At 49.7% G+C, this 286,232-nt stretch overlaps 2 protein-coding genes and 1 non-coding gene across 3 annotated transcripts in view; 2 read left to right on the plus strand and 1 right to left on the minus strand.

The window, feature by feature from the left end:
• Window positions 1-24,354: 24,354 nt before the first annotated feature.
• On the plus strand, window positions 24,355-187,870 carry GSG1L (GSG1 like). The gene is made up of 7 exons (XM_049787815.1): window positions 24,355-24,704; window positions 75,473-75,520; window positions 132,590-132,742; window positions 159,107-159,218; window positions 172,536-172,703; window positions 180,432-180,502; window positions 187,654-187,870. The coding sequence occupies exons 1-7, from the start codon at window positions 24,371-24,373 to the stop codon at window positions 187,791-187,793; spliced, it is 1,026 nt and encodes a 341-aa protein (XP_049643772.1). The 5' UTR covers window positions 24,355-24,370; the 3' UTR covers window positions 187,794-187,870.
• On the plus strand, window positions 121,139-121,247 carry LOC126031815 (U6 spliceosomal RNA). The gene has a single exon (XR_007503640.1). It is a non-coding gene; the product is annotated as a U6 spliceosomal RNA (small nuclear RNA).
• A 4,936-nt stretch (window positions 187,871-192,806) lies between the features above and the next one.
• The window catches only part of KATNIP (katanin interacting protein), a 117,825-nt gene continuing 24,399 nt past the window's right edge, over window positions 192,807-286,232 (minus strand). The window contains exons 4-29 of the mRNA XM_049788142.1: window positions 278,761-278,930; window positions 277,200-277,297; window positions 269,412-269,543; window positions 264,559-264,675; window positions 247,852-248,119; window positions 245,350-245,481; window positions 237,703-237,881; window positions 237,006-237,071; window positions 235,704-235,813; window positions 234,290-234,392; window positions 231,323-231,550; window positions 222,486-222,623; window positions 219,701-220,463; window positions 211,304-212,026; window positions 210,605-210,810; window positions 208,857-208,935; window positions 205,511-205,688; window positions 200,917-201,082; window positions 199,248-199,405; window positions 197,849-197,913; window positions 197,034-197,144; window positions 195,447-195,586; window positions 194,586-194,687; window positions 194,190-194,350; window positions 193,962-194,053; window positions 192,807-193,705 (exon numbers count right to left, since the gene is read on the minus strand). Of these exons, the coding sequence (XP_049644099.1) occupies window positions 193,647-193,705; window positions 193,962-194,053; window positions 194,190-194,350; window positions 194,586-194,687; window positions 195,447-195,586; window positions 197,034-197,144; window positions 197,849-197,913; window positions 199,248-199,405; window positions 200,917-201,082; window positions 205,511-205,688; window positions 208,857-208,935; window positions 210,605-210,810; window positions 211,304-212,026; window positions 219,701-220,463; window positions 222,486-222,623; window positions 231,323-231,550; window positions 234,290-234,392; window positions 235,704-235,813; window positions 237,006-237,071; window positions 237,703-237,881; window positions 245,350-245,481; window positions 247,852-248,119; window positions 264,559-264,675; window positions 269,412-269,543; window positions 277,200-277,297; window positions 278,761-278,930 (4,744 nt within the window). The 3' untranslated portion in view covers window positions 192,807-193,646. The remainder of the gene's footprint in view (window positions 193,706-193,961; window positions 194,054-194,189; window positions 194,351-194,585; window positions 194,688-195,446; window positions 195,587-197,033; window positions 197,145-197,848; window positions 197,914-199,247; window positions 199,406-200,916; window positions 201,083-205,510; window positions 205,689-208,856; window positions 208,936-210,604; window positions 210,811-211,303; window positions 212,027-219,700; window positions 220,464-222,485; window positions 222,624-231,322; window positions 231,551-234,289; window positions 234,393-235,703; window positions 235,814-237,005; window positions 237,072-237,702; window positions 237,882-245,349; window positions 245,482-247,851; window positions 248,120-264,558; window positions 264,676-269,411; window positions 269,544-277,199; window positions 277,298-278,760; window positions 278,931-286,232) is intronic.

Consider the following 286,232-nt stretch of genomic DNA (forward strand, 5'->3'; position numbering starts at 1 on the left):
CCTTGAGTCCTTGTGGTCTATGGGCACGAGCCATGATGCTTGTCCTCCTGTGGGCTGCGAGTAATGTCCCTGCGGCCTTCTGACCACTCTTGCCCAGAGCTGCCTACTGTATCCACTTCAGGCTGCTGGGGACCCGGGGAGGCATCAAGGAAATAGTTGCACATTTACAGTATTTTCTTCCACTGGCCTTAAATCATAGTATGAGATTGACTTTCCAGTAACATTTCTTTTCCTCCTGTCTGAAATATGGAAGACTATCTGAAAGATAGCCGGAGAGGTAAAGTGGGTAGGACACTTTTCTGGCTCCAAGCTTCCCTGGGTTCAACACTCATGACCACATATGGTCCTCTAAGTCCCACCAGGAGTGACTGTTGAGCATTACCGTCCCCTCAAAGAATATATAAAAGGCAGAAATCTTGAAGGTAAGATTGGATGTGGCCTTATTAGCAGCTTTATCAAAATCATTGCATGTAATCTTGGTGCTGTTCTGTGAATTATTCCCTTGGGTTCATGCCCTGCTTGGGGATTGCCAGATCAGATTTGAAGGGGCTTATGATGTTTATGAGGCCTGATTTCTGCCAAGAAAAGGCATAGAGGACTCAGCCCTATAGCACAGCCGAGCCATGAGCGCCACGAGTAAGCTGACCTGACCTAGCAGCCCCAGGTTTGCTGGGCCTTGGAAGGCAGAGTCCATCTGGGCTGCCAGCTTTATAGGGTCACCTGCTCAGGTGATTCTGGGAACTCAGCATAGTGGATGGTGTTGCCATGACCTCATGATGCCTGTGTGAGACAGGCAGGGCCATGCACAGATGTAATTAGATGCTGAGATGCTGGTGAGATGCAGGCGGCCTGCAGAGGAACTTGGGTATAGACAAAGAGGCTCAGGAACTGCAGGGGCCTACTGGGGGAACTTGTGGGTATAGATGGGCAGCCCAGGAGCTGATACCAGTTGCACTCACTGGTAGGTGGCAATCCTAAGTGCTGATCCCAGGATGGACGGTGCTGTGGAGGGATTGATCTGGAGTCTTCATGCAGGGGCTAGTGGTCTAAGGAAGGAGGCATGTCAGGGCGGGCCATATCTCAGGGTGAGCAGGCTGGACCTGATAGAGGACATTAAATCACCCTAAAGGTACGTGTGCATGTGTGTGTGTGTGCCCATGCATGTGCCAGGGATTACCCAGAGCCTCACATGTGCAACCCACACAGTCTCCACTGAGTCACATGTCTGGCCTTGGCCTTAAAACCTTGAAGGTCAAATGATCGGGATGACTAAATTTTCTCAAACCAGGAGTGTTATGGAAAACGAGATTCCCTAGTGATTCTGGAAAGAAAGCATAACTTCTGGTCTCTGGTCATGGAGGAGAGAGGCTCCCCAGAGGAGGGAGAAGATGGGACTTCACACATGGGGTAGACTGACCTAGAGTAGTCTGCTCTTGGGAAGAGCAGGGAGGGACCTAGCTCCTTTTACTTTCCCCGAAACCCTCCCTACAATGTCGGGAAGACCCTTTTGGGGTAAGGTTTCTCCCCACTGACCTTCAGTCAAGCTCCGTGCAGTTCATGCGGGGGGGGGGGGGGGGGGACGGACGGGACTTGCCAGGAGCAGGATTTCAGGGCACCACAAGTATATCCTGACTGATTTTTCCAGGATGAGGTCACAGCTCTCCCTTGCAGGGATCCCTAGGAAAGCACTTGCGAAGTTCTTCAGTGAAGCCTGACAGCAGAGTGTTCCCTTTCTGGTCTTCCTGTGGTCTTCCTCATGTTGTCAGGAGGCAGAAGGGCTCAGTGTGTGTAGGGCTGCAGCTTCTAAGTGACTGACACTCCTTTCAGGGCCCTGGGCTGGGAAACAGCTTTTGTAGGGCAGCCTGGCACAGGCCACTGTCTTCACCTGCCTAGGCCCAGGTGGTGGCTCGCAGGGCAGAAGTTCAAGGAGCCCATGTTCCGCACCTCATGATCGGAGAATCACTTAGAGGGGTGCCTGAGTGCTGCATGTTTTGGCTCCCAAACCATAATATTAAATGTGGTTTTTTTTTTTTCTTCTTAAAGCTTTCCCTATAGAGTATAACTATTTGGTATGACTTTGGGGTCTAGAAATGTTACCACTTGTTTACAGAGGGGAAATGGGGTATTCTTAGATCCCCAAAATGATTTGTTCTAAAGTGTTCTACTTTGGATAAAGGGGACCCTGCCCAGAAATCACACTCTTTGCAGGTGAATGAAGAGGAGAACCAATTTCCCACTACTCGGACCTGAGCTCCTGCACACATTCCCAGGGTCCCTCCTCTGGGGGAGACCAGGTTCTGCAGGCAGTTTATACACCCTTGGACTTGCACACACCTTTGTGGGCATGCAGGGTTCCTGGAGACCTCATCCATCTGACTCTTGCTAACCTGAGCAGAGACCACGCAGTGTCCAGAGCTAACCTGGGGTCAAGACCCATGCGGGGATGGGGTAAGGGGGTGCTAACAAGTCACTGGTGGAGACAGAGCTGAGGTTGTAACCTGCCGCCTGTCCTCACCCGCCTGCTCTTGCTGGAACTGCCAGTGGTAGTGGCCGTGACCTTGCTTCAGCCTCTGAAGGGCACCTGAGTGAAAGCGATTCCCACTCAGAGATGTGCCCAGCAGCTCAATTGTTCTGCACTGAGCCTGCTGGTGAGCCACAGAACTCACTTTGGCTTCGCCTGCAGAACTGAAGATTTAAACCTACTTTACAAACACTTGCCAATTACTTTTTTTTTTCAAATTATTTTATTGACTGAGAAGTAAAATGATTTTATTTTGACTGATTATTAACAGGTTTACGTCCTGTTAATAATGGTTAATAATAGTTCCTGTGCACGTCATTCCTACAACACACCCACCGACTGTGTGCCCACCTCCCTCCAAGGATGCCAACACTGTTCCTGTTCAAACCTCCCTCACCAGCTCAGTTGTGTGAATCATCAATTCTCTAGGTGTGTTGTCTTTGTTCTGCCTTGCTGGAATTAACAGAACTCTTGCTCAGACTCAAACTGCCTGTTTGGGACAAAACATTCAATTACAGTTCAAACTTCAGGCAGACTTAGAGCGGATTTCCTGAGGAACCAACCTGTTCTTGGGGGTCTCTGCTCAGTCCCTACTTCCTTGTCACACCCCCTTCTTTCCTAGCTACACCCTTCCTTCCCAGCCCCCTTTCCTAATTCCATCCCCTTCCTTCCCAACCACACCCCTTCTTTCCTAGCCCCACCTCCTTCCCAGTGATTCTCCTACCAGGCTGCCCCATTGGCCCATCTGCCTACCCTTTCCTTGACTGACACTGCAGACCTGGAGGGAATGACCGTTCCTGGCATCACTGACCACTTGTGCTGTGCCATAGAGGGAAGTTGGGTGCCTCAGGTTGCCAGACACCAATGGTGGTGTTAGGGCAGAAGGAAGGCCAGGTGAGGGTTAGGAGCCTTTCTTTGACTATTGCCAGAACCGACTCGCCCAAACCGATCAGGCAGCTTTCCCCTCTCTGTGTTGCTGTTCTTGAGATGGTGGCAGGGTTATATGTGCTTGGATGTAGCCGAGCTGAACTTGGGTACCAGAGAGCGGACACCAGAATCAAGCTCAGTGCATTTGAGAGACACTGAAGATCTATCATGGCCTCAGTTCTGCAGGGCAGGTGCTTTCAGCTGTGGGGCCCCGGACACAGATGGACTTTTTTTGCATGACCCCTCGTGAGTGGCCTTCAGGACCCTGGAAGCCACAGGCACCTCAGGAGAAGCTGCTGACCCCATGAAGATTTCCAGTGGCAGATTCTTCTCTGTTAAGTCACCTCCAGTACAAGGAGCCCCGCTTCTCCTCACCCTGGGCCCCCTTTCCATTCTGGATATAAACCTTAGTATGCCCCATTTATTTCAGATCTCCCAGCCATGGACATTTCTCTGTGCGATGTAATTAAATGTGCTCTTTCCCCCTAATCTCTCCGATGTTAATTTGTTTGCTTCACCAAACTGAGAAGCCAGAGCAGCGGCAGAATTTCCTCTCGTGCCCTGACATTATAAATAGGTCTGTGCTTATTTTGATGGAAATGCAGAAGAGTCATTGAAGCCAATGCTGGACACCACCATGCCCTGATGGGCCGATGCTTCCAGACTGCCCAAAACGGAAGGGCTCTCAGCCTCTCGTGCTGCAGCCCTGACTGAGGCCTCCAGGCTCTAAACTGGCTTCTCTGGGCCCAGGCATGACCGCCTGGCACACACCCCAAGGCTGCATGGAGACATGCCTGAGGTAGGCAATTCTGGGCCAGCCAGGAGCAGCATTTCTTAGGCCCACTGTACGGCTATCTGTGTTTATCTAGAGCTCAGTCTTCTGTCTTCCTGTGCATCCCATTCAGTACCTCCAAGGCTGCTGGGGGGCATGGAGGACTTGGACTGACTATGCTGTGACTATGCCAAACCCTCATGCTCAGTTGGCTTGGCCAGTAGCAGCACAGGTGCCTAGTAAAAGTTGCATGATGGGTGGCCACTGCAGAAGGGACTGTGGGTACTAGGCCCATGTTTGAGGGACCTTTTTATTAATCTTCCTTCAAAGCAAATGAAATCTTTAAATGTATTTATTATTTGTTCATTTGTTTGTTTTGGGGCCACACCCTGATCTACCTTAGGGATTCCTGGCTCTATGCTCAGGAATCACTCCTGGCAGGCTTGGGGGACCATATGAGATACTGGGGATCGAACCTGAGTCAGCTGCATGCAAGACAAACACCTTCCCTGCTGTGCTGTCACTTTGAGCCCCTACTAGAACAGATTTAACCATTTTCCCCAAGAAAATGTTTTTTGAGAGGTTTGGGATAAAAATTAGTGAATCTAGAATTGGATTGTGAGGTGTCATAAATAAAAGCAGAACATTTATTTGCGTAATCATGAGCATTTTCCTGCCAACCAGATTCAGAATGGTTGTCATTCAGTTAGATATTTTGTTTTTGTAGGTATTGAACCCAGGCCTTCACATACCAGATTTAATCAGGCCTTTACTCTGCCACCTCCCCAGCCCTTATTACAGTTTTGGACCCTCAGAGGAAATTTGAAATGTTGTATTTTTTTTTTTAACACATCTTGGTTTACTGTTAATGCCCATCCCCAGGGAGTCCACTTCCCTCCACCAAGTCCCAGCCTTTCAAATCCACCTTTCAGATTCCCCTCTCCTAAGCTCCCTACTAAAGACCAGTCTAGGTTTCCATTGCCTTTGGGCATGTCGTTATTTTCCTTACTGTGTGTCTTTTCTCTTGCTTGTCATGTTTTAGCCTGGTTTCCTCCCAGAAGCAGAAACTCCCATGGTGTTTGGGATGGTGTTTTCCCCTCTTGGCACTGATGAGGTTGTTCCAGCAACTTTTCCTGTTTCGACAATAGTAGAGCTGCAAACAGCAGTCAGCTTGTGATGCTGAAGAATGTGAAACAGTCCAAAACTGGCTGCTTTCCACCCCAACAGAGGTGGCTGCATCCTGGGCGTGTGGGCAGGGCTCTGCCATCTCATTTAATTAAGTCTCTGTGCTGGTTCCTTGTGGATCTGGAACCAATGCTGCATCTTTCTGAGACTCAGAGGCAGATACAGAAGAACTGGTGTTCTCAGCAGCTGATCTGTCCAAAGAGCCTTTCTTTTCCCCGATCACCCAGGATCTTGGCCCTAGAGCCAGGAAGCATCTACTCTTTCTTTGAGGTTGCCCAGTATGTGGGAATGTCCAGGTGTGTACCTGGCAGGGGAGGCCCCCTGGGAGCCTGGGAGCCTGGTTCTCTGTGAGGCCCAGAGAGGATCCTCTACAGCTTTGTGAGTCCCTGCTGACCTAGCTCTGCCTCTGGGCCCAGCATGGACAAAGCTCAGGAGATGTAATTAGATGGCAAAGCCCCTCAAACAGCCAGGGCCACATCTCTATGGGTGTGGAAACCAGCCAATCCTTGACTGGGTTCATATTTTTCATGAGTTTGCTGCTATTTACAGTCCTTACTGTTGTTGAGACAGGAAGATTTTCCTTCTGGACACTAACACTTTATCAGAGTTTCATGTCACTTTTCTGTGTCAAAATAGGATTCTTACTTGATTGTTCCCAGCCATTTAAAAGCATCAAGTACATTCTGGGCACGTTGGGGGTGTTTTGGCCCGGGGCCCATTGGGGATCCTGATTAGAGACTTCAGGACTAAGGAGAATTCAGTCTAGCTCAGAGCTCCTGAGAATGCTGTTGGCAAAGTAAAGCTGGAAGAACTAAGAACTAAAAGTGATGTGAGTTGGATCTTGGGCTGAGTACAACACAGAGCACAAGCAGCTCAAAGGGTGTGGAACACATTTTAGGGTTTAGAGATTCTCCTGGACTCAGCATTCATCCAAAACTCTCAAGACCTGGAGATGAGACTGGCCTAGGAAAGCCCAGAGCCTGCCAGCACTGGGCCACACACAAACAATAAGGCCAGGCTAGTGTGATGGGAGGCGATCCGCCATGGAGGAATCTGGCAAAGGAGGAAAGCGGCTCCCAAAGTCTGAGTAATTAATTGCTTGGTTTCTGCTTGTCAGGACTGTAGGCCCATTGCTGGCAGATTTTCTTTTGGGGTGGGGAGAGGTTCACACCTGGCAGCGCTGAGGGGTTACTCCTGGTTCTGTGTTCAGAAATCGCTCCTGACAGGCACCGGGGACCATATGGGATGTTGGGATTTGAACCACCATTCGTCCTGGATCAGCTACCACTGTGCTATCTCCGGCCCCTGCTGGCAGATTTTATACTGTTCTAGAGAAGCTACAGGATTATTGTAAGCCTGAAATTTCCTGATTTAAAATTTTGACTCAGGGTCTAAATAATAGCACAATGGGTTTGTTTTGCAAACAGCCAACCTGGGTTTAATCCCCATGGTTCCCCGTGTCTGCCAGGAGTGATTCCTGAGTGTATTATTCCTGAGCCAGGAATAATTAAACCTGAGAGCTGCCAGGTATGGCCCAAAATACTATTTTTTAAAATAATATTAAGCAGACCTGTTGTAGGATGCTCAGTCAGTAGCCCATAAATGGCCACTATAACTATTAATAAGTTCATCTTCCCCCATGTCTCCTTTTGGGTCACAACTGGGGATTCCACATGTGCCTGGCATGATGCTCACATGTTTTTAACTGTGACACTTGCTGTGGGGGTGATGGTGATGGTGGTAGTTTTGTGGGGGTGCTTGTAATACTGGCTACCTTTGACTCTGGTTGCAGAGCCTGCACATGCCCAGAGTGGCTCACACGTCTGGCTGTGACACACACTTGTTTGGTTGTGATCCCCTCCTGGGTCATACTCCATTTTGTGCCACTTATACACCTGCCTGCCATGTGACCAGAGTCACTCTGGCACCAGCTGTTAGAGGCAGCAGACTGCCTAGATCATGTTGGCACATGTGGGCGCTCAGGATTTGGACCCAGAGCTGTGTGCTTGCAGGGCAAGTGCCCTACATCACAGCACTTCTTTAAGCCATTATAGATTTTCTTTTCTTTCTTTCTTTCTTTTTTTTTTTTTTTTTTTTTGTGGTTTTTTTGGGTCACACCCGGCAGTGCTCAGAGGTTATTCCTGGCTCCAGGCTCAGAAAATGCTCCTGGCAGGCACAGGGGACCATATGGGACGCCGGGATTCGAACCGATGACCTCCTGCATGAAAGGCAAATGCCTTACCTCCATGCTATCTCTCTGGCCCCCATTATAGATTTTCTAACGTGGGGCTGTGTAGACAGAGAAGTGTGTAAGCAGAGGTACATGAGTGTTGTTACTGCTGGGAAAAGGAATCTAATAAATAGCTGGACCGTGGGGGCCTGTTTATGAAATAGTGATTTGCCCTAGGGTGATGCTGTGGCCATTAAAGTTCAATCCAGGCCTTCAGCTTCAGATGGACATTATTGATTTTCTGTTAGGTGTAGTTTTATTTTTTATTTTTTTAATTTAAAAAATTTAAGGCATCGCTCTGTTCTTGAAAGAGATGTAAACCAAGCCATGATAAATAGTGGGTACACTGGTGACACAGCTGAAAACTGGCAATCTCAGGAGAAGAGGGTGGGCCAAGTTCCCACTCTGCCAAAGCCATACCAGCTGCACCACCACTCACAATCTCTGCCTCGTGAATGACCCTGCATCACCATTCATCTTGGTTTCTCTGCAGAGACACCAATCTCATCAAAACTCCAGGTATGCTAATGCTGGTATTTGGTCTGACATCTCCAGAACTTTATTGGAATGGGTGAGGGCACTCCCTCTTCCTCCATATTCTCATACTTCCAGAAAAACATGACCACAAAAGCCTCAGTGTCAGCAATAGTGCTTGAAATTCCTGGATCACAGGCTGAATTTGCAGCTGCACCGACAGCCCCCATTCTTTCTTTTATACTATTACCCCCGTAGAAACACACCCATTTAGACATCAATGTGTATCTAAAGCCACCTAATGTTCAAAAACAAATGAAGTAACAGAATGATCAACTAGCACCAAGAGCTTACTAAACCTTCAACAATGATTTAAAAAACACATTGAAGATACAATAATTTTTTACAAATTTGCTTGTCACTGTACTATTCTTTTCTTTCTTTAATAATTTTTTTTTTTTGCTTTTTTGGGCCATACCCAGTGATGTTCAGGGGTTACTTCTGGCTATGCACTCCGAAATCATTCCTGGCTTGGGGGACCATATGGGATGCTGGGGGATCGAACCTCGGTCTGTCCTAGGTTAGTGCTTGCAAGGCTAGTGCCCTACCACTGGCACCACTGCTCTAGCCCCTTTCTTTAATAATTTTCCTCTCACTTACTTGGAAACAAATGTATTATGTTCAGTATGTCAACTATGTGATGTGATACATACTCTTTAAATAAAGCAAATTAAGAACATTTAAGGCATCCTTTAGAGGGGGATGATGATAAGAGGGAAACTGGGAAACTGGTGGTGGGAAGTGAACACTGGTGAAGAGACTGGTGTTGTAACATAATAGGACTGAAATCAACCAGCAACAACTTTTTAAATCTGTATTTCATGGTGATTAAAAAATTTTTGAAGGCATCTTTACAGTCATATTCTATGTTTCACTCATTCAGGCTCACAGCACCCACCCACCACCAAAGGGCTGTATCCCTCTGCCGCACCTTTGTCACCCATCCCTTTTTGCTGCCCCTAACTCCCACTTTCCCTCTCTGTAGACTCAGTTCCGTGGGCAGAACCTCAGGGTTGGTTTCTATTGGCTACTATCTATTCCTTTGGTTTGTGTTTATTTTTCACTGTTTTTGTTTTATTTGGGGGCAGTACTTGGCTGGGTGCCAGGGCTTGAACCAAGGGTTCCTGCCTGCAAAGCCTTGCTGGGCCCTGAGAGCATCTCCCTGCCATATTTGTTTCTCCCTCCACCACAGGAGTGTTCTCATCTGCCATTGACCCTGCTCCTTCACTTCAGCTTGAGCCCTCCAGGTCTAGCATGTTCTAGTGAGATGCAAGATTTCCTCTTTTCTCATAAATACAGCTGAGCAGTATTTCATTGTGTATCTATACATCACACTTTCTCCATTCATCTGTTTCTGGGTACCTGGGGTGCACATCATTTTCATATCTTGGCTGTTTAAATAGCTCTGCAATGAACGTGGGCATGCATGAATGTTTTTAAATCACAAATTACATATATGTTTACATGTAAATATATATACACATGTTTTTGGCCCATACCGGCTGTGTTCAGGGCTTACTCTTCATTCTGTGTTCATAAATCACTCCTGGTGGGACTTGGAGGACTGTACGGGGTGATGGGGCTCAAATCCAGGTCAACCACATGCAAGGCAAATGTCCTGCCCACTTTGCGCTCTCTTTGGCACCTAGTAACTTAATGGTGAACTGAAGTCTGAACTATTTCATGTGTTTCTGTGAGACCCTCAGCTAGTTCTGTAACTTTTTTGGGGGGAGGGGGTCACACCCGGCATCGCTCAGGGGTTACTCCTGGCTCTACACTCAGAAATCGCTCCTGGCAGGCTCGGGGGACCATATGGGATGCCGGGATTCGAACCGATGACCTTCTGTATGAAAAGTAAACGCCTTACCTCCATGCTATCTCTTCGGCCCCTCTGTAACTTCTGAACCTCAGTTTCTTCTGAAGAATTGGTACAATAATAGTTCTTACTCCAAGGTTTTTGCAAAGATTAAATGAAATATGTGGAGGACTCAATATAAAGTCTTAAACTTCCTAAAGATAAGCCCGGAGAGATAGCACAGTGGCGTTTGCCTTGCAAGCAGCCAATCCAGGACCAAAAGCGGTTGGTTCGAATCCCGGTGTCCCATATGGTCCCCGTGCCTGCCAGGAGCTATTTCTGAGCAGACAGCCAGGAGTAACCCCTGAGTATCGCCGGGTGTGGACAAAAAACAAAAACAAAAAACTTCCTAAAGATTTGTGGGTTTTGTTTGTTTGTTTTATTTTGTTTTATTTTTTTTTGGCCCCACCCAGCGATACTCAGTGGTTGCTCTGGCTCCGCTCTCAGAAATTCCTTCTATTGGTGTTCAGGGGACCATACCTGCTGTACTATCACTCTACCTGCTATACTATCTCCAGCCCACTTCCTAAACATTTAATTAATTATTATTAACAGCTAATAATGTCATACAATAATTATGTGATTTTAAATGTAAAACCCCAACTGAAAAATGATATTTAGGGTTAGTAATATATTATGATATGTACATGCTTATTATGTATATGTAGATGCTTATTATGGACCAGTGAGCTCAAACGGATGGAGAAGACTTTGCATGCAGGAGACCCAGGTGGAGGTGGATTTTGTAGTTATTGTTTTAGAAACACTCTCCTGCTGTGCTCAGGGCTTGCTCCTGGCTCTGCACTCAGGGATCATTCCTGGTGGGCTTGGGGAACAGACCATATGGAAGATCGGGGATAGAGTATGGGTCTGTTGCACGCAAGGAAGAAAGGAAGGTAAGGAGGAAGAGAGAGAGGGAGAGAGAGAGAGAGAGAGAGAGAGACAGAGACAGAGACAGAGACAGAGAGAGAGACAGAGAGACAGACAGACAGAGAGAGAGACAGAGAGTCGGGGGGGGGGGGGGAGAAACTTTTGACCTGGTAGAGCAGTTTATGCCTGGAGACTGGGATTGGACTGTGGGGGCAGTAGCCCCTGATGGCTTCACCAGGGGCCAGTGCTGATCTGTATAACCTGATTCCATGGAAATGATGTGGGGGGAAAACCCCTATGTCAGATCTAAGGCACATTTGTGCTTTGGGGGAAGTGACTCCATATGGGGAGCTGCTTCCTCTCCAAGGCTTCCTCTCCAGCTGCAATCCCTGAAGACCTCTGACCCTCAGTTTGTCCCTGCTGACTCTTGGCTGCAATTTTTGAGAGTCCCAGGGTCAGGGCCCTAGGTTAGCTTTTTAGTTAAGCTTAGCTTCTCCTAAATTCCTTCCCCACGGAAACTGTGCAATGAGAAGAGTGTGTCACCATTTGGGGTATTTCCCCAGCACACAGAAGTCCTTTCTCACTAAAAACATGCATTGTTCCAGAACATTCTCTCATGCCACCCTCTCAATGGCAACACCTTGAGCCTGGTTATAGCAAATTATCATAGAATCACTGAATTCTCGGGGTGCTGGTGAGGTGCACACTTTGATTATTCTTTTTTCTTTTCTTTTGGCTTTTGGGTCACACTGGCAGCACTCAGGGGCTCCTCCTGGCTCTGTGCTCAGAAATTGCTCCTGGCAGGCTCCGGGATGCCAGGATTCAAACCACCCTTTGTCCTGGATTGGCTGCTTGCAAGGCAAATGCCCTACTGCAGCCCCTGGTTCTTCTTTTTTAAAGTTTTATAAAATGAAATATATGTTTTACTTAAGGCATTGGATGAACCAAGAGTTCATCCCAGGTCACCATCCCCTGTCCCAACCTGCCATCATAACTGATACCTTTCTAAGTTTGGATTTTAAACTTTGGGTCTCATGATTTCAGAGTTGTTGACTTTGTGGTTGGATATTTACTTCTGTCCATTCTTTACCCCACCAATACACCTGAGTTCCCTTGGCCCCTGGTCCCTGTTATTTCCCATCTGTCTTTCTCCTTCCCCACTCAATTTTATCCCTTCTCCTCACCACACTCTGGTGCCAAGAGTGTTCTAGGCAAACCCCCCATTCAAACCATTGCATTCCCTCATGCAGTTATTCTAAATACCACATATAAGTGATATCATCCTGTACTTATCCTTCATCCTCTGGCTTACTTCATTGAACATAATATCTTCTAGTTCCATCTATGTTGCTGCAAATTGCACGAGTGTATCAGTCCTTACAGCTATGTAGAAATTCATTGTATACATGTACCACATCTTCATTATTCACTCATCTGTTGAACATCTAGGTTGATTCCAACTCTTAACCATTGTACTGAGTGCTGTGATGAATAGCTATATTCATATGTCCTTTTGGATGAATGTTTTTCTGTCTGGGGACAGATAAGCAAAAGTGGAATGGCTGGGTTATATGGCAACTGGATTTATGCTCTGACTGGTCTCCTTTGCAGGGGGAGGAAGGGAAACAGAGGGGGTTCTGAGGGTCTACAGGACTGTGGCAAAGGGATAGGATTGGATCTCACCTGGCCTGGTTCCAGCCCACACACTGACCCTTGAGCTGTGTCCTGAGGCGACTCAGAGCAACAGGACTGTTTGGTCCCCTTCTCTGTCCCCAAAGGGCTTTTGTAAAGATTTGATTTGCCACTGCCACGGCCATCCTGATCCTACTGTTTCCACTTTGCCTGACCCAGGTTCAGATCCTGGACACCCTGACTGGCTGGGGTGTTGGTGGCCCAATCCTTCCTTTCTGACTCCTCCTCTCTGAGGAAGGAGAGAGTGACAGGGGCTCCACCTTCTGTGGGTCCTTTGCTTTGCACCAGAAACTTCAATGCATTTAGTGCCCCAATTTTCTGCACGACCTGTGGGTAACCCCATAGGCTACACCATGGGGCTGGAAACTCTTTATACTTGGGCCATAGTGGGGTGGGGTCCTGTTCGCCCTCAGGCTGTCCTGCTGAGGGGTGCTTTGCCTCATGTGCCCAAGGTTAGTTATGGGGTATCTGGCAGGTTCTGCTCCAGGGCTCTGAGGCCTTTCTAGGTTGTTTGTTTTTCATTGAAAGAATTGGGGGCACTTACCAGTAGTGCTAATGAAGCTTTGGGGTTCACAGCAGCATCCTGCAGGGCTGGGACCATACAACACCAGGTCTGGTGGATCTTGGGGCCCTGGGCATGTGATTCCCCTTTGATACTCTCTCCATTGATTGTGGGATTCTTTGGTGCCAGGGGAACTGGGTCTTAAAACACATGTATGGCCAGTCTCTCTCTCTCTCTTTCTTTTTCTTTTTTTGGGGGGGCACACCTGTTTGATGCTCAGGGGTTACTCCTGGCTAAGTGCTCAGAGATTGCCCCTGGCTTGGGGGGACCATATGGGACGCTGGGGGATCGAACCTCGGTCCTTCCTTGGCTAGTGCTTGCAAGGCAGACACCTTACCTCCAGCGCCACCTCGCCAGCCTCTGTAAGGCTGGTTTCTTATAAGAACCCAGCATGAACACCCAGCAGTAAATGATGTTGTTGACTAAGAGTGTCTGGGGCCCCGCAAAGTACAGAGGATCTTACTCCTCTTCATCCTACTGGCACGTGCCCAAGGTTAGTTATGGGATATCTGGCAGGTACTGCTCCAGGGCTCTGGGGCCTTTCCAGGTTGTTTTTCATTGAAAGAATTGGGGGCACTTACCAGTAGTGCTAATGGAGCTTTGGGGTTCACAGCAGCATCCTGCAGGGCTGGTGGATCTTGGTGCCCTGGGCATGTGATTCCTCTCTGATATTCTCTCCTACACATCCTCTTGTTTTTCCCAAGAACCTGAGAGCTGCAGTGTGAGTGGCCCCTGCCCCCACTATATACTGGGCCCCCTGTGGGTCTCTGTTTGTCCCAGGGCCACAATCTCTGTTCTCAGGAAGACTTGAACCTCCACCACCACCATTGGTCATGAGCACTGGGGGAGATTTGCCACAGAGAAGCCCCAGCTGGCATCTCGAATTCCCTGTGAGTGGGTTTTATGGCTGCCAGTGCTGCCACACCCACAGGTGAGAGAACCATGGGCACACACACACTAAATGCCACCTGAGCTACAGAAGCTCACAAACCCCAGTGTGGGGGCTGGGGAGATGCTGCCCAGGGTTGGAGCATCTACTTTCATAAGCAGGACCCAGGTCTTACTGGGAGTGACGCTGGAGCAGTGAGCTAGGAGAAAACCCTGAGCACCATCAGAAATGGCCCAGCATCAAGAAAACCCCACCCCACAAAGACTATTGCTGAAAAGATTTTGCAAGTCTTACTCTTTTTGCTGGAGGGAGTTTGTTTTTTCTGTTTAACTTTAAGTTAAAAATATTTTTAATTTAAACACCGTGGTTACAAGGTTGTTCATAATAATCTTTTTTCCCACAGATAAACTTGTACATGATTGTGTTATTGTACAACGTACAATAACCTTCCCTAGAGCACATTTTCCACCACCAATATCCCCAGTTCTCCTTCCACCAGTTGGAGGGAGTTTCATCTATGAAATAAGAACTCCAAGTGTGGCCACAGCTGCCCCCCCTACCCCTGTGACTTGATTCAACCAAATCCCGTCCCAGGTCAGCAGTGGCTGCGGGTACTAAGAGGGTACTTTCCGTGGGACCATCCTTAGCCCAGGGCAGGAGGCCCTTGCTCCCCAGGGTTGGTTCACCCCACTCTGAGCACAAGGGTAAGTGTCTCTTACCCCTGTGGCACCCATGCTCTCCCCACTCTCCTGGCTCAAGAAACAGATCCCAGGGACTGGAGAGATAGCACAGCGATAGGGCGTTTGCCTTGCAAGTGGCAGACCCAGAACAGACCTGGGTTAGACTCCCGGCATCCCATATGGTCCCCTGAGCCTGCCAGGAACAATTTCTGGGTGAAGAGGCAGGAGTAACCTCTGAACACATCTGGGTGTGGCCCAAATCCTCCAAAATAGGAATAGATCTCAGTAAATTGACAGATTTCTGCTCAAAAACTCCCAACACAGCATGTAGGTGACTCAGGATGCTCCTGTGAGGTGAAGGCTGTAGAGTCCTACTCATAGCTCTAGCATTGACTCTGGGCATGGCTTCTGCCTCATTGTGCCCATCTGTGAAATGGGCACTAAGGGAGTCAGGCTGTGGTTAGGAGCCCCCAGGACTGTGTGTGAGACTGCATATATTGTAGGGCCACAGTTGCGCTCACAACCTGACCTGGCTTCCCTCTGGAGAAACTGTGTACGCTTGTGTCTACATAGGCTCTGGAAGATCCATCTTCTATATCATCTATATCCATCTATATCATGAACCTGAGTCCAACAAGGTGTGCCTCACTCTGCCCAGACTAGATCCCCCTTTACTGTGCTCTGTGCCCCTTGTCTCTGACACTGGGGTGTCCCGAAGAGGACGGTGTCTTATCCCCCTTGCGGGCTGAGGGGGTGTGATGTATGTGGGCGAGGAGCAGTTCACAGTCATTTCTACCCCCCACATCTGCCCCAATCATGCTTCTCTGGGCTGGGTTTCCAGACCTAGAGTGGTCACCATGAGGAGCTTCAGGGTTTTTGTTGTTTGTTTGTTTTTCGGTCACACCCAGCAGCGCTCAGGGGTTACTCCAGGCTCTATGATCAGAATTGCTCCTCGCAGGCTCGGGGGACCATATGAGATGCCGGGATTTGAACCACCATCCTTCTGCATGTAAGGCAAATGCCCTACCTCCATGCTATCTCTCCGACCCCAAGGAGCTTCGGTTTTTATTAAAAAGACCAGAACCATATCTCCTGACCTCATATTAGGAACCCTTTAATTATCTTTTACTTGTACTCTATAACCTCAGTCTCCCGATTTAGGAGGAGCAGCATTTTAATTTTTTGTTTTTGGACCACATCCAGCCATGCTCAAGGGTTACTCCTGGATCTGTGCTCAAGGATCACTACTGATGGTGCTCAGGGAACCCTGTGGGATGTTAAAGATTAGACCTGGGTCAGCTCATGCAAAGCAAACACCCTCCCTGCTGTGCTATCGCTTCAGTTTGGGAGCAGAATTTTCAACAGTACTTGAGCCTGTGACCACTTTTTGGGAGAAATGTACCATTGAACAAAGCAAATTGAAGGCCAATATTCAGAAATGTTTCCAATGCTACAAGATATTTTTTTTTGGACAGAAAGTAGTAAAGTTGTTTCCCTTCATTTTTTCCCCAAACCTGGGACTGTGGCAATAGCTCAAAGAGGCAGAGCTTTTGCTTTGCATGTGTGAGATCCTGGCTTAGATCTTGGGCATGGCATGGCCCCCTGAGGTTGGTCCACAGAAGCCCTGTGGTTTCCAGCTCCAATAGGCCCGAGCAGTGTCATGTCACTATGCCTGCACCAGACTGCCAGGTGGTCCCTAGACTGAGGGGCTGGTGACTTCCCTTAGAGAGCAACAATTCTCCAAATCTGCATATTGAAAGAACTTGAAAGCAAACCCAGGAGATGGTTCAATGGGCTATAGTGCATGTTACATGTGGAATCATAAGTCCAATTCCTGATATCACCTGGTCTCCTAAGCACCACCAGGTGTCCCCAATAGAAATACACCCAGAACTTGGGCCAGAGAGATAGCATGGAGGTAAGGTATTTGCCTTTCATTCAGAAGGTCATTGGTTCAAATCCCAGCATCCCATATGGTTCCCCGAGCCTGCCAGGAGCAATTTTTTTTTTTTTTTGATTTTTGGGCCACACTCGTTTGACGCTCAGGGGTTACTCCTGGCTATGCACTCAGAAATTGCCCCTGGCTTGGGGGGACCATATGGGATTGAACCGCTGTCCGTCCTATGCTAGGCAAGGCAGACACCTTACCTCTAGCGCCACCTTCCCTGCCCCTCTTATTTTATTATTTTTTTTTTTTTTTTTTGGTTTTTGGGCCACACCCCGCGGTGCTCAGGGGTTACTCCTGGCTGTCTGCTCAGAAATAGCTCCTGGCAGGCACGGGGGACCATATGGGACACCAGGATTCAAACCAACCACCTTTGGTCTTGGATCGGCTGCTTGCAAGGCAAACGCCGCTGTACTATCTCTCCGGGCCAGGAGCAATTTCTGAGTGTGGAGCCAGGAGTAATCCCTGAGAGCTACAGGGTGTGACCCCCCCCCAAAAAAAAAAAAGAAATACACCGAGAAATAGAAATTTTCAAACCATTTCAAAATTATCTGAAAGCAAACTTGTAGTAGGTTTTGAATCTCAAACACATACATCAGTCTTCTATATTGCTTGCAAGAATAAGTAATGGACACCAAAAAGATGGACAGATCTAGCCAGACTTCACCCGGAATGACTCCTAATTTTGAAAATGGGGCTAACTATAAATATTGCAATTGATATTTTGAAAGAATACAGATATTTGGAAAGATCAGCATATCAATACTAGCAGTATTGAATCTTAATATTTAGAAATCATAGCCATGCGCTTCCATCTGGATTTCTTCCAAAATCTTTATATAAATCCAAACTTCGATGTTGTTTTCAGTTCTAACAGCCAAGTATGGAACTAACCTTATCCAGAATGACTCAGATCTCTGAACAGAGTTAACCCATGCAGTTCACATAGTATAAAAACATATGCATTGGGCCTGGAGAGATAGTACAGCGGTGTTTGCCTTGCAAGTAGCCGATCCAGGACCAAAGGTGGTTGGTTAGAATCACGGTGTCCCATATGGTCCCCCATGCCTGCCAGGAGCTATTTCTGAGCAGACAGCCAGGAGTAACCCCTGAGCATCGCTGGGTGTGGCCCAAAAAACAAAAAACAAAACAAAAAAAAAAAACAAAAAAAAAAAAACAAAAAAAAAAACATATGCATTGCCCAGTAAAAATATTAAGCATGTTTAGCCAAGGCCAAAAATCCCTAACAAAATTAAAACTCTAAAATCTGTGCTTATTTAATATTTATGCCCTTAAAAAGTCTTTAATTTTAGGGGTAGAGTGCTAGTACAGCAGGTATTTGCCTTGCATTTGTCCAAACTGGGTTTGATCCCTGGCACTGCATATGGTCCCCCAAGACCACCAGGATTGAGTACTGAGTGCAGAGCTAGGAGAAACCCATGAGCACTACTGAGTGTAACCCAAAAATCAAAAAGTGTTTTTTTTTTTTTTTTTTTTGTAGTTTTTCTGGAATATGAGAGGGTTTCCTATGTGCATTAGGAGACACTCCCTGCCATACCAGCTGATTGGGCTAGACAGATGTGTGCCAGGGCCTGAGGCTGAAGAAGCTGTTCATGCTCAGCTTGTCACTTCAGAGTTGCTGGGGGGCTAGTTGGGAGCAGTGCTCTGGGGACACGTGCTGAATACTGCTGACTACTGAACTATCTTGGCCTCCAGCTTCTACTCCAGCATCACTTGGTGATGCTCAGGGGTTACTCCTGGTTATGCACTAAGAAATTGCTCCTGGCTCAGGGGGCTATATGGGAAACTGGGGAATAGAACTGCAGTTCATCCTGGGTCAGCTGTGTGCAAGGCAAATGCCCTACCTCTGTGCCACCTCTCCTGCCCCTCCAGCTCCTACATTTTATTTTATTTAATTTTTTGTTTTTGGGCCACACCTGGCATCGCTCAGGGATACTCTTGGCTCTGAGCTCAGGAATCACTCCTGGCAGACTTGGGGACCATACGGGATGCTGGGGATGGAACCCAGGTTCGCCTTGTTGGCCGGGTGCAAGGCAAAAATCTTCTCTGTGCTATCACTCCTGCCTCCAGCTCTTACCTTTTATTTCTACTTTAAGCTACTGATCGTCAAGTGCATCATTATGTCACCTGTAAACCTTTATCTGAGCTGAAGATATTTGTTCTCGTCCCTTAATCCAGGCCCACGGGTGTCTTAAGTGGGAGAGGGCTCAGTACTATACTTTTTTGGGGGGAATCCAAGCAGACCCTGAACTACCGCTCTCAGCCCCGAGGGGGCAGCAGAGGGACGCAGACCGCAGCTTGGAAACAAGCTTGGAAAAACTGGCCGGTGCCTGTTTCCCACTGAGTCTCCCTTACTCCCTTCTCAGGGATAGAGAAAAGCGGCCAGATCGGGGGGGCCTGATCCCTCTGGTGGGGAGTCAGTGAACCCCTAAGAGGTGCCTCCTTTGCCCACTGTTGATCTGGTGTCTGGCCCGGCTTTGCTCCCCGATCCCCTTTCTCAGAGTCTGTCCTTTGGCCAAAGTGCCGCAGGCAGGCAGTGTGGGATGAGGGTCCAGACTGTCCTGTAGGGACTTTCAAGAACCCTTTGTCCTGCCCTGTCTTGTCCTGTCCCCCTAGATCCAAACATAGTGGCAGGGTGGGACTGTCCCCAGAGTCCCTGATGGCCAAACTCAGTGCCCATGCTCTGGATAGCCAGCCTCCTCTCCCAATCCACTCCAGCATGCCCCACACTTCTCCCAGTCACTTCCTCTTCCCTGCTTATTGGTCCCAGCCTCAGTTTCCTAAGTGGAGGCACCAAACTCCTGGAGGGTGGAGAGTGAGGGAGTGGGTACAGACACGGAGACTTGTTTCTGAGAAAGAGTCCCCACCCCCCCATCCCACTGGTAAAGAGTCCAAGACATCATTGGTAGTGCCAGGACCCAAACTCAGAGCCCTCTTTCTCCTAATGGGACATAGACTCCCTCTTGGCTCAGATTCTGCTCCTTGAGGTCCCAGGTACTCCCCCTGCTGCAATCCATCTTGCCCTCTGACATGGGAATTCTTTTTTTTTTTTTTTTTTTTTTTTGGTTTTTGGGCCACACCCGGCGGTGCTCAGGGGTTACTCCTGGCTGTCTGCTCAGAAATAGCTCCTGGCAGGCACGGGGGACCATATGGGACACCGGGATTTGAACCAACCACCTTTGGTCCTGGATCGGCTGCTTGCAAGGCAAACGCCGCTGTGCTATCTCTCCGGGCCCGGGAATTCTTTTTTGATGGGGTCACATTCAGTGATGCTCAGGGCTTACGCTTGACTGCACTCAGGGATCATTCCTGGTGGTGCTCAGGGGACCACATGGCATAGAGGGGATCAAACCCTGGTCATCCCCTTGCAAGAAAATGTCCTACCTACTGTGCTATCACTTAGGCACATGCCATGGGAATGGGAATTCTTGGGGTCACCAGAAAAACGGGCTATTCATTGCTTCTTTCTTAGAAACAGCAGCTGATTCCCCACATTCATGACAGAGTGGGGCTCGGTCATCCTTGAATAGTTGAGGGAACTGAGACCTGGGGTGTTCCTGGGTAATTTAAACGCTATGCACAGACCCCTCCACAAGGGCCCTGCCACACTGAACATGAACCCAGAAACAGCAGCTCCAGAGGAATCCTATAACCTTGCATAGTGTCTCCTGGAGTAGGGGAAAGTGGTGGTTCGGGAAACAACGTGGAACTGGGGGTGGCCACACCTGGCAGTGCTCAGGGGCTACTTATTCCTCAGATGTTGGGGTTCCTGCAACTGCAGCCCACTGAGCCGTCCCCCTGGCCTGGTTTGGACACTGTTGCAATGTGCTCAAGTCTCCCTGAGGCCAGACCAATTCCCAGTTGTGTTGAGACCTGCTTTGTCTTCCCAACTCAGCTTCGAGTTTTCAGAAGTAGGAAATGACGCAGGAAACTTACAGGTTAGTCAAATCTCTGGAACCTCAAGACAAGTTAACAACAAAGTGCACTTGAGTTAAGTCTCTTCAAAGAGCAGTTCCTGCAAGCGAGAAATTCCATCATTCATCATGACTGTTTTACAGATAAATCTCACGTTCTGGTAAAAGTGCCAACAGCCCCCGGCAGGCTTCGTGCACTTTTATAAAGGGGCACCCAGTGTGATCAGTGAGCAGAAACCCTGCTTTCAACCCTGACTCTGGTCCAGCCCTTGTCCCCCACTTCCCATATTGCCTTCGCCCTGATTTCCAGCACCTGAGGCTGGTCGAGTACCTTGTTAGGACCTTGAATGAAGGTTATCAGACTGGAATATCCCTGGGGACCACTGGCAGGAACCCCTGATGATGGAAGGGTCCAGAACAGTGTTGCTTCTTATACCTTCGCAAAAAGGCCCAAGGCTGGCAGGTCACTGATGCCCCCACAGCTGGAGCTTTAGACTTTGTGTGAAGCTTCATCACTCTTTATTTATTTATTTATTTATTTTTGTGGTTTTTGGGTCACACCCGGCAGTGCTCAGGGGTTATTCCTGGCTCCAGGCTCAGAAATTGCTCCTGGCAGGCACGGGGGACCATAAGGGATGCTGGGATTTGAACTGATGACCTCCTGCATGAAAGGCAAACACCTTACCTCCATGCTATCTCTCTGGCCCCGCTTCATCACTTTTTTTTTTTTTTTTTTTTTGGGTTTTTGGGCCACATCCGGTGACGCTCAGGGGTTACTCCTGGCTATGTGCTCAGAAGTCGCTCCTGGCTTGGGGGACCATATGGGACGCCGGGGGATCGAACCGCGGTCCGTCCAAGGCTAGCGCAGGCAAGGCAGGCACCTTACCTTTAGCACCACCGCCCGGCCCCGCTTCATCACTCTTGATTGTCAGCAACTCATGAAAATGTAACAGGGGCCCGTCTGTGGTGAACCAGGCCACAGGCTCTCAGGGGTGACCAGAGGCTCCAGGCCTGTGGGGGTGACAGGTGTGAACACAGACATTCCAGACGGGGCAGCAGGGCTCATGTGGTGGAGAATATTTAAGCAGCACTTGAAGGACACACAAGGTGACAAGCAGGGTCGGGGATGCTATGGGCCTGCAGATGCAGGCATAGATGGCCCAGCCGTGGGTCCGAGGTGTCCAGATGTAGCCAGGAGCAGGCAGCGGGAGAATGTGGAGCAGATGAGTTGGGTGATGTCTCCAGCAGGGGCAGGGATAGAGCTGGGCACAGGAAGCCTTGCCAGGGGCACTGGGAACAGAGGAAACAAGCTCCAGCCCCCCTGCCCCTCCTCTGTGACCACACCTGGGGCTGGACCCTCAAAGTTTGCTCTGCACACAAGACTGTGCCCTTGACTGGGGGCCTTTCTGCAAGGGAACTGTCTCACTTCAGACGTAACCAGTATCCAAAGCCCACTCAGGCTCCTCATTCCTCATTCCTGAGCCTCCCACTCCAGCTCTCCTCATGGAGGGGCTTGTCTAGCTGCTTTGGGGACCCTCAGCCTCCCTCTACCTCTCAGAGACTCCAGACAGACAGAGCCGCCCTCCCCTTGGCCCATGCCCTCCATGTCTCTCTGCAGGGGTCTGAACAAGGGCCATGCTTGCCTGTCCTTGCATCCGTCTGCTCCCGAGGCAATTCCGACCAGTCACGACTGGTAGATAAAAATATCTAGTGAGGGGCTGCAGTGAGAGCACAGTGGGGAGGGCACTTGCTTTGAAAACTGCTGACTTGGGTTTGATCCACAGCACCCCCTATGGGCCCCCTAAGCACTGCCAGGAGTAAGCCCTGAGCATCACTAGGTATAGTCCACAAACAAACAAACAAACAAGCTACCATTTGAGTCTGAGTTCATTTTAGGGCTAGAGTGGTGTTGGGATGGGGCTCCACTGGCCCCAATCCAACCCTTCCCCACAGCCTTAAATTGGCCAGTGGGAACCTGGACTCTTTCTGGCATGCCAGTCCTGTCCTTCGGTCCCAGGGCCAAGGGGTATTCTACTCCGTCCTGCAGCCCTCCACAATCATCTCCTCACCTTCCACAAGCAGACCCACCTTGTCAGTTTGCATCTGTTTTACATCTAATTACTTGCTAAAGATGGTTATAGGCCGCTCTGGTTGCTGCAAAGCTGAGGACTAACCAGGACCCCTGGAGCTATGCCCCTGGGTTTGACTGTCTCTCAGATCAACCAGCCCCCCCCCCCAACCTCTCAAGTCTGAGCCTCACTTGCTGGGGTCCCATCGAGTCCTAGGCTGGTCTCCGAGCGTCCACCTCATGCCACTACTCTTGCTCAGGGACCTCTTTCACTGAAGGATGGGAAGGCTTTGCTTAGGGTCTGGAAGGTCCCTCATCAAGTCCTGAGGCCCTGGCTGTTCTTCCTGGGGTGTCTGCCAGGGATGTGCGCCTGGGACTCTCCCCCACAGCAGAATGATGGGGGTGGGACTCGCCCACCAGGTGAGACTGCTCAGGCCACTTTTCACCTTGAATCCCGCAACCCGCCACTCTCCAGGCTGGCAGAATTCAAATGAGCTCTTGCAATCAAATGCAATTAATTGCCGCTCATGCTGGGCCTCCTGGCATCAGGCACTGCGCAGAGTGAGGGGTTCAGGAAGCACAGGCCCACTGTGCGGGAAGTAGGTGGGCAGGTGTTGCCCGCACAGGAGAGCTGGACAAGGCCGTGGATGGCCGTCTGCTGTTGGTAAGGCGTCAACAACCGTGGCTTTCACGTCGGGAGGACCAAAGAAAGTCCGGTGCTCCGGGGAGCGCATCATCCCCGTCCTTGTCACAGACCTGGAAGCAGGATCAGGCCCAGCTATCCAGCTAAACCTGACCTCAGAGTGGAACCCTCACAGCCCAGCTTGCCTGCGTGGGACGGGGGGAGCTGATGGTTGTGACCCTGCCTACAGCCAAAGCACGACCCCACCAGCCTCCATTCCCGGGGTGGGTGCTCCCTGGCCATTCCTCAACTTCAAGACAGCTCAAAGGGTGCCACAGCCCCTCAACTTGGAGGAGGGCTACAAAGCCTGCAGCTCAGACGTGTGTGTGTGTGTGTGTGTGTGTGTGTGTGTGTGTGTGTGTGTGTGTGTGTGTGTCCTTCCCAGACCTCCTTCCTCCCTTCCAGTGGGGTCCCGCTGACACTGTTCCTTGGGGGGCTTGGCCACGCTTTGCTTTGCTCCCCCTTCCTCGAGGGCAGGGCCCCTCCCGTTAGCTTTTGCACCCCGCCTCCTCCGGCTCCCCTTCTGCTAGAGCGCCGGGTCGGGCATCCTCCCCGCTGCTCGCTCACCCTGTGGCGCGGGTGGGTGCGGGAGGCCTGTCGGGGCGCCCGTCGTCTCGTTTCCCTCGCCCGGCGAGGGGCGCTCCCTCTCCCCCTCTCCCTCTCCCTCTCCCCGCGAGGGAGGGCTCCCGCGCGCCGGCACCGTGTCGCCGGCCGCCTGCAGGCGTCTCCCCAGCGAGGGGCGCGCGTCCCTGCGCCGTGGCCGCTGCCCACAGCGCCGGCAGCTCCGCGCTCTCCCGGCCGAGGCGCACACTCGCGCTCGGGGCTCCGGGCGCGCCGCTCCCCGCTCCCCGCGCGCCCCGCGCTCCCCGCCGGGCAGGGGGGCATGGGCCCGCGCTGCGGCCGATCGCAGGCGCCCGCGCCCCGGGGTGCGGCGGGCAGCGGCCCCTGACGCGGGGCTCCCGGCTGCCAACTTCGCGCGCGGAGCTCCCGGGCGGGCGGGCGGGCGGGCGGGCGCGCGGCGGCATGAAGACGAGCCGCCGCGGCCGAGCGCTCCTGGCCGTGGCCCTGAACCTGCTGGCGCTGCTCTTCGCCACCACCGCCTTCCTCACCACGCACTGGTGCCAGGGCACGCAGCGGGTGCCCAAGCCGGGCTGCGGCCAGGGCGGCCACGCCAACTGCCCCAACTCGGGCGCCAACGCCACGGCCAACGGCACGGCCGCCCCCGCCGCCGCCGCCCCGGGGAGCGGCCCCCCGGGCGCCGCGCTCTACAGCTGGGAGACGGGCGACGACCGCTTCCAGCTCCGGCGCTTCCACACCGGCATCTGGTACTCGTGCGAGGAGCAGCTCGGCGGCCCGGGTGAGCGGCGGCCCCGGCGTGGGGCTCGGAGTGGGGAGGGACGGACGCGCGGGGTCCCCGGCTCGGCTGGGGAAGGGGCGAGTCTCTCCGGTGCCGGCCCGGGCTGTGGGGAGCCGGGCGCGCGTTCTTGGCGGCTCCACGATCCCCCCCTGCCCCCGTGCCGCCCCTCCCCTGTCTTTCGAGGGGCGCGCGGTGCACCGCTTCCAACCTTACTAGGGTTGGGGTGCACCCCCGCCGCCCACCCACGCCATTCTCCCGGTCTCAAAGCTGGAAGGAAGGGGATTGATAGCAAAGCCCAGGAGTTTGGAGTTGGGGGGACCCCTGGGGGTGGTCGCCTGGAGCCCCTGGTGTCCTGGACCTTCTGGGTTGGGGAGGCACGGGAGCCCACAATAGGCTGGAAGCCGCCGAGCCCCGAGTAGCTCCGCCGGTATCCTCTGTGGGGTGACTTTATTTTTCAGGAGGCAGCAAAGCAAGCGTCCCCGGTTCGCACCCCGTCCTGTGTCTGAGTATCGCCTTCTCTAAGCTGGCAGGGGGCACGCCGGGCTCAAACCAGTGCTCCAGCATGGGAAGATGTCACAGGGCTGGCGACCTCCGGGTCACGCTGCTTTCAGATCTGACCTGGAGGCCCCCCAGCACACCGCGCTGCGCCCCAGGGTTCCTCCTCCTCCTCCTCCTGGGGCAAAGCTCTGGGCAGGCTGTGCAGGGCACGTGGAGGGAGAGCTGGGCGCGTGTGCAGGGCTGGCATGTGCGGGGATGTGAGTAAAGACCAAGGGAGAAGGGGACAGGGCTCTGGCACTGGCCTGGCCCACCCGTAGGCAGCTTCGGTGACCTTTGTCCCAGGCTGGTTGCCCTGCCATCACTTTCCTCATCTCCCTTCTCACACCTGGCACAACCCACAATGTGCTGTGCCCACTTTTGGTCCCCAGCAAGCTGTCTCTTGTCCCATAGGATGTCACCAGGAAGGATTGTGGGGAACTCATTCTGTGCTTGTCCCCAGCTTCTGTCAGAGTGAGGTTTTATCATGAATTTGTAGGATGGGACAAACCCGTTTTTTTGGGGGGGAGTGCTACCTGTTCCATCGGCCCATGGGGTGCTCCAGGAAACTCTCCTGTGACCCCTGTGCTGTGTTGGTTCTTGGTCACAGTGGTGGATGCAGGACCCACCCTGACGAGTCCCCCCTCCCATAGACCGCTACGTGCTCTGGGTTCTGACATTTGATTGTGAAAATATTGATTTCAAACAATTCTGGCAAAATTCCCTGGGCTCCGCTCTGCCAACCATGCCCCTCCCACGAGGGCCTGGTGAGTCCCGGGACATCAGGTGTCTTCCTGGTGCCCTCCCCCCAGCTCTCTAGGGACCCTCAGAATCCTGCTCCAGGGCTTTCTGTCCCATCCCTTCCTCTCCTGGTTGCAGCCACCCTTGTGTGGAGCCTCCAGACTGGCGTGTCTCTGGCCTGAAGGTCACGGCCCTGTTCTTGCTGATCCTTACCTGCTGCTGGTCTGGGGCTCCGCAGGGACTAGTTAGACCAGAACAGACACTGCGAGTCCTTCACATGCACCAGGCTCCAGGGAAACTTCTCACTTGCTGCATCTTTTGGATCCTTGCCAGCTCCCTGCAGGCAGTCTTGGACACCCACTAAGCAGGCAAGGAACCAGGGGCCCACAGAGCTGGCTGGGCCCAGGTTGCTTTCTTAGGGGTGGACAGAAATCAGGGGGACATGCTGATGGAAAAGAAATATGCAGGAGGGGCTGGGGAATGGGGTGAGTTGGGGCAAGAAGCTTAGCTTAAGACTCCCGGATCTGTTGGTGGAGAAGTAGCTGGTTTGGGCCAGGACGGTGGTTGATCAGAAGAGCATGGCTCTTGCATGTGTGGGAGCTTGGGTTTGGTCCTCCTCAGCACCTTAGAAAACAAAAAAGCTATAGACGGTTAGTCTGTGGGATAAATCAAACAAACAGTTTTCTCTTGTCTCTGGATTACTGTTGGCTAGAGGTCGCTACTCCTGGAAAATCGCAATTTTCCTCACTGAAAGCTTAGAAAACATTTATCAGCCGGTGTGGGTGAGGAATTTGGGAGGTTTGAGCTGTAATACTCTCCAGCCCACCCCTTGGCACCTCAGTCGTACCCACCTATCCTGCAGGGTGTCAGTGAGTACTTCAAACTTTGTTGCTATGACAACTTTTTTTGAGGGTAGAGATAATATTTTTATGTTTTGCTTGAAGATGAAAAAGCACTTTAATAACTCCTAACCGAGATCCTGCTTTTTTGCTCAAACTCCCCCAAAACTCAAGGACTGACTGCTTCCCTTCCAGTCTGCAGAATCATCAAGAAAGTTCTAGTTGCTTTCGTGCATAAGCTAACAGTCACCAAGCCCATCCTCTCCTGAGAAAGGGGGAAACACAGGACGTGTCTGGTAATTTCTTTCCGGAACTCCAGAACTCCTTTCACCTCTGGGGCAGCTGGGGAATCCAAGAAGCACTTCCCCCCACAGAAGTTGAAAGTCGACAGCCCCATGGCAGTAGCTGCAGACCTCAGAGAGGCCCTCTCAGCAGCCCTGTTCCTTGAGGGAAGGCCCCCACCTTGATGTGCAATCACCCTTTGGGTCAGGTGTGGGAAAGGCACTGGGCAGATGAGGGGACAAGCCAGTGATCATGTGATGGGCAGCACAGCTGATGCTGGTCTGAATTGTGCGTAAAGTTTGGGACTGATGAGATTCCAATTCTGGGAGACCTGGGGGGAGTGTCTCTTTGAGTGTCCCTATGCCCAGTCTTTCAGTGAGGTCAGAAACTTCCCTAGTGCCAGACCAGCTCTGTCTGGTCCTTTCTGGGCAGCAGATTTTTTTTTCTTTTCTTTTCTTTTTTTTTTGTTTTTGTTTTTTTTTTTTTGTTTGTTTTGTTTTTGTTTTTGTTTTTGGGTCCCACCCAGCAGCACTCAGGGGTTACTCCTGGCTCTATGCTTAGAAATTGCTCCTGGCAGGCTCAGGAGACCATATGGGATGCCCGGATTCGAACCACTGTCCTTCTGCATGCAAGGCAAATGTCTTACCTCTATGCTATCTCTCCAGCCCCTGGGCAGCTGATTTGGAAAGGTTCCTTAGCTGGAGCCTCTGTACAGGGGATAAGGGTGCAACCGAGGTACCCACTGGGTGAGTGCTCCCAGCTCCTCTGAGTGACCCGTGTCCTCAGGTGTGTCTGCACCCCCACCCCGTGCTGCTCTGTCACTTAGAGGCAGAGCCATGTCCTCTCCTTGGGTTGCTGCCTGGTCCTTCCTTTCCTTCTAGAAGGCTATTCTAGACCCCACCAGCTGACCTTGGGAGCTTTGCAGAGCGAGTTCTGAGTCTCTCCTAACACTTGGCTTGGAACTGAATCCCTTGGACCTAGGTTAAATACCTGGCACTTGTGCCAGGGTCCCTCGAGCAATGTTGGGAGTGACCCCCAAGCACTGAGCTGGGTAGCCTCTGAACACAGCTGGTTATGGGTTCCAAACCAAACCAATGTCCCGAAGTTGACCCTTCCCGCCACAGGTTTCTTGTTTGCTCTTTCTTTTGCCCAAATTCAGCCTTACCTGCCTTCCGCCATTCAGAGTGTGGGAACCTAGAAAGAATGGGGGAAGACCCTGCTTCAAGTTTCTCCTTCCTGCTGCCCCTTCTCCTTCACGCAGGTACTTCTGCCCTTCAAATCCGTGGCTGTGCTTCACCAGTGGTTGGAAGTCACTAGTAGGGGGATTTGTGTCATGATAGTGGCATTTCCAGTCAGGAGCACCTATCCTCAACCCCAGGGTCCCAGGTTGGGCCTGTCAGCCCTCAGCTTTGCATCTCTTCCTCCTGCTCTCTCTTGACCTTTCTTTCTTTCTTTTTTTTGTTTTTGTTTTTGTTTTTGTTTTTGGGCCACACCCGGCGGTGCTCAGGGGTTACTCCTGGCTGTCTGCTCAGAAATAGCTCCTGGCAGGCACGGGGGACCATATGGGACACCGGGATTCGAACCAACCACCTTTGGTCCTGGATCAGCTGCTTGCAAGGCAAACACCGCTGTGCTATCTCTCTGGGCCCTCTCTTGACCTTTCTGTGTGGCAGGAAATGCTCCTTCTCCAGATGGGGAAATTCATGCTCAGAGAGATCAAGTGACTTTCCTAGGGTCATGCAGCTACCATCAGCAGGTTGGGAAATGTGGTTAGATAGAAGGTTTTGAAACCCAGCTGGTCTGTGCACACTCCCTTCCCAATTCATCCAGGCTCCGGGGTCCTGCTCTGGGCATTAGCCCTATCTCTAGTGAAATTGCTGGTGACTGGAACAGTCACCAGGTCCTATCCCCAGGTCCTTTTCTCTCCTTCTGTGTGAAGTGCAGGTTTGGTTAGACACAATGGAGGCAGCAAAGCTCCTGGTGAACACTGAGCACCAGGTTTGGGGTAACAAACTTGGGGGTGCAGTCCCCAGGTCATCATTCTGCAGGGTGACCTTGGGCTGGCACTTACACTCTCAAGACCTTTAGTTTCCTGGCTGGAACTTGGGGGGAGGGATCTCTTTCTCTTTCAGTTTGTTGTTTTTATATAGGAAACATGCCATAGATTTTTGCCTATTGATTTTTTTTAGCTCTGGACTTCGCTGATTTGTTTATTGTTTCTCAGAGTGTTTTAGCAGAATCTTTAATTTTATTTTAGTTATATTATCATGTCATTTGCAAATAGTGAGAATTTAGTTTCTTTTCCTATTTGAATCCCCTTAATTTCTCCTTCCTTCCTTCCTTCCTTCCTTCCTTCCTTCCTTCCTTCCTTCCTTCCTTCCTTCCTTCCTTCCTTCCTTCCTTCCTTCCTTCCTTCCTTCCTTCCTTCCTTCCTTCCTTCCTTCCTTCCTTCCTTCCTTCCTTCCTTCCTTCCTTCCTTCCTTCCTTCCTTGTTTTTTTTTTTTTTGTTTTTGGGCCACACCGGGCGGTGCTCAGGGGTTACTCCTGGCTGTCTGCTCAGAAATAGCTCCTGGCAGGCACGGGGGACCATATGGGACACCGGGATTCAAACCAACCACCTTAGGTCCTGAATCAGCTGCTTGCAAGGCAAACACCACTATCTCGCCGGGCCTTTCTTTCTTTCTTTTCTTTCTTTCTTTCTTTCTTTCTTTCTTTCTTTCTTTCTTTCTTTCTTTCTTTCTTTCTTTCTTTCTTTCTTTCTTTCTTTCTTTCTTTCTTTCTTTCTTTCTTTCTTTCTTTCTTTCTTTCTTTCTTTCTCTCTCTCTCTTTCTTTCTCTCTCTCTCTCTTTCTTTCTTTCTTTCTCTCCCTCTCCCCCTCCCTCCCTCCCTCCCTCCCTCCCTTCCTCCCTTCCTTCCTTCCTTCCTCCCTCCCTCCCTCTCTCCCTCCCTTCCTTCCTACTTTTCTCAGGGGGTACTCCTGGCTTTACACTCAGGAATTACTCTTGGCAATGCTCAGGGATGCTGAGGATTAAACCCTGGTCGGGGGCATACAAGGCAAGCACCCTCCCCACTGCTAAATTTCTGGCCCTTGATTTCTTTTACTTACCTCGTGGCTATGATGAGAACTTCCAACACTTTAATAGCTATAATAGTGGAGACAGTGGACATCTCAAGGGAAGGCTTTCAGGGATGTTGGCTGTAGTCTTATTGTAAGTGGTCATCATGTCTTGAAGTATGTTTTTTCTACTCCTGTTTTATTGAGTGCTTTTTTTTCCCTATCATGAACAGATGCTAAATTCTGTAAAAAGTTTTCACTGCATCAGTTGATTAGTATCAACACGTGATTTTCATCTTTCTATGGTGCATTACATTAATTAATTTGCATATATTGAACCATCCTTGCATCCCTGGAATGGCTGCTAATTGATTGTAGATATGATCCTTTTGATCTATTGTTGGGTTTGGTTTGCTTGGATTCTGTTGACTATCTTTGCATAGATTTCCTTTGGAATATAGGTCTATACTTTTCTTTTTTTAAATTTTAGTCACTGTGTTTTACAATACAGTTAATCTAGGGTTTCATGCATACAAATTCCAACACCACACTCTCTACCAGCATGTCTTCCCTTAGCCTACCCACTGTAGTTTTTGAAAAAAGTGCTACATGTCTGCTTTTATTATTAGTGTGGTGTTGGTTTCAAAGAAGCTACTAGGAAGTGCTCTAGTTTTATAATATCTTGGAAGAGCTTGAGGAGTATGGGCAGTAAGTCTTCTCTGAAGGGTTGTAGAAAGAATCTGGCCCTGGATATTTGTTCTTGGGGAGATTTTAAATTACATTTTCACTTTTCTTTCTTGTGATCGGTCTGTTAGGATTTTCTATTACCTCCTGATTTGATCTTGGGTGTATGATTTTAAGAATCAATCAGTTTCTTCTAAATTCTCTAGATTTGTCCCCAGTAAGCTCTTAGGACCTTTTGTATTTAGAGATGTCTGTTGAGTTTCTCCCCTAGGTGTATTTGAGTTTCCTCTATTTTCCCTGCTGCATCGATAAGGATTTGTCAGTCATGTTTATTTGTGACCATGTGGGTTCAGCACATGATGTAGATGCTCAGAGCTGTGTCACAGGCAGGTGGTACCTGTGTGATCCACCATTGTTGCAGGGCCATTGGATGAGGAACCAGCTCTGGAGCCTGAGCTACCCCTGGCAGGTCTGGGAAAATTGTGGTTTTTTTTTTGGGGGGGGGGTCACACCCAGCAGTGCTCAGGGGTTACTCCTGGCTCTACGCTCTACTCCTGGTAGGCTCGGGGGACCATATGGGATGCTGGGATTCGAACCACCGACCTTCTGCATGCAAGGCAAATGTCTTCCCTTCATGCTATCTCTCCAGCCCCAGGTTGTGGGCTTTGATGGGCATAGCAGGTGCCCGCTATTCCCCTGCAGACACACTACTCAGGGGCAGCCAGCACTCAGGGTCCTCAGCTGTGGAGCACAGGATCCCCTGATCTCAGCAGCTCTTCACTTAGCATCGGTATAGACCAGGCATGTCCTACTTGCCTGCCCTGCGCCCTCCCCAGGGTCTTCCTATTACCCAGACTTCTGTGGTCTTTCTCCAGGAGCAGATGGAGGATCTGTTCACAGGGGCCCCCTCCTCTGCCAACTCCCCCTATCCTGGAACAGCTGGCTCAGTCTCAACTGGATCCACATATACTATGCAGGGCCTGAAGCTTCCACTTTCCCCCTTAGCTCTCTGACCTCCTGACCTGCCATACTGCCCCTCACACCAGTCCCTACCAGCCCCAGGGCCTTCACACCCACTGTGTTCTCTTCAACAATGTTTGTGAAGGTCCAGCCCTACAGTGATTGATCATCTCAGCTGTGGGTCATGTGGGAACCATGAAAACCTCTGATAACATTGCATCTACAGCCATGACCTTGGCTAAAAGCCACGTGCTGACCCAGGTGGTGAGTCTCCAGTCACGGTCAGGAATTGGACCCCTCAGCACTGGCTCCCCCTTAGGTTGTCTCTCCAGACTGAGTCCCTGTCCCTAGCCTTGGATGTCCCTTGTACACAGCAGGAGCCCTCATTCTCCCCAGACACTGCAGCTGTGCTTAGGTTTCTGGGTTGTGAATCCGGGATGTTGGGGTGAGTCCACTGGGCCCATGACATTGTCATTGGCCAATGGCTTTCTGGTACCTGCTGCTGGGACCCACAGGAAGCTGAGTTTCCTTGGCCAATGGGGTTTCCCATACTTGGTTACCCCAGTTTTCTAGGGAGCAGGCTGAAATGCAGATCCTCAGGCAAGCCCTTGGCCTCCTACTGGCAGGCTTTGGGGTGTAGCTGGAATCTGTCCCACAGGCTCCCCAGAGGGCCCTAAAGCCTATCATTTTGTACACTGGGGAGATGGTGGCAGGTTGTGCTGCCACTTAGATTGTGGGGCTCTTTAGTGGTATCTACAGGGCCCCTTGCTGTCACACCCCTGCTCCCAGCCCTTCTCCCCTGAGACCTCTCCTTCACTATGCTCTGCCTTGTCATCTGCCCTGCTAAGGGCATACTTGGGCACATCCCTCTTGGGTCTCAGCCTGGAACCCATCCCACCTCTGCCCACTCCCTTGGTCTCTACTCTCTGAATGTACTTTGCTTAGTGGGGTGTGTTTCCCAGTAGGCTTTTCCTGGAGCACCTCTGACCTACTGCACTCAGTGTCTCCCTGTGGCAGCTGGGACAGGACATGTGGTCCTGAGGAGAGGACTTGGGGTGCTCAGTCATGCATGCTTACCTGGATATGTTCCAGTGACTCTGCAGTGGGTGGTGGGGTGTGGGCCTGGGGACAAAGTGACAGGCAGAATCAGCAGCACAGATTTAGGGAGGGAGAGCTGGGGTTAGGATTCCCCAAGTTTTGGCCAGATGCCCAGGGGCACTTCAGGAAAGCATGAATGGAGGCTGGGGAAGGCCCCCTGGTTCTGAGGAAGCTGCTCTGGTGGGGACGAGTTGGTCAGTGGTGGGGTGGCCTTGCACCTTCACTATGAGCTGGAAAACTTGGCCCAGCATCCCCTTCTGAGCACAGCATTACTGTGTGGGCTCAAGGGGCTCCCTGGAGCTCAGCTCCTCTGGGTCTATCAGAAAGTCTCCCTCGAAGGAGAGAGTGGGGGGGAGGAGAGAGATGGGGAACAGAGAGAAAGGGATACAAACACTAACACCGTGATGTGCACCAGGAACTAGAGAAAAGGTGACTTACAGGGGAGAGAAACAGCACACATGTGGACATTCATACATACACGCACACACACACGCATGTCTATAATCTGTGCACACAGCACACGCACAATAGACACACATTCACATTGTACACATGTACACAAATGCATCCATATCCATATGCACTCAAATGGACATGTAGGCATATCCATAATGCATACACTCACACATGCACACACACAAGGCACTCACATTCATGCATACCACTCACACACATTCTTACACATACCCGCACAAGATGCTCATACCTATTATCTGTGCACACATGTTCCCACAACACACATATACGCATTCACAGACTCACAACACGCAAAGGTACATATGCACTCATCCAATGCAATTACCTATGCATTCTACATGCATAGAGTCACATATGCACAGTGTGTACTCATGCGTGTATACATTCTTATACATGCACACAACACAGAGCTGTGCCTTTATTATGTACACACATCACAACACATACACACGTGCAAATGGACACACACAACCCACGTGTGCACACACAGGCACATACGCATATGCAATAACACACTCGCAAGACACCCATGGACATACACACATGCATGACCCCATGCTCATGATCACATGTGCGCTTGCACATATGTGCCCACACTCCTGCTGGCTCCTGCTAGAAGTAGGTCGGAGGTGCTGATCCTTCTCTTGTCGCCCATGCTCTGCTTCAGTGACTCTAGACCATGTCCCAGCATGTCCCTGCTATCATCCTGTCCCTGCTACCTACAGGAACTTAACCTTAACCCTCGTCCCCAGGAAAAGAATCCTCCCAGTGGCTGTGAGACTCTCCTCTGCTTCCTGTCCCCCCCACCTCTCTCTTCTGCTTCCTCTGTCCCCCACCCCAGGGCTCTCAGCCTGACGCCTCTACCCCCATCTAACAATGCCCCCTGTGTGAGCTCTGTCCTAGTCCAATGGGAAGACTTTACTCACCCCTGCACACCTTCTTTCCTTGTTCAGCGACTTCCCTTCAGTCTTTCACTGCTGGCTCCAAAAGGACCAAGCATCTGCCCCACCTTGGTTCAGAAGTGCTACCTGTGCTGGGAAAGAGGCTCAAAGGGCCAGAGTCCTGTTCCATGCAATTGCCCCAGACTGATCCCCAGTGATCTCCCAGCACTGTGAACCAGGGGTGGCTTCTGAATACCCCAGGCATGGCTTGACACCAGAAATGTCTGTAAATAATCCCTGTGCCATGGTTGTTTTATGACAAGATCCTCAGTCTTTCTGGGTAAAGGGTCTCCCCCAAACTGTGCCCTCAGAGGAAGGTGACCTGGGGTTCAATTCTACACTGCCTTGACTTCCCTCATGGATCTGTAGAACTGTGTTGTGTGTGCCCTGAAGCTTGTGCCTTGGGCTCTGTTGGTCCTAATTGTTATTTTCAAAGGCCCCACTCAAAGGTTCTGCTTCCTGGGTATAGGAAGTGGACAATGAGGTCACTCAGAAGAGAAGCCTCCTTCCTCTCCAGCCTTCTACATTTACACGCACCCTCCTGGATTATCCTTTGTCTAGTTCCCAGGCTCCAAAGTGCATGTTCTAGAACAAGAAAGGCAGGAGGCTGAGTATATATGTGTGCATTTAACTTTGATTTACTTCTGTGAGATACTCTAGTAGCATGTACCCACAGAGCTGACGTTTGGGGGCACAGATGACCAGAGATGACTTAGGCTTATGCTGTATAAGCTTCAGGTCAGAATGTTCCAATGTGCTTGGAACCCAGGTGGGGAAACGACTGGGTATCCAGGTTGGGGAGCTGATAGGCCTGGTCATTTCCATTTTCTTCATGTACTGTGGGGTGGGATTGAGAGACCCTTTGGTCTCTTTCAGAATCATGTTCATCTGGAAAGAGTTATCCTTCATTGTTATAAGAGAAGATGTGGAAGGATTTTCCTAAATCCTTCTTCTCATCCATCCATTCGTCCATCCATCCATCCATCCATCCATCCATCCATCCATCCATCCATCCATCCATCCATCTATCCATCCATCCATCCATCCATCCATCCATCCATCCATCCATCCATCCATCCATCCATCCATCCACTCTGTTGTCATTCATCGATCCATTTATCTGTCCACTGTCTAACCATCCTCCCCCCCTTTTTTTTTTCACCCACTGATGCTCAGGGGTTACTCCTGGCTATGTGCTCAGAAATTGCTTCTGGCTTGGGGGGGACCATATGGGAAGCCAGAAATTGAACTGAGATCTGTCCTGGATCAGCCGTGTGCAAGGCAAATGCCCTACCACAGGGCTATCGCTCCGGTCCCTTCATCCTTTTATCATCTATTCATCATCCACACATCCTTCCATGCATCTATTTTTCCATTCACCCATCCTTTCATCATTCACTCATCCATCACTATCTGTCCGTTCATTGATTATCTATTTGTCCATCTTCAAGCCATCCATTCATCATGCACCATCCACCCATCCATCTACCCACCATCCATACCATTCACCACCCATTCTTCTACCCATCATTTATCCATCCATTCACCACCTATTTAACCATTACCCATCCACTGTCATTCACTTATCCATCCACCTATCCATCCACCATTAATCCATCCATCAACTCTCCATCTAATCACCTACCCATCCATTCACCATCCACTTTTCATTCCTTCCACCATCCATCCATTCATTCATCATTATTCTTCCATCTGTCTACCATCCATCCACCCACCCACCCATCACCTTGAGGAACACCCACTCTGCTATGCACCAGAAATATCTCACCTTCTAGTGAAGAGAGTGAGCAAATAATTTAAAAACAACAGATAAGTGACTTTACACAGTTGTCATGTTCTAAAACAGGGTCAAGAGTCTCATAAGGGGATTTTGTGAGGGTGTCAGGGCCTCATCTTTGTCAGGTCATTGCACTGAGCCCTGTAGGGCTCAAGAAGGGAGCTCTGAGGAGTGGGGAGCAGAGAGCAGCATTATGGGTAGAATAGACCTTGGTGATCAGTTATTTCTGTGTTTCAAATATTTTTCAAACCATACCTGGCAGTGCTCAGATCTTATTCCTGGCTCTGTGTTCAGGGATTGATCATTCTTGGTGGTTTGGGGGAACCATACTGGATTCAGGGGATCAACCCAGGCAAGAGTTCTACACACTGTACTATCTCTTTGGCTCTTTAACTTCTATTCTGGCAGGACCCTCAAGCAGTGGGGAGGGGGCCTCAGGGCCATTCATAGTGGTATTCAGTCACCCTAGGCTGGTGATATGGTACTGTTCAGGTCCTGAAGTACAGAGTTATCCCTGATAGTACTTGGGCCTTGTGAGCTGAGTCCCAGGTTCATGCAAAGAACCACTGTACCATCTTCCCTGCCCCCAGATTGTTATTTCTTGAATCAATTTTTCAGTGAGTTATGTTTTCTCAAAGTAATTTATTTGTTGAGTGTTTCAAACTTATTTGCATAAAATTCAGCACAGTATTTTTTTAAGATAAAAAAAGGCTCCTTTTGATTAGTTTCCCTTTTTCATCCCTAATCTCGTGTGTTTGTGTGTTTTCTGTCTTTCTTTTGATTTATCTTGCTGAAGGAGAGTGGTCTTGTCTCTGATGAAATTGCTTCACATTTTTCCAAAAACTGTTTTTCCAAAAAGAGCAAATTCTGAGGCTGCTCTGGGCATCACATCCAAGGCCCCAGCCCTTCTCTCCTCCCTGATTCCAGTCCTGGTGCAGATGGTTAGTTCTGCTGCTTTGCTGCCCCCATTTAGTAAATTCCCCCCATTTAAAAGAACTGACGTGTCTGTTGAGTCTTTTGGTTTAAGTATTCTATCTCGTGCTTGATTTCTTCTGGCTTATGGTTTGGAGGAGGAGGAGGAGCCTTCCAGCAATGTTTTGGGAGGGGTGCTGGGGTGTGATTCTTACCAGAAGATAAGGTAAACGCTGAAGATGCAGGGCTACTTAGGCGCTGAAGTATCAAGGGTTATCTGGGCAGCTGGTGTTGCTGAGAAACCTCCGGGGCTTCCCCTGCAGTGCTTGGTGGACCCCATGTTACTAGAGATCAAAGAGGGTGGGCTACAGGCAAGGCAAGCATTTTATTCCCGTACTATCACTCTTGCCCCTTAGTTTACTTTTGGAAGATGGTTTTGTTAGTATTCTTAGGTATTTGAATGGAAAATGCCCCCACTTCACCATTAAAAACAACACAAGACTTTTTAAGGATCTGAGTTTGCCTCCGTGGACCATTTTGGCCCCATCTTGTGAATTTCAAACCACAGGGCTATTTTTTTCCTCAAATTATTTGCAAAGTTTCTGAAATAATCATTTTGTTTCTAAAAGTTTCTAAAATTTCAGTTTTGTTTTTGCACTGACCCAAGTTAGTAGATAGAATATCAACCCATTTGTCTCATTTGCTCATGTTTTGGTTATTAATGTATAGTTTTACTGAATGGTAGATAATTTAGCTCTTGTAGTCTGACTTTATAATCTTTTGGTAAACGTCCTATTTGAAAAGCAGAGAGAGTCTCTGTATGTTTGGTAAAAACAGCTTTATGGAGAATTTTATCCAAGGATGGCTTGCTATTTATTTCGCTTTACTTCCTGGATATGCTGAAAGCTGAATGAGGCGGGTCAAAGTCTTTTGCTTCAATAGAATTCTCTCCATTTTAACTTGTGCCTCTGATAGTTTTTGTTTTTATAAAGCCTGAGTCTATGTTATTCATCACCGAAAAGAAAATTCATGACAGTTATATTTTTATTGTGGAATTGTGGATTTTTTTCTTGTCAAGATAAAATGACTGTTTTCCCCTCATGAATGCCTTTGGCTTTGAATTATATTTTTCCTCTTTAATACTGCTATCCCAGCCTTCTTTTGTTGGGTCCCCTTGATATTTCTCTTGCTAGTCATTTTATTAACTTTGCTGCGACTTCCTGTTGAGGTGTATGCAGAAAGAACAGTCAACGGGGCAGCCTGTATTTGGTTTCTGGTGAGGCTTCCTGGGCCTCGCATTTTTCTCATCAATACGTCATTCTGTTTTTCCTTAATGCTTTCCATTCATTTCTTTCCTCTTAGTTATTTGTTTTGTTTTATTATCTTTTACTCTCTAGATAAGGCTTTTCTTTCCTGAAGCTTCAGAAAGCAAACACGCTGCTGTTAATTCCATCTTCAATGCTTGGACTTCTGCGTCTCTAAGAAGGAGCGGGAAGCAGGATTCACATCTTTGTGTCTTCTCTGGCAGGATGAGGAGACAAGCTGCTCTCGAGTTCTGCTTTTATGCTCATTTTTTGTCACAATAATTGCCACTTGATCCCATGATTAACTGGCTTTACTGCTAATTGCAAGGCTCTTTAGTTTTCTTTCCCTGTTTTGAGTCACATCTCGCATGGCTCTGAGGGCTGGGAATGAAAGTGTGTGTGTCGGCTGTCCTCGGGCTCCATATCCTATGCTAAAATTTGACTTTTTGCTAGACACTGGGTGGTGTTGCTGAGGATGGTGGGGCCTGGTATGCACATGCCCTGGGATGTTCATATGTGAGTTTGTGTGAACATGAACCACACATGCATGCATGTTAATGGTGAGTGTGTTGTGTATACTCATTGTGCATGCATGCCCTCACACATGTAGGGTGTGAGCACCTATGAGGAGCATCTGTTGGGATTTGTAGCACTAGCCTGGGAAGGCTGAGGAATAGTGTGTGTGTGGGGTTTCGGGGGGGGGGGGGCAGAGCCCGGCCAGGAGGAAGACCAGAGAGGGCACATGATAGGGGTGAGTGAAGCAGGGTGGTTGAGGGGGACAGGGCTGCAGAGGCAGGATGAGGGATTCTACTTTCACCCCACTATCACCTTATAACTTGGGCTTCTGTATGGCTTTCTCTGGGTGTATGTATGAACCTGTGAAGTTGGAAGAGAGAAAATAATAGGCCTAGAGGTCAGAGACCAGAAAACAATCCCATCTGAGTAAGTGGTGCTTTCAAATAATGAGCCTGGCACAAATGGAAAAGTAGAAATAATTGAGAATTGAATGCCATCAAGTCTTCCTAAGCTGATCTCCACAGGCACTGGCCAATTAAGACACTCGCCTTCATATATTCCATGAATGAAATGCTCTAGTTTGACGATGAGAGGAGCAAAAATCATACCAGATATCAGAGAGGAAGACGTGGCCTGAAAAGGGTAAAAATGTTAACACGGAGCTGCAATTTGTGTTAATTAAGCCACATCCAACTGTGTGCCACTGGTTGTGTGTGCCAGCAGCAACCAGTTTAAATCATTGCCAGACAGACATCATAAAACACTAGGCAAACCCATGGGTATCCCTGGGTAATATGGGAATCCTTGAACTTCATTTCTCTTTAGCCAGTCTCCAGACCAGGCACTGGGGCTACTCAAGATGGCTGGAGGGAGTTTAAATCTGGCATTTGCTTCTGGGTCAGTGTTGTTTTGATGAAGCTCTGGGGAGCCCTGCTGTTTGGACCCATGCTTTGCTCCAGCTCCCCACCCTGTCTGCTTTAGGAGGCTTAGTTTGGTTCTCCAACATCCCCTATGGACTTCTGGTGGGGCATCTGGAGGTCAAACTCACAAATTTGCAAGTCCCCTCTTGGATCTGCCTTTTTCTGAGTTAGAGGTTAAGTAGAGGTGAGTTAGGGGTTAAGTTGAGTTAGGGGCTCCCTAGAGGCTCTGTCCTCCATGGAGGTGTCTGTGCTGAGTTTCTCTCTGGATCTGTGACTCTCTGTGTCCTTCGAATTCTTCAGTGTTGAAGAAGCAGTTTGTCCCATCACTGTCCTTCTCTTTGACATCTCAGCAGAGCTGCTGCTGCTTTTCGGCTTGTCTTGAATTATTATTAGGGCACATCGGTGGTGTTCACGTGACTCACATGACAGACTGGAGCTGGAAGTCCAACCTCGTATCATTCTCCCATATTTCACGAGTTGGAAGGTTTAACCTACAGCTTCAGTGTCTGAAGTTAAAACTCTATGCCTTCTGGGGCCAGAGAGATAGCACAGTGGTAGGGTGTTTGCCTTGCACGTGGCCGACCTGGGATCAACCCATATGGCCCCCTGAGCCTGTCAGGGACAATTTCTGAGCACAGAGCCAGGAGTAATCCCTGAGCACTCCTGGATGTGGTCCAGAACAAAAAACAAACAAACAAAAAAGCCCAACCAAATAAAACAAAAAAAAACCTCTATGCCCTTAATTCTCCTACTCTCTGTTTTGGGGTCAAACCTGGCTCAGTGGTTGGGGAGGTCTCTCCCAGTGATGCTCAGGAGATCTTGTGGAGTTGGTGATTGAGCTCAGGCCTCCTGAATCAGCTCAAAAGTGTGAACCCCAGTCCTCTGAGCCCATCTTTGGCTCCTTCCTACTTCCTTGGCCTCACCTGGAAGGGGCCCTCCTTGCTCTTTAGCCCTGGAGTCTAGCTGGGTCCTATTGGGGCACTGATGTGGGAAATGTGGGGCCTCCACTGAGCTTGAGGAGGCTTAGGCCTCTCACCAGTCCTGCTTCTGAGAGGAACAGAGATGCCAAGAGAAATCAAGTATCTCTCCACCTTGTGATCTTCATCATGATGCCCAGATGCTGGTTAAATAAATGTCTCTCTTTGGCTTCATCTCAGGACCGCAGTGTCCCTGGCCAACCTGGGCAGTGTTATGGGGTCCAGCTGGCTGTTGAGGTTTTCCCTCTGCTTTTGTGTTTTGTGTGCATGGCTTTGACAGCCTCGGCTGGCTCCCCTGGATGGAGTTTGGGGCCCATGCCCATTGCCTGAGGCTCCCCAGGTGCAGACAGCAGCTCTCTGTGGGTCTGGGTGTTCTGTCAAAGCCTGTCTCCAGGCCACACCTTGCCCTCTGCTATGACTGTGTCACTCCTCTTGGTTCTGTGTGGTGACTTTGCCTGTCTGAGGATGGAAAGGTCTCCCCAAAAGAAGGGCAGGAGTGTTCCTAATTCTCCTCTGTGCTAAATTTCTTCTAGCATATCCAAGTCACTGTCCAGGAAGTCCTGGGGTTCTTTTCAGGAATAACTGACATTTTACGACTCTGTCAGAGCAGACAGGATGGTGGTGAGGATCATATGTGCCCCTCGGCCTTTCTGCTCATCAGTGCCCTGAGAGCTGGTACTGTATCATCCTCTGGAGCCCAGACCTACTGCTCAACTATGGGGTTCAGGGATTCCCTTATAAGTGGCTCTTGTGCCATAGGGTGGATGCTGGATCTCCGTACCCACTATGGGGACACACGCTGTTCTCCTGGGCTGTGCCAGGAGGGGCTGGTGGAGATCCTGGACAGGAGGCCCAGATGCTCCCGGTTTGTCTCCATCTCCTTGACATTTGCAGGGGGAGACTGTGCTGAGTAAAGGGGAGGGAGAAGGGAGATTGGCAACAGAGGTGGATGGGGAGGGGAAACTGGTAAGGTGAAGATGGAGGGGAGATGGATAGGGGATAGGGAGGAGAGATGAGGGAGGGGAAGAAATGGAGGGGAAAGGAGAAGGGGAGGGAGAAGGGAGGGAAGGGGAAGCTAGGGTAAGGAAATGGGAGAGGGAGACAGGGGAAAGGAGATAAGAAGGGGGAAAGGGAAGGGATCTACGGTAGGGGCAATGGGTTTTGGGGATGGAGGAGTGTAGACAGGTGAGGAGGAGAGGGCAGAGGATAGAGAGGGCAGCTTGGGTAAAGGAGAGGGGGTGATGGGGAGGATTTTAAAGTGGGTTGAGGAGGGGGAGATGGAGGAGGGGGAGTGGGAGTTCTCCATCCCAGCCCTGTGGGGAAGTTTGCACAGGAGAGGCCAACCCTGCCCATCAGTGCTCCCCATGGCCACACTAGCTAGGGTGTGAAGGGCAGTCCTGGTCCTCTGTCCCAAAGATTTTTCCATCATCAATTCTGGGGATTCTGGGCAACACTTACCCCTCCGTAAATTGGGGATGAAAATGTGGATAGAAATGTGGCTGGAGAGTGAGAGTGAAGGTCCCCAGTGTCCAGCAGTGGCTGTGTTCATCTTCCTTCCGTGCCCAGGTGGGAAGGAGGCTAGATGGGAAGAGCCTTTGCATAGTGGCCATCAGCCCCACCTACTGGGATTGGGGATCCCAGAGGTGCCTGCAACCTTGGAGGCTGAGCCCAGTGGAGAAGCTTCTAGTTCTGGGCTGGGCCTTGCCACTTCCCAGGTTCCCCCAGCTGCAGGGGCTCTTTGTGCTGCCTGAAGGCATCTCACCTTGCAACTGAGGGACTCACATATTCATCCTTATTTCTGGGCCACACTTGGTAGTTCTTTGGGGTCTCTCCTGGCAGTGCTCAGGGGACCATGTGGTTCTGGGGACTGAGCCCAGGATTTCCCATGTGCAGAATATGTGCTCTGGCCTGAGCTGTTCCCTCAGTGCTGGCACATGGACCAGGAAAGATCTGTACGGAACGTATGCCAGGCACTGGATTTTGGCAGGAGTGTGGTTTGCTAATGAGGATTCAGTCCTGCTAAGTCTCCTCTTAGGAATATTTCTCTTGGAAGCGGACATGGTGAGGTGGCAGGTGAATGGACAGGCCTGAAGTCCAGATTATGGGGCAGACACAAAGGAGAAGTGGGTTTGATGGGCCCAGAGCTAGTTTGGTGTGGGGAAGGGGTAACACTTCCCTGATGACCAGACTTAGTGCTGTACTTTGGGGGACCAAGCAGTAGCAATATAGCACCCTGGAAAGAGCAGGTATGGAAAAGAGGGTGTGGCTGGTCAGGTTAGGAAAGTGCTGGGTCCACTAAGAAGGTGGACTGAGCAGTGGGGGTGGAGATTGGTGTGTGTGCAGGATAGGGATGGAGGGTTTGTATGTGCAGAGGAGCTGTAGGAGGTAGTGGGTGGTAAGAGCTGGTGGGCATAGGGAATGGTGTATATAGGGAATTTAGGGGTTAATGGAGTATAGGGGCTGGTGGTGTGTAGGGGTGGTAGATGTAGGAGGTTGTGGGGTGTAGGGATGTGAGGTATTGGGGCTGGTGAGTGGAGGGGTTGGTGATTTGGGAAATGCTTTGTGGGAAGCACCGTCATGCCCGGTTGAGCTGGACAGAAGGAGGGAGAGGGTGACTCCCTGAGAAGCATGTAGGGTGTTCTGAGGGAGAGTGAGCAGAGCAGATCTGGGTAAGTGAGGGATTTGTTTGGGAAATGTTAAGGTCCAGGTACTCCTGCTGCTTCTCAGCTACTGAGAACTGAAGACAGAGTCCGGATAAGCATGTATGCAAACCTGTGCCTGCGCACACACATATGTTCAAACATATACATGCAGGTGCATGTTGTGTACATGCATGCAAACCTGCGCATGCATTGTGAAAATCTGCACACGCATAGAAACACCTGCAGCCACATGTGCCCATGTGAGGGCCTTGCCTGTGTACAAATGTGCATGTACGTGTGTGCGCGTGTGAGCACAGGTACTCCTCTGAGGTTTCTCAGCCTGGCCCCGTTCTAGACAAGTTCCTTCTCTAGTGTGTGGGGCTGTCCTGTCCTGTCGGACGCTCAGGAACTTCACCCCTTTAGCAGTTCAGCCCAGGAGAGCCCACAGGGATCCAGGATGTGTGTGTGTGTGTGTGTGTGTGTGTGTGTGTGTGTGTGTGTGTGTGTGTGTGTGTGTGTGTGTGTGTGTGGCCCTGCCAGCTCTCCCAGTGGGTGATGGTGTCTTTCTGGGCTTGCTTTTGTGCTGCTGGATTTTCTGCTGCACCCGTGATTGCTCACAGTGCTCCCCACAAACCTTAGACTCTTACTTGAGTTACTCCCAACAGCCTTGGGAGCTGATTGGAACTGGTAGTGATAAGAGACCAGGTTTTTCTCATGTCTTTTAAAAGTGTCTGTGTGTGTCTGTGAGTGAGACCTTGGACAGCTTCTCTGCTCTCCCTTTCCCCATTCCATTTCCACCTGGTGTTTCCCGCCAGGGGCCCTGGGCCACCCTCCCAGCTTCCTGTGTTCCCCACATCCTCCTAGGGAGGATCAGTGGATAATTGGGGAACTTGATCATAGTTTTTGGAGGCATATCCAGGAGGCGCGGCAGCATTGCTGTGTCTAGGCTGCTGTGGAGTCGCTGTCGATAATGAGGAAACATTCAGCTGCTCTAAAGTGGCCGCTTTACCAACAGGCGCCTTAAAGAAGGCAGCCTGGGGTGTGTGGGGGGGGGGAGGCGTTCAGCGTAGCTGGGAGGAGAGTGGGGTGCTCATGGCTACAGGGATCTGAGGAGGATGTTTTGTGCAGGTTCAGCGTAACCATGGAGACAGACTCTCCCTGCTTGGCGGGCCCGTGCACTCCCGCACTGTGCAGCCGTGGCCCGGAGAAGATCCCCACAACCAGGAGCAGTGGGGTTGGGGGGTCCTATTTCTTCTTGAGCTGGCGAGAAGTGAAACTATGATTCCTTATCTGATAGGGAAAGCCAGTGCTTTCCGCCCGCTTTGATGTGGGATTCACCCCTGTCTTAGGGCATGATCCCTGAATTGCAAGTGCTCCAGAGGGGAGTGGGGCCTCCTGTTCTGCCCTCAGCCAGTATTCACTCACCCTGGCAGACTGGCATGTGTGGCCAGGGCATGAGCCTGGTGTCTCCACCCTGGTTGGCCGCAAAGTGCTCTGGGTGTGTTGGCGCTGCCCAGCGCAGGCTCTGTGCCAGCCTTGTTACTCGCAGGTGACTGGGGGAGGCAGAGGAGGGGCCTGGAGAGAGAACAACTTTCCAAGCTGGGATTATTATTATTATTTTTTTTTGAAGCCACCCACTCCAGCCTCACTCTCGGCTAATTCTGAATGCGGAGCCCACTCAAGGTTCGGTTTCTGGGCCCGAGGACCTGGCTACTGACCCAGTTGCCCTGCCCTAATGGACAATTTTTCTGAGATGTGCAGAGTGGGAAGGGGTAGGGCATAGTCCCTGAGTTGGGGTCACCCTTCCTTAGGGAGGGGTGTGGGTCCCCATCTGCAGCAGGAACTCTAATTCCGGAGCTGACATTTCCAGTCTTGGGCAAAGCTCGGCTAAGGCATGAAGACAATTTATTACTGAGCCACTTTCAGAGCACTATGCCTTGTGTGGAGACAGAGACTGCTTTCCTGTTGAGGGTGGAAGTACCTTCTACTATTTCAGGGTGCAAAAGGGCCCCTGAAGGCCTCTTGTGAAGAAGAACACTTGGGCACATGAGGGATTGTCATCGGCTTTGTGCTCCATCTCTGAGAGGAGCTGCTCCAACTTTATTTTCATGTAGAAGACCTTGCAAAGTGCCATTTCAGAGACACTTTTCTTCAAAATACGACTGGGAAGAGAAGACATGGTCTTACATGTATCTGACTTGAGTTTGATCCCTGAAACCCCATATGGTCCCCTGAGATTGTCAGGAATGGTCTCTAAGCCAGAAGTCAGCCCCAAACACCATCTATGTGACCCTCCCCCCGTGTTTGGCTGTGATCAATGTGCCCATGGGGTGGGGGGCAGATCAGAGCGTCTGAGTCACTCCTGGTGCAGTTGGTGAAATGGATGGGCAGAGAAGTCATTTGCCTAGTAAAGGGGTGCTTGATGGTGAGCAACTCTGACCATGTCTGGCCCCAAAGACATGGCCCCAAAGACCATGTCTGGGACATGCTGGGTTGTCATAATAGGGGTGTGGGGGTCACTGAGCACAATTGCCAGGAGAGTCACATATCCCAGAGCCATGCCAAGAAGGCTTGGAGGTGTCCCATGACCCATAGCTCTGAGGATCCTGTAAGCTGTGTCCTGCCCAAGTGTCTACTCTACACACTAGCCTGATTTGAAAGCTTTTCATGGGCTGATGCCATGGAGGAGCCTTGTCCTGGTCAGGGTACCTCCTGCCTCCTGTGTTCCTCTTTTTTTTTTTTTGTTTTTTTTTTTTTTTTGTTTTTTTTTTTGGCTTTTTGGCCACAGGGGTTACTCCTGGCTTATCTGCTCAGAAATAGCTCCTGGCAGGCACAGAGGACCATATGGGACACCGGGATTCGAACCAACCACCTTAGGTCCCAGATCCAACCACCTTAGGTCCCGGATTGGCTGCTTGCAAGGCAAACACAGCTGTGCTATCTCTCCGGCCCATCCTGTGTTCGCCCCTTCCAGCCACCCCCAAGGCTGTCCTTCCCTGCAGAGTTTGTTTTCTTAGAATTTAACCTACAGGATAATTTTCTGGGAATAGAACATCTTGGTTTATAGAAGTATTTCATTTCTTTCCCCCATTTCCCCCATCCCTCATTCTCTTCCTTTTTTTTCCCCCCACAGTTCTTTTCCTCTTCCCTTTGATTTGGCTAAACTGTCGGAAGCATCTGGTTTCTGAGTCCACAGGCTTAGACAGCATTAAGGGTCTCCCTGCATCAGCCCTGGGCCCTCTCCCAATCCCCACAGGCCATGTGTTTGCGAAGGTGTCACATCTGCCCACTGTTCTGCCTGTGGTGTGAGGTGCCGGCTCCTTCACATGGGCATATGTGTGTGTTGGGGTGTGCTCTGGGAGATACTATCTGGGTGGAAACCTAGAGGGAGGGAACAATGGCAGGAAAGGGGGTGGGGCAGAGGCTACAAGAGCAACGGCTCTGGTGGGGGTGAGGACTCACAGGTTTGAAGTAATCCAAGGCCCTTTGGAAAACCCATGACCACACAGAGCCTTCCTGGGTGTGGTATCACATTTGGTATCACACTGGGCCTGAGAGATGGTCCAGACATTAACGCACTTGCCCTACAAGCAGCTGACCCAAGTTTAATCTCCAGCGCCTTAGAGGTGACCCTGAGCACAGATGAAAGAGTGAACCAAGCACATTGGGTGTGACTCCTTGGATTTTTCTCAAATACATTTTTTAAAAATATACTTTATTGGGAATGGCCCTGATGGGATTTCCTTTAACCAGAGCATCTGGGGCCAGTGGGAGAGTAGGGGGTCAGGCCAGAGTGCACGTGCCTGACTCCAGTCCCATCTGTGACATTGCTTATGCTGTGCCCCTTCTCCCAGCAGCTCAGGGTATCCTGGAGCCCCCTGAGCATGTTGGTATGTCTGGTAGTCCCAGCACTGTAGGCCAGGCCACACCACCACCTCCAACCCATCCATTGAACCCGATTCTGGGTGGCTGAGCACCACCAGGAGGATCCCCCAGGTTCCTATACCAACTTGGCGGGTCCCCCCTAATAAGGGCATTCTGAGGGAGAAAAGGATATTGTAGGTGGCCAGATGAGGACATTTAAAGGGCAGCTGGAGGGGGAAGAGGGATTTAGGGTTGAGGGCATCTAAGGACAAAGCAACAGGAGGTGCTGGCGGACAGGCCGTGGGGTGAGCGGCAGGACAGATGCTTGCCCACACCATTAATTCTGTTATTGGGTGGGGAGGCAGTTCTGTACTCTGCCTCCCTGCCTGATGGCTGATCCCCACAGCAGGTTAGAACTGGGGGGGGGGTGGGCAGAGGTGGGGGAATAGACAGAGCGCCTGCTCTGGGCCAGCCAGGCAGCCTGCTGCTCACCATGAGTGAATGTCCATCTGCCTGGCTCTGCAAAGTGATTCTCCACTTTGTAATTCTTTGGACTCCCCCGGCCACCCTCCCTCACCACTGTAATCTGAAGAACACTGGGGGCTGCTGCTATCAGGATTCTGGGGTGCTCCTACCTGTCTTAGGAGCCTTATCTAGAAGGACTTGAAGCCTGACAGAAGGGAAAAAAGAGCCTTTCTGGTTGGCTGCCCTGCTCATGCCTGCCTCTCTAGCCGCTTCTCCCTGACCCTCAGGCCTGCTCACTGGAGAGGAAAGAACCTTCCAGTCAAGAGCTGGTGTGTTCTTCCTCGGCAGTGTCTCTTGGGTGCCCGGAGACATGGTCCCCATAGAGTTTGTTCTGAGCTTGTGCTGCATGTTCCAGTGGCCTTTTCACTCTGCATCCTGATTTTCTGTCTTTCCAGGTTATTTTCTTTTCCAGTAGGGTTGTTTTTCCTGTCAAAGCAACAAAGTCTCAGGACCCCTCTCCCGTCCCATCAGGGCACAGGAGCTGTGGCACACACTTTCCTCAGAGAGGCCCTTTGGAAATTGGTCTGTGGGGGGCGGGGGAGGCTTCTGCTGTCAAGGTGAGATGCAAGTTTGATTCACAGTCACGCGGGCTGCAGCTACATCCTAGGAGGACTGAACTAAGCTCACCCATAGCCACACAGAATCTTAGAGGGGACCTGACTCTGTGGGAAGGGGACATCGCCCCTCTGGCCCAGTGTCTCTGAAAAGGACCCATTCCTTGGACCCTGGAGGGGCCTCCTGCTCCAGACACTGGCACAGGGAATAGAATGATTCACCCTGTTGTGCAGGTAGCATAGTGCAGGGTCAGCTGGGCACCTACAGCTCCCGTTCTGAATTGCTGACATGGGTATCAGGATACAAAGCAAATTTGGAGTATTTTTTGGATGTGAATGACATAGCCCAACTCAAACAAGTTGAAAGTAGAGCTGAATCTTTATCACCTTGTGTGAGGAACAAGAGAAATGACTTCCAAGTTCAGCTAAATTCAAGTACTCCTGGGACGGTGACAGGATTCAGTGTTCCTCTCGGCTCACCTCCTTTGTCTCTTCTGTGTGTGTGTGTGTGTGTGTGTGTGTGTGTGTGCGCGCACGCGCAAGCGCTCGCACATGCATGCATTTGTGTACGCATGCCTCTGTCTTAGCTCTACTCCCTGTTGGCTTCACTCTATGGCAGTCTCCTTCTTGCCAGAGTTGGGCCTCCAGAGTTGGCCCCTTTAGGTCCCCCCTCATGTAAGGGATGCTCAGTCTGCACAGAACCTCATGGACTCCTCTGTGTGGGTATTTTTTTGTTTTGTTTTGTTTTGTTTTTGGGCCACACCCGGCGATGCTCAGGGGTTACTCCTGGCTGTCTGCTCAGAAATAGCCCCTGGCAGGCACGGGGACCATATGGGACACCAGGATTCAAACCAACCACCTTTGGTCCTGGATCGGCTGCTTGCAAGGCAAACACCGCTGTGCTATCTCTCCGGGCCCGTCTGTGTGGGTCTTAATGCTGCTTCCAAGATGGGGCTCAGCCCACCAACACTTATCCCTTCTCCAAGAAGCTGCTTCACTGCCCCTCTGAGCAGTTTCCCCAGGATTTCCCCTGTCAATCTCCTTCAAGGCCACAGGGATCCTTCTACCTGTGACCCAGCATGTCTCCCCAGGTCTTAATTTTGTCCTCACTACTCACAGCACCCTGTAAGGTCCTCCCCAGTGGGCATATGCTGGTTGTCCTGCCCCAGGACACCTACAATGAGACCACTGACCCTGAGACCAGTCACCTCAGGGGCATGGAGGTGGCTGGTGAGGAAGGTTCTAGTAGGGACGGGCAGGACCCGCATTCTCTGCTGCTCTTGGGAATGGGCTGCTCTGCTGATAGGCATGTCTCAGCCTCATGGCACCCCCTGGGCAGCAGCTGACTGGTATCAGCTCCATGGGGGGAGGAGGACTAAGTAGAGCTGGTGCTCAAACCTGAGGAGAATATGGGTTCTCTGAACTTGGGTTCAGTCCTCAGCGTGCCACATAAGAAGAGTACCCTCCTCACACTGTATAGGCTCTCTGGCCTCTGCCAAGAACTTCTGAAACCATCTTGATGATGGAGTGACCTCTGTATAAAGAGCTAGGAGAAAGCTCTGAGCACCGCCAGCTGTGGTTTCCAAAAGACACAAACTAAAATTCATGTTTTTTTGTGGTCCAGAACCATGGCTAGGTCTCACATTTTTTGTTTGAAATGTCTCCATAGTTCATGTTTGTTACCACATTTAGAATCAAAACAGACATGCACTCGCAACACACTCACATACTTTTATACACACATCCATGCATAATCTCATGCACTTTTAAAAATACTCATTAAATCACCATGAAATACAAAGTTGTTCTTGATTGAATTTCAATCATACAATGTTCCAGTATCCATCCCTTTACCAGTGTCCACTTCTCTCCACCTGTGTCCCCAGTTTCCCTCCCACCGCCAGCCTACGTCTAGGCAGACACTTTTATCTTTCTTCTTTTTAGGCACTGTGGTTTGCAATCCTATTACTGAAAGGCATTTTGCATATCACTTTATCCCCTTTCAGCACTCAGTTCTTGCCTAGAATGATCATTTCCAATCATCATAGTCATAGTGGTCCCTCTGCCCGAACCACCTCCCTCCAAGCTTCCTACCGAGGACCAGTCCTCCTGGCCCTCATTTCTGTCATCTTTATGTATTATTCTCCTACAGTTTTTCTTTAAATTTGGCAAGAGAGTGTGATCATTCTGTCTGACCCTCTCCCTATGACTCACCTTACTCAGCATGATACTATCCGTGTCCATCCATGTATCACTAAATTTCATGACTTCATTTTTCTTTTTTTTTTGTTTTTGTTTTTGGGCCACACCCGGCGATGCTCAGGGGTTACTCCTGGCTGTCTGCTCAGAAATAGCTCCTGGCAGGCATGGGGGATCATTTGGGACACCAGGATTTGAACCAACCACCTTTGGTCCTGGATCGGCTGCTTGCAAAGCAAATGCCGCTGTGCTATCTCTCTGGGCCCATGACTTCATTTTTCTAATGCTCATTCACGCATATCCTCTTTCACTCTTCTTGCCTGAATATCCTGGGAAGTTACAGCCAGAGTAAGACTGATACATCCAAGAATTATGTGTCCTGAACTGCATTTGATTTATTCTTTATCCCTCTGTTCATTTATCTATTAGAGTTCCATTCCCATCAACCCTCTTTAATCCATCTGTCATCATCCAATTACCTATTTATTATACAATTATCACCCATCAACTTTAACCTTTATCTTTCCACCTGTCCATCACTACCTGGCCATTGAACCACCTTCAGTTCACCTCCCCATTACCCACCCAGTCACCCCCAAATTTATCTATTCACTATCCAAGCAGCCATCACTTATTAATCTATCCATCATCCACCTAATCATTCCCAATTTATCTCATCATCCAGTCAGATCTCTTCCTCCATCTATCCATCCATCCACATTTTCAATCACCCATGTATTTATCATCTATAATTCATCCCTATAACAAATATTTGTCAATACCTCTGCTGTGCCACACACTGATTGGGTTTCCAGATGGATGAGATCCCTGCCTCGGAAGAGAGAAACTGAACAAGAGAGCTGGGTATAGAACCAAAAAGATATAACAAGACCCAGGAGCTCTTACCTTCCCTGCTAGCAGCTGTTTCCTTTCCATGTAGACCTCAGCTTTAAACCAACTTATCAACAGTGACATGGTGATGCCCGCCTATGTTCAGGCATGACCATGCATGGTCCTAGGGATATTCTCTCCAGGGGTACATGTGGATATTCCTATTTATAAGATGGAAAATCAGAACCTTGGGAGAGCAGGAACCTGTCCAGGCCTCCCACTTTGGTGTGGATGAGCTACTGCTCAGATTGGGAATGGAGTGTCCTTCAGTTCCTGCCTCATCCAGGGACGGGTGTTCTCTGCAAGATCTGCCCACCAGCTGGTGCAGGTGTGGTGACAGCTGGAGTGTCACTGCAGAGGCTCTCAGCTGTCATCCTCTAGACCAATGGTCCTCAAACTACGGCCCACGGGCCACATATTGTATTTATTCCCATTTTGTTTCTTCACTTCTAAATAAGATATATGCAGTGTGCATAGAAATTTGTTCATAATTTTTGTTTTTACTATAATCTGGCCCTCCAACAGTCTGAAGGACAGTGAACTGGCCCCCTGTTTAAAAAGTTTGAGGACCCCTGCGTGACTGAAGTGAGGCCAAGATGCATGCAGGTGAGGGTGTCCTGCAGGCTCCGGTGGCCCCCACTGTTTTCTGGTTGTGGGATGTCTCTGCTATGTGAGGAGCAGCAGGACCTGCTAAATTCCCATGGAAGTCAGCTTGGCACGGAACTGAGGGGTTTCTCCCTCTGTCTGCTGGAGATAACTGGGCTGCCCTGCCTGGGTGAGGTAAGGGTGGGAATCTTCTTTCCATGGAAGCTAAAAGCTATTAACATTCTCGAGCATACGAGTGCTGATTCATGTTAATATTACTCAAATTGTGGCCATGGAGGAGACTTAAAAGCCTCAGAGTCCAGCCAGAGAGAAAGAGGGGTGCATACTGGCTTCCTGGAAGCCAGGTACTCAGTCCAGGCTTTGCCTCTTGTTTGTTACCTTGGCTAGTGTGTGAAGCCACTTTCTTTTTGAGAGTGTTGTTGCCGTCACCCACCTGCAGGATTAACAGGAAGAGAGTGATAACAAGTGCAGGGCAGGGAACCTTGGCTGGAGGTGAGCCTGGAGAGAGAAGGAATCCAGGCAGTGTCTTGCCCCAGCCCCAGGGTGTCACTGGGAAAGGTGGGGCTCAAGCAGGGTCTGGATCCCCCGATCCTCTGAGGCCTGTTTACAGAGATGAATGAAGTGACTCTGCTCAGATGAAGCCTGGTGCATCAGAGGAAAGAATAGAGGTGCTGCCGCTTACCGAAACTCCTTCCATTTCCAGGGATGGGAACCGTATGAGCTTAAGCTCAACTCAGAGACTCATTTGCTCTTGTCTACAGCAAAGTCAGCAGCATTGTGGAAATGGACACAGGCTGCATGTACAGAGGGCACTTCCCTTGCATACCCAAGATGTGAGGCCCCAGCTAGGGGTGGCCATTAGATTGGCATGTAATTGATGTAAAATGGATGAAATAGGTTTTAATGACCATGTGAGAGAGAAAGGGCATGGGGAGAAAGAGAAAGAGAGAGATATAAAGAGAGATAGATAGCTAGATAAATAGAGAGATCTCATCACCCTTGATTTGGATTGAAATGTGAGACTCTTTATGGGTAACAAACCACTGTCAGTCTGTCAGTCCTGTGCTCACACACTTGTACTGCATATATACAGGAAAGGGACCTTCTTTCTCAACCGACAGCTCTGAAAAAAAAAAAAAGGCCCAGGAAAGGTTCTTATTGACTTATTTGTTTTTTCAGGTCATACCTGGTGGTGCTCAGGGTTTACTATCTCTTCGATCACTCCTGATGGGGCTTGGGGGACCATATGGGATACCGGGAACTGGCTTCACCAGGTACAAAGCAAGACTCTACCCACTGGCCTTTAGTTTAGGCCCCCATTGGCCTGTTTAAGTCACATGTCTATCCCTGAAATAATCACCATTGTCTACTGGGGAGTCTTTGCTGTTAGAGCAGAAGCTGCATCATATAGATCCCAGCCCTTCTCCTCCCATCCCAGCCCACTTCCAGCTCCAGTGAACCTGGGTTTCTGCCAAAGCCACCCACTAGTGGCAGGTCCCGGGATAGCAGACCTAGTAATGGAACAAGGACACACGGGGCCACCACAGAGGAGCTGTGGGTTCGTCTGATTTCTCTATGGCTTCCCTAGGAACTGTGAGCACTGACTGTGCACTCAGCCAGAAACCTGAGGGTCCTGGAGTGCACAGAGCTCACAGGACCTTGGCCCTGCTGCCTGGTGGAGTGTGATGCTGGAGGGGTTTAGTTAGGGTCTCACAGGCCTGTGGCTGGGTCCAGGCTGCTACACACCCCCGCAAAGAAGCACAGAGCCCTGGGAAGCTGTTCTGGGGCACAGAAGGCTCCAAAGCTGCTTCCACCAGCTCATTCCCTCCATCCAGGCCCTGTGTGCATCACTCTGTCTCACTGTGCTTACATGTTCCTCCTTTTGCAGTCCCTGGGGCCATGGGCCTGACAGGCACTGGCCCCGACTGTCAGCTCCCTCTGTCCTGATGCGCTGGGCCTCATTATCAAAGGACAGGAGGCCAGGCCTGCTTTCTCCAAGGGTCCTCTCCAAGGTCTGACCGCTCTCATTTATTCCCCAATTGATCAGACATCCTGAAAGCCAATTATGTCCAGTCACTGGGTTACTAAGCTGAAGAGAGTTCTTCGCGCTGGGGCAGAGGCATTTCTTGGGGGGGGGGGGGAAAGAAACTGACTAGGCCAAGGGCATTTTCACTGAGTGAGAGATGGGGCACTGAGTATTTGGAGGGGTGTCCTATTGACAGTGGGCTCAGCTCTCAGTCCAGCTTAGGCACATGCAGCTCCTTGCAGGAGACTCTGAGTCCATTTGCTGCTTCCCCTTTGCTCCAGGTACTGGGGACCTACCCCTCATCCTCCCCAGTCTGTAGGAGCGTGTTCAGGGTCCTGGAATGGAGGAAATGCTGAGAATCAGACTTGAGCTCCAGGTGGGAAATAGGCCACAGGGATCATACACTGAGCACCTACTGTGTGCCAGGACCTGGGGTGTCTCAGTACACATTGGAGTGCTTGGGTGTGTCTGGGAAGACCACTCGCTCAGTGTGGAGGCGAGGACTGCAGCACTGATAGACCCAGCTTTATGTGCGCACACCTGAACAGTTGTGTTATAATAGTGTTGGTTATTCCTCCCCACACTGTCCTGGGAGCATCTGAGGTGACAAGGTTTTGAGAGTATCAGGGGCTGGTCCAAGGATGAGCCCACAGATGTCAATGAGGTCGCTCTGCTATCTTCCCACCTCACGTCACACACCCTGCTGCCGGCTGCTCAGGTCTACCTGCCTACAGGCTCTCAGCTGATCCCACTAACTCTTCTCTGATCTACGGGGGCCCGTTTTCATTTATTGTTACTGCATTTGCTAGTTTCAGATGATTTTATTTGGGTCACTCCCGGTGGTGCCAGGATCAAACCTGGGGCTCCTGCATGTAAAAGCAAAGCTGCCTTTCTGGGTTTCCTGAATGGTTTTCTGAATGGTTTGCAGCTGTTGGCGGGTGTGGTGGGGAGCATGTGTCCCAGTCAAGGCCACTCTCCAGTGCATCTGTTTCGTGGATGACCAGAGTCTGGATTTCTTTCCTGCCTCTTTTCTGTCCTGAGACTTCCCTGTGGGTATGGGTCTCCCTGCTTACCCCTGGGCCAGCTGTCACCCTGGGCACGCAGCACTGCCTCAGCCTCTCAGGAAGGGCAATCTCTGGCATTTCTCGAAGTACCTGCTGTTTAAGGAGTAAACCCCTATATCTTGGGGCAGGAGAGATAGTAAGCAGGGAAGGCATTCAGCGTGCAAGCAGCCGACCCAGGTTCAATCTTCAGCATCTCATATGGTCTCCTGAGCACTGCAAGGAGGAATACCTGAGTGCAGAGCCAGAAGTCACCCTAAGCACCACCAGATGTGGTCTCAAAACTGAAAACAAACAAAATCCCACATTTTGGCTATGAGGCAGCTTTGGACCCAGGCTTCTTGCTGCTCCTTTCCTATGTTCTCATGAGGGTAAACCTTGCGTGAGCCAGTTGATACAACTGTAGAATGGTCATCAGTGACACAACAGTTTTCTTCCTCAAAGGAGGAAAGTAAAGAAAGGAGCTTCCTGGCTAGACTCAGGAGTGTTTGCTGACACCTGGATATTCACAACTTAGAGACCACAGCTTTGGCTTCTGGAACTTCTGAGGCCCATGCCCGGGCACTCCTAAATTCCTGCATTGTGTTCAATTTGGAGAGCAGGTGCTCCCCACTGGGGTTCCTGCATGGGAGCAGCCACTCTCATGCAGTGGACCCCAAACTTTTGAGATCAATTCCCTTCTTAGAGTAATAATGCCTCTGAGACCCCGGAAATCTGCCTTATCTACACAAGGAGATAGAAAGTGTCCTCCAGAGCCAGAGAGATAGCATGGAGGTAAAGTGTTCGCCTTGCACGCAGAAGGTCGGTGGTTCGAATCCAGGCATCCCATATGGTCCCTTGAGCCTGCCAGGAGTGATTTTTGAGCATAGAGCCAGGAGTAACCCCTGAGTGCTGCTGGGTATGACCCAAATACCAGTAAAAAAATAAGAAAGAAAGAAAGAAAGAAAGGAAGGAAGGAAGGAAGGAAGGAAGGAAGGAAGGAAGGAAGGAAGGAAGGAAGGAAGGAAGGAAGGAAGGAAGGAAGGAAGGAAGGAAGGAAGGAAGGAAGGAAGGAAGGAAGGAAGAAAGAAAGAAAGAAAGAAAGAAAGAAAGAAAGAAAGAAAGAAAGAAAGAAATTGTCCTCTAATTGCACCCAATTGCACCCAGCTCCTGGATCAGCCAGCAGCCAGGAGGGGGACAGCCTCCATGATGGGAAATGCTGCCCGGAAGGGTCTTCCACAGGCTAAGTTGGGGGGTCAAATTACAGATGGGGCTGGACTTTGAGGTGATGAACTGAAAAACACAGGGCAGGGGGTTCAGTACAGACCTTACAGCAGAGAGTTGTCTCTTTCTCGCTCCTTCCCCTTTCTCAGACACACACTCTCATACCCTCATCACACCCCTATAGTCACACAGACTCACACATGCTCAAAGTCACACACACACACACATGAACATACAGCCATACACTCAGCCATAGTCACAGTCATCACATATATTTATGCACACACTCACACATTCACTCACAAACATGCTCACAACACACTCACATTCACACAGACACATAGTCACATAATAACCCTGTAAGAAGGATCACGTGACAGTGAAGAAGGATCATGTGATGGTGAAGAAGGATCACATGATGGTGATCCTTGACCTAGGCATTAGAGAGACAATAAATAGTGGTGGAGACTGCAGCCAATGGGGTGGCACAAGCCCTGGCTTTTGAGTGCTGGGTAATTCTTGCTCCGACTTCTGCCCCCACTTCTTCATGCTTTGCTGCCACGGCCCAGCTCCCTTTGGTTTCTTTTTGCTCAACTTTTCCAAAAAGTTTGTAGCCAGCAGCTGACGCAGCACATGGTCCATCTCTGCAGACGTCTTCTTCTCCTGTGGCAGCGCCTGCAGAGCTGGAGTCCAGCCTGGTGGGGTTCTTTGGGGGCTTGCGGCTGTCCTCTAGCTGTGCACCGGTAGACAGAACCAGGCTTGTTGCTGGGTGCCAGATCCTGAGCTGAGAATTGGACCTGGTGGTGACTTGGCCCAGCAGGACCCTGAGCTGTTGTCTAGGCAGTGCCCTGTGAGGAGGGTCCTGGGCGATCTGATGGCTGTGACCGTCCACAGTATGTGTCTGCTCCCAATGTGGGTTAGTTTTGTCCTTCCACTTCCTTGTTCATCCGACATGAGGCAGAAGAGACATTTCCCAGCCTCTCTTACATACAGCTCACAGGGCTTACGTGGTCAAATTCTGGCCAGTGAGATATACGTAGAACTTTGCTGTGGGTGTTTTATTTGGGAAATAGTTTGCCCTTAAGAGGATGGGGGTGGGGATAACATGAATAAAGTCTTTCTCACCATCCTAGACTTTTACTGTTTCCTACCTTAGAGATGATTGGGTATAGAGGGGATGTCTGGAACTTCAGCAGCCATTCTGTGACCCTAGAAGCATGGAAGAGCACTGCTTTGTAGAGCAACTGATTAACACATAAGCATTTATTCCCCACCTTCTTGTTTTGAGAGTTAATTGAATGCCCCCTTTGCATAAACTGCTGCCAACGAGGTGGTTTCATCATTGCTGTTGCAACTAAAAGTTGTTTGCCCAAGATATGAGCAAGTTCCCTAAGGGGTGACATGAAGAATTGGGTGCCCCTTAAAAACTCACAGGGGTCTGATTTGGCTATGCAGATGTTTTGCATTTTCTGTGTTCAAATCCCTAATCAAACAAATTGTGGTGAACTCACTTGTATAAAGGTGTTGATAAATGTCTCGATGGTCCAGAGATGAGAAATAACACACTGTGCTCTCTACTTGGTGAAGAACTCAATTCGCACCAGAGACATCTTCGTGTACCCTGTTCTTGCTGCCCCCCCCCCCCCCCGCACTGCCTTCAATTCAAGCCTGTTGTTTTTTGGTTATTTTCCAAGGCTCCCATCCCCAGTGTCCCTGTGTATCTGACGAGCGCCTTGATGTGCCTGTCCTTGAACATAAACAGAAAAAAGACACTGCACTTGGTTTGTGACTCGCTTCTTTGTGCTCATGCTGAACATTGTTCTGTGCTGGCTCAGATGTGTGTTCGTGCTTCTGGCGTGTTCCCTGCTGCTGTCTGGCTGCTGCTGTGAGACCAGGTGCAGGTTTGCATGAGGCATGGCTGCCTGCTTGTGGGCTGCTCTGGAGGGTGGCCAGGCTGGGAGACACGGGCAGTTCGTTTATCTGAGGTGAGGAGGGGGGATGGGGGATCCCCTGTGCTGTCTCTGTGTAGTGGCCATACCTGTGTGTTCCCACACAGGGCTACACTGAGTATCCCGCTGCGGCCGCTGCTCCTGCCCTCTATGATGTCCTCTCAGAAACTGACCTCAGGTGTTATGCCTCACTCACCACCAAAAGTTGCAACCCTCCTGCTTCAAATGTTTACCCCCAGAGGAATTGGGGGTCCTGAGATAAGACTGTTGCCCACCTTAGCCTTGGAATGTGCTGTTTGGAGTTTCAGAGAGACAAACCGAATCATCTTCTCAGTCATTGGAGTGACATCTGTTGTCCTGGATTGGTGAATTCCCCTTTCAGAGAGACCCACATCCCGGAGCCCCTAAAACCAGGGTACCACCAAGCCTGCAATAGTCAGCACATCCTGCTCTGAGGCCTCACACTCCTGAGACCCCACACCCGAGTCCCTATTACCCTTGATTCTGGCCTGGCCTAGCTCCTTGCCCTGCCTCTGAGTATCTCAGTCCATAAGCTGGACCCTAACCGACCGGAAATCAATCCTAACTCACCCCAGCCCCAGGTCTGAGTCCTGGAGGAGACTGAGGTCTCTTCCCAAAGAAGGTCCCTCCTAGATCCAGTGGACAGGGCCAAGTGGGCTCTGAGAAGAATCCTTCCCAGGAGGAGGGCCTGCATGTGGCCTATCTGTTCCCAGCCTGTAATACACAGTGCAGTTCAGTCCTCATTGTTCACATTCCCTGTCTGCAACTCTCCTTGGCTTCCACTGTACTTCCTGCTGTCTCCTTCCCCTTACAGTCAGCTTCTTGTGGTTAGCACAAGAGTCTGCACTTGACTTTCCTCCTTGACCCTAGACCCCTGGACCATTTCCCCTCTTTTGCTCTTTAACAGTGATTGAATCTTTTGCTCTTTAACAGTGATTGAATACTTCTTTTTTTTTTTTTGGTTTTTGGGCCACACCCGGCAATGCTCAGGGGTTACTCCTGGCTGTCTGCTCAGAAATAGCTCCTGGCAGGCACGGGGGGGGGGGGGGGGACACCATATGGGACACCGGGATTCGAACCAACCACCTTTGGTCCTGGATCGGCTGCTTGCAAGGCAAACGCCGCTGTGCTATCTCTCCGGGCCCTGAATACTTCTTAAGGGCTGGTATTTATTCAGAAAGCATGTTCCTTTCAGTCCAGGGCCCTTCCTCCATCAAGTCTTCCTTTATTCTTTAGGCATAACATGACCACTTCCTGCCCCTTCCTCTGGGTCGTCCCCAAACTGAGGTTTTCCAGGATGGAGTGGCTCCCAGCAGCAGGCTTGAGTGGACAGTTCTACCCCTGTTCTGCCACTACAGACTCTCAGCTCCTTCTTCTTGGGCGCCTGCTAACCGGGTCACCCAGGAGGCCAGAGGGTAGGTGATGCCAGTCAGGTGTTCTCTCCCAGGCCATTTAGGACTTCGCATGGCTGGGCCTGCTGCCCAGGAGGCCTTAGTTCTGCAGAAGGTAGAATGCAGTTACATTTTTTTTGGGGGGGGCCACACCCATTTGATTCTCAGGGGTTATTCCTGGCTAAACGCTCAGAAATTGCCCCTGGCTTGGGGGACCATATGGGACACCGGGGGATCGAACCATGGTCCTGATCCTTGCTAGCACTTGCAAGGCAGACACCTTACCTCTAGTGACACCTCGCTGGCCCGAATGCAGTTACATTTTGGAGGGAACAGCTGGTATCAGGGCAAGCCTCGATGCCTGATCTGGTGTTTGGGTCATAAGCATGTTTACTGGCCTGGGGGCGAACGGCAGAGCAGGGACATGCATCTCTCTTCAGGGAGCTGCTGGCAGGGGGGTGGGGTGGGGAGGGGGTCAGGCTGGGCAGGTATCTTCAGTGTGGGGTGTGGGGTGACAGTCCCTGAGGCTCTGTGAGGACACGGTGTTCTCTCAGGGTTCTGTAAAGTTCCTGGAAAAAGGACTTCTCTACCTTTGTCTGTGCTGACCCTGTCCCAGCCAGCCTCCTTTTATCTCCTTGCAGCCCTCTCCACCTATTTCCACACGCATACATTGCTTTTTATACTTGGTGCACAGTATTGGTTGTTTTCCGTCAAGTCAGTCCCACACGAGTCTGTGGAGCCTGAGCTGACGGGCGCCTGCTGCACTCAGCTGTGCCAGCGCTAAGACTATCCGTCTGCACTGGAACACTGGAGACAGACAGTGGGGCCCAGAGAGGCCAAGGAACTGGTCTGAGGTCCCCAGCGAGTGAGTCCAGGCAGTGAGCTGTCGCCCCCAGAGCCTACTCTTTGGTGGCTTGCTGCAATTAGAATGCCACATGACGCGTGTGGAGATGGGGTATTAATAGGGTGCGTTTGAGGGGTGGTGGGAGGGCAGGGGAGGGTGTGCTTGACTCAGCCTGGGGGAGCGGATGGCTGCCTGGAGGAGGCGCTGACCTTGAAGATGGGGAACCGTGGGTAGTTTGGGGTAGCTATAGCGACCATGTGGGGGTGTGAAAGATGGGACCCAGTGAGGGGCTGGGCTGCCTCAGGGAGTTTGGACTAATGGAGTGTGGGAAGCAGGATTAAAACCCTTAGTCTTCCATAGGACGGAGGCTCCAACCTCAGAGGCACCAGCTCACCTCTCACTTACCACCTGAGGAGCTGTGGCTATGGGTTAGGATTTTAACTCGGGCACTGAGCCCCTCCCTCCAGTGGGACATGGATCCAGCAAGACAGAAGTTTGCTTCTTTGTCACAAAGTCTGAGCTCAGCAAGCACCTCTCCTAAGCTCCAGGGACCCAGAGTTTTTGTAGAGAATTGATCTGCCACTCCCAGACACGACCCCTGTTCACAGGGTCAGACCACAGCCATGCTAGGAACTGGAGAGATGGATGAGGGAGGGGGAAGATGGGAGGAGAGAGAGGAAGGAAGGAATGATAAGGAAGGGAAGAGAGAAGGAAAGGGGAGGAAGAGAAGAGGGAAGGGATAGGGGAAGACATAGGAAGAGGGAAAGAGAGGGGAGGAGGGGAGAAGAGAGAGAAAAGAGAATGGGAAAGAGGGGAGGAAGGGTTAGCTGCTCAGTGCTCCCCTTCTTTACTGGCCCTGTGAGTTCTTCTAGGGCCCAGATGAACCCTGGTTGGCTGATGGACAGGAGTGACGACCCTGAGGCAGGACGGCTGTGAGGATGCATGGGCCAACCCTGGCTGGGCCTCCATGTTGCCAACCTCTAGGTTCAAGCCATAAATTATTTCTCTTAGGAGGGAGAAGTTGCAGTTGGAGCTGGCAGAGTTGTGATTCTTCTGTAGCTTTAGGGTCCATTTTCTTGTCTCGGCTTCTCAAGACCCCATACTCAGCCCTTCAGGGCAATGGTCTGGGGTAACACCAACCTCCTGCCTCCTGCCTGTGTCCTTCTGTGATGGAAGGAAACCTGGATGCTGTCCCAGTTCAGCTATAAACACCCATCAAGGGCCCACTGCCACATGGTGTAATCACAGTGTCTAGGGGTGAGGACATGGGTTTTGGGGGTGCTGTGATTCCAGTCAGAAGAGATGGAGGTATGTGGATATGGGAGGCCTTTAGGTATCTCCTACCTGGGCATTAGAGACAAAGGCTCAGTCCAGTGATGTGTCCCACCCATGCTGAGGGTCCTAAGGTGGCAGAGAATCCGCTGTGGGGGCTGGTGTTATCCTTGTTCCCGGCTGCAGGGCTGGGTGGACAGTCTCATTCCATAGTAAGTTTAAGGACCCACCTGCTGCACTTGCCTGGTCGGGGTGAGCTCAGGGCCCTTGTGTTGGTGGGGCTACATTCCAGCTGTGTCCTTCTCCTCCAGTGTCCATGGCTTTCCTGTCTTGTGCCTTCCATCGTTTCCACGCTTTGTTTCCTGTCCTGGTCTCTCTCTTCTTCTGCCTTTTCCTTCTTTGCTCTCTTAGTTGCCCCTTTGTGTCTCTATCACTCTTGGGTTTTTTCTTGCTTGCTTTTTGGGTCATACCAGTGGTACTCAGGGTGTGCTCCTAACTGTGCTCAGGGATCATCCTGGTGGAATTAGAGGACCATGGGGGGTGCAGGGACTGAAGCTGGGTAGGTGACGGCCCCTTCTTGGCCCACTTCATGCTCTTGGGTCTCCCTTCTTGCCACCTGTCTCCCTCTGCCTTGAGATGCCCTCCCGATCTCCCTGGCATTCCCTTGACATTGGCACCAGCACTAGCTTAGTGGGGGCTTATGTGGCTTCAGCCCTGAACACTGCAAGTGGTACAGAGAAGGGCGGGTGTAGGGATACAAACATGACCCCCCACTCTTCTGTATCCTCTATCCCCCATAGATTCACTTCTTCTCTCCATCTCAACACCCAGGCCTGACTGGTTCAAGGTACCCCCTAAGCCCCCATTCTTGGGATCTGGCTACTCTCCCTGGGTTCCTGCTGCTCCCTGGCCCTACATTTTATGCAACTCTGGTGTTCAATCAGAGGCCTCTTTAGTGGGGGTAGTGAGGGGTAGGGCTGTGAAAGGGATCAGTATGGCAGAAGTCAGCCATAGGTTGGGGCTCAGGGGCAGCGAGCCCTTTGGAGGTGTCTACCCAGCTTGTCCTTCTATGGGAACTTCCATTTCCACCCTGAACCTCCAAACCCTGACCATCATCACAACCATCCATTCCTGGCCCTGCTGATTGGCTACTAGTCTGGATACCTGACTCAGGCTGGGTGAGCCAGGTTGCTATTGGGCGGGTCCTTGTCTGTGGAGGGGTCAGACCAGGTAAGGCTCAAGTTCAGGGCACAGAGAGGGCCAAGGTGAGAGAGAGCAGGGCCCAGCTCCATGGCTCCCCTCTCTGCAGTCCCTCTGTCTGGGTTCAGCCCAGGTACAAGTCACACCCTGTATACTTCCACTTAGCTTCCACGCTTCAGCTGTGAGTGGGCTCAGTCTTTTGCAACCACACAGCCTCCAGATAGTGCTTTTAAAATGCAGATCAGATCACTGCTCCCTCACTTCTGAGCCCTAGCCCCCCCCCCCCCCAGGCTAGCTCCGCTTGCCCCCGCGGGAACTGCACGCCCCGCCCACTCCCGGGTGGGCCGTGGGCTCAACCAGCCCTGAGCCACACTAACTGCTGCTCTGGAATGTGGAGCCCGTTTCAGCCTCCGACCTGGTAGGCTCCTGCAATCAGGGACATGAATGCCCAGCCTCATAGCCACCTGTCTTCATGAAGTCGCTGCACAAACACTTCTTCAGTTGGGCTATTGGCCACTCACCTAGACACCCTCAGTGAAGTGACCTGCTGGGCTGGGCCCGGGCACCCTTCATGCCTCTTTGCTCATATACCATCCCCCATGCTAGAATGAACACCCCATGCCAGGCGCTTGGATCCCAGAACTCCTCTTGGTGATATTGAATCATCTGGGCCTGCAATTAGGTCTTAGGGCCCAAGGTTGTGCTCAGCTTAGTCCTGGGGCCACCCTTCTCATGTTTGGGGGCTCAGTGCTACTACTGGTGATGCTTGGGAGGCCATGTGGTACTAGAGATGGAGCCCAAGTGTGGAAACCACTTGCTGTCCCTGGATCCTTCTCTGATTGGTTCTCAGAATTTCACTATAGGGCCAGGAGAGATAGCACAGCGGCGTTTGCCTTGCAAGCAGCCGATCCAGGACCTAAGGTGGTTGGTTCGAATCCCGGTGTCCCATATGGTCCCCTGTGCCTGCCAGGAGCTATTTCTGAGCAGACAGCCAGGAGTAACCCCTGAGCACTGCTGGGTGTGGCCCAAAAACCAAAAAAAAAAAAAAAAAAAAAAAAAGAATTTCACTATAGCCATTAGGAACACCTTTGTGCAGGGCAGAGATGGTTTTTTTGCAGACAGGCTTTGTCTCAAGCCACTGGGGGGGGGGCAGTGCTCTACCCCCTGCTCTTGGACCACACACATGGTTGTCAAAGGTGCTGAGGCTATGTGGACAACCCTGGGAGAGAAGGTCTAGGCTGGGGCTAGCCAGGGCGCTTCCCTGCTCTCTGGAGAAATGACTGCAGAGCTCAAATGATCTCAAAGAGCCAGGAATAGGCAGCTGGAGCGAATGAGTCCAGAGCTGCAGTCGCCTGGCTGGCCCTGACTGTCGACTCTGGCAATCTTCTTCCTGCTTGCAGCTGAGGTGCTAATAGACACCCTGGAAGAGGGGGGACAAGATTACCCCAAAGAACTGTGGTTCATAGTGAGGCAGATCAGCCCAGTAACTGAGAAGTGACTAGTGATTGTGGTCCTTTCAACCTTGAGATATAGGGGTTCAGAGAGCAGGTATAGGATCTGGGTGCTGAAGGGAGATGCAACTTTGGAACTGGGGGGATTGTTTTCATCATTACGTTAAAGATGGGTGAAGGCTAATGCTGTGGGGGAGGGCTGAAGGGAGAGGGGCCATGGAGGACAGTGGGGAGGAGTTCAGGTAGGGTTGAGGGAGAGGTCTGTGGAAGAGGGACAGCATCTCCTCAGGCAGTTAGCTGCCTCAGAGCAATCCTGCTACCAGCTTAGGGTGGTGCTCGCCCCCAAAGTTATGGGTTTGCTTCAGCTGAGGCGCTTTGAAAAATAGATGTTTTTTTTCCCTCCCGCTACTGTCTGGAGGAGGAGCTGAGCCCCAACATCTGCCTTATGGCATCATTCAGACACTCGGATAAATTGCTCCTGGCAGAGATGAGCAAACAGGTGGAGATACACAGCCCTGCTCCCTATAACGTGTGTGGGGTCGCCCACGGGGCATCTGTCCCCGCCCAGGGCCATGGCACCTCGTGGGGCCATGGGGTTGTGGGAGTAAGAGCAGCACTGGGTGAGTGGGCAGCTCTGTTGCAGTTAGCAGGGGATCAGGTACCAGCTCACATGCCTAGAGCGTGTCCCATGTCCACTCTGACCCATGGCCACTGAGCAACTGGTCACATGCCTGTCAGGAGTCACCAGCAGTTGCATTGAGCTTGTCACTGGAGTGGCCTATGAAACAAGAGAAGAGTAAAAGGGGACCTCAAATGAGGTGGGTCTGTCTGCAAGTGGGGTCCCCCGAGTCTCATCTACATTATAGCAACACCTACAGAAGGAATTGACCCTGGGGCAGCAGTAGATGAATCGTTATTTTGAGGTATCTGCAATGGGAAGTTTGTTGTACCTCACAATAACATTACTGTGAAAAATGAATTGGGGGATGAGGAGTTTCGTCAAGGGTCTGGCATTTCATCTCTAAGAAAGAGAACAAATGTACAGCCGTTTACCTGCTTGGTATATGCTGACTGAGCCCTGACAAACCTGCCAGACATGAGGAATGATGACCACAGACACATGAGATCATTTTGGGGCTATCTCTCACACCCCACAGTGTGATGAGAAGAGCTCACTCAGGCCCCCTGCACAGCGGGATGATTCTGCTGTGGAATACTTTAGCAGATCATCTGGATACCACACCTACAGAGGACTCTTTGCAGAATGCTCTTTGCAGAGTGTTCACAAGAAATATGCAGGGGGAGCAGGGGAGGGACTCATGGAGCAGAGGGCTTTGAGGTGTGTGTGGCAGTGGGCAGACAATTTCAGGCAGGGAGACAGCACCTCGTGACCAGGCCTGTATGTGAGGTGACAAGTGCCTGGGGTGTCATGTCATCATCAAAAACATTCACTCATTCCTGTGATGGTCCATGTGAACCTCCCCAGTGGGATCTGCCTCACCGGCCAGTGAGGAGGATAAACTGTAGAGGTGGGCTGGGCAACTGTCCTGGACGCTCTGGGCCAACCCAGTCACATGAGTCAGTGCAGCCAGAAGTTTCCTTTCTAGTGTGTCAGATGGAATGTCTGGGGACACTTGGGTCCCATGGAGCTGATTGCAGAGAAGCCGACCAGGGTGGCTGCAAGGAACAGGACATTGACAGGCTGGCAGAGACACAGGACTGTGCAGGGAAGGACACAGCCCTAGGGCCTTAGTACGGGTCCCCTTTGCAGTCTGACTGTCATCTAAGGGAATATTTCTGCATAGTCTGGCCACTCCGCCCATGGAAAGGTGTTAGAGAAGCAGGAAAAAGGGGCGAGTCTGATGGAAGTGTTAGGACAGCCTGATAGAGGCCACGTAGGAGGTAGGAAGCTCAGTCTCAGTTTACAGGGAGAACCCACTTTTTCATGTAAGTGGTGATAGTCTCTGTTAATATTGATTAATATTAATATTCTGGGAGAGAAAGGGAGCTGCCTCATTTGCTTTAATGAGTGGGACTTCTCCATAAATCGAATACATATTTCTTACTGAATTAATGGAAAGCCAGTTATTCCTAGTTCTTCGCTATGAAAAGAATGCGGCAAGCTCTCTTGACCTTGTGTGGTTTTGCAGGTGTAAAGGTGTCTTTGAGATGATTTCCAAGAAATGAAACTGTGGGGTCATAGAAAATTGGAGTCTTCAGAAGACATGCATTTAAAGTAGCGTCAGAGGGCAGGAGACTGTAATTAAGTGAGGGTCTCTGAGCAGATGCGAATCTGAGCATGGTGCTGGCCTTGTAGGTGTGGAGGTAGGGAGAGCAGAGGAGGCTGAGGCAGTGTGTGTGTGTGTGTGTGTGTGTGTGATGTCTAAGTACATGTGATGTGAGGGTGAGTCTGAGTGTGAGTAAGGGGGATATGTGAATGCATGTGAGGTATGTCAGTATGAGAATGTGTGAGTGTGATATGTGAGTACATGTGATGTGAGAATGTGTGTGATGTGAGGGTATGTGTGAATGTGTGTGTCTTGTGTGAGTCTGTGTGTATGTGAGGGTGTGTATGAAAATGAGAGTATGTGGTATTTCCAGTGTTTTGATCAGGCTGGGGCGTCGTTCCCCAGCATTTCTCTCCTGCCATGCCTCACAGGGACTGCAGGTACTGATGGCTGGGTACAGGATGTCCTGAGCTGGGGTTTTGGGGAATCCCAAGTGCCATCACTTAGAAGGAGGCTTCAGCTGCCACTTACAGGAGATTATCTGCCCCTCCTTCCTCCTGGTCTGGAACATTTGTCCACTCTAAAAATGAATTCATACCCACCATGTGTGCATGCTTGCATATGCCAGTGTTTGCATGCACACACATGTATCTTGTATGGACACATGCCTGGGAAGACCCTAGACCAGATGAGGCCATATAGCCATGAGTCTCAGAAAAAATGGGCTAGTCTCCTTCTCATTTATCCCTCAAATTATGCTCTTGAGGAGATCTTGGCCACTTTGGAGAACCCTAGGCTTGCTCCGGGGATGCAGCCTTGTCTCTATCACCAACATGCAGGGCCTCGCAAACCTCACAGAGTCTTTATCAGGTTCTCATGATGATAACAACGAGCCCTTACATTGTTCTTGTCATGTACCAGTGTCTGTCTGTGAGATCTTGTTTGTGCTCACCATGGCTAAGCCACACCAATGGCCAGAATAAAGCCAGCCAAGCAGACAGATGCTCAGCAGAGCCAGAATCTCATTTGGTGCCTATAGTTTAGATGCATGACTGGGGCCATGTGACTGCCAAGGGGATGACAGGGGGGAAGATATTATAACTAGTGGCTGTGGCACAAGACTAGGGGGACACATGGAGGAAGCAAGATTGGAAAAAGGAAAACACTGGTTTGGGGACCAGATAGTTCCCATATTGTGCCCCCCCTGAAGCTGGAAGGGGGCCGAAGGAGAAAGTGCACACTTCCTAAAGCCTTCCCTGATGTGACACATGTCTCTCAGGCAGACACAGAACAGGAAACCAAGAACCAGAGTCTGGTCCTGCCTCACAGAGCCGAGATATACCTAAAGACTGTGGGTTCCCAGGACTGGAGATCTGAGAGTCAGTCCTGTGGGGAAGGTGTTTGTCTTGCGTGCAGCTCATCTATGTTGGATTCCCCCAAAATCCTGTATGATTTCTTGAACTCTAATAAGAGGTATCCAGGAGTGCAGAGCCAGACAAACCCTGAGTACCACCAGGTGTGGCCCCCCAAACAAACAAAAGATTGTGAATTTCAAGCTCTTAGATTTAACCACTATGGTGGAATATAGCATGTACAGAGGCATGCATGTATGTGTGTATAGGTGTATATATGTTATATGTATGCATGTATGAATGCATTGTGCTGGGGACCGTGTGTTGCAGGAACTCAGCCCAGGGCAACTTGTGGGGGCTTATGCTCTGCCACTGGAGTTGCATATTGAAATGTTCATTTGAACTGAACAGTTAACTTCTCCCAGTTCTCAAGATGCCTTAAAACAAAGCTTTTTGGGGCCGGAGAGATAGCATGAAGGTAAGGCGTTTGCCTTGCATGCAGAAGGTCAGTGGTTCGAATCCCGGCATCCCGTATGGTCCCCTGAGCCTGCCAGGAGCGATTTCTGAGCGTAGAGCCAGGAGTAAATCCATAGAGCTGCACAGTGTGACCCCAAAACCAACCAACCAAACAAACAAACAAAATAAACAAAAAAGCTTTTCTTTGGCTTGCCCATCATGCCCCAAATGCCCAGCAGGTAAAGTCCTGGGTTGTGGGGACCTAGGCCTATGCCAGATAGGGGTCTGAATATGGTACCTTCTGTCTTCCTGGAAAAATGCTTCTCCCCAGAAAGTTGACCTCGTCTTGGGCTCCTGCCAGAAAGCAAGGCATGGCACCATCTGCAAGGGATAAATAAATCAAAATACCATCAGCGCTGAAGTGTGTGCCATCTGCTGCCCTGTCAGTTGAACTGGCAGGAGCCTTCGCTGAATGCTAAGGAAGGGCCTGCCAACGCTTCACCGCAGCCCAAGAGAGAAGGTTCTCACACGCTCCTGGGTATCTTTCTGGCTGCCCACTCTGGCGTTGGCTTCTTTGAATCTGACTGTGGGAGCATGTATTTTTGCCCTTGCCAAGTGGCTCTGTGCCTCTCACCTTAGCCATGTTGGCAGGGGGCCAGCCCCGTTTTCCTCTGCCCTCTCCTCCTCCCAACAAGTCCAGGGCACCTGGCATGGAGAAAACTGGCTCTGGGTCCACCAGGAGGGAGGCTTCCAGGGACTTGGGACTCAGCCGGTCATACCTGAGTAGGCTCTTTGAACTGCCACCACATTTGCTGCCTCTGCCTCTTGGGAGGCCTGGACTTCCCTTCACAGGGATGGAACTTTCTAGAACCTGTTGCCTGCAGAGGGTCTGTCCCTTCTGAGAAGTGGCTAAAGGTTGCCCTTCAAATTCTGACTCCACCTGTGCCTTCATGGTCAGGAGAGTCCCGCTGCCATCCTGGGCATCTGTCTCTTCTCTAAGGGGCCCGTAAAGTCCAGGAATGGCTCAACCATGTGCTGCTTCTGCCCTTTGCTGGTCAGTTCTGGGACACTAGTACTACTGTTCCATGGCCCCTGATCTCCAGATTTCTCCTTCCTAGTGCACAGAAAGCTCAGCACTCCATCTGGTGGGAGGTGGAATGAAGCCACACCCCTCAGGATGAGGGTCTGGGAGTCTGGCCAAGCCCCTGTACCCCCCAAGCCCCTTGTCACACCGCCCACTTCCCTGTTGCCGCCAGCCCTGGCTGCCTCATCTTCCTACTGAGGGTGACTGGGCCAACGCTCACGCCTCTAGCACCTTCTGCCAGCCACAAGCCCCTTCCTGTGTTCTGCGTGGTACCTCCTGGAGTGTCCACCTGCTCGGGCCTTCCAGAGTCTCCTGCTATGTATCTAGCCTCGGATCCAGGGGTACAGAAGGCAGGAGCTGGGGTTCTTGGAGCAGATTCCACTATCTTTTCTATGTATGTGTGGCAGCCTTGAGGGCTCCATCTCTCTGACACGAAGCACAGGCCACACAGGAGGGTTTGAGCCCAGGTCCTGTGGTTTCTGAGCCTGGGCCCCTCCATTTGCCCAGAGCACCTCATTTCCAGGAGGAGACTCAGGTTCAGGAGAGGAGCTGTTCTTTCAGGCTCCACAGCTGGACACTGAAATCTCAATCCACAGACTCCCTCATTTCCTCCTGCAGCCCTGAACAGGGGCAGTTACCCCTGAGCCACTAACAGGCCTGCCCTAAGTCAGCTGCATTCCCACTGCCCCCAGCCCTCAGGGGCAGAGCAGTCTGCATGTGGCCAGAGCCTTAGCTCTCTGAGGGGTATGCATTTGCTGGGATTAGGGGGGCTTGGTGCCGACTTGTAGCTGAGAAGGGTCACCAGTGAGTTTCCTGGAATGAGTTTCGTGGTGAGTCTTGGAGGAGATGGCTATGACCTGGGACTGGCCATTATATCAAGGATACTGGAAGCTTGGTTCCTGTGGGGACCTGAGCCAGGTGCTTCCCTGGCCAAGCTTGGGCTGTGTGTGCAGGGCAATTCCAGAGGCATCCTCCCTCCCTGCCCCATGTGTAGCTGGGAACTGGGGGAACCTGGGAAGAGCCATGCAAGACACAGCCTGGCCCGTCCCCTGGTTCCACAGCATTCTGGCCATGTCCCTGGGGAACATCGCTCTGCTTGTGTGACTCATATGACCCTATCTCCTTGTAAACGGCAGGGGTGGAGGTGATGCCAGGTTCAGTGTATCTGGGCCTTTGGCAATGCTATAGGCTTTAGTTCCTTTTGCCAGGGAATAGCCAGGAGCTGGTGTGGAGCAGGAGTGAGAGCAAATGCGAGGCTTCATTTGGAAGGCCGGCAACCCAGAGTGGGGGTTCCTCTGCTGGGTAGGGCAGTGATGGCAGAATGCACAGGAGTGTTTGGGGCTGAAGCATCCACATTGTCTGGTGCTGGCGAGAAGTGGAGAGAGAAAGGAGAGGGAGAGGGGGAGAGGTGGAAGATGAGAAGGCAGGAGAGGAAGATGGGGAGATATGGGAGTTGAAGATGGGGGGAGATGAGGGACAGGAAAGGAATAAAGGGGAGGGTGGGAAATGGGGGACTGTATTCCTCTAAGGGTGGTCCTTAGGTATGGTCCCAAGTGGTTGTCTAGTCTGGCAGCTGCTGCCCTGGGAACTGGTTAGAAGGTTTCAGGTTTACCCACTTTCCCTGCTGAGTGATCTAAAAATATGCCTAAATATCCCTAAAATATGCCCAGATTAAGCCCCCATTTCTAAGGCCTGGCAGGTAGAGACTCTCATTGTTAAATTAAAAAAAAATGAAAAACTTTGTGGGACTCGAACGATAGCACAGCAGGTAGGGTGTTTGACTTGCAAGCAGTTGATCCAGGTTTGATCCTCGGCATCTCATATAGTCCCCTGAGCTTGACAGAAGGAATTTCTGATTGCAGAGCCAGGAGTAATTTCTGAATACTGCTTGGTGTGGCCAAACAAAACAAAACAAAAATACTTTTAAATTTAAAAACTTTGCTCCTCCCAGCCCCTTCTTTTCTTTTGTTGTAGTTGTAGTGAGAAACATGCGCTCTTAGCTGTAATGCTTGTCAAGTGTCACACACCCTAGTTGTCCAAGCTCTTCTCTGTTAAACTTCTCACAAGAATTCTCTAGGGGCTACACCTGTTTTACAAGGAATTTCCTGATGGAAGGTAAAGAGTGACTAAGTGGATCAAAGGCAAAACAAAACGAAACACCCCCCCACCCCAATTTTGCTATCTATAGAAAATTCATCTGAGCTCCAAATAGGTTCAAAGCAAGAGGTTGGAAGAAAATATTACAAGCAATTTGTTACCTTTAAAAGGTGGGCATAGCCATGCTGAGTTAGATACACTGGGTTTCCAGCTAAAATGCAAGGTTGGGGACATGAGTGGACATTGTATAACTAAAAAAGGTTCACAACACTAAGATATCATACTTAATTGATGGCTACCAAATGATGGAGCCCCAGTATATGTGAGGTGATCCTTAATAATACAAAAAGTAGCATATTATGAATAATACAAGTCTGTAGGATATTTGAACACCACACTTAGAAGCAGGGATAAATCAATAAAACAGAGAATAATATGAAAATTGTAGCCTTAAATGACAAACTAGACCAGAAGTGCTTAATAGTTACAGAACATTCCACCCACCCCCAAGTAACATAATTTACATTTTTCTTAGTCGCATACAAAACATTCTCAAGGAAGAGCCATATACTGGGACACAAAACAATTATCAATAAATCTATAAAGATCAAATCATACCAAGTATTTTTTCTGATCATGACATTGTGAAACTAGATACCAAGCACGAAAAGAGGATTGAAACAGGAAAAAGCAAAAAAATTTTGAATACACTGATAATAAGTAAGAAAATTGAAACAGCAAAATAAAAGAAATCTCCTCAAAAAACACATTTCCAAGAACAAACAGTTTTACCAAAACTTTGAATTCTACCAAACTTTCAAGGAAGATTTTTCTTTTTTCTTTTCTTTTCTTTTCTTTCTTTTTTTTTTTTTTTTTGGTTATTTGGTCACACCCTGCAGTGCTCAGGGGTTACTCCTGGCTCTATGCTCAGAAATCGCTTCTGGCAGGCTCAGGGACCATACGGGATGCTGGGATTTGAACCACTGTTCTTTTGCATGCAAGGCAAACGCCTTACCTCCGTGCTATCTCTCTGGCCCCACAAGGAAGATCTTACACCTATTTTCCCCAAACTCTTTTAAAGTATTTAAAGAATTAAAACATATTTTATGAGGCTGAAATTACTCTATTAGCAAGAGCAGACAAGGACAGAACATACAAAAGAAGATGATTATGTCTGATAAACACAGATTTAAAAAATCTTCAGCAAAATATTAGCTCATTAAATTCTATCACAGGGGACCATACATTTATCTCAGGGATATGAAAATAGCAAGATATATACACTTCAATTAATGTAAGATACCACACCAACAAAAGGAAGGACAAAATTTCTATGACCATTTCAATAGATGCAGTGAAAGTATTCAGTGGGTTACAGCAACAACATATGTTCAAAATTATTTGAGGACCAGAGGAATAGTACAGCTGGTAGTTCATTTACTTGCCTTGCTTGGGTTTGATCACTGACACCACTTATAGTTTCCCTGAACACTGCCAGGAGGGCTCCCTGGGCGCAGAGCCAGGAGTAAGCCTTGAGCACCATGAGATGTGGCCCCAAATCAAACAAGAAAATTATCTTAGGAGAGTGGGACCATCTCCACTTAGTAAGTTAGCTACTTACTGTAAGCTCACAGGGAAACTATCTCAGTGGGGGATACTAAAAGCTTCCAGCAGGATCAGAAGGAAGGCAAGGTTGCCTCGTTTCATTGCCTCTATTTAATTTAGTCTTAATTTAAGTCTTATCCAGAGTGGTCGGACAATAGCCAAAGATATACGGAAAAACACATAAAGCGCCTCCAATCTAGTGCAACTGGAGATGTTAGGGTGCTTGGAAGAGCCCAGTGGTGGGCTGTGCCCAGTAGGGAATGGTGGTGACTGTGGAGAGCCCAAGTACCATTGAAAAAGCAGCATCTAGTTGCCCCCTGAAGTACTGCTATGTGGGCTTGTGGGCTGGCAGTGCCAGCTTTTCAAATTCTTCTGGAGAAAACTGGAAGTCTAGTCACATTGTAGGCACATTTCCTCTGCTTTTAGGACACTGATCACAGTTTGTGAGTGGAAGTTTAGGAGGTACCCCTTTGAGAGAAAGACATGGACCTTGTCCTGCTGTGTGTCCTCTATGGCCAGTTCAGTGCCTGACTCTAGGTCAGTCCTTAAGAGGAAAGCACAAGAGCTGTATAGGTTTGAGGTGTGAACTGCACAGGTTTGAGGTGTGAACTGCACAGGTTTGAGGTATGAACCTCACAGGGTTGAGGTGTGAGTCGCACAGGTATGGAAGACATCTGCTCATTTGTCTGGGCACTATGGATTCACGAGCTCCATCAGCGAAGAGGTATTGAGTATCTATATGTGTCATGGACTGTGACTGGTGCTGACAGGTCCAGCAGGAGGATAGTTGAGGTGTTGGGAGAGAGGCTTGAAGTACTAGATATATTAGCTAGGAGAGGTCTCCCTGAGAATGTGTCATTTGAGGCCAGTTAAGAAGGGAGGATGCTCCATCATCTCTCTGAGGGAAGATGTTCTTGGCAGAAGAAGCGGGTGCAAAGGCCCTGAGCATTTAAACAGCAGCAAGGCCAATCTGGCTGGAAGTGGAGTCAGTGAGAAGGCGGAAGAGGCCAGTGAAGTGACAGCAGGACAGATTTCACCGGCACCTGAGTGAATTTGGGGTTGGGTTATGAACAAAGAAGGGGTGCATCCATCTTGGGCCCCACTGTGTGAATAATGGTAGAAGCAAAGAGTGTGCAGAGGCAATGGCCATAACCCAAGGGCTGGAGATAGTGGGATAGTGGCTGGTTCTAGCTGGATTGGGGGGGTGGAGCATAGGTCAGAGGTGAAGGGAAGGGTCAGGAAAGCAAGGAGTACCTCAAGCCTGAGCTCCTGGTGGTGAGATTGGCATTTACTGAACTGGGGAGACACTGATGTTCTGGCGCTGCCCCACTCCCTTTCCTGGGGCACTAAGTGTGTGGCCACCATCTCTATCATACATAACCTTTGACAAGTCAGCTAGAGACTCAGAGCAGGAATGCATCCATGTGTGTGTGCTTGACTATGCATACAGATGAATATGCATGTCCACATGAATGTGTGTACAGGCATGAATGCAGGTGTGCGTGGGCATGCATTCAGGTGAATATGCATTTGTATGTGCGTATGCAGGTGAGATATACATGGGTGAGCATACATGTGAGCATGCATGCAGGTATGCATGGACATATGTGTGACTATGCATGAAGGTGATTGTGTGAGCATATACCCAGGTGCGTGTGAACATGTATGCAAATGAGGTTCTGTGAGCATGTACACAGGTCAGCATGTGTGAGCATGCATGTGGGTGAGCATGTGAGAGGATGTATGCAGGTAACTATGAGCATATATGCAGGTCATAATGAACATGCATACAGGTAAGTATGTGAACATGTATGCAGGTGAGTGTGTGTAAGCATGTATGCAAGGTGCGCATGTATTCAGGTGACCGCATGCAAGTGCATGTCTGTGTGCAGTTGTGCATGCATGTCTGGCCATCATAGATCCTGCAAAATGCCATTGCTCAGCTCCTGGTGTTTTGGGAACATAGAGCAGCCCTGGAAATGGAGGTGAAGGAGGAGTTGGACCCAGCTGCGTGGAGGCCACAGTGGGGCTGGTGACAAGGCGCATCTGCACTACTGGCAATGGGCGTTCCTGCTCTCCCATGGGACATTGGCTTTCTGGGAAAAAAAGTCTCTGGGGAGATGTTGGTGGAGCTCAGCGGTGGAGTCATGGGGGTGGTGCATGAACCCTAACACTCCTTCTCATCAGAAACTTTTTTTCCCTTCCCCAGGTGAGACCTGTCGCAGCTTCATTGACCTGGCCCCAGCGTCAGAGAAAGGTAGGTCCACAGCTCTCTTGCAGGGTCACCCCATCTGACATCAGCTGCCCAGCCCTGGACCTGTCTCCTCTAGCATTCCCCAAGGACTGTCGCAAAGCCCTGGCTCCTTCCCAAGCCCAGCAGGTGCCCACCATGCCCTGCCCTGCCCTGTGATCCCAGACATCCCTGGGACTAGTGGAATGTGGGATGGGGGTGTCCAGGTGGGGTTGTACTGTCAGAAAGAGCTAATGACAGATGTGACTGCCAAATTCCATTGCTGCCACTTAGAAAATCTTCCATGCTCTCAGGACCTGAGAGTCAGGTGGGGGAAATGGAGGCAGAGCCCATATTATAAACTCAGGGGCCTTTGGCTTTTGTCTCAGGTGCCCTTAGGTTCAGGACGTGCAGCCACCCATGCCCCTTGCTTGTAGGGTTGGTGTAGGGCCAGCGAGGTTGACGCTAGGAGCCGTCCTAGAGGCACAGGGCCCTGTAGGAGTCTGTCCACATGTGTGTGGGTGTGGGAGTGTAAGCCTGTGTGTATTTGTAGAAATGTGTGTACATGTGTGGTTATGTGCATATGTGAAGGTTTCTGCACGAGTTAGTATGCATATATGTTCATGTATGTATCTGTGAGCATGTATATTTTTGTGCATTGTGATCATGTATATGGATGCATGTACATGTGTGAATGAGTGCTTCTGTATACATGCACATGTGGGTGTGTGTAAGCCTAGTGCATGTGTCCATGTGAAGATGCATGTGAGCACTGTGGTGGTGTACATACGTGTGTGTGGACATGCGTGCAAGCTTTTGCATGTGAGTCTGAGTGTGGTGATGTGCTCTGCGAGAGTGGCGATGTCTGCATGTAGATGTGAGACTTGTGCATGTATGACTCTGTAGTGGTGGGTGCATACGTGAGCGTGTGTGGCGGTGTGCGTGTGTGAGCATGTTTGTGATGATGTGCGCACATGTGGGCATGTGTGAGTGCATGTAGTAGTGTGTGCATGCGTGTCTCTGGGCCTCCTGCAGCCATCAGTTTTTTATTCCTGCTGCTTTTGTGAAGATCTAGGTCGGATCCTTGTTTTCCTGGACTCGGGAATTTACTTTTGAGGCTCGGTGACCAGGCTTCCAGCTGTGTACATAAGACTGTTTACAGGACTGAGGGACGCCCATATTCCTACTGCCCCTCTAATACTTTAGCTCTCCTGGTGGCCAGCAGGTTTGACTATGGGAGCCAGGGAGGCTCCAACTCTGCACAAATGCAGCAATTCGGGTGACTCTGTGTGCCAGCACCCCATATTCAGACTGACCATCAAGGGGCCAAGCTGCAGTGGTGTTTGGTTGTTCCAAGTCACAGTGGGGTCTGGGACATGTGAGCCCATCATTCTCCCCTAGAGCTCTGCTCAATCTCTTATCTGCACCAGCTCCCTCTGACACTAACTGTCCTGTGGTGCCCCAGTGCCAGGCATTCATGCCTCCGTGAGCACCTTTCACGGGGTAGGGGGAATGGGGGCAGAGATTTAGCTGACTTGCCAAAGGCCACAGAGTTAGGAGAGGGGTTCTGGACTTGAACAGTCTGTGTTTTTTTGGTGGGGGTTGTGTAGGGTGGGTCACACTCACTGTGCTCAAGGCTTACTCCTGTTTCTGCACTCAGGGCTAACTCCTAGAGGGGACCAGGTAACTATCTGTGGTGTCAGAGATGGAATCTGCGTCAGCTATATGGAAGGCAAATGCCTTAACCCCTGTTCCAGCTCTTAAGTGCTATGATTCACTTGTTTAATTTTAGCTACACCTGGCAGTGCTCAGAGGCCATGCCTGGTGATATTCAGGGGAAGCACGTGGTGCTGGGGCTTGCACCCAGGCCTCCTGCAGGCAGCCTGTTTAGTAATCTCCCTGGCTCTGGCCTGGCTCTTAAATGCCAGGTGCTTCTGGCGCTTCTGCTATAAAGTGAGGCCTTCTAGGGTAGTGCATTATATGAGAACATGTGGTTTCCTAGTGCATAAGGGTGTAAGGAGATGCTGCAGGGAGATGTGCTGGTTGTCTCATATGGGCACACACATGTGTTAAAGGGTGAGCTTATGTGACATGGATATGGGGGTATTTATAGCACCTGAGACTCTGTGCTCATGTTTCTAATGTGTACATGCATGGGTATGTATGCATAAGTGAGTGGGCGTGTGCATGTGCATGATTGTTCACCTGAGTATGATGTGTGTGCTCATTCCACCTGCAAATGTGAGGGTGTGAGTGTGAGGGATGTGTGTGCCAGCACCCCATACTCAGTCTGACCGTCATGGGGCCAAGATGCAGTGGTGTGTGGTTGTTCTGAGCCACAGTGGGGTCAGGGACATGTGAGCCCGTCATTCTCCTCGAGAGCTCTGCTCAATCTCTTGTCTGCACCAGCTCCCTGTGTGTGAGTGAGTGCGCATGCAAGTGTAGGTAAGTGTCTGTGCAAATGTGAGTGTGGGCACGTGGCTGTGTGTGAGTGTGGCTCATGTACATGTACATGGCTGTGTGCATTTGAGTGTGTGTGTAGGATGCATGAATGTGTGTGTGTGTGTGTGTGACTGCTGACAATCCCTTTATTCTTTGCCCATGCCTCAGAGGGGCTTCTTGGGGTCACTTCCTCTATGCTCCCTCCCTGGGGAAGCCTCCTTTACCTCAGGGCCCTTCCCTAGTGACCCTTCTTGGCTGTTCCCTCGCCGTCTCTTGCCCCGCACTCACCCTGTGCTCAGTAAATCATCTGTGCTCAGTGTCTGGCCCTGACCTTTGCTTTCTCATGGCCCGAGCATCCTCCTTCTGTTTAATGGGGACAAGCCTTTGCCTTTCACACCAGCTGAAACCACATCCATTTCTCATCAGAAGTCTGGCCACAATCTCTTAACTGCTTCTCTCCTTCCATTTTTTTGTTCCCTGACTGTTGTAACCAGAATGATCTCTTTAAAGCATAAATCATCTCCTGTTACTCTCTCGTTTAAAACCCTCCCTTGGCTCCCATCTAGAGCAGCCTGCCTCTCAGCTGTGGGCTCTGGCCCTGGCCCTAGGTTTCACTGGCCCCTGCCCTGCATTTCCCTATGCACGAAAGCTCTCAGTGCTCCTCACACTGGCCCCTTCTCATTATTCTGGCTTGGGTTAGAAGATGGGAGGTAGGCCTTGTTTCGCCCCTACCTGTTGCCAAGTACCCTTGCATGAAATCTTCCTAGCATTTATCCCTTGACTTGCATTCCTGCTGATTGCACCAGACATGTGCTCCAGAGCCACCAGCTGTGGAGGGCGGGCAGGTGCTCTGTTCTCAGTGCCAGCCAGGCAAGGGAAGGTGCCCTGTGACACTGGTAGGCCAATGGAAAGGAACATTGATTCTGCACAGAGTGCACACTCATGATGAACTTTGGGGGAGCTACAAGGGAAAGCCTCCTCGTTGCTCAGCCTTTGTTATTTCCTTGTATCATTTGTACTGAATCCATCCTTGAAGATAGATGGTGATAGATACTAGCTCCATCGCAATAGAGAGAGAGATGGATGGGTGGAAACATACCACACACTTTCAGGGACAGTCGTATGCTTTCCCCATCTGCATCCTGGAATCATGTTTACCTTTCCACCACATAGAGACCATTGCTATCAGCCCACTCATGGCTGGGCAACCTGACCAGACCCCACTGCCCACTGACGCTTCAGTACCCTGGCTCAATAGTTGTTCATGCAGGAATCTTTCTCTATGACAGCAGGGTTTGGGGACACTGAGCAGCCAGGCCTGGAACCTCAAGCAGTATCTCAAGCTGCCCTGCAGACAGGGGGTGAAGAATGAGGAATACAGAGCTGCCAGGGGTAGGATGTGGTATAGATGCAGAGTGGGATGCCTTGCTTCCACTCTCCTCCCAGGTCTGCTCTCCCAGAGTCCTACTCACTGTGGCCACAGTTTCCCAGCAAAGAGCTGTGTCAATTGGATGCCCTTTGAGCCTGAACTGGTCAACCCTGTCTGCAGGAATGCCAGCGACAGGCTGTCCCCCTGCCCAGCTTGAGGGCTTTCATCATTAGTTTTCTCAGGCTTCTGGGTTGACTTGGGTTTGGTTGGTGGTAGCTGGCTTGGTTCAAGGATATCAAGGATTTGTTCTGGGGACCAGGTAGGAGGGACAGGAACTTCCCTGGCCACAGCTCAACACAGCCTCCATTATATCTTCTATCTTATGTGTGAACACCCCAAAGCAAATTGTATGGTCAAGTCTGCCATTAACAAGGCTAGAAATGAGCTCTGCTGTGGAGGTGTGAGGAGAGGAGGTGACTGTGGGGAGCTGGAATCCAGCCCCTCTCCTGGGCATAATCCTCAGCGTGCCTGTGCCAGCTGTGGTTAAGACAGAGCCAACCGTGGACTGTGGTGGGGCTTGCCAATGTCATTCCCCTTCGAGCCATGGGACAGACTGTGCTGATGCATCCTCCCTTTCAGAGCTCTCCTTAGAGAGAAGCATTGCTTTGTTGCTTTATTTTATTGCTTTGTTGTTTTGTTTTGATTTAATTAAATTTAATTAATTAATCTTTTTGGTGCTCAGGGCTGGTTCCGGGATCACTGCTGGTGGGGCTCAGGGACAACATGTGATGCGGGGGATCAAACCCGATTAGCCACGTGCAAGGCAAGTGCCTAAGGGCTGTGCTATTGCTCTAGCACCACTGCTCCATTTTAGCCCCCATGTGTTGAAGGACGTAAAAACAGCTACCTGGGTGTATGATTTAGGAATGGAGAGGGCAGATTGTCCTTCCTCCAGGGCTCTCTGCCTTGGTCTGGAACAAGAGCAAAGGTTTGGGAAGGAAGGGAGGGAGGGTGAGAGAGAGAAAAGAAGGAACAGGAGGAGAGGGAGAGAAAAAGGGAGAGAGGGAGGGAGGAGAGGCACATGTCATGGTCTGAGGGACCTGAGGGATGCCCCTCTGGATCCTGGCCGGAAGTCAGGACTGCTTCCATCTACCCACTGGGTGAGCTGTTTCCAGTGACCCAGCCCCCACCTGCTTCCCCCAAGATGAGATTTCTGCTCCCCCTCCCCCAGCATCTTTGCGGAACAATCTCTATGCATGTAACTATGTGGGGCTTCCGCAGCCACAATCTTGCATCTCACAGGGGTCACTTCTCACGTGGGCGCCTCCAGGAGTCTCTGTTGGCGCCTCACCCCTCTGTTCCCTCACCCCTCTGTGCCATCGATTTACAATTCCGCTGCTCACTTAATTTATTTAGTGCTTTTTATTGATTTATGTCATGAGCTGAGACGCGCAGAGAGCAGGGAAGGGGGTGGGGACCATTTCCACATTTGCCCATCACCATCTGAGCTGAGAAGGGCCAACCTGCTGCTGTACCCCACATGCTGCTATACCCCCCAGGCTGCTTGGAGGACTTTCCATGCACCCTCACCAAGCAGCACCCTGGTCTTGCCTCTGTGCTGACCTCCCCATCCCAAGTCACTCTGCCCCTGCTCCCAGGCCACCTACATATTCCCACGGTGCCACCCAGAAGGACCCTTCATGCCACTGAGGTAAACACAGTGCCAGGCACACCCTCTCGTAATCCTAAGAGGGAAAGATGGCCCAGGCTCTGGAACTTTCCTTCAAGATGGTGATGCCCCCAGCAGACACACTCAGCATGCCCAGATATTCTCAGCAGACACACATACCTGGCAGCCTTGCTCTCAGGATGGGCTGCAGTGACCTTTGTTTGTTTGTTTTTGGGTGACACCTAGCAGCACTCAGGGGCTACTCCTGGTTCTATACTCAGAAATCGCTCTTGGCAGGCTCGAGGGACCATATGGGATGCCTGGATTCGAACCATAGTCCTTCTGCATGCAAGGCAAACGCCTTACCTCCATGCTATCTCTCTGGCCCCAAGCTGCAGTGACCTTTGCTGTGGCCTCAGGTTGGTGGTCAGTTGGGCAGTATGCTAGGAGACATGGAGGTGAAATACCCACAGATACTTCTATAAGGAGAGACAGACAAGAAGTCAGTCACATCTGTGCATTGGGATGGGCAAGACACCATGAAAATACAGATGGGAGTCAGGGAAGAATTGGGGGCTCCAGAGGAAACAGTTGTCTTGTTTCAGAACCCTGAGGGGTGGGGCACGGACATTCCTGGTAAGAACAGGCATCATTGGTGCCCAGTAAGTGGTGACCTGACATCCCTTTAATGACTTCAAGTGCCAGTCAGGTTGAGCCCAGAGTGCCTGCACCTTACCCAAAGCCACACAGTAAGTTGAAGATCCACCAATGGAGCCTGCCTACCCTGCTGCCTCTTTAGCATCCCCGCCCACCCCTCCTCACTCCTTCCCCTCCTTGTCCTCCTTCCCACTCTCTCCAGCCTCATTTCCCTCAGCCCCGCTCTCAAGTGTGAGCTCTGCCACTTTCATTTCGGAATTTCTGGATTCCTCTAATTATGTGCTCTTATTAAAGGTGATTAAATCCCTCTGCCTCGTGGAGGACTGCTCCCAGAGATCACAACATCTAATAATTGCTTTAGTTGCTCTAATTCCAATTATTCAAGATTATCTTTCCAGGTAATTAGGTGTCGGGCCGCCTCACCGGCTCACTCCTGCTCATTCCCGGAGAGGAGAGCCCCTCTTACCCCAACCAGGGCTGACTTTCATGATCCATAATAGGAAACGGGTTTCTCCACAGCCAGGGGACTGTTAAGTGTAAACAGTGGTAATTTAAATTTCAAAATGGCCCATGGTCTAAACGCACTTTGATGTGAGAAATTACCTTGAACATTTCAGTGCCGCCCTTTGCCTGTCTGCCTGGGGGTTTCACCAGTGTGGGGGGCTGAGGCCTTGAAAGACGGGTATTGCTTCATCCAGGAAAGGTTTTCAAACTCGGGTTTCTGATTCTGAGTCACTTATACTTCTCACTGGGCCCCTGTCTTGACCCCACTAAGGATGGTCTCTTTACTGTTTATTGATTTTTAAAATTATAAACTGATTCATTAAGTAGTTCATAATACAGTTGTTTCTGGTGGTCAATGTTTCAACACCAATCCCACCACCAGTGTGATCTTCCCTTCACCAGTGTCCCCAATCTCCCACCCACCACCCTAGCCTGCCTCCATACAGGCACAAACAAATTTACTTCCTATTGTTTATTAGAACACAAAGGCGAAAGGAACGGTCAAAACTTAGATCAACAAAGGTCAGTTTGAAATGATAGTTCTAGTTTACCATGGTAGTATTACACTTTTGGGGGGAGGACCCACACCTGGTGATGCTCAGGGGTTACTTCTGGCTATGCACTCAGAAATTGCTCCTGGCTTGGGGGACTATATGGGAGGCCAGGGGAATTAAGCTGTGGTCCGTCCTAGGTCGGCCGCATGCAAGGCAAATGCTCTACTGCTAAGCCACCGCTCTGGCCCTTTCATGTTGTTTCTAAAGTCAGTGTCTGCGGATTTACTGGGCTGGTTGGTGCTAGTTGAGCCTTCTGTGTTACTGTTCAGGCTCACTGAGCTTGATGTTCTTCTATGCCACTTACCCATATGATTTGCTATGTTCCTTTTTGGGCTGACTGTGAAATTTGGTGTTGGGGATAGATAGGTTGGCCACGTACAAGGAAAGCATCTTGGCCAATGTTGTGTGATCATTGGCCCCCTACAAGGTCCACAAGTACATACCAACTCTATTACTTTTTTGGGAGGGTGGTTGTGCCACATCCTGCAATGCTCAGGGCTTACTCATGACTCTGCACTCAGGAATCCTCACAGTGCTTGGGAGACCAAAGGGGATGCTGAGGATTGAACCTGAGTCAACCACATGCAAGGCAAACACCCTCCCTCTGTACTATTACTCCAGCCCCCCCGAAGTCAATTTCTGCTGAGTTTCACAATATGATGAGGACCATGGGACAGGGGAGTAAACAGATCCAGAGAGGGACTGTCACTCAAGTCCCTGGAGGAGGCAAGGGGAGAGCTGGGTTGTGGGGTGTCTCTTCCTGGTCCCTCTTCCTGCTTCATGACTTGAAAAGCCCAGAGAAATAGTAACTGTGCAGGGGCCAGAAGAGGTTGGTTCCTTGTCCCAAAGAAACCAATAGCAAGAAAATACTCTTATGCTGCTGCAGGCACTGAGTATAGCAGATAGGATTTGGCCCAGTTGGTGGGGGACAGGGTCCCTCCGGGGGGCCTCTGAGTCTGACCTGGAGCACAGCCCCTCCCAACACATCACCCCATCACCTGATTTAATGTTCTCCCCTCTTGCCAAGAGGGTGTGTTACCCTGTTTTTAGATCTGAGAGCTAAGGTTCGGGGTGGGGGGTGAGTGAGGGTGAGTGAGACAAACTGGGGTGCACAGCTGGGTGGTGCTGAGGCCTTGTGAAGTTGGGTCAGGGCTACGGATTCCAGTACCTGCTCTATGGTCCAGCCATGGGGTCTCCACTAGCCACTCCTGTCCCTTGTTGCCTGCCCAGGGCAGCAGTCATTGTGGGGTGAGTATGGGTCAGCTGAGACTCCAGATAAATGATCCAGCATAAACCTACCCTTGCTGGCTCCATAATCCACCCACAGAAAGCTGCCCTAAAATGTGCTACCAAGCTAACCTCTCCTCAGATCAAATAAGGTTAGAGTCCCTGCAAAATAGTCCCTGGCTGCCTGAGACTCTTGGGGCAGCTGTGTGGGGGTGGGGGGGGCTGTTATTATTCTTTCTCACCTCCCATTTATACCTGAGGAAATGGGCATGGGAGGATTAGCTACTTGCCTACAGTCACCTAATTTTTGGTTTTGGGGCACAGTCAGCAGCAGTTAGGGGTTACTCCTGACTCTGCTTCTCACACATCCCATCCTTGACTCCTATAGCCCCACACTGGAAGTATCTACTGGGCTCCCACAAGTATGGTGGTGTCTGGCTTGTAACCCAGAACCCCCCAAAGGCTCTGTAAGCCCTGTTCTGGGAGTAGACTGCACCCCTGAACCCTTGCCTCAAAGTTGCCAGGGTATGCAGCAAAATAGGCCATATCTGAGGAAGGTCCCAAAGCTGCAGCCCCGCAGTCCCAGCTCTCGCTAGCCAGACTAGCATGAGGCTTTGCTGCATTTAAGTTTTCTACCTGAATTTCATTTGGAATCTGATGTCTCTGTCTCTTGGCACAGTGGCTCTGTCCTCTTGTGCTTCTGGGTCTCACTATGTGTTTTGCCAAAGGCTGCGAAGACCCCCTGTGGAGGAGAGTGATGTAGGGTTGGGAGGAAGATAAGTGTCCCTCCAGAGCTGGGGTCTGTCCAAATCGCCTCCCCAAGTATGGCAGGCCCCATTTCTGGTAGGGAATGGACTACACCTAATTCTATTCAACTATGTATGATGCTGATTTTAAGTTAAAAGTAGTTAGCAAGTGCTTATTGAGATGGAATTCACGTATGCAATTTGCCTGCTTAAAGGTAAATTCAAGTATACAGTGTTTCAGTTTTTGTTCTTGATTTTAGGTCTACACAGAGTGGTGCTCAGGGCTTATTCCCTGGCAGTGTTTGGGGGACAATGTGGTTGGTATTAGGGGTTGAACCCAGGTCTCCCACATGCAAAACTCGTGTTCTAGCCCTTTGCATAAACTCCCCAAGCCCTCACATACAGTTTTTATTTATTTTTTTTTTCTTTTTGGCCACATCTGATAGTGCTCAGGGCTTACTTGTTGGATTAACCGGTTCCCTCCCTTTTCTCCACCCCAGGGTATGGTCTGGTGCTTCTTAATAAAGACCTTGGGTTTCAGGAAACACTCTCTTGTGTTCCCAATTTTCTTCCACTAAGCTATCTGCTTCTTAGGAGCAGAAGGCTTGCATGTTGGAGTTCCTGTACCACCTTCACTGTGTATGTATTATTTCCTGAATTGGCATTTGCTTCCAGACCTGAATTTCTCCAATGTTCTGGTCTTGGGGAATGAGGCTTCCTCCACACTGGCTCTGTGCTCCAGAGATGCTCCTGGCAGTGCTTGGGGGACTATAGGTGATGCCAGGGAGTGAATCTGGGCCTCCTGCCTGTGCATCAGGTTTGTCAAGCCATATTCTGAGAATCACAGAGCTGTGCCATCACACCACCATTATGCCAACCATGGGTATCACTCTGTCCTTCTGCTGCCATCCTTAGAATAGCCACTCCCAGACCTAGACTCTGTTCATGTCCTTGTCCTTGTGCCCAATGAGCACATACTTGAGGGACTCTACACCAGGCTCTCTGTGGCTGATTTCTCACCCTGCACCTTGCTCTTGGCAGGGTTTTGCCAGTGGAACATGTCAGCACTTCCTTCTGGCTGTTGCCAAATAATTTTACACTGTGTGGATGTGCCATATTTTGTTTCTCTAACCATTACTTATTCACTTAGAATATTTTTACATTTGGATAATGGAGTACAATTCAAAAAACTATGTCACAAACATAAAGCTTAACACATTGTTTGGAACAAAAACTATCATCACTGAAGTCAAGAAAGGATCATTGTTGGCACCCGATGTGCCAAAAATGACCTGAGCACTATTAATTCATCCGTTCATCCATCTGCCCTTTCATCTGTGCATCAATCTACCCTCCACCCACCCTCTGTCTTTCTGCCCATCCATCCATCTGTCCATCCATCCAGTCATCCATTCATCTTTTCATACATCCATCTGTCTATTTGTCTCCCATTTATTCACCCACCATCCATCTGTTCTTTGGTTCTTTTGTCCACCAATACACATATCCAGCTATCTATCCATCCACCCATACATACATCCATACATACATCTACCCATCTACTTATCCATCCATCCATTTATCCATCCATCCATCCATCCATCCATCCATCCATCCATCCATCCATCCATCCATCCATCTATCTATCTATCTATCTATCTATCTGTCTGTCTGTCTGTCTGTCTGTCTGTCTGTCTGTCTGTCTGTCTGTCTGCCTGCCTGCCTGCCTGCCTGCCTGCCTGTCTATCTATCTATTCACCCACCACCCACCTGTTCTTTCGTCTTTCTGTCCACCCATTTATCTGTCATTCTATTCGATCCATACATGCATCCACCCACCCACCTACCTGGCCATCTATCTGTCCATCCATTCACTCACCTCTCCATCTGTCCTTCCATCAATCCATCCATCTATCATCCATCCATTCATCTGTCCATTTATCAATCTATTCACCCATCTATTCATCTATTTGTCCATCCATCCATCCATCCATCCATCCATCCAATAAACACCATTGCTTTGTTCACATGAATCAGTCTGAGATTATTCATATTGATTGGAACAGATCATACAAGATCCTTCTTGCTCTCACCCCAAATCCTCATTAGCCCTGATGCTTCTCATGGCTGGCACTTTGGACCTCATCAAACACTCAGGCCCATTCTTTACAGATTTCTTATGGACCTCTGCACACACATTCATGCATGCTTATGAGTGTATACACATGTATGCATGTGTATGTGAATGCTGGATGATATTGTGGAGCCTGTTCCAACATAGATGTTTTCTTTCCTTCTCAGTGTGCCACTAACCCTTGCTGCTATGGGGAAGAACTTTCCATGAGACAGCAGGTTTCTGCCTTCCAGGAAGTCTGTTCCTGCTATTCTTTGGTGGGCACCCTGCCCAGCTCACCCTGACATCTAACTCCTTTGTGGGCTTTTCTGTCTTCTCCAGCCAACCAGAGGGTGGGGAGGAGAGAAAAAAATGTTAGGACAGTGCTCGGGCCCCTCTCGGCCTGGCTCAGAAGTAGCTCACTTTCTTTCTAACCTAGTTCTTTTGCCAGAGCTCCATCCAAGGGGCATCAGAGAGGTGCAAACCAAGAAAGGAAGTTTGACTGTGCTGAGGTGAGGTGGGTCTGTGTGGCCATACAAGTCTCTCGTCCTCTGTGCTCTGCTGGCCCTTTCAAGGGGAGTGCTGTGAATAACTGTGTGCTGGGGAGAGAGGATAGAGATGGGAAAGCATCTAGATCTTTCTCTTAAAATACAACAAGCGATCCTTTCAGAACATGGGTTTGATCTGCATTGATACACTAGTACACAGATTTTCTGGTAGTCTTTTCTGTCAGGTAACAGAAATCTCAGGTATGGGAAGCATGGTGCAGACTTTGCCTAGTCTTTCTGTCTACCTTACCTCGTCCCCAAACACTTGACCATAAGCTACATGGGCCTTTGGTAAAGCTGATCAATAGCTGGTTATGGGTCAGTAAGCTTGGGTGGAATGAAAAGTTCTATATGGATTTTCAACTGTGCAAACATTGGCATATTTAATTTTTTATAATTATCTTTATTTAAACACTGTGATTACAAATATGATTATAGTCGTATGATTACACTCATGTAAAGAACACCCCCCTTCACCAGTGCAACATTCCCACCACCAATTTCCCAGGTCTCCCTCCTCCCCACCCCCCCACACCTGTAGGCATATTTAAATTTTTAATTAATTTTTTGTGTGTTTCTGGGGCCACACTAAGATGTGCTCAGGGCTTACTCATGGCTCAGTATTCAGGGATTTCTGTTGGCAGGATTAGGGGGATCTTATGGGGTGCTGGGTATTGAACCCAGTCCAGCTACCTGCAAGGAAGTACTATACCATCTCATCTCTCCATGTCACAGCCAGGCATCTTAAATCTCCACATTATTTGAGAGGATCACATATGTTTCCAGTAAAGTGATCTTGAACCTGACAATGTCGATTATTGTAGCTGAAGAGCTTGTTCCTGGGACCTAGAAACCAGCCCCACTTTTCTTGGGTACCACCCCTCCCAGCAACAAAGTACAGGTGGAGTTCAGGAATTGTGGGTAACCTCAAGCTCTTCTTTCACTGCAGTTAGTCTAGCATTAGCTGGAGCACTGCACCCCTGGACTGGGATTGTGGTGATTTTGGAATCTCGTTAGCTGAAAAGCCTTTTCATGCTCTGGCATGTGGGTGTTTTCTAGAGGGTTCCCCAGAATACATCGTGCAGGGCCTGTGGGTCCTGGGTCCACATAGCCTGGCCTATGTGTGTCCACCAGGAAAGGGGGAGCATTGATGAAAGCCCAGGTGCTTGCCTCCCTGGGCATCTTTTCTGCCCCACCCCCACTCCCAGGCACACAATGCCTGCTTCAGTAAACAGAGCCTCTTTCTGTCTAGAAGCCTGTACACAGGGGAACTGGGGAGCTGAAAGCACTTCCCTTCACGCTCGTCACGCTCTGACACCCCATCGCTGGCTCTGAGCATCCTTCGTCTCTGCCTTGCTCTTCTGTCCTGACCAGCATCGACAAAGTCCTCTTTGCTCTCACCATCAGTGTCCGCCAACTCAGACCCTTATGGAGGGCACGTGCCCTAGTGCTGTCACATCCATCTGGGTGCCTGTCGTCCCCTCGGTTTGCAAAGCTAACTGGTTCCTGCCAGGACACAGCGCTAAGCAGGCACATTAGCCCCAGGGTGGGAGGGGGCAGACCTTTAGGACCATGTACTTTGGTGCTGGGAAGAGTCTTCTTCCATGAGTCTCTGTCCTTCTCCCCCTCCTCTCTAATTGGCAACTGTTTGCCTGTGATTATTCAGCAAGTGTGTCCTCAATCCTGAAACTGGGAGCTGCAGGAAGAGAAGCCCAACCAGACTATGTACGGAGTGTTGAGAAAGGACCCCATTTCCCCTCTCCCCCAGCCCAGGGCACCAGTGTAAACTAGAACATAGAAACAAAGCAGGGGCTTTTCTGCAGTATTCTTACCTCTGTTCTTTAGCTCATCTGCTTCATTGCTTTCTGTGGAGGCCCTTACAGGAGCAGCAACGTAGTTAGTAGTTCAGTAGTTAGCTGAACCTCTTTGGTATCATATCTTAGACAACCCAGGAAAGAATCTGATTGGTCCAGCTTGGAATTCAGATTAAGTCAGGCCCAATGAGAGGAGAAAGGGGGATGAACCGTACAGTGTCTTCTCAGGAATAGTCAATTTCATAAAGTGAGTATGGCCAAGGAGGCAATGATTGGTGTCACTTTTCAAGGTAGGAAATGAGGGAGAGAATCAATGTTTGGCTTAGTAGAAAGAGGATCACTTCTGGTTAGAGAAATTCAAAATCTGGGTCCAAATCCTAGCTCAGATGTATAAGTCTGATGACCTTATTGATTCTGAACTGCAAAGTTGTGATCACCCCAGTAAGGTTGTTCTGAGACTGAACATACCTCTTCTTCCTTTGTCTGGTTACATGGACTGGACATGTGTCTTGACCCAATTGAGGGTCAGGAAAGGTCTTAAGGGAGAAGGCTGATTCCAGATCCTAGGATATAAGGGTCTTTGCTTTTGCATGTTGCTGGAATGTTCTGGAGCCAAACATGATCATGTCCATGAATAAGGCTCTGCTTCTCGGGCAGGGCTGTGTGGTGGTTTCCTCTCCAGGTATCGTGCAAGCTGGGTGGATGCTCAAGGTACAGAGAGGTCATGCAGAAGTGGGGCTGTGCTAGTGGAGCCCAAGTCTCCAAAACGAGGTATAGTGAGATGCAGCTCTGGAAGCAAACTTTGACACAGGAAATAATCCACACAGTGAAAAGGTACAAAACGGTTTCAGGAAATCCAGCATTCAAACAAGGAATCCAACCACACAAGCTTTCTGCTCATAAGAAGGAATGTAGCTTAGTGGAGGAAGACTGAGGAATGAGCACTGCCTTCCTTAGACCACGGCTTTTATTGGCAAGAACCGGGTCAAATCCTAGGGTGAAAGAGAAATACTAGGTAGGGAGTAATCCAATAATTCCATCATCAGATCACACCCTAGGGTGGAGTATGAATATTGATTAGGGTGGGACCAGTAAACCAACAAGGCTGCAGGTTCCTGAATCAAGTCCCCAATGTCTGTCAGAAAACAACCCTGGAGGAGAGCTTGGGGAGTAGGAGAGAAGGGTGTGTGTGTGTGTGTGTGTGTGTGTGTGTGTGTGTGTGTGTGTGGTGGAAGGAGACTGGCAGCCTGAGGAAGGGGCTTTCCACTCAGGGTGGAAAGAAAAGAGTCACAAGCACCTTAGATGTCAGGTGGCATGCGAGGCAGTGAACCATATCGGCCCTGATGCTGAGCTGCATGCCCTCCATCCTCTGAGGCACTAAGGAGGGGGTGCAGTGGGCAGGGATCTCTCCACCCCTGGTGGAAGTTATTTGCCAACAGGGTTGGGCTTTTCTCTAATGCCACATTTGTATCAACATGTACCATAAAAATCCTTTCCTGGTCTCCATCTCTCCTCCGGCACTTCCAGAGAAACTGTCTCCTCTTCTCCTGTCTCAAACAGAGCCCCTCCCCACCCCCACCACAGCATCAGTCCCTGACTCCAGAAGGGGGTTTGTTTTCTGGCTTGTTCCCTAAGAATTTGAGGTACAGAAAGTGTTGCCTGCTCATGAAGCAAGGAGGACCATTCACAGCGGAGCACCCTAAAGGCCCCCATGGCCCATTTCATTTCAGCCACCAGATTCTTTCATTCTGTCATTTCTGCTTTGCATGTGGCAATGTGCACAGACCGTCTACCTTGCTGGATTCTCCAGCAACCCCGGGAGGAATGGGTTATTTTGTGCCCATTTTACACATGGTAGGACTGAGGCACATAGAAGCTGAGCAGGGCACTCACCCCGACCCACACTGGCTGCACTCCAGAATCTCAGTTCCTTTGGGCTTCCTCCACTTCCGCTTCTTCTCACAACCCAATTATGGAAAATGGAAGTCAGTTCATCCTTTATGTCTCCCTCCTTTCCTCAGGTTCTCTGCCTCCTAGCCCTCACCAGAGTTTGTCTAGATGTAGAAGAGGTGGGAAGGGGTTCATCTTGGAGGTGCTTCCCAGTGTTCAGGAAGGAATGAGTCCTTGCATCCTTGTAGGTGTACCTCTTCTCACTGTGATGTGCCTGAATATTGTCTTGAGTTCTCAGCTTCACATCAGCAGCTCTTTGACTGCAGAGCACAAGATGAGAAGCTTGAACAGGGTTCAGCCCAGAATATTAGAGACTCTTTGCACCTCATCTTGTACTCGTTGCTCTTGTCCTTAGCTCCAGTTACTCTGCTGCTGAGGCCTTTCAACAAATTTTTATTTACTTCCCAAATTTTTTAGTTTCTTATTTCTGCTATCCTATCCTTCTGTGGATTTTTTTGTTTTGTTTATTTTTGGTTTTATGACCACCTGATTGTATTCAGGGGTCATTCCTAGCTCTGCACTCAGAAATCACTCCTGGCAGGCTTGAGGGACCATATGGGATGCTGGGGATCAAAACTAGATTGGAGGGCCGGGAGAGATAGCATAGCGGTGCTTGCCTTGCAAGCAGCCAATCCAGGACCAAAGGTGGCTGGTTCGAATCCCAGTGTCCCATATGGTCCCCCGTGCCTGCCAGGAGCTATTTCTGAGCAGACAGCCAGGAGTAACCCCTGAGCAATGCCAGGTGTGGCCCAAAAACCAAAAAAAAAAAAAAACAACAAAAACAAAAACAAAAAACTAGATTGGTTGTATGCAGGGCAAATGCCCTACCATCTATATTATCCCTCTAGCCCCTCTTCCTTTGTTTTACTGGATGTCCCATGGTTTCTTTGAGCTCCTTAAACATCCTCAACATTTCCCATCTTGAGCCCTTATATAGCTGGTTATTATTGGTTGAGTCTTCAGAGCAACTATCTTCGCTCACTAAGCACGATGAGGTTTTGCATTGCTCTTATTGTGACTTTTGTTGTCTGGAGGTGTTTCTGTGTGTTATGCGGATAGGTGTCTAGAGTTATAATCTCAGTATATGCTGTCTGTGATATATAAAGATGTGAATTTTTTGTTTGTTTGTTTGTTTTTGGCTCACACCTGGCAGCGCTCAGAGGTTACTCCTGGCTCTACACTCAGAAATCACTCCTGGCAGACTTGGGGGCCCATATGGGATGCTGGGATTCAAATCACCATCCTTCGGCAAGCAAGGCAAATGCCCTACCTCCATGCTATCTCTCCGGCCCTCTGAAGATGTGAATTATTGTCTTGACCTGTAGTAAAACATTCAGTTCACAAAATGTGCAGCTTCCCCTTACTTCTGAGATGCTCTGAGTTTGTGGGACACTCACTGCACTTGTTCCATGATTATTTTCATGGTTGCCTTCTGAGCACCTGTATTCACAGTCACAATGGCTCACTCCGCATGCACAGCTGCCACAGGTGCACTGAATTTGATCTCCAGCAGCTTTTATGGTTCCCCTAGTCCACCAGGTATGGTTCCGAGTGAAGAGCCAAGAGTAATCTCTCTGCTGGAACAGCCTGGTTCTGGAATTCTACAGACCACCTTCACCATCAGCAGTTCTGGGGTACCTTGTGGACTAGTTTCTGAGCCTCTTTGAGACTCCTTAGTAAAAAAGGGCCAGGACCCTCTCCTGGAGTACTTAATAGATTTTGTGATGTTTCCTTCCAGGAGGGAGGCTCTAGAGTCATGAGTTTGATCGCAGTTGCTGGTTGAACCACTGTGAATGTGCACCCCCACTTTCCAGGTCCCACTCTCAAGTCCCCTTCACTGAAAACCCACAGTCCACACTGAAGCTTTTGCCACATCTCCCATCTTGCTCTCACCCCCTCTTTTACTCACACAGTCCAATTCTTTTTAACTATGCCTTCTTATGTGCATTCTAACAACCCCTCCCTCCACATGTCTCCCCTCCCTCAGCAATTGCAACTGTCCAGATGACTATGGATTTACCTACAACCCAGTGATTTCTCTGATCTCAGGTGCTGGACTTCCAGTGTTTCCTGTTGTCTGGAGAAGCATCTCCAGCAACATCCACCCACAAGGGAAGCAAACTGGGTGGAGAGAACAATGGGCTTCAGTGCCCTGGCTGGAATGGCGTCCACTGTCTCTGGACCAGGCATAAGCATGGATAGTTTCAGAGTGTTGGGCAGGAAGGGATGACCCCTGAGATGAAGGGAGGCTCTGAGTGCCCTCCCCCTATCTCACCAGTCAATGTACCTTTAGGGGGTGATAATACCCCCCTGTAATGGTAGTTGGACTGGGATATGCTCCCCTGTTACTGACAAATGCCCCATAAGTATTAAAAAGGAGAGCCTGAAAACCACGCAACTTGAACTAGCTAGTCCTGCCTCCAGTTAGAGGGGGAAATAAGGGAGGCATCAAGACCAAACAGGTGCAAGACTACTAAGTAGTAGGTTAGATACAGAGGGGACCACATATTCTAGCCGCCCTGGGGGTGAGGGAAGAGAAAATGGGAGGTAGGACAAAAACGGAGGTGAAGGGAGGACAATTTGGTGATGGGAATCCCCCCTGATTTTATGTAAATATGTACCTAAAATATTATTGTCAACAATATGTAAGCCACTATGATCAAAATAAAAATTATATTAAAAAAAAAGGAGAGCCTGGAAGTTTTGGGGGAGGCCCAGGGTAAAGACTAGAGCAGAGGGCCTGGAGAGATAGCACAGCGGCGTTTGCCTTGCAAGCAGCCGCTCCAGGACCAAAGGTGGTTGGTTTGAATCCCGGTGTCCCATATGGTCCCCCGTGCCTGCCAGGAGCTATTTCTGAGCAGACAGCCAGGAGTAACCCCTGAGCACTGCCGGGTGTGGCCCAAAAACCAAAAAAAAAAAAAAAAAAAGACTAGAGCAGAGCCACCCCTCTGTGTTGCAGTGACTGCCAACCCCATACCTGCTATTCCTCATGTATTCCCTAAAACCTCTCTGGGCTCCTGGATACTCACATGGAGTCCTTACCAAGCCCCAGCCTCCTGAGGCAGCTGTACAGAGCATCCACAGACCTGGTCTGGCAAGCATCCATATAACTAGAATTGCACAGTTAGCACCAGCTGCACTTGAGGATACCACCTCCCCACACTTAAGTACACATTGGTAACACCCATCTCCTGCCTCACCTGTCTTGCCACAAAGGAGCACCTCAGAGTGTCTTCTTAGTGTCCATAGTGAGTGAATGCCTTGCCCTCCATGAGTAAAATCCTGCCCTGTGAGTGGACAACCCCATGAGTGGACACTACCACCTCTCCCTCCCTTTGCTCTGAGTGGACCTTCCCCCCCCCCATCTGGATGCCCCTGCCTACCTGAATGGATGGCCTACCCCTGTAAGATGAGCTCCTTTCCTCCAGCAGGCACCCTTGTAAATGAATGCTTTGCAGATCCCGTGAGTGGACCCTCTCCTTCTCCCTCCTCACCCCATACTCTACCCCCGAGCAGAGATCTGGATTATGTCCATTTGGACATCACATCTCTGTCATTGGACAGTCCTTCACCTTGTTAATGATACTCTGCCCCCAGGAGTAGACAATCTACTTCACCTCCTCCTCATCCCTGTGAGTGGATGTCCAGTCCCTATGAGTGGATGCCCCACCCCATGAATTGTTGCTCCACCCCTGTGGGTGGATCTCCTGCACCTGTGAGTGGATATACCACCCATCAATGGATATAAAATTTCTCTCCAATAAGTGGATGTCACTCCCCCATGAATGAACTCTCCATTGTGGAAAAAGTTCAAACAGGGCGTCCCTAGAGTCCAGAAGTCAGTGACAGGCAGTCGAGTTCAGCCGGAAAAAAAAGTCCAGGCGCTCAACACTTGTTGCCATGTTAATTATTTAACACTCACCAGCGGCTCTGAGATGGGAAACTTGTGGTCCTTAATGGGCTCTTTGAAGAAGCAGAAGTCCAATTATTCGCGGATTATGAGATCTGGGAGATGGCAGACAAGACACCCCAGTCCCTTCTTTTTCAAATTGCTCTGAAATCAAGAAGAGCATGTCTGAACTCCATGACCTCCTGCTCCTCCACATCAAGTGCTGAGCTGTCTGCAGGGCTGGGGCCCCCTATGCTTTGGGGTGCTCATGGGAGCTAACCCCATCAGCCAGCAGTGAATTCTGGTTGTACCCAAGAACGTACTCTGTGGCATGGGTTTCTGGTATACTCTCTCTGTACCAAGGGGACAAGAATGCCAGAATGTACCCAAGATACAGGAACAAGCAGGGTCCTTACTTGTGTGGAGGGGCCAGGATCAACACAGACTTGGTGGCTGAGGGGGCCATGCCCAGTTGCAGTGCAAAGATTCAGTGCCAGGCCCAAGATCCTACCTTCTACATACTAGCCAGGAGACTTGGGTTACACTTGCCCATATGCTCGTGTGTAATAAGTTTAAAGGCTGAGACAGAGAAGCAGCCATGAGGGGTGCCTCTCCCAACTGTGTGGGGGGCAAGGCTAGGATATAGGCGAGAGCATCGTTTGACCATTGGACTAGGATCACAGAGCAAAAGTGTGTGTGTGTGTGTGTGTGTGTGTGTGTGTATGTGTGTGTGTGTGTGTGGGAGAATATGTAACAGTGCTGAAGGTTTGTATGGAGCAAGAAAGTAGAAGGCAGAGTGAACAAGGGGCATGGAAATGGGGGTCGGATTGGGATGCCAGGCCAGCCTCTGCCTCTGAGAGATGCCCTCTATTCCCCCCAGAGGCGATTGGGGACCAATCGACAGCAGTGGAGTAGGGAGGCTAAAGCAATTAGGTGATAAGTTGCATTTGGCTGTAGGCATTGAAGGAGATGGTGTAATTCCATCGCCATGCATGTCGAGAAATATTTAGCCATGGCGTTTTGTTGGGAGCAATAGAATATATTGGATCAATGGAATTAGACAAATATTTTGCACAGCAAGATACTTGGAGACACGGGCATGATAAAGAGGGAGGAACTGCAGTTTTGACATTCTGTGGCCACTAGAGAGATGGAGGAGCTCAAGTGCAGAGGAGAGAGAAGTAAGGCAGCGTTGCTCAGGCGGAGGAAGGGGCGAGGGAGACGGGAATGCACAGTGGAGGCAGATACAAGGAACACTGCTGAATTCACTCTCCGTGTTCTGCTCATCAGCACAGCCCTTGGCAGCTTCGTGGAGACTCATTTGTCTGCTGTCTTGCTGGGCTTGGGGAGACCTATTAAAACGGGGACACCTTGATGCCCCCAGACTTCCTCCTCATTTCTTGCTGCTGACATAAACGTAGGTGATGGATATCATCAAGGAATAAAACTACATTTTTAGAGAGGTTGAGACATATGCCCTAGATAGGACCTTGGAAAATAAACCCAGACAGAGACTTGTGGGGGTAGCATCCTCAACTACCAAGTCAGCTCTCCGGCAGGGAAGGAAGCCGGTTCCAGGATCTGGGACACAAATGAGATATATCTCTTAAAGGACAAGGTGGAATTTGGGAGAAGAAATGGGTGGAAGGAAAATCCAGGTCAGGTGAGTGAGCCTGCTACATTGTGCTTGGAGAATGGGGTTCCTGGTGGTTGCATTATGGGAAATGAAGTTGCAAAAGTTAATTAAATACATTAATTTAAAATTAAAGTTACTTTTTACATTTTAGTCACTCCGAGTTACAATTTTACAGAACCATCAATGATAGGGTTTAAAGTACACAGTATCCCAGTATTATTTCTTTCCCTCCACCATTGTCTCAGAGTTGCCCCCAATTCTACCTGCCACGCCCCACATCTCACTGCGTCAGGTAAGCACCAATCCAGAGACCAGTTCTGTTCCTTTCCACCATTTGTTAACACCCCTACTATTCTCCTTTATATCCCACATATGGGAGAGATTCTGTCTCTAACTCTCCTTCTGGCTGACTTCACTCAGCACGACCCTCTCCTATTCCCTCCACATATGGTAAATTGCATGATTTTATCTTTTCTTATAGCCGAGGAGAATTCCATAGTGTCTTTAGCCATTCATCTATTCTTGGACACTTGGGTTGTTTCCAGATTTTGGCTATTGTGAACAGTGAATTGTGAATCGTGCTGCAAAGAACATTGAGTTTTTGAAATTGCTGGGTCATAGGGAGGCTCAATTTCTAGTTTTTTGGGGGGTGTCCATTTGATTTTCCAAAAAGGGTGAACCAGTCGACATTCCCACCTGAAGTGGATGAGGCCTCTTTCCCCCCCACATCCACACCAACGCTGGCTGTTTCACTCTGTGATATGTGCCAGTCTCACTGGTGTGAGATGATAGCTCATTGTTGTTCTGATTTGCATTTGGTAAGTGATGCAGAACATGTTCTATGTACATCTTGACTATCTGTGTGTGTTCTGTGAAGACATTTCTGTTTATCTTTTCCTCTGAGTTTTCGGATGGGTTGGTTGTTTTTCTCTGGTAAAGTTCTACCCATGCTTTTTATATCTTGTCAGATGGGAGATGGGCAAATATTTTCTTCCAGTCTACGGGGTGTCTTTTTATTCTGGTCATCAATTCTTTGGCAGTGCAGAAGCTTTTTAGTTTGATGTAGTCCCATTTGTTTATCTTTGTTTTGGTCAGCTGAGCCAATGGCATTGGACCATTGAAGATGCCTCTAGTATTGGTGTCTTGAGGATTCTGCCTAGGTTTTCCTCAATATAATTTATGATATAGGTCTATATAAAGGCTTTCAATCCATTTTAATTGACTTTTATATATGATAATAAGATTGATAAATTAAGTTAATTTAAAATGTAATAATTTTTGATGGGGTGCCTCCTAAGCTATGCTGCAGGGCCTGGGGATCTCTCCTTGGCACTGCTCATCCAACCAGGATGGATGAGTCAAAGCTGGTCCAGTGGTTCTGGGGCCTCCCAGGAAAACTCTGAAAGTGCTTGGGGTTGAACTTGCTTTTTCACAACTGATGCTATGCCATACACCTTTGGTCCCCCAAACAGCTCCCTGGTCCCTGAGAAAGACACAGATGAGAGGTAATGGAACACTAAGAGTGAGCGTGCCAGTCAAAATGAGTCCAACCTTAGGAACAGAGCAAGACTGGAGGAAGATGTAAGGGCTAGGAACAGCGGATGGAAGGCAAGGAGGAGGTTGTATGGGAGGGTCCAAGGGCCGTGGGTGTGGGAGGAAAGTGAATGGGAGGGTCCTGCACAGGGTTAGGGGAGGAATTGGAGACAGGTTAGATGCTAAATTTTGCAGCCTCTCCTGATATGAAAGAAGCTGGAAGTGGTTCAGTATTTGAACCAGGATTTTTCAGATGGGCTCAGACCTGCAGAGCAATGGCTGTGCTGGCAGCAGGGTGGGGGGCTAGACTGGACTCTGGCTTTGGCATGTGACTCTAGTCACACAAATGCTGGGTCACTGGGTGGGTTGATGGGCCATAAACAGAATTCGTGGCAGACTGGGCTGATGTCTTTCAGCCTAAGCAGAGGGAAGAGCTTTCTTTCTTGTAGGTTGATTCTGTCCAGATCTCTCCTGCCCAAGCATCATTCAGGTCTGTCTCCTTACACTGGCTGCCTGGCCAGAGCCGCTTTGCCCAGGCAGCGGCTTTTTTCTGCTCAGCTGGTCTGGACACGCCCGCTGTGCCTTGCTCTTTTCTCCTCCACCAGCAGGAGAATTGGCAATCTTCAGGGACTTAATTACAGCTTCCCTGAGGGCCTTTCAGCCCATCACAGGGCTCCTGCAGGTTGCCACTGGGAGGGTGACAGGAGCTAGTAGTGATCAACAGCAGTTTCCCCTGCCTGGCGGTGGTACCCAGTGGCTGGCCCACGTTCCTTGGACTGCTCTGCATTTTGGGGAGCAAAACACGTCTCATTCCTATTTCTCCAGATCAGATAGCGTGCGAGGGGAAGACACTAGCAGCAGGAGCAGTGATAAAAGAGGCACATGCAGCTGGGGCGGGACAGAAAGCACAGCCCGGCAGGGGAAGGCGGGGAGACACCTCCCTTGACTGACATGGGCAACTTCCCTCCTTAAATAATGACTCTGTAATTCTGCTCACTTTAATTAAGTCAGCCTGGAGCACGGCAGCTCAGCTGCAGGTGGGGGAATCTCTCTAGCCTCGGGCAGCAGCGCTGAAGCTCAAGAAAGTCCAGAGATGGGGTCAATAATGACATTGGATGTGAGGCTGCTGCCTGCTTCTTCCCAGGGCACCCCTGAAGCCTGAATGCTATAGGGGGGTCTGGGGGGCACTGAATAAGACAGTGAGATAGTGAGAGCTCTGAATTTGTTTTGCTTTTGTACCTCCCTTTGCTTACTCCCTTTGTTTACTCCTGGCTCTGTGCTCAGTGACCATAGGAGGTGCTGGGATGGAACCCAGGTAGGCTGCTTGGAAGGCAAGTGCCCCACCCACTGTACTGTACTATGAGTCTGGCCTGAGAGGTGTGAATTTTTTCTTCTTGACTATGTAACATCAATGAAGGACCTCAAGTAAAAATGAGCCCACAGCAGGTATTTCTCCATCCAGCACCCTCTGAACTTGCCATTTGCCATGGGGAGGGCACCATGAGGGACAGGATTAACAAATCCCCTCTACTTCTGGTCTTGGGAAAGATTTTGGTCTCAGTGGAGTCACCACCTGCCCTTCCCCCATGCACTCAGCTCTTTCTGGGAGGCTCCTTCCCCTCCTTCCTGGGGGGTCTAACTCTGCTCTGCTGGGTGGTCCTGGTTTCCAGGCCTGACCACTTGGTGGTCCCCTCCATGAATCCTCAACAGCTGCTTAGAATGCATGGGGTGTTGCTGGGAGTGTTGGGAGGTGGGGCTCCCTAGCCGGCCAGTAGCAGTTTTCTGTGGCTGTTCTCATGCTGGCCTAGGGTAGACCTGAGCCCGATCAGAAGATCTCATCATTCATCCCTTCTTTGCTCACGTGAGCCTGCTGCATGGCTGTGTGGAGAAAGATGGGGAGCAGCCCCCTGCTCTGTGGGAGCATGCCGTGATCGATTAGCAATGTCTGCCATGGGAGAAGAAAAGGAAGCAGCACATCATTCATCTCAAGACTGCCTGTGCCCGCCGAGGCTCCAATGGCACTTTATGGGGCTTTAAGTCAGATCCATCATCAGCTTGGAGCACCAGACCAAGAATAAAAATGCCCAGCAAGTTAAGGAACTTACAAAGGGCTGCCCATTGTCTCATTCTGTCCTGACAACCTCCTTCTTTCTACCCTTTAAGAAAAAAACATCTGTTTTGTGTGCGCTGGTCACCCTCTTTCCTGGCACCCTGTTCTAGAGTCATAGTTTAGCTTTTCTTTGGGACATCAGAGTATCTTTCTGTACCCAGGCCTAGTGCCTGGGAACTGAGCATGGATTATGAGGCTTGAGTTTGTCCCATCAGAGTACCCTCCCTAGCCATGGGAGGAAGGAAGGAAGGCAGGAAGAAAGGATGGAAGAAAGGAAGGAAGGAAGGAAAGAAGGGAGGGAGGGAGAAAGGGAAGAAGGAAGGGAGGAAGGAAGGAAGAAAGGAAGGGAGGGAGGAAGGGAAGAAGGAAGGGAGGAAGGAAGGCAGGAAGGAAGGCAGAAAGGAAGGCAGGAAGGGAGGAAGGAAGAAAGGAAGGGAGGAAGGAAGGAAGGAAGGAAGGAAGGAAGGAAGGAAGGAAGGAAGGAAGGAAGGAAGGAAGGAAGGAAGGAAGGAAGGAAGGGAGGGAGGGAGGGAGGGAGGGAGGGAGGGAGCAGGGAGGAGAATCTCATAGGCCATGATGTGTCATGGGGCACTTGTTGCGCTCCAGAAAGGGGATGGGGCTATGGCTAGGAGATGCTGGGCTGTGTCTCAGAGTACAATGGACTGTTTCCAATCTTTGGGAGTGGTTGAGTAGCACTTATGGAGTTGGTCCTCCCCAACCTAGAGGACTCTGTGCTCCTCAGTCTGAGGGGTCTGTGCTCCCTAACCTGGAGGGGTCTCTGTTCCCAGGCCTAGAGGGATCTGTGCTTTCCATCCTGAGGGGAGAAGGTTTAGGTTCTCCAGCCTAGAGGAGTTTGTCCTCCTCAGCCTGGAGGGGTTCCATGCTTCCTAGTGGTAAGAGTTTGTGCTCCCATTCTCACCTAGCACCTGAGCTCTCCCACTGCCTGGCTTCTCTCTGAACTTGGGAGAATTATCCTGCCCTCTAGGATAATTTTCTCTGGCTAAATCTCCTCCCTACTCCCTCCCTCCCTCCCTCCCTCCCTCCCTCCCTCCCTCCCTCCCTCCCTCCCTCCCTTCCTTCCTTCCTTCCTTCCTTCCTTCCTTCCTTCCCTCCCTCCCTCCCTCCCTTCTTTCCTTTATTCACATAGATCACATCTATTCACATCTTTTGTTTGTTTGTTTGTTTTTAGGGGCACACCCATTTGATGCTCAGGGGTTACTCCTGGCTAAGCGCTCAGAAATTGCCCCTGGCTTGGGGGACCATATGGGACGCTGGGGGATTGAACCGCGGTCCTTCCTTGGCTAGCGCTTGCAAGGCAGACACCTTACCTCTAGTGCCACCTCGCCGGCCCCATCTATTCACATCTCCATCCCCATCACCAATCAGGCCTAGCAGCTCTGCTCCCTCAGAGTATTCAGTGTTGACCCGCTCCTCTCTACCAGCAAACAGAACTTGCTAGATTATACATTTCTAAGCTCTCTGCCTCTATTACATTTGAGCCCTGTGAGGTCAGGCCCATCTTCAAACTCTTCAGGAAACTTGTTACACTCAGCACACAGCAGGATGCTGGGAAATATTAACCCCAAAAATCCATTCTAATGCATTAGGCAAGTGTAAACCACAGTCTCCACCCTCCTGGAAATCCTCTCATGGCCCAGTGGCACTGGCCTTATTACAGCAGCAAAGCACAGAGCACATGTCCCACCCCAGAGCCTTTGCACCTGCCACATGCAGATCCCCAAATCCTTATGGCTCTGTACTGAGCTAGCTCTTTTCTGCCTACTCATAATCCAATCTGTGCCACATTGCTTCTCATAGTGTCCTTCCCTGGACACTTGTCCCTGGTGAAAGTACTGGGGTTTGGCACAAAACATTCTCTAGATTATAGATATTTTAAAAACACCAAGAACATGCTCTTCTAAGCATATGGAGAAATATGCTTATTTCTGTTAACACCATTTCAGTATATCTGCACAGATACCACCATCATATTAGGACTGGGCAGATAGCTCATCTTTTGCATGTGGGAAGACCAGATTTGATCCCTGGTCCCACCAGGTCCAATGTTAGGCCATTGTTCAACAAAACTCTAGAAACAGAAATAAGTAAAAGTAAAGAAAATTTATTAGAACTCAGCATTGAGGACCATTGGATCAAAGTGACTCCGAGAACACACACGTTCTATACTCTTTCTTACATAGGCTGGGGAGACAAGTCACAGTCCTACCTTATCTAAGCAAAGCAGATGTGCAGAATCAAAATGTGGCAGTGAGAACATCCTGACAAGCTTGTGACATACATCGTGCTTTCTTCTACTTTGGCGCTCTCATTTCTGGAGGGCTCTAAGTTTGGCTCTCCACCCAGAATTGTTCCAGTTCACGGCTAGTTGCTATTTTTGCAGGACTATGTTGTTTCTCACCACTAGCCCTTTCAAGAGGAACATGGAGCTGGAAGTGGCCTCTGAGCACCTCTGGGAGTGGCCCCTGAGCAAAAGTAAGCCAACCACAAATAGTCACTTGTCCACATGGCACTTGCACTGTCAGGATCACTTGATGTCAGTGACTCTGGTGAGAGAAATGTGGCAGCCACTTTTACAGAGGTGTTCACAATCCCCACGACAGAAGGAACTGAGCCTGCAGCTAGTTTCCTAAAGCAGACCCTAAGATGGGATCCTAGCACCTGGGGTTTGGAGGTGCTTTCAGGAGTAGCCAGAGGGAGGCAGGTGCAGCAAGGGAGAACTGGCTGGGGTGACCTGTGGCAGAAATAGGCCCCTGTTTGGTCTCAGGACTGTGTGTGTTTCACAGAGCTGGGTCTGGCCTCAGCTTTGGCGCTCACTGGCCACCTTGGGTTGGGGTGAGGTGTGACATCTGCCAGTAGCTTTGTAGAAGGGGGAAATATCATTCTTCTGTGGCCCAAGGGTGCTGTGTGAGGGTGTTGTACCCCCTGCCAAGGAAATGAGTAAGGTGCCAGGAATGTTCAATACATAAAGTGTCCTCACTTGGGTCCCCACTTGGGACATGGCTGAGCTGAGATCTGAGCCCAGGTTGGTGACTCCAGAGTCTGTTCCCCTCTTACTTTTGTTGGGTGGGGGTGGGGGTCACACTGACAGTATTTGGATCTCCTTCCAGCTTATTGCATAGTCACTTCTGACAGCTTACAGGGGACCCTGGGTGCTGGGGATTGAATCTGGGCCTTCTGCATGCAATGTGTGTGCTCAATTGGGGCCTGTGCCTGCTGCTGCAGAGAACTGCCATCAGGCCCTGCAGTGGCCGGAGTCCACTCGTTGCTGTGGGCACAGCTGCAACCTGCAAACAGCAGGGCCTGCTGGCACGATGCACAGAGACCCAAGGAGACAGTCTGACTTTTAGCTGGGCTTTGCCTGATCCCTGCCCAGCCCTGCATCTTTATGGCTCCACAGACCTTCTGGTACTTATGGTCTTTGTTTTCAAATATTTCAAATCCAAACAGTCATGGAAACCAATCAACAGACTGTCAGTTCTATATGTTCAGACACTACCTGACCCCTCTCCCACCTCTTTTTGAAACTGGGTGCATATGTGTATACATGTGAATGTGTGTACATGTATGTGCATATGTTGCATGTGTGTGCATGTACATATACCTCTCTGTGGCTAAGCGGTTCCTTTGTCCCATAGTTGCCCCCCCACCCTTCCCCCTCTCAGGCCGCTCAGCTTCAATCAATATCTGTGTGGCAGCAGCTGGGCCCTGTCTGCAGTCAAGAGCCATTTGCTGCCTCCTCAGAGGCTGTCAGGTTCTCATCAAAGCCCCTTTGAAATCCCAGCCCCCCGATAGTCGGATAGTGATATGGGAATGGTCAGCACAGAGCTGTAGAGGGAAGTGGAACATGGCTGCTGGCCCCTTAGCTGGGGTCCCTTCAGCCTGAGTGTTTATCTTTGGTGGAGAGGCTGCAGGGTGATCTTCAAAACCCTGAGCCACAGGCAGGATGCTGTTTATGGAGGGACTTTCCCATTTACAGGGAATGCTTCCTCATTTCTGAAGCATCCTGCAGCCAGCTCTTTTGTGCCCCCATGCTCTGAAAGCTCCATCTCCTTCTAGGCCCTGAAAATAGTTCTGTAGAGCCTGCTCCTGCCTTGCAATTGGGAAGCTAAGGCTCAGAGAGATGACTATTCCCCATAGTTTATGGTCATCTCCCTTCAGTTTTACAGATGGTTTCTTCTGGACTGAGGAGATAGCTCAAAGGGCTGGAGCACATGCCTATCACAGACAGGGCTCTGGGTTTGATCCCCGAAACCATAAGGCCTTCCAGGTACCATTGAAGAGAGCCCTGGTATCCCCCAGAATTCTTGGGGGTGGTAACCCCTAAATTAAAGAAAGCAGAACAAAATAGCCAACACAAACCAAATCCAAACAATATTTCTTGGAATGATAGAACACGTTTCTATAATGACTCATTTCCATCAGGCCCTTCAGAATATCTCTGGTTTCTTGCTAGTATAAATAATGCAGGAGGGACATCTCTGTGGCATTAGACATTCCTTGAAGAATTCGTTTTGGATGACTATATAATATTTCATATTGTCAACAAAAATGTGTGTACAGGATCCTAATCACATCATTACTTATGAGAGTAAAAATGGGATGTAATTAAGCCACAGAACAATGTTCCTGAAATGAGACCGTACAAAGACAGCAGGGTACAAACTTGCTTAATTGGGGTGCTTGGGGGTTTGAGGGGAAGCTGACTTCATGTGTAAAAGAAACTGGATGGAAATATTTGTCCTCATACTGATACTATTGTGAAATGGTGACCTTAGGTGGAATTTAAATTTTTTCCCAGGACTCTGTATTATTCAAATTCTTCATAGTGAGTATGTATCAGTTTTAAATTTTAAAAACCATTTAAAAATGTTTACAATAAGTTCAGTTTGTGAGTCAGGCTCATTGTTTTAGTGTGATTCTTGAAAACTTGTAAAAAAAAAAAGGCAAGAAAATAATGATTTGAGTGGTCTCTCTTGCAGTAGCTCAACAGTTTTTAGAGTCTGATGGTAGCTATGGGTAATAGAGACATAGCTGTGTTCTAATAAAATGTCATCTGTATTTCAATAAAACTTTATTGACAAACATGAGATGGGCCAGTTTGCAAACCACTAATCTAGCTAGTCCTAATTCTTGTTTTTCCTTTCAAAAAGGTTATGAAATCGATGTTGCAAAAGAATATTTATAAAAATAAATAGAAAACATGGGGGCCAGAGCAGTGGCACAAGCGATAAGGCTAGGCTTTATTCTTCAGCATCCCATATGGTCCCCCAAGCCAGGAGCTCATAGCCAGGTGCATCCTGAGCATCACTGGGTGTGACCCAAACAAAAAACAAAAATAATTAAAAATAATGAACACCTAGATACTAATCACCAAGCAATCTTGCCATACACTTTTTTTTTTTTTTTTTGGTTTTTGGGCCACACCCGGTGACGCTCAGGGGTTACTCCTGGCTATGCGCTCAGAAGTCGCTCCTGGCTTGGGGGATCATATGGGACGCCGGGGATCGAACCGCGGTCCATCCAAGAATAACTCAGGCATGGCAGGCACCTCTAGCGCCACGATGCTGGCCCCTTGCCATACATTTTGAAGCCTTGGTTTCCCCAACATCAGGTCTCACAAGACACAAAGGAAACTTCTTTTTTTTTATTTTTGTGTTTAATCTTACCCTGCATTTGCTAACTGCACATTTATATTTCCAAACACCTTGCCTAGCTTTGCCTAATTTTGAACTCCTGGTTAATTTTATCATGGCACATGTATTATTCTATAACTTGCTTATATTTGTTCTTAAGATGTATTCATGTAGAGATTGTAACCATGATCCATTTCTTTGTACATCTGTGTAGTATTCCATGGTGTGAACACAAATTTTCTCTTCCCTTCTATGTTGATGCTGTTGGTTGGTTTCTAAACCAATAGTGTTTCTTTTTTGTTTATTTGTTAGTTTGTTTGTTTTTGGAGTCACACCAGGCAGAGCTTAGAGGTTACTCCTGGCTCTATGCTCAGAAATCACTCCTGGCAGGCTCGGGGGATCATATGGAATGCTGGGATTCGAACCACCATCCTTCTGCATGCAAGGCAAGCATCTTACCTTCATGCTATCTCTCCGACCCCAATCAATAGTGTTTCTAGCTTCTTATGCTATCCTATAAGCTCATACTGGTCATTCTTGAGCCTACAAAAGAATTTCTCTCACAGTTATAAATGATAGTGCTATTGCAGCCATGTTCAGATCACAGCTGTATGAACTAGAGCAAGTCAGAGAAACTTCTGTTCCCCAATTTCCCTTAATTATCACATAGAGATAATCACATTTCCTCACAGAGGTGTTTGTGCAAAGGGAACCAGACAGAGGTAAAGCAAATGGTTGGTAGCATCAGTTATCGATTATTTCTCCTGAAGGAAATAAGTGCTCAGTTCTGCCATGGACAGGTCCTCTGTGGCCTTAGCAAAGTCCTAGTGTTGCTCAAATCTTGGGTTTCTCAGCAATGATCATGGGTTCTCCCAGCCCTCTGTTTAACTCAGAACTGGGGGCAGTGTAGTTAATGTTCAGTGCTGGGTCCATTTCTTGACCTCCTCCATCTTCCATGACAGTTGCCTCCTGGGTGGGTCTTGACCTCTGGTCTTGGCCTCCAGGTCTCAGGAGGGAGAAAACACCTGCTTTCTGGAATGGGGCAGCTATAGGCTCCAGAGACACTCGCTATGCTTTGTGCCTGAGATTGTGCCTAACCCCTCTGATGGGTGATGTTAATAGCACCCCACTGCCATGAGAAAACAGACTTTAGAAAGGCAAAATGGGGTCCAGGGAGATAGTTAAGACACTTGCATTGCCTATGCCCACAATAGTTCAGATCTCACCACCACTGAGAGTTCCCTGAGCACTGAGAATAGACCAGGTGTGGCATCTGAGAACAGATCAGATGTGGCACTGAGAAGAGACTAGGTGTAGCCTGAGAACAGACCAGGTGTGACCCTGAGAACAAACCTGCACGCTCAAGCTAGTGAACAACTCTGAAGACCCTTCTGTTTTACCAGTGGGGTTGCCAAGGCCCAAGAAGTTAGCTGCAGGACACTGGTTTGGGTGCACAGGGCCTCCTGTGGGTGACTGCAGCTGAGTGTAGACAGAGATTAAAAGTGATCTGGAAGGGCCTGCCCAGTAGAAGTAGGTGCAGGTGTGGGAATGTGGCAAATTGTTCCTGGGCACAGCAATGCCATAGGTGAGCTGCAGAGTTGGGGTACAGGGGTGAGCAGAGCCCATACACTCATTTGGGCTTCACCTTGCTCTAAGGTACCCTGTCCCCCCAGGTTGATCTGGGCACCTTCTTGAGGCAAGAACAGAAGTATGAAGTCAGGGCATGCCCTGCTGAGGTTGTGCAAGGGCTGAGCCACTAATAACCCGCTAATTCAGGCCACACTGCTGAGCCCAGTCACTGCAGGGGAAGGCCTGGGGAACTGGGCTTATACCTGTGGTCCACAGGGCATTCCAGGGACCCGAGGACCTGGGGAGAGACAGCAGGGACCATAGGACAGGCTGGCAGGTGGGGAGAGGAAAAGGCAGACTGAGCTGTTGTGTGTGTGTGTGTGTGTGTGTGTGTGTGTGTGTGTGTGTGTGTGTGTGTATAAGGGGGGACTGATGATGCTGCATCTGACCTGCAAGGAGTCATCATAGATAGTGTCAGAAGTGGGGACCTGGTTGGTGACACAGAAGCCACAGTCAGCCCCTGGGATGTAATTGGCCTTGATCTCTGCAGGAAGGTTAATTGCTCAGATCACAGGGTGAGGCTCTCAGCCCTGACAGACTAGCCCACCCTCACTGAGTGCTGACTTGTTGCCTTGGCCTGACCACCAGGGCTGAGGAGGGCACCAAGGGGCAGGGAGGTCAGAGCTTTGGGCAAAAAGGGAGGGAGGGACAGTAACCATGAAGGGAACATCCCAGCGGCCCTCCAGAGACAGGAAGGGATGACTGTTTTGGTTTTTGATTTTGTTTTGGGACCACACCTAGTTGTGCTCATATATCACTCCTGGCTCTACACTTAGGAATCATTCCTGGGCAGTGTCCGGGGACCATATGCAGTTCTGAGGATTGAACCTGGGTCAGCCGTGTTCGAGGCAAGACAGAGCTTGGACTCAGGGGGTCCTTTGGAATGCAGCTGCTGGGGGTGGCAAGTTCTCAGCCTGTGGGTGCAGCACAGCTCAGGCCACTTCAGTGAAGTGGAAACCCCTTTCACCTTCAGGGGTCTCAAACTCGTGGCCCATGGGCCGTAAACGGCCCTCCGTACAACATTTTGTGGCCCTGCCCTAGAGGAATCTTTTTTTGTTTTGTTTTGTTTTTTTAGTATTTGGGTCACACACCCCAATGTTCAAGGCTTACTACTGACTTTGCACTCAAGGATCACCCCGACTTTGCCTTCTGCGGCCCCCAGGTAAATTGAGTTTGAGACCCCTGATAGATGGTTCAGCAAGTCCCAGGACTGACTCTGGTTGGTCCAGCCAGGAGATATGTGTCCAGCCCTGAACCAATAGCTTCACAGCTAGAACTCAGAGATGCAGAAGCAACAGTGGGAGGCCAGGCAGAACACCCCTGTTTAAATATCATGGTCTCAGTTTGGGGCCGTGGTCTGGAAGGAAACTAGGTTTAATCCTTCGAGGGATGCTCTGCTGGCCCCAGGCACAAGGGCAGGTGTGTCAGGGAGAGACTGGGTGTTAGTTGAACTTACCTGGGGACTGGGAGTCACATGGCAAAGGGAAGGCATTGGGATGCTATTTTCTATCGATGTCCAGATGGGAAAAACGAGCAAGAACTCTGCTGTGCCCACAGGGGAGGGGCACTCCTATCGATGTGATGACCCTTACAGCTGGAGATAGTGGGGAGCTTCCTGGACCCAGCTAAACCCTAAATGGAGAAAAAGAACCATCAGCTTTGTGAGGAGAAAGGAACAATCTAGAAGGAAGAGCTTAGTGAAACAGAAGCAAAGTCTTAGATCCGAGGCTTGGAGCCCACTTGTCAATGTGTCCCCCCTAACCCCGTGGTCCCAGGGCTCCACACCGGCTTTCCTGTGACTCATTTCTGCTTTGAGCCAGTGGTCGGTGACTAAGCGTGTATTCTTGGAGAGCTGAAATGTGGGGTTCGGGGGCCAGAGAAACTTTTCTGTCTAGCAGAAACTCCAAATGGAAAGTTCTTTGCTCCATTTGCTTTCATTTAAATGCTATCACTCTAGAGATGGGCTCTCTCTTCCATGCGTTTTTAACTACTTTCCTTTCTTCTTTTGTGAGTTATCTAGAAACCTAACCTTTGGGGGCTTCTTTACAAACTTTATTTTTCAAACTGAAGCTTTTGGAAGCTCTGATCTCAAAGGCCAGGTCCAGCCTGCATACTCGCCTGGATTCTCTGATCTTTAAAATAGCAAAGGAAATGCCATTTACATTGGCAAAAGCTTTGTGGGTCCCTCTCAGAGGAGAGAATAAACCCCTGGAGTTGGGTGAGGCGAGATATTTTTAGATTCTCTCTCTAAAGTGATAAAACCGGGATCCTTTTGGCCATGGTGGGGTGGGGACGAGGCATCCTCTGCAAGGCTCTGCCTGGCACCCGGTGGAGAAGTGGTGAGTGACAGCAAATGCCAGGTGGGGCAATGCTCCCCACTCTGCTCTGGGGGGCTGTGCCTGAGGGGAGCAGCCATAACTGATGTCTGTTGCCCTCTTGTTCTGGCAGGGCAAAGGGATGCGAGAGACAAGTCCCATACATGGAAGTCAGACATGATTAGGTGTGGAGGCCAGTGCCTAGTGCCCAGTGCTTAGTGCCTAGCACTCGGCACTCAGTGCCTTGCTCTAGTCATGCTCCCTCTGAGTGCGCTGCCATCCCCCAGCAGCAGAGCAGGGTTCTCAGCAAAGTCTTGGTTAAGGCTGAGACCCATGTAGCTGCGGGCAGTGGGATTTCTGGCCCAGTGCCTCTGTGAGCAGATGGCACTGAGACTCAGGCTTTCGTGCTCTCTTGCAGAAGCTGGAAGATCAGGGTGTATGGAGGGGGTTGCCTGTCTGTTCATCCTGGGGTTCTGGTCTCATGTCTGCAGCTGCCCTGTCCTCCCTGAGCAGCTTCTGGGATGGCATCATCTGCTTTGACCATCCCACTTTACCCTGTAGTGCCCCTGTCTGACCCATCTGCCCTGTGTAGTACCTACCTCATCCATCCTCTGTCCTGCTCCACCCTGCCTCATTCTGTCCCCAGCTGCCCCCATCTGCTCCAGTCTATCCTCATCAGTGTCTTTCTGTCCCCTGTCTGTCCCTTGCATCCCCATCTGTCCCTGTCTGTCCTCATCGGTCCCTTTTCTGTCCCCTCTTTCTCCTCTATCTGTCTTTTGACAGTCCTTGAGCACAAATAGAGGATAGACCCAGGAAGGCTACCAGGGACCTGAGGAGGTAAAGGAGAGTTAGGGTCTGGAGACGTTGGGAGGTCAAGCCATTGTACAGGGGTGCTGGACTTTCATGGACATTCCGAGAACTTAGAGGGACTGGTCTGGGGACACAGAAGGGGCACTTTGGGGATTTGAGCACTATGGGAGAGGGTGCTGTGGCCAGAGCCTCAGACACGAAGTGGCTATCCTCTGTCCCCTGTCGACTATCTGCTGCCCTCTGTCCTGTCCCCTGCCCTCTGTCCCTTCTTCTGTTCTATATCTGCTGTCCCCTGTTCAGTCCCCTGTCCTCTGTTCTCTGCTACTGTCTGCTTCCCCTGTCCTGTCTGTTTCCTGTCCTCTGCCTTCTAGCCCTGTTCTCTATCCTCTGTCCTCTTCCATGCCCCAGGCCTCACGTGGGATGTTGGGAAGCAGCTTCTCAAACCAGAAGTAACAAATCTTTCATTCAGTGCAACATTCCAGATATTTCATTGACCTGGGACTAACCCCTGGGACCCCCCTTCTTAGCTTTCAGCCTCTCAGAATTGTCAGTCCCCTAATGCCTACCCTCACGGGCCCCCTGACCACCACAATCCAGCTGTTGGTCACTCTATGCTGCTCCCCCAAGACAAGTATCTCACAGGTACTGATAGGATAACCAGAGCCACGAGTTAAAGAGCCTGCAGGATGATCTGGGGTCCTGCTCTCACCCCTTCTTTCTGGCATGGAACAGGCCAGTGGGCTGCAGCATGTCCTACAGCCAAGCCCCACACTGTTTTCCCTGGCACCCTCTGCTCAGGAGCTTGAATGACCCTGGGTCCCCGGACCTCTCACCAATGTCACCAGTGCCCCATGAACTGCTCTCTCAGTGATCTGTCCCCTCCATCAGCCTCTTCCCACATCACCCAGGGGCCGCTGCATCCCTCCTGATTCCCCTTCAGGGTCGCTGTTCATGGTCTCACTGCTACCACTAGAGCCTGAGGTCCCCCCTAGCCCAGGACATTTTGGGGGAGAGGGAGGAGAGACCTCAAGTCCTGCATGGAGGACCCCCATAGGGTGCAGACCACACATAGCTCATATCACCGCAGGCCATGGGCCACAAGAGAGAGGGGTCTGGCTAGAGAGGAACAGTTGGGAACAGGGAGGGAGGGAGAAGAGGTACAGGAAGGGGAGCAGAACTGGCATCATGGGCACTGAATACAGGCGGCAGTGGGCAGAGGCCACTGTTCTTGCCTGGGGGTCCTGTGCTTCTCCATGGAAGAGCTCAAAGCAAGGGTTCAGCAGCTTGTGTAGGGCCCCTCTCCCATAGTGCAGGAGGGGGATCCTGAGGGGTGGGACAGGGCCTGGAAGCTGTAACCAATGTGGGTCACCATAGGACACCATAGGGCACAAGCATAGAACCCACAGAGGCCCCAACTTCACAGACATCGAAGGGCCTGTTCCTGCCCCCAGAGGGATGATTCTAGGGGCCACTGCATGCTAGATAGGGGGAGAGCCAGAGAGACCAGCTAAGAGGCTGAGCCAGAGCTGCCAGCTCAGCCAGCAGCACTTCCAAACGGGCCACATGCAAGCAGTCTGTCCCAACTCAGTGCACCTCTGAGCTCCTGCACAGTTTTCATGTTGGCCATGTGGCCTGGCCCTCACAGAACCAAGATTTTTCACAGAGTTACATGTCAGCATTTAATTCGAAAATTTAAAATACTGGGCCAGAGTGAGAACACAGCAGGTAGGAAGTTTGCCTTGCAACTTGGGTTCAATCCCTGGCAACCTGTATGATCCCCTGAACCCATCAGAAATGACCCCCCACAGCACAGTCCCAGAAGTAAGTCCTGAGCATCATTGGGTATGACCCCTTCCATAAAAGAAAATAAACAAAGAGAATCATTTTAAGTATTACCAATAGTAGAATGAGACAGAAACAGATAGGGATCTACTGCTAGAAAATAGCCTCAACACCCCCAACAGTCTTCAAGCTAGTCAGCACCTCTGGCTTCCCTGCCCCTGCCCTTGCCACTTCAGCCACAGTGGAGGGGAGGTCAGAGTCTGGAAACCCATGATGAGGGATTGGGGAGGTGGGTCAGAATTCAGTCTTGGATTTGGCAGTGCTTCCTCCTGAACTCCACCCGCCCAGCACCCCTCTGCATATCCCAGCTCGGAGCCTATTTTCAAGACCAGCTTCTGGACCTAGAGCAGAAAGAAAAATCACTGTAGTCTGATGTTGAAGGCCAAGGTCACCGTGACACATCCCACTGCTCAGCGACTGTCTCTGAATTCCAGCAGAGTCATTTCGAAAGGGCATGTCTGCCGAGTTTGTCCTGACTTGACGGGGACTGTAGAGCTCTGGGGGCAATGAGGCATTGTCAAAGCCCGTCCAGTGATGGATAGTGAGTCCAGCTATGGGATCGCAGAAGGACGTGCTTCCCCAGGCCAATTCCACATTGATCGAGGAGCAGCTGCATGCCAGAAACCAGAGGGAAAAGTCTAGCCACGATTCATCTCACTTACTCAGGAGATGTGTGAGAATGGAAACGTGATGGCCATTGTCCCAGAGAGGCTGGGTATGGATCCGGGGTGAAGGACAGGCTGACCTGACCCCAAGTCAGCCTCCCCCAGCTCAGCAAGACATCTACAACAAAGTGGTAAAGAAACTTCCTTTCTGAGCTCTATTTGGAAGCCCCAGTGAGCTCATTAGAGGAGGCTTCTTGGAGGAGGTGATATTGGAGGAAGGAAGGTGCATTTGTTTCTTATCAATGTTGTAACAAATCTCTGTCACATCATGGCTTCCAATAGCCTGAATTTACTATCTCATAGCTCTGTGGAATTGAGATTCCAAATTGAGTATTAAGGAGCTAGTGTCCAAGTGTCAGGAGCAAGCACCATACTGGGGATTTCAGGGAGAGGGTTTCTGGGTCTTATCTAGAAGTTGCCTATTTTCCTTGGCTGCTGGCCCCATCCCTTTACTTGCTCCTGTACCTGTCTTTCATGCCCTTGCCTCCCTTTGACAGGAACTCTTGGCCTTCCTGGAAAACTCAGATCCCAGATGTCTAGAAAATTGTGTGGCTCAAGGCCAACCTGGACTACGTCCACCATGAAAAGTGATATTATCCCTGGTCTGGCACACAGCTGTCAATTGTCAACTGAGCTGGGAAGGTTATATTCTGGGGGGTTCAGGAAGGCTCTCTATACACCAACCAGGCTCTAATGAATACCTTGAGCCCATAGATCTGGGAGCCTGAAATTCTCCCTCTCCTGTGGTCCCCAGGCTTTGCTGGTGGTGTGTAAACCCCCACTTTGAGGAGTGAGACCTAAGTACAGTCCCAGAAAATGCCCTGTCTGGCCCCTATTCCAGCTTTCTGGTTGGCCTTAGAATTGTGTTGCCTCAACAAGAGTGGCCCCTGAGGGCAACCACCTCCCATGTCAGGATCCTGGAGGCTTGTGAGCCCTGTGGGGTCTTTGTGGGGTGAAGTGAGATGAAGAGGCTCCAGATTCAGCTCCAGATTCAGAAAGCAAGGGCCTGGCAAACAGTCTTGGATGCCCATTTGTGGCTGTTCATCCATCAGGGCCTATTTATAGAGCCTAATGCGTTTCCTTCCTCTTCATCTAACTGAGATACTGGCACCCTTGTGTGAGGGCTGCGCTCACAGAGTTCTGAGCACCCTGGAGAGCTGAGAGTTTGTGGGACATCTCACCCAGATGGGAGAGATCGGGGCCCTCCTGGGCTCCACTCGTCGAGCTGTGGCTCAGTCGGGCAGAAGTGATGGAGACTGAATCCTCCCTGGTATAAGTGAGGCCCTGGAGGGGCACCAGGGGTGGTGGGCGCTGCTCCAGGAAGCACCTGCCACATTTGAGGGGTGCAGCCAAGCTCAGCCCACAGTCGTAAGCACATGATGGGGGGCAGTATTGCTACATTCACTCATTCTGCAAAAGAATCCAGAAATCTGGACTTTTATATGAAATCTCCTATTTTTAAATGTTGATAATGAATTCAGATATTTTTAAAATACTGTGTGGGCCAAACAAGACATTTCTGCGGGCTGGTTTTGGCCTGTTGGCAGCTTCTATGAGAACTTACTTCTTTTGCTAGGAGGGAAACTGAGGCTCAGCGGTTCCCGATTTCTTCCGTGTTGAGGCAAGAACTCAGGGCTGGTCACATGTGGCATAATCCCCCATGCTGGGGGCTCCTGTAGTTTTTGAGGCAACTGCCCCTTTCCCCTCCAACCTCCACCTGTGTGCTCCCTCCCACCGGAACCCTCAACCCTGCCACCTAGCATCAGGCAACTTGGATAGAGATTCTACCCCCAGCTGCCCCCTCTCAGGGCAAGTCTCTGCCACTCAGGGTTAACTTCTCTGCAGACACCAAGTGATAGGCTTAGTGACCCTCAAATCCCCTCTGCATGTTCTCCAAAGCCTAGGTCCCTGCCATTCCCCGCCTCCCGGCTCGCAGTATTGACATTTCGCCAACAGCAGCTGAAGCAGCTGTCACAGCGGCTTTCACCCCAGAGGTCTCAGCCGCATTATTGACATGATTTAACATGCTCCGTTTTTGGGGGGGCGTGCCAAAGAGCCATAGCTAGCAGCCACAGCTCCATGACTTATTGACTTGACATAATAAACTGATGCATGTTGGGGGGGGTCTGTTTTCTCTCAAAACTGTTGCATCTTGGGATCTCATAGGCTTGTATGAACATTCCTTTCAGATGCCCAGAGTGTTTCATTGGCCCAGTGGCTGAGGTGCTGGTTCCAGGCTGCCGATTCCTTAGCTCCACCCTGCAGAATAACCATGACAACTTTAACAGTCACTGCTGGCCTTATGTAACACTGCCAGGCATGGCCCTCAGCACTTGGCTGGGCCATGAATTTGATTTATCCTCACTAGTGTCTTGGAAGTGGCATATTTATCCCCACTTTATAGGTGGGGAAACTGAGTCTGAGTTAAACCATGGGCCTTGGCCCATCTTCCAGCACCTAATGATCAGAGTGGCCCAGGCTGCTACTCTTGAACTCTTCCTCCTCCTGGCCTCATAATCATTTTAACTGCTATGAAAAATGCTCATTAGTAAGTCCCAATACCATGAGCTTTCTGGAGGAATTTCGAGGCTGGTGTGCTACATAAATGCTGCTTTGTTGGATGCTCATTTTTCAAAGAGGGACCACAGAGAGAGAGGAGAAGGGCCCTGCTGAGGTCACACGTGTGAGACCTGCTCTTTCGTTCCTACTCAGCAGAGTAGCCAGCCCTGGATATAGTCTCAGCTGGGGTGGGGTGCAGGGTATATAGGTGTTGGAGGGATGCTGTCCTCCTCGCATGTGCTTAGCTCCATCTGAGCAGGTCCAAGTTGCTCGTGAAATCAGGTTTTGTGTGTGTTTGTGTGTGTGTGTGGACCCAGTTTTTAAGAAGGCAGGTGGCACGGCTTGAAGGTGAGCTCACACCTTGAGGTCCCCTGTGAGGTCAGCTGCCTGCAGCCACAAACCAAGCCATTAGCAGTGACTTTCGGAGATTTGAAACTATCAGCTCAGTGATTACCAAGCCTCTTCTGGTGGGGCCATGGCTGAGGCTGGGGCCACTCTTCTGCCTTTGTGTCTGTGCTATTTCCTGGCACTAATAAGAGATAAGGGGCACTGTCTAGGGGTAGGCACTGCTTTTAGCATCTCCTCTTTCTTGTCTCCCCCCAGGTACAGCTCCACACCTGCTGTCTAGCATTGACCACATTTCTTAAGTCTACATGTGCCCCCCAGACATGCATTTAACAGGGAATTTGAGTGAGTCTGTGCACAATGATGCCTCAGGGTGCTGGAAGAGTCCAGAGTCACCCCCCCCTTTCAGGGCTTGACCTTTAAGAAGTCTGGGTGGGGTCCTTCTGTTTTTATTACAAGTTTCCAGGTGCTGCGGCAGGGGGTACTGGCTTAGCACCTCTCATTGGAATCAAGGGTCCCTTGGCTATAAAATGTGATATTCCAGTGAGGTCCCTGCAGGAAACAGTACCCCCAAATGGTTGAGAGAAAGATACTTTCATGGAATTGTACCCCAGTCTTCTGCTGGAACAACCACATCAGACACAGGGAAGAAGCTCACTGAATAACATACAAAGGAGAAATCCACCCATCCTGTGGATTCTGGAGTTAACAAGGTGGGTCAGGGACCTTGTCTGTTCAAGAGTGAGAAAAGAGAGGAGAGGTGAGGAGAGGAGAGAAGAAGAGAGGAGATGTAGGTGGGCACTAAACCAGGTGCTCTAGGTGTTTGTACTGCTAGAAAGCTCATTGCTTAATAGAGAGATGGCTTCCAAACAGCCTGAGGTCTGGGCAACCTTCATTCTTCTAGAAAGAATAATGAAGAACTTCTAGAAAGTTCAGACCAAGTGTCTCTTGAAGCCCACAGGGTCTCGATGGACATCAGCTCCCTCTGCTAAGGTCACCATGTTGGAAAAAGTTCAGCAGAAAATTGGGGGGGTAGTCTTTTCTGATGGGGAAACCTACTGGGAAGTAGGGGGAAGAGGCTGGCACAGGGTTCTGAGCTGCAAGAACCACAGTAGCTGACCTGGGCAGGCAGCTAGTTCTGAAACCCCGGGAGGTACCCCCAGAGCCCAGAACAGAGTAGAGCAGGGCCCAGTGCTGTAGGGGCTGGAAAGAGGTGTTACCGGCAATGAAGGCATCCCAGCACAGAAGGTACCAGTGCAATGGCCATCTGCCTGTCCATCTGGCTGGCAGGTCCTGCTGTGACCGTTACCAGGCAAGCATAAGGAAGGTGTTAAGGACATGTTTGCACCTGACTGTCTTTTTTTTCCCCCTCTCTACAATGTCTTTTGATGGTAGTGAGGAGTTGAGCATGGTGGAGACTTCCTGCTTTGGTTTTAAGGAGTTGGGTGGTGGCTCACTGGGGCGTCACTCAGTGTAGTGTGGCAGTGGCACACTGCATGGTATACTTCACTCCACACCCATGGGAGCACAGCTGTAGGGTGGCATCCCAGGGCCCCTCATCAGAGAATGAGTGAACATCCCAGCTTTCACCTGCCACTGCTGGGTCTGGGGAGGGCTGTGGAGTGGGGCAGAGAGCACAGGGATGTCCAATAGTCCTATGGGTAGGCTTTCTCTAGGACTGAACTCCCCATCCCCTTTCTCAGGTCTTCTCTACACCCAGGCCTGCTCCATGAGTGCCCGGCGGACCCTCCACACTCTCTCCTACAGCCCCACCTGCTAAGGTGCCCAGCTAGAAATAGGCCCCACCCTGGGACTCCGCCACTGCTTCCTGCACAACCTGCTGGCCTGGGAGCTGCCCCTCGAAGTTGGCCGCTTCCCTGCATGTCCTGCCCACTGTCATCCTCACCTGGGCCTCTGTTGTCTCTCAGGTGTCACCCCAGTCTCCAGCTTCCCTCCCCTGCCCTTGCAGTGCTCCGAGTTCCAGCTTCCTGCTCACTTACTTATCTGGGAAAGACTTGAAGCTCACCTCTAGCTGGGAACTCCTACCTGTCCTCATCTCCTTCCTCACCATACCTGGGGTCAGGTGGGGATGGGGTGTCCAGGTAGTAACTCACTGGGCCTCTTCTTGCCAAGTCCAGGTTCCAGATGGTCTGGGCTGGTGTGGGATAAACGAGCACAGGGTGGATGTATCTCATGGAGACACAGAGACTGCCGGACAATAAAGCATCTCCGGGAAATGAGAGCCAACGAGACATAAACTGGGGCCATGCTGCTCTGATCCTGGAAACCTGAGGCTGGATTTCTGACCTAGTCTACTCTCTTGCCATGGGGTGGGGAGTAATTTTGTCGTGCCAAACTGTGTGGGGACCTGAGAGAGAACTCATGTGAATGCCAGTATCCAGGAAGCCTCCCTGGAGGCAGCACCTGAGCTGGGGACTCATGGCAAGTCTCCCAGGGGAGGGGGGATTCTGGGGAGCAGTACAGGAAAGGGAAGAGAATATATGAGGTCCTGCTTCAGCTTGACCCCCTGAGGCTGGGACATGTGAGCAATGTCTCTGAGCACTCACATTGGAGCCATAGGCAGGCGCTGGCTGACCACGGAGAAGTGAGAAATGTGGGTTTCTGTCAAACAGTGTCTGAGTGTCCAGACTGTCCCCCATGATGGAAGGTGATGTGGCTCAGGGAGGCTGGGGAGTCCAGCCTGGTCGGGAGGACTTAGAGCTGTGGCCCTAATTTCAATCTGTGGCTATTAGCATAAAGGAACTGTTCTTGGTACTGGGCTTATAGGCTGGAGCAATAGCACAGCAGGAAGGCTTGCATGCAGCCAACTGGGGTTCGATCCCCAGCATCCCATATTGTCCTCTGAGAACTGCCAGAGGATAATTCCTCAGTGTAGAACCAGGAGCATGCTCTGAGTAACTCCTGAGTGTGAGATTAATTTCTTAGTTTTTTGGTGTGTGTATGTGTATGTGTGGGGTGGGGAGGGAGTGTGTACAGAAACTTCCAGATAAAGGATCCAGGGTCAAGGAAATAAATCCTATGGAGTAGGCAGCACAAGTGTTTTCCCAGGCAGACTGATATGAGATTCTAAGCCAGTTTCTCCAGGGCTTACAGGGGCTTAGACCCAGACCATCTTTAGGCCTATCTGAAATAGCAGAGCTAGGACTGTAGGGAAGAGAGGAGGAAGGATGCAGGCCTGGCCTAGGGCCCTGTGGGCGGGATGGAATGCACCCCCCCCTAAGGATAGGGGAGTGCAGGGGAGGTGCTGAGTCAGTGAACAGCTCCAGCAGCTGGAGAGGAGCTGGGCCCTGGGTAGGGGGCGGTCCTGGCACGCAGCTCACCCGGCCTTCCCTGCCATCCTCCCCACGGGCCCGGTGGGCCTAGGGCCAGCCTAGGGCTCGGGGGCTGAGAGCAAGCTGTGCCAGGGCGTGTTCTAGCAACATCTAGGCTGCCAAGAGCACATTATTCTTTTACAGAAATTCAAGGGATTGCCCAAGAGATGTGATATTTTTATAACAAGAGAGAGAAAGTTTCTCCAAAGCTTTCAAATCTCCCTGGTGCTAGGACTGACAGTGGGTGTTTCAGAATCTGAATTCTTCATTGGGACAGACAGGGACTCAATATCAGAATGTGCTTCATTCACTAAGCTGCAGGTATCAGGGATACTGTGGTCTATCCAGGTGGCAGGAGTGATCCGAGGTAGGCAGAGGTAGGAAACCAGGTGTGAAGGGTTCCCAGGCCACAAGGGCCATGTCCCAACTCCATATAAGTGATGGAAACTCTGGTTACCTCAGCCTGAAAAATGTCCAGGGCAGGACGAACTTTGATTGGCTACTCCCAGGTTCAGACAATGTTCTGTCCTCTAAGTTCTACCTTCCTTGGCAATGACTCTGCCAGGAAGGATTTTCCTGTTAGGGACCAGCCACTTCCACCCTTCACCTTTCCACCCTTCCACCCTTCCCTGCCACAGACCCAGGGGAGGAAAGGGATTTTCTTGCTCAACAGTTTCTGCAAAGGTGCTGAGGCCAATCTTCACTGAACTGACTCAGGCCATATTACTCTTCCATCTCTCTTCTCTCAGGCCTGGACCTTGCTCAAGAAAGAAGTCATGGGCCCAGAGAGATAGCACAGCGGCATTTGCCTTGCAAGCAGCCGATCCTAGGACCAAAGGTGGTTGGTTCGAATCCCGGTGTCCCATATGGTCCCCCATGCCTGCCAGGAGCTATTTCTGAGCAGATAGCCAGGAGTAACCCCTGAGCACCGCCGAGTGGGCCCCCCCCCAAAAAAAAGTCATGTGAATGGGGCCCATTTTCTACTCTCTCCCCTTTTTCTCAGAAGCAGCCTCTGTTCCTATAGTTTCAGAGAATTTTGGGGGGAATTCCAGTTCATTAACTTTTACTCTAAGTTTTTTGTTTGTTTTTTTGGGTCACACCTGGCAGCACTCAGGGGTTACTCCTGGCTCTATGCTCAGAAATCGCACCTGGCAGGCTCAGGGGACCATATGGGATGCCGGGATATGAACCACTGACCTGCATGCAAGGCAAACACCTTACCTTCATGCTATCTCTCTGGTCCTCAAATTTTTACTATGTTTTATTGTTTCCTTCCTCCTTTGTAGTTCTTTTGCTAGTCATTTTCTATTTTCTTAAGCTATGCAGTTTAGTTATTTATGTAGGCCCTTTCTTCCTTTCTGATAAATGCTTGCAGAACTATGAACTTTTCACTTAGCACTGCCTTTGCTGTGTCCTACAAGTTCTGCTAGCTCTTATATTCATTCTCATTTGTTTCCAGGAATCTTTTGACTTCTTCTATGACCCACTGGTTGCTCAGTAATGAGCTATTTCATTTCCAGATGTTTGCATTGTTTCTTCATTTCTGTTTGTGCTTAACTGTTATTTTCAATGCTTCATGGTTTGAGAAGATAGTTGGCATCATCCTCTTGACTTTGTGGTGGTATGTTTTGTGTCCCAGCATGTGTTCTATTCTGGAGAATGTCCCCTGTGCACTAGAAAAGAATGTATATTTGGCTTTTTTTTCTTTTTTCTTTTTTTTTTTGACATAAGGAACTTTTATTAAAAGGGAAGCACATATGTAAAATTGGAATGATACAGAGAAGATTAGGATGGTCCCTGAGCAAGAATAACACGTAAATTTGTGAATCATTCCATATTTATTTTTTTAAATTTATTTAAACACCTTAATTACATACATGATTGTGTTTGGGTTTCAGTCATGTAAAGAACACCACCCATCACCAGTGCAACATTCCCATCACCAATGTCCCAAGTCTCCCTTCGCCCCACCCGACCCCCGCCTGTACTCTAGACAGGCTCTCCATTTTCCTCATACATTCTCATTATTAGGACAGTTCAAAATGTAGTTATTTCCCTAACTAAACTCATCACTCTTTGTGGTGAGCTTCCTGAGGTGAGCTGGAACTTCCAGCTCTTTTCTCTTTTGTGTCTGAAAATTATTATTACAAGGGTGTCTTTCATTTTTCTTAAAACCCATAGATGAGTGAGACCATTCTGCGTTTTTCTCTCTCTCTCTGACTTATTTCACTCAGCATAATAGATTCCATGTACATCCATGTATAGGAAAACTTCATGACTTCATCTCTCCTGACAGCTGCATAATATTCCATTGTGTATATGTACCACAGTTTCTTTAGCCATTCGTCTGTTGAAGGGCATCTTGGTTGTTTCCAGAGTCTTGCTATGGTAAATAGAGCTGCAATGAATATAGGTGTAAGGAAGGGGTTTTTGTATTGTATTTTTGTGTTCCTAGGGTATATTCCTAGGAGTGGTATAGCTGGATCGTATGGGAGCTCGATTTCCAGTTTTTGGAGGAATCTCCATATCGCTTTCCATAAAGGTTGAACTAGACAGCATTCCCACCAGCAGTGGATAAGAGTTCCTTTCTCTCCACATCCCCGCCAACACTGTTTATTCTCATTCTTTGTGATGTGTGCCATTCTCTGGGGTGTGAGGTGGTATCTCATCGTTGTTTTGATTTGCATCTCCCTGATGATTAGTGATGTGGAACATTTTTTCATGTGTCTTTTGGCCATGTGTATTTCTTCTTTGTCAAAGTGTCTGTTCATTTCTTCTCCCCATTTTTTGATGGGGTTAGATGTTTTTTTCTTGTAAAGTTCTGTCAGTGCCTTGTATATTTTGGAGATTAGCCCCTTATCTGATGGGTATTGGGTGAATAGTTTCTCCCACTCAGTGGGTGGCTCTTGTATCCTGGGCACTATTTCCTTTGAGGTGCAGAAGCTTCTCAGCTTAATATATTCCCATCTGTTAATCTCTGCTTTCACTTGCTTGGAGAGTGCAGTTTCCTCCTTGAAGATGCCTGTAATGTCCTGGAGTGTTTTGCCTATGTGCTGTTCTATATATCTTATGGTTTTGGGGCTGATATCGAGGTCTTTAATCCATTTGGATTTTACCTTTGTACATGATGTTAGCTGGGGGTCTAAGTTTAATTTTTTGCAAGTGGCTATCCAATTGTGCCAACACCACTTGTTGAAGAGGCTTTCCCTGCTCCATTTAGGATTTCCTGCTCCTTTATCAAAAATTAGGTGGTTGTATCTCTGGGGAACATTTTCTGAGTATTCAAGCCTATTCCACTGATCTGAGGACCTATCCTTATTCCAATACCATGCTGTTTTGATAACTGTTGCTTTGTAGTACAGTTTAAAGTTGGGGAAAGTAATTCCTCCCATATTCTTTTTCCCAATGATTGCTTTAGCTATTCGAGGGTGTTTATTGTTCCAAATGAATTTCAAGTGTCTGATCCACTTCTTTGAAGAATGTCATGGGTATCTTTAGAGGGATGGCATTAAATCTGTATAATGCCTTGGGGAGTATTGACATTTTGATGATGTTAATCCTGCCAATCCATGAGCAGGGTATGCATTTCCATTTCCGTGTGTCCTCTCTTATTTCTTGGAGCAGAGTTTTATAGTTTTCTTTGTATAGGTCCTTCACATATTTAGTCAAGTTGATTCCAAGATACTTGAGTTTGTGTGGCACTATTGTGAATGGGGTTGTTTTCTTAATGTCCATTTCATCCTTATTACTATTGGTATATAGAAAGGCCATTGATTTTTGTGTGTTAATTTTGTAGCCTGCCACCTTGCTATATGAGTCTATTGTTTCTAGAAGCTTTTTGATAGAGTCTTTAGGGTTTTCTAAGTAGAGTATCATGTCATCTGCAAACAGTGAGAGCTTGACTTCTTCCTTTCCTATCTGGATTCCCTTGATATCCTTTTCTTGCCTAATCGCTATAGCAAGTACTTCCAGTGCTATGTTGAATAGGAGTGGTGAGAGAGGACAGCCTTGTCTTGTGCCAGAATTTAGAGGGAAGGCTTTTAGTTTTTCTCTATTGAGGATAATATTTGCCACTGGCTTGTGGTAGATGGCCTTCACTATATTGAGAAAGGTTCCCTCCATTCCCATCTTGCTGAGAGTTTTGATCAAGAATGGGTGTTGGACCTTATCAAATGCTTTCTCTGCATCTATTGATATGATCATGTGGTTTTTATTTTTCTTGTTATTGATGTTGTGTATTATGTTGATAGATTTACGGATGTTAAACCAGCCTTGCATTCCTGGGATGAAACCTACTTGATCGTAGTGGATGATCTTCTTAACGAGGCATTGAATCCTATTTGCCAGGATTTTGTTGAGGATCTTTGCATCTGCATTCATCAGTGATATTGGTCTGTAATTTTCTTTTTTGGTAGCGTCTCTGTCTGGTTTAGGTATCAAGGTGATGTTGGCTTCATAAAAGCTATTTGGAAGTGTTTCTGTTTGTTCAATTTCATGAAAGAGTCTTGCCAAGATTGGCAGTAGTTCCTCTTGGAAAGTTTGATAGAATTCATTAGTGAATCCATCTGGACCTGGGCTTTTGTTTTTCAGCAGACATTTGATTACTATTTTAATTTCATCAATGGTGATGGGGGTGTTTAGATATGCTACATCCTCTTCCTTCAACCGTGGAAGATTATAAGAGTCCAAGAATTTATCCATTTCTTCCAGGTTCTCATTTTTAGTGGCGTAGAGTTTTTCAAAGTAGTTTCTGATTACCCTTTGAATCTCTGTCATATCAGTAGTGATCTCTCCTTTTTCATTCCTGATACGAGTTATCAAGTTTCTCTCTCTCTCTTTCTTTGTTAGGTTTGCCAGTGGTCTATCAATCTTGTTTATTTTTTCAAAGAACCAACTTCTGCTTTCGTTGATCTTTCGGATTGTTTTTTGAGTTTCCACTTCGTTGATTTCTGCTCTCAGCTTTGTTATTTCCTTCTGTCTTCCTATTCTTGGGTCCTTTTGTTGAGCATTTTCTAGTTCTATTAGCTGTGTCATTAAGCTACTCAGGTAAGCTCCTTCTTCCTTCCTGATGTGTGCTTGCAAAGCTATAAATTTTCCTCTCAGTACTGCTTTTGCTGTGTCCCATAGGTTCTGAGAGTTTGTGTCTTTATTGTCATTTGTTTCCAGGAACCTTTTTATTTCCTCCTCTTGATTTCATCTCGGACCCACTGGTTATTGAGCATGAGGCTGTTTAACTTCCAGGTGTTAAAGTGTTTCTTCTGAGTCCCTTTGGAGTTCACAAATAATTTCAGAGCCTTGTGGTCAGCGAAGGTAGTCTGCAAAATTTCTATCCTCTTGATCTTATGGAGGTATGTTTTATGTGCCAGCATGTAGTCTATCCTGGAGAATGTCCCATGTACATTGGAGAAGAATGTGTATCCAGGTTTCTGGGGATGGAGTGTCCTATATATATCCACTAGGCCTCTTTCTTCCATTTCTCTCCTCAGGTCTAGTATATTCTTGTTGGGTTTCAGTCTGGTTGACCTGTCCAGTGTTGACAAAGCCGTGTTAAGGTCCCCCACAATTATTGTGTTGTTGTTGATATTATTTTTCAGATTTGTCAACAGTTGTATTAAATATTTTGCTGGCCCCTCATTTGGTGCATATATGTTTAGGAGAGTGAATTCTCCCTGCTCTACGTACCCCTTGATTAATATAAAATGTCCGTCTTTGTCCCTTACAACCTTCCTGAGTATAAAGTTTGCATTATCTGATATTAGTATGGCCACTCCAGCTTTTTTATGGGTGTTGTTTGCTTGGATAATTTTTCTCCAGCCTTTTATTTTGAGTCTATGTTTGTTCTGACTATTCAGGTGCGTTTCTTGTAGGCAGCAGAAGGTTGGATTGAGTTTTTTGATCCATTTAGCCACTCTGTGTCTCTTAACTGGTGCATTTAGTCCATTGACGTTGAGAGAAAGAATTGTCCTGGGATTTAACGACATCTTTATTTCAAAATTTGGTGTGTCTTTTGGGTAGTCTTGTCTTAGATTAGGTCTTTCAGTTTTTCTCTTAAGACTGGTTTTGTGTCTGTGAAGTTTCTGAGCTGTTTTTTGTCTGTGAAACCATGTATTCTTCCATCAAACCGGAAAGTGAGTTTTGCTGGGTATAGTATTCTGGGTGAAGCATTCATTTCATTCAGTCTTGTCACAATATCCCACCACTGCTTTCTGGCATTGAGCGTTTCTGGTGACAGGTCTGCTGTAAATCTCAGGGAAGCTTGCTTGAACGTGATTTCCCCTTTTGATCTTGCTGTTTTCAGAATTCTGTCTCTATCTGTGGGATTTGTCATTGTGACTAGGATGTGTCTTGGGGTGGTTTTTCTGGGGTCTCTTTTGGTTGGTACTCTTCGGGCATGCAGGATTTGATCACATATATTCTTTAGCTCTGGAAGTTTCTCTTTAATGATGTTCTTGACCATTGATTTTTCCTGGAAATTTTCTTCCTGGGTCTCTGGGACTCCAATGATTCTTAAGTTGTTTCTGTTGATCTTATCATAGACTTCTATTTTCGTCTGTTCCCATTCTTTGACTAATTTTTTCCATTGTCTGCTCATTTGCTTTAAGTTTTTTTGTCCAATCTCTCCTGCTGTATGGAATTGTTATGTATCTCATCTTCCACAGCACCAAGTCTATTCTCAGCTTCTGATACCCTGTCCCAGAGCTTATCCATTTTGTCATTCACTTCGTTTACTGACTTTTTCAGTCCTGTTAGTTGACATGTTATTTCAGTTTGGAGTTTTGTGATTTCTGCCTTCATATTTTCTTGGTTCTTATTAGTGTTCTGTTCAACTCGATCCATGGTTTCTTGGAGTCTGTTGAGTATCTTCCATATTGCTAGTCTAAAGTCCTTATCTGAGAGGTTGATTAGTTGGTCAGTCATTATCTGGTCCTCAGAATTGTCATCTTCATTCTCTATGTCTGATGCTGGCCTGCGTTGTTTCCCCATTGTCACACTTGTAATGTGGGTTTTTCTACGTGTTGTGGTGGTATTCATTGTCTATATGATGTAGGCAGCACACTCCTCTGGCTCCTCCCTTTCTGGATGGGCTGACTTGCCTCTAAGGGAGGGGAGTCCTCCGTGGATGAAGCCTCACACTGGGTCAAATCTTAGGCCCGAGCATGCAACAGAGAAGACAGTCCAGAGAGAAATGTTTGCTTCTGTGATATAGCGCCGTTCTTAGTGTGATTTTTCCTTCTTGTTGCAATGGAGTTCTTTCCTTAGAAAGAGTGCACGGCCGCGTAGCGAAGCGGAGCGGCCGTGCTCCTCTGGAGCCTCTTTTTGCCCCACTCGCAAGAGTTTCACGCAAGAGGACAGTAGACAGACATAGACAGGTCACACTCACAGTCTTTCACAGTTGAGCCCCACTGGGCCGGTGTACTTTCGCGGATTTTCCCCGCCTGGTGTCACACACAGGGAGCCGGCTTTTGCAAAGCTTAGCCGGTTTTTATGCTCTGAAGTCCCTCCCTGGCTTTTTTTTTTTTTTTTTGGTTTTTGGGTCACACCTGGCAGTGCTCAGGGGTTACTCCTGGCTCTACGCTCAGAAATTGCTCCTGGCAGACTCGGGGGACCATATGGGATGCCGGGATTCAAACCACCATCCTTCAGCATATAAGGCAAATGCCTTATCTCCATGCTATCTCTCTGACCCAATATTTGGCTTTTTGTGGATGAAAAGCACACAAACACTCACACACAAATACTCAAACACTAAACCCCCTCTCTTCCATCAAAACAAGTATTTCCTTACTGAGTTTTAGTCTAGTTGATCTATTGAGAGGTAGCAACTATTGTGTTGCTACCAATGTCTTCCTTCAAGTCTATTGGTTGTGTTAAGTATTTTTCTGGTCCTGAAAACACAATACAGAAAAGCTCTCTGCACTGTTCATGGTAGCCAGAATCTGGAAACCAATCCAAGTGTCTGAGAGCAGGTGAATACTATACAGCTGTATATATAGTATACTCTATAGCTGTATAGTATAGGAAAAATGAAGCCATGTAAGTTTCTTATATATGGATGGAAATGGAAAGTGTTATGCTGAATGAAATGAGTCAGAAGGGGAGGGAGAAACAGAATGATCGCACTCATTAGTGGGATACAACAAAAAAGATAATATGGTATTAATATTCAGAGACAATAGAGACAAGGAGGACCAGTCCATGGTCGGAAACTTGCCATATATAGTGGGGAAGTACAGTTAGGGCAGAGAAGGGACTGTAACAATGATAATTGGAAATTATCACTCTGTACAAGAACTGGGTGCTGAAAGGAGATAAAGTAATATGCATGTTACCCTTTTAGTAACAATATTGCAAATCACAGTGTCTAAAAGAAGAAAAAGGAAGACATAGAGAGAGGGGGAGAGAAGGATGGAGGGAGATAGAGAGAAAGAGAGAGAGAAATAGAGAAGAAAAATGACTGCCATGTAGGCAGGCAGGGGAAAAGGAAGGGAGGCAGGTGGTAGGGAAATTAGGAACATTGGTGGCAGGAAATGTGCACTGGTAAAGGGTGGGCACATTGTATGACTGAAGCTCAATCATGAACACTTTTGTAACTGTGATTCAATTAAAGAATTACTTATTAAAATAGTATTTTCATTGAGGTTGGAGCGATAGTACAGCAGGTGGGTGTTTGCCTTGCATGTGACTGACCTGGGTTCTATCCCATGTGGTCTCCCAATCCTGCCAGGAGTGATTTCTGAGCACAGAACCAAGAGTAAACCCTGAATGCTGGCAGCTGTGGCCCAAAACCCAATAAATAAATAAACAAACAAATAAATAAAGTATCTGATCCCTCACTTAGTGCATCTATGTTTAGAAGTGTGGTATACACATATACCTTTGTAGTATGCATGTCACTTGATCATTAAGACATGACTTTCACTATCTTTTATGACCTTTTCGATTTCTTTTTTTTCTTTTTGGTTTTTGGGCCACACCTGGTGATGCTCAGGGGTTACTCTTGGCTATGGACTCAAATTTCTCCTGGCTTGGGGGACCTTATGGGATGCTGGGGACTGAACTGAGCTCCATCCTGGGTCAGTTGCATGCAAAGCAAATACCTTACCACTGTGCTATCACTCTGGTCCCTCTTTTATGACCTTTTTGAACCTGATATCTCTGTTGTCTGATACTAGTATGGGTTCCCTTGCCTTTTTGAGTGGGTTGTTTGCTAGAAGAATTGTCTTCCAAGCTTTGATTTTGAGACTGTGTTTGTTCTATTAAAATGTGTTTCTTGTAAGCAGCAGAATGTTGGGTTCAAATTTCTAATCCATTCTGTCACTTTGTATCTCTTAATTGGTGCTTTCTGTCTACTGACATTGATAAAGATTCTTGCCACAGAGGTTTTTTTTTTTTTGGGGGGGGTCACACCTGGCAGTACTCAGGGGCTACTCCTGGCTCTGGCTCTACGCTCAGAAATTGTCCTTGGCAGGCTCCGGGACCATATGGGATACCGGGATTCAAATCACTGTCCTTCTGCATGCAAGGCAAACACCTTACCTCCATGCTATCTCTCCGGTCCACCATAGAGTTTTGTGTCGTCTTTAAATAGAAGTTTCTGTGATTGTAGAATTCATCTCATTTTATAGTAGCCCTCTTACTTCTCATAAAGGTAGTTTCAGTTTATGAAGTTCCTGAGTTGTCTATCTGTCATCATATTTTTTCAAATATGAATGAAAATCTGGGTAGGTAAAATATTCTCAATGAAGCATTAATTTCATTGAGGTTTTTAAAACTATCTACCACCACTGTCTTTGGCCTGGACAGTTTCCTTTGGTAAATCTTCTTTAATATTAAGGATGCTCCTTTGGATATAATTTCCTTTTAAGAAATAATCTCCATCTTTCTAGCTCATTTATGGTTTTCATCATTTTGATTAGGACGTGCTTGGGGTGTTTTTATTTGGGTCGATTTTAGTATGTACTCACTCTTTGGTCTCCAGGTTGTAGGTGCATGCACTCTTCAGCTCCAGGAACTTCTCAGCAATGATGTCTTTGACTGCTGCTTCTTCATAGGGGCTTTCTTATTGGGTTTCTAGGTCCTCAATGATTCTTATGTTATGATGAATCAAACCTCAAGCTCCAAAAACTGGAGAGACTCAGGTCTGGAAGCAAACACCAATGCAGGAAATAATTCACACATATTAAAGGGATTGAAAGGGTTCAGGAATCCCAACATGCAAGCCTTCCACTCAGTGGGGAAATCTGGAAACACAGAGAGCATTTTCCTGAGACCCAGAGTATTTATTAGGAAGAATCAGATCACACCCTGGGGTGGAGAACAAGTAGTCTAAGCACCACTTCAATGTGCTAAATTCAAAGATGATTCCAACCAATGAATAACAAGGTGTATACCGAGTAGGGTGGCATCTGGTTAATCTGACAATGTTATTTTTGTTGAATTGAATCTAAAATTCTCTTGTCATTTATTCATTTATGTTGAGGCTTTTTCCCATCTTCTGTTGCTGTCTGGAGGGTTTTTGCACCTCATCTTTGAGCTCACTGATAAGGTCCTTGGCAGCTGTTACTCTACTGGTGAAGCCTTCCAATATTTTTTGTTTGTTTGTTTTGGTTTTAGGCCATACCCGGTGGTACTTAGTGGTTGTTCCTGGCTCAGAAATTACTCCTGGTGGGCTCAAGGAACCATAGGGGGTGCAGGAGCTAAAACCAAAGTCAGCAGCTTGCAAAGCAAGCACCCTACCAAGTATGCTATAGCTCTGCCCTCTCCTCTTGTGTTTTAGTGGCTATATGTTCCATTGTTTCATTGAGCTCACTGAACACCCCAATCATTTTCATTTTTTTTTTGTGGTTTTTGGGTCACACCCGGCAATGCTCAAGGGTTATTCCTGGCTCCAGGCTCAGAAATTGCTCCTGGAAAGCACGGGGGACCATATGGGACGCCGGGATTCGAACTGATGACTTCCTGCATGAAAGGCAAACGCCTTACCTCCATGCTATCTCTCCGGCCCCTCATTTTCATTTTGAATTCTATTTCAGACAGATTATCTAGGGGGTTACTACTGATTGTGTCTACAGGATTGTAGTTATCACCCACCAGATGTGGTGAGGGTTTGTGCTGCTTCACCATGGTTCCTTTTGTAGTCTCCAGGTGCACCTTTTCCACATCACTGTCTGAGACTTTCCCATTGCCAGGAAGGTCTTTCTTATCTCTCTTATGCAAATGGAAGAAAAATTTGCAGCTGTACTTAGAAGGCCTGGGCTTGGCCTCTGACCTATGTGGTGGGCTGCCAGCCTGATCCTTCATGAAGACAGATCAGATAGCCCTGCCTCCAATCCATGTGTTTGTGTTCTTTCCCTTTGCCCTCCCTCCTACTCAGGAAGCCGTTCCCCTCTCCCTCTGCATCCATGACCTTACTCAGAAACCCCTGGGTTGCATTTCCAGACCGAATCACACTCCTCCCATACCAGGTAGGTAATACTGCACATGATCATGTTCTTGCCTTTTGGTTTTTGGGCCACACCCAATGGTGCTCATGGCTTCTTCCTGACTTTGTATTCAGGGATCACTCTTGACAGGGCTTGGGGAGCATCTGGGGTTCCTGGGAACCAACTCAGGTCAGCTGCTTGAAGGCAAGTGCTCTTCATGCTGTATTATAGCTTTGATTCTCCTGAATATAAGTTCTCTGTGCGCTCAAACTCCTTACATTGCTCTGTGAATGATTTCTTCCCATAGAACAATAGTAGGTGACATGCTATTATCATCCTCACTTCCAAGGGACAGGCTGAGACAGAGAGAGGTTCCTCCATGGCACTGGGGAGTAAGAATCCTGGTAAGCCAGATGTGGTCACTTCAGGACCAGGGTCCTGCAGAGGGTAGCCACAATTGAACTTCAAAGACTGAGGGGAGCAGGGAAGGGGCCACCAGAGGGGTGGAAATAAAAACAAATTCCACCACCACCAACACAGCTACCACCACCACCACCACCACCACCACCAGGAGGCAGCAAGGGATGAGAACCCAGTTTGGATCACTCTGGTGGGAAAGCTGTAATTCCAGAAACACAAAGGTTTGAATAGTCAAACCACTGGAATGCCAGGGGCACAGCTGACCTTTAGGAATGGCCACATCAGGCACTCACCAGATCAGTGAGCTTCTGCTCTGCTGGTCCTCTTTCTGCATCCCCAGTACCTGTCCAGGTGTAGGCTCTGACAAAAGGGCCTTAACAAATTTATTCTGGATCCCAGGGTCAGGAAGATCAGCTGGGCTAGGAGGGCAGATCCACAGCAGAGCATGGTTGTGGGAAACAATGGAGGCAGAAGCGGGAAATTAGAGGCAAGGCCTCTGAGGGACCCATCCTAGAAGGGACCAGAGATGTCATCAATTACACAGGTACAAGAACAGGAATGGAAATGGGGTCACAGAGACAATTGGTAAATGTCTCTATGGAACTTAAAACAAAATGTATTAATCATCTCAGATGTTAACAACCACTGTGTAGGTTAGATGAACATTGTTCCATAGAATTAGTCCAGTACCAGAGAGAGTACAGCAGCTGAAGTGTTTGTCCCTGGCACCCCATACGAACCCCTTGGTCCCAGGAGTGATCCTTGAGCAGAGTCAGGAGCTGAGCACAGCTGGATGTGCCCCCAAACAGAAACAAAAGAGGATCAGTATCTCCTTAGTTATCTGAGCAATGTGTGGCCTTTGTCACTTAGCTTGTTCTAGAGACAGCCAAGGAGACAGGTCTAGTCTGCATGTATAACCCAGTGGTTCCTTCTCCAATTCTCTGAGAGCTGCCTGATTCTTGGTCACATTCTCTAGCAAGAGCAGAGCTACTCTTCATCCTGGCTGCTGTAATGGAGGGAAATCGATGCTTGTGACAAGAAACTCAGACCTCCAGCTCTCAGGGCCAGCTGACTTCTCCTTCCTCCCTTGTTTCAGCAGCGTCATCCCTGGAGGCCGTCTTGGGTGGCTAGTCTGACAGCAGTGAGATGGAGAGATGCTCTGCCCTCCCAAAGGCTGGTGGTTTCCAGCCAGTAACCACTGCCCAACCTGCTTAAGCCTGGGTTTCTAGGGAGAGGGGAGTGGCTGTGACTCCCTCCACCATCAGGGCCACCAGAGGGGAGGCCCATTTGGAAATGACTCCCTGGCCTGGCCCTCATCTCCCACTTCCCTTCTGTTTTCAGGGGTCCTGTGGCTGTCGGTGGTCTCTGAGGTGCTGTACATCCTCCTGCTGGTGGTCGGCTTCAGCCTCATGTGCCTCGAGCTCTTCCACTCCAGCAATGTCATCGATGGGCTCAAGCTCAACGCCTTCGCAGCCGTGTTCACGGTGCTCTCAGGTAAGGCCCAGCCAGCCGCTACCAGTCCAACTCACAGCATGTGAATGAGCCCACCCAGGGAGCTCCCTCCCACAGGTGATTTCACTGAATGGACTCCTGTCAGGTTCTTTGTGGAATACCAAGATCTTGGTGAGAAACTCAGACCAGGAATAGGATAGTCTAGAGGAGATAGTACAATGGAGAGGATGCTTGCTTTGCCTACTGCTGACCTTGTTTGATCCTCCACATCCCTTTTTTTTTGGGGGGGTCACACCCAGCAGCGCTCAGGGTTACTCCTGACTCTATGCTCAGAAATCGCTCCTGGCAGGCTCAGGGCACCATATGGGATGCCAGGATTCGAACCACCGTCCTTCTACATGAAGGCAAATAAATGCCTTACCTCCATGCTATCTCTTCGGCCCCCACATCTCTTATGGTCCCTCAAGCACTGCCAGAGATGATTAAGCATTCTGGATTGGCCCCCAAACCCTAAACAAAATAATCCCCAAAATAGGTCCCACCACATGCAGGAGCAAAGGTTTGGGGATGGGGTTCAGTGGCCAAGGCTCATCTGGAGAGATTTTGGGAAAGGAATGGATCAGATCTTGGCAGGAAGCAAGGGAGGAGATGGACTGGATCCCTGTGACCCTCCTTGGGATCTGAGTGCACAGCTGTGTTGGGGAGGGCAGGGAGAGCACCTCAGCTTGGCTTTGTAAGCACATGGAGCTGACCAGCAGGGAGTTGTTTCAGTGAACCCTAGGCCGATTGTGGGATGTGTAGTGACTGTGGGCAAAGTCCTTAGTACCAAGGATGGGATGGGGTACCTGGGGCCAGAGTATTAGTATAGAAGTAGGACATTTGCCTTGCATGCAGCTGGTCCAGATTTGATCTTCCACACTCCATATGGTCCTCTGAGCCAGGAAGGCAAATAAATGCCCTATTCCATGCTTGAGCATGGAGCCAGGAACAAGCTCTGAGCATCACCGGATGTACCCCCACAAAAGAGAATGGGGTGACCAGCAGCAGTCTGTCATTCAGGATAAGAGCAAGATAAAATGTCTTGGGTCAGTATCCAAGCCCTGGTTATTAGGAGGGAAGTGAGGGGAATGTGGCAGAAGGAGGGAAACCTAGAAGCCAGACAGCTGGAGGGGAGGCCTGGCTGTGGACATCTCCTCCTGAGAAGCGTGATGTAAATTGAATTTCTATAAATTTAATCCTATTCTTCACACCTTGGGAGAACGCTCTAGTCCATGAAACCAAGCCTGTAAGCTCTTTGGGGAAGGGAAATAATCGCCCCTAATTGAGGTTTGGACAGATAATAGAGGGAATCTCAAGAAGCAGGGCTGAGTTCAAAGAATTACAGTCCCCCTGGGGTCTGAACACTCACAATGCAGCCCTCCTGGGTGGGATGTTCAACCCAGATCATGAAGGGAAGAGGAAGGGAGGTGGGATTCTGCTCCCCCAACACCCCCTACACAGCACAAGCTGCTGGCTCTGGATGGAGACCTTTCGGGGCTGGTTTGTTTAATTGCTGTGCTGGGTGTGCTGAACCTGTGCTTGGCCATAGTCTTATTCCCAGCCTTGTTAACTTTCATTTTTTATCACCCATTCAACCAACCTTTGGGGAAGGCTTTGCCCAGGGATGGGTAGGAGGGGGCAAGTGTGGAAGGCATCTACTGATCTGGGATTTGGAAACGAAAGTTCTCTTGATGGCCAGCTGCAGTCCCTGTGGATGGCTAGCACAAGCCAGGGTGGTTTGGTGGCATGTTCTAGAGATTTCCTTGGAGCAATGGCAGGGGAGGGGAAGTGCTGAAGGGTGAGATTGGACAGCAGAGCGGGGGAGGTTTTGAGCTCTGTGGGCTCTATATTTTCCCATCACAGGAGCTGTGTGGATGCAATGAAGGGAAACATGGTGGGTGTACCTTGGAGGCTGAGGGGTCAGGATGTGCCCAGAGGGAAGTGAACTGCCCAGAGGTGAGAAAACATAAAGTCTCGCTCGGCCCACTAGGAAGGTGGGAAAGGGGGGTGCAGGCATGCTCTGCTCCAGCCAGAAGGTGAAGTCTGCAGGGATGATGAGGTGATTGGGAGGGGTGCGGTGTCTGTGGGAAACAACCCAGGTCAGGGGTCATCCCATGCATGTCCACAGAACTCATCGTCGTACACTTGGTGAGAAATTGTCCTGTCTTGATTTCTCTGTGACTGAAACCAAGAGCTTCTGGAGACCATGCACCCCAGTGTGAGAGGGGGGACATGAACCCTGTGGTTCCCCAGGCCAGTCCATGTTTTCCACAGTCCACTATCGTGGTGCAGATTTCCTCAGACGTGCCATAACCTTGAATGATCCCATCTGGTTCCGACACTCCTGCACAGCAAATGTGCTCACGTATTTCCATATCTGGTTTTCCATGCAACGTGTTCCCTCTGCAGGCCTGGGTTTGACTTTAGGCAGCTGCAAATGTCTTCTGAAAAAATGGCCCAGGAGGCCAGAGTCCTGTTCAAGTGTCCCCTGGCTGGTCTGTGGCTGGGGAGAGGATGACCGGCGAGTGAAAAGTGGGAGGAGAGGTGGGCGGGGGCTGCCAGGACACACACCATTGTCTTATGGCCCTCCTCCCTCCATTTCTGCAGGGAGCCCAACATCCAGCCCCTCCTCTCAGCCTCTCCCTCCAGCCCCCAAACAAAAGCAGGTGTTTAGCGGGAGGCAGCCAGGCAATTCTGCAAGCTGGGCCTCTTCCTGCTGGTTCCCAAGGTTCATCCAAGTTGGTATCCTTCAGCTCCACCACTCCTCTCCCCTGCCAAAACACCCCACCCGCTTGCAGGTTGCCTTCTAGCTGCTGGAGTCCCACTGCTAAAGAAATAAGCTTGTCTCTGTCCTGTGGGTAGATAAACAATACAGGGCTCAGGGAGGTTAATTGACTTGCCCAAGGTCACACAGCTGGCCAATTGTGGAGCTAGGATTAAACCGGTGCCTGAAGCTTCAAAGTCCCTCGAGTTTCTCAGGATGGGGTTTCGGAGACAGACAAGGGAACTGTTCAGTTCTCAGAAAAGGAACTCGAGAAGTTGGGCAGCCAGATGAAGCCATGAGATCCAAGATGGAAGGACAAGGGTCAGGAAGATAATAAGTACAGCCACGGAGAGCAGGGGCTCCACTTTTGCTGGAGGGGACCTGGGGGACCCTGGAAGGCAGGGCCAGAGGGCAGAGGGCCCGGAGGAGGGAGAGTCGGGCCAGTGGAGTGAGGGCAGTGCTATGCGGTCCGGGTGTCTTGGAAGCTGCTGAGCACAAGGTCGGTATCTTCTAGGGCAGAAGCAGAGTTGGGGCTGTCCCTGAATTATTATAATTAGTGATTAATTACTGTAATCAACCAGTTGATTATGGCTCAGCATAATAGCCGGCATTGGTGCTGTCACGTGCGGGTAGGGGCAAGTCTGCCACACGTGTGACTCTGCCCGTCACCATGTCCTTGTGGGGGGACCTAGAGCACAGCCTGTCCCCAGCCAGGCACTCTGCTCTCCTGGAGACTCGGACCTCCGAGCTCCATGGATCACCTGGACTGCTTCTTTCTATACCATTGCCATTGTGACGGACACAAGTGAGGTGCTTGAGTGGGGTTAGGGAGAGACTCGTCTGTCTTCCTCAGTTTCTTCCCCCAGCACCCAGAGTCGGAGCTCACATGGGGGCGTGAGTGCGGTCTGGGTGATGTTTGTCCTGCCCCCCCCCCCACACACACACATCCTCCCCTATCATGAGGTCCATCTACTTAGGAAGAAAAGAAAGTCATTTGGAAAATTTCTGCAGAGCCGAGCTAACCGCGGGCTCTTAGTAAAAATTACACAGACATCAAGAGAGAGCTGTCCATTTCCAGGAACTAATCAGGCCTCGTGGAGAAGTCAGTAAGAATCTATTTTGTTAAGTAACACAAAATGGAAATTTTATAATAAAAAAAAAATAAGCCCCACCCAGGACCAGCACTTGGGAATGGAATGGGGTTTTAAGACCTGTGTCAATGTGAACCAAGGACAATGATGGGGAGTATCTGGGAGGTGGGAAATGGCCATGTGTGGGGGCAGAGGTGATCCCACTGTGCTGCAGACATGAGCAGAAACCTAAGAGCAGCCCTAAGAGGTCACAGGCCTCTCCTCCTGGACCTGCATGTTCCTTCTCTGTGAGGTTTCGCCAGGTGTGCATGGAGTTCTGGCCTCCTCCGCCTGTGATCTTCTCTGAGCCCTGTGATAGAGCTGACAGCCTGGAGAAAGAAGCCTTCCCTTAAAACATTACATATTATTTTTAGGGTGACTTTCCTGAGGCCCCAATTTTCATTAGCCACCCCTGCGGTGTTGCTGCCCAAATCCTCCTTTGCTCAGTCTCTCTGGTCAGTGCATAAAAAGTTCTTTTGATTCCAAGGGATAATGACTCAATCCCATTAACAGAAGGAGAAAAAGGATGGAGGAAGAAATCTATTGGCTTAGGTGATTGAAAAGTACAGCCTGGACAGCTTCAGGCACGGCTGCCTCCAGGTGATCACATCACTAAGGCACTACATGTGTTTCCTGACTGCGTTAATGCTCAGTTACTCAGCCTCTGTGGAGAGGAGACTCACAGCAGCTCCAGCCTTGCCTGAGATTCCAGAAAGAGACAGAGTTGCCATCCAGTAGGCCCTGCAGAGCTCCAGACAGAGGATATTCCAGAGTCCTGAATGTTCTCACAGGGGAATGTAACTCTCTGACTATCCTGCTCATCACCCTGGGAGAGGGCTCAGCCATGGACCACCCAGCGGCATATGTAACAGTGGTTAGGCAGGTGGTTGCCCAAAGGACTAATGATTTGTCAAGCTGGGGGATAAGGTCAGTGCTGAGAGCCCCGGGAATGGCTGTATCTTTGGGCCTCCTCCAAAGCAGACAGCAAGACAGCAAGACAAAGATCTGGCTACAATAGTTGGTTTGGAAGGGATCCCAGAAGAATAGAGAACTTGGACCAGAGGGAAGGAGGGCTGGTAAGGGAGTGCTGACAAGCAGGGGTGGATCTGATAGGTACCTTCAGTGGCAGGACAAACACATCAAGCGATGGATAGAGCTGGGAGCTCCAACTCTGCTTCCACCCATCACTGATTTGGGGGTATTTCTGAGGCAGGATCCTCTCTCCCCAGAATGTCTAGCCTTTGCCACCTGCTGTTTGGGAAAGGATGTGGGGAATGCTAACAAAGGCTATGGCTGCCTCTACCTTTGGTCTGTGGGTGATGGACTGGCTATTCTGCCACAAGGTTTTAACCCAATTCATCCTTACTCCTGACTGTCTGAGTTTGATAGTTCACTGGAATAGCTCAAAGAATGCAGAATAACTCTGGATTCATGATATGTTTGTAAAGGGTATAAGTCAGGACCAGACAAAGGCAGGGGCATCTAGGGTGAAGCCTGAGTGGATCTCACATGCCTGATATGGGTGCCCTCCTAGAGCAGAGCTTCAAGACGGTGACAGGTCTGCAACAGGGGCACCTAGAGGCTTGAGAAGGAAAGAAACATAAAAGAGGAAACCATGGAACCAGGGGGTTCCCAATCTTGCAGACTCTCCATCACATTCTGTGTTCATTAAACAACAATCCTAGAAAGAGCAAAAGCAAAAAATTTTTTTACAAACATCTGCTTCCCTGCTAACTTAACCAGGCTCAATTGTACAAGTCAATGGGAACTGTGTGTGCCTGTGTGGTAAAGGGACGGAAGACTGAGGGTCTTTAAAGTGGATTTACCCCTAAAGATATTTTCCTGGGAGAGGAGTCAGAAATAAAAAAAAATAAATAAAAGCAGTTATAGGACTCCCCCATTAAGGGGGCTTTCTTCCTTTGATGCCAGTTTTCCAGGAAGTGAAGTTCCCTTAAATTAGTTATTCAGACCCTCAATTTGACTCATTCTTTAACCCTAGTTTAATCCTACCCATTCCTGACATGGAATGAAGTGGACCTGCAGAGTAAGGAGCCCATTGCCCAAGCGCTGGTGCTGGTGCCCTGAGTGTTCACCGTGGTGTCACTGTTGATGCATCATGAATGGAATCAGTGGCCTCATGCTTGAATTCAATTTCCAACCCTGCCCTCTTCTCTGTGTAGTCAGAGGTGCAGCTGGTTCCAAGATCTGATCATCTAATCATGTGGTTCATGCCCCTGGTGACCTGTCGTTGTCATCCTGGTCATCTCATTAGCATACACTAAGTGGGCAGCTCATGAATAACTCAAATACTCCTGGAAGTCAGGAAATCCCAAGGATCTAGTGTCTTCCTTGAGGGAGCCTGGGAAATGCTGTCTAATGTATAACGTTGACTGACTGAGGTGTTTGGAAGGGTAGACAGGTGCTGTACCTGAGCTGGACTCTCGCACATCTGCAGCAGTTTCACTGGGAGAGTTTTGAACCATTAACAGCATTGAAGGGAGCAGCCCAGCAAGGCATGAGGGTAGCTGTTGGCTAGATGAAGCAGCTCCTGCTTCTTTCAGCTCCCTGATCAGGTCTCTCCTTGCCCACAAGAAAGTGGCTGAGCAGAGGTTCCCTAAACTTGTTCTCCAAAGACAACATGGCCCGTGGAAGTGTCTTGCCCTTGAACTCTGGGAATTTTGTGGCATTACTTTTTTTTCTGGAGAGGATCTTTATTTATTTTTAATTGGGTGGTGGTAGCTCAGGGCTTCCTCCTGGCTCTGTGCACAGGGATCTCTCCTGGTTGGGCTCAGAGGATCATGTTGAACCAGGGTCAGCTCTAGGCAAAACCCTACATACTGTACTATTGCTCCACGCCAGATCTTCATTTTAATTCTGAGCTGTCATTCTTCTGTCTGGTAGCAGGTTATAGTCAAACTTGGTCAGGATTTCCTCCCTGTTTATTTGGTCTGGGACTATGCTGCAAATCTATGGTCCTCCACAATGTCAGCAGATGGAGTTTAATCCATCTCCTCATCTTAATCACACAGGTCACAGTCCATGGCCTGAAACGCTCCAGGATGCAGAGTTTTTCAGATTTCAGGAAGCAACATGCTATCGAGATCATCCATTGCCTATCACCCAGCGAGGTCTGGGCAACCCCTGTGAGCAAACACATCCATATCTCTGCAGCGAAATCCATGAATATTCATGCTGGAGGATACATTAAGATCATCAATAGCCTCACAATTGTACGGGTCAGGCTTTGCTGCTAAATGAGTTCAGGCCAAGTCAGGTTTCGTGGTCAAAATGAGTGATGAAGAGGCTCTCAGATGTCAGAACTTCTGGGAATTTTGAGACAAGAAATAATTGACTCAAGTTGACATTTCTCAAGCACGGCCATTTCTAAGCACACCCCCTTTGCAGAACTGCTGATGCCACATGCTACTAATCCCCCTATTTTCACAGTTGGGGAAATGAGAGCTGGTTAGGGTGGAGCTACATTGCATGACTCCATGGGCTGATGGTAACTGTCCCATCACGGGGTCCCTGCCTGGGCCAGACAAGAGTGGGGGGATGAGGCTGGTAGCTCCAGTGCTAGTGGTCTCCTGAACTGAAATCAGAGGGCTCCAGTCTAGTGCTCACATGACCCTGGTGACAGCCCTTGGGACAGACTTGGACATGTCTTGGACATGAAGAACCACCCCAATGGCCACGGAGAAATACATATTCCTTCCAGAAAAGCCAGAAATTTATCTTAGTGAGGGAAATCTGCTTTTTAATGCAAGATGTTTAAAACCGCTTCCTTGAAATATAATTAACATATTGTAAAGTTCAAGATTTTAAGTGTATGATTGCATAGTTGTTAGGAATCATGGCCACAAATTTGATTATAAAACTATTTTTGTGGGGGGGGGGTGTCATGCCCGGCAGTGCTCATGGGTTACTCCTGGCTCTATGCTCAGAAATCACTCCTGGCAGGCTCGGGGGACCACAGGGGATGCCGAGATTTGCACCACCGTCCTTCTGCATGCAAGGCAAATGCTCTACCTCCATGCTATCTCTCCAGCCCCTATAAAACGTTTTTGTCATCCTTGTCCCTGCTAGCACACACTCCCCAGTTTCCACCACGCCAGTTCTAGGCAATCATCCATTGGTTTCCTGTTCATAGAGTTGCCTAATCTAATATACTGTAAATGAAACCATGTAGAATCTGTCTGTTCTGACTTGCTTCTTTCCTTAGCATGAGGTTTCAAGGTTCATTCAGTAGCATGAGTCAGTACCTTGTTCTTTTTGATTTCCAGATTATACTCCACGGATCACATGGTGACACATCACTTCTGGTCATCCTTGGATATACAGCTGTATATCCACTTGGATTGCCACTTTTTTCTGCTGCTATAAATAATGCTGCTATGAACTCTCATGTACAAGGATTTGTGGGGACATAGGTTTTCTGGGAAGAGGAATTGATGGGCCATGTAGCAACTCAATATTTCACTTTCAGATTCACTTTCAGATTCAGCATGTTTTAAGTCATAGTCCAAATGAGCCAGCTCTTGAGGCCCTCATCTACAGAATGTCCAGAGGGATCTGGAGAGGTCAGTAACTCTCCCCACTCAGAGCCCTTCACCTCATAGCCTCAGTAAATTAAAACTTCTGAAAGCAGAAGCCAGCGTATAGATGACTTGCCCTTTCTGAGTCTACCCCTATCACAAAGCAGATAGTCCACCAACAGGATGGGTTTCTCTGAAACTACTGCATCAAAGCAGTTAAGAGGAGTGTCATGTAGGACATGGTCATGTTCCTGGAAGCAAAGGCAGCACCTCCTTTGGAGTCCTCAGAGCCACTGCTGACAGTAGGGAAGATTCTCTTTTCTTCTGGGGCAGGAGGTCATGCCTCTGCCCAAGGGAGATGAAAGGCTTTTTGGGTCCTGTTGTTCCTGTACTGGGAGGTGTGGGCAGCCTTGCCTGGCTTCCTTTTTTAAAGAGGGTTTCTCTGTCTCCATCCTCATACCTGAAGCCCCTTTGACATGGGAGGTCGGTCTCTTACCCATGGAATAAAAGGAAGCACAGAAGGCAGCAGGAAATGTAAATATTATCCCACACAGTTTGCATGGAGACCTACGGCATACTCAGGGTTGATCTACAGCTGATCATCAAGCATGGCTGCCATGGACTGGAGCCATACTACAGCAGGGAGGGGCACTATCCTTGCACATGGATGACTTGGGTTCAACTCTTAGCATCCCATATGATCTCCTGAGCCCCACCAGGAGTCACCCCTGATCACTGCTGGGTGTGAACTTAAAAGAAACAAAAAACAAAGGTGTGACCTTCTCAGGGAGATGGTTTACCCCGCAGAGATTTTAAATATCTGTTACAGCTCTGACAGTGATTCAAATACTAGCACTGCATCTGCGAAACACCCTCACCACATGTGTGATCCCCAAGCACAGAGCTAGGTGTGGCTCTGAGCACTACCAACTGTGTCCCCCCAAACAAAACAAAAACACATAGAATCTTTGTCTCTGTTGGCCATTTGCAGGATCTAAAACTGTTATTTCTAGTGGGCATCTATCAAATAGCTCTGACATTTGGAAACGCAGGGGCAGCTGGCTAGGAAAGCTTTCTTGGCATGAAAGCAACTTAAGTTGGGGAGGGTGTCTAGCTGTATGGGCGAGAAAACAAGCTTCAAAGAAAGGAAGTGGAGTCTGCTTTTATGTCCAGCAAAGCTAAGGTTATAACTGCATAGGTCCTGTTCCATGGCTGCTGCGGGGCCAATCAATCAGGAGAGGGTGTCGGTGAGAAGGAACTTTTAGTGGTAACCAGCAGGAAGGTTGAAAGAAGGCAGATGCGTGTTTCCAAAGCAGCCATCTTGTCTGCAGTCACAAGAAGGGTTTTCAGAAACAAAGTAGCTGGGAGATTTTAGAAGGGGAGGGTGGGTGAAAGGGTCCCAGAACAAGCAATGAGAATGAGAAAGTAAAAACAATATAACTCCATCGAGGACTGTTTTCTTTCTTTCTTTTTTCTTTTCTTTTCTCTCTTTCTTTCTCTCTTTCTTTCTCTCTTTCTTTCTTTCTTTCTTTCTTTCTTTCTTTCTTTCTTTCTTTCTTTCTTTCTTTCTTTCTTTCTTTCTTTCTTTCTTCTTTCTTTCTTTCTTTCTTTCTTTCTTTCTTTCTTTCTTTCTTTCCTTTCTTTCTTTCTTTCTTTCTTTCTTTCTTTCTTTCTTTCCTTTTCCTTCCTTCCTTCCTTCCTTCCTTCCTTCCTTCCTTCCTTCCTTCCTTCCTTCCTTCCTTCCTTCCTTCCTTCCTTCCTTCCTTCCTTCCTTCCTTTCTTTTTTTTGTTTTTGTTTTTAGGGCCACACCCGTTTGATGCTCAGGGGTTACTCCTGGCTAAGCGCTCATAAACTGCCCCTGGCTTGGGGGGACCATAAGGGATGCTGGGGGATCCAACCACAGTCCTTCCTTGGCCAGCATTTGCAAGGCAGACACCTTACCTCTAGCACCACCTCGCTGGCCCCAAGGGTTGTTTTCTTAAGGCACTGCCTCATACCTTCTTTTCTCTGAAAAGTTAAGCAAAGTGAAGTGTTAGCCTTAACAGGAGGGGAAATTGAAGCATTATCTTGAGGCTTTGGGGGAAAAAAAACAGTCTAGGGCCACCTTGCCCAGATGAGTTTTCTTTGACTCAGTTTCCCATATTCTAGTAGTTTTGCTGCCAACTCATGCATTTCACTGGAGAAAGAAGTGTGTGTTTGTGTGTATGTGTGTGCATGCATGAGCTATCACTAGCATGTGTCACATACAAGGGAAATGATGGAAGCATCTTGAGTGTGTGTCTTCAACATGTGATGAAACAGAGGTGAGGAGGTGAGGTGAGGGGAGGGCTATGAGGTCTACAATGACTGACAGGAAAGTTCTCAAGGTTTGTCTTGGCCCCATCCAAACCAGACAGTGCCAGTGGGATGTTGTCTCCCCACACCCCCAGACTATACCTCAAGCCAGTCCATTGCAGAGTTTCCTAAGGGCACAGAAACCCTCTAAGTGTTGGGGAAGGAGAAGCTGTAGTAGGAGAAGCCTTGGCAGTCAGTCCACTGTAAAGTGAAGACTCAGACTCCTCCCCAGCATCTCCAGAGTGTGGCTCAGTGGCTCTCGAAGGTTCTCCCTCTGGCAACTCAACCTCTTTGGGCCTGCCTACCCTTTGCTCTGCCTCCCTGTTCCTTTCCTGCTCTTGCTTTTCTGGAGAGATGCTTTTCCTCTGCCCTCCTCAGCCAGTCTTTCTACACCTTGGCATGACACTGCTGGGGATGACTTTTCCTGCCTCTGCCCCCTCCATGCCAACAGCAAACCCCTCTTCCTAATAACCAGAAGCATCTCCAAATGCAGACCCATCCCTCAGGAGATGAGTAAGACCAGGCCGTGGCTAAGAAGCCCTGGTATAGGGGAAGGGACTTGTTCACTCCTAAACCCCATACCTGTTGACACTCAGGAGGTCTCATAGTGGGATTTGGGGTTGGAGCTCTTGGGGATGCGGTCTACTACTAATCTACTCTAGTAGGACAAGTGTGGTCTTTAGAACTGAACAGATCCAGCCATAATGCCTCATGGATTGTGGTTCACCTTCTTGAACCTCTGAACCCCACTAAAAAGGGGCATGAGGTAGGATTGAACAGGGAGATGAACTTGATGGAGGAAGAGGCTGGGGAAGCCGAGATCATGAGTCTGAGTGTGTTTGCCCCATGCGCTAGAGAAGGCAAGTGTGAGCCTGAGAATAGGCCAGAAAAAGGTTTTGGACCCTGCAGTCTCCTAGAGAGACAGAGCAGCTAGTTCACTAGGCATGTCTGCTCACATATGTCTTTCTCCATACACTTCAAGCCACAGAGGTTCTGAGACAGACAATGACATGAGTTTTATAGGAAACAAAGGTTTGGGGTGAGTCCCAGAGTCAAAGTCCTATGGAGAATCTGGCTATACTTTGTTACTTCCTGTGTTGACCATGGCAACTGTGACTTTCTGGTGGGGTGGCATCTGCCTCATAGCTGGATTACAGTGAGAGTTTCACAGGGTAGTAACCTACCCACTGGTCACTCGGTCCTCATTTCTTGGCTCTACATGTTCCTAAGCTCCTGCTGGTCTTGTGCCTCTTTGTTTTTACCCCCTCAGGTACTCAGCATCTGTATGACCAGTGTTAGTGTGTGAAAGCTCAGGGCACTGCAGTCCTGTGTAGGCATAGACATGTTTGCTCAGGGATAGTGGAATGCTTTGCTGCTATGTTTTGCAATGTCTGTGCAGGGGATTATAGGATGTTTAGATTTGGTTTGGGTCACACCCAGTTGTGCTCCTTGGTCAGTGCTCTGAGATCACTCAATCCTGGTGGGGCTCGGGGCCATATGTAGTTCCTAAAAGTGAACCCACATCGGCTTCATGAAAGCAATCACCCAGTATCCTACCCACTATCTCTCCGGCCCTCACAATTCATCTAGATCAGTGGTAACCATGTTTATGGGCTATTTCCTATCTCTTCCCTTTACCTAATCAAAGCCAGAGTCAGGAGTCCCATCAGGTTGGTGAACTGAGTAACCTGGGTACCCCATTTTGCTTATGCCACCCCAACCCCTGCCTGAGCTCTCCACACTCCCTGGAGCTGTTTTTTTAGATCTTTTCACACCTAGTGTGAAGCTTACCTTGTCTTCCAAGCCTTTCTCTGTGTCTAAGTTCTCTCCCAATTTTGTCAGAGCCTGCAGGAGAGCGCTCCTAGTGGCCAGGGATGTGACCTCTAGAGAGGGACTTCAGAAGCAACATGGAAGCATTGGGAGCTGTTGAGCTCAGGGACAGCTCCCACAGTTCTGTCAGAAGGACTCTGTGAGGCAAGGGTACCTGGATCAGGGTCTCCATGGGGCAGGGTTCTCTATGGGCAGAAGCTCTCCCTGGATTGTGGATCTCCATAGGACAAAGTGTTTTCCTAGGATAGGGATCTCCATGGGCAGGAGTCTTTCTAGAGTTGTGGGTCTCTGTGGATCGGGGGTTCATTGAGCTGAGTTTACTGCTGCCAGATTTTCTGCCTTTTTTTTTTTAACAATAAAAGCCAAATGCCCATATTTTAATGGAAATCCTCCAGAATTTTACACATTGGCAGAAAATAAAATGTTCATCATTTTTTACAGCTCAAGCCAACATCTACGGGTTGGCTTCAGTCTGCAGGCTGCCCGTTTTAGATCCCAGCTCTGCATTTTCTGTTTGAGTGTTTGTCCTGATTGATTCTGCTTCACTAGTTCAGTCACCCTCCTCATTAGCTCGCTCCCCCCAACAGCTGCACCCCAGCCTGCCTGCCTGCCTGCCCAGTGCTTTGCATATAATGGACAGTTAATAAATGCTCTTTGAAGGAGTGGGGGAGTCACTTTGACTTAGGGCTTGTAAAGGAGCTTGAAGATTCTAGGAGGGAAGAAGGGCCTGTCAGCCGGACCCAGTCAGGGGGAAGGTCACGACACCCAGGGGGTGGGGCTGAGCAGGTGGCTATCCTTGGCCTCCCCAGACTGGACCTGGGCACTGAAGTTCCATTGTGGCCTTTGCCTTCTCATAGAAGCAAGGACTAGTAAACCCACTGGGTCTTTCATATCAACCAGCATAGGTAGCCTCAGACACATGACCAACCAGAGAGTGAGGCTTTGAGGGAAAGCGGAGGCCAGAATTATAATACATTACATAAAAATGGTAAGAAAAGTTCTGGTATGGTAACTGTCAAGTGAACACCATAGAGTAAGGAAAGTGGGGTTCGGGACCCTGGTCTTTGGGAAACCCAGAGTAAATCCAGATTAGGGTTAGGGTTAATGTCCTGCCCCCCAATAGGACCATATTAGGTGGTGGTGAGGGCTGAGTGAGCATATGCGACAGTCACCAAGGGCCACTGTCTGGCTTTTCAATTCGGGGCATCCATGGTGAGGGGGTGCAGCAGTCAGGTCTGGGGAGCGGCATGGAGCAGAGAGGGAAGAAAGAGTAGTATGAGAGCAGAACAGAGTGAGAGAGTGTTGGATTAACCAGCACTCTATTTATTCGGTATAATTCTTCTTTGCATGTTCTTGTCCCACAGGAAGTATCTCTGGATTGGCCCCCTACTACCTGTTCTCTGCCTATAGGTGTGGTCCTACTCTCCCAATAAAGACCTGGGGTTAGAAAGACTTCTGGTTTCCATCCCACAGCTTATCTATCTGCCTGGTGATACCCATTTGCCTGCTTGCAGACAGCTTGTGGTAGAAGTTCCTGAACATGTTTTATCTTCCTAATCTGTGGATTATTTTCTGTGCTGGTATTTCTTCCAGACCTGGATTCCCAGTACCCTGGGGTTTTGGGTATGAGGCTTGCATTACAAGGGAGGACAAAGGGATAGATGAATGAGGAGAGAACTGAGAGGTCCTTAGAATGTGCTCACACACAGAGACAGAAACAGACAGAGACACAGAGAAGAACCAGGCTGGAGGCAGGAGAGAAAGATGGTCAGGGCAAAGGGAGAGAAATGGGGGGACATTAGCAGGTCAAGATTCTCAGGCTGAGAAGGCCTGGGGCCTCTCAGCCAGCAGCCAGGGTTGGACCTCAGAGTGGCCTCGAGGCCCAAAGCCAAAGAACTGGTGTCTGGTTTGTCTGAGGAGATATTCAGAGAACTGCATTTCCCTGGGGCCTTCTTCCCTGCACAGCTGGGATGGAAGAGAAATGACACCCCTGACCCCTCTCCCTTCTCTGCTGCTACACCCACATGTGGGGGAGGCAGTGACGTCACACTGTTCAGTGTCAAGGGAGGCAAGGATGCAGGTTTCTGTTTCTCCTTCCCTCAAATCCCACAGTCGCTCCGGTGACTGCTGGGGTCTGCTTACCTGGCTGAGTGTGTCCCTATAGGTCCCATGTGCTGAGTTTCCCGGTGAGGAAACTTTTCAGCCCTGACAGCTCCCACCCAGCATCCTCTGGGTACTCTGCACCCTCCATTTCCTGGGTCTCCTAGGAGCCTTTGCACCAGAAATGGCAGCTGTCCCGGGGGGCCCATCTTTCCTCCATCCCCTATCCCCTGGGTGTGCATGGCAGATGGCTGCGGCAGCTCCAACACTGTGGCCGATACTTCCCCTGATGGAGATTCCATGCCTGGAAAGTTCTGCAGGCCCATCTTTGTTTTTGGGTGCTTTTCCCAGGAGCTGGGCCCCTGGAGGGCGGTTTAGACAATGAATGGGGTCTGCAGGCCCACTGCAGTCTCAGGGAGGGTGGCTGGCAGAGCTGCCAAAGCCATAGTGTTTGCCTAGGAAGGTGGAGCTGTACAGGCCCGCAGGATCAGGGCCCAGATTGGCCCAAGGAGAGCACCCACTGAGTCAGCCACGTATGCTTCTCCTGTGGAAAGATATGGCCAGAGACAGGGGCCCGAGTCCTTTCGGCTGCTCTTTTCCAACCCCACTGCCAGCCCCTCTGCCTGTCCTGAGCTCCAGCCATTCCTTCTCTCCCCTCTCTGGTCTGGCCCTGATTGGCCCTTAGTGCTAGTTTCAACCTATGTGATCTTATCTAAAGCAACTGTCCCACCCCACCCCTTTCCCCTTCCAGCATGGCTCCCCACAGTGTAGCTCCATGAACACCAGATTCTTGCTTTCTGCTGAATTCTAAGACTCAGACCAATGTGCTCTGACAGTTATAATTGAGAACTCCGTGAGGCTCAGTTACTTGTCCGTGGACAGCTGAGACAAAGTTAAGAGTCAAATTCAGTTGGTGTATCCTGGAAACCATTCTGTACACACAGTCCTCAGTATGGTACAGTCCTCTAACTAATGGGGAAACTGAGGCAGAGTTACCTGGGCCACAGGGCCAGTAAGTGTTAGGGGCAAAATGTGGACTTCTGCTCTTATCTGTCTTTTGGAACTAAATCTGTGTGGCCTGTGGGTTGGAGGAAGAGGCACAGTCAACACGTGTATGTGTGTGTGTGTGTGTGTGTGTGTGTGTGTGTGTGTGTGTGTGTGTGTGTGTGTGTCGGGCTATGACACGTGGTCACATGGCGAAGGAGAGGTGTTTCAAGAGTTGGGACTAGAGCTCAACACTTTGGTTGGGGTCCTGTGTTTTGGCAGGAGAAGGGAGTCTTAGAGATCTACCGCCAGAGGCCTAGTCAGTCTCACCTGGGACACTCTGGAGCAGGCAGGGTCTCTATGTGGGAGCCCCAGCCCCCTTACCAGCCTGGTGCCTCCTTCCCCAGTTACTGCTCCTCCAGAGCTTCAAACTCCTGCAGAACCTTGATCCTTCATATTCTGAAAGTCCCAACCTGGTCCCTACTGGATCCCCGGGAGCATGTGCCTGAGACACAGGCCTCTTAGAGGGGAGAAGTCCCCCACCACTGCCAAGTGGGAAAGGCTGGAGGTCTCAGGGTATAGGGAGATGCCAAGGTCTCTTCTTGTCCTCCCTGGTAGGCCAGGCTCCTGGCCTTGAATATTAGGGACCCTCAACTGCTCATGTCTGGGTCTTTCTGTGAGCCCTGGAGGTTGGGAGCGTCCAGCTGATGGCACCCACACCTCCTGTGGGAGCTCTGTAGGCACAGACACTGCCCTCACAGCAGGCTAGTGAGAAGCCCCAGCAGCCTTCTCCCTTTCCCCACACCCCTGTCCTCATGAGCCTTCATGTCTACCCTGCTTCCCACCTGGGCCTCTTCCCCACACTACCCCCAGATCTTCAGGTCACATGAAATGTCACCCAACTTTCTTGGACAAACTCCTGAACTCTAATCCAATCACTTTTTTCTCACTGCCCTCCCAATTCCCTTTCCTAGACTGACAAAACTCTGAGTACAACTCTCTCCTCTTCCTTCTAGGAAAATAAACTATGTGAGGGCATGGGCCTGGCTTGTCTAATGTGCTCTTTAGAGACCCTGGCTTATCAGAAGTGTATTCTCAGTACTGTGGGTATGTGAATGGATACGTGGAAGGGGGGGGGGTGGAAGGATGGAAAGATGGATGGATAAATGTATGTATGAATGCTGGATGGAAGTAAGGATGGATGGATGGAAAGATGGACAGATGGTATATAGAAGTATCAGTGGATGGGTGGTTGAGTGGAGGATTATTGGGTGATAGTTGGATAAATGCATGATTGGGTAGATGGATAGGATGATAGGTAGATGTGTGGATAGATGGTGGATTGATGGAAAGATAAATAGATGGATAGTTAGGTGGATAATTGAGTAGGTGGTTGTATAAATGGATGATTGGGTGGATGGATGATTGGGTGGTTGGATAGATGGATGGTTGTATGGGTGGTTGGACTGATGAATGAATAATTGGGTGGGTGGTTGAGTGGATTAGTGATTATGAGTGAATGGGTAGATGAGTTGATAGGTAGGTCAATAGGTAGATGAATGAAAAGTCTATGATGTAAAAGGTAAACCATCTGTGACAAAAAGGGTAAACATCTTTTTTTGAGCATCTTTTTTGTGTGCTGTTACTCTGGGTGGTTTGTTGTCCCTTTCTGAGCATCTCTAGTTGTTACATAGGATATGACCAAGCCTTGACTTCCTGATGAAGCACAGGTTACAGGAGATGAAGGCTGGTTGAGTGTTTCACAAATTTAAGGTGCCTGGAGAGCAAAGAGCTGTCGGCTTCTTGGGCTCTGAGCAGTGCACTAATTTGGCAGAATGGCAGTATCACTGTGGGCTGCAGAGGAGCAGTATAGAAACCTGAGTGGCCAATGGAGCAGGATCAGCATTTCTGGGAATGTGAAGGGGGCAGAGGGGTGTGCTAAGTTGAGGTGGGTGATGGGGTGGGTGGGATAAGAAAGGGCCGCAGCTTCCACCCCAAACCATACTAGGTCTCTGAGAAGAAACATGTTCTTTGTGGGCCAGAGAGGGTGAGAGTGAGCCCACTGATCAACACCTGAATGCCATGACTTATCCTGCTTGTAAGCTGGATATATATAACTTAACTTGAGAGTCAAAGAAAATGCTAGAAGGAGACAGAAAGAGACTGATGTAGAAAAAGGAAAAAGCCAAAGTGGAGAGACAGACACTGAGGTAGAACAAGAAAAAAGGCAAAAGCTGTCTGGGCCCCCAGAGCCCAGGACCAGGCCAGTGAGGGTCTGTCTGGGCCTCAGAGCACAGGCCCAGGTCAATGAGGGGCTGTCTGGAGTCCCAGACCCTTGTCCAGATTCTGAGGAAACTGCCTCCTCTATGGCCCCTTCACAGCTCAGCACCCCAGAGCCTTTCTGCACAAGTTCCCTTCAATGGCCCCACTATGAGATTCCAGATTTTTCTCCCCTGCTACATGGTGACCGCCCTGGCACCAGCTTCTGACTGATAGCTGTGTCCAGCTGCAGTTGTCAAGACATGGATCTGTGAGGGTATGGGGTACTCTCTAGGCTACCATCCTACAAAAGTTCCAGGTACTTTGTGGGGAGGGGAAATACACCTGCTCTTCACTGTCCTCTCCTCCTGTGTCTGTGCCCTCCAACACCACCATTGTTACAGGCATGCTTCCCTGATGTTTTTCTTTAGGAAACTTAAATGTATTTATAGGGAGCTTCTGTCATGACAGACAACCAGAGGCTGATCCCTGCAAAGAATGGGAGGTGCTGTGGACATGGGCAGAAATGCCCTCACAGACACATGTTTGTGGTCCGAGAACACTTGCATATGATGGGAGAGCTTCTTCCCTTCGCTCAGGCTTTCCCAGTGACCCCTGGGTCATGCAGAGACATTTATAGTTATTGAAGCTTGTTGGGAGGTGATGTCATGAATAGAGGCTGTGAAACCCCTGTAGTGCTTGGAAGCCCAAACCAAGGCTTGTCCAGACCCAGACAGCAGTACTGAAGGGTTATGACAGCCTGGCACTCATCTACCCTGATCATTGGCTCCCCTTCCTCACCCTGAGATGAAATTCACCATGCCCTGGCCCAAGCCCAGAGCATAGACCTCCAATGCTGGGCCAGTGACCCTACCTACTAACATTCTGAGCTTGGGCTGTGTGTGGCTATGACCCCCACCTGGAGATCAACACCCATTAGTCTTTCTCCAGCCCAGAAGACCCCAGATTCCCACAGATGCTTGCTCAGCTATTGGGGTGAATCTCCTCTCAGTGAGGTGAACCCTATCTGTTATCTGCTCACTTGTGTGGTGGCCACATGCAACATCTGCTGAGTGCAGCAAGACATTAGGGATGTGCTTCATCGGAAGGGACCCTGGAGTGAGGGACTTTCCCCCCATTCCTTTCCTTTCCCTCTTTTCTCCCTTCCTGGCCACTCCTTCCTTATAGTTCTTTTTGTTTTTTTATTTGCTCTTGGATCCAAAGTAACCCTGGCGACTCTGTGCTCAGGAATTACTCCAGACAATGTTGGGGGACCATATGGGATGCTGGGGATTAAATATCAGTCGGCTGTGTGCAAAGCAAACACTGTCCCTGCTGTGCTATCACTCCAGCCCACTCCTTATACTTTCATCCACCCCTTCTACCATCAGGGAGACTGGTGTGAGCAACAGATCTATGCTCCCACCCAAGGGTCCTGAGCCCAGAGGGGCATCAACATTGCCTAGCAGAGAGATACTGGAGACAGCATCTGTCTGTCTATCTATCTATCTATCTATCTATCTATCTATCTATCTATCTATCTATCTATCATCTATCATCTATCTATCTGTCTGTCTGTCTGTCTGTTGTCTCTCTCTGTCCATCTGTCTGTCATCTTCACTGGCTCCTTCTGCTGCCCACACTCTGCTCCATACTTGGCTGAGCAAACAGTTGTCTCCATTTAGTAGCAGGGGCCAAAGTCTGGGTGCAGCTCTGGGTGGTTGAGACCCTGACAGAGGTCCAAGGGAAAACCTTGCTACCATGCTCCATTGGCATGTGGGTTTCTGGATTGAAACCATGGGTAAAAGGGCTGGATGTGACTCATTTGGGGTCACATTCATGACAAGGGGGTCCCAGCCATATTCCCTGTACCTTCTGCTGCCTTACCTCCTCTTCCCCACCTCAGATCCACAGCAAGGTCCAAGGGGACTCTCTCCTCTTCCTCCAAATCACCAGCTTGATCTCGTGGTATGGGGAGCTTATGAGCATCAAGACTGTCACTATGAGAGGTCCATGTGAGAAGTCAGGGGAGCCCATAATCAGTTTCTTTTCAGTCTTCATGTGTATTTAGACATATCACAATGAAAATGTGCCCTTAGGGCCCTAGTGATAGCACAGCAGTAGGGTGTTTGCCTTGCACTTGGCAGACCTGGGACAGACCCAGGTTTGATCCCCAGCATCCCATAAGCCCGGCATCCTATAATCCTGAGCCTGACAGGAGCGATTTCTGAGTATAGAGCAAGAGTAACTCCTGAGTGCCACTGGGTGTGCCCCCCAAATAACAACAACAAAAATTATAAAGGATTACCAGGATTTTATTTTTTAAAAAGTGCCCTAAGTATGGTTTATTGAGGTGACATTGCACAATGGCCCTATATTCATTTCCAGGTCACTCCTTCCCCCTTGCCTTCTGCTGACCGTGCATTAGCTCATAGCCCCAAAAGGTATTTAGTATGGGTTTTCTCCAAGAACCCTTGTGGAATGAACCCGAATCTCTTTTCAGTGACTATGCCTGAGCTTGGGGCTCCACTCCCTTGGACCCCCAATTCCATGAATACAGGACCTCATGTCTCCCCCTCATCAAAGGGCAATTGAGCTTTCTCCCCTACATTTGTGTGTTTTGTGTTGTTGGCTGAGCACCTGGAGAAATAACTGGATCCCAGGGAGTTTCTGATCTTACTTGTTGAGAGGTGGGTTGGGCTCCCTGGTCCTGTGCCTCCCTGTGCTCCATTGTGGAATGACACATGGTGTCAGATGTCGTTTTCCTGACATAAAAGGTTATGAGCCCCTTTTCTGCACTCTCAGCCATTCCTGTGCCCGCCGTAGGGATGCTTTTTATTGAGCTTTCCAGGTGCATCTATTCAGCTCTTGGTTTCTTTTCTTTCTTTCTTTCTTTCTTTCTTTCTTTCTTTCTTTCTTTCTTTCTTTCTTTCTTTCTTTCTTTCTTTCTTTCTTTCTTTCTTTCTTTCTTTCTTTTCTTTCTTTTCTTTCTTTCTTTCTTTCTTTCTTTCTTTCTTTCTTTCTTTCTTTCTTTCTTTCTTTCTTTCTTTCTTTCTTTCTTTCTTTCTTTCTTTCTTTCTTTCTTTCTTTCTTTTCTTTCTTTCTTTCTTTCTTTCTTCTTTCTTTCTTTCTTTCTTTTTTTTTTTGTGGTTTTTGGGTCACACCCGGCAGTGCTCAGGGGTTACTCCTGGTTCCATGCTCAGAAATTGCTCCTGGCAGATATGGGGGACCATATGGAACTCCGAGATTCGAACCAATGACCTTCTGCATGAAAGGCAAATGCCTTACTTCCATGCTATCTCTCTGGCCCCATCTTGGTTTTTTTTCAAAGCAAGTGTTGATTCTTTTCTGGTTTTGCTTTGGGGCCACACCTGGCAGTGCTCAGGGCTTATTCCTGGCTCTGTGCTCAGGGATCACTCCTTGTGGTACTGGGGACCATACAGGGTGCCAGGATGGAGCCTGGGTCAGTCATACATGCACTCTCCTACAATCTCTCCAACTGGAGCAATGGTTTCTATGACCAAGTCTAAGTGTATCCATGGATTGAGGGCCCTACCCTCAGGATGCTCCTAAGAGGCAGGTGGGCTGCCTCCACCCAAGACAGACAGTCTGGGAGGCCTGCATGATGCACCATTTCCATCCTATGCTTGAGGTTGTCATGAGGGGGTACAAAGGTGGGCCTGCTCCTGTTTCCTTTTCTCTGCACCCCCATTTCTCACTGACCTTTCACTTAGCACCTTTGCTTAGCATTTGAAGCACCAAAGCTGGAAGCAGCCTTTGTTTCCTTGTCCACACAGCTGTGGCCCAGGCCAGGAGACCTATACCTGTTCCCCAAAGGGAGGGCCCCTGAGATCATAGGTCTGCAGAGAAGGGATATATCAACTACCATAAATCACCCCACTTCCAATTTGTCCTGGGATTTCCCAATGGTAGTTTAGAAGTGGCAGATCCTCTCCCTTCCCTGGAGTATTTGAACCCCTTTCTGCTTCACAGAGGAACTGTGGTGAACAGGACTGTTGGAGCTCAGCCAGCCATGACCCAGAGGAAGATTCCAGCTAAGTGGCATTGCTAATTTGGCCACTTTAAGGGGGAAATGAAGCAATGGCAGGGACAGAGGTGCCAGAGCTCAGGTCTAGGGGTCCTGACAAAGCCTGGGGGAAGGTGGAGGGTACCCAGGTGATGGAATGCTCCAGAGATGAGATGGAGAGGATCTACCCACACTGCCTCCTGAAATTCCACCATATAAATGCCCAACAGCTCCCCTGTCTCGCCCTCAAGAGAACAGAGTGAGAAGTCGGCGCAAAGTGGAACTTCACATATTTAGGTTACATGTGAGGAAACGTCTAAGCCCCGAAATAGGCTGTGAGAGGCAGGTTCTCAGGAGAGCAGCTATAAATAGGGCATGCTGTAAAAATAGATCTGGGCTTTCAGTGTTGACTTCGCCTCCTGGGGCAGGACAGGGGCAGGGGACAAAGGGGCCACAGGTCTTTGCAGCCAATGGGGCACGGGTCTATGCTTCCAGACTGTGGGGCACAGTCCTATGCAGTCAGACCATGGGACAGGGAGACTGTATGGGTCTATGTGGACAGACTTCCAGCAGTTCTGGCACACCCCAAAGGGACCGTGTTCCATTGCCCCAGGACAGCGTGGAGACAGTGTGCAGGGGCACGGGGCACTGGTGCCTGCATTGCCCTGGGCTGATTAAGATGCTCTGAGGCAGACCCTCCTCCCTGTGTTTCAGGGGTAGCAGGAGTTTGACCCTGTCTGACCATCCCACCATTTTCCCCACCTTGAAGGCAGCCTAAGACCAGAGAGTTCTAGAAGCACTTGACCCCAAGGCCCTTATTGTCCCCTGCTGCTGCTCCCCACTTCTGCTGGGGACCACCACCTTCCATCTCCCCATAGCCATCACTGCCTCCAACCTTGCCAGACAGACTGGATCGGAAGTCTCTACACAGGGCCCAGAAGGCCATGCGTTGGTACCTAGCATCCCCCATGCTGCTCTTCAAACTTTGTCCTGGGGACTAGCCCCCCTCTGTGCTCTGTCAGGGTCACTTGTTCCAACCCCAGCAGCCTGAGTGTTTGAGCCTGACTCAGATGGGGACACACCTGACGGCCCTCATATCTTCCCCAGGTTCTCTTCATACCTGGCAGGGTTTTTTCAGGGTGCTGCCCTAGAAAGCCACCAGGCCACCCTAAATACTCATCACAGTGCTTCTCCCCTCTGGCATCACTCCCTTTCTGTGCCCCTGTCTTTTCTGCTGATACCCATGTCTCTTCCATCCCCTCTCCCACACATGTGCCATTTCTTACAGTAAACCATTGGACTATCCAATGGAGAAGAGCTGCTAGGGACTCAGAATGTCAATGGGGGACTGGTCAACTCCTCCAGAGGCCAAGAGCCCACTTCCTGCTGCTGCCAGGGTCTCCCAGGATTCCTGAACAAAGTCTCCCCCAGATTGTGTCATGCTTCCTGGGAATTGGCACAGAGAATTCCTTCCCAGATTCCAGCAGAGACAGCCTATTGAGCTTCTAGAACCTTCTCTTCCCTTTTGCCTTCATAGCTGGTGCCAGCTCTTCCCCTTTTCCACAGAGCTTGCTGCTCACCTCAGGGTCCTTTTCTGTCCTCACTCTTACTCCTTCATAGGTGACTTCCCTCACCTGTGCTGAGACCTAGGCCTGGGCTTCCTCCCATGGCCTGGCCTTCCCCAATCTGCTGACCCCTCACTCTGTTTCTCACCCCTAGTCCCTGCCCAGGGGTCACTCCCAGTCCCTGCCCAGGGTTTCTCCTGCCCAAAGGCCTGGTATGGCTCCAGTATTAAAGTCTCAACCATTACTACTAGAACCTTCTCCCACCTGCCACTCCTGTCCTGTGTCCATACACACACTGACCTCTGACTAGAGTAAGCTCAGGTGGACACTCTACTCCCTTGAGCCCCTTCAAACCCCCCAAAGGCTCCTCTCCTCATTTTCCTCAGTTTCTCTGGCACCAGCAGGGCAGGAGGGGTCTGGCCTCTCCTCTGAATGGGAAGCTCTTCCACACTTGTCCCTGGCTCATGTCTCAGCACAAATGAGGGAAGTCTCCTAGGAGGGAGTGACAGTGAGGACAGAAATGGACCCAGGGGCGGGCAGGGAGCATAGTCCTACCCTTCACTTGGGGGTGCGGAATGCAGCCAGTTGAGTCTCCCTTAATGAGTGGGAAATAATCTCTTCTGCTGACTGGGGAGTGGGGAGGGCAAGGACCATGATGCTCGGAGGTGGGTGTGGTGCTGGATGGGTGTGACTCTGGGTGGGTGGGTCTATGGGATAAAGTGTGCCCTATGAATGTGTTGACCCAAGACACTTGCTCTATTGAAAAAACATGCCTTCAGGGTCATCCTTGAGAGGGATTATTTTACCTGCACCCCCAGAATCTCTCAATTGTCTGAGTATATTGTAATTTTCACTTATTGAATTTTCTTAATGCGTGGCCTTTGTGTTTGGGAATGAATGGAATTCAGTGGAGAAATCAATGCTTTTCTAAACCAACAATTTCTAAAATTACTTATTCTGCCAACGGCTGAGTCTGGCTTTCTGCGTCCACAGGGGAGAGGTTTGGGACGGCAACTCTGTTGTTTCCTACTCTGCTTAGGGGTGCTATCAGAACTGTTCTCCTCATCAGGGAGAGAACCTGGATCCTGGTAAGTAACAGATCCAAGCGTCCAGGTGTGTGGAAGTAGCGCTGCAGCCAAGGGTTTGGGGAGAGGGTCTGGTGGGCGGTAGGGGCAGGCGGCAATGTTACTGGTCTCCATGCTCATGCAAGTGCTGGCATGGAGCGGGGAGAGAGAAAGGGAAAGGGAGAAAGAGACAGAGAGAGACAGAAAGACAGAGAGAGTGAGAGAGACAGAGACAGAGAGAGTGAGAGAGACAGAGACAGAGAGGGACAGAGAGAGAGAGACAGAGAATAACAGAGTGAGAGAGTGAGACACAGAGAGACACAGAGAAAGAAACAGAGGCAGGGTGTATGTGTGTGTATGAGAGAGAAAGAGGAGAGAGAGAAAGGAGAGAGAGGAAACATAACAACAATCCAGGAAATAGCCCCAGATTAGCTCAGGATATGGTATGACGGTTCACTGTGGAGGAATAGGAGGACGTGTTCTGGAAGACTCAAATCATCACTCCCTGTGAAATGCTTAGGTTAGATATCAACCTCATCATTCACTAGCATTTGTTCCAAGTGAACCTACAAAACCTAAATGAGTTTAAAGTGCCAGAAGGGAACTTCTCAGCCCTTAAGTCCAGAGCTTTATCACCGACATAGAATGGGCCACTAAACCCTGAGCTGGGAGTCACCCCTGAGCACTCCTGGGTGTGGCCCCTAGTACCAAGTTAGGTTTGTACTGGGTTGCCATACTTGTACCCCCAAAAGGGCTCCACTGCCATGGTCCACCCCAAAAAGTTCCTTTTGGTTTAGGTAGCTGCCGGCACTCTGGACCCCTCTTGGACACTCCTGAAGACTGTCCTCCCTTTAGGGAGAGGGTCTGGAGGGGCCTCCAGAGCTGCCTGGTGCTGCTTCCTTCTCCTGGATATCAAAGTAAAAATCAGAGATTTTTAACCCACGGACCCCAGAAAACCGTCCTTGTTCCACAATCTCAATACGTACCAAGCGAGAGAGACATGGAACCTGTCTCTCTTTCTTCTGGTGTGCCCACTATCGCCACTCTTCTGAAGATTGGTGCAAACCACTCATGAGTTTAGGAGTCCAAAGTGCTGAAAATATGCTTGGCCGCTGCTCTCTGCACATGACCTATGGACACCCAGCGGGGGTCAGCAAAGCAGCCACTCTCTCTGGATCTTGCCTGCTTCCTGGAGCAAAGTGACTTCAGGACTGTAGGAACAGATTGGCATGTTCGACCCCCAGCATCACATCAGGAGTGACCCCTGACCTCTGCTGGTTGTGACCTAAAAGCAATCAATCAAGTGACTTTGAGGTTGGTGGTGGTGGTGGTGGTGCTAGAATCTCCACTCAGACCTTAGTCAGATTCTCAGGTATTGCTCAGGTCCTGTGCAGCTGGGGATTATCAAGGCCCTGGCTGTGCTCAGGTCCATCTGACTCATACCTTGTGATTGCTAGGGATGATGCTGTCACTCTTGTAATGTCTCTCTGGCCTCTGTAAATAAAGCTTTATTGGCACATGCTCCTCTGCTTTGGTGCCTCAAGAAGAAAGTTGCCGCCACAAGGACAGAGTGCCACAGACCCTGTACACTTTGCTTTTCTGCCCCTTCTTAATTTATCTGCCCTCTAGGTTCTGGCAGAATCTCTGCAGGGCCCCTGCTGCTCTTGGGCCACCCCCTGTCCTCTGATCCCCACTGACCCTCCTCTCCATCCCGCCAGTATCCAAAGTGGGCTGTGGGGTGCCCCTTGCTGATGCCTGGCTCTACTCCCCACAGGCCTCCTGGGCATGGTGGCCCACATGATGTACACGCAGGTGTTCCAGGTCACCGTGAGCCTCGGCCCTGAGGACTGGAGACCCCACTCCTGGGACTACGGGTGGTCTTTCTGGTAAGTGACCTTCTGGGCATCCTCCACTGGTGGGGGTGTGGTTCCATCTTGGTAGGGGCAAGGAGAGCAGAAAAGCCCTGAAGGGGCCCAGTAAAGGGGCCCCAAACACTGCCCAGGTGGGTCCAGGCAGCCCTGAACTGAGAATGGCTGCTCGCCAGAAGGTGAATCATTGCTGGACAATTCTGTGACTTGGGGAATGAGAGACAGTGCTGCAGCTGAAGGGAGATACAGGCAAACTGTGGAGATAGTGGGTACTCTTAGGAAGAAGAGATATGAGGAGGGACCTGGGACAGAGAGTAGGGGACAGCCCCTCAAAGCACAGCACAGGCAAGCAAGGGGGACTTGCCTATGAAGATTGAGACTGTGCTCCCACAAACAAGACTGTGTGTGCTGGTTTAGGGAACACATGGTAGAGGGCTCAGGCAAGAGGACCCAGAAGATGTCACCACAGAGAAGCCTCCTGTGTCAGTGACAGTGATACTGGCACACACCAGCTCCATGAGTAGAGAAAACACTGCTATGGGCTCAGGGTAGGTTTGACCCAGTTGCCAAGCATCAGGGCTCACAAATGGGGTCCCTGGGGGGGTCTCTGGAGCAGGGTCCTCTCAGCAGGTAGGATCCGGCTGACATCAGTGCTGCTTTCTCCACAGGGTGGCATGCAGAGGGCAGCTCAGGCTCCCAGCTTAGGTCTCCTCTCCTTGGGACTTGTCACCTCTGAACGGGGTTGGCAGACACCTGGATTCAGCATGGTCAGGCCCGCGTCCGTCCCTAGGTCAGAGTCATTTCTCTCTGGGATGGACAGGGAGACAGGGAGTCAGTGTCCAGGCTTGGTACACTTGATGCCCTGAAGGGCACCTCTGACTGGGGGACAGCTGGGAAGCACTGACCTTCCTGACCCTCCCAAGGCTTAGCAACGGGCAGTAACCAGGAACGAGTCTGCAGAGAGACCCCGGAGGTTCTTCCCTGCCCAGGGTCCCCCAGCCTAAATGTGGAAAGCGCTGAACACTCCTCCCACAGGCACTTGAGTGTTCTATCCTGGAGCCAGCCTGGAGCATAGTGAGCTGGAGTGACCCTGGAGTCTCACCTTCCCCAGAACCTGAGTCCTGCCTGCCACTGACCCTCCTGAGGGACTGTTCCTACACTGACCCTCCTGCAGAACCATCCTAGTACTGACCCTCCCACAGGACTATCCAGACATTGACCCTCCAGCAGTACAACTCCCCCCACCCCCGAGAACTCGGTTCCGTCTGGCTTATTTACAGGCGGCCCCACCACTGCAGCCCCTATTAGGGCTGATCCATTTCTCCTTGTCACGGAGCCTGTGAGATGGATCAGGCCCATTTTTCATCCCTTGCATCTGGGGCCTCGCCCGGTCTGTGCACTGTCATCTCTCTTGTTTCATATGTGTGAAGCCATTCGTCAAATTTCTGTTCCCAGAATCTCCCTGGCCAGTCCCTGTCTAGGACAGGGAGTGGCGCTTCAGGCAGGATGCAGAGTCTTTGTCGGGTGGACAGGCAACAGGAAACAGGGGTACGGGGTGTCTTCTCACCCTGAAACCCTGGGCTGGGGATGGGGCAGCCTCTGGGGAGCCCACCTGACCCGGGCCCTCCCAGGCATGGCTGTGTTCCTGCCATGCTGGGTCTTGGGGTCCTCAGCTGTAAAGTGGGTCTCTTTGTTTCTGTCTCCCACAAATGCTGTAGTAGTTCTCCTTAGATGCAAATCACAGCAGCCTCCAAATGTTGGCTTCAAATATAAATTTTTAAAGACCCCCAGGGGTCTCAAACTCAATTTACCTGGGGGACGCAGGAGGCAAAGTCGGGGTGATCCTTGAGTGCAAAGTCAGTAGTAAGCCTTGAACATTGGGGGGTGTGACCCAAACAACTAAAACAAAACAAAACAAAAAAAGATTCCTCTAGGACAGGGCCACAAAATGTTGTACGGAGGGCCGCAAAGGGCCCGTGGGCCACGAGTTTGAGACCCCTGCCTAGGGGCTTGGGTGGGTTGGTGCATTTGAGCTGCTTGGGGGTTTTGAGGTGTCCCTTAGTGTGCCAACCATGTGCTACATGCATGCATGCCCCTCACATGCTGCCCTTTTGCTTCTACCTATCACCCCAAATGAGGGAAGGAGCAGCACATGCTGCCCTGAGTCCTGAGCTGAGCTGGGGGTGAGGAGGAAGAGGGGACCACGCAAGCTCACTTGCTAGGGCGAGGGCTACATACAGAGAATATGCAAAGGTTGGTGGTAGCTGTGAGTGAGACATGGGAAACAGCGGTCACCAAGAAGCCCCAAGCAGTCCACATGCCTTACCTGTTCCTTACCTGTACACCCCTGGCCCCCACTCTTTCTGCCTGCTCTGGACTCTGGCCCCTTCCTGCCTGTCACTGGCCCTCCTACCCTGGTCTCTGTTCTCTTTTGTCACCTCTTTTGGGGTGCAGGCCTTGGGTGGATCTGCCTGTGACCTTGGATAGGGGGTCAGCAACTCACAGCAGGGACAGGGCTGGCTCAGAAAGGGCCAGGCCAGCAAGTGGCCCTAAGGGGCCCTTCCTGCAACCCCCCACATTTCTTAATTGACAGAGGAAAACCTAGATGTGAAAATAGAGGTTTGGACTCTGACCACGTTTGGAGGCCTCCATGCCCTGGTGATGGGCCAAGGGCAGTGGGTCGCTGACACTGACTTAACATTGGATTGTTGCAACCCTGTTAGCCGGGCTGGGCTCTACTGCTTACTCACAGACCTCCCAACACCCACTGGGTCTAGAGGAATCAATTTTGGGACATGTGAGGGGCGATGCCCACTGTAAGTCATCCTGGAGGAGTGACTAGCAGGAAGTCATTGTCTCCCCTGCCTCACACATGCTCAAAGAGGAGGCTGGGGAACAGCCATGGGTCCTCAACACAAAGAGTAAACCCCAGCTAAGCGTTATCTACTCTCGGAGCACACACAGACACAGCCACGCCTTTTACAGAATCAAAGCCCAGAGTCACACATCAAGAGAGAAGTCAGTGGTCAGGACCTAGGGAAAAGCCTCTCCAGGGTTCTGGGCCCACGTGTGTGGAAGTGGCAGTCCTGCTCCTTCTGTCCCTTCCCCTTTTCAGACTCATGAACTGATGGATGCAGCAGATACTCTGCATCCTGGGTTCCCTGTTATGGCTGATACTATGGCACCCTGGTATGGCTGGCATTATAGCACCTGGTGTGGTTGGGATTGTGGAGCCTGCTGTGGCTGGCATTGCAGTACCTGCTAGGTTGGCATTGCGGTACCTGCTGTGGCTGGCATGCAGCACTGGTCCCAGCAGGAGGGGGTCTCCTGGCACTGCTGTGTACTGGGCAGGCAGCCCATACTCTGCTCTCCTAAGACTGTGACTCGGCCTTCTGTGCTCTCATCCGAGCAGCCCACTAGGATTCCTGCCCTCAGTTCCATATTTTAGGACATTGGGGGGGGGGCAGGAGGCCTCAAGGTTTTTCTAAGAGGCTGCCCCAGCATCCTCCTGCTTTCTGCAGCCTGAATGACTGCAGCGACAGCTACTGAAAACGCTAGCACCCTCCTTCTCCTGCCTGCAGTGTCCACTTTGCTTTTTGGCTCCCCGAATTAGGCCAGCCACCTACATCCCTCCCCACCTGGCTCAGCAGTGTAGGCTGAAAATGTAGCAGAAGCCTGGCACTGGCTTTTCTGGTGTCTGTCCCTGTGTGAAGGGGAGGGACACAGAGAAGGGGAACCCTTGAAAGCAACTGGAGACCCTCACCATTAAAGCCCCAGCAGCTCTTTGTAGATTTAGTTTCTTTGTTTTCATTTTATCAGTGTTTCTCTGCACTGCCAATGTTTAATGAGCACCTACTAGGTGCCAACCCAGCACAAGGTGCCAGGAACACAACAGTGAACAAAACAAAGCTTCTGTTTGGTGACTGGCTTTCTGGAGTGTGTGGGACACAGTCCAGACCGTCAGAAACAAACGACAAGGACTTTGTTGCTGCAAAGATGGAACAGACACTTCCGCTGTGTCCCCTGCCCAGAACGTTCAGGACCCCAGATGCAACACATAAAAAGCAGAGTAGGACTAGGACCAGCAAAAACACATCAGCGAGCGCTTGGCATCTTAATTCTCCCTGATGTGAGCTAAAGAAATCAGAAAATGGATCCAGAGGGGTAGTACAAGGAGGAGGCATTGTATTGCAAACCATTGACTGAGGTTCAGTTTATGGCACCCCATTTGACTTTCCAAATCCACCAGGAGTGATCCCTGAGTGCAGAACCAGGAGTAACTCCTGAGCATTGCCAGATATTCCCCCTCTCCTGGCAAATAAACAGAGTCAGAAACTCAGAAATGTCAATGAGTATACACCAAACCAAATAATAGCTCACCGCAAAGCACAGTGCAATTTCGCTCTCTGCCATGGCCCTAGGTTCCAAAATGGAGGTGACCCAGCAATAGGGGCAGAATAGAAGGTGACACTGGGACAGTGGTGGAGGGTTTGGGGCATTGTGGAGGTGACTGAGGGGTAGTTACCTCAAGACACACATGCCAACGCATTTACAACCATGTTGCCTAAAAGGCAATAAAAGAGAATTTCAAAATATATTAAAAATTGGGCCCGGAGAAATAGCACAGTGGCATTTGCCTTGCAAGCAGCTGATCCAGGACCAAAGGTGGTTGGTTCGAATCCCAGTGTCCCATATGGTCCCCCGTGCCTGCCAGGAGCTATTTCTGAGCAGACAGCCAGGAGTAACCCCTGAGCAATGCTGGGTGTGACCCAAAAACCAAATATATATATATATATATATATATATATATATATATATATATTAAAAATTAATCATGGGGCCGGAGAGAAAGCATGGAGGTAAGGCGTTTGCTTCTCATGCAGAAGGATGGTGGTTTGAATCCCAGCATCCCATATGGTCCCCTGTGCCTGTCAGAGGCGATTTCTGAGCATAGAGCCAGGAGTAACCCCTGAGCGCTGAGGGTGTGACCCAAAAACAAACAAAACAAACAAACGAACAAAAAACAAAAAATTAATCAAAGTCTGCTTCTGTGACCAAAGGACTAGGAAAGGGTTTCTTACCAAGATAGAACACTTTGGGTAATAACCAGGGTTCAACCTTGAGTATGGATTAATTCCAGGCACCCAGGTTTAATTCCAGGCAGCACATCCAGTCCGCTGAATACCTGATTCCTTAGCACAGGGCCAGGAGTAAGTCCTGCGCACCGCTGGGTGTGGCCCTCCAAAAAAGCAAACAAGCAAGAAAAAGTGAATTCCAGCCTCTGCAACACAGGAAGAGGGAAAAGCCCGGGTTCCACCATGGGCTGGAATGAGGCAATACAGCTGCTAGGATGGTGCCTGAGGAGGTGCCTGAGTGAGGGTAACCTCACTCCTGCAGTGACAAGTCCCAAATCCTGAGTTCCAGACAGTCACATGAAGACTCTGGGCTCCCACTCCAGCAGGCACCCGCCCTCTCTGCTGGGGACTCCAGGGAGACATCAAGAGCCAGAATTCCCAGCACTGCCAGTGGTCATAGGGCATCATGATGACATGCACTGTGGGGAACAGAAAAGAGACAGCCCTGTCCTGTCACTCAGTGTCACAGTCTCAGAAGCCAAAGGGGATAGAACTTCCATAGCTGCTCTGGAGCAACCAAGTGTCTCTCTACCATGAATCAAGTTGGGGTCCTAGGAGCAATGAGGCAGATATATCTCTTCTCCAGCTCCAGCAGGGGACTGACCATGATCCAGAGTCTCCTTAAAAATACCCTGACTATCAAGTCTGCAACTGAACATACCCATTGCACCAAGATCAGGGAGATCTCAGCTGAAATTAAAAAAGGACAATAAAGTAGATCACAATATTGAACAAAAGCTGGTTTATAAGATTTATAAACCATTGCCATAAAACATTATAGCAAATAATTGTAAATTATTTTTTGAAAACAAATAAGAAACAAAAAAGCCACAGGAAATAAAACTAAAAGTTCCAGGAAAGAAATAGAAAAATTTCAGAAAGATCTAGAAGATATAAATAAGAAATAAATATACATGGGAGAGTTGACAAATAAAATATCTAAAATTAAAAATTCAGGCCAAGGTTTTTATGGCTCATCCCTGGCACTATATACTTCTTGCAATATTGCTGAAAGTGGTGGTTCGAGAGACTCCCAACCACTATTGGGGTATCCCTAGTGATATTCATCATTGCATGATTCAAGCAGCTCTGCATCCTTGATCCTTACCATCAAATAAATGATTCGAGTTGGCCAATAATAATTGGGAGTCATTTTCTTTTCTTTTTCTTTTCTTTTTTTTTTTTTTTTTTAGTTTTGGGATCACACCTGGTGCTGCTCAGGGCTTACTCCTGGCTCTACACTCAGAAATCATTCCTGGCAGGCTCCAGGGACTATATGGGATGCCGGGATTCAAACCACCATCCTTCTGCATGCAAGGCAAACACCTTGCCTGCATGCTATCTCTCTGGCCCTTGGGAGTCATTTTCTAAGCATTACTTGGAGTTGTCCCTCCACCCCTCCAAAGTCCTCAGTGAATGAATTTAACAATAGAATAGAGAGGACAAAAGAAAACCTCAGTAGATGTGAAGATAACACATAAAACCTATCCAATATGGATTAGATTTCTTTTAAAAATGCTATCTTTCTGGCCCTTGGGAGTCATTTTCTAAGCATTACTTGGAGTTGTCCCTCCACCCCTCCACCCTTCCAAAGTCCTCAGTGAATGAATTTAACAATGGAATAGAGAGGACAAAAGAAAACCTCAGTAGATGTGAAGATAACACATAAAACCTATCCAATATGGAGTAGATTTCTTTTAAAAATGAAGAGAGCCTGAGGAATATAATCAAAGAACTGAGGTCTAACTAAAGAGGGGCTAAAAGGGGCTCAAAATACAGTGTTAAAAATTTCCAAATGGGGCTGGAGAGATAGCATGGAGGTAAGGCGTTTGCCTTTCATGCAGGTGGTCATCGGTTCGAATCCTGGCGTCCCATATGGTCCCCCATGCCTGCCAGGAGCAATTTCTGAGCCTGGAGCCAGGAATAACCCCTGAGCACTTCTGGGTGTGACCCAAAAACCACAAAAAAAAAAAATCCAAAAGTTTTAGAAGACATAAACCTATAGAATTAAGAAACTGGGTGAATATTCATGTAAGATAAATCCCAAGAAATTCACACCATTATGTGAATTGTGTGAATTCAAAGCCAGGCTTTGAAAAACTAAAGTTTAAGGAGTCCTGAAAACAATAGAGAGAAAGAATAACTAGCCTGGAGAAGAATGTTGAAATGAGAATGAATTTTTCCATCAGAAACTGTGGAGTCTGAAGGAAAGGTACATGTAATGAAAATGGTCAACTCAGAAATCTATACCCAGCAAAATGATTCTTCAAGAGAAGGAAGGAGAAATAATGACTTTCATAGAGGAAGGAAGGCCACAAACATTTGCTGACAGCAAACCTGTCCCAGAGGAGTGACTAAAAGAAATTATCCTGGAGAAAATAATTATTTATTGTAATATTATAATATCTATTATTTTTGCTTTGTGGCTATATCCAGTGGTTGTCAGTGTTTACTCTTGGTTCTGCAATCCTGAAGGGGCTCAGGATACCATATGAGGTTCCAGGTATGGAATTCAAGTAGACCATGTACAAAGCAAGTGCCCTTCCTTCTCTACTATTGCTCCAATCCCTTAGAAAAAGTTTTTAGATCGTGCACTTTCTGGTGGACCAGCCAATGATATGAAGCTTATCACAATGAATCAATGAATAGTGAATGCAGTTAGAGAAATAACTGTAAATAACTGTAAAATCACCCTACACGCTGTATCTTCAATCCCAGGTAAACAAGTCTTAATCAGGATCGAGCATGAAATAATCCAAACTAGGCTGAGGGTGAAACACATCTAGTCTGGCAGTCTTCTACCTTGTATCTCCCCCAGTCTGCCTGTCAGAACTGTTTTTAATGAATAGAGAAACCACCCCCAGGTGGGGCAGTAAGTACTTAGTAAGGATAGATTTATAGCTCAGGCTATCCTGAGCCTGACCCGCCTTGATTTTGGGTGAAACTAAATTGTAAACAAACAGATACAAAGAAATCAGGGATGATCTTTGTTTTAGATAAAATAAGGTGTAACCCAACAAACTACATTAGCAACTATCATGATAATGGTAGTGAATGAGAAAAATAGAATGCCTGTCTCTAAGACAGGCAGGGGGTGGGGGGATGAGGAAGATCGGGGTATTGGTGGCAATAAGGTTGCATTAGTGAAGGAACGTGTACTTTTTATGACTGAAACCTAACTACAAACATGTTTGTAATCATGGTGCTTAAACAAAGATATTTATTTTTATTTTATTTTATTTTTTTGGTTTTTGGGCCGCACCTGGCAGTGCTCAGGGGTTACTTCCTGGCTGTCTGCTCAGAAATAGCTCCTGGCAGGCACAGGGGACCATATGGGACACTGGGATTCAAACCAACCACCTTTGGTCCTGAATCGGCTGCTTGCAAGGCAAACACCACTGTGCTTCTCTCCAGGCCCAAACAAAGATATTATTAAAAGAAACCTTGAATAAAAAAAAAAACAGTTTTTATAGTCATAGAATCATGATCATTATGGAAGAAAAGTTTTACTTTTCTTCTTGCAATTTTTTTTTTTTTTTTGGTTTTTGGTTTTTGGGCCACACCCGGTGGTGCTCAGGGGTTACTCCTGGCTGTCTGCTCAGAAATAGCTCCTGGCAGGCACAGGGGACCATATGGGATACCGGGATTCGAACCAACCACCTTTGGTCCTGGATCGGCTGCTTGCAAGGCAAACACCGCTGTTCTATCTCTCTGGGTCCTCTTCTTGCAATTTTTAAGTTTGTTTGATACTTAGAGCAAACACTGTAAAGATTTGATTGAAAAAACATTTAAGACAATTATTACTATAGGAAGGTAAAGGGATATATATATATATGGAAATGGCATTATCATAGGAATTAATGTTAAAAAGATTTGACAAAATTTAACATTCACTCATGATTGAAAAAATCATTGTCAGAAATCTAAGAATAAAGGGAAACTTCCTTAACCTGGTAAAGTACATGTGCAGTCAACATTATATTGAATGGCAAAAAATTGAATGTATTTTCTGAGATTGAGAATATCATTTTTATTCAGCACAGTGCTAGAAATTCTTGCTAGCACTATATTGAAATGAAAAGAAATAAAAGACTGAAGAAAAAAGACATATTTTCTCTATAAGTATTTGAAGATGGTATTGGAAAAATCCAAGGTGTCTACAGAAAAAAAAAACTATATCTAATAAATGTGTTCATTATAGTATTAGAGTAGAAAATACAAAATCAGTCAAAGAGATAGCCCACTGGGCTGTAGCATATGCTGTGTGTGCAGAAGAACTGACTTTGATCCCTGGTACCACATAGTCTCCAAACACCACTAGAGCCATCCTAAAGCACTAAACACTATCAAGCTTGGTGTGACTCAGAAACAATCAAAATCCCCCAAAACCAAACACACAAATCAATTTTATTTGTATATGCTAGCAACGAATACTTGGCCAACAAAATAAAAAATTTAGCACCATTTGCACTTAAAAAAACAAATACTTGGTACATAAAGCTAACAAAGTATTTATAGGATTTATATGCCATAAAATGCCAGTGAAAGAAACTAGAGAATAAAATATTATAGAGATATAGACTATGTTCATGGTAAACAGTTTTTTTCATGTTGGTTGATACATAGGTTTAATGGGATTCTTATCCAATTATTAGAATATTTCTTTCATAATAATATGATTTCTATATATATAAAGAAATAAAAGGAAATTTGAATAATTAAAACAATTGGTAAAAAAATGCAATAAGGGGGCCGGAGAGATAGCATGGAGGTAAGGCATTTGCCTTATATGCAGAAGGTTGGTGGTTCGAATCCTGGCATCCCATATGGTCTCCTGAGCCTGCCAGGAGCGATTTCTGAGCATAGAGCCAGGAGTGACTCCTGAGCACTGCAGAGTGTGACCCAAAAACCAAAAACCAAAAAAAAAAAAAAATACAATGAAAGGAATTTTTTTTTTTTTTTTTTTGGTTTTTGGGCCACACCCGGTGGTGCTCAGGGGTTACTCCTGGCTGTCTGCTCAGAAATAGCTCCTGGCAGGCACGGGGGACCATATGGGACACCGGGATTCAAACCAACCACCTTAGGTCCTGGATCGGCTGCTTGCAAGGCAAACACCGCTGTGCTATCCCTCCGGGCCCTGAAAGGAATCTTTTTATTTAATTCCAAGATGTCTATATGCCCGACTTCTCCCCATGGGTAGTGATGGAAGGACAGATGCACAGATCACTGAAACCAAGCAGAGAACCTGGAGATATATCCATGCAAAAATGCCCAACTTACATTTCACTAAGTTTAAAATTTATTCAGTGGAGGGGAAATAGCCTTTCTAACTGGTGTTGGAGCTATTGGACAAAAAATATTGATCTTGAAGATGGAGAAATAATACAGCAGGCAAAGCACTTGCCTTGTACACAGCTAACCAAGGTTCAATCCCTAGACCACATAGGGTCCTCCAAGCCCTATCAGGAGTGATCCCTAAATGCAGTCAGGAATAAGTCCTGAGCACCACTGGGTGTGCCTCCGCGTCCAGTCTTAAATATATAAAAATAGGAGAAAATTCTTGGGACCTAGAAGTAGGCATCTTGGACTTGGTTGGCATCAAAAGCATCAAGGGTAAAAATAGTAAGTTGGATTTCATAAAAATTAAACAATGTTCCATGAAAGACCTAAGGGTCAAAAAATAAGCCACAGACTGGAATCAAATATTAGGAAATCACCTGACTACTGACTAGTATTGAGTAAGGATGTAGAAAAACCCTCCCTCCAAAAAACCTTTCCACAATCAACAATCCAATTTAGGAGGTTGACATGTTAAAAACACGAACAGACATTTGCTTAAGAGGCTACATGGCAAACAAGAAAATGCAAAATGTTCAACACCATTTGCAATAGGGAAATGCAAACTAAAGTCACAATGGCTCCTGAGTACACGTAAGACTGTGTAAAAATTTAATAGTGACAATACCTGACCACAGCTGGGTGTAAAGCCCAAACAGAACAGAACAAAAGTAATGACAATGGCATAATCAGGTAACTGGGCAACCCCCACATTGCTGGCAGGAGTCCTAGTCAGTAGCGGAAGGGGGAAAGGCCAACACATATTTACTTCTCAGGAAATTCTCTTAGTTGAAAAATGTGAATCTCAGGCAAATATACTGTGAAATTCATTTCTGTAGCAACCTTTTCTCTTTTTTTTGGACCATACCTGGTGGTGCTTAGGGGTTACTCCTGACTCTCTGTGTGCTCAGGGGTTCTCAGGGGTCATTTCTGGTGCTGCTCTGGGGGACCATATGAGATGTTAAGGATTGAATCTAGGTTGGTCACATGCAAGGCAAATACCCTATTGTCTGGTGCTATCACTTCAGCTCCTTCTAGAGCAATCTTGAAATGACAAAATTATGAAAGCAAGAAGAGATCAGTTGGTGGTCTCTAGGGTGTGGGGAGATGGGACTGGCAGTGGAAATGAATATGGCTGTAAGAGAGCCTGGGTGGGGGTCTATCCTAGATTGTGTATTCTGGATATGTACTGCAGGAGTGGGGAAATAGGTCCAGGTTCTTGGGATCTCTGCAGTGTTTCTTACAAATGCCAGTGAATCTGCTATGATCATCAAATTCAAAAGTCTAACTTACAAACAAGGATTAAATGATAGGAGGGCTGTGAAGAACTTGAACAGTATAGACAGAATGAAAGTAGTGAGTCTGTAAAGGAGATGATGGCTGAGTTCTGCATTGCAGCAGATCCTGCAAAGGTTCTGGAATTGAGTCATCTTAGGGATTGATGTCCTGTTGTCCTGAACTCATTCCTGAACCTGACTTGTGTGGCCAGAGGTAGGTGACACTTTTAAGCATGTACCTGAAAAGGTGGGTCGAGGCCAGCCTCACACAAACCACCTGGCCTGAATGGAGGGGCCAGGCAGGTCCTAAATAGAATAGATGCTGGTCAGGCAGGGAAGTGGGAAAGGGTATCATCCCCTGGATAATCCATTCTTGGCTTGAATGAGCTCCACTGTGCACTTTCATTGTCATTAGAGGAGACAGCATCTGATTGCATCAGCTCTGAGTCACTTATTTAGCTCTCATCCAATCACCACTACAGCAGGAGGTGAGGCACATTCTGGGCCCTTAGGTGGACAGGCAGTAAGGAGTTAGGACAACTCCCAACAACTCAGTAGAGAATCAGCTACTAGAAGATCTGCATCACGGGGCTGGAGCAATGGCGCAGTGGTAGGTGTTTGCCTTGCACACGGCTGACCCAGACAGACCTTGGTTCGATCCCCCAGCATCCTAGATGGTCCCCCAATCCAGGAGCAATTTCTGAGCACATAACTAGGAGTAACTCCTGAGCATCACTGGGTGCGGCCCAAAAACCATACAAAAAAATGGTGAGACCATCTGAGCTCCTGACTTATAGGAAAGCAGTCACTGAGACAGAAGCAGGAAGCAGGGGCTGGGAACCAGACAAGGTGTGACTGGGTTCAAGCAGGCACCCCACTGCTGCACAGTCACAGGGAAAAGAATGGGACAGGAGGCCCTGGCTGATGAGAGCAGCCAGGGCAGCGGTGCTGTGGGCCCTGCATCCCTTCCCTTTCCCATTGGAGGTGGGATAGACTCTGGGCTCTGGTTTGGCCCCCTGTGGTGGAGGAGCTCAGAGTCTAAGGGAGAAGTAAATAAGGCTATGGCTAGACCATGCACCAGACACTGTTCTACGTTGATGCATAAGGGTGGGTGTGGGGAACAGAAGAGGAGGAACCATATTGTCCAGGGCACACTTGGACAAAGGCTCCTGGAAAACAGCTTCTGGGGCTCTGAGCCCTGATCAATTTCCCCATCAGCTGCAATCCATGTTCTTATGCACCCCATTCTACCCCTAAACCTCCCATAGCTGGGTGGGCACCATATGCTGCACACATTTCCCCATCTTTGCTTGTGCTCTGCCTTCACCATTGTTGCTTTCCACCCCAGTGCCCTGACTCTCACTCTAGCCTAGACACAGAGTTGTGGAGTTTTGCAGGTGCCAGCCCCTCGAATAGACTACAAGTGGTCTCTTGGCTGCTTGGTGATGAGCTCTGGCTGGAAGGGGGGACTGTCTCTGGAAGGGTTAGGTCTCTTCTCCCTAGCAGCCCTGCTCGGGTTTGGCTCAGGATGCAAAGCTCTGTGCTGCCCTTGGTCACTGTGACATTCTTTCTTCATATCTTGGCAGCCTAGCCTGGGGGTCCTTTACTTGCTGCATGGCGGCCTCGGTCACCACACTCAACTCCTACACCAAGACGGTCATTGAGTTCCGGCACAAGCGCAAGGTCTTCGAGCAGGGGTACCGGGAGGAGCCGACCTTCATAGAGCCCGAGGCCATCAAGTACTTCCGGGAGAGGTCAGTGAACTTGTCCCACACCAGTGGGACACAAAAGCTGGAGTGAGGGGTCTTGCAAAAGAGGGGTGAGGGTAGAAGGGGTAGGCTGAGGGGTCTCACAGATGGGAGGTGAATATAGAAGGAATAGATTAAGCCTAGACTAGGCCCTACCACATTGGAACTTCCTGGACATTTGAATATGTCATGAGCAGGACTTATATGACCAGAGCCTGAAAAACTGGGAAGGATGCTGAGGTCCTTTGACCCTGTTTCTTAGCCTCTGTATGAATCAAGGCTTCCTACTAAGACTCTGTCACTACACTAACTAGAGACAGAGCCCAACAGTAGGATTGAGTAAGACTGTGTGAGACCATGGCTCCTTAAGGTCAGAGACTACCTCGGGTCTCCAAGTTCCCAGACTCCAGCTGGGAGTCAGGGATAGCAGTAAGCAGTGGGCATGTGTTTGTGTGTGTGTGTGTGTGTGTGTGTGTGTGTGTGTGTGTGAGCGTGCGCGTGTGTGTGCATGTGAGATGTGTAAATCACAGGGACACAGGGAGACTTACTGAGGAGACAGATGGATAAATGGATGGATGTATAATAGGTGGATAGAAAGATGGTGATGTCTGGGTGGCTAGGTAGCTGGGTACATAGATTGGTAGATGGATAGATGTTCTATTAATTAAATTATAATGACAAAAATAGATGGACATGTATGTACATGAATGAATTAAAAAAAAAAGAAGATATGTGAATAATATAGTCTGAAACCACTTCCTAGAAAATTACCTACCAGCAAAACCTTATCCCAGAATCTGCTTCTGGGGGAGCTGACTGAACATGCAGTAATGGATCTGCCACTTTTTAGGGCTGATAGCAGAGTCTGAGGAGAAAGTGAGGAGAAGGCCACTATGCTGAGCACCACCAGGAACTGGACTCTGTGTGTATCTCAAACCACATAGTTGGGACTGGCATGGCACCTGTTTGGCTACCTTTTTCATCCTCTACTACAAAGCCCTTTTACTTGGTGTCCCTTGAACAATGCAAGTTCATCCCAGCCCTGGGTCCTTTGTGTTTGCTGTGTCCTGGCCTGGAATTCTCGGCCACTCCCACAGGTCTCCAGCCTCATGCTGGTGAGGCTTCCCTCAGTCATCTGGTCCAAACTCCCACACCCTTGTCCTGATCCCTTCCGCTGGTTTTCCGGTAGCTGCATCTACTGTTATTTGTCATCTCTCATCTCTTGACTACGCTCCACCATAGAGGAGCTTTCTGGGTGTCCACTGCTATATTTGTGGGGGGTTTCCCAAACTGGACCAGGCTCCTCAAAGGTGCTTGTCAAACAAATTGGTGAGGAGGTTCCTGTGAACTTATGGCCCCTCACTGGGCAAACTGGCTCAGCGCCTGTGCAGAGCCTGATCGGGGGTTTAGTGTGGCTAATGCCCCCTCAGCAAGAAGGTGGTGCAGACTGGCACGGTCAGGACCCAGGATAGCTTGTCAGCAGGCTGGTGTCTTGAAGTCCCATCAACACTGCCCCCTCGGCTGTGGGCGTGCAGGCCTCCTCCTGGGGCAGCGACTGACTTGTTTAGCTGAGGCAGGAATCTCTCTGGCCCCATCAGCAAGAAGCAGCCTTTGCGGGTGCCCCAGTTTGAACAGTACCAGCAGCACAGGCCCAGCGCGTGGGAGAAGATGGATGCTCCCAACGATGTACAGGATATGGCTTTGCACATAACTAGAACATTCTGCAGAAGGGCACCACATTTCATGTCCTTCCTCTCCGAGGAGAGTGTTTCCGCTTAGCTGGGCTGTTCTAGTTTGGCATCTGCCTCCCCCATCTAGAGCTTCAAGCATGAAGGGGCTGGGTCTCTGCAGGGAGCTGAAAGCTTGTACTGACCGATGTGCCCCATATGCAGCCATGGGTTCTGCCCTGCTTCAAGGAGCATAGGAAAGAACAGGGAGGCCAAACCTGAGTGAATTTTGAGTCTGTTCCTCAGCAGTGAGCTCCTCACCCCTCTGGCTGATTTCCTCTGAGCCCCAATGGGAGAGTCCAGAGCTCTGCATGTCAAGGGGAGCATGTGGGGGGTGACCCAGGTGAACCCATGCACAGTGCTCAACAGGCAACTTGGTGAGTAAGAATGTATGTGTGTGTGCAGGAGGGATCATGGTAAGAGCATGTGACTTGTGTAAGCCTGTAGTATATATGTAAAAGTGTGAGAGTGTGTGTGCAAATAAGTGTGTGTAAGGGCCCGGAGAGATAGCACAGTGGCATTTGCCTTGCAAGCAGCCAATCCAGGACCAAAGGTGGTTGGTTCGAATCCCGGTGTCCCATATGGTCCCCCGTGCCTGCCAGGAGCTATTTCTGAGCGTAGAGCCAGGAGTAACCCCTGAGTACTGCCGGGTGTGGCCCAAAAACAAACAAACAAACAAACAAACAAAACAAATAAGTGTGTGTAAGAATGTATGGGTAGGCCCGAGCAATAGCACAGCATGTACAGCATTTACTTTGCATGTGACCAATCTGGATTTGAGCCCTGCAATCTCAGATAGCACAGACCCAGGAATAATCCCTGACCACTGCCAGGTGTGGCCCCAAACAAACAAAAGCATGTGTGCATATGTGAGTGTGAATAAATGTGTGAATAAAAGTGTGTAGAGCAGGACATGAATGTGTATGTGCAAGTGAGAAAATGTTTCACATGTGTGTGATGAATGTGTGAGGCCCTTGAATAAGTGCCTTTGTTTGACTGTCTTTGGAATATGTGTATATGTGTCTGACATGTGTATTTGTGTGAGTGAATAAGTGAGTGTATACATATGTGATTGTGCGTGAGTGTGATATTAATGTGTGAGTGCGCACATGCTGTGTATGTATATACGTGAGTGGACATGCCTGTACATGTGTGAGTACACGAGTGAATATGCGCACTCATACTTTTATTTTTTTTATAATTTCTTCATTTAAGCACTGTGGGGCCGGAGAGATAGCATGGAGGTAGGGCGTTTGCCTTGCATGCAGAAGTTTGGTGGTTCAAATCCTGGCATCCCATATGGTCCCCTGAGCCTGCCAGGAGTGATTTCTGGGGCCCGGAGAGTTAGCACAGCAGTGTTTGTCTTGCAAGCAGCCAATCCAGGACCAAAGGTGGTTGGTTCGAATCCCGGTGTCCCATATGGTCCCCCGTACCTGCCAGGAGCTATTTCTGAACAGACATCCAGGAGTAACCCCTGAGCATTGCCGGGTGTGACGTGAGGCCGGAGAGATAGCATGGAGGTAGGGTGTTTGCCTTGCAAGCAGAAGGATGATGGTTCAAATCCCGGCATCCATATGGTCCCCTGAGCCTGCCAGGAGTGATTTCTGAGCGTAGAGCTAGGAGTAACCCCTGAGCGCTCCCAAATAAAAAAAAAATAAGCACTATGGTTACAAACATGTTTGTAGTTGAGTTTCAGTCATAAAATGTACACCCCCCCTTCACCAGTGCAATTTTCTCATACCAGTGTCTCCAATTCCCTCCTCCCTCACTCTCTGCCTTTATTTGAGACAGACATTATATTTCTCTATCATTGTCATGATAGTTGTTAATGTAGTTATTTTTCTAATTGAACTCACCACTCTTTGTGGTATGCTTCATACTGTGAGTACCATGAGCTGGTCCTTCCAGCCCTCATCTCTATTGTCTCTGGGTCTTATTACAATAATGTCTTTTATTTTTCTTAAATCCCATAGATGAGTGCGACTATTCTGTGTCTATCTCTCTCCTTCTGACTTATTTCACTCAGCATAATAGTTTCCATGTCCATCCATGTTTAGGAAAATTTTATTTCTTCATTTTTCCTGATGGTTGCATAGTATTGCATTGTGTATATGTATCACAATTTTGTTTTGTTTTGTTTTTTTGTTTGGGTCACACCCGGCAGCGCTTAGGGGTTCCTCCTGGCTGTATGCTCAAAAATCGCTCCTGGCAGGCTCGGGGGACCATATGGGATGCCTGGATTCGAACCACTGTCCTTCTGTATGCAAGGCAAATGCCCAACCTCTATGCTATCTCTCTGGCCCCTGTACCACAATTTCTTTAGCCACTCATCTGTTGTCAGACATCTGGATTGTTTCCAGATTCTGGCTATTGTAAATAGCACTGCAATGAATATAGGTGTGTAAAAGGCCTTTTTTGTGTTGTGTTTTTGTGGTCCTAAGATTTATCCCTAGAAGTGATATAGCTGAATCATATGGAAGTTCAGTTTCCTGTTTTTTGAGGAATCTGCATATTGTTTTCCATAAGGGCTGGACTAAATGACATTCCACCAGTCGTGAATAAGAGTTCCTTTCTCCCTGCATCCATGCCAGTTCTGGTTGTTCTTGTTATTTTGTGATGTGGTACACTCATATTTGTATTAAATGTTGGTATATGAGTGAATGTGGATTATTATGATACTGTGTATATAGATGTGTGAATTGTGTACGCTTGTGTGTATATGTGTGAATGTAGAAGTGAGTGTGAGGGTTTCCACCTGTGATTGTTGCATGAGTGTGAAGGACTGTGATTGAATGTGTGAGTGTACCTCTCTCTCTCTGGGGACAGGAGAGGCTCTCAGCCACTCTAGGGCCAAGCATTTATAGCTGCATGCACTCACTTGCCAGCGTGGCCACAGGGAAGAAGCTCTCACAGGAGCTGCATTTCAGTTGAGGAGGATCTGAAACAGGGTTTTCTGTGGGGGGCAGTGAGAGTCCAGACCAGGAGAGGGGCAAGGGCATATGCTTAGTGCAGAGAGAGCATTTATTCATGTGAGCCCCTTTCCTGCCTTCCTGATCCCCAAATGGAACAAGAACAAGACTGGGAGGAGCACTGGCATAGAGCAGCCCTGCCCCGGCTGGGGGTGACCAGAGGACAGGGTATCCTCTTGTCTTGCACCCTGATGCAAGCACTTGGTTGAAACCTTTGTAGTAAGGAATGAGAGGGGCTGGAGGGCTGGACCTGCGGAGTCCCCACGCCAAAGCCTCCCTCAGGGCTCTCTGCCCATATCAAACTGCAGGACCAAAACCAGCTCTATGGGTGATTAGAGCAGGGGTGGGGTGGAGAAGATCCTCAGGCTCCTGCCTGGCCAATGCCCCCTGCTGGCCCCTCTAGAGGAGATCAAGGCTAGAATCTCACTTCCAGCCCACATTGTGGTTCATTCCTCTATCGTGTTCGCTGTTCACTCATTTTCTAGCAAAGCACTTTAGTTCCATTTCACTGAAAGGAGGAGGAGCCCAGGGCAGGGATGGTGGTGGAACTGTGTCCTTCATCACACAAAAGCAGTTGGGGGCCTGAGGGTATCAGTGTCAGGGTTGCCCTGGCTGCCAGCCTGAGTTGCTGTGTCTGTATTTCACCCTGGAATTAGGCTCGCAGATGCTGGCAGTATGGTATGTGGGCTCAGTTCACCCTCAACACTCAAGACCCAGCCTCTCCCCTGTGCTCCCTCCCAGGTGGGGGTCGCTGGAGGGGCAGCACCACCTTTCCTCCAGAACTATGTTCCATGGGTACCCCTCAGGCTGTTCTGAGATCCCTGTCAACATCCAGCATCCAAAACCAAGGGGACCTGAGATTGCAACCAGCCCAGCCCAGGGTTGGTACCCAAGGACTGGAAGTGCCCTGTCAGTATGAAATTGGCTCATTGGCGGCAGTTCAGGCTCAGAAACAATCATTCTGAAGTGGTCACACAACTCTACTCATGGTGGTGACCCCCCTACCTGCAAGAGGAATTATTGAGATATTTCACTCTCACTGTGAGGTTATTGTTTTTTAACAAGCCTGTGATGCTGGGAAAAGGGCAAAGATATTTCCACTCAAAGACACACAAAAAGGCCTTCATTGGAGCCCTTTGTGCTACCTTCCCAAGTTTGCGTATCTGTTTCTTCTGGATTCACACGTGTGTGCCCCCTGAGGCCAACACAGCCCAGCCACGGAAGGTGCTGGTTGGCACCATTGGGGCTAGACTGGCTGATCCCCACATGGACAGTGTGTGTGTGTGTGTGTGTGTGTGTGTGTGTGTGTGTGTGTGTGTGTGTGTGTGTGCGTATGCATATGTGTTGGGGAGGAAGAGGAGTAAGACGAGTAGGAGGGTATATTCTCATCCTTTCACTTTCGATCATGGCCCTTCTCCTGCTTAAGTGCCTTTTTAGGACTGTGCCACAGGAAGACAGGCAATCAGACAGGTGTCTGGGCTCTTTGCCTTTCTTGCATGAGAGAAAAAGGGAAGGCAGTGGAAAGAGAAGGGGCACAGCGGGGAGGTCTGAGGCAGCTGCCAGCTGAGCATCTACCCTTCCTGTCTTAGGAGTACCCAGTATTTCTCAGGGGGATCCTTGATCACCAGATCATTCCCTGAGGGTTATGATGCTTTTGTAAACACTGTGTATATTGGGGGAACAGCCCAGCTGGGAGCGTTTGTCACATGGCTAAGGGCCTGTGAGGGTTTCTGCCCCTTGGGGGAGGGCTGGGGGTTTGGGGATGGGACTACATCAGAGTCTGTGACTGGATCCCCAGGGAAGCTTCCTCTGGAAGGCGATGGATCTGCGAAGGCAAAGGAGAAGAAAGCGAGGATCATTCCAGAAGCTTCTCTATTGAGGGGCAGAGCTGGAGCCTGGGTATGGCTTAGGTGTAGAAACCGCAGTAGGACAGGTTTTTATTTGGTAAAAACAGTGTTACAGGGCAGAGGAACAGCAGGGCAAAGATATCTGCCTTGTACATGGGCCACTGGGTTGATCTCTAGCACAGCGTATGGTCCCCTAGGTCCCACCAGGAGCAGAGAGAGACAGAAGAGAGAGAGAGAGAGAGAGAGAGAGAGAGAGAGAGAGAGAGAGAGAGAGACAGAGACAGAGACAGAGAGACAGAGACAGAGACAGAGAGACAGAGACAGAGAGAGAGACAGAGACAGAGAGAGACAGAGACAGAGACAGAGAGACAGAGAGAGACAGAGAGACAGAGAGACAGAGAGAGACAGAGAGACAGAGAGACAGAGAGAGACAGAGACAGAGAGAGAGACAGAGAGAGACAGAGACAGAGACACAGAGACAGAGACACAGAAACACAGATAGACACAGAGACAGAGAGAGACAGACACAGAGACAAAAACAGAGAGAGGAACCAAAACAGAGATAGAGAGATACAGAAAGAGAAGAAAAAAGTGACAAAGCTAAGGAACCCCTTTAACCCAAAACAGCAAACGAAGGTCAGCCAAAGATGCCCTTGTCGATCCTGCCTGAAGCTGCCAGTTTGGACCCCATTCCTGAGTCTTCCTTTTTTTCCTTTGGTTTTGTTTTGTTTTGGGGCCACACCCAGTGATGCTCAGGGGTTACTCCTGGCTATGCGCTCAGAAATTGCTCCTGGCTTGGGGGACTATATGGGACTCTGGGGATTGAACTGAAGCCCATCCTGGATCAGCCGTGTGCAAGGCAAATGCCAAAATTCCGGAGTATTTCTGTGCATGTCTGTATATGGACCACTCAAACCCATGCCAGCACAACCTTGCATAGACCCACACCTTCATGAGGCCACCAGGCTCGAGTCCTTTCCTGCCTCACCCATTGTAGTAGCTTCTCTCTGGCCTCAAGAAAGTGAAGTGGAATCAAGCCTGTTACCAGGATGGCTAACAGGAGACCCCATGGGCCACGGTGCAGAGGTGCTTTGCAGACCTCCCTGCAGCTATGAAGAGCCACTCTTCACAGCCTGGCCTACCACATTGCCCACTCACTCTCACTTGGGTTTCTGGTCTTTTCCTTTCCAGGATCGAGAAGGGGGATGGGGATGAGGAGGAGGACCTCCACATGGACTGTCGCAGAGAGAGATACCCTACTCGTAAGTGGTCGCGCCTGCTTCCAGACACTTTCTGGCACTGGACACTCATCCCATACCATAGACGGGGAAACTGAGGCTAGGTATTCCCACCTGTGGCAGCCATGGGAGTTGGAATGTGGAGGAAGCATGGAGAAGGGTGTGAGGTGCAGGTGAGCAGCAGTCAAAGGAGAGAGACACAGAGAGCTGAGCAGGAAGGCAATGGTGACAGGGCGGGACTGGCAGCCTTGTGGGGGGCGGTTGTGAGACAGATCTTGGGCATTCACTCACAAAGCTGACTGCCTACAGGCAAAGGGGCTGGCACAGAGGCAAAGAGAAGGGATAGGAAAGGGAAGCAGGTAAGGAGATGGCAAATGTAGATGGCAAGGAGCTGCTGGAAGAAGGGTCAGAAAGCAGGGTGTGGAGGAACAGTGGGAGCAGAAACCTCTCAGAACCATCAAAACCACCCAGTAGGGTCAGCTAAGCATTCTGGCAATTTCCAGAGTACTGTAGAAAGCAGATGTGACCATGGTAGGGAGAAATGAGGGAAAAGAAGGGGATGGACGGTGGAAGTATGAGGGTCAGGCTGCCTTTATGGGGAGCCCTGGGTTGGAGAGAACCCAGAAAACTCCCCAAGTCAGCACAGTGCTCAGTCCCCTGTTCTAAACCTGCTCTCCCCCACAAGTCAGCTAAGCAAACACAGATCCCCAGTGTCCTGTTTCCTTCCTGCCAGGCTGCTTATGGTCATGGCTGGGGCTGGACCATGGGAGCAGAAAACCAGAGGTTGGAGTGGCAAGGAGAGGGAGTCACCCCAGCAGAGGAGTTCCACATAAAGTGACCAAAGCAGGGGCTACAACATTGCATAGTTGCTCAGATCCCAGTCCTGCTTGCAGGCTGGGGAGGGTATGGAGAGGGAGATGCAGGTAATGCTGACTCACAGGGTGTGTGTGTGTGTGTGCGCATGCTCTATAAGTGTGCGTGCATGCATATGTGTGCATGTGTGTGTAAGTGTGTATGCACATACCTCTGCTGAGCACTTCACAGACATCTCAGACGGTGCCTCAGTGCTGGGAGAGGCAGCCTGCAGTTGCACCATCTTTATAGAGAGCTCCCTTGAGGGATGCCTCATTGCTCTGTGGCCTCCTCTTTGCCCCATCCAGCCCTCAGCGTCTTACTCTCCTCACCCAGGCATGTGCTTTCTCTCTGTCTCTGTGCCTGTCTCTTTCTTTCCCTCTATCTCCCTGTCTCCTTCGTCTCTACCTCTGTTTCTCTCTCTGTCTCTCCCTTTTTGTTCTGCCTCTCTCCATCTGTCTCTCTGTCTCTTTCTTTATCTGTCTCTGTCTCTGTCTCTGTCTCTGTCTCTGTCTCTGTCTCTCTCTCTCTGCTCCTATCTGCCCTGCACTGATCCTCGCATCTGTCTCTGCCTATTTATCTCTATCTGCCTGCCTGTTTGTCTCTCTGTCTTTGTGTCTCTGTCTCTCTCTCTCTCCGCCCCACTCCTGTCCTGTCCAGCGCCAGCTTTTCCCTGCAGGGACATTTGCCCTGCCCAGAACTCTGCACAGCTAACTTGGTTTCATCCTCAGTGTCAGCCCGCAGGGCCCTCAGAGCGGAGTCCCAAAGTCCCCCATCACCCCCACATCCTCAGAGCATCTCTGTGTGCATACTTTGTCCTGGCTCCATTCCCTCCCTTCTTCTGGGTTTCATGGTGAGGGTGGCAGTGTGTGCTCTGCTCAGTGGGTTGACTGAGGTGCACTCGGGCACTGCCCCCTCAGGCCTCCCACAGGAGCTCTTAGTTGCTATCACTGCCCAGAAAGCAGTTGTTTTTGCTTGCGCTGTGGTGAGAGAGATGCGGTCTCAGGCTTTGTTATTCTTTTTCCTGAGGAAAGAGTTTGCTTTTGAAACCTGCCTTTGGGGCTCTGTGGTGCCACCAGGCAGTTCGGGAGCGCATCAGAGGTGACAGTTGATGGAGATGATGCTGCCATATGGTCCAGGTGTCTGCATCTTCTTTCTGGGGGCAACTGGGGTTTGCAGCCGATTGCAGCTGTCAAGTTCAATGCCCGAGACAAGCTTTTGATTTTGCCAGGTGTGTCTGTGAGGCTGCGCCTGGGAAGAGATTGTCACTTGCCAGGAGCAGAGGTAGCTTCTGGGAGCTCTGTCTAGACGGGTCTGATGCTGCTGCCCTCGAAACAGCAGAGGGAATTTCAAGGAAGAAAATTCTGGGCAACCTGTGCTTTTATGAGCTGGAAATTCAATCCAGTCTAGCACTGCCCGCGCCGGCAACCCTCATTGAAATGGAAGTAGACAATATTCCTGAAATAAACATTGATGCCAGCTGGCTGGGGACACCTGTACCTGAGCCACCTGCAGACACCTGGGCCCTGGCAGGGGTAGAATGAGAAAGCTCAGCTGCCATCTGTACCCTCTGAGCTACCTGAGGGCTCCTTAAATCCCAGGTGGCCAGGCTCCACCTGAATTTCCACTGGGGTTGTGCTTTTTTTTTTTCTGCTTCTGAGCTGACTCTGCTACACTAGAAACCAGCTTCTGAGTGACCCAGACCCTAGGCCAACCTCTTATGAAGCTGTTTTGGGGGGCCACATGGTCTTCCGTCACTTATCTGGTTAATTCTGCAACTGCTAGGAAAAAGCTGAAGCCAGCCTCTTGCAGACCTCAGAGAGGCACATATGATTCTGTCCCTGATCATGTCTATGCCCAGGAGCCCTGCTCATGGGCTTCTCCCTGTCCCTGGGGCTTTATTCCAGGGCTTATTTTCTTCTCTGAGTCCTTCTTGGCTGCCTCGTGAATTTTTAGTGTCTCTCTGTTAGAATGGAAATGCCAACGGGATACATTTCCCATGTGGTGCCCTGCACATTGAGGTCACAGTTGACCTTCCTGTGAGAGATTCACCTCACTCCTGTCCTCACAGCAGCACTGCTGTGTTTCCACTCCACAGGTGAGGATCCTCAGAATCTGATGAGGAACCTCAGGTTCTGTCCTGTATCAAATATTTGTGACTCCAGGCTGACTCTGCCATTCATCTTTTTTACATAGTGCTCCTCTGATCAGCTTTCCTCCCATCATGACGTGTCCAATGAAAGCTTCCTCATTATCATCCCTTCACTTTGTGCCTCTGCCCAATTAAGCCACTCTGAACAGTGCTCTTCCAATCAGCACTCATTTAATCAGGGCTTCTCCAATCAGCACTCATCCAATCAGAGTCTTCAATTAGTATTCCTTCAATTTGTATTTCTGCCCAATCAGGGCTCCTTTAACCAGCACTCATCCAATCAGGGCCTGTCATCTTGCTCATCAGTTGCACTTGAAGGCCTCCATTCCAATACACTTGCCCATGGATCCAAGTCATTGGTTTAGGGCAGAGCACTGGAATTCTTATTGGACAAATCTGATGAAGCAGAGAAGCCCCAAACACACTGACCCACCATCCCTACACAGAGCCCAGCACACTTGCTTCTCCTGGATATGCCAGTTTGCACCCTCGGCCCTGCCTAGAGTGGGGGCATATGCTGGGGTACAGCGTGAGTCAAAGCCATGGGGTGGGGGTGGGTGTCCCTGCAGACCACAGGACTAGGAGCCCACAAAAAGCCCAACTTCCTTGGGACTGAAGTGATAGCACAGCAGGTAGGGCATTTGTCTTTCACACAGCTGACTCGGGTTCGATCACTGGGCATCCCATATGGTCCCCCGAATGCCACCAGGAGTGACCCCTGAGTGCAGAGCCAGGCGTAATCCCTTAGCACCTCTGAGTGTGAACTGCTCAGGGTTACTCCTGGCTATGCACTCAGAAATCTCTCCTGGCTTGGGGGATCATATGCGATGCTGTTCGTCCTAGGTTAGCCGTGTGCAAGGCAAATGCCCTAACGCTTTGCAACCACTCTGGCCCTCCTGATCTGCTTTGACACATGACTTTCTGCACCCTATCCCCTGTGTGCTTGTCTGGGGAACATGGCCATTCTCTGCCTCAGGGGCCCTTCCAGGCCAGTGCACCATTCTGGAGCAACGCTCGCCTTCTGCGATGTTCTTCTCCATCTTTCTTCGATGTTTTCACCTGAGGTGGGATAAACCAGATTCCTATGTGGGGCTTCTCAGAAACCAGAGCTGCTGGCAACTCATCATACAGCTGTCCCAAGAGCCTGGCTTTGAGCCTGTGGCTGTCACAGTCCAATACAGCCCCACCCCGAATTCCCTTTGGCCTGTGCTCATAGGAGGACGAACTTAGTGTGGCAGTGCTCTGAGGGCCCTGCCTGTCAGAAGGGGTGGGAAGTGCTCCAGGAAGGAGCACTGCAAGACAGGGTGGGGCTTAGTGCCAGATGAAAGCAGGGCAGGGTCCTGAGCAGTAGGGTCAGAATGTGAAAGGCTTTTAAACTGACCTTTCGGGCAGAGATGTGGGCAGGGCTGTGGACTGGATTTTTTTTTTTTTTGGTTTTTGGGTCACACCCGGCTGTGCTCAGGAGTTACTCCTGGCTGTCTGCTCAGAAATAGCTCCTGGCAGGCACGGGGGACCATATGGGACACCGGGATTCGAACCAACTACCTTTGGTCCTGGATGGGCTGCTTGCAAGGCAAACACCGCTGTGCTATCTCTCCGGGCCCTGGACTGGATTTTGGATGATGCTATGAATAGGCCATAGGCAGTGCCACAAATGGTGCTGTGGACAGGCTGCTGGTGGGAGTCAATTAGGTCAGAAACAGTCTCCCAAAGGCAGGACCAGCCCCAGAGAAGCTACTTGGCCCACAGAGGTGTCAAATGTTTTACAGTCCTGTCCTCACTTAAAAGTCAGGAGGTTTTATTTTACAGTCTGATTTTGTGCTTCTCTGAATTGAATGGAGGGCCTGGGTACCACCCATTATTCTCTGGGGAGGGGTTCCCCAGTGAACAGCATGAGGTACTTTCTATTATCCTTGTAGGTGGGGATCCCCCAAATAAAGACATTGGGGTAAGTGGGGAGTTGTGGAGGTCATTAGGGTGGCACCCCCAGAGGCAACCCATCTGAGAAGTGGTCAGTGATGGGCTCTGAGCATTTCCTTTCTTCTGTTTTTGGCTTTTGTTTGTTTGGGAACACACATGACAGTGCTCAGATTAAGCTCAGGGGTCACTCCTGATTTCAGCGCTTACTCCTGGTGGGGCTCAGGGGATCACATAGAGTGCTGTGGATTGAACCCAGTTTAGCCATGTGAAGTCAATGCGTAAAGCACCATACCCTTAGGCTGTCTCTGTGGCCCCATGTTTTTCTTTTTAGTGGGAGGCACACCCAGTGATGCTCAGGGGTTACTCCTGGGTCTGCACTTAGGGGTCGCTCCTGGTCATGCTCAGGAGACCATACGTGTGTTGGAAATTGTACCCGGGCCAGCCATGTGCAGGGCAAGCACGTCTCCACTTTATTATTGTTCCGGCCACTGATTTTCTTTTTTTTTTTTTTTTTTTTTTTTTTTTTGATTTTCTATTTTTATTGGCTTGGGGAACACACCTGGGTGCTGGGGGCTGCTCACCAGAGGCGCTGGTGAATGATTTGAGTTCAGGCCCTTTGTGCTCTCTCCCTGGCCTCTGACTCACCTTGTTTATCTGATTTTCTTTTCCGTTTCTGCTGTGCCAGGCCTGAAACACCCTGGAGAGCCTGGGTTCGCTGGGGGCGGTGGAGGCGGCAGGCACCACCTCTCGTTCCCTCAGCAGCCCCCGTATGCTCATCACCCTCCTTCGAGCTTCCTGGCACTGCGACTTGGCACACAGCTCCCTTGCTTCTCCACACGTGTCTGAAAAACAATCAAACCTTTCTGGGTGCTAAATATTTGCTTCTAGAGTAAAATAAACAAATACAATCTAAACACCTATATCTTGGCAGTCAGCACATGCCGAGAATAAGCCGTTCTCCAGCTAGGGGCCCAAACAAATGCTTTTCCTGAGGCTAAACAATTTCAGAGCGTTTGCCTGATGTTTCTGGACCTCAGGAACCCAATGAAAGCAGCAGCTTCCCAAAACTTAGCTCCCCATGGGGCAGGGAAAGGATATCTGGTCTCCAGGGGCACTGCTGCCGAGATGGGGCAGCTGTCTGCCCAATGGGGGTCATGTAGCAGACTAACTCCAGAAATGCTCTCCCAGAGGGCTCCGAGACCACCCCAAAACTGTATGTTGTGGACACTGGGGGATTGGGCTGGGAGATGGAGGATGGAGGATTTGGCTCTCGGGCCACCTGGGTCAGAAAGAGCCAGTGGGTGCAGCCTGGTGGCTGCAGTCCTGTCACCAGGGGGTTCTAGTGGCCTCAGTGTCTTGGGAGGGGCAGCAACCTCATGGGCTCAGGCTTAGAGTATGGACAGTGGGCAGTGAGTGGGATTGCCCGCCTGCCATCGGCCTCCTCTCATTCCTCCTCTGGTTTGTCCGTTTTCTGGGTTCTGGGCGCACACCCACATTTGTCCTGGAGGGGCTGTCAGATGAGGTGTCAGAAATGGTACCCGGGATGGGGCAGAGCTGGGCTGGGGCGGGGCTTGGATGGAGCGGAACTGAAATGGGGTGTGACCGAGAGAGGGCGGGACTTAGAAGGGGCGGGGACTTGTACGGGTGGAGCTCAGAAGGGGCGTGGCTAGGAAGGGCGGGGCTCATCCAGGTCTGGGACATCAACTGCACTGCTGCTGAAGCCGGCCCATCTCATGCTGTCCAGCTCTGGGAAGTGGGTGCCAGGATAGGGGTATACTTGTTCTTTGCCTCCCCCAGCTCCCTGGTGCAGTGTCCACAGGTGTGAGCAGTGTGTGTGTGTGGAGAAACAGGGAGGGTGGAATGGGTGCTGAGAGAGGGAGGGTAGGGAGTGAAAGGGCAAGAAGATGAAAGGGAGGGGAAGAAGGAGAGGGTGGGGGGGTGTAGAAGGAAGAGAGGAAAGTGGTGAGGGAAAGGGGGAATGGGAGGTGTCCATGGAGGGAGAGGCAGATGTGAGGTAAGGGAGAGGCTGTGCATGGGTCCAGGAGGGGCTGACAGGTGGAGAATGTGGGAGTGCGGTCTCCTGGGATGACATGCTGGTGGGTGAGACCATGCGCTTTTGCCTGGGCTATAGGTGGTAGGAGCACTGCAAGGATGGCAGAGACTGGCAGATTTGGCAGATTTGGAGGGAGGTCAAAGGGCCTGGGCAGAGGCTGGTGGCTGCTGTGCCTACTGACCACTTCTCTCTCTGCAGGGCACCAGCCTCACCTGGGCGACTCCTGGCCCCGGAGCTCCACCCATCAGCCTCATCTGGGTGACTCCTGGCCCCGAAGTGCAGCACAGGAGGCTCAAGAGCTGAACCGCCAGTGCTGGGTCCTGGGCCACTGGGTGTGAGCAAGCCCCAGCCCGGCCCCCAGACTCAGGCTGCAGACCAGCAGTCTGGCACCCGAGGATCTGGCCTGTGTGCTGTGAACTGCCGGGGCCACAGACACAGCAAATGGGGCCAGAATGCTCAGGCCTCAGATAAAGCCTGATGCTCCTGCCACATGGAGTCCCTCGGGTTGCGGGGGCCTGGAGGGACGGGCCAGCATCTGCAGAGCCTCTGGACACCACACACCAGCCCTGCTGGGAGGTTCAGGAGGTGCTGAGTGAGCGCAGAGCCCTGGGGTGGGCGAGGTGGGGCTTCCTAAAGAGGCAGTGGCGCAGGCACCACAGGGGCCACCCGTAAGCACACAGCAGAGGCTCAATAAATGCTTGTTGGACCTGTTTTCTTGCTGTGTGTGGAGGCCGGTCACTCTCTGGGCCTGGCTGCCCCTCATGGCTCTACCCCATGGCTGATGGGCAGCCAGGCCCAGAGAGGGTGTGGGATGGGGCTCTGGTAGGTGAATCTGGAATTCCAGAGAGGGGGCTCTGCTGGGTCGGGCAAGGAGGCAAAAGACAGGCCCTCAGACCCAGGTTCTAAGCCAGGAAGCTGGGGGGAAATAATTTCAAACCCCAGGGGAATCCTCTACCTGTATCTGAGCCTCCTATATATCAAATCTTGGGTTCCATAGCCTGGAAAGCAGACCCCTCTCATAAACAGGAGGGAACTGGGGCCACAGACATGAATCTGACCACTAGATCAAACAAGCAAGTGTCAGAAATGGGGTTTGAACCAGGACTCCTTGCTCCAAGTGACCTTGTTCCTTCCTGGAAGAACGTCTGGAGACATTTCCCCCCAGAGAGCATGTTTTTCATTAGAGAGATCATTCATCAATTAACCCCCATCCGCCTACCCATCTACTATCCTTCCATCTTCCTGTCTACCCATCCAGCAATCTACCCACCCATCTACCCACTCATCTATCCATCATCCATCAATATATCCATTTACTTATCATCCATCATTTGTTCATCCATCTGCCCACCCATTTATCATTCATCCATCAACCCATCACCCATCATTCATCCTTCCACCTTTCTGTCATTCATCCATCATTGCCCATCTACTGTCATTTGTCCTTTCATGTCTCCTCCATGCTTATCATCCAACTACCCATCTAAGCTTTCATCTTTCTGATTGTGCCATCCCATGTGCCAAGCATTGTGTACCCTCTTGGAGACCACACTGAACTGTCCAGAAAGGGATCTATAGCAGTTAGTAGGAGCCTGGCACTTAGTAAACTGCTCTGGTGTCTGAGATTCAGTGGATGAATTGAGGTTGGCATCTGCTGGGTGGGGCTGGTGGCAATTAGGGAAGACTCCTTTGAGGAAATGACATCTCAGCTGAGAAATGGAAGTTGTCTGGATATGTGGCAGATGAGAGTGTTCTGGAGAAAGGAAGTTGAAAGCATTAGAGCCCAGAGGACAGGGATAAAGAGAAGGGTAGGGAACACAGATGACAGGGCTCCAAGTCACATCTGTGGCCAGGGCTGTTAGAAGTTTACAGGAAAGCAGAAGTATCCAGTAGAATGTTCCAGGAATGCCTCCAAAGCACCTTGTGTGATGAGGAAGGTCACACAAACTTTGAGCTGTGCTGCAGGCATGACTCCCTCTTCACACTTAGAGGGAAATATTCGGAACTAGTATAGCCACACCCCTCCCTAGAGACCCAGCAAAGGGATACTCTGGGGGGGGGGAAGGACAGATAATGGATACAAGATAAGGGGGCAGGTTTAGGTGCCCAGGAGAATCCAACTAGAGGCATATGTCTATCCATCCACCCACCCACCCACCCATCTATCCATCCATCCATCCATCCATCCATCCATCCATCCATCCATCCATCCATCCATCCATCCATCCATCCATCCATCCATCCATCCATACATCCATCCATCCATACATCCATCCATCAATCCACCCACCCACCCATCCATCCATCCATCCATCCATCCATTCATCCATCCATCCATCCATCCATCAATCCATCCATGAACTGGGTGATTAACTCATTTTCATTCAAAGGAAATGTTTCAGACCTACTGTGTGGGATGGAGCAGGTGATTATGCAGGGAGTGGGATGGGGGCTTTGAACCTCAGGATAGGGGTCTCTGCTGGCAAGGGCTGAGCAGACTTTGTCCCAGGAGCCTGCCCTGGACGCTAGGAGTTCTCCAATCCCCACTGAGGATAGAGTTGGCCCACAGGCCCCGGGAGACACGGGCAAGATGTTCATCTATTTTAATAGTTGTGTTTATGTAAATGTGTGCTAGAAAAAAATGTATAATGGCACCTGGCTGCCCCACTCAGATGTTATTGCTTAGGATGAAACCACATAAGCATTTAAGTAAAAAGCGAGTCAGCTTAAAGACATGATGAAATAAATACCGTGCAAGTGGTCTGTGGATGCTCTGCATGGCCAGCATTGGCCCCTACTCAACACCAGCCCTGTGTCCCCCAGGCCCAAGTTACTTTCCAGTCACCAGCCTGGAAGAAGGAAGTTTTTCTAGGTGATAGGGTCATCCTGATAGACAGTGGGGAGATGAGGGAAGCAGGACCTAGGATGACGTGTGCGAGCACTTTGGGGCCTGGCAGAGAAGCTCAGAGCATTTCTGGCTGGTTTCTCTCACTGGTGGGGTCTTACTCAGGTATTTGTGGCCTGGACACCTACCAGGTTGCCAACTCGAGCCCTTGTACCCAGAGTCCCTGAATCCACACCAACCAGGACATGGGGGAATCAAGCAGTATGAGTTCTCACAGCACATGTGCAGGGGCTTGGCTGTGTCAGGACTCCTACCTCCCCCTTCTGCATATGTGTGTGTGCATATGTCTTGGATGTGTGTGTGTAAATGTGTGTGCATATGTGCAGGTATGCATGTGTGTGTAGTGGAATATTGTCCCATGCCAGATTTTCCTGCACTCCTCTCCCCAAGTAGAGGGGGCTGGGGCACAGCTCTGGCATCTGCAGACTGACCACGGCACCCACACTCCTCCACCATGGCCAGCGCCTCTCGCCACACTCTGCTCCCTTGGGGAATGGAAATGCCTGCATCTTCATGATTCATGGCTGCCTGCTCAGGAGCCTGCAATAGGACTGCTAGAGTTCAGTACCACAGGCACCAATGCTGCAATATACAGACCCTTGCACATCCCAGAAGGTGCTGAGACCCCAATGCTGCTCCTGGCAAATTTACCCACAGGCTTGTGCCTGAGACCCGGATGCAGCGACCCGTCTCTCCACCCAGGAAGCGGGACTGAATTCCAGGACTCTGTTCTGTTCCCAAGCTCCCAGAGTCATTGCACATGTGGTGGCTGATCTCCTGGTGCTATGCACTGGGGTCTTTCTCCTGTGTCTGGGGCACAGATGGGATCCAAGGTCTGGGGAATACAGCAGCATCGGGAAATAGACATGGGTACAAGTCTCAAATATCAGGGAATAAGGACGTCCCAGACACAGGGACATGGAAAGTCTTGGGCACATGAGGTCACAGACGGTCCAGGCATCAGTGATGTTGATGGTCCCAGACACATAGGGAGAATGAGCCCCAAGCTCACAGACATGGACAGCTTGAGTTGGCAGAGAACTGGAATCTGTGGAGAGGGCCCCATCTGTCTTCAGTCCCTGCCTGACCACAGGAGTGCCAAAACCTAGGTCAGGGGCATCCTTCCTGCAACCAGTGTCTTTCCTACCCCTCCATAGAGTCTGTCTCTGGGGTCATTTCTATCCCCCTGTGGCTTTGTCCCATACCCTCAGTGTCCCTTGCATGCTTTTAGCTGCTCTCTTTGTGCTCAGGTGCTGTGAGGCTGGAAGGCTGCATGGAGGGGGGGGCATTGGACTGCTGGGGCAGGGGGAGCTGGCCAACCAAGGCCCCAGTAGTTGCTACTGAAATTTTGGTGGAAGTGATCCTGGGCAGCTCTGGGAACCTTCCTGTCCTTCTCAGGATCTGGGGACAGAACTGGGAGTGGTGCTGAACCCATAGGTCAGATTTTCCCCATGTTTGGGTTGAGGAACTGGAGGCGCAGGAAGGGAGGTGGAGAGGTCCCTTATCTGCTGCCCCAGATTCATTTTCATAGCCTGCTTTGGGTGTCAACAGGCCTGTGTTAGGGCAGGGTAGGCAATATCAGGGAATGCATATCTAGAGATGTGGGGTGCAGGTGGGGGCTTGTCCCAGGGCAGCTGAGAACTGCCCATCCAGCTGGATGGTGAAGGATTAGGAAGGTCCCCTTTTACCTTCTGGAGCGTGGAAGGGTCAGGATGGGGGTGCTAAACGCAGTACGTACTTTCTGAACAGGAACTTTGTGCCCATTCCAATATGCCCTGTCCCCCATTGTTACCACCTAGTCCTGGGCATCAGGGACTCAGGGACCCAGGACCTGAGTGCTAGGGGTGGGAGAGGCTAACTCAGGCTGTGAAGCTGGGTTGTACCCCCAGGTTCTCTTCTCTGCCCAGATATGGCTCCTAAAGGATGAACTAGCTCGTATGCCCTGCTGCACCTTCTTCTCTTTCGGGGTCCAGTGTTCAGCAGCCTGTACCCTAGAGGATGGCCAGATCCCAGATTCCAGGGATCTCAAAGCCTCCGTCCTCTCGGGAGTGCCAGAGATTTGTGCACGGACAGGCCATGCTGTGTGTCCTGGAGAAGTTGGTCAGTCTCTCTGAGCTCCAGTTTCCCAATGTGTGGAAATGCTAATAATGGGGCTTGCTGTGGAGCCCCAGAGAAGGGACCGGCTCAGAACACTCTATGGGTATCCCACATTCAGCTCATGGAGGTGGAACCCAAATTCAGTCTCCGGCTTTTTTGTTTGTTTGTTTTTGGGGCCACACCCGTTTGATGCTCAGGGGTTACTCCTGGCTAAGTGCTCAGAAATTGCCCCTGGCTTGGGGGGACCATATGTGATGCCGGGGGATCGAACCGCGGTCCTTCCTTGGCTAGCGCTTGCAAGGCACACACCTTACCTCTAGCGCCACCTCGCCGGCACCCAGTCTCCGACTTTCTTAATAACATCTTTTATTGATTTTGAGATAGAAAAAAAATAGACATTTTATGTGAGTCAATGCCTGTACCGCCCTTTCCCCTCCTGAATTGATGAGGACATAGAGCTGCGATTCTGGGAGCCAGTTTGCGGGAGGTGGGGTTGGGGGGTGAGGGGCAGCACTGGTCAGGGCCACCATGAGCGAGCCCCACTTCTCCGACTTGCTGCTCAGACCTCTATGCTGCTTGCCACAAGTGGGTACAGAACAGAGAAGGGGGCTTCTTTCAGTTGGGCCCACCAGCCCAGCCCAGCTTCCATGGCAGGAGCCGCATCTGTGCCGGGCCAGAAAGGCACTGGGAAACGGCTGGTTGCATAGGAACGTGGGCCTGGAGTGCAGAACCGCAGCGGGCTGGGCCGAGCGCCAGCACAACAACAGATTAATATTTGCAACGAGAAATTACCCACCACTGGGAAACCAATTAGGTCCCTGATCTGAGCTTGTTACATCGATGGAAATAGATACGTCCGGGTCCTCACTCGGCTGGGGGGTGCCAGGCACATTTCCAACGTGCTGGGAAACTGCTGGAAAAGGGAGAAGGGGGGCTGGGCAACGGGAACCCCATGGCCTGACCCTGGGACACGGCTCAGGTGAATGGACGGGAAGCGCCTAAAAGCCTGCTGGGCCTGGACAAAGAAGTTGGGGGCGGAGGGGGCAGAACCTCAGCTTCGGACTCTGCCCACCTTGGGCCCTTTCAAGGGGGCAGACTGCACTGCTCCGCCCCGCAGCCCAGTCCTTGCAGCCTCCCTGGGGTGGAGGGTAGGGCCAGTCCCCTCCAGACTGAGAGCACTTCTGGCAAGTCAGCACCGCCACCGTCTGAAGGTCTCCTTCTCGCTTATGCAGGTTTTGGGGCGCAGGGCTATGGAAGGAGAAGCAGAGGGATGAGCAGGGGAGTAGCTCAGCTGGGCCAGCCCCTCAGCACTCTATTTCCTGGCTTACACTTCCATCCCCCACCTTCTCAGGTCCCACCACCCCAGTCCCCAGCTCACACTTCCATCTCCAACCGGTCCAGGCCCCTGGGCCCAGACCCTGGTCATCCCTTCTCCTGGGCACCCCCTGCCAGGCTCCTAGGGGTAGAAGTGGGGTGAGAGGGAGGTGGGACAGGCAGCACTGACCGGGGTCGGGGGCTCCCTGCTTCGGTTTTCTTCGTGAGTTGATCACTTGGTTCTCATTCATCATCTGCACGTCCTGATCCATCACCTGGTTACTGTGGAGGGGAACAGAGAGGCTGTGGGGCTGCGGGCTGTCACCTGCCCTGCCAGGGCTGATGGGGGAGACTGTCAGCTGTCTCTATCACCTGTCTCTGTCACCTGTCAGGGCTGATAGGGGACTGTTACTTGTACCTGATTGCTGTGTGTTTCTCCTGGTGACAGATATCCGCATCCTCGGTGAACAGGATGGTGTGGTAGGGAATGGTGGGCTCGCACGTAGGCAGGATGCCCCCCACCAGGTGGCCCACCATGGCCAGGATCCCATTGTACACCAGCAGGTCGTCCACCAGGAGCTGCCACATAGCACAGGGTCCTTGTGAGTCTGGAAGATGCCCCATCAGAGCCACCCAGTCTCCCCCACCCCTGGCCCCCAGAACAGATGTCTGTTTGAGGGAAAGAAAGGGCAAGAAGCCATGTGTGCTTTTTCAGGGCAATGCTTCAAGTCCTGCAGACAAATGGGGAATCATAGGGCAGTCAATCCCACTGTGACCGCGTCACAGCCACCTGGTGACCCCGGCAGACACACACCCCGAACTCCTTCACCCCTCGGTGGGGTGTCTTGGCGTAGTTCCACAGTTTGATCATGGACACAGTGGTAGGCAGGTCGAAAATCACATAGACGCGGTTCACCTACAGGACAAGCCGAAAAAATGGTGGGTTTGGAAACAGGTGCTCTGAGGGGATTGGGAGCCAGAGCACAGCAGGAACTCAGCCTAGGTATTGGGGTACCAGGGTGCCATCAGTGCAGCCCCGGGTCTCAGCAACTCTGGGCTGCCTATCCCATTGCCAGTCTGGTCACGTGTGGCTGCATTTGCTGAGCTGGTGTTTAGGGCCCTGTCCTCATTTAAATAGCGGCATCTCCTGCACCTCCAGCAGGCCCCATGGTCTGGGGCCCTGGGGCCCAAAGGACAGTCTTCAGGGCAGCAAACTGGGTACAGTGGTGTCTGTATGTCCTTCCCCTCTGGGGGGCAGAGGAAGAGCTGCAGTGGGGGTGGGGTGGGGCTGTGAGCAACAGCAGCATAAAGGAGACCCACAGTCCCATCAGCAGCATTTCTGGGCCCTGAAGGTAGAATGAGGCCCACACCATCCCCACTGCACCTAGAATGTGTGTGTGTGGGTGTCTTGGGAGGACACCCTGGGAATGATCACCGCATGCAGGGGGAGCAGGGCTGAGACTCAGACACAAGGTTCCTGGCGGGGAGAGATGGCATGCCCAGATCCTGCAGATACATCTTCGCATACCAGCGTGCCCTGTGAGGGACTGGTGGTGCTGAACCAGCCCTGTGGGCTGCCCTACCTTCTCCCTCAGCCCTGGGCTGGTGCTTCAGCACCTCCTTCACCCCCAGGCTGGCCATTCCCAGGTCACACACCCCCAGGCCCGACACCCACCAGGCCAGGCAGGATGGGCGCCAGCCACATGTGTCTGCCGTCACTCGTGTCATTCACTTGGTCGATGAGCTTGTCGGGTGTCCGCACGTCCCCACACACCCCTTCCAGGGCATTCACGCTGTCTGGGAAGGCGGCAATGTCTACAGGGCTTAAGTGGCCATAACTGAACTAGGTCTTGTGCACCCGCCTCGAGACATGCAAGTGATCGCCAGATGTCATGTGCTGGCGATGAGAGCACTAGGGGCAGGGCCAACAGGTAGCCAAATGCTGGGGGCTGGGTCATGCTCACAGCTGGGTGCTGGTAGGCATGGGTGGGAGGGACAGGGCCCTCCAAATCACTACTCAGCAGGGTGCATGGCCTACTGGAAGTCCCCCAACCACCTCCTTCTGATGGCTCCTGAGGCTCTGGCCAGTCTAGGGCAGCCTAGGTCCATTCCCTCATCTGTTGAAGGGGCACAGACCCTCACACCCAAAATTAAGGGGGGCTCTCAAGGTGACTATGTCTCCCAGTGAAACACACAGAACCTCGTAGTACCACGGAATTAGGGGTGACCACCCAGGCCCATCACTCCAGAGCGGCTAGAGCCCAGAGACCCCAAACAGAAATGAACCTGACTCTGCTAATGGGTGGGCTGGAGGGCACAGACAGAAGACATCCCCCGGGGTCAGCAGGTCACATCAGAGAGAGGTGGGACAGCGACTGAGTCAGGAGCACAGTCTCAGGAGCACCACTACTCGGCTGTGTGACCTTGAGCAAGTTACTCCACCTCTTTGGTCTGTAAAATGAGGATAACAGCACTAGCCACCCAACACTGCAGTCAAGACAGATGAGCGGCCATGGAACAGGTGCTGCCTTGGTACATACCAACTAAGCAGGGTGTGAAGATGGTCCTGCAGAGGGACAGTGACCCTGAGTTCAGCCTGTAACCCTCCCAACACCAAGTCTTAGGCAAAACCTAACCTTTTTGTTTGGTTTGTTTAGGGGTCACCCCTGTAGATACTTGGAGCTAACTATAGGCCCTGTACTCGGGGTTCACTTCTGGCTGGGTTCGGGACCCAATGGGGGTATCGGGGCTTGAACCCAACCAAGTTGGTGCTATCATTCTGTCCAGAAACCTAATTTTTGTTTGTTTGTTTGTTTTGGGGCCACATCTGGCGGGGCTCAGTGGTTACTCCTGGCTCTGTGCTCAAAAATTACTCCTGGCAGACTTGAGAGACCATATGGGATGCTTGGGATGGAACCTGGGTTGACTATGTGCAAGGCAAATGCCTTCCCCGCTGTAGTATTGCATCATCACCAAAAACCTAATTTTTAAATGTTAAATCTCATTGGGCCTACAGCTTACAAAGTCCTGGTGAGCCCCTGTGAGCACAGAGCTGTGAGCTCCTAAGCCAGGGCACCCACTGTAGGCACAGCAGACCTTGTCAGAGCCTTGAGAGACCAGACATGCTAAAGCTCTGCAAGAGGGAGCACAGTGAGAACAGCTAAGTATGCTGGACATCCCTGAGGCTTGGTAACTGACAGGGTGGTGCCCGTGGGCCCTGCGCCCCATCCATTGGCCTGACAGCCCCCACCAGAAAGGATACTGTTCTCCGACAGGGGGATCCTCACGCCCCGCTCATCATACAGCTCCAGGCCTGTGAGGCCGATGTAGTAGGGGTCGCCCCAGCTGGTGAGGAGCTGGAACTGGAAGATGACTGGATGGGCCGTGAAGGAAAGGAGACGACAGTGGCTGAGGCATGGGCCAGTGTCGGGGGTTCACACAGTCCATGGGAGAAAAAGTGGGACCCACCCCCTGCTTTTTAACAAGGACAAAACCTATCAAAATATACATGACATCAAATTCCCCTTAAACTGTTTTTAAGGTTTTAAAACCTGAGAGAAGGGGTTCTGGGGGTTCTTGCAGGAGGCTACATTTGTGTCAGAGACTTGATATTAGGTGCTGGACAAACTGACCACGCTCAAATCAGCTCGTGTCTCTCTTTCCCTGGCTGGAAAGTGACAGAGCTGAGCCTACATGAATGAATGATGATGAATGAGCTCTACCATGCTGGTCTTAGTCCCTCTTTATTCCTCTCAGAATACCCAATGGTAAGCAGGCCAGGGACTTGGGGGGGGGGTAGCAGGGGATGTCTGGAGGCTCTCCCAGATCTACCCCTTCCCAGTAGGGCCTCAGCTCCCTCAATTATGAGCTCGTAGCTGTCTTCCAGATGTGCAAAGAGCGGCTTCTCAGTCCTTCTCTGCCATGCCTGGGTCAGAGCTGTTCACTTAATTCTAGCTGAGTGTCTCCCACATCCCACATCACAACATACCATGTTGCCTCCTATAACCTCAGGGCTAGACCCCTGGGGAGGTATCTGGAACCATCCCAGCACCCTGGAGGCTCAGAAAACAAGGATACAGCCACAGGGCATCAGCGGGGCCTCGTAGTCCATGCTTGCCCTCTCCATGCTCTCTGCCTCCAGCCTGGGAATAAAAAGAAAACAGCAGGAAGCTGAAATGGCAAGGTTGGAGGAGGTTTGGGCCAGCCAGGATTAGGCTCGGAAGGGAAGGAAGTCAGAGCAGAACTCTCCCTCCAGGCAGAGGAAGACGGACACCCTTCCATTCCACTCTACTGGGCAGCTGGGCAGTGCCACAGCCAGCTGCAGGCATTCTTGCTCCCTCCAGGGACTCTCCTCTAAACTACCCTTCCCAGTGGGCACTTTCACCCCATCCTGTGCTGGTAGAACAGGAACACAGAGATGTATAGTCACTTGTTGAAGGTCACAGAGTAGCCTGGTGCAGCCCTGTTATGAGCTGAGTTCACTCTCTTAATCACCCAGGAGCTAGCCTTTTGTGAATAAGATGCTCCCAGGATGTGGGGGTGTGGGGCAAAAGAAGGATGGGATGGATGATGGGGATAGGTGAAGGAGATGGATGAGGAATGGGATACCTGTGGGATGGCATCAGACAACCCTAGTAGGGTGACCAAGGGCAGCATAGGAGCTGAGGAGCTACTCTGGTAGGGAGTGAATTCAGGGAGCTAAGTGTAGCCCCTCCCACCAAGCAGGGAGATACTCCTGAGTGAAGGCCATCCTGGAAGGGGCCGGAGTGGTGGTGTCTGGAGTGCAGCCAAAACTGGAGGGTAGGGTTGGGGGCAAAGCCTGAGTTGTGTGGGGCACCGATGGTGCAAGTCGCTTCCCTGGTTCTGGACTAAGCCTCAGCTCTCTCTGATCTGGCCTGGGGGAGATTCTACTCTGGAGTCTCTACTTTTAGGCTGCTTTCCTTGCCTCCAGGGCAGCTCTAGAAGGAGAAGGTGCTCCTAGTGACCAGCCCAGGAAGAGGTTCCAGCTGCCATAGCAAAACTCATTTTGCTTCAAGAACTCCAAGAACTCAGCCACTGGTGCCTAGGTCTTGGGGTTTACAGGAGTAAACTCGAGTCGGCATTTGCAAACTCTGATAGACTTAATGCTGCAGGTGGAGACTGGGCTGAAGAAGTCCCAATGCATCTGCAAAAAATGTTTCCAGCTCCTTTTTTCTCTTCGAGTCTTTCTAAATCTAAGCCACAGAAACCAGAGAAGGAAGGTTTCTCATCCCTGCTTCTGCCCCCCACTCAGAAAATCCAGGCTGGCTGGGGGGGGGAGCCTTGTCCCTAGCTGGAAGCGAAACCAAGCATTTGAAAACTCTTTAGGTGCTGCCAACTGTGTGACACCCACCCATACATCCCAGACAAGGTGGGGACAACCCAGAGGCTCCCAAGACTCTGCTGAGCCTCCCAGAACAGCTGAGCTGGAAATGAACCGTCTGCCCGCACCACTCACCTGCGTGAGGGCCGAGCTGGCAGCCGGGCTTGGAGATGATCCACAAAGAGGATTTCCTGGGCGAAGTCAAAGTGGCAGTTGCCTGGTCCCTTCCGGATGAGGAAACCCTCTGGAGGCGACACACTCAGGGCATCCAGGGAGACATGCACAATCTTGGCCTACAGACAAGAGGGAGAACTCGCCTGCCAAGGGGGCCCAAGGGTGCTGAACTGCCCATGGAACCCCAGAACTCCAGCTTAAGGAAGAGCGGATCTGCTTTCTGATGCCTGCTGTAGACCACTTCCCAGTGTCACCCCCTCCTTGGTGCCAGGCACTGGGCTGGACTGATAATGTCTCTCAGAACTGATATTGTCTCACTCACCAACTGCCCTGTGCCTTGGTCTTATCATCTTTGAATGGGTGCAGTAAGTACCTAATGGGAGTCTCTGGCACACACACACTCATATTCATGCACACTTTAAGCACACAAACCACACACATGTACTCACACTTGTGCATACACTCATATATACTCACCAAAACCCACACCACACATACACACACTTACACACACGTGAAACTCACATGAAAACTCATCACTCATATAGACACACACATGTATGCACCCACACATGCAGATAGACTCAGACACATGCACATAGACTCACTCACACTTGCCTCAATTGCACGCACATACACCCACCCACCCAGTGCTGGCCCAGCAGCTCCTTCTTCAGCTCTCCGGTGGGGAGAGCTCTGGGTTTTCCTCAGCCCTGTATTGTTTATCCCTGAGATCAAGTCTGCCCTGTCTGTGGTCTGTGGTGTTTGGTCTGTGCTATATGGAACATGGAGCTTGAGAGATCAGTGTATGGCTGTAATACAGTACACGGTAGGTACATGGCATACTGGAGAAGCTGGGAGCCCAAACAGGTGCTCACAGGACCTGAGGTCCATCTCTGACTTTGTCAACCTCAGGAAAGGGTGACACACTTCTGAGGCAGCTAGTATTTACCTCATTTCACAAACATAGAAACTGAAGCACAGAGAAGGCTATTTGCTCAAGGCAATAACACGGGTCTGGATGAATAAAATTCTGACGCTGGGCCCTGTACATCGTCTGTCTAGGGGACCTGGACCTCAGTACTGTGTGCAGTGGGAGGGGACTCATGTCTATTCACAGTAACATGGGTCAACAGCTGAGCTAGCCTGTTCCTCACATCACCAGGCCAGGCCCAAGGGTCTTCCCAGTCCAGCAGATGGTAAGCAGTGTGTGGGTTGCATGTCTGGTGGACCCAGCAGGATACGGGATGAGGTGACCCTGCACCTGAATTCAAAACTTTGAAGTTGGGGTGATGAGCCTCCTTCCAAGAAGCTGGTCTGAGGGTTCAAAGGAAAGACAAGTGCCAATCCCTTCTAACCCCTAGCCCAGGCCTGGCCCTTGGGAATGCCCACTATGAACTGGGACTCCAAGGAGAGGCAGGGCCCCGGGTATTTTAAGGTTTCCCTGAGCCCACTCAGTGCTGTTTGCAGAGGGAAATAGCAGCTTGCTCCCTCCCTGGCTGGAAACCACCCCTGTTCCATTTGGAAAGTTCTGGAGGATTTATGCTCCTCTCTGGCAACCACGCCAGCCATTTATCAAGGCGCCGTTTCCCTGACAGTGGCCGGCGCGCGGCCGTGGTCCCCCACTCACCCCCCGGTAGGTGTCCTCGGGAGATTTATTGTAGTTCCAGAAGCGGAGGCCTGCGATGCTTTCGGCTCTGTCAAAGCGGATGGTGAGCACGTGGTCCAGCCCTGGCGAAAAGGGTATCAGCCACATATGTGCATCCTCCATGGTGATGTTTGCGCCGTCGATGAGCCTGCAGGCGGGGACAGAGTGGTGAGAGTCCCCAGAGCAGGGGCTGCACCCCTACCTCCCATGGACCCCAATGTTAGACAAGACATGTGCAGGAACCAGATGAGAAGGGCAGCAAGAGCAATGTAAGAAAAGCAGGGGAAGAAGCAAATAGCCCACACAGGAAAAGGTGTCAGGGCAGTTGGGAATGGAGGTGAGATTTTTAGTCTTTTACACAAGGGTCCCATTTCTAGATACTTTCCCCCTAAAGAGAAGTAATCAATATATTGAAAAGTCTGCATTTCTCTCTGTGCTGTTCAGATGTGAGTCAGGAAAAACAAGAGTCAGTGGGCGATCTCATAGCAAAGAGAGAGGAAGTGAGTCTGGGTCCCAGGGCTGGTACCAGGAGAGCCCTGAACTCTGTGTCATAAGAATGAGTACCAGGACAGAGCCTGTACCCAAAAAGTCATGTCCTGTCCCTGTGGTGCTTTACCCAGTCCTGAGAATGCACCCAGGCTGCCATTCTGGACTGGAGTAGGGTGGGCAGAGCTGAGCAACTCTCAGGCTGGGGAAGAAGTGCAGGTAATGGCCAGGGCCTCTGGTGAAGACCTGGCCTGAGAGCACGATCTGGGGCTTCCAGTCAGGGTGAAGGCCCAGCACTGCTCAAATGTTCCACCATCCCGGCCAGATGTGGCTGTTCCTGCGAAGGACACGCAGGCTGACTCCTTCATGCTGCCAGTGACTGTCCTGAAGACCACTCAGCCCCAACTGACCCAGGGCCACCCAGTTGCAGCCCAGACTCTACCCTGCTGCCTCCGGCTTTGTCTCTGCCTTGGCCCTGCTTCCATTTCCTAGAGGCTGGCAGGTTGGGGAATGAGAGAAACATTTCCTAGATTTGAAAATCAATTGAGTTTTTTTTTTCGTTACATGGAAAAGTCTGGGATGTGGAATGAATCTTCTAATCTTTGTGATCATAAAAGGGGTGATGGTGCTTTTTTCTCTGAAAGGTTGTTACTCATCTGATGGATGGCGTGTCTCACAATGGTCGGCACCAAAAACCGAGAGAGTGTGGCAATTTAACACCGGGGTGTTTGTGGAATTAAGCCAACTGAAGGCTGCTTCTGGAGAACCTTCTATTTCTTCCAAAAGTAATTACTGCCCTGTCCTGGAACAGCAACTAACTGCCTTTAAAGCAAAGAGACCCAATCACTGGAATGGTCACAGCTGACTACAAAGGGCCCTACAGAGTTATCCAAGTGACACTTTCTAGTTCCACCCCAGAACAGCTTTGGCCCAGGCCCAAACTATTGGCAACGAGCCCTAATGGTTCCATGGTGCCCCTATGCAAGAACCAGTTAGCAGTTGATTCTATGCATGGACCTTGGACTATTTGGTTGTGCCAGGAAACTGCCAGTGACTACTTTGAAAAAGATCTAGGACTAGGCCAACGAGATAGCACAGCAGGGAGAGCATTTGCCTTGCTGACCTAGGGTTAATCTCTGCATCCCATATGGTTCCCCAAACCTGCAGGTGTAATTCCTCAGTACAGAGCCAGGAAAGTAACCCCTGAGCATTGTTAGATGTGGGGAGAGAGGGCAGATGTCAGGGCTGGCCTTCCAAAAATCAATGGGCATGGCCTTGGTGGGTCCCCAGAACTGCCAATCATCATAAGCAATTGCCATCTGACCAAAGCCATGCACTGAAATGGCTTGGCTTAGGTGACCAAGGTCATTGGGAATGACCTCCAGATCTTCTAGCTGACCCATCTCCTGCATCCCACAAAGTTCCAGGGGCTTCTGGTATCTAAGAGGAACAATTTGAGCACTGAGTAGATAAAAAACAGGATTCCAGGGGCCTCAGCAATAGGAGAGTGGGGAACATACTTGTTTTGCGCAAGGTTGACCTCCGACATCCCATGTGTTCCCTGAGCACTACCAGAAGTGATCCCTGAGCACAGAGCCAGGAGTAACCCTTGAACACCTTTGTGTATGGTCCCCAAACAAATAAACAAAACTCAAAATGAAATCCAGTTTATACTGTGTGGGCAGACATTTTTGTGAATTTCCTTATACATAGGTAAGGTAAAGTTAAAGCTTCGGTAAATATGATAGGGTGCTGTGAATAGATTTCCTCTTCTTTATGATTTTCTTTTCATTATAGACAATTTTATTCTAAGAATACAGAATAATACCAAATATGTATTATCATATAATTATATAAATATGGTAAATTGACTATCATAGTTAAATCCAACAGCAGGCTATTAGTGATGCTTGGGGGAATCAAGATCTATATCTTTTAGGAGTGACTCCCAGCTCTGTGCCCACTGTCACTCTTGACACTGCTGGGAAATATCTTTTTGCCCTCTACTCAGATTTTATTTAATTGATTTTCCCTTAAACTCATATTTTTTTAAACATATAGGGGCACTGGCAACCTTAAATCTGGCACTGTTCAATAGTTAACTGTTTACTTAGACTTTATTATTTAATCCCACAAGTTTATGATATCAAAGAACAAGCATTTTGGGGCTGAACACTTGCTTTGCATGAAGATGATTTGGTTTGAACCTTTGGTTTGAACCTGGTATGTCATGGTTCTCTGAGCATCACCAGGAGTGACCTCTGAGTACCAAGCCAGGAGTAGCCCACAAATAATACTGGATGTGGTCTCCCCCCAAAAAACGCTGAGAACAAAAAAGCACCCCAAATAAAACCACAAACATTTTAAGGGATGGTAAAAAGATAATTTGTTATTTTGAAAACTGTAAAAATAAATAAAGACAAGGAAGTAAGCCTTGAGGCTACTTTTCCTGTTTGAATTGTACCTCAGAGTAACCAAAAATTCAGAAAAAGTTTTTATTGATGAAAGAAAATAAATGTAAGATGGGTATAGAACATCTCACAATTTCAGGCCATGGAGGACTGGGCTCAGACTCCTTGAAGACTCTGACAACCTGACATTTTTATATCTGAAGGGACTGAACCCACAGTGAAGTCATTAACCCTTGCCACTGGTCTTGTCCCCAAAGTCCAACTTCAATCTGATCAGGCCTCAGTCCAAAAAAAAAAAAAAAAAGCCGACCCAAGACCCAAGGACCAGCTGAGCAGACCATCATGCTGGGAAAGCTATTCCCCAGTGGGTAAACAAACCGGCTTCTTCAGTAGAGAATTAAAAAAAAGGGGTGGGGGGGGGAGATTGAAGGGGAACCCAGGCTTAAGAGGCTTAAGAGCTCTATTAACAGGAGGGTGGAGGAGGAGGGAGATGGGGTCATAGGTGGTGGAAAGGCTGCACTGGTGGAGGTGTATGTTCTTTTTTGTTACTGAAACCCAACTATAAACATGATTACAAACATGTTTGTAATCATGGTGCTTAAATATTTAAAAAAAAGAGCTCTATTAACCAATCACAATGTTGGATCCTCATCTGGGGGGAATAGAAAGGAGAAGATTGGGAGGAAAGAGGGGAAACTACCGCCTGGTCATTGAAGGAGTGAATTATTGATGCTCAGAAATGTTTGCTGTTGCAAACCTTATTTCTGAGAGATACTAAAACATTGAGCAGTGGATGTTCACGGGTCAAGTAGAGGGCCAGTAAGTGGGTTTGTGTGTATGTGTGTGTGAGGGGGGCAGGGGCTGAGTATCTCTGCAGCTGGAGTGAGACCTGCTGACCAGTAGTGTGGTCAGGGGCAAACAAAGGCAGCAAAGGGCTTGACAGGAGACAGTGAAGGGGCACCTTGGAGAACTGGGCAAAGCCTTCTTGCTGGGCAGGGGTCTATCTGGGAAGGGCAATCCCACTCTTGACTTCAGACAAGGAGCTCTACCCTGGTTCTTTGAAGGACACAGTTTAAAGAGTCAAACATGTGGGCTCAGCTCCCTCACAGAGGTCAAGTCATGGACGCTCCACCACCAGAAGTCTGAGTGAGTTCTGAACAGGTTCTCTGTATCTCAGTTTCTTCTGCTGTCAAGTGTGTGTGGGGGTGATAACTGTACTTTCTTTGTAGGTCTGATGGGCTACCAATGGGTAATAAGCACTGATGGTCCAGGGATGGGCATTTAGTAAGTGCTGAGACCAGCAGCCAAGTTGGCGGTGGCAGAGATGGCACTAGGGAGACCCGGACAACTGTCGGAGTGGGGACTCTGCCTCTGGCTTCCCAGGCTCCCCTCATGCTTCCATACCGTCTCACTATAGGTTTCTGGGCCTGTTCCCTCACTGACTCCAGCTACCTGTGCTATGAAATCCAGTACAGTGCAGGACAGTGCAGCGTCTGCTGCTCCAAGAGCCGCCAACCTGCCCATCAGCTCAGCTGTGGCTCAGTCCTGCCCCCACCCCCATTTCTCTGGTTGAATACAGTAGATAATCCAGGATAGCTGGGAGCAGGTGGGCTCTGCTCTGGGATGCCAAAGATGTGACCCCTCCTCTGCTGCCCCGTGGATGTAGTGCAGACACTCACTTGTCCAGGGTGCGTGAGTCATCGCTGTACTCTGGGAGGTCGTTTAGGTCCCGGGGTGAGGCCGAGATCTGGTGTGGGCTGATGGGCAGGGCCTGACCCTCTTTGCCCACCACTTCCAGGCCCGTAAGTCCCAGGTAGTGTGGGTCCCCCCAAGAGGCGGTAAAATTCAGCTGGAGGCCTGTAGCAGGGAGAAAAAGAGTCTGTGAGTCTGGATTCTCCGCTCCCTGTCTAGTGCTCCAGCCCCTGGTGCGCTGCCCTACAGGCCTCTGTGGTGCTCTTCCAGAACTCACATGGCTGAATCTTCCCATGGCCACTCTTCTGACCACAGACCTCAGTGCTCCTTCCACAATGCTCTGGTCACCAGGGGCCTGAGGTCACTAGGCAACTGGTTTGTTGCCAGAAAGAGAAGTGCCTGGGAGACAGGTCTAGGGAGACAGATGCATTTCTAGCCAGTGTGTCCCCAGGGCAGTGGGTGCCAGTGGGTTCTGCCTTCCCCATATGTACTAGCTGTGGCCATCACAAGAAGGAGCCATGCTGGCCTGGTGGCTGTTGTGCTATCAACCACTTCCCAAGTGCTGGACATGTGGGTGTAGACATCCTAGATCACTCCAGGTCAGCCACCCAACTGTGTGCTTAACAGACATGCTGGCTAGCCAGGGACAGCCACGACAGACAGAACTGCCCATGGTCCACCAAGTGCTGGGCCAACAGAGAGTGCTGAGCTACTTGGGCTTGGTTTGTTATCACAGCAGTACAAGCACATCCCAGTCTGTGTTCATGTGTTGGCCCTCTGAAAGGGGCTCGTGGCATCCTTGTGCTTTCAGGAATCCTGACCCCGTGTGGTTCCGATAAGGCCCTGGCAGCGTCTGAGAAAATATCTTTCATGCTATTTCTTCCTGGCTATCCCATTAGGGGGTTGGGGGGCTCTGTGGTCCCGTGTGCTGGGATGATCTCGAGCCAAGAACAGAAACAAAGCAACTCTCTGAACTCTACTGGCTTCTACTGCATGGAGATAGGCAACAAACACAGAACATAGTTCCAAGGAGCTGCAGAAGAGTCAAGTGGCAGAGACAGGGCAGGATGGGGCAGAGATAGGGCTCCTGAGTAGGGGAGCCTGCCCTATGTTCTGGAAGAACATTCTAGGTCTGAGAGGGCAGTGGGAGCAAAGGTCCTGGGGGACCAGGTACAAATCTGACTGTGAGGACAGCCAGTGAGACTGCAGATAGAACCACAACCAGAAGTTCCCCCTTCTGCATGAGGTGCTGTGGGGAGCAGGATGGTAAGGGAAGTGGGTTGATGTGACCCCAACCTGTCCTCTATCAGGAGATAGGCAATACCAACAACCCAGGTAAGGCAGGTAACAGGGACCAAATTTGGCTGTTTTGGGAAGGCACTGCCAGACACTAGAAGGTTTTTCTTTGTTTTGTTTTTATGTCACCCTGGTGATGCTCAGGGATAAAGAGATTATATGGGATACTAGAGAGAAAACCTAGGTCAGCTACATGCAAGGCAAGCAACCTACGCAGGGTACTATTGCTCTGACCTCCTGTGAGGAAGTTTTGACCTGAGAGAGGCTGAGGAAGGTAGAAGTGGAAAAAGGAGTGTGGGTAAAAGGCTTGTGAGGGAGAGACACCTCACCCAGGGAAACCTGGGCTGGCCTCCTGACTCAGCCAGGATGCTGTCTGTGTTTCTGAGCAGAGGCTTGAACCCACAGAGGCATAGCAGCCTGAGCCTGCTCTTCTCTCCCAGCCCTCGCCGGCTTCTCTTTCCTCTGGTGTATCAATTAGTATTTACATAAATGGAAATTAATTTCCTTATTTTTCTCCCATGTTTCAAATTCTCTGGGCTCCTTTCCTATTCATCATTGCTGCTATTTGCAAAACTTCCAAAATTAGTGTCATCTGCAAATTAGCCAGCCATCTATCCCCTTTCAAAACACTAATAGGACTGGCCATGTTTACCGGCCTTGTGTATTCCCCCGGCAATGCTTCCTGCCCGCTCACTCTAGGCATGCGCTAAGGCTGCTAGGACCCTGTCAGTACTTGGGGCTGCACTGTGGGAAAAGCCAATGGTTCTCACAGTAGAGGGATTTCTGTTTACAGAGCCCTGGGGACGGCCCCTGTCCCCCAGTTGATCCTGCATCCCTGAAGGGAACCACAGGGATGGGTCTGCAGGCAGCACGGGATAGTCGGGTTAAGGATCTTTTGGGCAATGAGGACAACTGAGATTATCATCCTGGTGGATGGGCCCTGGAAGACAGAGGTGGGCCTGAGCCTCCAAGTGCCCTTGCATGTCTGTAAATGGAGAAGGCAAAAGAGCAATGCAGGGCAGAGACGGAGGGAGACACCAAGGCCCGAGGGCCTCATGGGCACCCCTGGGTCCAGCTGTTTGGTATCCCCTCAGGGCTTAATGAATTTTATTTCATGGCTTATAAGGAAGTTTCTATTGTTCACTCCTCCCCAGTTCTGATCAGCACTGGGGCCCATGCAGGATAGAAGTGGCCAGCCAGGGCTCACACAAGGGCAACCTCTCAGCCGCAGCCCAGAGGCACTTGAGTACTCAGGACTGAACCTTGGAGATGGGTCTCTCAAGCTGTTTCCCAGATTCACCTGGACAGGGAGAAGATTGGGGAAGGCCAGGCAGGGTGAATAGCACCATCCCTGGAGGGACAGACAGTCCTAGCCAGCTTCCCTCCTCAGAGGAACTCCAGGTTCACTTCTGCACACAAGTCCTGGATGTCAGGACCCCTGAGAGCCCCTGGATACAGGAGTGGGTGGGCTGGTGTGCATAGAGGGTGCAGCAGGAGAGGGAGGCCAGTGGCACGGGGAGAGGCCAGACCTACAGCCCATAGGGACAGACAGCAGCTGCCAGCACAGCATGCTCTGGGCTTAGTCCTGTTTCAATGTTTAAAGTGATGGTGGAAGGCTGAAACGTCTGTACCACAAATCCTGCCACGCACCTCTTAGATGACAGGGCTGCTGAGCTTTGTGTGCCCAGTGAGAAAGAGCACAGAGAGGGGGCAGGAGTGGTGTTGTCCACCTGTTGCTCAGCAGTTGCCTTGGAAGCAGAGGCCTGATCATGGGCTGGCAGATGCCTGGGCCCTGTGGGCTCCTCTGCTCTTGGGCTACATTTCTACAGCCCCGGTTGGAGCTAGCATGAAGCCCTTCTGTGGGGAGTGGGTCTCCTCTGTAGTGACGAAGCTCCTGGCCTCAGCACCAGCACAGGATGCATCTACCTGCTTCCCTGTGCAGTAGGCAGCCTATTCCACCATCCAGAAAAAACCCTGCCCAGGTGACCACAGCAGCTCCCACCTCCATAGCTGCCCCCAGCATTTCCCAGTACTCACAGATCCCGTGGTAGACACCTGGCTCAGGCGTGGAGACATTGGGGACAGGGGGGCTCACTGATTGCTCTGGCTCCAGGACCTGTACATGGATCAGGGGAGAGAGAGCAAGGGGTGATCCCCCTGTGATTTCCACAGAGCAGGCGGCCGCTCCTTAACACTTGCTAGAAGCTTCCCATCCCATCTTCCCACATGCTCCTATGAGGGGAAGAAGTGCCCAACTGAGTGAGTACTCTCGAATAGGAGCGTTCACTAGAGGGGAGAAGTGACTGAGGAAGGGGCTCAGATATTCTGGAACAGAAAAGGTCCTGAGGGATGGGAGCAGGTCAGAGGGAAAGGAGGGGAGAAGCAGGGAGGAAAAGGAGAAGAGGGAGGGTAGGGAGGAAGGGAGAAAGGAAGGAAGGAAGGAAGGAAGGAAGGAAAAAAGAAGGGAAGGAAGGGAAGAAGGAAAGAGAAGGAATAAAAGGAGAAAGGAGAGATAAAAGGAAGAAAGGAAGGAAAGGAGGAAGGGGAATGGAAGTAGGAGGGAAGGAGGAAAGAAGGTGAGAAGGAATGCAGAAAGGAGAAAGGAAAAGGGAAGAGGTTGAGAAGAAAGGAAGGAAAGGTGAGAGGGGGAGGGAGGGATGAAGAAGATAGAGGGTGGGTGGGAGGTAGAAAGAGACTGAGGGAAGGAGGAAAGAAGGGAGGCTGGTGAGAAGAAAAGTGGAAAGGAATGGGGGCAGGAAGTGAAGGAGACAGGAAGAGTGGAGGAGGGGGAGGAGGATTCATTCATTTGAGTCTGATTCTAAGCACACGGTCCAGGCAGCAAGGATATCCCTGAGCCCCTGGGCCAAGTAGCTGCGAGTCTTCAGGGAAGCACAGTTGCCTCCGTCTAGCTCACATGTGGGGTAGATCACTCCTTAGCTGCTTTCTTTTCTTTTCTTTTTTTGGTCACACCTAGCAGTGCTCAGGGGCTACTCCTGGCTCTATGCTCAGAAATCACCCCCGGTTGGTTTGGAGGACCATATGGGATGCCGGGATTTGAACCACCATCCTTCTGCATGCAAGGCAAACACATTACCTCCATGCTATCTCTCTGGCCCCACCTTAGCTGCTTTCTATTGGGGAGCTGACATGTGAGAATGCAGCCAGCGGTGGCCTGGGTCTGAATCTGGTGACTCAGTGACAGAGGAGCCCCATGGCCTTGGAGGAACTGCTGGGCCCATCAGCAGCAGCGGGACCTCGAGAGTAAGGTCACCTGGACCTTGTGCTTCTCTGGCCACACCTGCTTCAGTCTCCTGCCCAGGACCCCAGAGCTGTCTCCGGTGTCAGAATCCCAGAACTGGTGCTGGTGCATCTCAGTGAGAATCTGGAGCTCAGCACAGACTTGCTTCCTGGCCCTGCTTCCCGGCCCTGTTCCTGTCACTCCAGGTCTGCTCAGTACCGGCTTTTCCAGGCCTTCATCTATCAAACGTAGGCGTAAGGGATCAAAACTCCATCCAGGGCTCCCATACCCACCCGTGTCTCTGCCACAGAAATGACACAGATGGACTGGCTCCCTCCTGGCTCTGATTAAAATCTGAATACTTTCTTCACTTTGGTTAAAAAAATAATGATGATTAGAGAATGAAATATGGTGTCCAGGGCAGAAGATGAAGGAGAAAAATGGGAGCTGTCACAGCGGTAGCAGCAGCAGCTTAGGGAAAATCCATCTTCATTCATCCAACGCTAGCCTGAGTGAGGATGGGGTGCGTCTGCACTATCCTACCTACCTGATCCTCGGCCCCTAGACCGGCCTGAGTGAATGGCCTCTCCTCGTCCGCACCATCGGCTGTGCTGGGCCTCCTCAGCTCCTCGTCACTCTGCAGGCTGCACAGGCTCTCCCAGTCCATGTCCAGCGTCTCGTCTGAGCAGAATATGGCCTCGAGAATATCATCGTCCATCGTGAACAGGATCGTGTCGCCAAAGTGCTCAGGGGCTGAACAGAGGACAGCACCCAGGGAGAGTGGAGAGTTACCTCACATTGCAGGTACGGGGGCCTGAACCCTCAACCCTCAGTAGAAAATGCCTGAAACCTGGTTGAATCCTGGTCTATGGAATTCCCAGCTCAATGGGGGCCAGGGACACAGAAGAGCAGGACAATGGCACGAGGGGTGCTTGGGTCAGGGACCACTTCATGGTGTGGTGGTCCAAGCTTTTGGGGGCCTATACAGATCCCAGCTAGTGACACAGAGGTGAGGCGGTAGGGAAGTTGCACCTTCCAACCTGAATTCTGGGTGTTTCAAATCAGGATGAGAGCTCAGACTGCAGCTTCCTGCCTGCCATTGGAGCTGGGTAAAGAGGCAGCCAGGAAGGAGGTGGAGAGAAGCCGTTTCTGTGCACAGGGCTGGTCATAGGGTCCCGTGTTCCCCAGAACCTCAGCAAGGAGCAGCGGGGAGGGGCCCAGGGGACCTTGCAAGCATGGTGCTCACCTCCTGCCAGGGTCCCGGAGGCCTTGGCGATTTCCCCCTTAAAGATGCACTGGCCATCCAGTAACATCTCCACGTCCCTCACGCCACGGAAGGAATGGATCCGAGATTTGTTATAGTTCCACACCCGGATCAGGGCCACCTGGCAAGGCTGCATGAAGTCCACGGTGATGGAGTGGGATTTGCCTGGTGTGAAGGGTGCCAGCCACACGTGCATGTCGTCCTGGGTCCTGTTGACCCCATCGATGAGGTTGGAGACCACACGGGGGTCTTTGCCATAGGCTGGTAAGATGTTGATGTCGGGAGGGTTGGCCTGGATGCTGGCGATGCGCACAGGCTCACCCCTGGAGCTGAAGATCTCGATTCCGTTCAGGCCCACGTAGTGTCGGTCTCCCCATGTGGACTTGATGTCAATGAGCAGGTGCTGGCCATAAGGCAAGACAGGGATCTGGAAGTCTCCTGAATCATCGTCCTCGTCTGTGTCCAGGGGGTGGCCTTCTGACCCAGCCATAAACTCTGGTTTCCCCTCCTTCCGGGCTGGTGTCTCACCATACCGGCCACTTCGCTGCTGCTGCAGAAACTCATCCAGGATGTCGCCCTGGAACTCCCCGTGGGAAATGCGGCCCCGGTGGCTTCGGTTGAAGGCGCTAAGTGAGTCCCACGATTCGTGCAGCTGGTGCTCCTGCTCGCTGGACCACACGGCCTGGGGCAGCGGCCCAGCCACGTCTGGGAGAAAGCAAAGAGGAGGGGCGGCCCCATGAGTGACTCCTGAGGAAGTGAGGATCCTCAGAGATACTCTCAGATGTTCTAGAAACCTTTGAGCGGCCTCCTGGGCTTGAGATTCTAGTATCAGGCACCACAAGGGACACCTGGGTTGGCAGAAACTTGCTTATGGGCACCAAGATCTAGAACCTGATAGATCTGACTTAAAGCACCTTCCAGTGTGGTCTGGACTCTTGCAGCAAAAAAGTACTTGCCAGTCAAGGGCACACTTGAGAACTTTTTCACTACATGGTGGTTTTGCATTTGGATCCCGAGATCTGAGGCTACCACGATTGCCCAACTGCCTGGTGACAGAGGGAGCTGGCTGTAAAGGCACATGGAAAGCTGCTACCAAGTGCCCATCTGATGGGCAAGGCCCAGAGGGGTGAAGACCCTGTTCTGAGAGGGCCTCTGCCTGGTGGGGAGAACCCGCATCTGCTTTTGACCTTCTAGTGCTGCTCAGGGATGGGGACTTTATTTTGTCTCATCATCAGAAAGAATCCTGCACTGAATTAGATATGCTACCCTGTAGGGGGACATTCTTGGTTCTATGGATTGTTTTGTTTCTTGGGGGTGGGGTGGGAGTTTGGGTCACACTTAACAGTGCCTTGGGATTATTGCTGGCTCAGTTCTCAGGGATCATACCATATGGGGAGCTGGGGGTCCAGTCCAGGTCAGTCATATGCAAGGCACGTGTCTGACTAGCTAGATTATCTTACTAGATTGTTTTTATTGTTTGGGGGTCACACCCACTGATGCTCAGGGATTACCCTTAGCTCTGTACTCACGGATCAGTCCTGGTGGTGCTAAGGGGGCCATATGGGATGCAGGGGATGGAACACAATTCAGTTGCATGAAGGCAAATACCCTCTATACTATATCTCTGGCCCCACTGGATTTTTACTCAGTAAAACATGCTATTAAAATGGCTAACACAACCCAGGCCTATGACAAGTTGAGGGAGTGACTGTGGTGTAGCGTGGGACATGCGCACACAGGCAGCAAGGAATGATCGGCTGGCTCTGTGAGTCCCACTCCAGTGTGTTGAACACACTGTGTTGTGTGAACACAGTGTGTTGGCAAGAAGCTGAAGTTCTAAGCTCGCATAACAGCCCCATGTCCTGGTCATTCTGGAAAAGCCGGTGAAGGCATGTCTGAGCTCTGGATGTCCCTTCCTGCCTGGCTCCAGGGGAGCCTGGCTCAGTCCTCTAGCTCCTTGCCCTAGGCTCCATCATGCCTTCAGAGTGGCCAAACCCCATAGACACACATAAATCTCTCCCCCTGAAGGAGGAAACTGAAAGCTGCCCGAGCCTGCCAGCCCACCCTGCTTCCCTCTTTCTTCACCCATGCTGCTATCTCCACCTCCATTCTTAATCCTGGAACTATTGGGGTCTTCTCTGTGGAGGCCTCTGCTGCAATGTCCTAGGACCAGCTTCCTGAGTTTCCTCTGGGGACACCCCCCCCCCCCCCCGCCCTTTTAGGCCATAGTGAGACAGACACCTCTTCCTCCACATGGGCTCATGGAAGGCAGCAATGGGCAGATGCTAAGCTGGTTGATGGGTGGTGCTGCCCAGTGAAGGGAGTCAATATGAGGATGTGGTCCAAAGCCTGGGCATCATGAACCCGAGACCATCTGGCTTGCCTGGCAGCAGGAAGAACCCTACAATGCCCCCACCCTACAAGGATTCACTTTCTCCTCATTCTCTGACCAGACAGCGCCATTGGCTAGCATGTCCTCCTCTACCGCTTAGGAGACATTTGACCTCCCCATCAGGGTTCTTGAAGGCCTCCCTGTACTCCCAGCCACACTGCTGCCAGCTCACAGAAGCATTGCTGCCTCAGGCCCCTGGGTGCCCTACAGATGCCATCTCCCTTTCTGCTGCCTCTGGCAGGGCCCCAATGCTGGCAGCTCGTGCCCTTCCTGTGCCAATCCTGGCTCCACAGCTAGGGCTCCAGAGCCAACAGCCTCTTGGAAGTTCTGGACGTGCTCGCTCATCACTTCTGACTCCAGGTGTCACAAGTAGAGTCTGTTCTCAATCCTCTCTCGAGCAATGTCTCCCAGGTGGGAGAACATGAGACTTATCCTGCCCTCACACCCCAATCGCCAACCTCACTAAGCCCTTCCCTGAGGGCTCCACTCCTCAGATCAACTCTGTTCCTTCAGTCTCAGCACCCCTCCTCTTCCTCAGAGCTTTTACCCCAGTTCCTGCTCCTCTCATATCCTGCGGGGTTCCTGCCAGGTAGAGGGGTCTGGCCTAAGCCAGGAAGTGCTTGGTAAACACTGAGAAAAGTGTTTGCCTGATAAAGAATGGTTGGGGTGGAGTGTGAGGCAGACCAATAGCACAGCAGGGAGGGCTTGCTTTGCAAAGGGCTGACCAGGGTTGTTGTGTGATTGTTGTAATAATGTTTTTGCCTGTCATCCCACCTGGATCTTCCAGGTGGGGGTGATTAAGGAAACAAATAAATAGCTTGTTGGGGAGGCATAGGGAGCTCTTTTGCCAGAACTGACTGCTTGTTCAGTTTGCTTTTTGGAGCTGGCTGCAACTGACAAAAGACTTTCTTTGCTGAACCTTTGGTCCCCTAATCTTTTGCATTCGTTGATTATTTACTCCGGATATTATCAAAGTCTCCCCCAAAAGGGGGGACGAAAGAATGGGATTCAATTTATCATTCTGGGAGTCATTCTTAGACTTGGAGACCATCAACAAGGGGTTTGACCTCCCCCCACAAGGGTTTGGTCTCAGACACCCCATTTGGTCTCCTCAGTACTGCCAGGAGTGATCCCTGATTGCAGAGACTGGAGTAAGCCCTGAGCACATCCGGGTGTAGCCCAAAAAACAAACAAAGTGGTTGGTACCACTTGGAGTAACTCCTGTATTCAGATGGAGGCCTGGGTGGGACAACCTTCATTCAGCCCATTCTTCTGCCTCTGTCCTTGCATCCACCCCTTTTCCCCAGCATTAGAAAGACCTCAGAAATTCCTTACCCCTTTCCTACCACTGTGAGGTTTACCCTAGGGTGCAGGATTTCCCACCTGGCTCCCTAAGCCTGTGTTCGCTCTTCTGTTGACGGGCGTGAAGAGCTGGGCTAGCTTGCCAGCAGAAGAGGGGGAACCTGTGTGAGGGGAACGGTCAGGGTTTCTCTGACCCAGGGCAACAAGAAGAGTCTTAGTTGTTCTCCAGGGGTTACCTTCTGACCTGTTTTCATGGAGTAGGGTGCTTTGGGCTTGGCCAGTGGACATGTGTCCACTTTCTCCTGAAATATGCCACATGCCAGTTCTAGGGAGGTGGGAAATCTGGGGACCAGGGCTTGGTCCCCTCAGTCAGTAGTCTTCATCACAGAGCGATTGCTGCTGCTCCAGTCTACACCCAGCATAGATGGGGAGGGCCAGCTGACCTAGAGTTTTGACCTCCAGCCTGTACAAGTTGATGCTGTCCCCGGAGGTGACAGGAAATGAAGAAGGGATAGAGAAACATACAAAATTGAGAGCTGATTGGACAAGGACAATGAACACCTGACCCGAGTCAGCCAATCAGCACAGCTCCTGAGATTCTGGGCTTGATGGGGTTAGGGTGGATAGAGTTCTTAGGGTATCTAGAATTAGGAAGTGTGTCACTCTAGGGTGGAGTGTCCCAACTTTATTGGCCCACCATTTCCCTTTCAGAAAAACCACACAGTGCCACCCCCGTAAATCAACTTTCCTTAAGAAAAAGTTACTCAAGGCCAACATTACCTTCCATGTTGGCCAAGGGCCCCTCCCGCAGGTGGTGCTGCCCATTGTGAAAAACACAGGCCTTGAGGTAATTTCCTGTGTCAAGGACATCAGGGGGAGAAAGAAGGGAAAGTGGCCTTAGAGCTAGAGCTCAGGGAACTGGGAAAGTTATTGGGTGCCTGAACTCTGGCTCATTCTTCTATCCTGCCTTTGGATTCCCAGAGCAACCAAGGATTCTTCAATCACATGCTTTTACTGCTCAAACTGAGCTGACTTTTCCATTCACCTGTAGCCAGCTGACCCCCAATGAAGACATTGCCAGAATGCAGATGACATCATACAGGAATTCTGTTGGACAAAAGGGTTTGCAGGCCGGCTCTCTCTCAGCACACCAAGGTAATCCCACTCCTGGGAGGACTGAACAGGCAGGCTTTCATGCTACCAGCTCTATGGGAGGGCTTGGCCTGCAAGGCATGGCTATGATATTTGGCTCTGAGTAACGGGTCATTTAAGATTTCTAAGCAACCTTCCTTTTCAGCCTGACCAGCCTAACAAGCAGTGAAATCTCAAGGGTTTGTTTCTTAATGTGTCACAGAGCCAAGCTGTGAAATGCCTGGAAAGAAATCAAAGTGAGACAAGGTCTTTGGGCTTTTGTGTTTTTTGTTTGGGCCACACCTGGTTGGCTGTGATCAGAGCTTATTCCTGGCTTTGTACTCAGGGATCACTCCTGGAAAGGTTCAGGGGACTGTTATGTGGTGCCAGGGATTGGACCCAGGTGGCTATGTGTAAGGCAAAATGCCCTCCCCACTGTACTAGCTCTCTAGTCCCAAGATAAGGACATTAAAAGCGGGCAATTTAGGATATCACAGCTCCCCAGGGTCCCCAAGGCTTGGTGGGCCTGGTTACCAGGAGGGTTGGAAGATGCCAGCTCCAGGGGTACCATGAGTTGTAAAAGGGCAGTGGACATACAGGTCAAGGACCAAAGCACAGTGCTGGGGCAGGTGTGTGAATCCTGCCCTGAACTTCGTAAGCTGTGTGATCCAAGGGAAATTTCTTAGCTCTCCAGGATGGTTGAGTGAAGAGAAGGCGTCTGGAGTACAGCTGGTTTCATGTTATCACTAGCCATTGCAGGCAGGTCAATGAGGGAGGAGGAGGCTATTTTTTTTTGGGGGGGGGTGGATAAAGAAATTTCCTAGTCATCAACTTTGTAGCTGCACAGAAGTAGCAAATCCTAAGCTCTTTGGAGCTTGAGAAACTGAGAAACACACACAGAGCAGTGAGCCCTCTCAGAAAAGGAGAAGCTTCATAAGAAACAAAAGACTATGATGAAGGCCAGAGCGATGGCACAAGTGGTAGGGCATCTGCCCTGCACGCACTAACCTAGGAAGGACCGTGATTTGATCTCTGGCAACCCATATGGTCCCCCAAGTCAGGAGCAATTTTTGAGTACATAGCCAGGAGTAACCCGGGTGTGGTCCAAAAATGAAAACAAACAAAAACAAAAAGGCTATGATGATAGAAAAAGAATACAGTACAGCAGGTAGGGTGCTCATCTTGCAAACAGCCAAAGGTTTAATCCTTTAGATAGCATAGGGTCTCCTGAGCCTCTCCAGGATGTGGTACAAAAGAAAAATAAAAAGAATATAGAAAGACCATCAGGACTCCAAGGTTCTTTCAACTGACAATGCCCTGACAACCAACATAAAAAGGCCCCAGCAGACAGTCTGGGGAAAGCCCCTCTATTAAAGGGGAGTCTTTAAAGACAGTAGGACAGGAGGGCTGAGTTCTCGCTAATCCCCACTGGGGAAGCTGTGCTCTCCCCACTTTCAGCTCCCTCTCTCCCTCTCCTGGTTTGCTCAACCCCTCTCCTGCTCTCCTACCTCCCCCTCTTTCTTCCCACTCCCCGTCACTTCCCTCCTTTCTCCCCTCTTCTCCCTCTCCCTCCTCCTCCATTTCTGCACATAAAACTACTACTATTGGTCTCCTAAAAGTGTTTTCTGAAGAGAGGGTGCCCAGCAGCCAGTGAGGGAGCCACCTTGCAATGAGATCAAAGACATGCACAGTTCCACATAGTCCAGTGGAGCTGGTGAAAAGTGAGTGTCCTGTCTACGCTGGTCTGGCCCCTCCCCAGTCCTGGCCCTCCCTGGGTGATAAGGTGGGCAGGGACTGAGGTGGCAGCACTTTCATTGAGGCTCCATCCCTCACACCCCTCTTCACCCTGGTCACTACAACACTTGATGAAACAGCCAGAAGCCAGGTGACCTGTAATGGGTTCAGAGCCCCCCAAAGACCTGCTGATCTAGGAGCATCACCACTAGTCTGCACCACAGCCATCATGGTGGCAGGTCTGGGGTCCTCAGGTAGGCACCATCTTACCACAGAGGGCATCAAGCTCTTCTCTGCCCCTTGGTGGAGGGTTAGCCTTGGAGGGAAGGTAGTTGGGAAGCTGGGAGGGGAGGGAAGCTTAATAGGCAGGGAACCCTGGTAGGAAGGGAGGCTTGTCCTAGGAAGGCTTAAGGATAGCCTTGAACTTGCTCTGGCCCCAAGTCTCTGGGCTCAACCTGCTGGTCTGTGGACCAGAGTCAGGGACTCTTGGCATAAGCAACATCATGGGACACTGGGACACAAGCAACATCCAGGATAACTGGTACACTGAAACATACATGTTCCCGGGACATGGCTCATGTCTTGTGGCATTACTAGAAATACTGATACATACAGGTTGTATACATACATACATACATACATACACACATACATACATACATACATATAAGAAATGGCTTTTCTTTCTGCCCTAGTCAACTACTTGGCCTATTGATATAAAAGGGCTGAAAACCTCCTTTTACAAATCTGTCCTGTCTGTAAGGGGGAACGGCTAAACCCTTGTAGGTGACCCTCACCCCTGTCCACCAGTTCCTTACAGTGGGTGATGCTGACCCCTGGGGGTGCTGGAACAATGCAGGAGGGCAGCAGGAGCCCTGGGTCAGAGGTCAGCCAGACCATCCCTCCATACACATAGGCAGAGGAAACCCGGGCCCCAGTCCAGGCAGAGGAGAGGCCAGTGGGGCCTCTGAAAGCAAGTGGGGGGCTTGGCAGGGGGCAATGGCCACTCTGGAGCACTTCCCCTGTTGTCAGGCTCTGCTTCAGTCTGATTTCCCTACTGCCTGAGACTACTGGTGCTGGAAAGTGCCAACATGGGGCTAACCTGTAAGCCTGAGAGTTTAGATCCCAGAGGACTCCAGCTATCATGAGTCCTTTAAGCAGTCAGAGCTAAGAATACCCAAGATCCAGCCTCTGGGACCCTCTGCACAGCCACTACAAAGTTCACTCAGGCATGTTTGAAAGCTCATCTCCCTCTGTCATCAGCACTGAGCCCGGCAAGAAAAGGGAATTGTGGCTCTTGGCTGGATGGCAGCTGCCCCACAGTCTCTGTCCTTGCCTGCTCTGGGTGACTCCCGACCTCCAGGCCAGTCAGCATCAGCTGTGACTCGTGTGACTCATCCTGGCACACACAGGAGGCTCTCCAAGGCATAGAGAAGAAAGAAGTGGGGAGGGAGGTGCCCTGGGCACAGGCTTTGCAAGCAAGAGGTTCCTCTTCTATCCCTACCACTGCCTCATCCCCAGAGCATGACTAGGAGGCTCCCAACAAAAGGAATAAAGTCATTAGCAGAGGTAGCCCATAACCTCTGGGTGTACCAACCATGGGGACTAGAAATATGTCCTGGAGCGAGGGACAGGGATCAGATGAGGATCCACGATGGGGATCAGAGCATCGTGACAATGTGGCCCCGTCCTGCTTAGACACTAGGTGCCTACATGGTCCCTGAGACTGAGTGTAGGGTCCCTACTAGAAGAAGCCTCATGTCATAGGGTCCCTAAGCTAAGTGGTTTCGTGTCCAGGGGTGCCTGAGTTACATGCTCACCTTGATTGGCTGGCTGGCTGTTTCCAGGTTTGATGCTGGGGTCCCTCCTGGGACCTCCCCGCCTCCCACTGGTGGGGTGCTCCCGGTGAGAGGGCTGGTGAAAGAGGACATCCAAGTCCTCACTGCATGCTCGGGCAGGTGCCCTTTGGGGTCTGTCGTTGGTCCGGCCCTGTTCATGCCAGGGTCCTTTGTTACTCTCAGGGGCCTCGGCCTCTCCGAGTCCTGTCCCGGAGCCTTTCCAGTCCAGAGGTGCCTCAGGAATCAGCCAAAGCGGCTTGGCCTTCTGGTCCTGGCTGGAGGATGATGGCTGCAGCCAAGATGGAGTTCCGCCTTGTGAATCTGAGGCTTTCCTACCTGCAGGAGTCTCCAGTGCCGGGGGTTGTGGAGGGCACTCCTCAGACGGGGCAGGGGCAACAGTGGATATGCTGATCTGGCACTCAGGCTTAGAAACACCGGCCTTTGTGCCTTCAGGGTACATTGGCTGAACTTTGGAGACACTGACTGGTGTGGTTTTCTTGGTCAGCAGTGCGCCCCTGACCCCCTGTGCCGCAGTCCTTGTGGTGCTGTCTGGCTCACTGGCATCTGTGCCATCTCTGCCACGGGCCTGCACAAGCTTCTCTGGCCTGTCACTCTTGTGGCTCTGTAGACTGACTGGAATGCTCTGTCCGGCCGGGGCCTTGGCTGTGCCCTTGAGTAAGTGGCCGTCAAAGACGAGGCTTTTGTTGACATACAGTTTTACGTTCCTGGCACCCATGTCAAGATCCTGCAAACACACGAGTCAGTAGAAGGAAGATATGGCCTGTAGGACTGAGGTCTCGATTTTGGGAGTGAGTGTGGGGAGTGGGCCTGGGGGGCACAATAAGGAAAATGCAGAGCACCAGAAAGGGATTTCCAGACACCTGGCCTGGGCTAAATGAGACTGGTTCTTCTGCTATTGCTCATACTGGACTCCAAAGGGCTTTGCTGCAAATCCTCTTTAGGCTTCCCATGCTCCCAACCCGGGCTGCCCCTGCTCTGGGGAACTCTCCTATCACTCGACACTGAGTAGTCTTTTCCCCTCAGTGCTGTGGTGTCACACCAGTCTTGAAGAGCATGAGATAAGGGTCTGAGTGTAGGGAAGGCACCTGGCAGGTGCTCCTGGCAGGACAGGACGACCCAGGAAACTCGGCATCTCCAAAGGCACCAGTGGGGCCTCTCTAAATCCACGTGGTGGACTTTGGGGAAGGGTCTCAGAGTTTGGGGGTTTGGAGGCACAGGAAGGGGAGTGCCCTAACATGTGGCCCAAGGGGTCAAGATGTGAGTCTGCCCCTGCAGTGGGTTCTGGGAGCATCTTTCTGTGCTCAGGGAAGGGGAAGATGGAGAATCCCAGCAGTAAAGGGGCTCCACAAAGGGTGGCAGCCGACCTCTTCCCAGTGTGGGGGCAATACCTAAAGGGGGGGAGGGAGCAGAATACTCTGGGAGTGGGAGGAGCACCAGGTGCAATTGGGGGCACCATGTTCCTTTGCTTAAAGGCAGGAGCTGACCAGAGGGGGGCAAGTGATCTTTTTTTCCTGTGGTTTTCTTATTTTGATTTTTGGGCTACATGCTCCAGGGCTCAACACTTATTACTGACTCTATTCAGGGATCACTCCTAGCAGGGCTCGGGGATGCTGGGGATCAGGTCTGGGCAAGTCTCATGCAAGGCAAATGCCTTATCTGCTGTATCATGACTCCCACCTCTGGTGGTCTTTTTACCTAGAAAGGTCCGGCTAAGTTTAGGACTGTGCTTGGCCAGGTTCTTCACCTGGGTGTCATACACTCTCTGGGGTAACATGCTAAGCACCTCCTCTTGATAAGGCCCATCTGCCTGTCATAGCACAAATCCAGAACAATGTCCTTCATCATCAGTGGTGCTCAGGGGGCCCCAGTCAGGTTAGGCCATACACAGTGCAGCGTGGACTCCACTGCACTGTACAATACTGCACTGTATTGTGGGCTTAGAGAAGGTGAACTGGGGGAGGCATGTGTCCCCCAGAACTGTAGGAAACTAAGCACTCACGCTTACATCCCCACAATCAGCATCAGGCCTCCTCACTTCCCTTCACTCCTCCCTTTCCTTCCTCCACCAATTGCCCTTGGAGATCAGTCTGAATTTCATCAATTTTTTTTTTTTACCTAATGGGAGGGTGCACAATGCACTTGGATTTGACCAGGTTTCTGCTCCTGGGCTCTTTTCAGTTAGTTTGTGCTTAGCTCACAAAAACTCCAGAATTCCAGAGGCACTGTACCCTCTGCACACTTGTTACCCTTGGCACAGTGCCCTCCCTGCTCCTCACACCCACCCACTGCCCTCACCCCAGAAATGCCAAAAATGCTCAGTGTCTCCCATTCCTCAGTAGATCAGATCACAATTCACAAGGTGTGAATTTATTGTTTTATTGTCACCCAAGGGGCATGCAGGGGAGGGTCACAGAGACCCACTCTCTTACTGCAGGCTGAGTCACTCCTGCTCCTTCTGCCTGAATCCCCCACTGTGACTGGGGAGGCAGAGTTCCCAAAGGGGACTATCCTGCCAGAGTCTGGGAGAAATCATCTACAGAACCACTGTTTCCAGTCTTGTCTACAGATGGCTCCAGTCCTGGCAGTTCCCAAACTGCCACAAAACCTCCTTGCCCCAGGGCCCAGTGTGCAGGCTCTGGCTACTTCCTCCTCTGGGAAGATAGTACCTCTGGGTCCCCACATTTCCCATTCAGGAACTGGAGGCCCCACTGCCCATAGCCCTGTGAGCACTAAGCTGGTTACTCACTCCATCAGCCGTCCAGTAATTCCACACCTTGATCCTGGCCAGAGCGAAGTCGGGCAGCTGCCTCGTGTTGCGGAGGATGAAGAAGAGCTGGAGGGGTGGGTGGAAAGGACACAGCCACGGGGACGGCTCATTCCTGCTCTGAAAGGCCAGAGAAGGGAAACATGGTTAGGCCCTGGTCATGCTCCACGAAGCACCTCAGGCTGCTGCTATGAACGCCTCAGAAGCTGGTGCGGGAAGCCAGGCCTGCCCTCCCGTCCCTGCTCGTTATTGGTCGTAGAACACTTTGGAGCAGGTTACTGACCCTGGTTCCTGCCCTTGCTACCCCTCCACTGATGAACTTCACATCTGTCCTCTAGGCTGTATCTGAAATATGGAGGATTTTATCCTAATGGGCTCCATGGGCTGCAAGGCCAGCGCAGGGGTGGGGCACAGGGAGTGGCTATGAATACCTTCTCAGCGGAAAACCTTCAAGCAGAGAACAGAAAAACTAGCGAGGCTATGGTTGAGCTGTGCCATGGTCCTATGACTCTGAACCTATTCTCTACCTCTCTGTGTCTCTAAGCCTCAGGCTCCCCACATGGCGGCTAAAGGCTGTCAAGGTTGCTGCCAAGGTCACCGACAAGGTCAGAGCAACACCGGCAGCAGGAGACCTGCCTATTCGAAGCAGCTTACAGCTTCTCCCTATCTCAGCGTCTCTTCCATAGGACATTCCAGCCCCTATGCTCCCTCTTCCCTTGGTGCCAGTGTAACCCCAGTGCCCCTCAGTGGCCTGTTCCCCAGCCCCCTTAGCCCCCAGTGCTCTTGGAGGAAAATGCTATGACTTAGTCCTCCCAGGACCCAAATGCTCATCGAGGTCCTTGGCACACAACAAAGATGGGAATCTCTGGGGGACATGTCAAGGCGAGGATGAACAAACCAGAACCCCCTGCCCCCCAGGAGCTACCGTGACCCCATCATGGACTCCAAGTGCCTGTGAACGGAATTTGGCCACTGCGGCGCTATTTGGTTTGGCTCATGAATTGTTGTTGACAACAACAAGAAAAGCGTGTTTGTTGCCAGCTCTTCAAAGAGAGGGAAGTTCTACCCCGCCCCCACAGTTCTGAGATTGGAAGTGGAGCCGCAGCCCTCACCCGTGGTCTGCCAGCACCTCCTGGCTTAGCAGAGGCTGGCAGACTCACCCACTAGCCCTGGTGGCTCTGTTGTGAGCGGGCAGCGCCCTGTCACCAGGACCAGGCCAGTGCTGGACAGGCGGGGGAGGAGACGGGCTGAGCTGGAGCTGGCTGGCTCCAGCTGCAGGGAGCACAGAGGTGGCTTGTTCTGGGGACAAAGGTGCCTTTCAGGGGGGGCAGGAGGCCGCCTTTGTTAAGAGAGGAGATGAGTTCAAGGGGTTCTGCCTTATTCTGGCCAGTTCCTCCCCAAGAACTAGCCGTGCTCAGGGCAGCTGCAAGGGTCATACTTTCTCTTTCTGCAGTCCAACGACCCATTGCCTTTCTGGCCCAGGCAGGGCTCATGCCAGGTCCTGGAGGGGTGGCCTGGCAGGGGGGTCGGGGGTGGGGTGGGGACTGCTATCAATTTCTTGGTAAATTACTGTGAGCAGGTGGAGCCAGGTGGGGGCTCAGTGAGTATAGCTATGTTCTCAGAACAGGGACCTGCCACTGGCATGGCCTTGTCTGCAGCCTCCTAAAGCTTAGCACCATCCATCTCCCAGAGGACACTCCATAGGGGACTCCTTATAATGAGCCCCTTATGCACTGGGCAAATAGGCAGGGGTCAGGCCAGGAGGCAAGAAAGACAAAGAGCTGAGCCAAGACACCACCTGTGCTGAAGTTCACAGACATTCCAGGGCCCAAACATTGGAGATCTGGGCCCAAATGGACCTGAGTTCAGCAGGTCACGAGAAAATCTGCACCTCCACAATCACATCACAGCCAGGTTCTAGCCGAGGCCCTCCAGGAGCAGATGCCAAGGCCAGTTGTCAAGAGCCCGCAGAAACAGGGAGAGGCTGGGCAGCAGCGGATGGGGAAGTAAGGCCAGAAACTGCCATAGTGTCAATAGAGGCACCAAGTGCCAGCCAATACTGGGGGAACCCAGCACCTGTCCAGAATGACTCCATTGTCGGGTGTCTGAGCCCTGATTCCACCATGAAGACGAGGGCTGCTGCTGACCCCCCTTCTTCACATCCTCACAGTGAGCCCAGGACCCGCTGGGAGAATTGTGGGAGCCAGTGCTGTGGCGTGGTGAAGATCCACACGTGGGGGTTATTGGGTGGCACCAGGGGGCTGTCTACAGCCACCAAATCATGCTGGGGCAGTGTAGACAGCCTGGCTCCGCAGGTCAGATCACCAGGAGAAACAAAGCGGGCCTGCTGGTGAGGGAGATGGAAGACCCTGAGAGGCTAGAGGGAACTCAGGGGTCAGGAGTAGTGGCGGCAGAGCAGTTACTCTGCACACCCTGAGGATAAGCGCCATGTTACTGTGGACTGAGGTGCTGTGGGATGTGCCCTTTGTGTGGAATTGGTTCCCAGGTGGTCCTGCTTCTGTTGCCCTCGAGGCTCATGTCCACTGCGTGTGGAGCAGGGCCACCATGCTATGAAGGGCTGAGAAACAGCCCGAGACTTGAGGGAGCCGGTCTGTGGTGAGGGATCAAGTGGGTACTGCCTGGAATCTTTTGGTTGCTGTTCTTATGCTGCTTTGGTTCTTGTGCACATTTCCATGTGAGCTTTGTCTTCGGTTCTCCTGTGTTATGTACAGAGGCATGGAAATGCCAGGTTATCAGGTAACCTAGATAACCTTTTGAGGATCCCTCCCAAACTTTTCTCCAAGGCAGTCTTGTTGTTTTACTTTTCCAACAGTAAATCATAAGGGCTCCAATTTCTCCATATGTCTCCCCATTGCCATTTACTATTTTCTTTGACTTTTTTTTTTTTTTTGAGTCACACCCAGGTTTACTTCTGGTGCACTTGATTGGATAGAGCCTAGGTTAACTATGTGCAAGGCAAGTGCCTTATCCGTTGTACTATCTATCTCTCTGGTCCCATTTTGATAGAAATTATAGACATTCTAGTGGGTGTGAGGTCTTGCAGTACTGATTTTTCTGTTTCCTAATGATGAATGATGTTGACCATCTTTTCATATGTTTGGATATTTGTGTATCTTCTTTGAAGAAATAGCTGTTCAATGTACTTTAGCCATATTTTCATGAAGGTCTTTGCCATTTTGTTATTCAGTTTAATAGTCCTTCCTTCCTTCCTTCCTTCCTTCCTTCCTTCCTTCCTTCCTTCCTTCCTTCCTTCCTTCCTTCCTTCCTTCCACCCTTTCTCCTTCCCTCCTTCCCTGCATTCCTTCCTCCCTTCCTTCCCTCCTTCCCTCCCTCCCTCCCTCCCTCCCTCCCGCCCTCCCTCCCTCCCTCCCTCCCTCCCTTCCTTCCTTCCTTCCCTTCCTTCCTTCCTTCCTTCCTTCCTTTCCTACCTTCCTTCCTTCCTTCCTTCCTTCCTTCCTTCCTTCCTTCCTTCCTTCCTTCCTTCCTTCCTTCCTTCCTTCCTTCCTTCCTTCCTTCCTTCCTTCCTTCCTTCCTTCCTTCCTTCCTTCCTTCCTTCCTTCCTAGGGTTCTTGCATAAATCATTCCACCATCCAACCTTCACCAGTGTCCACTTCCATGCTCCACTGCTGCAGTGTCTCTCTCATCGTATTTCCCACCCACCCCAGTTTCCCCTATGGTACTTATCTTTTGAAAATGACTTCTCAGTTTATGCTGCCTTTGGCCATTTGTTAGAATTCACTTATTTTATTTTATTACTGGGAAGAAATGCTTTGTAGTATGTGTGGGCTACTCCAGGCTTTGCTCAAGGTCACACTTGGCAGTGCTTGGGGAACTGTGCAGTGCCCAGGACCAAACCCAGGATTCCTGAATGCAAAGCCAAACTTAACCCATTAAATCTCTCTCTACTCCCAACAGATATTTTCATTATATGTTCTAGATACTGAACTCTTATCAGATATATAATTTTATGATTTGCAAACATTTTCTCACATGTTTTTAGTTTACTTTTTTTTTTTTCTTCAATTTTTGGGCCACACCTGTTGGCACTCATGGGTTACTCCTGGCTATGCGCTCAGAAATTGCTCCTGGAATGACTCAGGTTGAACAGACTGGTATGCCTGGAGCCCAGAGTGGGTCTTATGCAATAAACCTCAGGGGTGAGGCCTTCTTGTAATCAGGCCAAGGATTTTTTTCTTTTTTCCCCATATTTTTCTGGGCCTATGCAAACAATGGCGATTGCCACTGTCACACCTTTACTATGTTTTTTAATCCTTATCCTTTAAGAAAAAAAATTTACTGAACTTAAAAACAAATAACTGTAGTAGAATGCCTGTCTTGAATACAGGCAGGGGATGGGAAGGGGGAGGGGGGCATTGGGAGGGAGGAATGTTACACTGGTAAAGGGGGGTGTTCTGTTTGTGACTGTAACCCAACTATAATCATGCTACTTAAATAAAAAATATATTTATTAAAAGAAAAACCCGGAGAGATAGCACAGCGGCGTTTGCCTTGCAAGCAGCCGATCCAGGACCAAAGGTGGTTGGTTTGAATCCCGGTGTCCCATATGGTCCCCCGTGCCTGCCAGGAGCTGTTTCTGAGCAGACAGCCAGGAGTAACCCCTGAGCACCTCCGGGTGTGGCCCAAAAACCAAAAAACCAAAAAAAAAAAAAAAAAAAAAAAAAAAAGAAAAAGAAGGGCCCGGAGAGATAGCACAGCGGCATTTGCCTTGCAAGCAGCCGATTCAGAACCAAAGGTGGTTGGTTCGAATCCTGGTGTCCCATATGGTCCCCCGTGCCTGCCAGGAGCAATTTCTGAGCAGACAGCCAGAAGTAACTCCTGAGCACCGCCGGGTGTGGCCCAAAAACCAAAAAAAAAAAAAAAAAAAAACAAAAAAACAAAAACCAAAAAAAAAAAAGAAAAATAAATCGCTCCTGGCTGGGGGACTATATGGGATGCTAGGTAATCGAACCATGGTTCATCCTAGGCTAGCGTGGGCAAGGCAAGACGCCTTACCACTAGTGCCACCGCTCCAGCCCCCTTTAGTTTACTTTTAAAACCATTTTTGGTAGTGTTCTCTCTGAAGTAGAAAAAAGTTTAACAAGTTTTTGAAATCTGATTTAACAATTTTAACTTCTTATTTTTTTTTCAATTTTAACTTCTGTTGTTTAACTTTGCGTGTTCTAAGATTGCACGACAAATACAGTGCTATAAATATTACACTTTTCTTCGTGTTTAGCTTTTTGACCACCAATCTAATTCAAAGTAGACCTGATTATAGGTCTTCTATTTTCTTCAGGAGTTAGTTTTAGAGATCTTTGTCTTTCTAAGGAATCTGTCCATTTCACCTAGGAGATCAAGTTTGTTGATATACAACTAATTGTTCACAAAGTCTCCAATATCCTTTTTTTTTTTTTTTGGAAGGGGGGGGAATCACACCCGGCAGTGCTCAGGGGTAACTCCTGGCTCTATGCTCAGAAATCGCTCCTGGCAGGCTAGGGGGACCATATGGGATGCCGGGATTTGAACCACCGGCCTTCTGCATGCAAGGCAAACGTTTACCTCCATGCTGTCTCTCCGGTCCCATCTAAGATCCTTTTCATGTCTGTACTATTAATGCTCCCCTTCATTCCAAATTCGAGTGATAGGGATCTTTTTCCCTTGTTTCTTTTCTATTCCATCTAACGTTTTGCCACCTTTTTTGGTCTTTCCTGAAAACCAAATTGTGATTTCATGGAGGACTTCTCTCTAGTATCCTCTAATTCCTTACTGCTTTAAGACCAATTTTGTTTACAACTTCTGGTCAACTTATAATTATTTTCAAATAAGAAGTTCATAAAACACATTATACTTCCTGTTTGGGGACTCTGTGTGATCAGGACAAGGATTTGCACAGTCATAGGGAAGACTTTATGAGCAAGCAGGCAATAAGGCCCCTCCCAGAGGTCTAAGGACAATGACAAAGAGGATGTGATGGAAATGGCAGGGGAGGACACTCCAGATTAGAGCCAGAAAAGGTCTTGTGTGGGGGAGGCAGCTGTGCTGAAGTCTGAATGAGGAGCCGCAGGAAGTTGTCTGAATGGGGGGGGGGGAGTCACAGATGAAGCCAGATATGGGGACAGGGGGGCAGGAGCAAGGGGTCCCAGGTTGGTGGGGGCCCATATGGAAGGCAGGAAAAAATAGGCAAATAATCTTAAGGGTTGGAACTCTGCATGTGAAAGCCCCAGGTTTGAGCCACTGTATCTGGGTAGTCCCCCTGAGTCCTGCCGGGGTGGGTGCTCCCTAAACACTGCTAGCCATGCCCCCTCAAGACAAAAACCACAAATATACTTGGAAAAAAGGCAGACAGATAAAGCAGAGAGAGAAGGAAGACTAAAGAACCCACAGAGGGAGCAAAGATGGGAGATTCGTTTGGAAAGGGCAGGAAGGGGCAGTGCTACAAGGGCCTGGGGTGTGGTGGGGGGAGCTGCAGCTGCATCTCAACTGGTTACTTTGGGTGGCGAGTAGGAGCATGAGAAGAAGAGGCTGTAAGATGGGCTGAGTGGTGAGCAGAATAGCAGGAGACAAGGCACCAAGGAGAAGGTGGGAAGGGCTAGGTTGGGGTCTGCTCTGGAGGCAGAATCTGGGGGCAGAAGACTGAGGAAGACAAGCTGGCCCAGCTGACCCAGAGTCAGACAAAGACCTGGGATCTGCAGTCTGAGCTGCTCAGCAGCAAACAGTTTAATACCTAGAGAAGCAGCATTGAAGACTGATGCTTGGCAGGGCCCAAAAGATGGGCAGCCCAGTGGGAGGAAGGTTTGCCAGGGGCACAAGGCACCTACATTTCTCCTGATGTGGCTGCTCACCTCCATAGAAGTGATTTCTCCCTCACTCTGTTGGTCACCTCTGTTCTACTTTCAGCTTCTCAGCTCCTAAGCCTCATAGTTAGGGTCCATCCCTGCTCTTGCCCGGTAAGGGGCTCCCTCACCTATGACTGGGTAGAGTGTTCCAGGCCCATGGGAGGGCACAGGGGACTGCTGAGGCTGGACAGGCACAGGGCACACTGGTGTCCACTGTGAAACCCACACAGGGGTCCGAGAGGATGCCCCAGGCCTGGCTCACAGTCTGACCCCCACTCGCCCATAGAGCCATGGCACAGGGCGAGTCATCTGATTAGGGTTGTCATCCTGGTCCAATAGGAAAAGTACCCAATTGGCTCAGGCCAATGTCCTAATATCAGCCATGCTGGAGAAAAGGCAGGAGGGCAGAGCAGGCAGAACCAGAACTGGTCCTGGTCCAGCTCAATGCCTCCAAAAGCATCTGGGCTTCCATGGGAGGTTTCAGGGTCCCAGCAACACAGAAAGGAGGATGCAGCATGAAGCAGAAGGCACAATGGAGACACACGAGGACATGCATGTTCTCGGACACCTCAGGGCTCGCATCTTGAAATCCTTCAAGGTTTGGGTACAGAGTGCACCCCCCCCCCCCAGACACTGGTGCCTCTGAACAGCCCAGCAGCGACTCAGAGCTCCTCATCACTAGTCTGACGAATCCAAGCAGAAAATCTTCCCTGCTCACTGGCACCAATGTGTTGGCACCTTCTGTGCTAGGTTGGTCCAGTGGTTTCTCCTGGGCCTGGACATACCCAGCAAAAGGCAAGAAGTCACTAATGATTAACCAATAGAGCACCCCACAGATACTGCTCTTCCCCCACCACAGCAAATACGCCCAAACCAAGCCCAGGTGACTAGGCCTTGTGTTCTTTTGGGTGATAATGGACATTAAGGACTCCAGCACACGTTTCTCCTTAAGGCAGCTGCTAACACAGGATAGAAGCCATAGTACAGAGGGAAGGGTGCTTGCTTTGTATGTGGCCAACCTGGGTTTGATCTCTGGCACCCACATGGTCCCCTGAGCATCATCAGAAATAAACCCTGAGCACCACTGGGTGTGTACCCTCTGCTCCACATTTCTAATATGGACCTACTCCAGTTCTGCTGCTGTCTTCATAGGAACCAAGGCTGACCTGATTCCCCATTCCTGCTCACAGGGGACAGAAAACTCGACTCACACATACAAGGCAAAGATGAAACCCAGAGCACGGAGGCTCCCCAAGCCCTCTGCTCTGGTTTCCTCTCTTTTAGAACAGGGAAATCAATGTGCTCTCTGTTTTGGGGTGTCCACACCCCGAGTAACCACGAACAATGCCGCTGATGTGCTGGAGCCCTTAGGAAGAGTTAGTCTGTGCTGGCCCTAGGCCTTAGCACTGTATTCTGGCTCCAAGAGTTGCCCATGTTGATGGGCACACAGGAGCTGGCGGGCATGAACAGGATGCGCATCGAACAACTTAGCCCTGTGTGATGTGAGGGAAGGTAGAGCATATGAGCGCTGTCTCACATTTAGTTCCTGTGTTGAGGAACTTCAGAAGTGGCCAGGGGGGCCCAGCAAAAAGTCTTCCTGTGGCCCTGCCCTGCCCTGCCGAATTCCTTGCTCTCAGAATGGCCTGCATGAGTGGTTCAGCTGAGCAGCCAGACTCAGAGGACCACAGTCTGTCTGAGTGCCAGTGCTTGGTTTCACTGGCAGTTTAGGAAAAGACACTAGAAAGTACTGGACCCTGTGCCTGGGCCAGTAACTGGACCCAATAATGCTCCTATAGGTACTGTGTTGATGGTGTGGAGCGAACCCAAGGACAAGCCATTTGGGCAAACTGGAGCAGCCTCCTGCCAGGAATACTGACAGAAAGGGAAGGAGCTCTGGGAGAACTACAGAACCTCATCTTTCCCCCAGAAAAGAGGGTAGAGACAAGGGTTCCACACACATACCGTGCCACTCCCAGCTAAGTGCCGATTGACCAGCTGGCTCAGGTTGCCAGGCACGTCTGTGTTCCGGATGTCCACATCATGAGGTGACACGTACAGCTTTGTGTTGGTCTGGTCAAAGAACTCGACTTCCAGGAGCCCCACCCAGGCAAGGTCACCCCAGTTGGACAGAATTTCCATGGTAACATAGACGGCGTCCTGGATTTCTTCCACATCTGGTCTCCCTGGGCCCTGAGTAGCAGAGATGCAGAAAATGGGTCAAGTTATTGAACTGCTCCGTACCTCGGTTTCCCCTCTTATCCATCATGGAGGAGGAGGAGTAGCTGCCATCTGTTGTGCCCTCAGCACTCCCCCCCACCTCACTCCTGACAAGGGGCTTTTGAAGGCATCAGGTTGTGTGGGACAGATGCCCAGAGTGTCCGCCTCATGTCCCATGGAAGAGCCACAGCTGCTGAATCCGGCCAGCAGGTGGATGCATCAGGGAGCCTCAAGAAAGTGACTCTATTTGCAGAAAGGCAAATGAGGTTCAAATGGTTTATTGGGGCAGGGGGTGCTGTTCCTGTGCATGGTGTACTTAGAGGGAGAGAATGACAGAGGGACATGCAGGCACAAAAACCAAGGGGAGAAGTCTAGAAAATCACGGATGCTTGCCCATTGCATTGATCTTGAACTTCAGCTCCACAACTGGCAAAGAAATTCCCCGGAGCCCAATGCTAGATTCTGGCCACACCAGCTGTTGCCACCTGATACCCACTGCTCTGCTGAGTCCTGAACAGGCCTTGGCACACTGCATGTCCAATCCTTTTCCTCCCCCTCTCTTTGTAGGGCCTCATGCCTCCTCACTGGGCCCCCAGCAGGCCATTAGCAAACAGCCCTGCTGACAATCGCTTTCCAGAGAACCTGGAACCCAAGTGCATGTGTATGTGCTAATCAGCAATGGTGGCTGCATGGTTCATGAGCAGAGAGCTGGGCAAATGAGTAGCAACTGTTCCCCCATTTAGTTTTCTAATTAATAGCCAGGGAGATGTGTGGTGGTGCCTGGGCAGCATGTGCCTGACTGCACCTTGATTGTCGTACTGGGGGAGGGGTGGGCAGCAGTGCAAACATGAGGCGCACATCCAACAGCCTCCCCTCCTCTGTGGCAGGCTGTAGGACCTAAATGGATTGGCTCTCCAGGGTGAGGGTGTGGGAGGTAGATGAGCTTGTGCTTGGGGGGCGCCCAATGCTGGCTGAGTGGTGGGGCAGAAGAAAGTGGTTCTGGCAAGATTCTGCAGGCTCGGGGCCGGCGAGGTGGTGCTAGAGGCAAGGTGTCTGCCTTGCAAGCGCTAGCCAAGGAAGGAATGAGGTTCGATCCCCCGGTGTCCCATATGGTCTCCCCAAGCCAGGGGCAATTTCTGAGCACTTAGCCAGGAGTAACTCCTGAGCATCAAACAGGTGTGGCCCGAAAAACCAAAAAAAAAAAAAAAAAAAAAGATTCTGCAGGCTCTTACTGACACATCTGAGGGTGGTCACAGGTACGGGGCCTCTCCTGGGATTGGGGAATCAGTGGGGTAGCTCAGGAAGCTGGTTTCAAGGCCAATTCTGGCTGTAGGATTTCAGCCTTCACTACCCCTCTCCCTGGGGAAACCTGATTTCCCTTTTCTTAGCCAGGATGTATGTGGGAGACCCTGTCCCAGGAAGGAGTGGGAGGGAGAAGGACACAAGATCCTGCTTTCATCTGGGCTTAGGGAGCTTCAAGTCAGACTGGTGGGCTAAAATTCCTGGGGTCATGAGACCTCCTGGAGTCATAAGTCCATGTGTCTTTTGGAGGCTCCGTGTTGAGGCCTCACTAGCTGGACATTAGCACAGTGACCACAGTGCCAAGTAACTGCCAAATCTGATGACTGTGGGGTTGGGGAGAAGATGAGTCCCTAAAATTAATAAGGCCCAGAGACAACAGAGTTAAGGGCTGGAAGGGCTGGAAGGACTGGCTCCAAAGTGAAGCTCACCACAAAGAGTGGTGAACTCTGTTAGGGAAATAACTACATGAACAACTAACATGACAATGTTAAAGACTGAGAGAAGTAGAATGCCTGTCATGAATACAGGCAGGGGGGAGGAAGGGGAGAATTAGTGGTGGGAATGTTGCACTGGTGATGGGGGGTGTTCTGTTTATAACTGAAACCCAACTACAAACATGCTTGAAATCATGGTGCTTAAATAAAAAAAAAAAAAAAAAAAAAAAAAAGAGTCCCTTATTGCCTGCGGTCTTTGGTGCCATGCTCCAGCAGTGCCCGAAGCCTACAAACCATGGTCCTGGATGCCTGTGGGACTGGAACCCTCTGCTCAACTCTCTCCTTCACACCATCTCCTAGCACCATCCATCTTCACCTGTTTCTGCCCTTCCCTGTGACAGATTCTCTACAGGAATTTGGAACCAGAAGATATTTACTGCCATTTGTTTCCCTATGCCACTCCTTAATCCTGGTGATTCTGCATGCACAGCTTTGGCACCACTGCTGATCTCTTTCAGCTGGGAAGTGGGACTCTGGGGTGGGACCCGACTTCGAAGTCAGCCTTATTAATTGCTAGAGTGTTTCCCGAGCACATGGCTGCCAGCAAGCAGAGCTGGCCAGTTTCACTCTGACCTTGCCAGCATTAGAGGGCACCGTCAGAAACAAATCACTAACTCTGATATCGAGAGGGACAGTCAGGCTGCTCAAATTTACATTTCCTGATTATCCACAGTGCCAGGCAGTTTCCTTATGGATTTAGGCTTTATTTATACTGGTTCTAGTGTTGACAGGCTTCCTGCTGTAAAATTTCTTGCTTCCTCACAGGCAGGTCTGTGTGCCGGGGAGGAGAGCAGATGGGGAACTAGGATGCTATGTCCACGGTTCCTCTGCAAAAGTGTCTGAAGGCCCTGGACAGCCGGTAGGCTCAGGGGGGCCTTATAAGTCACTTAGAAAGCCTTGACGTCATGGCTCTCACCTCCGGGTCTCTCAGCGGCTCCTCAGCAGGTGATGCCAGCTGGCTAAGGTAGGCAGAGTCACTTTCGATGGACTGGAGAACTTTCAAAAGCTTCTGCTGCTGTCTGCAATGGGATCTGGGGTTAGCACACAGGCTACTGAGAAAAAAGTACAACTCTGTAGGGAGCTCAGAGCTCTCCCTCCCACCCCACCTCCCAGTTTCCCCCCACAGGCTCAGCTCTCCAGTAGAAGAAAAGGTCCAGTTGCATCCACAGCCCCCCCAAGAGCTGCAGAACTCACTAGTGATTCCCCAGAGTCTCCGCAAGAAAACTGAGCTGTGAAGTTGTAGCCGAGAGTCAAACACAGCCCAGGGGCAGTTTTCACACTGCCTTTGAGCAGTGAGGGTCTTTATGTTTCTAGAGGAAGGTGAAACCACACACTGCAGGAAAAGCTCAAAACCTGGCCATAGTGAAGGGGCCAGCACAGCCTGCTAAATAATTCACCCAGACCCACAGCTCCCCAAATGCACCCCACATGTGCATGCTCAAGTCTGGGGACCCCCAGGGTCCTGACTCTTGAGGGATCCTGGTGATGTAGGCAGGAGCTTCTTACATGCTGCTGTGGAAGCAGGGCCCCAGGCTGGCCTCATGTGCATAAAAAGCATGATTTTCTTCAGGGGTCATGAAGTGTCACCTGCCTGTTTCCCAGCCTCTTTCTAGCCTACTTTCCTATCTGTACCTCCCCACCCCCTGCCTGTTCTCTAGTCTGCAAATCTGTGGACTTGGAAAAAAGGCTGGCACTACCTCTGTCGTGTTTGGAGGTTTTCCATGCTTTCCCTGTAGGAGACCTGGATGGGCACAGCATGGTGAGGAAGCTCCTTTGGATAGGTAAGAACTAGCCTATTGGCCCTTTCTTGGTTGACAAAGCTCCAGGCTGGCATATCAGCGAGGAGACTGGCATGTGGCCTGGTAGAACCCACTTTGCATGCGCCCTGATGGATGCAGCCCTGTCCAGCAGCCAGGGGGAGGCCTGGCCTGGCACCACTGCAGGCTGGAAACCCAAGGCTCAACCTCAACCATGCCTGAGATCAATTGCGCCTGAACACTGGAGGCAAAAGCATTAAAAAAAAAAAAAACACATAAAACACTTGGGAGTTCTAATAACTGATGGGATATTAGTGGAACAGAAGGCTGCATCTGAACAAGCTCTTGTCGAGAAAAGAGGGTTCAAAGGAAGCTGCTTGGAGCCCATCCTCGAACAGCCGGGAACACGGTTGCTACCATCTGCCAAGTGGGGAACTGAGCCGTAACCTTGGAAAAGGTTGGAAGAAACTGAACAAGGAAAGGGGCATCTGCCTGAAAGAAATCAAGCCAGAAGAAATGCACGAAGAGCAAAGCAGAACCTTGAGCTGTAAGGACCTGGGGCTGGGACTCTACCTGCTTTCCAACAGGCCGATCTTGCCAATGGCCTCGCTGACAGCATGACCTCCCCCTGCCACCTGGGCTGGCTTCTGTGTGCTGGTGGCCTCTAAGGTGACTGGTAGCGGCTGAGGAGAAAAGTTTAGTAAGCACATGATTGAGCCCCAAGACACAGCAGAATCTTGGGGCCAAAGTGACAGCCTTGGGTCTCCTGTGGGAAGCAGGGAGCAGGAGGACAGTGACAGCTCATTGGAGCTAGTTTTCTCAGGTCTTGGCAAGAAGAAGGGGTCTTGGCTTTACACGACCTGAACAGTCCTCAGAAACTATCTCTGCAATGAGTTACTGGAAAATATCTCCCATTGAGACCTTTGTCCACAGTGGAGACTGCTTGTTGGCTACAAAGTGCCAAGGCTCCCTGTAGCATTCCAGGAACCCCATCAGATTCTTTCATTTTTAATTCTTTGAGACTCCCTCTATCTTCTTCATTTATCATCTAAACTAGAAATGGGTTTTCTCACGGTACATGGACTCAGGTAGGGGCAGCACTGAGGGCCAAGGGTTGAGCCACCCAGAATGCACCAGGGAGGCCTGTCAGATTCAGTGGCTGGAGAAAGTGAGATGAGCAGGAATTAACAGTTGTTAATAGGGGCACAAGCTCTGCCATCTTCCTCCCCTTTACCCCTGCATAATCCTCCCTTGACTTCCTCCCATTCACATCATCCCTGATGTGATGATGTGATGATGGAGAACGGTGTTCTCCTCCATGGCTCCATTCCCTTGAAAGAAAGGGCCACGGCTCCAAGGGACCCTGATGACTTCTTCACCACCCCTAAGGGTGGTGGGGATGGTGGCTATGGGGCTGAAGCCTTCAAGCTCAGTCACTCACTCATGGTTAGCACCCACCACCTCTTTGATGTCCAGGAGCTTGTTGAAGGCCTTATTTACAATCTCTGCAAGCTCCCTATGGCCCGGGGCTCATGTGTTTTGTCATAGCCTCTTCCTAGTCTTGGCACATGGTCCTGGCCTGTGCAAGGATGTTCCAGCCTTCAGGGGCAAGTGAGCATCCTCACTGAGAGGATCTAGGAAGATAAAACATCATTTCTTTCTCCAGGGCACTGACATGGGGGGTTACCCTTATGGGGATGTGAGAATGGAGTATGGAATTGGTACCAGAGCCCTGAGTGGGCCTCTGCCTGTCACTGGGCATTGTAAGTCATTGAAGCCACACTTCCCCTCTATTCCCCAAAAACTGGGCCACATGAATAAAGAGCTGCAGATGTGCCATTGCAGACTGTGTGGGCACTTCATGCTATTACCCACCTCAGTGATATCTCCCTTGTCCATCAGCAAACAGCTCCATGGCCTAGCCGGGGATCCGTTCGCACCCTGCAATGAGATCAGACCCGCCCTCAAAGTCTTCCACACAGGCAGAGACAGACACCTTGTTTTCTGGGCAGGTGACCAGGTGACAAGAGCTGCTGTGGCCATGCCTGGAGGCTAAAAGACTTGGGGGTGGGTGGGGAACGCCTAAGCCCATAGGCAGGCAGACCTGGGCCCTGTCCAAGACATGACCCCGTGAGCAATGGAGGAATATGTGGCCTCCACATAACACTGATGAAACCTGCCTATTGGTGGGTGCCCTGCAGAGGGGTTCAAAGAGATACCCCATCCTGAGGTGGGGCAAGTACTCTGAGCTATGCTCACAGCTCCAGCTCGCAAGAGACACTGTCCACCTGTCTTTTAGCCTCTTTGTGTGACTAAGGTCTAAAGGTGAGGCTGGCCAAAGGGCTGCAGAGGGCTGAAGGAATCATGCTATGGGAGTGAAAAATTAAAGAGAAGTGAGAGCTTCTGGTCTAGCCAGGGCCTCTCTGACTCACTGGCTGCAACCCTGGGGTCTGTGGGAGTATGAGGGCAGGAACCTCTCAGTACCTTACTGGGAGGTCTGAAGACAAGATGGGAGGGGACCAGGCTCACCCCTCACCATGCTGCTGCCCAGCAGCCCCCATCTAGTACTCACCTGGGCAAGCTGTGGGCTGGAGGGTGGCTCTGCCTTCCTGCTGAGTAGAGCCCTTTGGAGCGCTTCATTTTCCACTTGGATGGCCCTGAGCACAGCTGACGCATCTTCTTCTGGGTCCTCAGCTGTTAGCACAGGCTTTCGGGTGGCTGAGAGGGGTCGCTCCCGCCGGCTGCCAGGTCCTGGGGGCAGAGATGGGGGTATGGTGTCTCCCTTAGATGGATTCTCAGGGACCAGCACAAAACTTCAGAATGTGGGGCATTCTGGACAAAGAGTATTTCAAAGAGAGGCTGGGGTGTCCCTAGGCAGTGCCCCTGTACTTTCATCTCTCTGGGGTTAGAAACCCCACTCTTCTGCTCCCTCTGCCTTCAGGACTTGGCTCATTGAAGCCTGCAGGAAACAAAGGAGGCAGCGTCTAGGAGATAAGCCATGAGTGCTGCACATGTGGCCAATGAGGTGTAGGGCTGGGCTCAGCAGGGGCCTTGTCCCCCCAGCCACCCTCTGATGCCCATTCAGTCCCCACCAAAGAATCACCTGGCAGGGCCTTTCATGGCCCAGGACCCAGTGAAATGGCAGAAGAAACTCAAAAACAAACCACCCATGGAGATCAGACACCAGGAGTTGCCAAACCCAAGCTATGCTGCGTTATGTGACTTTTATGAGGAAATAAATGCTAAGTTTAAAGAGGAGAGGCCAAGCACATGGTGAAGGATTGGGGGCTCAGCCTTGCGTGTGCAAGAACCCGAGTTCAATCCCTGACAACCCCTGGAGCCCTGAGCACTGGCCGGGTATGACCCTGACCCCAGCACTGTGGGCCTGAGCTTCCAGACAGGCATTGCTTATTGATGCCCAGTACATGCATTTCTCCCCACCCCTGATCCAGCACTACTTGTGAGCCTCCAAGATGAATACATTCCTGGAAGAAAAAAGAAGCATTCCATCTGAAAATAAGGGTGCCTGGAAGTTCTTGGAAATCTATTGCAAGACACCAGCATGCATGGGAGACAAGTGTAGGTCGGAGCTGCACTGTTTCAGCTCGCACAGGCTCCCACTCTCTGGGGTTGCTTCTCTCCAAGAGGAAACTTGAAACTATGTCCATAGATCAATGTTCTGGAGAAGCAGATCCAGATAGGATGGACACTCAACAGCCTAGAACCTCCAGAATGCTTGGTGCCTTCAGACCCCAGTGCTCCTTGGTGCAGGGGATCCCAGCTCACCGGTAAGGCCTCTAGCTCCAAAGCTACTAGGCTGGTGCTGCAGCATCTCCCATCGGGAGGAGAGCCCAGCTACCTCGCAGGCACTTGGCTTAGCACTCCAGTCAGCTGGAGGCCATCACAACCAAATAGTCTCATAAGAAGTCTTCCCCTGCTGCCCAAGGGCACCACATGTAGAATGAAACATGGATGCAGAGACAGCTTCTCAGCTTACCTGGCCCCACCCTCTGCCACCAAGGATCAATGCCACTGGGTCTTGATCTGGTATGTCCAGGCCATAGGTGCAATTGTTGTCAAGGCTGCTGGGAGGTTTCAGTCTGGCACACACTGTGTGTCACCTGGTGGTGGCTCTGCCCAGGAACACTGCCACCCATGTGCAGGTAGCCAGCCCCATTCTCCTGTGGAGGACTGAAGGGTCTTTCTCCTTGGTGTGAGCGAGATTAGACATCTCTGCCACTGTGACAGGGGCTTCTTTGGGGGACATGGTGGTATTGCTCTACTCTCCCAGGAGGAGAGGCCATCAGGACACCCCGGTTCCTGCAGGAACCAGCTCTGCTCACTCCTCAATCCATGCCATGTGGCTGGTGCTTGCCGCCTCCTACTGCAGGTTCAGGGGAGCTGGCTGTGGACACAGCTGAAACCATCAGAAAAGAGCAGCCCCTTTCTAGGAATGGGTGAGGGGGCTTAGACAGAAGGAGGCACCTTTGAGCCACCAGCATTAAAGACAGAGCAGGTTTACAGGTGGGTTCCTTAGACTAGGAACACCAATATCACTCAAGCACTTGTTAGGAATTAAGCTTCTCCCCACCTGACACACTGGGACAGAAATGTAAGGGGTGGGATCCAAGTATCTGTATTTTATTTTATTTATTTATTTTTAGTTTTTATTTATTTATTTTTAGTAACACCTAGCAGTGCTCAGGGGTTACTTCTGGTTCTGTGCCCAGAAATCACTTCTGGCAGGCTCAAGGGACCAAAGGGGATGGTGGGAATTGAACCTAAGACTGTCACGGGTTGTCTGTGTACAAGACAAATGCCCTATTGCTGTGCTATTAGGTTCAGCCCATTTTTAAGTTTGTTTGTTTGTTTGTTTGTTTAGGGTTTTGGACTATACCCGCAGCTCTCAGGGGTTATTTCTCACTCTGCACTCAGAAATCACTCCTAGCAGGCTTAAAGGGACCATATGGGATGCCAGGGATTGAACCCAGGTTTGTCCCAGTTTGTCCGTATGCAAGACAAATACCCTACCATGTGCCCCAGTATCTGTATTTTAATTTTTGCTTTAAAAGTACATGTGATACATGTCCAAATTTGAGAACCACTAGGCTAGAGGAAAGCAGAGCTAAGTGATGAAAAAAGAGCTTCATCGCTTAAGCACCTGGATCCAACCCACCTGTAGTCAGCATCTAGCACCTGAATCACACTCTGCCTGTGACCAAACCATGAGTTTCGAGACTAGATCTGCTTAGGTCTGTGAGCAACACCTTTTCCTTCGCTGTTCAAACTTGTACCACTTGGTATTAATGAGCATTGTTAACATATTACAAAGCCCTGAACTTTGGAAGAATGGTCTTCCTGACAGAAATGCCAGCGGCGGGACTGTCAGGCTCCTCGGATTCCCTCAAACTGAACAACCAATGTGACCTTGTTTCTACAGCTGGCAGCTGTCTGGGGAAAAGGGCCTGGATACAGCACTTCCCCGGAGCATTCTGGTAACTTGGACAAGGACTTTCTGTATCAAAGACTAATGTTCTTTCCCCGGCAACAAGGTCGTGGGTATCTGGAAGTTTCTAGGAAGGCTTCTGAGTGATATGGGGCACCAAGCCCTTTCACGGGAACTCATGATAACTGAAGTTACAGAAAGGAGTCAAGCGCCCATGGAGCTGCAGCTAATTGAAGCTAATTCAATCGTGTGGGTTAGGCCAACAAAAGGGGCCCAGGGAGAAATAACTCTTTGAAGAGCAGGCACTAGAGGCCACTGGATGCACTTCAGTGCCTGGACAGCCAGGACCACATGGAGATGTGAGCATCCTCCTTGCCCATCAGGCCAAAGGTTCCATACCCGGCCCCACCCACAATGCCACCTGCAGTGTCCCAAGCATACAATTCCCAGAGACAGCACATAGGAAATGAAACCTGAAAGAAAAGAAAGGAAAACCAACAAAAAACTAGGAAGTAAGCAGCTGAGAGAAGAAAGCTGTTTAGAGACACAAAGGGAGGGGATGAGGCTATGAACCACAGGGCACAGAGCAGGTTCATGTGATGGAGTGAGAAGAAACCAGAGGGTGAACCCCAGCTAGCAAACACCCCTCAGGACCCCTCGAGTAGGTTAAGGCTCAAAGTACAGAAGAATAACAATGATGTCACCTAGAGAGAATTCAAAAGCTCAACAGTAATAGCATGAGAGCTGGGAAGGGAGCGGGCGAAGTGGGGAGCCATAAGGCCCTTTCACCAAATGAGAACAGGGGAAACTCACTAATTTAAAACGGAGCCGCTAATAAGTCAAGAATGCGTACTGCAATCTCTGGTAATGACTAAAGGAGTAATGAAAGAATATATAACTAACTAGCTAATAGAGAGAGAAGGAAAAAGAGGAATAATATAAAGCAATCAGTCCGAAGGAGTGCCAGGAAGGAAAGAAAGAGGAACATAAAACAGGCAGAACAAACAAAAAGCAAACAATACGAGAGTAGATTTAAACTCAAATAGATCAGCAATTACATTAAATGTAAATGGACTAAATGTGACCATTAAAACACACAGATTGTTAAGAGGATAAAAATAAAAACCAATTACAGGCTGCTTACCCGATAATGAGCCAAAAAAATACAAGGAGGCCAAGAGTTTAAAGGGGGACGGATGAAGAAATTGGCACCCGTGAACAGGAGCCAAAGGAAACGGTCCAGTGAGAGGGCAGGATTTTAAGTGGCCATGTCAGATTCAGTTCATGGGAGAGACAGGCGGCTGGTTTCTGTGTGGCCCCCAAAGTCACCCCAGTGAGACGTGAGGCCAGGAAGCAGATCTGTTCTGGGTTTGCTTCAACAAAGGAGCTTTCTTGCATCCCAGCAAGTCTGAGGTTCCTCAGTCTCTCAGTCAGATGCTACTGCTTTTCCTCCCACACACCTTTCACTAAGTTGATGTAAAGTTAGCTGCAGTATTTGGGGCTAATCTGGGGCACCCCTGCCTTGTAGAAGAGTACTCTCCTGGGCTTCCTGAGAAACTGGAAGCTAGCTGGGGGTCGTGAACACAGCCACAAGGCTGCTCTTCATGCCCAGTCAAAGGATGGCCCCTACAGTAGGTTTACCCATCTGTGTTTTCACAACTTGATGAATTTCATCCCTAGGTGGCAGTGGCTTTGATGTGACACTCTGGGACCCCATTTTAGAGTGAGAAGGTGACGAGGTTTCCAACCTCTCTTTCTTCCAATGGGCTGATGTAGGATCTGAGGAATTCACCCCATATCCACCCTTCCCAGAAGGGCCTCATCTAACCTAGGCTGCTGGCCTGGTAGGGGCTTCACACCTGCCTCCTGCCATTCCTGCCCACTGAGTACAAACAACAAGCAGGAAAGCAGGGCCCGGCCTAGGTCAGCACCAGCAGGGGCTGCATATCCCTTTGCTCTGGGAAGCCTTAGTAGGCCCAAAATGTAGAGTCAGAACATGGCCAGACACAAGCCTCAGTCCCTCTCTTGCAGGCCTGTTCGTGTATCAGAGTACATGTCCAGGTGCTCCAACCCGAGCTCTGTGCACTGGACTAAGGCCTGGGGTTGGATCTTGCTGGAGACAATGGCCTGGGGTCTCCTGTGGCCTTGGAGGCTGTCTCACAGCCACCCAGAAGGGGACTCCATGCTGAAATCTGGCATGAACCTATCTTTCTGGTCTGTCTGCATCTCTCCTAAATGTGCCTCCCAAGTTCTCAGCCTCCTTTCCTCATCTGTGAAGCTCCCCTATTCCCTTATACCCATGTGAAAGATCTGGGCCTGCTGTCCATTACCTATCCCCTCATCTGACTTTAGGGGCTGCCCCAGAGTCTCCTTGGAGCCTTGTGATAGGGTTTGGAGAAATGCAGTGGCAGGGCCAACTGGCACCCAGCTCCCTCTGCTCCTCCTCAGAGCAGCCCTCATGGCTGTTAAACACTCACTCTGGGCTGGCAGACAGGAGCTCAGTGTCCTACTCTGGGGAAAGGGCAGGAGGGCACTGGGTACTTGGCGAGGTGTCTTTGATACCTGATGGACTGTCTGGGTAAGAAGGACACATAGGAGAAGAGGTGAAATCAAGGGGAATTAAAGTAGCAGGGCCAGCCCCCCCACCCCACAGCTGACACATACCCCAACTGTCTGTTCATCGTTGGCCATGGAGATGCCTGCATGACCCTCCTGCTTTGGGGATTGCCCAAACTGAATCAGATAACACTGTGCCCTCCGCCCGCAGCCTACCCAGTGCCCTGCCCAGCTTGCCTGGGAAGCTGGAGTGTAGGACAATTGTTGACCCCTGTGGAAGGGAGTAGTGTCATGTCAGAGGCAAGTTCTATTACCCTGGGGTGAAGCCAGAGGAAAACTGTACAGGCTTGTCCTTGGCACTGACCAGCACTTCCCCCCTCAACCCACTCTAGCCAGACGGAGCCCATTTGAGACTTGTATGTGGTGGAAGTCAAGCTTGGGTCCTTTCCCTTCCCAGGGACCTCCATGTGCAAAAAAAAAAAAAAAAATCACTTGTTCTGGAATCTTTATCTCCAAGTGACTTCTGCAAATGTCAACAGAAACGGTATTTACATAGCACAGAGCAAATGCTTGGCAAGTGGTGGTGACTGTTGTCATTTCTTCCTCCTCCCACCCTTGCCCTGAGCTGCAGGGATGGAGCTTTGAGTCTCAGACCTTGGCCCTCAAGGGCACTGACCTCTACTCTTTGACTTCTGACCTCTAACAGGGCTGGAGAATGATGGGGAGAGCTGGTTCTCTTTGATCAGATCCCACGCCTCTCCCAGAGGAAAAAGCCCCTTTGTTTTCTTGAAGAACCTGGATGCAGGGATGTCCCAGATGTCAGGGGCCTCTTGCTTATCTAAGCTCAGGAGAGCAGGCTGCCAGGGACTCTGAGCTCCTTTGTGTCACAGAAATCATGACCAAGTGCCCCTCACCTCCCCAATGTCATACCAGCCACAAGTTAGGAGCTAGGACCTCAAGTTGAGTTGATTCTCTGCTAGCCTTCTTGAGGGCAGTGGTCTGTGGACAGAGAACATGCCCCCAAAACCCTCCCACTTTCCCTGTGTCACCTGCTATGAAGCTCATCCCCTGGTGACAGAATGTCACAGAAGTGAGCCCAGAGGATGGTAATTTATGGATCTCAGAACAGAGGTTCTCAATGAGGAGAACTATGCCAATGAGGTAACTATGCCAGCTACCATCTCCCTGAAATGAACACATGGTTCGGGAACATGGTCCCCACTGAAAGTGGAACAAGAAGAAAACTCAGTTACTACATGTCCTAAAGAAGCTATAGAAAGTGCTCTATCAGTTCAGTTGGTGCATTCACAAGACTGGGAGCCAAAGATCTGGTCAGATATTGCTATGGGCATACTGGGGAGGTTTTTTTTTTTTGTTTGTTTGTTTTTTGATGAGAAATACTAACATCTTAACTGCAGGATGAATGTTCAGGAGTCTCTGAGCCTGAACAAAGCTGAACGCCTGAACAAAGCTGAACGCCTGAACAAAGCTCCCACCACCACCTCTCCTGCTCTATCTGTCTCTATGCTGCCCACTGCCCTACAGTCCTCAGATAGAAACACAGGTCCTTCCTGCCACCACTGTGGTGTGGCAGTAATGTGGCAGGGCTGTGGGCTCCAGTCAGGCAACTGTTTGCCCATCTGCTTCTTGCACTCTCCAAGACATTTGTTTCCCTTCCCTGAATTTCTCACCAAACCCCCCACACCCACCACCTGCCCTCATCCTGATTCTCCCCTGTTCTCTAACTTAGTCTACGTTTCCAACGGAAACATTCCACTGAGTATGTCGGCTGTTAAAGTATAATTCCTTGTTTTGCCTTGGCTTTGGCCGCAGTCTGAAAGTGCATGAGTGAGCTTGGCTGGTGCTAACAAATCCTGCTTCTGAAGCTTCATGTGTGAGCGCTTGGTTCTTCCCAGTACAATCGGGCCAAAATTTCACAATTGACAGGGGATGTGCCAGACTCCAATTGGCACCAGCCAATTCCTTGTAAGCTCAGAATCACTCCTACACACACACACACACACACACACACACACACACACACACACACACACACACACATGTGCACACATGCACACACATCTCCCGCAGAGCTCTTTTCTCTGTGGGTTGCTTGTGGCCAGCTCCGGCCTTGGAGATAAAAGCAATGAAGCAAGAACTGATCCACCAAGTGCCCACCCAGAGCCCCAGCTGAGCTAGGGAACCCCAAACTCTTACTTGAGCACATTTTCTCCTGGTCTGAGAGCACAGAGGCGGGCTGAGGAGGCAGGTCTGGCTCAGATTTGCTGGGGATGAAGACCTCAGCGTTTTCCTTCCGCTTAGCAGACAGAATCCTTTCCTTCCTGCCACCTGTGGTAGGAGAGTTATTCGTCTGATGTCAAACCCTGTTGGTAGAGCTGGGGTCGTCTCTTTCTCTGCCCACTCACTTACTCACTCAGATACATGGCTCCGCCAATGTGGGGTCAGAGTTGTATGAAGCTCAGACTACAAAACTTCTTTGCTGAATCACTGTGTGCTCCAGGGCACACAGATTCTCACACTAACATTTCTGAATAGGGGACAAATCTTACAAATTCTGGGGTGGTGGGTCTGAGTGGCAGCATAAATGTAAGTCAAGAGGGTGGTGAGGACATCTGAGGGAGGGAGGAGTCTCATGAGTGCAGATGCTGCCTTCAAGGTGCCCACTGCCCCACCTTTTTGGGGGGACGGGAGAGCTGGCAGGGACAGAGGGGCTCAGGGCTCTGTGTCGGCGGGGGTGTGTCACAGCAGACACAGCCAAATGTGTGAGTGGGGCCTGAGCCAGGTGGTAAAGGCCCAAGGAAGGGTAGAGCCATGACAGCTGGGAGTGGGGGGAGGAGATATGGCAGGTATTAAGCTGGGAAGGTGCTGGGGGGCTGTTGGGTGAGTGCAGGGAAAGCAGACAGAGAAGGGCCCCAGGCCATGCTTCAAGCCAAGAGGGTTGTTTGCACCATTGTGGCACAGGAAATGCTTCAAGAAGGCACCTGGGCTAATGCTTCTTAAGCTATTATACATATTGATGTGTGTGAAGAGCAGGTTACTGGCCATTCAAATGCTTGACTGTTACTGCTTGAGACACTACTAGAATTGTAAAAAGGAAAAAGAGAAAGTGTAGGGGAGGGATGAGAGAGACAAGGGTGGGAAGGGAGGCGAACAGAAGAAAGAGGAGAAAAAAAGCAGGAGAAAAGGAAGATGGCAGTAGAGAATGGAAGGAAGAAAGGAAGAAAAGAAGAGGACTGAACTAGTTTAAATAACATTTAAAATAATTGCCAGTGGTTTGTAAATATAGCCAGAAATGTGAACACTTGCAAATGGGTCAAGCTCAGGAAATGTTCCAGGGCTCAGAGCTGGCAGTTTAGGAGAAGTACCAGTCAGAGCCCCAGGCAAGAAAGCAATCCCAGGGAGGTGGTAAATGGAAAAGCCTCTACAAAGAGAACAGGAGCCAGAGTGCAGCAGGAAGGGCTCTTGCCTTTCACATGGCCAACACAGATTTGATCCCTGACATCCCATATGGCCCCCAAGCACCACTAAGAGAGTATAGAGCCAGGAGTAACCTCTGAACACCACTAGTGTGGTTTGGAAACAGCAGGTGTCTGGACAGGGCAAGGTTGGTATCCCAAGGTTTATAAAATGGGGGCTCTTGATCTGTAAAGATGGGCAGGGGCTCTGCCTGGGCACAGAATGAAAATGGCCCAGGTGCAGGTGACTGTCTTTCTGAAAAGTGGCAATGTGGATGAGAGAGAAAGAGAAATATATATATTCACACACACATATGCTGGGTGGCCAGAATAGAGGAGGACAGTATTAGCCAGGGGGAGCCTCAGGGGACCCTCAGAAACCCCCAGTATGGGGCTCACTGGCTCACTGCAATGGGTGGAATGGGGTTCACAGTGGTGGAAAGTCAGGTTCACTGTGGCAATATGGAGAGCAGGGTTCACTGTGGTGAGTAGGGATAGCTATGATATATGGAGAGTGGGTTTCACTGTGGTAAAATGAAGTTCACTGCAGTAGAGTGAGGTTTATTGTCTTGAGCTGGCAGCAGACCCTTGGCTGATTGTGGAGTCTTGGGTTCTGAACATGGAGAGACGCCATTTTGTAATGACCACATGTTAGGCTTTCCCAAGCCTATTTCCATTAACACAGCCCCAAGCTACCTGGCCAAGCTACCCAAGCTAAGGTAGCCTATTGGGAAAGGACACAAGGGAGCAGTAGGAAGGTACCTTAGAAAACAGCCAATCTTTTTTTTTTGGTTTTTAGTTTTGGGGTCACACCTGGCAGCACTCAGGGACTAGTCCTGGCTCTACACTCAGAAATTGCTCCTGGCAGGCTTGGGGGGACCATATGGGATGCCGGGATTTGAACCACTGTCCTTCTGCATGCAAGGTAAACATCCTACTGCTGTGCTATCTCTCCCACCCCAACAGCCAATCATTTTAAAGATCATTAGAAGCTAGAAGCCCCTATTTCCCCTCTTTATATAATGACCTTGGGTGATGTTCCTCTCCTCCTAGAGACAACCCTGATGGTCAGTTTGGAGCTGTTGGTAGACGAGTTAAAATTTTGTTCAGTTTTATTTCAATTGTGTAGTCTTGTCCTTCAACTCTGGATCCTAATATGATCTGCCTGGCTGATCTACCAAAAGTTTAATTCCAAGGGAGCAGTGAGCCCAGGGTGGAGGCTGTCTTTCGGAGCATAGCTCACCTGTGGGAGTGGGGTTGAATTCCAGCATCACCAGAGTGTCTGGGCCTGGGGGAGGCCGCCTCTCCATCTCCAGGTCCTCGGCCAATTCCTTCTGTACTTGGTCCCCGCTGGAAAGAGGAGGGCCCTCTTCAGGGAGGCCCCCCAGCTCCTGGTCTCCTATCTCGGGCTCAGAGATCACATCCTCCTCAATCGAGTCATACTCGTCACTGCTGGGACCATCCTTGGGCTCCTGCAGAGTGACACTCAGTTCGAGGCTTTTCCTCAGCTCCTGAAGAGTGCAAGGAGAGATGAAAAGGCAAAACAGGACTTGGAGAAAAACCCAATGGAAAGGAGATCACGAGCACTGGAGCGCTATGAGCACATGTCCCCAACCCACGGAGCATAGTGGGCACTTCCTGGTGGTCTTTTCAGTGTGGATGGAGCGTGGTGCACACCTCCCACACCTGAGAGTGTGTGAGACAGAGTCAGACTTGACTCCACTCCCCATGGCAGTTCACTGTGACTTCCCAACCCCAACAGGCAGTTCTCCAGCACCAGAAGCTAGAAGTTATAGAATTTAGCACACTTTGTCTTTGTTTTGGGGCTACACCCAGTGGCACTCAAGGGTTACTCCTGGCTCTGCACTCAGAAATTACTCCTGGCAGACACAGGGAACCATATATGATGCCGGAGATCAAACCCAGGTTGGCAGCGTGCAAAGCAAATGTCCTACCTGCTGTGCTATTGCTCTGTTCCCTAGAATTTAGCACACTTCTGATAGCCCCAACATAAGTCTTGGCACCACAAAGCTCCCCAACACCCCTTTTAGTTGCCACATGCAAGGTAAGGGTGTTACCAGTGCTTCTGGCTCAGCAGCTCTAAATTAGGAACCTGTGAGCCCTTGAGTTCAATTCATACTCCCAGAACCCAGGGAACTAGCTCCCACACAGGACAAGAGCCAATGAGGAACACTTCAGGGCAGGTGCCAGTTTAGCCACTTCTTCCAGTGCTCCCAGAGTTCAGGCTAGTGTCAGGCACTGGATGGGGCCTGGGTTCCTGACCGTTTTTAGGTTTTTATGGTGGCATCACAAGTGGGTGCCGTGACCACTTGCTAACACCAGTCTCTTGGGCAACTGGGCTGTGGGGCTGACAGCTCCCACCCTCTGATCACAAGGTCAGTCCCTCTGCACTGACTGGCCCTCAGCTGGACATGACCAGGAGCTCCCACAAATCATCTGACTAGCACATAGAGGTGTATTGGTTTAGGGTTTTGTTAAATATGATGATGGTTACGTCCCCAAGGGTCTGATTTGCTGGGTGCTGAGAATTGTATTTTGGGGTCTTTTTTTGGGCTATACCTGGCAGTGCTCAGGGCTTTTCCTAGCTCTGTGTGTAGGGAACACTTCAGTGGTGTTGGGAGAGTGGGGGGACTATCTGGAGTCCAGGTCTGAACCAGGGTGGGCTATATGTGAGGCATAAGTCTTACCCACTGTACTAATGCTCCAACCCTAACAATTTGCATTTCTAACAAGGTGGTGGTGCTGCTGCAGGGATCAGATCTGACTAAGCAATCCCAGACTCTATAGGATCTTGAGGGTCCTAGGACCCCTGAGGGTAAATGCCTGAGAGTGTGCAGGTGGCCTGAGGGATGTCAGAACACTGAGTGCCACTGGGGAGTTGTCCCTATCCCTGTGAGACTGTGAAGTCCATTACAGGCAAATAAGAGGGCAACCAGAAGATGCTTCCAGAAACTGGGATGCTTGACATGGCCAGATTATGAAAACTGGGCAAATGGCTATATTAGCAGGGGTTGGCAGTCTAGTGCACCCAGCCCTGTCTCAGAGTTTTGAAGAAATGGGACATGCTCAGTAAAGGTTTGGCAATTGAACCATAAACCAAACAGTTAGTGTGGGAGCCTGAAGGGTGACTCCACAGAGATGGCCTGTCCTTCTCCTCAAGAAGTGGGGACATCCAGAGTGTCTGCTGGCAAGAGCGCAGGAAACAGGAGCAAAGCAGGAGCAGAGCAAAGCAGATCCTGACAGGACTGGCAGAATCTATGCTGGCTGAGTCCTCTAGTTAGGGTGAAGTGGGACTTGTAAATTCTGATCTTACATATTTAGCTTAAGAGCTTTCCAAGCAAAGTGCCAAAGATGTGATCTGGTTTCTTCTTGCTTTGTAGACAGGCTTGAGGAAGGACTGTTGAGAAATTCACAGTCTACCCAAGGGGCTAAAATTAGGAGATTCACCGCCAGACAACAGGGAGAAAAACAAGGGTATGGCTGGGAGGTCTCTGCTGGAACTTAAGAAGGATCAAATCCCAACGAGATTTCTATCCTGATCTAGGTGCCTTTTGGAGAGGGAGAGGTCAGACACATCAATCATGTCCCCCTTAAACACCTCAGTAGAGGGGCCAAGTAGGGCTGAAGTGCAGGTTCTGCATATGAGAACCCCAGGTTTAATTCCTGGAACCATGTGATTCCCAGAACACTGTGTCAGGAGTTGCCTTTCTCCTCCACTCCCCAAAACTATTTTAGCAGAACCTAGAAACAGAGACATGATCTTTCAGGAGAGACTCATAGAGGAGTATCACCTAGCAGATTGGACCCTAGAAAGGTACCCAGGAGACACACCATATTCTTCAGATTGATGGAGTAACAAAAACACTTTGCCAGCTTGGATGGGATGAATGAGTCGGAAGAAATAAGAGATCATCAGACTTCCAAATTCTAGTCAGGGCTGAGGCTGATGAATACAACAAAATTTATTTGGGCTACACCCAGTGGTGCTCAGGGCTTAAGCTTGGCTCTGTGCTCAGGGATCACTCTTGAAAATGCTTGGGAGACAATATGAAGTGCCAGAGATTGAACCTTAGTTGGCTAAGAGCAAGGCCTCCCTGCTGTACTATTAGTCTGTCCCCCCCTCCCCCCCGTCAGTATCAGTACTTTAGTTCAGTTCCAGTGACCCGAGGTGACCAACGGGTGCTAGTATGCATGGACACTCACTGTCCCAAGCATCTTTGTCTGGTCTAGGGTCCCACACTCTCCCCATCAACCTCCGACAACTGCCAGTTGTGAGAGGGGCACTAGGACCCTGGAAGCCTCAGTGAGGAGCAGGGCCCTTCTACCTTCATTAGTTTCACATTCGGAGGGACTGAATTTTGGAGCCTAAAGCTTTTAAGCTGGTCCAACAAAGAGGAAAAGCAGAGATCTGGGTCCTAGGCCACTGACCCTTCTCCCTCTGGCGCCAAGGAGGCTCCAAGGCTCAGCGTGGCCCAGCAGCAGGAAGGATGGGAGGTAGCGGCCAGCCTTTATTTCTCTATGCCTGCAGGCAAGCTCAGGGCTCTGCACTAAGGGTGGAGCTAAGGGCTGGAAGGAGGATGGCCAGGCCCAGGCAGGGCAGGACTACTGATGCAGAGAAAGGCGCACCCGCTGGGAAGGAAAGGTCCAGACAGGAATGGCTGTGCTGAATTGGGCCTGCAGGCAGGGCTCATTTCCTAGAAAAGATGCCTCTGGCCTTTGGCCACAAAGTGGGTTTGGAGCAGCTGGGTTAGAGCGGGCAGGAGAGGTGGGGGTGATTCGAGAGGTTTGCAGGCAGACGAGCCAGAAATGACCAACTAGAAAGATACACAGTGCCCAAGGAACCTGCCCTTCAGCCTGTAAGACACTGACAAGCTGTGGAGTGCTGGCCTGAGAGACTGTCAATCTAAGAACAGCAGGGGTCAGGGAGCCCAAAAAGACAGAGGAGGATAGCCATGAGGACAACATAGGACAGCTGGAAATGGATCATGAAGTATGGCCATGATTTGAAAAGGAGGTAATTGTTCCTGTGAGAGTCTGAAAGAATGCAGGTATGCATTGGGACACTTATAGAAGGCCTTCTTATAAAAGAGCCACCAGGGACTGGAATGATAACACAGTTGGGAGGATGTTTGTCTTGTACACGGCTGACCTGGGTTTGATCCCTGGCACTCCATGTCCCTAAGCCCGCCAGGAGTGATTCTTGCATGCAGAGTCAGGAGTAACTCATGAGCACTGCCCAGGGAAACTGAGGTGCTCCAGCTGAATCAGGGCTTCTCCTTGCAAAGCACATTGTTCACAGTCCTGAACCATTTCCTCGGGTAGAAAATAAGCTTTTAACAATGTTCGCATGAGCTACAACCACCTGTCTGGGACAAAAAGGTGATGAAGGAGGCAGCTTGACTCTCTGGAGAAAGCAGTTCCAACCTTTGCTTCTGGGAAGATCTTTAGAGTGTGGGGGCTTTGAAGGAAAACCACGCAGGTGTGTGTGTGTGGGGGGGGGGTGTGTGTGTCCACCATCAGCCTTGATGCTTTCATTTGTCTGGAAAGTTACTTTATAGATTTTCTTGATTCCCTTGTTCTGCGCAATTTTTCCTGCTTCTGTTTAAAATGTTAAGATCAAGTCTGTCCAACAGGGCGCTTTATTGCCTGGGTGTGGAGATGTAGCCACAGGACTCCATATACTAATTGGTCTTGCTGGGGAGGTGGAGGGAGGCCTGGGGTACAGGCCTCTGGCTGACATGACCGGGGTGGGGGGTGTCAGTGGCTTGCACTCCAGACTTGCCTTTTCTGCTGGGCTGCAGAGGGAGAAACCCACAAGGCCCCTGAAACCCGCAGTGACAGCAAAGCCAACTCGGTAGTCATGTCCGCTGCGGTGTGCAGGCTCTGGCTGACCTCCAGAGACACCGAAACACTTTCTATCACTGCAGCCTTCACTGACAGGCTCTTAAAAAGCTTCCAGAGCACTTAACTACTAGACCAGGGTCCCCTGGCCAGCGGTAGCAGGGCCAGGATCCTTGCCATGTGTCCACTCTCTTCCCCATCTGGCACTGATGCATTGGAGTGGGTGGTCTCTGAAGCTATATGAGGATTGGGGGCAACATGGGGCTGCAAAATCCTGCCCAGAAGGACTCCTGGCACAAAGCTGTCTTGTGGCCACTGAGCCAGAACTTTTAAGTGTGTACCAAGTGTTTTAGTGGCTGAGAATTTAATTTTGAACTACCCGGAGATGGGGGAATAGTGAGGTTTATGCTCTGGTCAGGTTCCTGCCACTCCAAGGCTCCACACAGGTCTTGAAGCCTTCTCCAGACTTATCTCCAATGTGGGAATGATGCGCCCAACACCCGGACAAGGCTGGAGAAGAAGTGTGATGAGGGAGCACCGACTTGATGCCTGCTCTATGATGTTTGCACAGAAGCCTGACAGTCACAGAAGATACACAGCCCAGAAGCTAGTGTGCCTGTTCTTTGTTAGACAAGGAGTCTGCGATGAGATGCCAGAAAGACCTCAGGGCAGCCATCCCAAGGGGTCAAGGAAACACAGCCCACATCTTCTTCCTTCCTTCTTTCCTTCCTTCCTTCCTTCCTTCCTTCCTTCCTTCCTTCCTTCCTTCCTTCCTTCCTTCCTTCCTTCCTTCCTTCCTTCTTTCTTTCTTTCTTTCTTTCTTTCTTTCTTTCTTTCTTTCTTTCTTTCTTTCTTTCTTTCTTTCTTTCTAGCCACGATCCAGAGCTAGCCCTTCTAAAAAAAAAACCCAAAGGGATGCACCCCAATCCCCCCCAAAGACCAAAGGTTTTAGCAGACCTCTGAAGTGGGGGAGAAAGAGAGAGAGGAAAGAAAGAGAGGAAAGGGGGAAGAGAGGAGAGAGGGGAGAGAAAGGAGAGAAAGAGGAGAGGGGAGAGAGTGGAGAGAAGAAGAGAGGGGAGAGAAGAGAAAGGAGAGGGGAAGAAAAAAGAGAAGAGAGAGGAGAGGAGGGAAGAGAGGAGAGAAAGGAGAGGGAGGAGAGAGGGGAGAGGAGAGAAAGAGAGGAGAGGGAAAGAAAGGAGAGAAAGAGAAGAGAGAGAGGAGAGGGGGAAAGAGGAGAGAGGGAAGAGAAAGAGAGGAGAGGGGAAGAGAGTTGAGAGAAAGGAGAAAGAGAAAGAGAAAACAAAGAAAGATAGGGGAGAGAGGAAAGAGGAGAGGGAGAGAATGGAGAGAGAGAGAGGAAGCAGTCCACATCTTCTGATCCCAAAAGTATCTATCACTTGGTCAGCAGTTTTAGACAATTGGGTTGAAAGACTTGAGCTGCAACAATACCCACTAATTCCTTTCACCTCAATGAGCATTTATTTTGTTTTGTTTTGTTTTTCCTTTAGTCATAAATATATCTTTTAGATTTTACTTCATCTCATTGTTTTTTGGGAACATACTTGATAGTGCTCAGAGCTCAGTGCTAAAAAATTATGTGGTACTAGGGTTTGAGGACTTTTGCTGGCCTAGCAGGCATCAACCCAGTGATGTGTAGTGTTGACCCTGGATAAGCATTTTCACACATAGAGGAGTCTGCTTGTCCCATGAGGGGTCTGGACCCAACACTGAAAGGTTCACTGGCTCCTTGTTCATGTTCATTCTACCAATACTAAACATTAGGTGCAATTGTTCCACAAGCACATTGGCTGCCCGCATGCTGGGGCAGAGTAATAAGTGGGACAAAGGATTAGTGTGATGAAAGCTAAACTCCAAACCAATGGCTGCCAGGTCTCAGTGGCTCTATATTATAAATTCCCCAAGATCAAGTTACATGAGACACAAGTTTAGAGTCTACTTTGTGCATTTTCTTTTACGAAGGCCACATCCCCTGGTGCTGAGAGAAGAGACGGGAACACTCACTGAGACACCCAGGGCATGGTTCAGTCTGACAGTTCCTGCTTGGGGTCACCTCATCCACACCTGGAAGTGCTCAGGAGATCCATCTTGGGTTGACCACATTTTATCATGTGCTCTATCAGCCCCTGCACTATGTTTTTTTTTTTTGTTTGTTTGTTTTGTTTTTGGGTCACACTCGGCAGCGCTCAGGGGTTCCTCCTGGCTCTATGCTCAGAAATTGCTCCTGGCAGGCTTGGGGAACCATATGGGATGCTGGAACTGGAACCACCGACCTTCTGCATGGAAGGCAAATGCCTTACCTCCATGCTATCTCTCCGGCCCCTACACTATGTATTTTTAAAGCTACTTTCTTCTCCACGGTAGCTGATAGTAACTCTGGTCAGGAAAATCTGAGTTTTAAACACCTGTGCAATGTTTATCGTTTTTTCCCTGACATTTCTTTACTGCCCTGCTTGACCTTTTGATTCACAGCTAATTTATTTATAATGCCCTGCAGTTCTTGGATGTCTAGTATTCTGAAGAAGAAATAGAAAGTGGGGGTAGACAGGCATTCATGACAAGAGAGCTCAGGCCTAGATTCAGGCAGAGGCAAAGGGGTGACCACAGGCAGACCCCTCACCTGAGGGCCCATGGAGGGCAGGGCAAGTGGCTAAATATGAAGAGACAGCAACTAAGAGACAAAGAATAGCATAGGCATAATAAACTTCAGTCAGAGCAGAGGCTACAGTGGTAAAGGATTCAAGGCAGAAGAAACTGTAGGTCAAAGCAGGGGCACTACCATGGAGGCAGCTTCTCTGAGGAAGGGGGTGAAACTGTTGCTGGGTTGAAAGTCAAGTTCAAGATAAAATGTGAGAGTTCGAGCATGTACTTGGCGCTACATTGACAAGGCTGCTGGCATCACCCCAGTGACATCGAGAAACAGGCACATGCTGAAAAGCAGCCCTGAAAATACTTAGCAGGAGTATGGACAGCAGAAAAGGTGGGCAGGGGGAGGCCCAAGGTGGCTGCGCCCATGGAAAACATGGGAGCCTTCATCCCCCCCAAAAAAGCTGAGGGGCATGGCCTCCATGGGCATGTTGGATTCCCCAAGCCCACCCCAGCCAGGCACAGGTCACATCACAGAGCTGGTGGCGGTCTCTGTTGGGGACACGGGCCCATAACCAAGAGTCACCAAGCTGTGACAGCAGCCTAGAGAGAGTGGCCATGGATAGTTCTCAGTTCAGCTGAGAAAAGAAAGGCCTGCTAGAAAAAAATAGAGAATGTAGAAAAAAAATTAACATCCTTGGAGGACTTGAAGATGTTTGAGACCAACACGTAGGGATCTTCAAAGTTTAGATTTTTAGGAACATTACAATAAAAAAAGATCAACTAAGTGGCCCAAAGAGATAAAGACGAAATGTACCAGAAATTCAATCCAAATAATTTTATATAAGAACAGAAAGACATAAAGCAGGAGGGAAAATTAAGGCACCTGCAATATCTGGGCCAATATTTGTCTAAAGATGTACCAGGGGACAGAGAACAACACAGAGGCGCAGGGCAGCGACAGTGAGGATAAGTGAGCATCTTCTGGTGCCTGCAGCTGGGAAAGGTTGCACACTGCTTTAACGACTAAGGATATGGGCAAGAATATTCATAGACATGCGGACACTCCATCAGAAGACATGATTCTAGAGGCACATGATAGGCAGAGATGAGGAATATCAAAAGCAAACAGAAACAGAAGGCAAAAGACAGACTCAGAGAAATCCTGATTTTAAAATGGGCCAGAGGGCCAAAGCCATGAGAGAATAGCAGTACGTTGCTTGTCTTGTGCACTGTCAACCTGGGTTTGATCCTTTAAGAATCATGAACACGGGGCCGGAGAGATAGCATGGAGGTAAGGTGTTTGCCTTTCATGCAGGAGGTCATCAGTTCGAATCCCGGCGTCCCATATGGTCCCCCGTGCCTGCCAGGAGCAATTTCTGAGCGTGAAGCCAGGAATAACCCCTGAGCACTGCCGGGTGTGACCCAAAAACCATAAAAAAAAAAAAAAAAGAATCATGAACATAGTCCAGGGATATAGCACAATGGCGAACAGGGCTCTGTTGAAGTGGTTTATTAATGCCCATAAAAAAAAGTAGAAGATTTACTGTGAGAGAATTGTAATTCACTTTGACCACAAAAAATATTTTTTAAAAAGTGGAAGATTTACTAAAAAAGCAGATTATGCACATTTTGTTCCTCCTCCCATTGTATCTTTGAGAGGGGTATGAAAACTCAGTGAATTAGTAACCTCAGTGCTCTGCCTTCATACTGGGTCACACATAATAAGTGCATGAAATAACAACCCATCGCTTTAGTTACCATCTTGGGAACTCTGCATACGTTCAAAAGGGAATAAATGCCTTTACAAATATCACAGAGGATTTATAAAAATGATAGATAGGCCATAAACAAAACTTCAAAAAACTGTGCCAAAGTTGACCGGAGTTCAATCCCATGTTTTCCTGAGCACTGCCAGGAGTGATTCCTGAGTGCAGAGCTAAGACTGAGCCCTGAGCATTGCCAAACATGGACCTAAAACCAAAACAAACTAAGTAAAAAGCCTTTCAAAATTTTTCTTCAAAAGTAAGCCATTCTCTAATCATAATGCATAAAATAGAAATTAAAACAAAAGGCTAGTAAAAACATAACCTAAATAGACAAATGACAGAACTATTCTAAATTAAAAATAAAATCCCTGAAACAAAAAAAAATTGAAAACAGGTATCAGTAAAAGTGCTACAGACATAGAAAAATGTGTGGGACAAGGACATAGCAGTAATTGGAGTAAATTTATCATCTCAAAATTGTTGATGAGAAAACAGGAAATGGCTACTAGAAATGGTCAACTCCTGTCTTCTCAAAAGACTTGGAGAGAACTGGAGAAGCTCTTGCTCAGTGAGAGCAGGAAAGCAGACAGTGGTTTCTCTTTCATCTGTAGACTGCAAACAACTAGATATCCAGTGAGTTATAAATCCTGGCAGATGAAGCCGGAGAGATAGCATGGAGGTATGGCGTTTGCCTTTCATGTAGGAGGATGGTGGTTTGAATCCGGGCATTCCATAAGGTCCCCCGTGCCTGCCAGGGACGATTTCTGAGCACTGCCGGGTGTGACCCAAAAACCAAAAACTAAAAAAAAAAACTAAAAAAAATCCTGGCAGATAATGATGAGATTCTAAAGCTCATGGTGGTTACCAGAGGACTGGTGACTAGCATGACGCTAGAACTTGGGTGGGCCTAATGAGGTTTACAGAATATAATAAACCAGAATCAAATATTTTAAGGGGCCAGAGAGATAGCACAGTGGTAAGGTGTTTGCCTTGCACGTGGCCAACATACAATGGACCCCAGTTCGAATCCCAGCATCCCATATGGTCCCTCGAGCCTGCCAGGAGTTATTTCTGAGTGCACAGTCAGGAGTAACCCCTGAGCACTGTTGGGTGTGACTCAAAAACCAAAAAAAAAAAAAAAAGATTTTTTAACTTTCAGAAGCAGGGGAGGCTGGGTGATGGCTCAAAGAGTTGGATCACCTTGCCTTTGGGTGCCCTGGGTTTGAACCCTGGCACTGCACGCCTCCCCTCAGCACTGCATTGGGAGTGGCCCCCTAAAATTAATTAAATAAACACAAAAGGATGTAAAATACATGCAGTAATGACTTAACTCTAGAAACCAGGTCATGAGGTAGAATGGGGGAAAGACCCAAGGCAATGAATTCAATTAAAAAGTCTGGATAGAAAAGCAAGATAAAAGCAGAAATGAACTGAAAGAGGAAACAAGGAATAAATGCGTGAATGAATAAGTGATGGAATAAATGAAGCACATACATATTCAATCAAGTGAAAAGCTGAGCATGCTATAAATCCAGATAGAGATGTTGTATACATAGATACAAAATCGTAGCTTGTAGAAACTAAGACATTCGAAGGAGACTATAATTGGAAGAAATAAAATGATGGATTCCAACACTGCATCAATGTCAGCCTTGCATTTCATTAAGATGAAAAAGAGGCTTTTCTAAGTTGGGGCTGGATGGTGACTCAGCTTTCAGAAAAGCTCTAGTGGACAAAGGACTCACCCTGCTTTGAGTCTGGCCATCACAGCATGGGGTGCTCAGCATTCTTTACCACCCCTAGACTACTCCACAGGAGTCAGATCACCCTGTGCTCCTTGCTTGGAGTCATTGCCCTTTGGTCTGGGCTGTCTCCCTGGGCATCTCTGAGTATATTTGGGATGCCTGATGGTTTCCGGTACCATGGAGGTGAACTGTACTGGGAAGGAGAAAGAGGCCTTCAACCAAGCTCTCACTGTTAGTGGTTGAAGGGCAATTTTGCCAGCCTGGTCTGTAGAAGATTGTGGGTCCATGACAACTATGTAAGACTTGGGAGAAATGGAACATAGACACAGAGAAATGTAGAAGCTTGGCCTATCTTGGTGCCCCTGGGCCCTTGTAGTGCTGTGGGGGTGTTTCTTTCCAGCATTTCCACCCCTTCCATGTGGACCTGGCACTCAGGCCATGGGCTACTTGTTACCACTTCAACCTTGCATAAGTAATTTAAAATAGGTTTCTTAGGCCTTTTCACTCATGACACCTGAGAAATTTTCATCCTGGGCATTTAGATGTAAAAAATAGGTATGCAAAACAACCCTTAAGTATAATAAAAGAACACTAAAAAATTGGGGGGGGAGGGTCACACTCAGCAGTGCTCAGGACTTACTTCTGATGGGGCTCAAGGGACCCTATGTGGTGCCAGAGATAGAACCCAAGTTGGCTGTATGCAAGGCCCAATTTTCAAAAATTTTATGCAGTCCCACTTAGGGTTGCAACCTTTAAGAGGCTAGGACTGTGGGCCAGAGCACAGTAAGTAGCAGACTAACCTTAATTGCTGACCTAAGTTCAAGTCCCAGTATCTTATAAGTTCCCCTGTGGGCCTATTGGGAATGATCCCTTAGTACAGCCAGGAGTAAACCCTGAGAATTGCCATGTGTGGCCCCAAAAGTACAAAAAGAAAATAAATTAAGATTGAAAATACTAGTTTTATAGTCCAGTTCTACAATTGAACTTCATCAAGCTGCCAAGTAATGAAATTATTTTAACTCCATAACTCCTGGAGTGCATGGCTGTGTTACACCTTCAAGTTTCATAGCAGTGAGAGCCCAGTTAGGATCACAGAAAAGCTGATAGAAAAGCTGCAGAGGAGACCACTGATTTTCTTGGGAAAATCAGTATTGCAGAAGGTTCAACTAGCACCAACTGGACCAATAAATCCTCAGACTTTAGTAACTCCATTGTGACATATGACCATGATCACAAATTATTTTTATTGATTTGTTTTTTTAAATAATTCCATTTAATGGGGCCGGAGAGGTGGCGCTAGAGGTAAGGTGTCTGCCTTGCAAGTGCTAGCCAAGGAAGGACGGCGGTTTGATCCCCTGACGTCCCATATGGTCCCCCCAAAGCTAGGGACGATTTCTGAGCGCTTAGCCAGGAGTAACCCCTGAGCAACAAACGTGTGTGGCCCAAAAAACCAAAAAACAAACAAACAAAATTCCATTTAACTTTGTGTTGTTATAAGCCAGTGCTTCTCAATTATTTTCTGTCATGCCCCCCTAGGAAGAAGCCTCCGCATGACTATAAATAGTATCTTTTTTTTTGTTTGTTTTTTCGGGCCACACCCATTTGATGCTCAGGGGCTACTCCTGGCTAAGCGCTCAGAAATTGCCCCTGGCTTGGGGGGACCATATGGGACGCCGGGGGATCGAACCACGGTCACGGTCCTTCCTTGGCTAGCACTTTCAAGGCAGACACCTTACCTCTAGCGCCACCCTCTCTGGACCCTATAAATAGTATCTTTATTAAAAAAAAACTTTAACCTGCAAAACAAAAATATATAAAATAATTTGAGTTGATTTTTAATCAGAGGTGATGTCTGAATAAATGGCTACAATGAACACGTTTTGCGATGCATAGCTTTTCGAAGCGGGTTTTGAAGCGGGACACAGCAACTCTCAGCTCCAGAGACATACAGAGACATAAACACAGGGCTTAGCTTATTATGACAGTGTTTGCAGAGGTCAAACGTGCCCCTCTTTATGAAGCCTCGCACCCCCCCTGGGGGACGTGCCCCACTATTTGAGAAGCACTGTTATAAGCAATATGAAATAAACTTTTTTGTGTTTGCTTAGGGAACAGATTTGGGGGTGGTGTAGGTAAAAAACTGGGAATATTGGTGGAGGGAAGGTTACGCTGGTGTTGGAACACTAAATGCTGAAAACAGCTGTTATTATGAACACCTTGGTAAATCATGATATAATAATTAAAAATTTAAAAACTAAGGAAATACCTGTTTTAATTAGCACCATGAGCCAGAAATCCCAACTCTCTCCCATTACTTCCGATCCAAACTCCATCTCTCAAACGGATTCTTTTCTCTCGTGCAGCACAAAAATTCTTTGTCAGATTCTACGTCCTTATTCATAGTTTAGGAACTACTGTCATCATAATTATCACTCAGTGACATGATGACTGAACTCAGCTCATGTGGGCTGGCCAGCGCAGCTCATCAACAGCCATTAATGTTTGCTAACTCAGTCCTTCAATCAATCAACTGTTCCATTCACTCGTTTAACAAAGACTCTATTCCGGGCACTTTTCTAAGGCCCTGGGAGTGAGTGGGGCTGCCACTGCCTCTGCCACAGGGAAGCTGAGTTCTGTGGTGGCTCCAAGCTGAAACACGCAACATACTGTGCCAGGCAGAGACATCCTGGGATGAGGGGACCCAGACTCTCAGAGCCTCTACCGCTGTGACTTCTGCTAGAAACTCTTATCTCAGAAATCTGACTGCAAACATTTCCCCTTTCATGTTACAGGGGAGGAAACAGGTGCCCTAAGAAAGTGTGTCTCAGCCTAGGATCCATGCATCCATGGAAAAACCCCTCCTCCCTTTTGATGTATCTGACACCAGACACTTGCTCTTTCCATTCCTTAGAGAGAGCCACAAACACGGATCTTCTCAAGAAACCATGAACTCTAAGACTGCAATAGAATTTCAGCACCACACAACAGGGCATGGTGGGGACCAGGGCAAATTGGTTGAGACATATGCAGAAGAAAATCTTTCATGGACTGGGGCCATAGTACAGTGGGGAGGGCATTTGCCTTGCATGCTGTCAACCAGAGTTCAATCCTTGGCATCCTATATGGTCCCTTGGAGTGATTGTCTAAGTGCAGGGGCAGGAATAAGCCAAGGTGTGGCCCTAAAAACCAAACAAGAAAACCAACAGCAACAACAAAAGCATTCTAGTTCAAAATGAAACAGAAAGAAAGGAGACCAAAGAAACAGTCGTAGCCCTGCAACCTGCCAACTTTGATTCAAACTTCTGGTACCACATATGGTCCCCTGAGATCATTAGGGATTACTCCTGAGCGCAGAGCCAGAAAAGGCACCTAACTCCCCTCAAACACAGGTCAAACCAGAAACAATGATAACACAGCCCACCACTAGGCCAGGCCACAGAGTCTAAGGCCCACACCCCCATTTTTTAGGTTAGTTTTGTTTGCTTGGATCACACCTAGCAATGCTCAGAGGCTATTCCTGGCTCTGCTCTCAGGAATCATTTCTGGTGGTGCTCTGGAGAAGATATGTGATGCTAGGATCAAACCCAGTTGGCTATGTGTAAGGCAAGTGTCCTCCACATTCTGCTATTGCTCTGGCCCCTCAGGTCCCCACTCACTTGGCATCACTCTCCCTCAAGCTTCTATCCTGACATGAAGCCCATTCATGTCAACTAACTTGTCTGTGTGTTTTTACTTTCTCTTAATTGTTTTCCTCAAATTTGAGACACATTTGGAATATGACTAAAGTCCACAAAACCAGCTCTGAAAGTTGAGTCTTCATTTTAAATAAAGTCTGAATGAAAAATTATAAAACAAGAATTAAAATGATATTAAAGGGCCGGAGAGAGAGCATAGAGGTAAGGCGTTTGCCTTGCATGCAGAAGGACGGTGGTTCGAATACTGGCATCCCATATGGTCCCCCGAGCCTGCCAGGGGCAATTTCTGAGTGTAGAGTCAGAAGGAACCCCTGAGCGCTGTGGGTGTGACCAAAAAAAAAAAAAAAAACCCAAAATAAAATAAAATGACATTAAAATTTACATATTTATATGTTCAAGAACACAAATGAGATAATTTTGTGGAAATACCAATTTACTAAAATATATTGATATCCTTTCTTGTTCTATAATATATTGAATATAACCTAGTCTTTTCTTATTTCAATGGATAAAATTCTGGAGAAAACCTAATCTATATCATAAAAGATAGCATAAGGGGAGTATTATATTTTGTACCTTTCATTTATTATATTCCCTCTTCTCTTACCTAATCAGAAATGTGGACTAAGGTCTGAAGATAAGGGCAAAACCCCTTTTTAGTCCTGTGATTTTGTTTTTAAATAGGTTTTCTTTGTTTGTTTTGGGGCCACATGTGACGGTGTTCAGGAGTTACTCCTGGCTCTGTGCTCAGAAATTACTCCTGGCAGACTTGGGGGACCATTTGGGATGTTGGGGATAGAACCAGGGTCAGCTGTGTGCAAGACAAACAATTTACTCACTGTGCTATCATTCTGGCCCCTGGTTTAAATAATTTATTTAGAGAAATATGGGGAGGTGAAGGAAGCCAAGAGTACATGTCGGTTGAGATGTGGACAGATTTTTTTTTTTTTCAGACAGATCTTGGAACAGAAAAGATGCTGCTGCTTTGGTTATAAACTTGTTTCTGTGGGTTTCTGCTGCTGTTTTTACCTTACAGTTATTTGAATATGCTAGGATGTGATGCATTATATAGAAAAGATCTTAACTTGGACTTTTCATAGATTTTCTGGGCAGAGTGCTGGATCATACTTGGTATTACTCTGGGGCTACTCCTGGCAAAGTTCTTGGGAGTCATTCTGGGAAATTCTGAGAGGTGAATAGCACCTTCTGCATGCAAAGTATGTTTTCCAACCCTTTTATCTATCTCCTTAGCCCCGTTAACTGGGAGTCTGAGAAGTGCCTTCGAGTCTAGTCCCTATGGCTGGGCCACCAAGAGAAAGTGCATCTCAGATTTTTCCCTTCGGTGTGGTGGGCTTTGATTCGTAGGCTCTGACTCTATTATGTTGTTAAAATCCAGGTTTTCTCCTACCTACACATTCTGCACACTTAACTATGAGAATAAAAACATTCATTTGAGACAGATTCTCTTGGTGATTTTGGTGCATATTTAATTTTGCTATCCACAGCTCAATATTTTCCTTTTAACTATGACTCTTAAATATGGCCAAGACGACCAGTTCATGGTTCATCAGCCAAGGCCACACCAAAACAGAATTCCCTCTGCTCTTGGAGGGTTCCCTCTTTCACCTCCTTTCATTCCAGGTGGCCTCTGGTTTCTCAGGCCCACATAAGACTTGGCAGATGGCTTTGCACACTGTTGCCCCAAAAGGGTGCCCTTTTCCCTCCTCTTTGGGCCTCCTCACTGGGTTTCATGAAGTTCTAGAGGAAGTTTTTTATCGTGTTCTAGAGCTGGGCTCATGGGGTACTTGGGGTACCTGGGTAAGTGTGGCAAGGGCCTCTCTATCCTACCTTTTAGCCCAAGCTGATGAGAGACTGCTCCTGAGGCCAAGACCAGCAGAGCATCAACATTATTTAGCACATATGGCACCCGCACACACATCCAGGCCCAAACCAGGTCAGCGCAGGTGGCCTGAAGTCAGGAACCTGCGGGGGTATGGGACTCTGCACACTCCCACCAGCCTCCCCATGACAGAGAAACAATTAGTCTCTCCAGGATTGACAAGGTGACTTGCCCCTCAGCATAGGCTCATCTTTCTGTAGAGCCCATTTAAGGGGAGTTTAATAAATCAGACAGTGGACCAGGACCTAGTCAGTCCTGAGCTACTACTGTTCTATGTCTTCTGGTAGTGAATCCAGGCAACAGTTTTAGGTGAGAGTCAGACACTGTGGTTAAACTGAGTCCCTTCCCAGAAATGTGTCTGGAGACATGCCTTACCATCACATCCTGCATCGTCAGGAGGATCCTTTCTCTGTCTGTGCTGTCTGGAGGATTGGGGCACCCTTGCGTGCTCAGGAGGGAGAAGTTAAAGTCACAGAGCATGGCACTGCTGCCCTAGGGTGAAGCAAAAAGAATGTGGTGAGGTCAAAGCCCCTATCCCCCCCCTCCAACCATTTGTCTCCCAAGTTCCCTCATAGTGGGACTCATCCTGGGCTGCCCATTCCAGAAATGGTGCTTGGAACATGAGGTCCAGATGACATACCATTCACCAGTGTTAGGGAGAGGGTCATGGCAGGTGGCAAGTAAAAACAGTGGGTTCTCAGGCAAAGGGATGGGGTGGCGTACGCCCACTGATGGGAACCACCAAGAATGAGTGATTTCACACCAAGACCATTCGCAGTGTGACATGGCAGGAGCAGACATGTTGGCTGTGTAGCCACTTTCAGCCCGAGCCACACACTCGCCCTCTTCCCTTCCTCAGTCTTCCTCACAGCTCTGCTGCTCATGAGCAGCTGAGAAACCCTGCTGGGGACAGGGCAATAGGGCTGGAGGCTGTGGGACAGAAGCAAAGCTGTGGTGGCACAGGGCTGTGACTGGCCTTTCCTTAATTCTAAGTCATGAATCTTTATTTTTTATTTTTTTTATTTTATTTTTTATTTAAACACCTTGATTACATACATGATTGTGTTTGGGTTTCAGTCATAAAAGGAACACCACCCATCACCAGTGCAACATTCCCATCACCCATGTCCCAAATCTCCCTCCTCCCCACCCAACCCCTGCCTGTACTCTAAAACCACTTTCCAGAAGTCTGAAATGTACATCCCAGGGCACTCGATGGAAAGGGGAACTCAGGGAAGCATCCAACTTTCCCCCCTTATTGGGCCAGGAAACATTCTCTGGGGACCAGGCCCCAAGTAGAATGTCCCACATTATCAGTCCCATAAATCACTGTTCTCTAGGACCCCTGGAATTTTCAGGCTTGATCCAGCAGTTTATCTAGCCCTACTTCAGGGTAATAATCTCTGGGGCAGTGGGACTTGGGGGTTATTTTTCCCTTTATATCATTGGAATTGTTATACAGCCTGGGAGAGGGGGTTAGAGATATTTTAATCACAGGGAAGTGTAAAATTGGTTTCCTTGATGACACTTCAGTGGAGCCAACACAGAGAAGTGGAGCCTCCCTATCCACTGCAGCACATGGCTCAGAGCAAGCCAGCAAGATGCAAAGGGCCCTTCTGTGGAACCTTCTGGAAAGAGGAGACTTTCCTTTCCTGGAGCTGCTAAAATGTCGAAATCCTATGACAGTTTCTGCTCTGGGAACGCAAAATAGAGCCCCCACCTCTGTAGCTCAGTCCCCCAAACCCTGAGTCATCTGAGTGGGGGCTGCCCCTTTGTCCCTCCTACCTACCTAGCTCCAGGGGGCCCTGGCACATTCCCAGCTTCTCCAAAGCCTCTGCTCACACCTTACCCCATCACAAGACACCCTATCTCTCTCCAGTCCTCACTCCCTGCTTCTCTTCTGAGCTTCAGGCAGGTCGCAAATATGGGGTGTGCCTGCTTTCTTGTGATGTCTGGAACTGTGCTGGGCCCACAGAGCCCACTGTTCCAGGGGACCACTCACTCCCCCTCAGTTCCATAATCAGAACAAGGAGATCAAATTTGTTTTTTGTTTGTTTGTTTTTTGTTTTGTTTTGGTTTTTGGTTTTCGGGTCACACCTGGCAGCACTCAGGGGTTACTCCTGGCTCTACGCTTAGAAATCACTCCCGGCAGGCTCAGGGGACCATATGGGATGCCAGGATTCGAACCACCACCCTGCATGCAAGGCAAACGCCTATCCTTCATGCTATCCCTCTGGCCTCTGTTTTTTTTTTTTTGTTTTTGGGCCACACCCGGTAACGCTCAGGAGTTACTCCTGGCTATGCGCTCAGAAGTTGCTCCTGGCTTGGGGGACCATATGGGACGCTGGGGGATCGAACCGCGGTCCGTCTCCTAGGCTAGCGCAGGTAAGGCAGGCACCTTACCTCCAGCGCCACCGCCCGGCCCCTGTTTTTTTTTTTTTAAGAGCAGTCCCTTGAGGCCTAGCATGAAGCCACCTGCTTCTGAGAAGCCAAAAATTAATTCCCATCTCTTTACAACAGTGTAGTGCGGGGTGGAGGCCAGGGTATTGCTCAGTGCCATAAGGAATGGCAGATCAGTGAGGGGATGATCGTGGCCATGGAAATAAAAAGCCCCAGCTGGCTGCCCTGCTCTCTTAGGTCCATCTAAAATGCCTCCTGCCATGACCAAAAAAGTCTCAGTGGAATAACCAGCTGCATGATCCAGGTTCAATGTAGCTCTGCGTATGGCATGGATGGACATGAAGAGGATCATTCTGAGAGAAAAAAAATCAGAGGGAGAGGGATGGACATAGAATGATCGCACTAATTTGTAGAATATTAAAAAGAATGACAAACTAGATAGTATGGTAATAGTATCCAAAGATACTAGAGACAAGGACCAAGAGGACCAGTCCATGTCAGGAAGCTTGCCACAAAGAGTGGAGGAGTGTAGTTAGGGCAGGAAAGGGACCACTTTGACAATGATAGTTGGGAATGATCATTCTGGATAAGAACTGGATATTAAAAGGAGATAGGGTAATAGGCATGATGCCCCTTCAGTGACAATATTGCAAACCATAGTGTCTAAAAGACAAAAAAAAAAGGTGGGGAGAGAGAAAAGAGAGTAGAAAATTGTCTGCTACAGAGGCGGGGGATGGGGGAGGCAGAAGGGAAACTGGTGATGTGCACAGGTGAAGAAGGTTTAGGTGTTGGATATTGTATGACTGAAACTAAATCATGAACAATTTTGTAATTATAAAAGAAATAAAAAGAAACAAGACTGCATGGGAGGTCTGGACACCTTCAAGAGGAGGCAGGATGGAATCCAGGGTGTGTAGACCAGGTCACACTGGTGAGCAATGGGCCTAGGGAGCTCTCTTGGCCATGGCTGGTTTTCAGAGAGGGAGGGGAGACATGTTCAGCTGACAGGCCCAGAGCTGGCCAGAGGGAAACAAGGCTGTCTGATGGATCTATGAGTAGGGCTGAGCTGTAATAGACTAAACTCAGCCCCAAACCAACCTCTCCAAGATGAGAAATTATTTGCACAGACAAGGGAGCAGGGCTGGGGGGAGGGGAAGGAGTGAGAGTCAGAAGGAGAGGAGAAAGAGGGAGGGGGAGAGAACAGGGAGAAGGGAGACTATAAGAGTACATATGAACGTGTGTGTGTGTGTGTGTGTGTGTGTGTGTGTATGTGTGTGTGTGTGTGTATGCATGCTAGTGTGTGCACTCATGTGAGCAGAAGGCAGCAGTAGTGCAGGACCATAATCCCCCAATGCCCAACTATATGAAGGGGATAACAGATCACTCCATGGAAAACGGCTCCCCTGGCAAAGGTGTTGGCCCTTCTGACATGCCACAGCAGCCTGAGCCCCAGCATCCCCTCCTCAGTGAGGAGGAAGATGGGGAGACTGCAGATATCCACCTCTTCCAGGGTCCCTTCACTTCTCCATCTGACTTGCACCATGCGTGGGACTGTCTGTCCTTAGGGGAGAATAAGGAGCAGCAGTGGCCCCAGCTGGTGGCACTGGCTCAGCCACTTGACTTTGGCCTTTGAGTTCTGCTCCTAAGTGACCATGAAGACAGCACAGTCTCTATAGACAAAGACACGGCCTTCAACAGGGTCACCTGCACCTCAACTCAGATGTGCTCTCGAGAAATCCATATCTCTCATGAACATCTCTCTCTCTCCCTTCAAATTTCCCTGAATAAAATGGAAGGATGAAATGAAGGAAGAAAGGGAGGAGAAAAGAAAGGAATAGAGGAAGAAAAAGGAGAAAGGAAGGAGAGAAACAAGGAAGAAAGATGAGAGATGGAAGGGAAGAAGGGAGAAAGGAAGGAGATGGAAAGAAGAGAGAAGGAAGAAGAGGGAGGAAGGGAGGGGGGATTTCAAAAGGAAGAAAGGAAGAAAGATGAAAGATGGAAGGGAAGAAGAGAAAGGAAGGAGATGGAAAGAAGAGAGAAGGAAGAGGGAGGAAGGGAGGGGGGATTTCGAAAGGAAGGGAGGACGATCTTCAAACAAGACCCACCACTTATATCATGCTGCCATGACTCTAGGCACTGCTAGGAAAGGGTCTGTCTCCCCTCAGTCTATGGCCCATGGAACGTAACCTCTCAGCCTCTCATCAGCATTGCTGCCCCCTCCCTGCTCTCACCACTGTTTCAGCTGGACCCTCACTGCAGGGTCCCACCTGTCCCTCCCCTGCCCACATCTGCCCTCTCCTGTGCTGTACCAGGAGTGGCTGTTTTTTTCAGAGCACTTTGCTGCTTAAGTCACTCCACCCCCTGTTCTGTTCCCTTCTAGTCTCTGTCCCCTGTCATCTCTCCAGCATGTCACTGTCAGTCATATCTCCAATCTGGGGTTGAAGTATAGATGGTGGGGCCCATACCCAGGACTCCAGAACCACTATCAGGTAGCAGGAAGGTGCATCCAGGAATGTTTAGTGATGGGGGGGGGGTCTATGCCAAAATCCTGGAGCAATGCAGGTATGTGGCTGTGTGTGTGTGTGTGTGTGTGTGTGTGTGTGTGTGTGTGTGTGTGTGTGTGAACCCTCGCTTTGCCCTCACAGCAGCCCCCAGGAGCGACCACTCACCAGAGGACCTTTGGGCATTGAACATCTCTCCTGGCCCGGTCACACCATTTGACCCTTCTCAGGCTGAACCAGCCTCTGGTCCCAAGGCTGTGGCTCATGCATATGTGGGGAATGGAGACAGGCCCATAGCACTGCCAGCAAGCGAGTGAGTCCACCTACCTGTGGATGGTCCTCAGAGGCGCCCTTGGCCTGAGTGGTTACATCCCCACAAAGCTCAGAGTCTTCGGAAGAGTCCAGAGGGGGTTCTATGTGGAGTCGCGGGCCAGCCTCTGTTCGGATCTGCACGGATTTCTGCACGCAACACAGGCTGTCAGTGTGGGGACCTGGTCCCTCAGTACATGAGGGCCCCAAAGCAAACCAGTTGGCCAGGAATCAGCATGATCAGGGATTGGATAGCAACCATGCCACAGGTTGTGTCTACCAGCTGGGCCACATTGTCCCTCACTGTCCCACTTCAGGGTGTGTCCAGCCAATGGTCATATCAACTCTCACTGTCCCTACTGCCTGTGACCACTTCCTCTCCATCACACCAGTCCACCTCCCCAGTTCACTCTCAGTTCAGCCTCCATCTCTGGAGTCCACACTGGGTCTTTTCCCCTAGTTCACAGTCAGTCCAGTCCCTTACAGAAGGATGAATGATAAGGGCCCTGTTCTCTGCCCAGTATACCCTCCCCGCTCCCCACCCTTCTTTTTTCCCTGTACTTTTCCTTCCACCTGCTACTCTTTACCTTTTACCTCTGCCCTTTGATTGCTGGACTATAGATGGGATTTGGGGCATTCAATAGATGTAGCCACTTTGGGGCACAGAGAGTAAGCCATATGCTAAGGATGGTCCAGTGGTAGATGCAGCCTGGGCCCGAGAGCCAGAACCTTCTCAGTGACCCCCTCTGAGAGGTTAGAGTGGAGTGTGCCCCTAGCCTCAGCCCACCCTCACGGGTGACACACAGCTCCCCCAAACTCAGATAGTTCCTGTTACCTTGATGACGAGAAACATTAGTGGGGTCAGTGAAAACTCTTTATTGGCCAGGCCTACTCCACCCTCATTTCCACATCACTGAATGTGAAGTATATTTGCTCCTGGCATCCTCACAACAGCTCAGGGGAAGCTGAGGCAGCAGACAATATGGATCTGGGGCCTTGCTCAAAGCAGGGACAGTTCCTGTCACAAGGCACCTGTCCCACTGTCACTAGTCCTGTGACCCCAACAGACTTGGTGGGCCCCTGGGGTTCCTGTTCATAGCCAAGAAGAGGACTGTGCCCAGGCTGGATTCACAGAAGCTTTTGGACAAGGGAAATGAAAGAACTGCTGAAAATCTCTCACATACAGGAGGCAGAGGCTGGGCTGTCAATGGTTCTAAGACAAGCTCTTGGAGAGACGTGTGAGACTGGACCAGGTTCAGGAGCAACCCACTGGACCAGGAGCTGAGGAGAGTTCTAAGGTACAGGCAATAGGCTGTGCAGTTTTGGGACCCTTTTCTCTGTCTTGGCCTCACAGCGCCTGGTTTTGGGGCTCCTGCATCTGGGACTGGGTGGCAGAGCCTCACATGGACATCCCTCTACCCCTCCTTACACCTCTGCATGCATTTGTGTTTCAGGCCAGGTGGGTAGAGAAACAGGCTTCCCTCTCCTTTTTGCCCAGAATCCTTCAGGTCTACAGAGACAGAAGGAAAAGAGTCTGGTGGCAGGGTGGGTAGGGTGTATGTGTGAGGATGGGGGTGGGTTAGACCCAGCCTCACTCCTGCAGGGGTTCAGCTTTACTGTCTAGAAAAGGAGGCTGAAGGCCTCACTTCCCTCTGCAGCACCAGAGTCAGAGAAACAGACTTTCAGGCCTGTCAGTCCCAGGGATCAGGCTGGATTTCCACAGGACACCAGAAGCCTGAGCGGGGTGAGGCCTGATGAGGGTGGGGTGTGGCTTCTACCTGTCCAGAATCCCAAGTCTGTCCAGGGTAAATCCTCCCCCTCCCTGCCCTAAGACTTCAGGGGGAGTACCTAAGACCAAGTTGGGGAGTACAGGGCCCAGGAATGGTTAGGTTAGGAGCTAGTGGGCAGGAGAGGGGGCTAATTGGGGAGTTCTGAGGTTCTCCCCTGAGCACTTGTTCCTTTCTGGTATCACCTCACAGGACACAGCAAAGCAGAGTGGAAACAAAGATAAGCCTGTGGGCCAGAGTGACAGGACAGCAGGCAGGGTGCCTGCCTCACACATGTCCGACCTGATTCCATTTCCATCTCCAGCCCCATAGATCGTCCCTGAGTAGAGATTCCTCCCGAGGTGTGATTCCTGAGTATATAAGTACAACTGGTGTGGCCCAAAATCAAAACAACAGAGAGGTGAGTCCAGGGTCATTGAGTCACTGAGCCCTGCATGAAGCTGGCTCTTTGTTGGGGTTTGTGGCCATGCTGCTTGCTGCTGACAAGGAGAGCCTGGGGCCATCCCTGCAGCTCTGCACCCCTGTCCCCCAGGAGCTTCCCATATTTGCTCCTCACTAAAACCTGGAGGCTTGCCAACAGCAGGCACTGAGGCACTCACTCAGTCATCACTCATCACTCACTCACTCATTCATTCAGTAAGTCAGTCAGTCCCTCCCTCCCTCTTTCCTTCCTCCCGCAGTAGGTCGCAGGTCCTGACCGGGCACTGGATGCACACAGAAGTCTAGAAGCAGCCAGAGAAGAACAGAGCCAGGGGCCCAAGAGGTGGCTGAGAGACCGCCTTGCACATGCCTTGCCACCTGAGATGGTAAATTCAATGTCTGATAAATGCAGCACTGGGGGTTCTGCTGTCTGAATGTCAGGAGGAGGTGAGTTGAGTGTCAGGAAAAGGTAAGCACTGTACTGAGAGTGGTCCCGAGAGTGTGTGAGCACCAACCACGGTGGGTATAACTGAAAACTGGGGTTCCCAGCCCCGCAATGAGCTCCACAGCTGACCCAGTCAACAGCATACATGTAAACACTGCAAGCAGGCAGCGGCACAACAACAACAGAGATTGAACTGCTATAAAGCAGAAAGGAACAAGTGCTCAGGAGAGAAGGTATTCCTGAAGTCACAGGTGCCAAAGTCAGCGCTCTGTGTAGAGTGGGACTGGAACAGGAATAAACAGCCCGTCCATCTGCCCAGAGAGGTACTTCTGTGGCTACCCACCCACAGAGACGCCCACCACCCCAATGTGCCTTCGGTTGGCTACTACCCAGTTGGGGCATGGGCTCTCTGCAGTGTGATACCCTGGCTCTTGGCAAGCTCCTGGCAGGCATTTAACTCCCCATTTCGAAGCAGCACCTCTGTTGTCTGCTGGATCAACCACGCAGACCCCAGCAGGATGAGGCTACAAAGCGCAGTGCAACCTCCATCTCCTGTACCCACATTCCCACCCACAGCCCACGGCCACCTGGTCTACCCGGTCGCTCTCAGACTTGAGGGAGGGCCCTTAACTGGGTGTGTCTCCCCACTCTTCTCCACTGTTCTGGGTTCTGTCAGGAGGAGGGAGCTGCCAGGCCAGGGCTGCCTGGAGGTGGTGCAGGCAGCATGATGGGGAAATGGCGCCCTCTAGAGGCAAGAGCATTGGTCACACACAGGCAGGGCAGCTGGGGACTCGGTTGCACAGTGGGCTTCCAGACAGCCAGAGAGGCAAGGTCACTGGGGAAGGCTGGTGCTCTCCTGAGTGTCTCATTTACTGTCCTCACCAAGGAAGGCTTTAAAGACCAAGATGAAAACAAAAGGCGAGCCCCCCCTCTACCTATATTTCACATTTCCTAGAGGTGTTTAAGGGGGCTCACCCAGGAGCTGATAAGCAGCTGAGAGAGCGCAAAACGGCTTCTGTAATAATTGTGCAGAACTTGCCCTCAGGACCTTTAAGGCAAGCCCACCCGCAGTAAATTGCTGGAAGGCCAATCCCTTCACTACCAATTTAATGCTGGGAGCTGATGACGCTCATCGGAGCTGACAGCGTTTTGGCAAACGACGGCTCTGTTGATTAGGCTGCTGTCCACCCAAGGATTACAAGGCTGAGGAAGCCATAAATCTTCATCCGCCGACGGCGGCAGCAAGATCTAAGGCCGTGAATGGTGGGGGAGAAAGGACAGCGCCAGCAAGGCCCATTTATCACCTCCCGCCCGGCCCACAGGGACAGCGGATGCTTGCCTAGCATAAGCCTCGCCTCTAACCCCCAAGCCCACAGGCTTGCCAGGTAGGCACTGGTTCTCCCGACTGGAACGGGACAGCACTGCAGCCTCTGGCCCTGGATCCCTGGATTCTGTACCTGAAGCAGCCAGATAAGAGGGGTCAGCCGAGCCTCCTGCTGCTCCCTACCATGTTGTCTGCTCCTCTGTGAGGGCTGCCAGGAAGTCAGAGGGGATGTTTTGTGCTGGATAGGGTGGGTTGAAACCCCTCCCCTATAAAACTCCCCCACCCTCAGGATTCCTGTTGCTCTGTTATGGCCACTGTGAACAACAAGGGATCAGATAACCCAACTGTCCCAAAGGACTGGGCAATGCTGTGGTCCATTTCCTGAGCTGGCAGCACTGGCCACCTGACCACATGAGGTCTTTGGGGCCTCACTGCTTTTATTGCTGTCCAAGAAGGCGACCTCTGGGGCAGAGAGCCCATGAGAAGGTCAGGGGCTGCCTTCCTCTCACACCCATGACCCCAAGTCTGTCCCCTCATGGGAAGTTGAAGCTGGCCTCCTGGCATGAAGGAATGCAGCTGGTCTCTTTCCTTCTAACACAGGCAGAGCTAGATCAGGACAGTGTCCTTAGGGACAGCATCAGGGCAGCTTAAAAGAGTGATGCCTGGTGCCTCTGACCTGGCTAAACTGTGGCAGGCACGTGACCCAGCCAGACTGACCTGCAGCCCAGACCATGCCCAGCAAGCACAAAGACCAGCAGAGATCTGAACGGTGTCTAGAAAATTTCAGCTTGTAATCACTCAAGGATAAAGAAATGGCCCAGCCCGGGGACAGCATCATGGTGACAAGTCAGGAAAGAATAAGTGAAGGATCCTGGGCTGACTAGCCCTGCTTCTACCAGTCCATCAGAGACATCTCCTACTGCAGCAGCCAGCCCTTTGCAGGGCAAGAGAGTCCCTCCACACAATTACCTGGAAACTCTCCAGGGAGTCTTCACGGTTGAAAAAAAACAGGAGGCTGGAGCAGAAACTAAGCAGACTAAGTACTAGTTTTCCCGGAGGAGGGGGAGGCAGTTTCACCTTTGGCACTTTCCTGAGCACACAGCAGGACTACCCCCAAGTACAGCCATCTGTGGCCCCAAGTTCCCCAAAATAACATCAGTAAAAAAATGAAATGCAAATCCCTCCGTGGAATGTCCCAGCCACCCAGTAGCCTCTTCACAGCTGTGCACCTGCTTCAGGCCTGTGCCTAGACTCATACCCTCTGCAGTGTCCTGGTCAGGCAGTTCCCACTTGCATTGCCCTGGCTGTGCCCTATAAGGGAGACTCCAATTGTCTCCCGAGATTGGTTCTCTTGCAGGAGTAACTATCTCAGAATCTCACAGGTGCTAGGTGAAAGGACCTGAGCTGATGAGGGAAAGAGGAAGAGCCAGGAGGGACATTTTGGACTAGAGTGAGACTCCAAATGTCAGGGTCCCTAGACTATGCCTGGACTATCTGTGTCTCCCCTGGACCACCTCCTGGACTCTGTTTCTGTCTCCCCTGGACTGGCTGCTTCTCCTCTGTACCCCATGGTGCCCTGCTCTCTGCAATACTGGCTGGTGCCCTTTCAGAATGCCACTATGAGACAGGCTCCATTCCAGGCCTGTTGACAGGAACAGATGTGTGCATGGAGCCAAGCTACTTCTCCAGAACCGACCAAAGTTCTGGGCAGCTGAAGACAGAGCACAGGCCTTTCTTGGGAACACCAGGGCCCCTACCCACAAGAGTATTCAAAATGGTCCTGCCAACAAACCATATGATACACAAGCACTGTGCTAACTGTGGACCCACAGCTCACGACCTTGTGGAGTCTGCTCTGGAGTACAAGACCTGACCTGCTGCAGGGAGCACACACCAATGAACCAGTGAGAAATGGAGGGCAGCTGGCTCGGGTGGGAGCCAATAGATCAGACACCGCCCTGCTGTGGCTCCAAAGAGGGTCAGGGCCTGAAGGAGGAATGAGTAGCAGTATCCGGGAACAGGCAGTTGCTGGGCTCCAGCTGGGGAATGGAACCTGGTGTGAGATGGGCCCGACCTTGCCAGGGTTCCAGGGCAAAAGAAATCTAGATATGTTTTAAATGTGTGAAATCACTTGAACTGGAATGTGGCACTGGGCTGGGCTTCTTTTAACCTTTGATGTGAAGCCACAACAATGTTCTTTCCAACAGGTGTTGAGCCCGGCCACTGCTTGTACTGCACCACTCGGGATTCCCTGGGGCCTGTATCCTCTCCAGCAGAGAATAGCCCTAATTCTGCTCCTAGGAACTTTTCTGTTCAGTGGTGGCCAGAAAGCAAGACCCTGTTCCCTAGACTCCCTTCTAGGACTACCTGGATGTGACTTGGGTGGCAGCTGATCAAGGGTCTCATAAGGGACAATGTGGGGAATGGGAAACAGGGGTGAGGCCAGGACTTGCCTACAATGCCCCCCCTTCCCATCCGAGGGCAGACTGTGGCCAGTAGCTACAGCAGCTGCATCCTGGTTTCTTAGACTATAGCCAAAGAAACATGTTTCTGGATTCCAGATACCCCCATGTCTCAGGCAAGCTCTCCTGATAAGGGGGTGCGGGAAGGCTGGATGCTACCCTGGAGCTCAGCTCAGAAGTCCCAGAATTCAGGAGTCTCAGCCTCTAGGCCTTCTGCACCTTCTGCTGGAAAGAGCCTCGTGGTCGCTGCTATGAGGCGCCTGGCTGACCTCTGACTGGCTGGTGCAGAAGGACAATTACTGCTTCATAGCACCAGGAGGCCAGGAAATGAGCCGTGATCAGGGCCTGTGAAGTGCAGGCCACGGGGAGCGCAGAGGGATGATGCTAATTAATTGGGGCCAAGTCCCTTAAATTGCACAGGCTCTGGGGCCAGCTGCAAAATCAAGTGCAAAAAGCAACTGTGGCTCCTGATAACAAAAGGCACATGAAACACAGAGGGACAGAGGGGTGTTGGGGTGTGTGTGCGCACATAGCATCATAAGTGGGAGGAGGGAGGGTTTACATAGGTGCTCACGGCACTGAGGAGACCCCCCCCCCCCAATAAGTCCCACTGTCCAATCCAGCCTGTCTCTCACCTTATGTGGCTCTGAGCAGCTTCACCAGGGCCCCACAAGGACCCCCACACCCATGGGCCTTATAGATTAATATGAGGTGGCAGAGAAAAGAGTGACCACAGATGGGGGTCCATATATTAACTCCCCAGCTGGGGCCGAGGCCTGAGCCCTGAGCCCTGTATTCTAAAGTAGACATAGACACGGCTGTAAGCACAGACTCAAGAGCAGAGGCCTGAGCTGTGGCCAGGCTTTTACCCAGGAAGGATTCCAGGGCTTTCTGTAGGCGGCACCTGGGCATCTGACAGAGGGAAGCTAGAAGGGAGCCTGCAGGCCTGTGGGAGCTAAGTGGTGGCTTGACCAGCCCAGAGGCTACACCAAACATAGGCAACTATTGCCCGGCCCTCATTGGCATCCAGGGCAGCTCTGTGGCATCTCCATCCTGATATCACATGCCGAAGACCAGGCCTGAAAGCCACATCTGACATGGGGCTGGGAGCACCCCCAAACCACTGATCTGAGCACATGAGGAGGTACTATAGTGGACATGAGAGGTTTCATCTGTGATGCCCCTATCCTGCAGGGGAGGACCACGAGAGAGGGTCACCCTTTCTGGAGTCAGATTAATGTGGTTGCAGTGCTCAGTCATGCCCAGCATCTGCCCAGAGTGTCCTGAACCCTCATGTCTCATCTCAACAAGACCCTCCTTCATCAAAAGCCCTTGTGAACACAGCTGGGGGGGGGGGTAGTTCCAGACCTGGTGCCATCCTCGGCGCTGGACTTTGCCAGGGGCGGTCCGTGAGCTGAGTCTCAGTGCTTCTTCTCCTTCTCGGGACAGGCTCCTCCGTCCAGAATCTGAATAGAAGGCAGGGGTGAGGCCATGCCAGCTGCTAAGAGATTTCAGGCACAGAGGCCACCCACAGCCTGGCGCATGCACCAGATCAAACCACAGGCCCAGTAGCTGGACTCAATGAGTTACCATAACCCCACAAACTGTGATAGCACAGACTGAGGGTGGAAGGAAGCAGCAGGGAAACAGCAGGGCAATGGGCACATCTAAAGGAGAGGGGAGAGAAGTTTGGGGATAAGAGAACCCGGGAGGGTGGGGCAGGACAGAGACTCTGACACAGACCAGCTTCAACCTGGAACAACAAAGGCCTGAGCTTCCATAGAGCAGAGAAGGCCCCAAATTAGGAAAGGCTGAGTGACATCACTTTCCCATCAGCAGGGGTTAGGAATGACCGCACTCTCAGCACAGGAGTGACTCCACTCCCCTTGCAGCCCTGGGACTAGGAATGACCCCACTCTTCCTCTCAGCCTTGGACTAAGAAGCTCTTATCTAAACTTAGAGGAATGTAGACACCCACTGGAGGGGGAAGGTTTGGGTACCACTATCTTCAGTGTTTCTGATTGAACTGAGAATTCCAGGCTTGGATCCTTTGAGTCAACAGTTCACAGATGCACAGTGCCATAATCTCCTGCATCAGACACTCTATCTTCCTCATCCTGCCATTCCCATACATGGCAAGGTGGTCCTAAGTTTCCCCACTTTACAGAGAGAAAGTCAAAGGTCCCAGCCACAGTGGCTGAGTTCTAAGTAGTAAAAAGGGGCTGAGCTGGTCAAACCCACCATGCTGACCCAGGAGCTCACTGACCTTAAACCTGCAGTTTGTCTGGAAAGGCCCCACACCCTGAAAGCAGGCATTCTGGATGCTCCTTATGATTTTATTCACTCGTCAATCATTTATATTTTGGGGTCCTGCCAAGTGATAATCAGAGGGTCCTGAGCCCCACCAACAAGTCTTGGCCAAGCACGAGTTCAGAGGATGACCAGCTGCTTTAGACTTCCTAGCTTGGGGATCTTAGGGACCTCCAGGGCTGCGCCCATGACGTTGGGGTTGGGAATTGAGGCTAAGTCAGGTGCGTGTTCAGCAAGTACCTTAACTCTGGCCCCAACTCTCCCGTTATAAAGATGATCAAATCAAGGACTAGAGAGATGCATGGTCTGCCCCAAGGGTCATGCAGGGAAGCTCACAATCAATGGCAGTGGCAGCTGGGCACAGGCCAACGCTGCCCTGTGTGTCCACCTTCCAGAGTCATGTTTGGAGGTATCATACATGGGGTCTGCCCTTGTGCCTCAGCCTCAGCCATAGGGGCCAATTATCTGCTCAAGGAGACCACAAAGGCCTTTACTCTCTTGCTTCCTGGATCTGAGAAGAGGGGAAAATGGGACTTTGCAGAGGGTACCTGGGCACATGCATAGTGCTGTGGCCATGAATCCCGACCCATCCCTGTGACCCTAGGGTGGTGTGGCTCACCGTGGGTCCCTTCAGCATGGGAGGCACTTCTTGTCAGGTCAGGGTGAACAGCTTTGCGAGGCGCTGCCCGCAGCTCAGAGTTGGCGCCGTTGACGTAAACGGAGAAGCCTTGTTCCAGGTGCTCCAGCCGCAGCTGTACTGGGTCCTTGGACTTCAGATGCTTCAGGATCCTTTGGACCAAGAGTCTCTGCTCAATTCAGGGGTTGTTGGCCCACCTCAGCCCCCAAATGTCTCTAATTAGGGCAGCAGGGGGAGGCAGCTTCCCACCAGCACACTCCGGGAGACCATCACAGGAATCGCACACATGGGGAGACTGTCACAGGGGCACCTCTGCATACAAGTGTTTCCCTTAGCAGAGGGAAGCCCTTTCTGTGGAGGGGAAGGGCAGCTGGTGCCCTTTTGGGTGCTGGTGGCCCTTTGTTTAATGGACCAGAATCCATGGTTTATTTTAGGGGTGGGTGCCCGAACAAAGGCTTTGCACAGAGGCAGATCTGAAATCAGAAAGCAACTGTCCTTCCTCACACTGGGCAGTTTTTTTATTCATTGCAATAAACAAACTTGTTTGCTGGCACATGCTCTCCTCTCTTGGAACTTACTGCATGACCAGAGGCCACTGGAAGTGATACCGGGGTGATCCCTGATTGCAAACTAACCACCTGATGATGATACTCAGGCAGGAGCATCACCTGACTGAACTTGTGTGGAGCTTTCTCTGAAGCTTGATCTCACACTTGGGCACTACATTGCCCTGAATGGTACATGGGATCCTTTTCTCCTAGCACCATTGCCATTAAACACTAAACCCTCCAGTGTACTGACACAAAAACCTGACTCAAGATGATTTATTGAGGGCCAGAGAGGGAGTACAGCAGGTAAGACACTTGCCTTGCACATGGCTAACCTTGGGTTTATTCCCCAGCATCTCATATAATCAGTTCCCTGCAACCACCAGAAGTGATTCTTTTTTTTTTTTTTTTTTCTGGGGTGTGGGAAGCCCTTAGATATGATTCTTGAGAGCAGAGCTGGGAGTAACACCTGAGCACCATTAGGTGTGGCCAAAAGTAAAAAAAAAAAAAAAAAAAGAAAAAGATTACTTGCAGGATGAGACACAGAGGCCACAGGTCACTGATGACACATGGCCTCACCAAGTAACATGAAAGTTCTCACCAAGTTAGCAAAGGGCATATTTTAAAATATCAGTCACAACGTCTACAGAATTCTTAGACTCTGTTGACTCAGAAATTCTGTTTCTCAAAGAGCTGTTTGTTGCAAGCACCCAACTCTTCCCTGTGGTTCCTGGGGAAACAGATAGGGATGGGGTGTGTCCTCACCTCACACATCCTACCTGAGGCCCTCATTGCCAATGCCTGGCATTAAGGGCTGACACGGGAAATGAACAGATGGTTCAGCAGTATGAGTGCAGGCTTTGCTCAAGGGAGGTCTAGGTTCACTCTCCAGCCCCACAGGGTCCCCTGAGCATCACCAGGAGTGAGCCCTCAACCCCTGAGAAGCAAGCAACATAATGCAACTGAGCATTATCCATTGTGTTCCAAAAGCAGGAAAGAAAGAAAAAAAAAGAGAAGGATTGAAAAGGAAAGAAGAAATGAAGGAAGGAAAGAAGAGAAGGTAGGAAGGAAAAAAAGGAAGGACACACTCCCAAGAAACTGAGTCAGAGTGACATGGGGTCCTTTATATGACTCAGAAGCATTTCACTTCCAGGTCAGCAGGTACAAGAAGAACAATACCTCTTGGCTTTGCTCCAGCTGAGAATTTATTCTAATCACTTAGTTATCCAATACAAAAGAAACCCCTCAGACTGCAAGGTCACAAAAGGTGAGCAACACAGAACCTCACCGCATGTAGTGAGTGAAGATGGTAGCCCTGAACACCCAACCAATATCAACTACCTAAATAACAAAGGACTCTAAAGAGGAAATATTGAGGATGTTCAAGTAACTTAAAAAAAAAAAAAAAAAGGAACAGCCTATAAGTCTCAAGAGAATTGACAAAAGGAATGAGAAAAATTCAAACAGAAATGACAGAACTTTAAAATTTGGGTTGTGAAATGAAAAACTCACCAGCAGAGTAATAGCTGTTGAGCACAGAATCGGTAAACGCAAAGATGAGCTGATTAACACCTCTAGACAAAAGAAGAAGATGTCTTAAAATGAATGAAATGATAACACGAGAACTGTGGGGTGAATTTGAGAGGAACAACAAAGGAATCACTGGGATTTCAGAGAGCTAGAAAGAAAACCCCTGTAAAGAAGCAATAGTCAAAGACAACATTGTTGAGAAGTTCCAGAGCTGTGAGCACATGTATCCACATCCTGGGACTCAAAGGATACCGGCTAAAAGATATCCAAATAAAAATACACCCAGACACATAATAATCAACGATGAAAACCACAGATAAAGAGAATACTGAAAGCAGCATGATCAAAGAGGAAAATACCATACAAAAAAGCATCCACAAGTATTACAGCATGGGGGGGGGGGCGGAACGGAGAGATAGTATGGAGGTAGGGCATTTGCCTTGCATGCAGAAAGACGGTGGTTTGAATCCCGGCATCCCATATGGTCCCCTGAGCCTGCCAGGAGTGATTTCTGAGCATAGAGCCAGGCAGGAGTGATCCCTGAGCACTGCCGGGTGTGACCTAAAAACCAAAACCAAAACCAACAAAACAAAAAAAACAACAAAAAAGAATTACAGCATGGAGTAGAAGAGATAACACAGTGAGTAAGTCTTTCACCTTACATGGAGCTAACCGAAATTTGAGCCTCAGCATCCCATATGGTCTCCTGAGAACCACTAACAGTAATTCAGAATTCAGAGCTAGGAGTAACCTCTGAGCACTGCCAGTTAAGGCTCAAAAAAAAAAAAGAAAAAAAGAATTACAACAGATTTTCCAAAAGAAACCCTCTAGGCCTGAAGGCAGTGAGGGTTATAATGAAAAGCAAAAAAACAAAAAAACAAAAAAAAACTGAATAAAACAAATGCCTTACCAAGAATACTTTACCCAGGTGGACTCTAATTTAGATTTGTAGGAATGATATACAACTTCACAGATAAACAACAGCTCGGGAACTTTATAGATTCAAAACCAACTTTAAAAGAAGAACTAAATAGTCTATTTTAAGACAAGACAAAATCCACAAACATACCAAACTTCCACAGAAAGATGGCATAAAACTCCATGACATTAATCTCTCAATGTCAATGTTCTAAATGCATCAGTTAAAAGGCACAGAGTGGCAAACGGATTTAAAAATTGAATCCAACAGTCTGCTCTCTGAGAGAAACACATTTGAATAGTCAGAGAAAACACAATAAATTCAAAAGTTGGAAGATAAGTCTTCAAGAAAACAACTCTCTTATAAAGGCTGGGGTGGGGGGCCGGAGTGACAGCACAGCAATCGGTAGGGCATTTACCTTGCACATAGCTGACCTGAGTTCAATCCCTGGCATTCCACATGATCCCCTGAGCCTGCTGAGAGTAATTTCTGAATGCAGAGCCAGGAGTAAAGTCTAAGTGCCACCAGGTGTAGTCCAAAAACAAACAAAAAGGCTGGGGTGGCCAGATGAGTATCAGAAGATATGGACTTCAGGTTCAAAAAGTTTATAAAGACTGGAGGGTCATTTCTTAATAATCAAGAAACATGTACACTATAAAGAACTCACATTCCTAAACACATATCTACCCAGAAAAAATTTGAAACAACTGTTAATAAACTTGAAGAAAAACATAGATAGCAGCACAATATTAATTGGAGACTACGACACTGCTCTATCACCTTGCTTAGACCAGATTCAAGCTCAACAAAGAAATACTGGCTTTTAAGATTGAAATGAAAGAGAGGGGATTAGTAATATATAGGGCTTTTTTGCTTGTTTGTTTTTCTTGTTTTGATTTTTTGTTTTTGGGTCACACCCAGCAACGCTCAGGGGTTATTCCTGGCTCTACACTCAGAAATCACTCCCGGCAGGCTCGGGGGACCATGTGGGATGCCGGGATTTGAACCAGCGACCTTCCACATGTAAGGCAAACGCCTTACCGCTGTTCTACCTCTCCGGCCCCTATAGAGGGCTTTTTATCCCCCCAAAGCCAAATACACATTCTCCTCAAATGCACATGGAACATTCTCTAAGATAGATCACATGTTGGGCCACAAAACATAACTCCATAGAAATTGTATCTATTTTTTAGACTATGTTGCACTGAAAACAGACATGTATTATGAACAGAAATGGATAAAAACTCTAACCCCTGAAATTAACCTGCTCATTATAGTACAACAAGAGGGTCAGAAAGTCAAGAGATTTCTAGAAACAAAAAAGAATGAGTACATGAGATATCTGAATTTGTGGAATACAGCAAAAGCAGTTTTAAGAGAAAAGTTTATAGCTCTACAAGCATTCATCAGGAAAGAAGATAGGGCCCACATAAATAACTTGACTATACAACTTAAGAAATTGGAAAATAACCAACAAAAGAAGCCAAAAGCAGGCAGGAGGAAGGAAATAATAAAACTCAGGGAAGCAATTAATAAATGGGAAATCCAAACAACAATCCAAAAGATCAGTGAAAATAAGAGCTAGTTCTCTGAAAAGAATAAACTACATTGATAAACTACTAGGCAAGGCTCACAAAGAAAAAGAGAGAAAAATCCTAATAAACCAAATCAGAAATGAAAGGAGGGATGTTATAACAGACATCATAGAAATTTAAAAGATTGTCAGAGTTTATTTTAAGACCCTTTTTGCCACAAAATGAGAGAACCTAGAAAAAATGGATAAATTCTTGGACTACTGTGACCTCTGAAGGCAAAACTAAAATGACTTAAGGGGGCAGGAGTGATAGTGCAATGGCAGGGCATATATCTTTCACACGACTGATCAAGGACGGACCTTGGTTCGATCCTCGGCATCCCATATGGTCCCCCATTTCTGAGTGCCTAGCCAGGAGTCACCCCTGAGCATCATTGGGTGTGGCCCAAAAACAAAAACAAAAACAGGGGTCTAAGAGATAGTAGTGGCAGGGCATTTGCCTTATATGCAGCCATTCCAGGATGGACAATGGTTTCAAATCCTGGCATTCCATATGGTCCCCCGTGTGTGCCAGGAGCGATTTCTGAGCAAAGAGTTAGGAGTAGCCCCTGAGCACTGCCGGGTGTAACCCAACCCCCGCCCGCCCCCCCCAAGAAAAAGACTTGGAATATCGGAACAGACCTATTTCTATTGAGGAAACTGAAATGGTAATCAAAAGGCTTCCCCCAAACAAAAGCCCAGATCCTTATGGATTTACTAGTGAATTATTTCAAACCTTTAAAGAGGAATTACTGTCAACCCTTTATGGGCCCACCCAGGAAACTGAAGAAACAGAAACATTCCTAAATAGTTTCTAGGAAGCTACCATCACACTGAACCAAAAGAAACAGAGATAACACATAAAAAAAAAAAAAAAAAAAAAAAAAAAAAAAAAAAAAAACAAACGAAAGAAAGAAAGAGAGAAAGGGAGAGAGAAAGAGGGAAGGAGGAAAGAAAGAAAGAAAGAAAGAAAGGAAGGAAGGAAGGAAGGAAGGAAGGAAGGAAGGAAGGAAGGAAGGAAGGAAGGAAGGAAGGAAGAAAGAAAGAAAGAAAGAAAGAAAGAAAGAAAGAAAGAAAGAAAGAAAGAAAGAAAGAAAGAAAGAAAGAAAGAAAGAAAGAAGAGAAAAAATATAAACACAAATGCAAATGCAAAGTTCCTCAACAAAATACTAGCAAATAGGTTCTAACAATTCATCTAAAAGATCATGTACCATGACCAAGTAGGATTCATCCTGGGTATGTGAGGATTATTTAACACATGCAAGTCAACCAACATAATATATATATATATATATATATATATATATATATATATATATATATATACCATTATCAATAAAAGAAAAATAAAAATCATATGATTTTATCAATAGATACAGAGAAAATAAAATCATATGATGTTATCAATAGATGCAGAGAAAGATATTGATAAGATCTAGCACTCATTCATGATAAAAACTCTTAACAAAATGAAAATTGAAGGAACTTTCTTATAATAAAAGTCATTTTCTGTAAGCCATGGCAAACAATATACTCTATGGGGAAAAACTTTTTTTAGTTTTTCCTCTAAAATCTGGCACAAGACAAAGTTACACACTTTAACTACTTCAATTCAATATAGTTCTAGAAGTACTTGACATGGCAATTAGGCAAGAAAAAGATGTCAAGAGAATCCAGACAGGAAGGAAGAAGTCAAGCTCTCAGTATTTGCAGATGATATGATACTATATCTAAAAAATCCTACAGCATCTAGAAACATAGATTTTTATAGTAAAGTGGCAGGCTACAAAATAACACATTAAAGTCCATGGCTTTCCTATATACTTTTTAATATAGTAAATATAATAATGAAAAAGAAGAAAGTGATAGTAATAAAACAATCTCATCCACAATAATGTATCAGAAAACTTAAGTACTTTGAAATCAATGTAACCAAAGAGGCGAAAGACTTGTACAAAGGAAACTATGAAACAGTACTTCAAGGGCCCGGAGAGATAGCACAGCGGCGTTTGCCTTGCAAGCAGACGATCCAGGACCAAAGGTGGTTGGTTCGAATCCTGGTGTCCCATATGGTCCCCCGTGCCTGCCAGGAGCTATTTCTGAGCAGACAGCCAGGAGTCACCCCTGAGCAACGCCGGGTGTGGCCCAAAAAACAAAAAACAAAAAAACAAAACAAAACAAAAAAAAGAAACAGTACTTCAAGAAATAAAAGAGTATACAAAAAATGAAAATCCTTTCCTGCTCAAGGACTGGGAGGATTAACATCATCAAAATGGAAATACTTCCTAAAATACAGTTCAGATTCAAGACATATCCAAGCTAGAGAGATAGCACAATGGGTAGGGCAATTGCCTACCATGTGACTGATTGGGGTTTGATCCCGGCATTCCAATATGGTCCTTGGAGCCCACCAGAAATGGTTCCTGAGTGCAGAGCCAGGAGTAACACTGGATCATAGCAGAGTCTGGCCTAAGGAGGAAAAAAAAAAGGTATCCTCTAAGGATACCCATGATGTTTTTCAAAGAAATAGAATAAACACCCCTGAAATTCATATGGAACAACATATCTCCACAAATAGCAAAAGCAATCCTTCAGAAAAAGATGTGAAGCATCACTTTTCCCAACTTCAAACTGTACTATGAAGCAGTAGTCATTAAAAGAGCATGGTACTGGAATAAAGACAGACCTTCAGATCAATGGAATAGACTTGAATATTGAATAGCCTGGGACTGATTCTCAGGTATATGATTATTTAATCTTTGATAAAAGGGGCAAGAAATACAAAATGAAGCAAGGAAAGCATCTTCAACAGTGGTGTTGGAAAAAATCAGTCAACTACGTGCAAAAAAGTAACTCAGACCTCTCTTTAATGCCAAGCACAAAA

The sequence above is a fragment of the Suncus etruscus genome, chromosome 15 (genome assembly GCF_024139225.1).
Source record: "Suncus etruscus isolate mSunEtr1 chromosome 15, mSunEtr1.pri.cur, whole genome shotgun sequence".
Taxonomy (NCBI): domain Eukaryota; kingdom Metazoa; phylum Chordata; class Mammalia; order Eulipotyphla; family Soricidae; genus Suncus; species Suncus etruscus.

Excerpts from the sequence above, each read along its gene's own strand:
- GSG1L (XM_049787815.1), top strand. The coding sequence starts at position 24,371 with ATGAAGACGAGCCGCCGCGGCCGAGCGCTCCTGGCCGTGGCCCTGAAC. Across the intron at positions 75,521-132,589 it reads GGCCCCAGCGTCAGAGAAAG|GGGTCCTGTGGCTGTCGGTG; the intron begins GTAGGTCCACAG and ends TTCTGTTTTCAG. Across the intron at positions 159,219-172,535 it reads GACTACGGGTGGTCTTTCTG|CCTAGCCTGGGGGTCCTTTA; the intron begins GTAAGTGACCTT and ends ATATCTTGGCAG.